General features: G+C 44.6%; 1 protein-coding gene across 2 annotated transcripts; it reads left to right on the forward strand.

Annotated features, from left to right (window-relative positions):
• Positions 1-64,943: 64,943 nt before the first annotated feature.
• DLL4 (delta like canonical Notch ligand 4) lies at positions 64,944-242,762 on the forward strand. 2 transcript variants are annotated; one of them, XR_012851457.1, is made up of 12 exons: positions 64,944-65,302; positions 65,389-65,637; positions 65,899-65,941; positions 66,767-67,033; positions 71,198-71,258; positions 72,529-72,659; positions 74,780-74,949; positions 75,786-76,005; positions 77,483-78,194; positions 81,832-81,940; positions 82,231-82,532; positions 242,677-242,762. XR_012851457.1 is itself a non-coding variant. In XM_075844922.1 (11 exons), exons 1-11 carry the CDS (start codon positions 65,240-65,242, stop codon positions 82,234-82,236), a joined length of 2,031 nt encoding a protein of 676 aa, XP_075701037.1. In that variant the 5' UTR covers positions 64,944-65,239; the 3' UTR covers positions 82,237-82,563. The 2 variants fall into 2 exon arrangements, 1 of the variants encoding a protein (XP_075701037.1); XM_075844922.1 differs by lacking the exon at positions 242,677-242,762 and having other exon boundaries at positions 82,231-82,563.
• The last annotated feature ends 1,807 nt before the right edge of the window (positions 242,763-244,569 follow it).

Here is a 244,569-nt window from a genome sequence, read left to right on the forward strand (position 1 = left end):
ACCCATTTAACCCCTCAGATGCGGCACTCAATAGCGAGCACCGCATCTAAGTGATTTTGGAGACAGGGAGGGAGCTCCCTCTCATCCCACCGGCACACAGCGATAAGATCGCCAAGTGTTTGTGTCTCCGATGGCAGCCGAGGGCCTAATAAAGGCCCCCAGGTCTGTCTGTGGTGAATGCCTGCTAAGTCATGCCGGAGGCATGGCCTGGCAGATGCCTATCCGTTTTAAACGGACAGGCAGTAATACACTGCAATACAAAAGTATTGCAGTGTATTATAAAAGCGATCGCAGAATCGCATATTATAGTCCCCTAGTGGGACTAGTAAAAAAGTAGAAAAAAAGTTTAATAAAGTTACAGTGGAGGACATAAGTATTTGATCCCTTGCTGATTTTGTAAGTTTGTCCACTGTCAAAGACATGAACAGTCTAGAATTTTTAGGCTAGGTTAATTTTACCAGTGAGAGATAGATTATCTAAAAAAAAAACAGAAAATCATATAGTCAAAATGATATATATTTATTTGCATTGTGCACAGAGAAATAAGTATTTAATCTCTTTGGCAAACAAGACTTAATACTTGGTGGCAAAACCCTTGTTGGCAAGCACAGAAGTCAGACGTTTTTTGTAGTTGATGATGAGGTTTGCACACATGTTAGATGGAATTTTGGCCCACTCCTCTTTGCAGATCATCTGTAAATCATTAAGATTTCGAAGCTGTCGCTTGGCAACTCGGATCTTCAGCTTCCTCCATAAGTTTTCGATGGGATTAAGGTCTGGAGACTGGCTAGGCCACTCCATGACCTTAATGTGATTCTTTTTGAGCCACTCCTTTGTTGCCATGGCTGTATGTTTCGGGTCATTGTCGTGCTGGAAGACCCAGCCACGAGCCATTTTTAATGTCCTGGTGGAGGGAAGGAGGTTGTCACTCAGGATTTGACGGTACATGGCTCCATCCATTCTCCCATTGATGCGGTGAAGTAGTCCTGTGCCCTTAGCAGAGAAACACCCCCAAAACATAATGTTTCCACCTCCATGCTTGACAGTGGGGACGGTGTTCTTTGAGTCATAGGCAGCATTTCTCTTCCTCCAAACACGGCGAGTTAAGTTAATGCCAAAGAGCTCAATTTTAGTCTCATCTGACCACAGCACCTTCTCCCAATCACTCTCAGAATCATCCAGATGTTCATTTGCAAACTTCAGACGGGCCTGTAAATGTGCCTTCTTGAGCAGGAGGACCGTGCGGGCACTGCAGGAAATTAATCCATTACGGCGTAATGTGTTACCAATGGTTTTCTTGGTGACTGTGGTCCCAGCTGCCTTGAGATCATTAACAAGTTCCCCCCGTGTAGTTTTCGGCTGAGCTCTCACCTTCCTCAGGATCAAGGATACCCCACGAGGTGAGATTTTGCATGGAGCCCCAGATCGATGTCGATTGACAGTCATTTTGTATGTCTTCCATTTTCTTACTATTGCACCAACAGTTGTCTCCTTCTCACCCAACGTCTTACTTATGGTTTTGTAGCCCATTCCAGCCTTGTGCAGGTCTATGATCTTGTCCCTGACATCCTTAGAAAGCTCTTTGGTCTTGCCCATGTTGTAGAGGTTAGAGTCAGACTGATTAATTGAGTCTGTGGACAGGAGTCTTTTATACAGGTGACCATGTAAGACAGCTGTCTTTAATGCAGGCACCAAGTTGATTTGGAGCGTGTAACTGGTCTGGAGGAGGCTGAACTCTTAATGGTTGGTAGGGGATCAAATAATTATTTCTCTGTGCACAATGCAAATAAATATATATAATTTTGACTATGTGATTTTCTGTTGTTTTTTTTTAATATAATCTATATCTCACTGGTAAAATTAACCTAGCCTAAAAATTCTAGACTGTTCATGACTTTGACAGTGGGCAAACTTACAAAATCAGCAAGGGATCAAATACTTATTTCCTTCACTGTAATAAAAAAAAATTGAAAAAATTTTTCAAAACCCACTTTTTCCCCTTACAAACTGCATTACTATATAAAAAAATAAATAGAATAAAAGCAACAAAAGTATATTTGGTATTGTCGCGTCCGTAACAACCCCGACTATAAAGCTATTACATTATTTAACCCGCATGGTGAACGCCGTAAAAAAATAAAATAAAAAACAATGGAAAAATTTCTGTTTTCTGTGAATCCTGACTTGTGAAAAAAAAGTCCCATCTACTCCAAAATGGTACCAATAAAAACGACAAGTCTTCCCACAAAAAAAGCGCCCTCATACAACTGCATCGGCGGAACAATAAAAACGTTATGGCTCTTCAAACATGGAGACACAAAAACAAATAATTTTGAAAAAAAAGGGTTTTTACTGTGTAAAAGTAGTAAAACATACAAAATCATAACAAAATTGGTATCGTTGCAATCGTAACAACCCGCTGAATAACGTTATTGTGTTATTTATACCACACGGTAAACGACATAGATTTAGGGCGCAAAAAAGAGAAATTTCTATTTCTTTTCTATTCCCCCCAAAAAAAAGTTCATAAAAGTTAATCAATAAATAATATGTACCTCAAAATGGTTCTATTAAAAAATACAACTTGTCCCGCAAAAAACAAGACCTTATGTCGACACAAAAATAAAAAGTTATAGCCCTTGGAATGTGACGATGGAAAAACGTAAAAAATAGCTTGGTCATTAAGGTCTAAAATAGGCTGGTCATTAAGGGGTTAACAGAAAAACACAACTCAATATTTATTGCCCAGGTTCTGCAGTTTTTAGAAATATCCCACATGTGGTCCTACTGCGCTAATGGACTGAAGCACCGGCCTCACAAGCAAAGGAGAACCTAGAGGATTTTGAGGCCTCTTTTTTATTAGAATGTATTTTAGGCACCATGTCAGGTTTGAAGAGGTCTTGTGGGTCCAAAACCGTGGAAAACCCCTAAAATTGACCCATTCTGCAAACTACACCCCTCAAGGAATTTATCGAGGGGGTATAGTGAGCATTAAGACCCCACAGGGGTTTTGCTGCATTTTGTGGAATTATTATGTGCAATTGAAAATCAAATATTTTTCAGATAAAAGGTACAAATTTTTAATTTTTAAACCGAATAAAGGAGGAAAAGCACCACAACATTTGAAAAACAATTTTTCCCGATTACGGCAATACCCCATATGTGGTCATACACTGCTGGTTGGACAAACGGCAGGGCTCAGAATGGCAGGAGAGCTATTTGGAATGTAGATTTTGCTGGATTGGTTTCTGGGCGCCATGTCGCATTTGCAGAGCTTCCGAGGTACCAGTACAGGGTAAACCGCTTAAAAGTGACCCCATTTTGGAAACTAGACCCCTTGAGGAATTCATTGTAGTTTTCATGGGGTGCATGCGACTTTTTGATCAGTTTTCATTCTATTTTTTTTTTTAAGAGCCGTGGTGACTAAAAAACAGCAATTCTACTGTTGATTTTTATCCCTTTTTTTTTACAATGTTCACCGTGAGCTACAACTGACATATTCCCATTTTTTTTTTCTGCGCAGCGATAAGATTACGGCGATACAATATGTTTATAGTTTTTTTTACAGCGTTCACCGTGCGCTATAAATGACATTCACTTTATTCTGCGGGGCAATACGATTACGGCGATATCCTATGTTTATAGTTTTTTTATGTCTTATGGCGTTTGCACAATAAAATACTTTTTATAAAAAATCATTTACTTTTTGTGTTACCTTATTCTAAGAACCAGAACTTTTTTATTTTTCCATCAAGAAATCTGTGTGAGGGCTTGTTTTTTGCATAACGAACTGTAGTTTCGATCAGTACCATTTTTGGGTATATGCAAACTGTTTTTATTCCATTTTATGGGAGGTGAAGTGACCAAAAAATTGTGATTCTGGTATGATTTATTATTTTTTTCTTTTACAGCGTTCACCGAGCGGGATAAATAACGAAATACTTTTGTAGTACAGGCCGTTACGGACGCGGCGATACCAATTATGTATAGTTTATTATTATTTTTAATAATAAAGACTGATAAGTGAAAAAGGGGGATTTTTACTTTTATTACTTCTGAATTTTTATTTTTTTATACAACTTTTTTTTTTGTCCCACTAGGGGACTTGAAGGCAGGAGGCCCTAATCACAATTCGAATACACTGCACTACATGTTACTGCTACTCGCTGACAGCAAGCATAGTGGGTCCTGCCTTTGTCAGGACCCACTAGCCTTCCGTAGATGGCATAGCCGGAGGCCATTGTTAGGCCATGTCGTGGGACGTCGCTGGTGTTTTAAGCCCTGAGAAGCCGTGATCGCAATTGAATGCGGCTTCTAAGGGGTTAATCAGCGGGAACCATCGCGATCGGTCCCTGCTGAAGGAGCTGTGGCAACTGCTGTACGAGACAGCAGATGTCACAGCACCTGTATGCGCCGGGAGGGGGGCCGGAATGGCCGTTCCCCCGTCAAGATACTATTAGGTCATGGAGCGCGAACGATGCACTCATCATGACCTAATAGTACAACTAGGACTGACTTTATTAAAGGAACAGTGTCATCACAAAATTTTTTTTAATATGTTAAAGATGTTAGTGCTTTATTAAAAACGTTTATATTTATTTGTGTGTTTGTGTTTTACTTTTTCTTATTTTTACACTTTTTCTTCCCTATGGGGGCTGCCATTTTTTGTTCCATTTCTGTATGTGTCGATTAACGACACATACAGACATGGAATACGGCAGCCACAGTCCCATAGGGACTGCGAACGGGTCCCGTCCCATCCACTTCTGTGTACGCCGTCTGTGTGGGAACTGCGCATGCGCCGCTCCCACACAGTCCAATTTGAAATGCGCGCCGTCCGGCGCCATTTTCCTGTGGACCGGAAGTCGCGGCCGGACAGTAAGATTACTACTTCCGGTCGCGGCTTCCGGACTTGTGCACTTGGACCAGCGGCAGCAGACGGAGCGGACGGGCCGGAGGGAGCCGCGGCGGCAGGAGCAGGTAAGAGATTTCTATGTATGTTCGTGTTTGTGTACGTTTACTACTGTATGTAAACCTACTACACTGTGTGTTAGCTCAAAAAATGGCGACACACAGTGTAGGAGGTTAGACCGTTCAAACCCCTCGTTTATCCCGGCACTAGCCAGGATAAAGGAGGGGGGGGGATGCTGAGAGCTCACTAGAGCGAGGGCTTTTTACCCAATTTTGCAATGCTGCAATTTTGGGAATAGCTCCATCTAGTGACCAGCAATGGGAAATATTATAAATTAGAATCTAATTTATAATATTTCCTGACTCGTGAAAAAAATAAAAAAAATTTGAACAATGTTTAATCACCTACACACTAAATGTTTAATTAAAAAAAAAAAAACATGTTTTTCTGGCAACACATTCCCTTTAAGGGCATTTTTTTCTTTTCCTTCTTTGTGGCATTTTAAAATGGTTTTATGACTCCTATGAATATGTTCTTACAAGCACGATCTATGTGGGCACTGTGGCACTATGTGGGCAATATCTACAGTGGGCACTGAGGCACTATCTACATGAGCACAAAAAACACATGACAAACGGATGACAAATGGCCGTTAAAAACAGTCAGACTTTAAGCTTTGAAAAGTAATAATTTCGTCAGGTAGGGATGTTAACAACTATCCCAACTACTCCAGGATCATCCAATTTTGTATGCAAAAGGTATGGACAATGGCAGTTATTTTTATATATATATATATATATATATATATATATATATATATATATATATATATATATATATATGTGGGGGTGTCTACAAAGCCACACGTTGTGGCAAAAATGTTTCCAAAATTTTGACAATGCTTTTATAATTTAGCCTTAGCTAGTTTCTTGTGGGCTATTCTTTGTTTCTGTATTTACAAACAGTGTAGGGGGTACCAACCGTGCCCCTGACAAAGATGTGGCATGCCCTATCTATTGCAAATTTTGTCATGGATTTAAAAATCATTATAAAAAAAAATGCATGGAAAAAACGCGATCACATTTATTAAATGCATTGACACCGTATTTCAGCTACACTAGGAGGTGGCTTTCCTCCACACTACAGCTGTATGTAAAAGTAACCTAAGGGGGACCCTAAAGATCCACTTTAAATATTCTTCTATTATTACTACTGAGCTTTACATTAGATACAAGATGAGATGCAATTGTGGTGCATAATCTTTAAAATGGGAGTATTTCAGTGGGGTACAAAAGAGCAGAATCAATCTTAACTCCTTGCATTTAAACTGAAGTCAAGGGTTAATTTATATCAACGAGTCGTAAATCATGCTAGGCTTCATTATGATTTCATCATTCACAATACATAAAGAAGTTGGTCACGTTACTTTTGACGTAAGTCTGCTTTGCAATACTTTGTACCCAGATTAAACAATTTGCTGTCAAGTTGAAAGACATATATCATCACTCTAAGGGCAGATACAGACGGACGTTGCGTTTTTGCGCGCGCAAACAACGCGGCGTTTTGCGCGCGCAAAAACCATTTGACAGCTGCGTGTGTCATCCGTGTATGATGCGCGGCTGCGTGATTTTCGCGCAGCCGCCATCATAGAGATGAGGCTAGTCGACGCCCGTCACTGTCCAAGGTGCTGAAAGAGCTAACTCTTTCAGCACCCTCGACAGTGAATGGCGAACACAATATCGAAAAACCTGTTGAAAAAAAAGAAAAAGTTCGTACTTACCGAGAACTTCCCGGCCGTTGCCTTGGTGACGCGTCCTTGGTGACGCGTCCTTGGTGACGCGCCTCTCGACATCGGGCCCCACCTCCCTGGATGACGCGCCAGTCCATGTGACCGCTGCAGCCTGTGCTTGGCCTGTGATTGGCTGGAGCTGTCACTTGGACTGAATTGTCATCCCGGGAGGTCAGACTGGAGGAAGAAGCCGGGAGTTATCGGTAAGTCAGAACTTCGTTTTTTTTTACAGATTCATGTTTATTGGGATCGGTAGTCACTGTCCATGGTGCTGAAACAGTTTAACTCTTTCAGCACCATGGACAGTGACTATCTCCTGACGTCGCGTACCAATAATTTTTTTGCCGGGTTCGGCCAAAACGAGTTCGGCCGAACCCGGTGAAGTTCGGTTCGCTTGTCCGGCTTCGCTCATCGCAAAGACACTCCGTTTGGATGTTCGGAAACAGAAAAGCACGTGGTGCTTTTCTGTTTACATTCATCCTTTTGACAGCTGGTGCGCTGTTTCAGTCGGTTCGCACGGAAGTGCTTCCGTGCAACCTGCGTGGTTTTCACGCACCCATTGACTTCAATGGGTGCGTGATGCGTGAAATACGCAGAGTTATTGAACCTGTCGCGCTTTTTGCGCAGCAGACAAACGCTGTGCAAAAAGCACAGACTGTCTGTACTGCCCCATAGACTTGTATTGGTCCATGCGTGCCGCGTGAAAACCACGCGGCCCGCACAGACCGAATACACGCTCGTGTGAATCCCCCCTAAGGCGGACTTTACACTGTGCGATTTTGTTGCATTTTTAGCATGTGTTTTTCATGAAAATGCAACAAAAACGCACAGTGTGAACCCGCCCATAGAGACATCCGCTACCAATGGTCTGCCCTTTGGCTTGAATTAATGCTGAGCACTTTTACAACTTAGCAAAACAACCAAAACAAATAAAATATAGCTACAAAATAAAAGAATAAACTGAAAATGCAGTTTATGCTAGATCTGTATTTTATGCATTCGCAGTCAGAATTGTGATGGCCACGGTTTATCAGCAAATTTCATGTAATTGCACACCATGGCTTGGCTTGTAAGGATATACTCTGCAATGGTTCAGCTGAGAACTTACCAACTATATGCATATTATATATGAGTTAAAACCTAAAGGCTATGTACACTTTTGAAAGCTTTTTACTTAAATTTTTTTATTAAATCAATGTTTAGGCCCAGTTCACACAGACTTTTTTGGCGTAGATTTTGACGTGGAAACCGCGTCAGAAACAGCGCCAAAAAACGGACGAAAACCGCCTCCCATTGATTTCAATGGGAGCCAGAGGCGTTTATTACACAGCGTGTGGATGATATTTGTTAAATCTCACCCACTTTGCTGCTACTGTATTTTGCTTTGAATATGCAATTCCGGATGTAAAATACGCAGCAATTCCGTTACGTGTGGACAAGCCCTAAACATGTTTTCAATTTACTTTTATAATATTCTATAATCATGTAGTTCATTAGATGTAATTAATATTACCGTGGTCTCAGCTGAGCCGTCAGTTCACTTCACTGATGGAATCGGCTCATAGAGAAGAAATACAGCTTCTATGCATTGATTAAAAAGAAAAGTGAATATGCAACATGTTTAGAATCAAATAAAACATTGATTTAACGGGGGTTTTCCCATGAGGGACATTTATGACATATCCACAGGATATGTCATAAATGTCAGGACAGAAAGATGCGGGTCCCAAAACTGAGCCAAAAACTGCATCAAAACTGTGTGTAATCCTAACCTTAATGTATGCAAAAAGCATTGCATTGGAAGGTCGGATTCACACGAGTGTGTGCGTTTTGCGCGCACAAAACGTACATAACAGCTCCTTGTGTCAGCAGCGTATGGTGCGTGGCTGCGTGATTTTCGCGCAGCCGCCATGATTATGACACTCTGTATGTATGTTTGTAAACAGAAAAGCACGTGGTGCTTTTCTGTTTTAATTCATAGTTTTTACTGCTGTTGCGCGAATCACGCACGTCACACGGAAGTGCTTCCATGTGCTGAGCGTGATTTTCACGCACCCATTGACTTCAATGGGTGCGTGATGCGCGAAAAACTCACAAATATAGGACATGTCGTGAGTTTAAAAATCACAGACTGTCTGAACGGCCCCATTGACTAACATAGGTCCCTGCGAGCAGCGTGAAAATCACGCGCGTTGCACAGACGTATTATACGTTCATCTGAATAAGCCCCAAGTGTGGACTAAGTAGACTAACTTTACAATGTAGAATATTTGTAGGAAAAAATAGTGGGATTTTCTGAGGCACTGCTAGTAATAAAACCCCACTTTGGGCAGGAGGTATAAATACGTTTTTTATCAAAAAACAAAACAGATCTTGGAAACCATAATTTCCTAAAACATGATAATCTTGTTAAAATTGCTAGTGGTGCTTCTGGGGATCTACTCTGCTCCATTCGAAGTGGCCTTGTTTACGGTGGCTTTTGTTTTGGCCTTTTTCATTGCGAATTTCTGAACTCGTCCCAAGTGCGATTCATCCTGGCGGACTTCTATATGAAGATTTATTGTTATCCGGGATGGGTGTACATTTTCGTATTCGTTGCTCTAAGACGAACGTAATCAGTAAAGGTTGCTGGGTTTCTTTTGCCCGGTTCCAGGTGCAGCGTGCCCTGCTAAATTAGTTTAGACTTACTTGCGTGTGTGGTTCTCGGCTTTGGCGCATGCAGGTTTTCCACCAGGACTTCGGGACTCACTTGTTTCGCATCGGAACTGCTACGAATTGGGCCTGCAGGATGATGAAGTTTACTGGCGTGGTCTCCGGAGTCAGCACTGGTTGCCAGCTTTTCCCCAAGTGGTGAATATCAGTAGGCATCGGCTGGTGCTTATGGTGCTGGTGGTTCATATTGGGGTCAACGATCTGTATGTTTGGGAGAACAGATTGTTCTTATCCAATGTGACCTGGAGAGACTTACCTCATTTTTTCCTCAGAATGGTGTTGGTTTGGTTGGAAATCCTTCCCCCTGGGTGGTCTGGCAGGGAGCGCGGGATGTGAATGACACAGAACAGGGCTTCTTAATACTAGGGTACCCCTGTCTCTTAGGTCTGTCCTGTGTCTTCATCAGACATAGGAATTCGGAAGGGGACAATCGTTGCTTGCTTTTGTCCATTCCACCGATATTGGTTTGGACATTTTCTTGTTGGGTGTCAGGATAGCATAGAGCAGGCCTTGTTTTTGTTGGCTTGGTTTCAGAGGATCGTGTAGCTAGGAATACACAGCCCCTTTTGTGGTGGGTGGTAAGGAATTTCCCATATTACCTATATGCCCATTCAGATGATAGGTCGGCATTCTGGTCCACTTGACCTATTGTTAAGTGGTTAACCCCTTCCCAACATGTGCTGTATGGATATGTCATGGAAAGCTAGGGCTTCCCGCATTTTGCCGTATCCATACAACAAATGGTGGACACCGGCTCAGAAGCTGAGCAGGTGCCATCATCGCCGGATGTCAGCGGTGTATTACAGATCCCCGCCATTAACCTCTTAAATGCAGAAGTCAAAAGCTCGCTACATTTAAGTTGTTTGCAGTTTATGGGTACCCCAGCAACCCGGGACCTAATACTGGCCTCCGGGTATGCCTAGCATGGAAGCCTTCCAGGACCCACCCGACGGAGCTGAGCCGGCGTCATCAGCGGTGGATGTCAGTTATATATTACAGCTGACATCCACCTGTAACGGCAGGAACCGGAGCTGTCTGCGATTCCTGCCATTAACCCCTTAGATGCAGCGATCGCTGCATCTTAGAGGTTGCTAGCAGATCAACAGCCCTGCCATGCAATCAGGGCTGGTGACTGCTGCTATGGCAACAGGAGACCTAATAATGGCCTCCTGCTCTGCCATTACAGAAGCCGATTAGGCCCCACTGGGAGGCGGAGCCTAATTGGCTTGCTATTAGTGAATGACTGACCGATCTAATACATTGCACTACATAGGTAGTGCAATTTATTAGAAAAAAAAAAGGGGGACTTGAAAAAAAATGTAAAAAAAAGTGTCAAATAAAAGTTTGAAAACATACACTACCGTTCAAAAATTTGGGGTCACCCAGCCAATTTTGTGTTTTCCATGAAAACTCACACTTTTATTTATCAAATGAGTTGCAACATGACTAGAAAATATAGTCAAGACATTGACAAGGTTAGAAATAATGATTTTTATTTCAAATAATAATTTTCTCCTTCAAACTTTGCTTTCGTCAAAGAATGCTCCATTTGCAGCAATTACAGCATTGCAGACCTTTGGCATTCTAGCTGTTAATTTGCTGAGGTAATCGGGAGAAATTTCACCCCATGCTTCCAGAAGGCCCTCCCACAAGTTGGATTGGCTTGATGGGCACTTCTTGCATACCATACGGTCAAGCTGCTCCCACAACAGCTCTATGGGGTTGAGATCTGGTGACTGCGCTGGCCACTCCATTACAGATAGAATACCAGCTGCCTGCTTCTTCCCTAAATAGTTCTTGCATAATTTGGAGGTGTGCTTTGGGTCATTGTCCTGTTGTAGGATGAAATTGGCTCCAATCAAGCGCTGTCCACAGGGTATGGCATGGCGTTGCAAAAATGAAGTGATAACCTTCCTTATTCAAAATCCCTTTTACCTTGTACAAATCTCCCACTTTACCAGCATCAAAGCAACCCAGACCATCACATTACCTCCACCATGCTTGACAGATGGCGTCAGGCACTCTTCCAGCATCTTTTCAGTTGTTCTGTGTCTCACAAATGTTCTTCTGTGTGATCCAAACACCTCAAACTTCGATTCGTCTGTCCATAAGACTTTTTTCCAATCTTCCTCTGTCCAATGTCTGTGTTCTTTTGCCCATATTAATATTTTCCTTTTATTAGCCAGTCTCAGATATGGCTTTTTCTTTACCACTCTGCCCTGAAGGCCAGCATCCCGGAGTCGCCTCTTCACTGTAGACGTTGACACTGGCATTTTGTGGGTACTATTTAATGAAGCTGCCAGTTGAGGACCTGTGAGGCGTCTATTTCTCAAACTAGAGACTCTAATGTACTTGTCTTGTTGCTCAGTTGTGCAGCGGGGCCTCCCACTTCTCTTTCTACTCTGGTTAGAGCCTGTGTGTGCTGTCCTCTGAAGGGAGTGGTACACACCGTTGTAGGAAATCTTCAGTTTCTTGGCAATTTCTCGCATGGAATAGCCTTCATTTCTAAGAACAAGAATAGACAGTCGAGTTTCACATGAAAGCTCTCTTTTTCTAGCCATTTTGAGAGTTTAATCGAACCCACAAATGTAATGCTCCAGATTCTCAACTAGCTCAAAGGAAGGTCAGTTTTATAGCTCCTCTAAACAGCAAAACTGTTTACAGCGGTGCTAACATAATTGCACAAGGGTTTTCAAGTGTTTTCTAATCATCCATTAGCCTTCTAACACAGTTAGTAAACACAATGTACCATTAGAACACTGGAGTGATGGTTGCTGGAAATGGGCCTCTATACACCTATGTAGATATTGCATTAAAAACCAGACGTTTGCAGCTAGAATAGTCATTTAGCACATTAACAATGTATAGAGTGTATTTCTGATTAATTTAATGTTATCTTCATTGAAAAAAACTGTGCTTTTCTTTAAAAAATAAGGACATTTCTAAGTGACCCTAAACTTTTGAACGGTAGTGTATATTAAAAGTTTCAAGTAATAAAATAAAACACAATCGCCCTGTTCCTTATCAAGTCCTTTATTATTGAAAAATAAATAAACCATACATATTTGGTATCGCCGCGTCCGTAATGGCCTGGACTATAAAAATATTATGTTATTTATTCCACGCAGTGAACGGCGTAAAAAAAAGAAACGTAAAAAACTATACCAGAATTTCTGGTCACTTTTCCCTACAAATATTGGAATAAAAAGTGATCAAAAAGTCGCATGTATCCAAAAATGGTACCAATATAAACTATAGCTCGTCTCGCAAAAAACAAGCCCTCAAACAGCTCCGTCGACTAAAAACTTAAACCATTATAGTTCACACAACTTGGCGACAGAAAAAATACATTCTTTTTACAAAAGTAATTTTATTGTGCAAAAAGTTGTAAAACATAAAAAAGTGCTATAAATTAAGTATCGCCGGAATTGTACTGACCCGCAGAATAGAGTTAACATGTAGTTTATAACGCATGTTGAACGCTGTATAAAAAAAACCTAAAAAACGATGCCAGTTTTTTGGTCACCTTGCCTTCCAAAAAATAGGATAAAAAGTGATCAAAAATGCGCATGCTTTACAAAATGGTACCAATAACAACTATAGGTCGTCCTGCAATAAAACAGCCCTCACACCTCTATGAAAAAATAAAATTAGTTAGGGTTTCCATAAGTCAGGAAATAAAAATTCTGCAATTGTGCGGTCCCGAGGAGAACATTTCTTCTGTCTCAAGTGGTGAATTATCAAGGCCCTAAAATTAAGGAACCAGGAAGGGGAGGGCCCAAACATATCTGCTGGAAATGATGGTGCCCGTATTATACCAGGACAACACTTCCCAACAAAATTCCCCAAACTGCAATGGTGCCGAGTGTGAACCAAACGGGGGATAAGAAACGACCATTTATCAATGCGACACTGGCCTGTACAGAAAGGATTGCTTCACAGCGTAACACACATCCATGGAGTTTCCACTGTTTTGTCCACTCAGAGGCTTTGTAAATGCGACATGGCCTCCACAAACCATTCCTGCTAAGTTTGAGCACCAAAAGCCAAATAGCGCTCTTTCCCTTCTAAGCCCTGCCGAGTGTCCAAACAGCAGTTTATTACCACATTTGGGATATTGTTTTACTCAGGAGAAATTGTTTTACAAGTGTTGCAGTGCTTTTTCCCCTTTAGTCCTTGTGGAAATGAAAGAAAAATTACCTAAACCTTTTTCATTTTTTATTTTTACGGCCTACTTCCAATAATTTCTGCAATAAAACTGTGGAGTCAAAATGCTCACTATACCCCTTGATTATTTCCCTTTAGTTGTGTAGTTTCCCAAATTGGGTCACTTTTGGGGTGTTTCCTTGGTTTTTGCCCCGCAAGAGCCCTTCAAACCTGACATGGTGCCTAAAATATATTCCAATAAAAAGAAGGCCCCAAAATCCTCTAGATGCTCCTTTGCTTCTGAGGCCGGTGCTTCAGTACATTACCACACTACGGCCACATGTGGGATATTTCCTAAATCTGTAGAACCTGGGAAATACATATTGAGTTGTATTTCTCTGGAAAAACTTTGTTACAAAAAAATGGATTAAAAATGAATTTCTGCAAAAAAAAAAATTACATTTGTAAATTTCACCTCTACTTTGCTTTAATTCCTGTGAAACGTCTAAAGGGTTAAGAAACTTTCTAAATGCTGTTTTGAATACTTTGTGGGGTGAAGTTTTTAAAATGGGTTCATTTATTTGGGGTTTCTAATATATAAGGCCCTCAAAGCTACTTCACAACTGAACTGGCCCCTGTAAAAATAGCTTTTTGAAATTTTCTTGAAAATGTGAGAAATTGCTGCTAAAGTTCTAAGCCTTGTAACGTCATAGAAAAATAAAAGCATGTTCAAAAATCCATGGCAATCTAAAGTAGACATATGGGGGATGGTAATTAGCAACAATTTTGTGTGGTATAACTGCTTGTCTTACAAGCAGATACATTTAAATTTAGAAAAATGCTAATTTTCATAATTTTTTGTTACATTTTTGTGTTTTTCACAATTAAATACTGAATGTATCGAGCAAATTTTGCGAGTAACATAAAGTCCAATGTGTCACAAGAAAATAATCTCAGAATCGCTTGGATAGGTAAAAGCATTCCGAAGTTATTACCACATAAAGTGAAACATGTCAGATTTGAAAAATGAGGCTCTGTCAGGAAGGTCAAAAGCGGCCAAAGAGGGAAGGGGTTATAGATATTGGCGTTTGATGTCAAACAAGTTAAACTTGTTGTTTTAAATTAATTATTAATAAAGCTTTGGCTAATCCCGAGTCAACCATAGTTAAAAGGCCATCTATGTTTGGTGTGTGTTATTTCTTTTATTCGTAACTTATGGCAGCCCTAGTCGAATACTTACGGTAAGTTTAAGCAGCACTCCCACAAATTTTTTTTTATTCTCTGGCCTGTTGGAAAGGCACATTATGTAAATAGTGCTGAGGGGTAACTTTCTTCCCGGTGGCTGGATTTGTGAGTTATCCACTCCCTTCTAGTCCTCAGCCTGACCAGCAATAGGACTCTCTAACTGCCACAGCGTCAAATGTGTGGACAGGAAGTCAGTTTCTCCATTCATTCCTATAAGACTCACATCGAGGCTGTCACTGGTCTACGAGGCAGCGCAATCACTGTGCCATAGATAAACAGAAGATTGTGCTAACCCCTCGTCATCAAGGTGTTATAACCACTGACGGGTAAAGTGAATATCTTGTTACAATGACACCTGTCAGGGGGTGGGATATGTTAGGCAGTAAGTGAAGAGTCAGTTCTTGATGTTAATGTGTTGGAAGCAGGAAAACTGGGCAGGCGTTAGGATCTAAGCAATTTTGACAAAGACCAAATTGTGATGACAGTCAGAGCATCTACAAAATGGCAGATCTTGTGAGTTGTCCACAGTATAAATTGTTTAGTACCTACCAAAAATGGTCCCAAAATGGACAACCAGTGAAATGCTAACAGGATCATAGGCACCCAAAGCTCATTTATATCTGTGGGGGGCGAAGGATAGCCCATCATGTCTAATCCCACAGAAGAGCTATGGTATGCAAAAATTGCTTAAAAAGTTACTAGAAAGGTGTCAGAGCACACAGTGCATTACAGCTTGCTGTGTTTGGGGCTGTGCAGCTGTAGCCCGGTCAAAGAGCCCATGTTGACCACTGCCCACAGCCTAAATAGCAACTAGCTTAAGGGTATGTTCACACGAGGGCGTCCGTTACGGCTGAAATTACGGGGATGTTTCAGCCTGAAAACATCCCCGTAATTTCAGCCGTACCGGCATGTGCAGGCGCTTCCATTACGGGCGTAATTAGCGCTGCTATTCATTGGAGTCAATGAATAACGGCTCTAATTACGGCCAAAGAAGTGACAGGTCACTTCTTTGACGCGGGCGTCTATTTACGCGCCGTCTTTTGACAGCGGCGCGTAAATATACGCCTCGTGTGAACAGACAAACGTCTGCCCATTGCTTTCAATGGGCAGATGTTTGTCAGCGCTATTGAGGCGCTATTTTCGGGCGTAATTCGGGGCAAAAACGCCCGATTTACGTCCGTAAATAGGCCGTGTGAACATACCCTAACAAGGGCATATGCAGTCGAGAGACCGTTGACTTCGGAGAGATACTATCGTTAAGTGGGGTGGGTGCCAGAGAAACATTAGGATAAAAGAGAAATATATATATATACACACCCAAAGGACTGGAACTGTGTAATTAGAGGGTCAGATTCTATATATTATTTCTATAGATTGGTTGTAAGTGTAAGTAGTTATATATGCACACAGGCCTAGAACTGATTTGGAAAGGGCTAAATTCTTTTTGTTTTAAATAGCTAGACTTTATAGTAGTGTAATCCATATAAATATACTTTAAAAGTCACTATGGGATTTCTGTAAACTTTATGATTGTTACTTAAATTATACTGATTCAAACAGTAAGTAAAGCATAGAGTTTCTCCATTGTCTGCATATCATATTTGAGCCTGCATAATATACTTTATTACAGTGTAAACACTGCTGTCCTGATGCTGTACGTGTTTGTACAGTATATATATATATATATATATATATATATATATATATTATTGGGACATCTGTACATGTGTGCTGCTTCCGTCTCCGTATGAGCAATCAGTAAGATTGCTTCCGCCACAAAAATGTCTGATACTGTGCCACTGTAAGGCTATCTTCACACGGAGTATTTTGCAGGAGGAATATCTGCCTCAAAATTCCGTTTGGAACTTTGAGGCAGATTTTCCTCTCCCTGCACGCTGATTTTCGCGGCGATTTTCGCGCCGTTTTTCGCCCGCGGCCATTGAGCTTTCTCTGCCTCCCATTGAAGTCAATGGGAGGTCAGAGGCGTAAACGCCCGAAGATAGGGCATGTCGCTTCTTTTTCCCGCGAGGCAGTTTTACTGGTCGCGGGAAAAAGCCGCCGACGCCGCCGCCGACGCCTCCCATTGAAATCAATGGGAGGCGTTTTCGGGCCGTTTTTGCTGAGTTTTGCGACGCGGTTTCCGCGTCAAAAAACTCGGCAAAATACTCCGTGTGAACATAGCCTAAGAGTCAGTACACAGAAGTTTTTTGGAGCTGATTTTGATGCAGAAACTGCGTCGGAATCGGCGCCAAAAAACGTCCGAACTCGTCTCTCATTGATTTCAATCGGAGGCAAAGGCGTTTTTTTGTGAACAGGGTCTAAGTCACTGATGTGTGTACTACTGCTGGTACTGTAAACATATTTATTTAGTACTATTGGCACATCCTAATAAAAAGGAGGCCTCAAAATCCACAAGGTGCTCCTTCATTTCTGAGGCCTGTGTTTGGCTCAAGTAGCACACTAGGGCCACATATGGGATATTTCTAAAAACTGCAGAAATATTGAGTTTAAAATGTCATCTGTATCTTGCTTTAATTCCTGTGAAACGCCTGAAGAGTTAATAAATTTCTTAAAGAGGCTCTGTCACCAGATTTTGCAACCCCTATCTGCTATTGCAGCAGATAGGCGCTGCAATGTAGATTACAGTAACGTTTTTATTTTTAAAAAACGAGCAAGTTATGACCATTTTTGTAGTTATGCAAATGAGGCTTGCAAAAGTCCAAGTGGGTGTGTTTAAAAGTAAAAGTCCAAGTGGGCGTGTATTATGTGCGTACATCGGGGCGTTTTTAATACTTTTACTAGCTGGGCGCTCTGACGAGAAGTATCATCTACTTCTCTTCAGAACGCCCAGCTTCTGCCAGATCACGCTGTGACGTCACTCACAGGTCCTGCATCGTGTCAGACGAGCGAGGACACATCGGCACCAGAGGCTTCAGTTGATTCTGCAGCAGCATCGGCGTTAGCAGGTAAGTCGATGTAGCTACTTACCTGCAAACGCCGATGCTGCTGCAGAATCAACTGTAGCCTCTGGTGCCGATGTGTCCTCGCTCGTCTGACACGATGCAGGACCTGTGAGTGACGTCACAGCGTGATCTGGCAGAAGCTGGGCGTTCTGAAGAGAAGTGGATGATACTTCTCATCAGAACGCCCAGCTAGTAAAAGTATTAAAAACGCCCCGATGTACGCACATAATACACGCCCACTTGGACTTTTGCAAGCCTCATTTGCATAACTACAAAAATGGTCATAACTTGGCCAAAAATGCTCGTTTTTTAAAAATAAAAACGTTACTGTAATCTACATTGCAGCGCCTATCTGCTGCAATAGCAGATAGGGGTTGCAAAATCTGGTGACAGAGCCTCTTTAAATGCTATTTCGAATACTTTGAGGGTTGTTCTAATATATGGGTCCCTTGGATGAATTTCATTTGTCATTTTTTTGCCACACACTTCCTTCTGTAGATAATGCCACACACTGCCCTCTGTAGATACTGCCACAGCCCCCCTGTATGCAATGCCACACAGCCCCCTGTAGGTAATGCTACACAGCCCCCTGTAGGTAAAGCCACACAGCCCCCCTGTAAGCAATGCCACACAGACCCCCTTGTAGTTAGTGCCACCCAGACCCCCTGTAAGCAATGCCACACAGCCCCCTGTAGGTAATGCCACACAGCCCCCCTGTAGGTAATGCCACACGGCCCCCCTGTAGGTAATGCTACACAGTCCCCTTGTACATAGTTACCCCCCATAGATGGCACCCCCACTACTTTCCTTTAGTGGACGGCTCCAGGAGTCCCTCACTTCACTGTCCATATATGGAGACTTCTCCTGGAACGGAATCTGCCATGTCACTGTGTCCATATATGGACAGTGAAGGCAGCGACTTCTCCTGGAGCGGAATCCCCGGCCACATCACCGGGGATTCCGCTTCAGTAGTCCCTGACGTCACTGTGTCTATATATGGACACAGTGACGTCAGGGACTTCTCCTGAAGCGGAATCCTCAATCCCCGGCCACAGCATTGCCGAAGCTGTAGCTTGGATTGGAGATTCCGCTCCTACAGGGAGCAAAAAAATACCCTCCTCCTCCACACATGCACTTCACACTGTGGGGAGAAGGAGGAGGGAATGAGCGACGGAAGACATGGCCATAACTTGGAGCACATTCAAGTGATGGCCGTGTATTACCTGGCCCCATAAACTTCAAAAATCAGTTGTGTGAATAGTCGCATTTGGGGTCTATTTTTCCTACTGCGGCCGTGTGACGGACGTTTTTTAAATGGCGGTCACACAGCCGGCAAACCCTGTCTTGTGCATAAGGCCTTAAAATATTGAAATTATTTTATTTAGTTATATAAGTAATAATAATTCTCCACTATGCGCTACACCATGGACACCCCAAACGTATATTTTTGTTATCCAAGTAGGAAACCTGTGGTTAAAAATTTAACCTCCATTGTGGGTAAAATATTTGAAGGCTTTCTAATAGATGCTATCCTGGAATATCCCACTGAAAATAGAGCTAAACTATAGCTAAATCCTCAGATTTATATTTTTCAAATGCCCTTTTTTTGTCATATATTGCCCTTTTTACAGAAGGTGTAAGCCATGTTGGGTTTAATTTTATTCGTTTATACTTGTTACCTAAAGGAATACATTTTGCTCTACAATTACCTAGGGTAGATTTTAAGATCTCCCATTTATCATTTGTACCATATATATGTATATATTTTCATATTCATAATACTATATTTTTCTCATCGTCATATGTTTTATGCTTCATGTATTTTTTTATGATATGTTTTAATTCATTCGGCATTTTTATGATATTTATGCTTCTAGAATACCTTTACTATCTAGGCAAACACATGAGCTTACCACCATTCTTATCCCTTTTATTTGTTCCTAGATTCATGATAGTATTACCACTTCATTTGATCTTCATGATGTCTATTGTCCTGTTGTGGCTTCAATATCAATAAAGTGACTTGTGAGGCTATGTTCACATTTACGTTGCCCTATCTCAGAGGCATAGCTAGGGGTTTAGCACGGGGGGGGGGGGCAAAACATATGTGAGTGGGCCCCAACCCAGTGGGCTCCCCCTAACGCATATTTACAATTGAAGAGGTGAATTCTAATTATATACCAGCCATCATCCCTGTATATAACCCCCATCATCCCTGAATATACCAGCCATTATCCCTGTATATAACCCCCATCATCCCTGTATATACCAGCCATCATCCCTGAATATAACCCATTCATCTCTGTATATACCAGCCTGGCTAGTATATACAGGTAAAATGGGGGTTATAATCAGGGATGATGGCTGGTATATACAAGGATGATGGGGGTTATATACAGGGATGATGGGGGTTATATAAGGGGATGATCGATGGTATACACACGTATGATGGGGGTTAATGCAGGGACGATGGCTGAACTACCCATCATCCCTGTATATAACAACCATCATACCTGTATATAACAACCATAATCCCTGTATATAACAACTATCATTCCTGTATATTTCAAACATTTCTGCACCTATAAACGACGATAAAATTCTCATGGTGCCACACACTACGCACCTAAATATAATTGCTCCATACACTGTGTCCCTGATTATAATAGCACCATACACTGTCCCACACACAATGTTCCCTGTAGATAGTGATCCCAGAGATACCCCTGTAGATAGTGCCCCACATATAGCCCCCCCCCCTTGTAGGTAGCACTCTACATATAGCCCCCCTGTAGCTAGTGCCCCATATATAGCACCCCCTGTAAATAGTGCCCCACATATAGCCCCCTATAGATTGTGCCCTACATATAGCCTCCCCTGTAGATTGTGCCCCACATACAGTTCCCCCCGTAGATAATGCCACTCACACTTTTAAGTGAAAAAAACAACTTTACATACTCACCTTGATCACATCCCCGCGCCATCCTGTGTCAATGCAGGCCTGCTCTCTTCTGAGAAGGAGGGGCTGAACGATGCTTGCATCGTTGAAGGGCGCTGATTGGCAGGGCAGAATGACTTGCCCTGCCAATCAGCGCCTTTCAACAACGGAAGCGCTAGCGTCGTTGAAATGCGCTGATCGGCGGGGCAAGTCATTCTGCCCTGCCAAACAGCGTCATTGTTAGGTGCTGAATGGTTGGTGCCCAGCCGTTCAGCGCTTAAGCATGTAATTGTATCTGTGTCCTATAGACGCAGGTACAATTAGTACAGGAGAGGGTGGCGGCGGCTGGTTTTATTTGCACCGCCAGCCCCTAAGACAGGCAGCAGGCCGTCCTGTGTGGGGGCGGCGTGAGCAGCGGTCATGGCAGGGGTGGTCGCGGTGGGCTCCTCCATCTCAGTGGGCCCGGGGGCCACTACCCCCCCTGCCCCTCCACTAGCTACGCTACTACGCTATCCATTTAATATAATTCGGAAGATATTCGTTTTTTCTGAACAGAGGAAAAAGTCCTGTACTCTGCACTTTTATCTCTGCAAAAAAATGAATGACTAACATAACGGACGCTAACGGATGCAATTGAAAATCTTTTTAACAAATCCATTTTTATCCGTTATTCTAATCTAAAAGTAGATCAGAGTAATGGATTATACAACGCAAGTGTGAATTTAGCCTAACGTGGTTTGAACCAGTAAAATTTTTATCTAGTAATTATGGTAATTCAATGATGATATTCTACAAAAAAAAACGAATTGTAAAATGTATTTTCTTTGACAATGACTCTAACCTGGCATAAAGGTTTCCTAGGTGGGTGTCTGATTTCTGGAACTCCTCACAAATCCTGAGGTTGCGGGTGCCTATTAACCCTTTCAGGACTAAGACATTTTTTGTTTTAATTTTTCACTCCCCACCTTCCAAGAGCCATAACTTTTTTATTTTTCCGTGAATCGAGTGGTGTGAGGGCTTCTCTTTTGTGGCAGAAGTTGTAGTTTCTATTGTCACTAAAGTGCCATGTAATGTACTGGGAAACTGAAAAAAAAATATTTGTGGATTGGAATTGGAAAAAAAACCGTGGCTCAATATGATTACTGTGATACCATATTTAATAGTTTTTTTTATGTTTTACTACTTTTACAAAGAAAAAACGATGTTAAAAAAAATATTTTTATGTCACCACATTCTGAGAGTCATAACTTTTTATTTTTCATCGATTGAGCGGTGTGAGGGCTTATTTTTTTCCAGGACGAGCTGTAGCTTTTAATTGGTTCAATTTTTTGGTTCATACAACTTTTTGATCACTTTTATAAAACAAAAAATCTTAGCGCTATAGTGACCAAAAAACAGCAATTCTGGTGTTTTTCTTTTTTTTTTTATGAACGCCATAAAACTGTGTGAGTTAAATGTTATATTGCAATAGTTCCGACTTTTACGGATGTGGCAATACCAATTTTGCTTATTTTATTTTTTAACATTACTTTAGAGGAAAAAATCAGAAAAGGTAATTTTTTGTAACTTTTTTTTTTGTACAGTACTGAAAACTTTTATTATTTGTAAAAAAAATTATTAGTCCCTCTAGGGACTAATTTATTGCCGTGTATTGTCATTTTTCAGGCTTCTGTTAAGCCCTGCCAAAGCCAGCGCCTTAACAGGAGAAGAAGGAAGGCAGTCCTGGGGGCCTTCATTAGGCCCCCGGGCTGCCATGACATCCATCGGCACCCCCATCTTCCAAAAACTTCTGACATGTCATAGTAATTGGTCAGAATTTTTTATCGATGAGACCCCCACAAATTGCTAGAACAAACAGAAGCGTACGGGTTGTCATTCAGTTTTCATCAACTTTTTTGACTCTTCTCGTTGAGTTGATATAGACTTTCTATGAGACTGTACCCCACCCTTCTGTGGATCACTGGAAGAAGACAATCAGAGCCTCAGAATCCTTTTACACGGGCCAATATGGGCCGTGAAAACGAGCACCAATAAACAAATTAAATATAAAATTCTTGTTTCAATGTTGATCTAGTCGGATCACCGCTTGGGAACAGGAGGGAATTTTTCCTTTTTAGGGAACATTGGTTAATGCCTTATGGGTAATTTTTATATTTATTTATTATTTTTAGGTTGTTTTTTTTGTTTTGTTTTTTAAAAACCTTCCTCTGGCTCAATAGGGGTAAAACAAAGTTCTATAATTTCCCCCATCCCTTCCCTTTATCCCGTTTCTTGGTTGAACTTGATGGCCATATGTTTTGCCCGTTTCGACCATACTATGTAACGAAACAGCTTGTTGATCGGCACTCATTTGTTCCTTTCACAATGACCAATGATTGGTTATATTTGAGGACGTGCGATTGTTACTATGATCGTTTGTCCACATACATTTCCATCATGTCGGCAGCACATCTTCCTGTTTACACGGGAAGATGTGCTGCCGACAGTGATAATATTTAGTGCTGAATAAAAGAAGCAATCAGCCGATGACTGAGCGTTTGTACGTTCATCAGCTGATCGTTGCCCTGTTTACACAGGGCAATTATTGGGAACGAGCATTTATATGAACGCTTGTTTGCCCAAGCATTTGGCCATGTAAAAGGGGAACACGCAGCCGAGAGTTTTTGCCAGAGCCTGACTGCTTATTTGGCAGTTCTGCCAGATAGGCTGGTGTCGGCAGTGGTCCACTCGGGGCCTAAAATTTACCTTAAGTTTGCTGAGTGTAGCAGAATAGAATAACTGTCAGAGAGTGTGCAGGGATTAGATTCACTCTGCAGTCTGCACGATCTCTGAGAATGCAGGGGCTGTCACGAACTGTGCTAAGGATTCACCATTCCCATCCCTGCAGCAAGATTCTGGCAGCTTCATTAAGGGAGGAGAGGGGTGGAGCAGGCTTCTATTATACCCTGCTGCTGCATCAATCAACTATAGAAATAAAAAAAGCAAATATACTAAAAAAAATAACTTACTATAAAGTGCAGTCTCTCTACTGGATTCAATATTAAACAGGTTTGCCTGCCACAGATCTGCAGCTGCCAGTGGATAGACTGAAGTAGAGTTGTAAAGCAGACAAGCCTTTGCGGATCATTTTGATGAGACAAAAATTAGTTTTTATTTGATGAAAAGTGGAGTGGGGGGGGCATGCTAGTCAGAGCGGTTGTTTTGAAGTTGGGGGTGAGTGGGGAAATTGTAGTCAGAGAGGTGGCAGTGTTGGGGGGGCCGCACGTGGGTCATTGAGGGGTAATGCCAAGCATAATTTTGTCTTTGTAACGGTGCAGCCCGGTATGGCCCATTACTCAAGAAGCCTAGAATGCATTTTAGAATTACATGTTACAGTAAATGTTGATTGGCAGGCAGGGCCATATTTGATTTTCTATTATTATATGATGTATAAAATGTGATAGACACCCCGATTGGCCATAACAATAAAACCACTGACAGCTGAAGTGAATAACATAGGTTATCTTATTACACTGGCATCTGTCAACGGATGGGATACTGTATATTAGGCAGCAACTGTATATTAGTCAGTTCTTGAAGTTCATGTGATGGAAGCAGGAAAAATGGCCAAGCATAAGGATCTGGTTGACTTTGACAAGGGACAATGTAACGTCCACGGTCGCTGACCACAAACTACTCTCATCATGCCAATGTCTTTCTCTCCAGAGATGCCAGCACATGCGGCCGTCCTGTCCCGCAGTGACCACTAGGGTGCGCGCGCGAGCGAGCTCAGTCAAGTCTTAAAGAGCCAGAGCGCACACATGTGGGAGATTGCTCACAGATCACCATGGACTATAAGAAGGGCCCTGCCCCTTCCTTCATTGCCTGAGCGTTGTTTGTACCTTCCCGTGTTAGTCTTTGCAATGGTCCCTTGAGTGTTTTCCAGTTCCCAGTTTTCCCGTTCCTGCTGCCTGTATCCTGTATCCCATGCTACCGTGTTCCTGTGTGTACAGAGTTGGCATGTTGTGTCGCCTACTACACCCGCTGTGTTTCACCGCACCTGTTGTCTGCCTGCTGCCCGAGTTCGATGCGAGCCTAAACCATCGCTACTGTCTCAATTGCCACAGGTACCTTTATCCGAACTCTAGACATTGACTTTGTACCCCGATTGGCCAGCTGCTATGGGCGGTACAGCCCAGTGGGTCCACATACCCACTGATCGTGACAGACAAATTGTGATGGCTATACGACTAGGTCAGAGCTTCTCCAAAATGGCAGGTCTTGTTGAGTGATCCCAGTATGAAGTGTTAAGTCCACAAGGGAAGTCCCTCGTATACTTGAACCCAGAACTTTTCTTTTCTTTCTGGTGGAAGAAAACATACCTAGGCTGAGTTCACAGGGGGCGGATACGATGCGTAAAAGCATGCAGCGTATCCGCCCTGTGCACCACAGGGAATTCCGAGTGAAACACTGTATCAAACTTTGGTGCAGTTTTTTGTCCGAAATGTCAGCTGTGGAAAACTGCAGCACTTCGGCCTGCTAGCACCCTGTGATTGGCTGCAGTGGCGGTCACATGTAATTAAGCGTCATCCCAGAAGGCTGGCCTGGAGGAAGAAACACAGACTCCTGGGTAAGTATAAGATTTATTTTTTTTGTGCTGCATTTTTTCTGGCGGAATCACTGCGAACCCGCCGCCAAAAAATGCAACAACTGCCATTTGTTGCGGGTTTTACCTCCCCATTGGATTCAACATTTACACAAATACAATTGACATGCTGCGGAATAAAATTCCACACCGCAGGTCAATTTCTGAGCGGCTTTTTTCTGCTCAGTATTTACGCTGCGTGTGAATGAGATTTGTTTTATCTCATCCACTTTGCGGCTACTGTATTTGCTGCGAATTTTCCGCAATAAAGTTGTTGTGGAAAATTTGCAGTATTTGCGCAACGTGTGAACTGACTCTACTGTGACGGTTAGGTCTATCATGATGCTCCTATTATTTTATGCTAAAAAAAAAAACTATACTCCTGCATTGGAAACATTCTAAGGTTCCTACGCTGTCAGCATGGATTACGTTAGCAAACACTGCCCTGACACTTTTTAAGCTCACTTATGAAGCACGTGGATGTCCTGATAAATTTATGAAAGGGTGGAGCTCTTGGATAGCCAACCCTCATACCAGCTCATAGACTTGACTTGGTTGATTGGACCTGAAGTTGCTTACGTCTCTGTTTAGTCCCCCATTCCTCAACCGAATTTCTCCCTTTGACTGATCCTCACCAGAATTGATTTTATATGTACCGCTGATAAAGACAGGTTGTTTGTTAGAGTTTTGTTTTTGTATTTTAACTTATATGCATCTCAATATGTGGAAGACTGTATCTGTGTGTTCTTTGTTAATAATTGACCTTGTACACTCTGATCTCTGAAACGCTCAGGATTTTATACTTTTGTATTTGTACCATTGTTTTGATATGAGGTCTTAATAAAATTACCTTTAAAAAAAAAAAAGGATCGGGCAAACGCTCGTTCCAGATCATTTCCCTGTGTAAAGAAGGCAATGATCAGCCGAAGAACGAACAAACGCTCGTTAATCGGCTGATTGTATAGTTTATGCAGCACAAAATATTATCGTTTTCGGCAGCACATCTCCCTATGTAAACAGGGAGATGGGCTGCCGACATGATGGAAATGCATGGGGATGAGCAATCGTAGGAACGAGAACTCATCCCCATACATTACTGATCATTGTTCCTTGTGAAAGGAGCATACGAGCGCCGATCAAAGAACTCTCTTGTTTATCGGCGCTCGTTTTTACGGCCAAATTGGCTGATGTAAAAGGACTCTTAGTCTGGTAGAGGCAAACAGGCTATTGTGTTGAATCAAGAAATGCAGACAAACGGATAAAAGCAGCACTTTTAAGTAGTTTAACGAGCTCTCCAGTTCATCTTCCTTTCATCCTAGGGTTAACTCACATCTAGCAGATATGCTAAGGATTTTCTGTGCGGCTTTGCGCATGGAAAATCTGCACCAGGTTACAGTACCCGTTATGTGGATAAGATCTAGTGCTATATATGTGAACAGCATAGGCATTCAGTTTATGGAACCAATAGTATACAATAATGAAAGCAGCTGTGCCCTAGTTAATTGGCCACAAGATCATGTGAGACTAGGAAAATCATAGAGCTCCCTGGTCTTGCAAAAGATGCTTGCCACATTGACAATGTTTCTAACATCCTCTGTAGTGGTAAATAAGAGAGCATTTAGCTTACTTATATATTAAATGCATAATTTTCAGTTTGTAAAACAGGAATTTGTGAGGTTTACAGCACCCAATACATAATTCATCATATTGGAACATTTTCTGACATTATACTTGGAAATGTAAAAAAATAAGTGAACAATCCTCTCAAAAGAACGTCTGTCATGGGACACAGTCAGGCTCCTAATAGTTAAGTCTACCCACCCATGCAGTAGCGGATTAAGTATACCATAGGCCCTGGGCTGTTCCCCAAACTTGGGCCCCCTTCTCCACCGCCGCCCTGCCGCTCCGTGTCCATAGCCAGGGGCGGATTGGGAGCTTAAAGTGGCCCTGGAAAAAAAAAAAAAGAAAAGTGGCCCATGTTGTGGCCAGCACAAGTAGGCGGAGTCAGCAAACCGTTCGTGGTAGCCACATTGGTGATGGATCTAATAATGCAGCCTTATTATTATTGTCAGAATTGGGCTGTGTTCACATCTGCATTGGACGCTCTTAGGCGGCTTTCACACCACAGTATTTTCTATCAATATAATGTATGTGCTGATAAAGCTCCCACGAGATGCATTAAACAGTTTAAAATATGGATGTCTCTGCTATCCGTCCTCCAAAGGCATCCATGTTAAAAAAAAACAACACATACATATGCATGGAATAGCGCAGCCTTCAAAGTTATTCCACGCAGCAAAGAAAAAAGCTTTTTTAGCTTCCGTTGGGAATATGGGGGTCTATGGATCCATTTATCGTATGCGTCAGAAGCTTTCCCGCCACATACAGTAAACGAATATAAATACCTTGGTGTGAAAGACGCCTCAGAAGCTTCCACTGCAGGTAAAAAAATTTGTGACCAAAATAGTGCAGCATGCGGCGCTATTGTGTCCGGTAGAATGCCGGGCAGCAAGTGGTAGGGGTACTATGAGGAACATAAAGTTTTAGGGGGGTCTCATGGGGTGCACTGAAGAGGATTTTGAACTTTATGAGGGGCACAGATCGCGGCAGAGGATCTGTGGGAGGAGGGGGAGAGGGGCATAGGAGGAGGCCGAGATTAAGTGGGGGGCCAAGGGGAGTGTATAGGTGAAAACTGGGCCGTATTTAGAGTTGATATATCCAGAATATTTCATCCCATGTGACTGCTGCAGCCTATTAAAGGCTGCAGTGGTCACATGGACAATAGCGCCATCCCAGCAGGCCAGGCTGTAGTAATAGCAGAGGGACGCGTCGCCATCACAATGCCCTGGTGGTAAGTATAAAAAAAATTCTTTCCCTGCAGTATTTCCGCGGCTCGAGGACCCGCACCTATCTCCAGAACAGGGCCCCCTAAACCCCTGTTCAGCCGCTCTGTGTTGCGGCAGAATGAGGTGAATTCCGACCATGAAAAAGGTTATATGGTCATGAGTTACGTAAACCGTGTATCTCGCTGAGCTACGCTGTTTCTTTTTGGGTATGTGCACACATAGTGTTTTCAGCCGTTTTTCGGGCCGTAAACGTCTCGAAAAACAGCTGAAAAATCGAAAGCAGAACGCCTCCAAACATCTGCCCATTGATTTCACAAGGAAATACGGCGTTCTGTTACAACGGGGCGTTTTTTACGCGGCCGTTTTTCAAAACGACCGCGTAAAAAAACGCCCGCGAGAAAGAAGTGCATGTCACTTATTGAGCCATTTTTTTTAGCCGTTTTTGGACTCTATAGAAAAACGGCCATAAAATACGGCGCGAAAAATGCAAGTTGCTAACAAAAAGTTTGAAAATGAGGAGCTGTTTTCCCTTGAAAACAGCTCCGTATTTTCAGACGTTTTTGAGTTTGTGTGTGCACATACCCTCAGTCCCTTGGTAGTGAATGGTAGTTACGGAAACAGTGTAGTTCAGGGAGATACGCTGTTTACGTAACTCACGACCATATAACCCTTTTCATGGTCAGAATTCACCTCATTCACCCGCAACACAGAGCAGGGTTTAGGGGGCCTCGTTCTAGAGATACACTACCGTTCAAAAGTTTGGGGTCACCCAGACAATTTTGTGTTTTCCATGAAAACTCACACTTATATTTATCAAATGAGTTGCAAAATGACTAGAAAATATAGTCAAGACATTGACAAGGTTAGAAATAATGATTTTTATTTGAAATAATAATTTTCTCCTTCAAACTTTGCTTTCGTCAAAGAATGCTCTATTTGCAGCAATTACAGAATTGCAGACCTTTGGCATTCTATAATTTATAGAAATATATCTGTTAATTTGCTGAGGTAATCGGGAGAAATTTCACCCCATGCTTCCAGAAGGCCCTCCCACAAGTTGGATTGGCTTGATGGGCACTTCTTGCGTACCATACGGTCAAGCTGCTCCCACAACAGCTCTATGGGGTTGAGATCTGGTGACTGCGCTGGCCACTCCATTACAGATAGAATACCAGCTGCCTGCTTCTTCCCTAAATAGTTCTTGCATAATTTGGAGGTGTGCTTTGGGTCATTGTCCTGTTGTAGGATGAAATTGGCTCCAATAAAGCGCTGTCCACAGGGTATGGCATGGCGTTGCAAAATGGAGTGATAGCCTTCCTTATTCAAAATCCCTTTTACCTTGTACAAATCTCCCACTTTACCAGCACCAAAGCAACCCCAAACCATCACATTACCTCCACCATGCTTGGCAGATGGCGTCAGGCACTCTTCCAGCATCTTTTCAGTTGTTCTCCGTCTCACAAATGTTCTTCTGTGTGATCCAAACACCTCAAACTTTGATTAGTCTGTCCATAACATTTTTTTCCAATCTTCCTCTGTCCAATGTCTGTTTGCTTTTGCCCATATTAATCTTTTCATTTTATTAGCCAGTCCAAGATATGGCTTTTTCTTTGCCACTCTGCCCTGAAGGCCAGCATCCCGGAGTCGCCTCTTCACTGTAGACGTTGACACTGGCGTTTTGCGGGTACTATTTAATGAAGCTGCCAGTTGAGGACCTGTGAGGCGTCTATTTCTCAAACTAGATACTCTAATGTACTTGTCTTGTTGCTCAGTTGTGCAGCCGAGCCTCCCACTTCTCTTTCTACTCTGGTTAGAGCCTGTGTGTGCTGTCCTCTGAAGGGAGTAGTACACACCATTGTAGGAAATCTTCAGTTTCTTGGCAATTTCTCGCATGGAATAGCCTTCATTTCTAAGAACAAGAATAGACTGTCGAGTTTCACATGAAAGCTCTTTTTTTCTACCCATTTTGAGAGTTTAATCGAACCCACAAATATAATGCTCCAGATTCTCAACTAGCTCAAAGGAAGGTCAGCTTTATAGCTCCTCTAAACAGCAAAACTGTTTACAGCGGTGCTAACATAATTGCACAAGGGTTTTCAAGTGTTTTCTAATCATCCATTAGCCTTCTAACACAGTTAGCAAACACAATGTACCATTAGAACAATGGAGTGATGGTTGCTAGAAATGGGCCTCTATACACCTATGTAGATATTGCATTAAAAACCAGACGTTTGCAGCTAGAATAGTCATTTAGCACATTAACATTGTATAGAGTGTATTTCTGATTAATTTAATGTTATCTTCATTGAAAAAAACTGTGCTTTTCTTTCAAAAATAAGGAAATTTCTAAGTGACCCTAAACTTTTGAACAGTAGTGTAGGTGCGGGTCCTGAGCTGGGATCAGCATCTACTGTATCTGACATTTATGACATATCCTGTGGATATGTCATAAATGTCTCTCATGGGAAAACCCGTTTAAGAGTATTTTCACACGCCAAGTCAAAAACGGATGAAAATTACGGAGCTGTTTTACGGAGAACAACTTTCAGCTGTTTTTGAAGCTAAAATGAAGCTTCATTTAAGGGTATGTTCACACGCTTAGCAAAAAACATCTGAAAATACAGAGATGTTTTCAAGGGAAAACAGCTTCTGATTTTCAGCCGTTTTTTAATAATACTCGTGTTTTTCGCTGTGTTTTTTTTACAGCTATAGAGTCCATGAATAACGGCTCCAAAAACTTCTCAAGAAGTGACATGCACTTCTTTTTTGGGGCCGTTTTTTTACGCGGCCGTTTTGAAAAACGGCCCATCAGAACAGAACGCCATATTTCCTATTGAAATCAATGGCCAGATGTTTGGAGGCGTTCTGCTTCTGAATTTTCGGACGTTTTACGGCTGTTTACGGCCCGAAAAATGTCAGAAAATAAGCCGTGTGAACATACCCTCATTTGAAGCTTGTTTTCAGGTGTTTTTCATAGTGTCAATTAAAAATCAGCTCAAAAAAAACGCCTCAAGAAGTGACATGCTGCTTCTTTTTACGAGGCTTCTTTTTACAATGCGTTATTTGAATTCAGCAGCGTAAAAATAAGCCTCATGTGAACAACACAGTGTATTTCCCATTGAAATCTATGGGAAACTGTTTGCGGGCTTATTTCAAGTGTATTTTGGAGCTTTTCTGCTCCAAAATCAGCCTAAGGCCTCATTTATACAAGCGTGATATACGTGCGTGTGACGCGCGTGCTTTTCACGCTTGTCGTACGCACCTATGTAAGTCTATGTGGCAGTGCAGACAGTGCGTGAATTTTGCGCAGCGAGAGTGCGTTGCGTAAAACTCACGACATGTCCTATTTTCTTTGCGTTGTTCGCGCATCACGCACCCATTGAAGTCAATGGGTGCGTGAAAATCACGCATGCCACACGGAAGCACCTGCGTTGGATGCGCGTTCTTCACGCATCACTTGTTATGTACATGTAAATGACTTGATAAAACTGGCCCAAACAATCACAAACCAGGAAGTGCTTTAGATTCCTCAGCGTGTTTGCCACAGTCCAACTTCCACACAGACAACTGCAGGCATGCCGCGTGGGATGGACGTGGAGAAGATGATCTGCCTTGTGCAGGAGAGGCACGAGATCTGGGACACCCGTGCGGAGCCCTATCATGACCGCTCGGCCAAGGAGGACGCATGGGACCACATAGCCCAGGTGCTCTTCTCCAGCGAATGGGAGAAAAGCAGCACCCGAGACCACCAGAGAATTGGTGAGTACATGTCTTTAAACGATGCAATATCCCCCCTATTGAAGTAGTGTGTCCCTGTGTTTTTCTTTTGCTAAATGCCCAACTTTAGTTTTGTGTCGCTGCAGCATCACCGTGTGGAATGTACTTTGCTGTGTAGGGACCGTCATGTATTTGAGGGTCGAGTTGTTTGTGCGTTACCACAATGATGACCATAATTTTGGTGTTCATCCTACAGTCCAGGATATTAAAACCCGGTGGAGGAGCTGCAGGGACCAATTTCGGCGCAAGTTTGGCGACAGAGGCCGAAGTGGTGATGGGGCATCCAAAAAATGGCGGTACATATATACGAAGCAGCTCATGTTCCTCAAGGATATCATGGAGATGAGATCGTAAGTAAATGTCCTATTGCCTGCGTAAATGTTGCTTTGCACATGTCATTTCCGCCATAAAGCATTTTTGTCCAATGTTGACTATTGGTTTTTGATTATACTTTTCTATTCCAGAACTACCGACAATCTTAACGACTCGGACGAGGAGAGTGACCATACAGTGTCCCAGCCGCATCCTCCCAGCAGTCGACTGCTGCCCCTAACCCCGGAGCCTACACTCCAGGACCCTGCCCCAGTAGAGTCGACCCCTGCCAAACTCCCTCCGGCAGAAAATCCACCCCCTCGACCACCAGCCAGACGCCGACGCAGTCAGCTGCCAGCCGCTGGGGCGCAAGTTGATACAAGGGTCCTTGAATACCTGCGTCGTGCGGCCGACAAAGACGGCCATTACTTTTTTGCTCGGGGAATCGTGCCACTGTTGCGGAAGGTACCAGACAATAGGGTGGCACGCCTACACTCCGCAATAATTTCCCTTATTGATAGCGCCACACCCCCCAACAATCCTTGCCAGTGTTTCTCTGCAATTGAGCATTGGCGAGGATTCACGGAGGCTTCGACAACCTCTAATTACCCAGGCCAATACCAACCAGCCACCCCCAGCACACGCCCACACCCATATAGAGCAGGGCCTGCCCGGTTTTCCCCTGGTCCTCTGCCTGCCCGTGAGCGCCATTTTGCGCAATACAGCAGAGGTCCTGAAACCTTCGCTCCCCCTTTCCATGGACCCAGCTACCAGGCACATCATCAGCACCACTATGCTGGAGACGAACATCCTCAGCAGCTCCCTGGCCAGCATAGTGGTGCTGAAATGCCCGCGTATAGTTCCCCGGGCCGGCAATACCACCATTTGTAAAAGTGACTGTGGGATGAGCCGACGAAGGTTTATGTTTGTAGGCCTGCATTGTCTGGTCAGATGTGTTTTGCACCATGTTGGTGCGACGTTTACTTCTTTGTGTTTTGTTATTTTGCACCACGTTTTTGGTGTGCATTCAACATAAAAACAAAGGTGTTTAAAGTTGCAATTGCGTGTTGACCATTTTTTTCCCCTCCTCTTCAAAATGATTACCTAAACTGTATATTACTGTACACTCACACACTGCTGAGCTTGCCCCAAAATAATGGCACGCGTTCATTGAGGTATTAGTTCATCTGTAGGGATTTTCCATTGTTTGAAACAGATGTCAATGTTGGCGTGCTGTGATTTGCCAATAGCCACAGAAAGGACAGTCGGGATTGGAGGAGAACTTAATTTTGTCGAACAGAATTGATTCTCATGCAATCACTTTCATGACTGTCAAATGGCAAGTACAAACCCCAACAGATGTAAGCTCGCAACCCACGTCAAGGGTCCTCATGTATTGCGAGTCCCTAACACTACAAGCCCCTAACCTAAAACAACAAACACTGGCCACTTCGGACCTGTGGACACAATAAACTAAGAACTATGCGACCCTTTAAATGCCATCAAGCCCCCATGGTGCGGCTCCTGATGGGCTCTCAAAATATGCAGCAAAACTTTCCCGCACTCGGAGTCCAGATGTGAGAGATCTCCCTAGTGGAATTGCCGGCACAGTGTTGCTAGTGGGTGCATGTGTTAGTATATATTCGGCATCAAAAGTTGCATCATGAATGCGTCAGAAGTTATGCAGAACTACACACTCTTGGATGACACGTGTCACATTCTGCGGTGACATTTGCATTGTAGACAGAAACACCCGCCACCTGTTAGACATAATGCCAAAGGCGCATTCCACACATCTTCGAGCTCGGCATAGGCGGTAATTGAACATGCGTCGACGCTCATCCAAGCCCCTTCTTGCAAATGGCCGCATTACTTGCCTTGTCAGGGCAAACCCCTCATCTGCAACTATGACATATGGGATTGGTGGGCCGCTGGAGCCAGGGAGGATGGTAGGTTCCGGCACCGCCAGTTGATTATTCCCAAGTAATTTACCCATTCTGGGCGAACGGAATATGCGGGCATCAGCAGAGCTTCCATACTAGCCTATGTCTACAATCGTGAAACAATAATTACTGTCTGCCAAGGCCAACAACACGATAGAAAAAAACTGCTTGTAGTTATAGTATCGGGAGCCACTGCGTGGGGGCTTCTTCACACGAATGTGCTTCCCGTCTAGGGCACCAATACAATTCGGAAATTGAGTTGCACGAAGAAATGCGTCAGAAATTCGAAGCCACTGTTCTGTCGTGGGCGGAGGCATGACGTGGTCTTTAATCTCTGCCACAGCACAAAACAGGTGGATGTCACAATGAAGGAAATGGTGGTCACTCCCAAAAGAAATTCAAAATGTAACAAATTGTTACTATTGCCTGTGGCCAGAAATCTAAATGCAAAATAAAACAGAAACAATAAAGAACACATGTTATGGCGGACTTGTAAAGCATACAACGTCCTCTAAGAACTAATTGCAGCAGCACACATACCTCAAGGTCACAAGCAGTCGATCCTCAGGGGAAATGCAGCGTCGCATGTTGGTATTCTGGTAGGTGATTCCAGTGCGAATCTGCGCAAGCAGCAGATGAAAAAGTGGACACAGACATGCAGCAAAACGCACAAAATTTCCCAGGGTGACGCCGTAAGTCCTCATATAGTGTATGAAAGTGCCTTTTGGAGGTTCGTTGGGCCACAAGTGGATGAACCCAAATCCGACTTCTTCTACGCGGCTGGTGCTGCAGCATGGGTCGCCGTTCGCCAAAACGATGCAAAATCATCCACGCGAGCAGCACACGTTCCAGCGACGGAGAAGGCATAAATGTTGCTTGCAAGCCAAGACACGTGTCAACAGTTTAAACAAACACTGGCTTTGGCAGAGGCTGAAATAAGGCGGACAACCTGTTCAACCAGCAAGCAGGGGTTGGGCTAGCCTGCCTTTTTGTAGGCTGGCGTCTCATTAACTCCACCTGCGTTTTTTACGCGCGTTTTGAACGCACGTCGCGCATGCGTTAAAAACGCTGCAACGCAGTGTATACGCATGACAAACGCATTTGCAACGCGCGCAATACGCTGCGTTTTTTGTGAGTGCAAAACGCACACGCTCGTGTAAACCAGGCCTAAAAATAAGCCATGTGAACATACCCTAAGGCTATGTTCACACGCTAAACTAAAAATGGCTGTAAAATACGGAGCTGTTTTCAAGGCGATGATTTAACGAAAAACGGCTGAAAATAGGCAGTGTGAACATATCCTAAGACACCACAAACAGAAATGCTTTTTATGTAGACTTTTAATTATTTTGCTAAAAAACTTTGAGGTAACATCTGGCCGCACGGTTTTTGACCTTAAAAAAACGCTTTTAAAAATGCCACTAGTCATGCACTGCGCATATAATAACAGATTAATAATAGACTATTTGTGGCATGAAAAATAGTGCTATACCCAAATCAATTTTCAAAATAATAGTGCCACAAGGTGCCCCCCCCCCCCCCAAAAAGTAATATATTGCGTATTTAACAAAACTAAAACAAATAGTGCCATTTAGTACTATTAAGGGATGTTCACACTGGTCTGACCCAAATACGACAGGGAATTCCTGCCGAAAGTTCGCACTAAATCATGTTTAACATGATGCAGACTTTTGGCCACATTTTCCGGCGCGGGCACCAGATAAGGGGATTTTTAAAAAAAAGGCCATACTCCCCTCGCCATGGTCTCCCATAGCAAGACGACTGTCATGATCTGTGGGTATGTGGACCCACTGGGCCGTACCGCCGTAGCGGGATAGGAGCTGGCCAAACAGGGTACAAAGTCAATGTCTATAGCTCGGATAAAGGTACCTGTGGCAATGCAGACAGTAGAGATGGTTTTAGGCTCAGATGGAACTCATGCAGCAGGCAGACACCAGGTGCAGTGAAACACAGCGGGTATAGTAGGCGACACAACAGGAAACATTGGGAACATTGGGAACTGGAAAACACTCAAGGGACCTGTAATGATAGGGGTATGGAAACGGACAAGTGAGCCCTAATCTACCCCCCACTCTGTCCCTGCCTACTTGCAACGACCCGCCCTAGGCGACGTGGTACAACTGGGCGGCGGTCCCTACGCTCAGTAAGTGCACGAGACAAACAGAGAAGGGTACACAAAGCTAAGGGAAATGGGCCAGTTGCCCATGGCAACACCGTGAGCAACAAGAGAGGTGAACGAGCCGAGTCAAACCAGGAGTGTACGAGGTACCAAACGCAGAACAGAAGAGTAGTCAGTAATCCAGGGTCAGTATGTAGCAGGATCAAATAATCAGGAGCTGTAGCTGGGCCAGGAAACCACACGAGAAGAATCACAAGCACTGGAGGAACAGGAAAGGCAGGTATAAATAGACAGAGGGCGGGAGCTAGCTGAGTCTGGCCAGGCTGCGATAGGCTCTCCCACTCCTAAGCCTACCAGCCTGAGTGGTGGAAGCTAGAGTCAGTCTCAGAGACATAGACTCAGGTGCCGACTGATTACCTATGGGCGTTAACCCCGCTGTGCCTGGCAGATCCTTTACAGTACCCCCCCTTTTATGAGGGGCCACCGGACCCTTTCTAAGTAGACCTGGTTTATTGGGGAAACGAAGGTGGAATTTCCTGACCAATACCCCAGCGTGAACATCCCGGGCGGGTACCCAAGTCCTCTCCTCAGGCCTGTATCCTCTCCAATGGACCAGGTACTGGAGGGAGCCTTGGACCATCTTGCTGTCCACAATCTTGGCCACCTCAAATTCCACCCCCTCAGGGGTGAGAACGGGAACAGGAGGTCTCCTCGAGGGAGCCAAGGACGGTGAGCAGCGTTTAAGGAGGGAGGCATGAAACACGTCGTGTATTCGAAAAGATGGGGGCAACTCCAGTCGGAAGGAGACAGGATTGAGGACTTCAATGACCTTATACGGCCCAATAAACCGGGGAGCAAATTTCTTGGACGGGACCTTAAGGCGCAAGTTCCTAGACGATAACCACACCAGATCCCCGACCATAAACAAGGGGTTAGCAGAACGTCTTCTATCAGCCTGAGTTTTTTGTACGCTCTGGGACGCCTCTAGGTTCTTCTGAACCTGGGCCCAGACTGTGCACAGTTCCCGATGAACGACCTCTACCTCAGGATTGTTGGAACTACCAGGTGAAACGGAGGAGAACCGTGGATTAAACCCAAAATTACAGAAAAAGGGGGAGACCCCTGACGAGTTACTGACCCGGTTATTGAGGGAAAATTCGGCGAGGGGAATAAATGAGACCCAATCATATTGACAGTCAGAGATAAAACACCTTAAATATTGTTCTAGAGATTGATTAGTCCTCTCAGTTAGGCCATTAGTTTCAGGATGGAAGGCAGAGGAGAAGGACAGATCAATCTCCAACTTTTTACAGGAGGCCCTCCAAAACAATGAAACAAATTGTACCCCTCTGTCCGAAACAATATTGACAGGGACCCCATGGAGACGCAGGATGTGTTTGACAAACAAGGTAGCTAATGTCTTGGCATTGGGTAATTTCTTGGGGGGCGCAAAGTGGCACATCTTACTGAAGCGGTCTACTACAACCCACACCACCGACTTGCCATGAGATGGAGGCAAATCGGTGATAAAATCCATGGAGATATGGGTTCAAGGTCTCTGGGGAATGGGCAAAGAACGTAGTAAGCCCGCTGGTCGGGACCTGGGAGTCTTGGACCTAGCACAAACCTCACAAGCGGCGACGTAGGCCTTAACGTCTTTAGGCAACCCAGGCCACCAATAGTTTCTGGCAATGAGGTGTTTGGTACCCAGGACGCCTGGATGACCAGATAGTGCGGAGTCATGGTTTTCCCTAAGTACCCTTAGCCGGAATTGCAGGGGAACAAACAGCTTCTCCTCAGGGAGGTTCCCGGGAGCTGAACCTTGATCAGCCGCGATTTCTGAGACTAAATCAGAATCAATAGAAGAAATGATTATACCAGGAGGCAGAATACAAGCAGGATCTTCCTCCGAAGGGGGGCTGGCCATGAAGCTACGCGACAGTGCATCGGCCTTAATATTTTTAGACCCAGCCCTATAGGTAACCAAAATGTTGAATCTGGTAAAAAATAGCGCCCATCGAGCTTGTCTCGGGTTTAGCCTCCGGGCAGATTCTAGGAAAACCAGATTCTTGTGGTCGGTAAGGACCGTTACCTGGTGCCTAGCCCCCTCCAGGAAGTGGCGCCACTCTTCAAATGCCCATTTAATGGCTAAGAGTTCGCGGTTGCCAATATCATAGTTACTCTCAGTGGGCGAAAACTTCCTGGAGAAGTAGGCACAGGGACGGAGATGGGTGAGGGACCTGGTACCTTGGGACAAGACAGCCCCCACTCCCACCTCGGATGCGTCAACTTCCACGATAAATGTCTCCATTTGGTTGGGCTGAACCAGCACCGGGGCCGAGATAAAGCACTTCTTAAGGACCTCAAAAGCCTGGACAGCCTCAGGAGGCCAGTGGAGGAGATCAGCACCTTTGCGAGTGAGGTCCGTAAGAGGCTTAGCGATGACCGAGAAGTTAGCAATAAATCTCCTGTAATAATTAGCGAACCCCAAGAAACACTGTAACGCCTTCAGGGAGGCAGGTTGGACCCATTCCGCCACAGCCTGGACCTTGGCGGGGTCCATGCGGAATTCATGAGGAGTGAGGATTTGACCCAAAAATGGTATCTCCTGTACCCCAAACACACATTTTTCGGTTTTCGCAAACAGTTTGTTTTCCCGAAGGACCTGGAGCACCTTCCTGACATGCTCAATGTGGGAGGACAGGTCCTTGGAAAACACCAGTATGTCATCAAAGTACACTACAAGAAAAACCCCCAGGTAATCCCTTAAAATTTCATTTATGAAATTCTGGAAGACCGCAGGAGCATTACACAACCCAAAGGGCATGACGAGGTATTCGAAATGACCTTCGGGCGTGTTAAACACAGTCTTCCACTCATCCCCCTCTTTGATGCGGATAAGGTTATACGCCCCCCGTAGATCAAACTTAGAGAACCATTGGGCCCCCTGAACCTGATTAAAGAGATCAGGAATCAAAGGAAGGGGATACTGGTTCCTTACAGTGACCTTATTCAAGTTACGGTAGTCAATGCATGGCCTAAGACCACCATCCTTCTTCCCTACGAAGAAGAAGCCAGCACCTACCGGAGAAGTAGAGGGGCGAATGTAACCCTTGGCCAGGCATTCCTGGATATACTCTCTCATGGCTTCACGTTCGGGACAAGAAAGATTAAATATCCTACCCTTAGGGAGCTTAGCTCCTGGTACCAATTCGATAGCGCAATCGTATTCTCTATGAGGAGGTAACACCTCGGAGGCCTCCTTAGAGAAAACATCAGCGAAGTCCTGCACAAACTCAGGTAGCGTGTTCACCACCTCAGGGGGAGAAATAGAATTAACAGCAAAACATGACGTCAAGCATTCATTACCCCATTTGGTAAGCTTCCCAGTATTCCAGTCAAACGTGGGATTATGCAACTGCAACCAGGGAAGGCCTAAAACCAAATCGGACGATAATCCCTGCATCAACAGTACAGAGCACTGCTCCAAATGCATGGAGCCATCAAGGAGTTCAAAAACAGGGGTATGCTGTGTAAAATAACCATTAGCAAGAGGAGTGGAGTCAATACCCACTACCAGAACAGGTTTAGGCAAATCAATCAAAGGCATAGCTAGAGACATAGCAAATTCCACAGACATGATATTAGTAGAAGACCCTGAATACACGAAGGCACTGCCGGTAGCAGACCTACCACCAAAAGAGACCTGAAAGGGAAGCAAGATTTTATTACGTTTCATATTTACGGGAAATACCTGTGCGCCCAAATGACCTCCCCGATGATCACTTAGGCGCGGAAGTTTTCCGGCTGCTTATTCTTACGGCTAGGACAGGTGTTCACTTGATGCTTGTCATCCCCACAATAGAAGCAGAGACCATTCTTCCTGCGGAACTCTCTACGTTGTCGGGGGGACACGGAGGCCCCGAGTTGCATAGGTACCTCCAAGTCTTCCGTGGAAGAGCGAAGCAACGGGACCTCGGGAGGCATCATGGGGGAGTCAGAGGGGAAAACACAAAAACGTTCAAGTTGTCGTTCCCTGAGACGTCGGTCAAGTCGTACCGCTAAAGCCATAACCTGGTCTAGGGAGTCAGAAGAGGGATAGCTAACTAGAAGGTCTTTCAGGGCGTTCGACAGACCCAACCTAAACTGGAACCTTAAGGCAGGGTCATTCCACCGAGAAGCTACGCACCACTTCCTAAAGTCAGAACAATACTCCTCAACAGGTCTCTTACCCTGACGTAAGGTCACCAGCTGACTCTCGGCAAAGGCAGTCCTGTCAGTCTCGTCATAAATGAGTCCGAGAGCAGAAAAGAAACGATCAACGGAGGAAAGTTCAGGGGCGTCAGGAGCCAAGGAGAAGGCCCACTCTTGGGGCCCTTCCTGGAGCCGGGACATAATTATACCCATCCGCTGGCTCTCAGAACCTGGGGAGTGAGGCTTTAAGCGAAAGTAAAGCCTACAACTCTCCCGAAAGGAGAGAAAAGTCCTCCGGTCCCCTGAGAACCGGTCAGGCAACTTGAGGTGGGGTTCAAGGGGTGAGGTGAGGGGCAATACCATGGTAGTGTCAGGCTGGTTGACCCTCTGAGCCAGGGCCTGGACCTGTAGGGAGAGACCCTGCATTTGCTGGGCCAGGGTCTCAAGGGGGGGTCCATAATAGAGACAGGGACCAGGGTAGACTAGGTAACGGGCTTGTGATTATGTAATGATAGGGGTAGGGAAACGGACAAGTGAGCCCTAATCTACCCCCCACTCTGTCCTTGCCTACTTGCAACGACCCGCCCTAGGCGACGGGGTACAACAGGGCGGCGGTCCCTACGCTCAGTAAGTGCACGAGACAAACAGAGAAGGGTACACAAAGCTAAGGGAAATGGGGCAGTTGCCCACGGCAACACCGTGAGCAACAAGAGAGGTGAACGAGCCGAGTCAAACCAGGAGTGTACGAGGTACCAAACGCAGAACAGAAGAGTAGTCAGTAATCCAGGGTCAGTATGTAGCAGGATCAAATAATCAGGAGCTTTAGCTGGGCCAGGAAACCACACAAGAAGAATCACAAGCACTGGAGGAACAGGAAAGGCAGGTATAAATAGACAGAGGGCGGGAGCTAGCTGAGTCTGGCCAGGCTGCGATAGGCTCTCCCACTCCTAAGCCTGCCAGCCTGAGTGGTGGAAGCTGGAGTCAGTCTCAGAGACATAGACTCAGGTGCCGACTGATTACCTATGGGCGTTAACCCCGCTGTGCCTGGCAGATCCTTTACAGGACCATTCGCAAAGACTAACACAGGTAGGTACAAACAACGCTCAGGCAATGTAGGAAGGGGCAGTGCCCTTCTTATAGTCCAAGGTGATCTGAGAGCAATCAGCTCAATCTCACATGTGTGCGCTCTGGCTTTTTAAGGCTGGACTGAGCTCGCGCGCGCACCCTATTGGTCACTGCGGAACAGGACGGCCGCATGTACTGGCATCTCTGGAGAGTAAGGCGTCGGCAGGATGAGGCGAGTTCATGGTCAGCGAACGCAGGACGTTACAGTATCCCCCCTCTACGTCCCCTCTTCTTGGGATCAGAAAGAGAGAGAAACTTCCTAATGAGGGCAGAAGCATTGAGATTCTCTTCTGGCTCCCAGGACCTCTCATCTGGACCAAACCCCCTCCAATCTACTAAATAAAAGGTTCTTCCTCTTACTTTTTTGGTGTCCAGGATCTCCTTAACCTCAAATATCTCGGCAGAACCACTGGGGGCAACTGCAGGGCTAAGAGTCTTAGAGTAGCGATTCAGGATCACAGGTTTCAGAAGAGACACGTGAAATGAGTTAGGGATCAGGAGGGTAGCGGGCAGCCGAAGCATATAACAGACCGGGTTGATCCGCTGCAGGATCTCAAAGGTCCGAGGAACCTGGGAGCGAATTTGCATGACGGCACCCTCAGCCAGATATTTCTTGAGGACAGCCAGACCTTGGTACCCGGAAGAAACTGAGGCGGCTCTCTTCTTGTGTCCACCTTTCGCTTCATGCTGTCGACCGCCAGCAGAATAGAGGATCGGGTTTGCTGCCAGAACTGTAGGAAGTCCCAGAAAGCAAAGTCCACTGCGGGCACCTGGGATGTAACTGACACCGGGAGAGGAATTCAAGGGTGTTGTCCGTAAACGATGGCGAATGGTGTGGTTTTTGTGGACTCGCTAGTATGGTTGTTATACGAGAACTTGGCTCAAGGAAGAAGCTGCACCCAGTCATCATGCTGCCTGGAGATAAACTGCCGGAACTAGTTCTCCATGATCTGATTGATCCTCTCAACCTGGCCATTGGACTGGGGATGGTAGGCTGAGGAAAAGTCCAACTTTATATCGAGGAGTTTAGAGAGGGCCCTCCAGAACTTTGAGGTGAACTGAACACGATCAGACACGATATCCAGAAGTAAGCCGTGCAGGCGGAAGATGTGTTGGATGAAGAGGTTGGCAACTCGAGAAGCAGAAGGTAGGCCGGTCAGCGCAACAAAATGAGCCATCTTAGAGAATCGGTCCACCACCACCCAGACCGTACTGCATCCAGCAGAGGGAGGCAGATCCATGGCGACGTCCATTGCAATATGCTGCCAGGGAGCATTGGTCACAGCTAGCGGCTGGAGCAGGCCAGCCGGTTTGGAGTCAGCAACTTTGTTTGCTGCGCACACAGGGCCGCCATCAGGGGGTATTAGGGGTACTACTGTAGGGGGCCCGGCCAAACTTAATTGAAAGGGGGGCCCGGCAACTGCCGCGACTTGCCTTTGGTAGAAAAAAACAGGCCCCTGTTCTTTACACCAAAATAATGTCGTGAGCTGCGGGCCCCCCTCTCGTCAAACACCGCCGTGAGCTGCGGGCCCCCCTCTGGTAAAACACCGCCATGAAACACTGCCCGCTTGCACGCGCGCGCTCGACCGCAAGCGAGCACCCGCGCGCGCTCGACCGCAGAAGCGCGCACAAAGGACCGCAGGCGCGCGCCCGCGCGCGAACGACCGGGCGTGCCGGCGCGCAACCTGCTCGTGCCCGCACCACAAGAATATCGCCGAACTGCTGGCAAGGACAGCCACACAGGGAGAGCGGCGCACAGACTACTTACCTGCTGGCCCACCTCCGCGTCCTCCTCCGCCTCCTCCTCCTCCGCCGCCTCCGCCTCCTCCTCCTCCAGAGCGTAGCTGCGTAAGGAGAGGGGGAGGAGTCCAGTTGTTGCGCGGCGGCAGGAGTTCTACGATCCCCGCCATTTTCTGGAGCCTGGAGGTGAAGGACTGGACATCTGGACCGAAGACATCGCCTGACGAGGACTGGAGTGGGAGCAGTTCTTCTGACACAGTGACTAAAATGTCTCAAAGTGCTGTTTAAGTATGGCCCTGTTCACACAGAGTATTTTGCAGGCCAAAAAAATCAGCCTCAAAATTCCTTAAATAATTTTTAGTCAGATTTTGACCTGCCCACAGTATCTTGCCGCGTTTTTTGCTGCGTTTTTTACCTGCGGCGATTGAGGACAGCACACAAAAAACGCAGCGAAAAATGCATTTTCTGCCTCCCATTGATTTCGATGGGAGGTCAGAGGCGGAACAACGGCAAGAAAGGACGTGCTGCTTTTTCTTTTTTCCGCGACTGGCTCCCATTGATTTCAGGTTAAATCAATGGGAGGCGGTTTTGGAAGTTTTTTGTGTCCGAGTCAATATCAAGGCCCAAAAACTCTGTGAACTGGGCCTTATTGTTAGGGCATGTCATGAGTTTTACGCAGTGGACACACGCTGCGTGAAAATCACTGACAGTCTGCACGGCCCCATAGAGTAACATAGGTCTGTGCGAGGCGCGTGAAAATCACGCACGTTGCACGGATGTATTACACGTTCGTCTGAATAAGCCCTAACAATAAGGCCCAGTTCACAGAGTTTTTGGGCCTTGATATTGACTCGGACACTGCGTCAGAATCAGCACCAAACAACTTCCAAAACCGCCTCCCATTGATTTAATCTGAAATCAATGGGAGCCAGTCGCGGAAAAAAGAAAAAGCAGCACGTCCTTTCTTGCCGTTGTTTCGCCTCTGACCTCCCATCGAAATCAATGGGAGGCAGAAAATGCATTTTTCGCTGCGTTTTTTGTCTGCTGTCCTCAATCGCCGCGGGCAAAAAACGCAGCAAGATAGTGTGGGCAGGTCAAAATCTGCCTCAAAATTTGGTGCGCGGTTCCAGGCGGTCGCGGGTGCACGGGCGGTCGCAGGTGCGCCCTCGCGAGTGCGCACGCGCGGGTGTTTGCGGGTGCGCGCGATCGGTCGCACGCGCGGCGGTGTTTGACGGCCCCCATAACGACCCCCATGCTACCCAGGGCCGCCATCAGGGGGGGTATTAGGGGTACTGATGTGAGAGGCCCGGCCAAACCTAATTGAAAGGGGGGCCCGCAGCTCACGACATTCTTTTGGTGAAAAAAACGGGCCCCATTGCAGGGGCCTGTTTTTTTTCTACCAAAGGCAAGTCGCGGCAGCTGCCGGGCCCCCATTTCAATTAGGTTTGGCCGGGCCTCTCACATCAGTACCCCTAATACCCCCCTGATGGCGGCCCTGGGTACCATGATATATTACTGGACGGAGTACCGTTAACAGGTGGTGCCACGGTAGGGGGGCCCAGAAAATTTAGCTGTATGGGGCCCTGAAATTCCTGATGGCGGCCCTGTGCGCACACCATGCAGGAGGAGACAAAGTCCATGATGTCTTTGGGCAGCGTGAGCCATCAGAACTGATGGGCAATCTGTTCTCGGGTCTTAAGGATACCTGCGTGACCTGCCAGTTTGGAACTGTGCGCCCCAACGGAGGTTTCTTCTTCTGTCTGCAGGGCGCAGAAAGGTCCTCACTGGAGGGATGTCTCTAACTTGCAGAGGGTTGACAGAGATGATGCATGATGCAGGATGGATGAATGATATTTTGTGGAAACTCCATGGTGTCCTCTGACTCGAATGACCTGGACAAGGCATCGGCCCTCACTTTATTGTCGGCAGTGCGGTAGTGGAGCTCAAACTGGAACCGGGCATAGAACAGCGACCATCTGGCCTGACAGGGGTTCAGCCGTTGGGCCATCTGGAGATAGGTGAGGATCTTGTGGTCAGTGAATATCAAGATAGGATGAGCTGCTCCCTCTAGTAGGTGTCTCCACTCCTCCACGGCCAGTTTGATAGCTAGTAACTCCTGATCCCCAATTGAGTAGTTGCGCTCTGCGGAAGAGAAGAGCTTGGAGTAATAGCCACAAACCACTGTCTTGCCTTTGGGACCTCTACGGAACAGAAGTGCGCCAGCACCAAAAGAGGAGGCGTCCACCTCCAATGAAAACTGTAGAGATACATCAGGATGATGGTGGGTTGAGACTGACGTGAAGCCACTCTTCCAGCTATTAAATGCGGCCTCTGCCTCTGGAGTCCACACCTTGGTGTTCATGCCTTTTTTGGTGAGGGTAGAGATAGGAGCTGTCAGTGAGAAGTTTGGGATGAACTACTGGTAAAAGTTGGCGAATCCCAAGAATCGCTGTATGGCCTTTAAGCCTTGGGGGCGTGGCCATTCCAGGAAGGCCTTTACCTTCTCAGAGTCCATCTTGAGACCTTGATCCGACATAATGTAGCCCAGGAAGGGTAGAGACTTTCTCTCGAACACGCACTTCTCCAGCTTGGCATACAGGCGATTCTCCCTTAATCGCAGCAAAACTTGAAGGACATGTCACTGATGAGTCACTGGATCTGGGGAAAAAAAATCTGAATGTCATCGAGAGAGACCACAACACAGACATAGAGGAGATCTCAGAAGATGTCATTGATGAACTCTTGGAATACCGCGGGTGCGTTACACAGACCGAAGGGCATATGCGATCAAACAGTTCTGAAATCAATGGCAACGGATATCTATTTTTTACTGTCATCTGGTTGAGACCCCGGTAGTCGATGCAGGGTCGAAGAGATCCGTTCTTCTTTTTGACGAAGAAGAACCCGGCCCCGGCTGGGGTGGAGAATTTCCTTATAAAACCCCTCTCCAAATTCTCCTTAATATAGGCGGACATAGACTGAGTCTCTGGCAAGGAGAGAGAGGGTATACCCTACCATGGGGAAGGGACACACCGGGAACCAGTTCAATAGGGTAGTAATACACCCGGTGTGGGGGCAGCTTCTCAGCCTCCCTCTTGCTAAAGACATCTGCAAACTGTGAGTAGTGAGAAGGTAATCCTGCCAATGACTGAGACTGAGGAGACTGGACTGGATGGATCTGCCCCAAGCAGTGGTTGAGGCACTTGGAACTCCACTGGAGAACCTCTCCAGAATTCCAGTCCAGAATTGGGGCATGTATTACGAGCCAGGGCAGGCCCAGCAACACCGGGTTGATGGCCTTGGACAGGACAAAAAATGAGCTCGGAATGAAGGGCTCCCACTCACAGCTACAATCGGGATGGGCAGAGGCAGTCCCTTCACCGAGGCAACGATCAAAGGCTCTCCAGGGGTGTTGTAGGCAACTGAAGAAGATCCACCCGGTCTCTTTGAAAAAAGTTAACTGCGGATCCAGAGTCCAGATAGGCAGAGAACCGGTGCATCCTCCCGCCGGACACTATGTGCACGGGGATGGACAATTTGGAAGGAAGTCCCTCCTCACCCAGAGTTGTCTCTCCAACCAACCCTAGGTTCTGGGGCTTTTGCGGGGACAGACGCACAAGATGGCCTCCGAGGTCACAATACAGACAGAGTCCCGAAGTGCGTCTGCGTTGTCTCTCTTGGATAGACCGTTTCAGATGGTCCATCTTAAGAGACTCCTTAGGTGGACCAGCTGATGAGGACAGCAGGGGTTGCTGAAATGTGGGAGCCGGACTAGGGAGTCCTCCCTCCCGATGAGCCTCTTGGAACCGTTCTTAGATCCTTATGTCGATCCGGGCGGCCAGAAGAATGAGATCGCCCAGGGTAGATGGTAGATCTCTGGCGACAAGCTCGTCCTTAATCTCGGGGGACAGTCCCTGCCAAAATTTTGCCACCAAGGCCTTGTTGTTCCATTACAACTCTCCCGCTAGTGTGCGGAAGTGAATGGCGTACTCGCCCACGGAAGTGTCTCCCTGACGAAGGTTCAGCAAGGAGGCGGCTGCCGATGAGACTCGTCCAGGTTCCTCAAATACCATACAAAATATCCGTAGGAACCCCTGGAAATAACGAGTCCCTGATCCTTGTCGTTCCCAGATAGGGTTCGCCCATGCTAGGGCCCTGCCAGTGAGGAGAGAGATGATGAAAGCGACGTTTGCACCGTCAGTAGAAAATGTTCTTGCATACAGTCTGAAGTGGATCTGGCACTGGTACAAAAATCCCCTGCAGGTCCTCGCATCTCCATCATAGTGATGAAGTAGTGGCAGAGAAAATCGGGGATCAGCACTGCCACGAGATATAGTCAGAGGATCCGTACTGCCAGGAGGTGTAGTAGGAGGAACGGAAGCTTGCATATCCAGCCGATGTGAAATAATGTTCAACGCCTGGAGGAGTAGGTCCTGTCTAGACCGGAGGTCTAGCATATCCGCCCGCATCAGCTGTGACGTTGTCATGGTCTTGCATTGATCAGCGGGGTCCATGGCCTAAGCGTCCTGCCATGATCTGTGGGTATGTGGACCCACTGTGCCGTACCGGGATAGCAGCTGGCCAAACAGGGTACAAAGTCAATGTCTATAGTTCGGATAAAGGTACCTGTGGCAATGCAGACAGTAGCAATGGTTGTAGGCTCAGATGGAACTCCGGCAGCAGGCAGACAACAGGTGCGGTGAAACACAGCAGGTATAGTAGGCGACACAACACGATTCCAACTCTATACGGCACAGAAACACGGTAGCACAGGATACAGGTAGCAGGAACGGGAACACTGGAAACTGGAAAACACTCAAGGGACCATTTGCAAAGACTAACATGGGTAGGTACAATCAACGCTCAGGCAATGAAGGAAGGGGCAGGGCCCTTCTTATAGTCCAGGGTGATCTGGGAGCAATCAGCTCAATCTTACACATGTGTGCGCTCTGGCTCTTAAAAGGCTGGACTGAACTCGTGCGTGCACCCTAGTGGTCACAGCGGGACAGGACGGCCGCATGTGCTGGCATCTCTGGAGAGAAAAGCGTCGGCAGGATGAGAGGAGTTTGTGGTCAGCGACCGCGGACGTTACAACGACAATCCTGCCAGGGCTGGTGCCAGTGCTGCCGGCTTCCTGTGATGACGATTTCTCCCATGGAACCTTTTCATCCTGTGATTACCTGCAGCCATTATCTCAGCAGGCCAGCATTACTGAGACCAGAGAGGGAGGAGCGATGCATAACCTATGAGAATGCCAGAGGAGGCAAGTATGTACTATTTTTTTTTTTTTTTTTTTTACTACTTGCAATTTTTTTTCTGGGAATCTTTAGATTAAAAAATCTGCACTGCAGGCCAATTTCTGCACAGTTTCTTCAGTGTGTGGATGAGATTTTTTAAATCGAATCCACTTTGGTGCTACTGTAACTATTTCCGCCTGCAAATCCAGACAATCGGCAGCAGTTAAAGAGGCTCTGTCACCAGATTTTGCAACCCCTATCTGCTATTGCAGCAGATCGGCGCTGCAATGTAGATTACAGTAACGTTTTTATTTTTAAAAAACGAGCATTTTTGGCCAAGTTATGACCATTTTTGTAATTATGCAAATGAGGCTTGCAAAAGTCCAAGTGGGTGTGTTTAAAAGTACAAGTCCAAGTGGGCGTGTATTAGGTGCGTACATCGGGGCGTTTTTAATACTTTTACTAGCTGGGCGCTGTGAAGAGAAGTAACATCCTCTTCTCTTCAGAACGCCCAGCTTGTGACAGTGCAGATCTGTGACGTCACTCACAGGTCCTGCATCGTGACGGCCACATCGGCAGCAGAGGCTACAGTTGATTCTGCAGCAGCATCAGCGTTTGCAGGTAAGATCGACTTACCTGCAAACGCTGATGCTGCTGCAGAATCAGCTGTAGCCTCTGGTGCCGATGTGGCCGTCACGATGCAGGACCTGTGAGTGACGTCACAGATCTGCACTGTCACAAGCTGGGCGTTCTGAAGAGAAGAGGATGTTACTTCTCATCAGAGCGCCCAGCTAGTAAAAGTATTAAAAACGCCCCGATGTACGCACATAATACACACCCACTTGGACTTGTACTTTTAAACACACCCACTTGGACTTTTGCAAGCCTCATTTGCATAACTACAAAAATGGTCATAACTTGGCCAAAAATGCTCGTTTTTTTTAAATAAAAACGTTACTGTAATCTACATTGCAGCGCCTATCTGCTGCAATAGCAGATAGGGGTTGCAAAATCTGGTGACAGAGCCTCTTTAAGCTCCTTCTAACCGCCTCCCCTCTATGAGCAGGGTTCCGTTAAAGGGCTTTTCCCACAATCATAAATTATCACTTATCCACAGGACAGGTGATAATTGTCTGACCGCTGGGACCCCCACCGATTGTCAGAACAGGGGTCCCAAACTCCCAGATCCTCGTCATTGCTCGACCGCAATAAGGAGAACATTGACTGGAGCGGCGGTCGATCATGTGTGCAGTTCAAAGTCTATGGGAATGGAGGAAACAGCAGTTTCAGTTCTCAGCTGTTTCCGTCATTCCCACAGGCTTTGACTTTGAATGGAGCTGCTGCACACATGCTCGACCATTCAATGGTCTCTGCACTACAGTTGGAGGAACGAGAGTTCTGAACCCCCATTCTCACAATCGGCGGTGGCTCCAGACATCATTTATGATGTGGGAAAACCCCTTTAAGTTTCAGCAGATCTGGGGGCCTCGACCTGTACAGTAGATGCATGACCATTTATTTTAAAACTGCCATGTAATATTACCAGTGGCGGATTAAATGTACCATGGGCCCTGAGCTGTTGACACAACTTGGGCCCCCTTCTTCCGCCTCACATGCAATTCAACCCCCCCAACCCACTGACTGTATCCGTCAGTGCCACTGACCTGACGGATACAGGTTTTAGCGCTAGATACAGCTGCTCTGTATTCAGGATATAAAGCAGCTGTATCTCAAAAAGCCTAAATCATTTTTAATAAAGAGTATTTAGAAAGTGGCAATAAACACACTGAGACTGTTTTATTAAAGAAAAAATAATAATAAAAATAATAATAACAATAATAATAATAAAAAAATGATAACACCTCTCTTTAAAGTGTAACTAAACTTTTAACATGTCATAGTGATATGTCAAAACTTTTAATCGGTGGGGGGATCGAGCACTGAGACCCCCACCGATCACTAAAGTGAAGCGGCAGAAGCGCACGATTGAATGCTGCGCCGCTTAGTTTCTAATCGGCATTCCTCGGAGCGGTGTATGTCCGTACACCACTTGCTCGGCTTTCCGAGAAAAGCAGATCAGAAACTAAGCGGCACAGCGGTCACCTGAACGCTTCTGTCACTTTGTTTTAGCAATCCATGGGGGTCTCAGTGCTCGGACTTCTGACATTTCACTATGATATGTCTGAAGTGTTTTCCTGTGAGTTCCACCTCTGAGAACTGCACCTATCTCTAGAACCGGGCCCCCTAAACCCTGTTCTACGTCTTTCTGCTGTTGCTGCCTCTCGGCCACTTCCTGACCATGGACTTTCCGTAACTCTCATAGTAGTGAATGTCAGTTACGGAAGCATTGTAGGAAGTGGCCGGGAGGCAGCTAGAGCAGAAAAAGGTAGAACAGGGTTTAGGTGGCCCCGTTTTAGAGATAGGTGTGGGCCCCAGATATGGGACCTGCATCTATCTGACATTTATGGCATATCCTGTGTCATAAATGTCCCTTGTGGGGAAAACCCCTTTAAGTAGTCAGACACCCCTCCCTTTGTAGTAAAATAACTACTGAGGGCTGTATGGGGAGATTATATTGCAAGGGGAGGTCAGATTGTCTGACTGACTGCTGAGGGCTCTGTAGGGGGGTTTGAGTGACTGACTCTGACGTCTCCGTGGGGGGGATATCCCTCCCATAGAGACCTCAGCAGTTAGCCACTCAGACCCCCCCCCCCCCTATAGAGCCTCCAGCAGTCAGTCAGACAACCTCCCCTTGCAATATATTAGTAACTACTGAGGGCTCTATGGGAAGGGGAGATTATACTGAAAGGGGGGTCTAACCATATAAGTGACTGTAGAGGACTCTATGCAGGGGGAGTAATCCCCCATCCCCCATAGAGCCCTCAGTATTTATTGTACAGCGGGGGCGGGGGGTGGAGCGTCTGACTGCTGAGTGCTCTATGGGGGGGATATTATTATCCCCCAATAGAGCCCTCTGCAGTGAGTTAGATGGACCACCACTGGCTATATAATTAATCTAATCCCTCCCTAGCATTGGCCGATCAGTTTAAAGTTGGCTGGGGCAGGAGGCGAGTACCACACTGACCTCTCCGCATGACCACCGCCCTGCTTTTCTGTTCCTCTCTGGTGTTGCCTGTATTGTCAGAGAGGCATGTTCTAACTTCTACCACTAGCAGACGTGCCTATTGTGACAAACGTCTGCTAGCCCTATCCCGCCCCTTCAAATGCTGTCGCTCCCCCAGGGCCAATTCTTGCTTTTCTGCTGTCTGAGGCGAAAATTTAAATGGCACCCCCCCCCCTTCCCCCAGATTTTGATTGACATCCCCCTGGCTGTTCTACATCACTAGCATCCTCCTCCAACTCTTGCAGATGTGCCATTGCCTTGTACTGGCATGTGCGGTGCAGCCAGGCAGAGTACACCTCGCTGCACGGTGCATGCCCAAGTAGTACAAGGCAATGGCGCATCTGAGAAAGTTGGAGGAGACTGGTAGTGGTGTATAACAGCCAGGTGGATATCAATCTAGCATGGAAAGGTGTGTTTGGAGGCAGGACTATGTAACTCTTCGGGATAGTGGCACCGCTCCATGACCCTTTAATGAGTAATTAGCATATAGTGTGCGACGTTTTAAAAGTTGATTTTATAGATTGTGCTGCATCTCAAAAAAACATACAAGGGAATGTTTGGAAATGTTGTCGGGTTATGTATCACCGCATGATGGCGGTTCAAGGGGTTAAAACTACCCCTGAAAAACCATTCCATCTGCCCTGCAATTTTGTTATTATAAATATATTCTATATAATCACAGCTCCAGAACCAAACTCTGACATATACGGCTCCAGAACCAAGCTCAATACATGTATACGCCCTAAAACCAAGCTCAATACATATATATATAGCACCAGAACAAAGCTCAGTATATATATATACACAACACCAGAACCAAGCTCAGCACATAACTACAACGCCAGAACCAAGCTCACTATATATATATATATATATATAACAACAGAACCAAGCTCAGTACATATAAACAACCCCAGAACATCTATACAGCACCAGAACCAACCTCAGTACATATATACAGCACCAGAACAAAGCTCAGTACATAAATACAGCTCAAGAACCAAGCTCAGTACATAAATACAGCCCCAGAACCAAGCTCAGCACATAAATACAGCCCCAGAACCAAGCTCAGTACATAAATACAGCCCCAGAACCAAGCTCAGTACATCAATACAGCCCCAGAACCAAGCTCAGTACATATATACAGCACCAGCACAAACAAAGCTCAATTTAGTGCAACCCCTGCTGTATAGGTTTGTACGGATAAAACTACAGCTCCCAGCATGGCCCAAACAATTTTAAGGATATTCTGAGAGTTGCTGTTTCCCCAAAAAAAATATCATACCACCCATCATCTCGCTGCAGATCATACAGTGACTACATTACTGATTAGAGGCAGAATAAACATTTACATTAAGTGACTCACCTTCATTTCAGCTTCTAGTTCTTCTTTTTCTCTTTTCTTCTCCATCCAGTCCAGACCTCTATGATGACTTCTCCTGGCCACGACCCATTTCTGCAGTTTTCCACTCAGATGTCTTCAGCTTCTCACTTTTCAAACATTTCTGCATCTATAAACAAAGATAAAGTTATCATCGTGCCGCACAATACGTCCCTATATATAATAGCCCCATACACTGCACCTCTAATTATAATAATGCCATACACTGTGTCCCTGATTATAATAGCACCATACACTGTGTCCCACACACACACACACACACAATTCTCCCTGTAGATAGTGCCCCCTGTAGATAGAGCCCACTGTAGATAGTGACCGCATAGAGCCCCCTGTAGATAGTGCTCCCATAGATAGTGCCCCACATATAGCCCCCGTTGATAGCGCTCTACATATAGCCCCCTGAAAATAGCACTCTACATATAGCACCCCCTGTACATAGTGCTCTACATATAGTCCCCCTGTAGATTGTGTCCCACATAAAGCCTCCCCTGTAGATTGTGCCCCACATATAGCCCCCTGTAGATTGCGCTCTACATATAGTGCACCCTGTATATAGTGCCCTACATATAGTCCTCCTGTAGATTGTGTCCCACATAAAGCTTGCCCTGCCGATTGTGCCCCACATATAGCCTCCTGTAGATGGTGCTCTACATATAGTGCCCTACATATAGTCCCCCTGTAGATTGTGTTCCACATAAAGCATCCCCTGTAGATTGTGTCCTGCATAAAGCCCCCCTCCTGTAGATAATGCCGCCCACACTTTTTAGTTGAAAACAAACTTTACATACTCACCGTGATCCTGTTCCTGCGCCGTCCTGTGTCAATGCAGGCCTGCTCTCTTCTGAGCAGGTCGGCTGGGGCTAATTGTGTCATTGAAAGGCGCTGATTGGCATGGCAGAATGACATGCCCCGTCAATCAGCGCACTTCAACAACGGAAGCGGTGCGATGACGTCATCGCACCGCTACCGTAGTTGATTGGCAGGGTAGAATGACTTCCCCCGCCAATCAGCGCCTTTCAACAAGGGTAAAGGTGCTGATTGACGGGACAACTCATTCTGCTCTGCCAATCAGCGTCGTTGTAATGCGCTGAATAGTTGGGCACGGAATGTACCCGGCCATTCAGCGCTTATACATGTAATTGTACCTGCGTTCTATAGACGCAGGTACAATTAGTGCACTAGGGGTGGCGGCAGCTGGTTTCAGTTTCGCTGCCGCCCCCTCAGAGAAGCAGCAGGGCGGATGGTGCGGCCCGCCCTCCCCATTAGCAGCGGCCCTATTTCCTCCCAAACCCCCCCCCCCCTCCCCCGTCCTCCCCATTAGCGGCGATATCTCGCTGCAATATGATTTTTTTAAATGATGTGTGGTTGGGGCCCATATGATGATCCGCCAAGGGATATTACTTGGTAGTATACAACTTACTCCGACCGGGGGCTTCTGAAGCTGGACCTGTGGCATACTGTGGATACAGCAGCACTCATCTGATCCCATATATCACTCTACTTCACATATGCATATATACATTGGACAGACGCACACAAACACTGCACACATACTACATACAAACACACACACACTACATATACACATACACACACACTACATAAACACTACATATACACACACACACACACACACACACTACATATACACACACACACTACATATACAGTGAAGGAAATAAGTATTTGATCCCTTGCTGATTTTGTAAGTTTGCCCACTGTCAAAGACATGAACAGTCTAGAATTTTTAGGCTAGTTTAATTTTACCAGTGAGAGATAGATTATATATAAAAAAAATAAAAAAAAGAAAATCACATTGTCAAAATTATATATATTTATTTGCATTGTGCACAGAGAAATAAGTATTTGATCCCTTTGGCAAACCAGACTTAATACTTGGTGGCAAAACCCTTGTTGGCAAGCACAGCAGTCAGACGTTTTTTGTAGTTGATGATGAGGTTTGCACACATGTTAGATGGAATTTTGGCCCTCTCCTCTTTGCAAATCATCTCTAAATCATTAAGATTTCGAGGCTGTCGCTTGGAAACTCAGATCTTCAGCTCCCTCCATAAGTTTTCGATGGAATTAAGGTCTAGAGACTGGCTAGGCCACTCCATGACCTTAATGTGCTTCTTTTTGAGCCACTACTTTGTTGCCTTGGCTGTATGTTTTGGGTCATTGTCGTGCTGGAAGACCCAGCCACAAGCCATTTTTAATGTCCTGGTGGAGGGAAGGAGGTTGTCACTCAGGATTTGACGGTACATGGCTCCATCCATTCTCCCATTGATGCGGTGAAGTAGTCCTGTGCCCTTAGCAGAGAAACACCCCCAAAACATAATGTTTCCACCTCCGTGCTTGACAGTGGGGACGGTGTTCTTTGGGTCATAGGCAGCATTTCTCTTCCTCCAAACACGGCGAGTTGAGTTAATGCCAAAGAGCTCAATTTTAGTCTCATCTGACCACAGCACCTTCTCCCATTCACTCTCAGAATCATCCAGATGTTCATTTGCAAACTTCAGACGGGCCTGTACATGTGCCTTCTTGAGCAGGGGGACCTTGCGGGCACTGCAGGATTTTAATCCATTACGGCGTAATGTGTTACCAATGGTTTTCTTGGTGACTGTGGTCCCAGCTGCCTTGAGATCATTAACAAGTTCCCCCCATGTAGTTTTCGACTGAGCTCTCACCTTCCTCAGGATCAAGGATACCCCACGAGGTGAGATTTTGCATGGAGCCCCAGATCGATGTCGATTGACAGTCATTTTGTATGTCTTCCATTTTCTTACTATTGCTCCAACAGTTGTCTCCTTCTCACCCAGCATCTTACTTGGTTTTGTAGCCCATTCCAGCCTTGTGCAGGTCTATGATCTTGTCCCTGACATCCTTAGAAAGCTCTTTGGTCTTGCCCATGTTGTAGAGGTTAGGGTCAGACTGATTAATTGAGTCTGTGGACAGGAGTCTTTTATACAGGTGACCATTTAAGACAGCTGTCTTTAATGCAGGCACCAAGTTGATTTGGAGCGTGTAACTGGTCTGGAGGAGGCTGAACTCTTAATGGTTGGTAGGGGATCAAATACTTATTTCTCTGTGCACAATGCAAATAAATATATATAATTTTGACTATGTGATCCTCTGGCTTTTTTTTTAATATAATCTATCTCTCACTGGTAAAATTAACCTAGCCTAAAAAATCTAGACTGTTCATGTCTTTGACAGTGGGCAAACGTACAAAATCAGCAAGGGATCAAATACTTATTTCCTTCACTGTATATATACATATACATATATATACACACACTACATATATACACACACACACACACACACACACACTACACATATACACATACTACATATATACACATACACATGCATACTTACATACACAGTAATTGCATCGCATATGCTGATATTTATCTCCCTCCTGTAGTCTCTGCTCTTCTATAGTCCCGGTATCTTCAGTCTCCTCTCTCTTCTTTAGGCCTCATGCACACTTCAGTCTTTTTCTTCAGGGTGCTAACCGTTTTTCTGACGGCTAGCACCCTGACCCATTCATTTCAATGGGGCCATGCACATTTCAGTTTTTTTGACGGTCCCGTTGCTCTGTTCCGATCAAAAGTAGAGCATGTCCTACTTTGGTCCAAGATTCCGTGACCGTGAGGCCCAAGCAAGTCAATGGGGCCGTCAAAAAAACTGAAGGCACACGGAAGGCATCCGTGTGCCGTCTGTGTGTGACGGAGCCGTTGCTTAGCAACGGCCGGGCGGGCAGAAGTACATTACAGATATATTACACTAATCGGCAGCCACTTCTCTCTATCCATCACTGATAGAGAGAAGAGGCTGCTGATAAAAATAAAATAAAAAGCTGTTCATACATACCCCATTCAATGTCTTGGTGACGAGTCCCTCTTCTTCCTCCAGTCCGACCTTTCTGTATGACGCGGCAGTCCATGTGGCCGCTGCAGCATGTGATTGGCTGCAGAGGCGGTCACGTGGGTTGAAGCGTCATCCCTGGAGGCCGGCCTTCTGACGTAATGCAGACTTGCGTGACCGCCACTACAGCCTGTGATTGGCTGCAGCGGTGACATGAGATGAAACGTCATCCCAGGAGGCCGGACAGGAGGAAAGTAAGTATGAACTGACTTTTTTATTTTTTATTTCATTAAAATTGTATTTTGCGAGCGCCGAGCATGGTCATTCTTCAGCGCTAGTCACTGTCCAGGGTGCTGAAAGAGTTACCGCCGATCAGTGCAGCCCATTAACTCTTTCAGCACCCTGTACAGTGACTAGCGCTGAACAACCATGCTCTTTCAGTACCCTGGACAGTACCATGCTCGGCGCTCCGAAACGGAAGCACGGAGTGCACACGGGAGTGCACACGGAAATCACATGGCCGCTAAAACGGGGACACGTATCCGTCAAAAACGGCCGTGAAAACGGTGAAGGAAGTGTGCACGAGGCCTTAGCAGGGGCCGGGATTCCTTGCTGGGGGAAGGGGCGTGCACAGGGAAAGTAGTAGCTGAAGTGTCTAACAAGGATAATCAAGCTAGAAGTCTGCAGGGCTGTTCAGGGCTTAGAAGACATTTTAGCAGCAGCTGTACAGGTCAGCAGTGCAGACACAGTGATGGAGCAGGGTGCTGCTGACCTGTACTGCTCCTGGGCAGTAAATTATAGATGCAGAGCAGGATGCTGGGCAGCGGCTTCACACATCAGCAGTACAAGCTGAAGTAATGGTCGCCCAGCGTCCTGCTCTGCATAGATTCTCCTGTTCCACCTGTCTGGTCCCAGCCAAGCCGCTCTTTGCTGCTAGACTTCCTGCTCTCCGATCTCCTGCAGGCAGCGTCAGGGGGCGGATCTTCTTCCAGACGTGCCTAGCGCGCAGCGTCTACTACAGGTGATGATTGTTTTTTTCTCTTAAAGCTATACCGCGGCAGCCAGGAAGACCCGTGTAATATGCCGCCGGCCCGTAACATTTACTGGGAGACCGGCCTGGGTGGCACATGCCCCTGGGCTCCTGCATACAACTGTGTATGTGGGGATTTCTTTATATCGCGGATCAGTACCCACATATACAGATGTATGCAGGACTGTACAAGAGAGAGGCCCCTGAGAGGTGAAGCAGCCAGCCCACCTGGAAAATTCCCGGTCAAGTACATGGCCAATCTGCCCCTGTTCATAGTTAACACCACCAGTGACAAAAATGTTTTACGATTCCCCTTGTCAAGGGATGTCCCTACATACTGAAAGTCTCCAACCACTGTCGCTGACAGTATCACACAGTGTAGGGACACATTCTCCCGACAAGGGGAATGGTAACACCTATTTGTCTATTAGTCCTGGACTAAACAAAGACTTTTTGTGGAATACAAGGATTTCCTATAACAGATATGTCAGGAGAGGTGACTGCTTCTCTATAAATCCAGTGACTCATAGGTGACATCTTCTCAGATTCTAGTCTTTCTTTTTCTCTTTTCTTCTCCATCTGGTCCAGACCTCATGACGACTTCTCCCGGCCACGACCCATTTCTGCACAATGCGACTCAGATGTCTTTGGCTCCTCTCTTTTCCAACATTTCCGCACCTACGAAGAAAAAAATGTCATGGTGCCACTAAATATAATAGCGCCATACACTGTGTCCCTGAATATAATTGTACCATGCACTGCACACCTGAATACAATATTACCATATACTGCGCCCCTGAATATAATAATACCATACACTGTTCTCTTGAATACAATTGTGTCAAACACTGTGAAGCACCACCACAAACACACAGTGCCCCTGTAGATAGTGTCATTGACAATGCCCACTGTAGATAGTGCCTCAAAAACCCATCACATGCTCACTTGTCCCCGTTTCCACACCATCTCTTTTGACCAAGTCTCATCCAGCATAACCATGCATGCATTATTTGTAAAGTGCCAAATGGCAGGGCAGGGAACTGATAGTTTCCATGCCTCGCCAGCACTAGACTAATTATTTGTATCCGCGTCCTAAGGACCGTATACAATTGAGTGCAGGGGTCCCGCTTCTCCCCGGAGTGGCTGTAATTTTAATAATTCGTTCGGGAGAACCGGGGCAAACCGGCCAGATCCCACCCTTGCATGGGATCCCCAATTATGATCTGCCATTGCTCCTATGACATGGACGCACTAGCTTCTAATGCCAATACCGGCGCTGATATGAGAATGATATTCTTTGTGTACATAAAAAAAAACAATACTGTACGTATGTGACAGTACCTAACTATCACTTTGTTAGATATAATATAGTGAAAATATTTTCCAGTAGGATATCATATAAAAAATTCTGGGATGGCACCATATAAACTTTCCAGCATTGTTACGTTCACCCTAGCAGCCATACCCCACTCCACGTTCTCTACTGCGTAGTCTGAATGGTTATTTGTAATTTATCATCCACCTATATACATCTGCCCACCAGTTCATGAAAAGTATATGAATTGGAGAGTTGAAATAAATAGTGCCCAAACACATAGGGGGAAATTTATTAAGACTGGTGTTTTTATACACCAGTCTTAATAGTAAACAAGATGTAGTAAGATCAAACAAATTTATTAAAAGGCCCGTACCTAATAAATTTGTTGCATATTTGGCTGAACTTTCGCTACTGAGTGAAATCTATGCCAGCCAGGAGCTGGCATAGATTTCTGCTTTCATTTATATAAGCCATTCACCACATTTGCCCTGCACCAGTCCCTTGGCACAATACCAGTCACTAGAGAATCTCTAATACCAGGGGAACAGAAATAAATGCTACTAAAGGCTCTATAACACGGGCCAATGAACGGGCAAACAAGCTTTCATGAGCGCTCGTTCCCAATATTTGCCCTGTGTAAACAAGGCAATGATCAGCCGATGAACGCGCAAACTCTCATTCATTGGCTAATCTGCTCTTTTATGCAGCATTAAAAATCATTGTTGCCGACATGATGAAAATGTATAGGGACGAACGTTCGTAGTAACGAGCGCTCGTTCCTATAGATAAGCAATCATTGCTCCTTGTGAAAGGAGCAATCAAGTGCCAATTAACGAGCTGTCTCGTGGATCGGCACTTGTTTTCACTGCCCATATAGGGCTGTGTAATAGGAGCTTAAGTTCTTTAAGAACTCCATGGTGTAACCCATCTGTCCCGGTGCCTTGTGCACATTTATTTTATTTAATTTAGCTTGGACCATCTCTACGTTCATCCAATTCAGTATATCAACTGATATATTAACAGCACTGGCACCGGCTACATCAGCTGCTCTTTCTTCAGTTGTATATACAGAGCTAAAGAACCCATTTAGTAACTCCGCCTTTTCTTGATCCACTGTTACCAACTCCCCATTACCACTATCTAGGGGTCCTACATGTTCAGACCTTGGCTTTTTTGCATTTATATACTTGAAGAATTTTTTGGGGATTTGTTTTACTATCCTTGGCCACCTGCCTTTCATTTTGTATTTTTCTGATTACTTTTTTACAGTTTTTATTAAGCTCTTTATACTTTACAAAGGCTACAGATGTACCCTCAGATTTGTATTTTTTTAAATGCCCTTTTTACAGTAGATAATAGGTACAGTATTTGCACATACACGGCCTGGTAGGTGCTTGTCTTAGCGATTTACAACTCAATAAATGTGTTTTTCTTGATGCATAACTAAAGTCTTCTTCATTTATGAAATGATATTGGCCACTTTTAGCCAGCTGGAAAATGTACTTGTAGATATTATAAAAGTAGATGATAATCTGGGTGAAAATACTAGATAAAACATTGTTTCCAGCAATAACAAGAGGTGTGGTTCCATGTGATAGAGAGGCTGTTGTTTGGTACAGGTAAATCAATAGCTTTAGTGCTTTATGAGCTATGGGAGAGATAGTAAGCAAGCCAGGGCTCATTACCATACAGCTGAAGCTTTATCTACCCAAACTACCTCCCCCTCCCCCCTTTTTTACAAGCACATGAAAGGCCCTCTATGTGCCTGGATTTAATGAGAGACACGCGACTCAACAATGAGTCCATATTGCAATCAGCCAGGAGTTTTTACTGGCACACGCCACTCCAAACCAGAAGCCTGTCTGTATCCGCCTTATTAATGTAAACTGATAACTTGCAACGTCCAGGCCAGATAATGTTTGCCTCCAGAGCTTATGAAACGTATGCAGTATTCTTTAAAATGACGGGAAATAAATGATGTATTTATATGGTTGTATATATCATTTATTTTCCATCATTTTAGAGTGTTGATATAGTCCACAGCATGGTGCGGAGAGTGCAATGGCATTGGTCATGGATAGATATGGGCATATTGTGGTCAGCATTTTGCTTCAGTATTTGTATACCTTAAAGAGTCTCTGTCACCCCATTATAAGTGCCCGATCTCCTACATAGTCTGATCGGCGCTGTAATGTACACAACAGGAGTGGTTTTTATATTGAAAAATAATCATTTTTGAGCAAGTTATGAGCAATTTTAGATTTATGCTAATTAGTTTCTTAATAGACAACTGGGAGTTGTAAAGAGAAGTGTATGACGCTGACCAATCAGTGACCAATCAGCGTCATACACGATGAATAGACATTGTGTCCTGGCTGGATGCAATGTGTATTCACTCTCAAGACACTTGAGTAAAGTTAATGTGGGTGTATGTAACAGCACAGCGTGATCTCGCGAGATCACGCTGTGCTGTGAATACAAATGGACATGAATGGAGAGAAGTGTATGATGCTGATTGGTCACTGATTGGTCAGCCTCATACACTCCTCTTTACAACGCCCACTTGGTCAAAAGGTAAAAAACGCCCAGTTGCCTATTAAGAAACTAATTAGCATAGATTGAAAATTGCTCATAACTTGCTCAAAAATGATCGTTTTTCAAAATAAAAACCACTGCTGTTATCTACATTACAGCGCCGATCAGACTATGTAGGAGATAGGCCACTTATAATGGGTTGACAGAGCCTCTTTAACCAGGAGTGGATCCAAAAAATGGAAGAGGTGAAAATCTTTTCACTTTACATTTTCTCTATTTACAAAGACTGATGTCCAAAATCCTCTCCAAAAATGACCTCAGAATGATTTTGGTCAAAAGTACAGACTGTCCATCCAAAACAGGGACACTAGGGAAGTACGGGCATATACTTGTTCCATATGTATGAAAGAAATTTGAGAATTTGTTGATGCAGCCGCAAGTTAAGGGGGCTTCATTGCCGATAATCGCCCTGTGTAAACAGGGCAGCGATCAGCAGATGAACAAGTCAATGCTCGTTGATCTGCTGATCGTATCGTTTTAAAAAAGTTAAATATTATCGTTGTCGGCAACACATCTTCCGGTGTCAACAGAGAGACGCGCTGCCGACATGATAATAATGTATGGGGACGAGCGATCGAAAATACGACCACTTGTCTTCATCCATAGCTCCGTGTGACAGGAGCAAAGGCGCGCCGATCAACGATGCACCGGCCGATTATCAGCCGGTGTAAAAGGACCACTACCTGTGGAGGTCCGCTCCTTGGTTCATTCATTGTAATTGACGTCTTTGTTCTGACATCAGTGACTGGATCTGCCATGTAGCGTTCAACACCCGCGCATCAGATGCAAAGAGAAGACCGGTTCCGACCTAGTACAAGGTCAGCATGCACTTGGTTTTTATGGGGACATCTGTATCAGGCACTTACGTAGGCATCTGAGGTTAAAGGGGTTGTCCGCTTTGGACAATCCCTCCATATTAGAAGGATCCCTTCACAATAAGTTGATCAGGAAGTATCCTCCTGTTGGGACCGCCCCCAGTAATCAGCTGTCACCCCTTCCACAGCAATCAGCTGTTATTTGTAGGGAAACCTGAGAGTGTGTTGAGTTTCCCTGCAGCGCCACCACAGGGGAAATTAAGAATTACACAGTGCCTATTCAAGTCAATGTGATGCCTGTGATGCAGGACAGGACAGGTCCTCCAGAGCGAGAGACGCCCTTTGTAACCTCTCTCCACTTTTTCCATGAGTATCCTGAACAGAGGACCCCCCCCCCCCCTCTCCCTATTAACACAGAATTCCCTAATAGGGTATATGAAAATGTTTTTGTTTTTATACTGGACAACTCGTTTTAAGGCTGGATTCGGAACGTATTTCGGCCGGAAGACCCGGACCGAACACACTGCAGGGAGCCGGGCTCCTAGCATCATAGTTATGTACGACGCTAGGAGTCCCTGCCTCTCCGTGGAACTACTGTCCCGTACTGAAAACATGTACGGGACAGTTGTCCCGCAGCGAGGCAGGGACTCCTAGCGTCGTACATAACTATGATGCTAGGAGCCCGGCTCCCTGCACTGTGTTCGGTCCGGGACTTGCGGCCGAAATACGTTCCGTCCTTTACGGACCGAACATGCTCGAGTGAATCCAGCATTAGGGGTATTCCCACTTTAAAAAGTGATAATGGCACATTGCTAAGATATGGCATCACTTTATGATAAGGATTCGTCCTCTGGGACCTCCACCGATCCTGAGAATGAAGGGAGCGCAGCTTTGCACTAGTGAAGGGGAAGCAGTGCTGTTTTTCCCTGCTTAACGGTGCCCGGCCACCCGCTGTGCAAAGAACTCCAGCATGGCCCCATTAAAATGAGCGGGTCGAGCTGCAGTTCTGTTCTCATCTGTGCAGGGAAATCTTAAAAGGGGACTCGGCGCCAATTCAACAGTGCGACACCTTCATTCTCAGGATCCTAAGATTTCCAGACCACCGCTGATCATAAAATGAAGGCATATTCTAGCGATATGCCATCACGTTAGTAGATGGGAATAACCCTATAAGGAAACTACTGTAGCTAAGGCTCTGTTCACACTGGGGGCATGGTTTCTGTTTTTAAAGCATACATACTATATGTTTTATAACGGATCCCATTGACGGATCATAGGCCCATAAGGTTTCTCTTTTTCCTTGGTAAAGTGGCGCAGCAGATTCTACGCTATTCTGCCCATCAGAGGCAACAGAAACCTGACAAATGACAAATGTATCCATCAAGCCAGGGATAAGGCCCTGTTCACACAGAGTATTTTGACAAGCTTTTTGGAGCGGAAACCGCTCCGCAAAACTCGTCAAAAACCGGCCGAAAATGCCTCCCATTGATTTCAATGGGAGGCGGAGAGGTTTTCTCCCGCGAGCGGTAAAACCGTCTCGTGGGAGAAAGAAAGGACATGCCCTATCTTCGCGAGATTACGCCTCTGACCTCCCATTGACATTAATGGGAGGCAGTTTTTTGCCCGTAGCACTGAATGTGCGTGAGCGAAAAACGTGCCGAAAATGGCGGCAAACGCCGTGCAGGAAAGTCAAAATCTGCCTCAAAATCCCAAACGGAATTTTGAGGCAGAATTTTCCTCCTGCAAAAAAACTCTGTGTGAACAAGGCCTAACGTCTATCTTTCGAAAACGAATTTGCGCGGCATGATTTTCACCCTTTTCCGCTAGAAAGGGGAGAAGGAGGATTATAACATATTCCTCATATATGGAAGTGTTTAATAATGTGTGAGGAACTGCTTCAAGTATCTTCTCCACTTGGACACAGAACGTTCTGGAAGTGACATGAAGGTGAAATAATGGGATTTCTCCAGGGGACCTGTGGTAAATATCCGAACAGATGAGGGGATTTCTCCTCATAATTAGGTCGGTGGTCCGCGTCGCGGCAGACGCCGTGTATAGACACACAGGGGGCGGGGCCGACCAAATGACAAGCGCAGAATGAGCTCTCCATGGAAAGAGCCGACACTATATAAGTAGCCAGAGGGAAAGCGGAGCTCTAGTTCCCCCGCGCAATACAGTGACAGGCGGGCGCGACCACACGGCTCGGAACCGCTGCGATTATTCCACACCACATCACTGACCGGATTTATAGGCGGGAAGGGCATGTCTATCTGACCGGATCACACCTTTACCTGTGGCTGCTGTTTGGGGGACTCCTTCCTGTCATCGGAGGGTACATGACTTTTGTGTGGACCTGTTGTCGCTGTTCTATAAGGAGTTCCATTAATCCCAGTGCTGCTGCTGCTTGTTCGTCCGCCGGTTTCACAGCACGGGAGCCCGATGAAGAAGATGGATCATAGTCTTATATGGGGCTTGACGTTTGTCTTACTGGGTTTGCAGCAGGTAATTGGGAGCCGTTCTTTGTAGCTTCTCCTTCTTGTGTTGCGGGAGATCTGATCGGTTGGGGCTCTTATGTATTTCTCTCTAAGGTCGCCGGCTCCGGGGTCTTTCAGCTGCGTCTTGACGCCTTTGTAAATAGCAATGGGACGCTGGCGGACGGGGCGTCGTGTCTGCCCAATTGTCGGACCTTCTTCAAGATCTGCCTGAAACATTACCAGACCGTCGTGTCCCCCGGACCCTGCACCTTCGGCAGTGTCGTCACTCCGGTGCTGGAATCCAGCGCATTCGTGGACGGATTCTCCAACTACATCAGGTTGCCCTTTAACTTCACCTGGCCGGTAAGACGCCGCTTTTTAACCCTTCAGTAACCTGCTGACAATCTGATGTGTATGTAGATCTATACCTAGCACACTATATATATATATATATATATATATATATATATATCAGTAATTCTATACACCATTAGATTAATGAAGCTGTTCATTAACACAAGCTTTCCTGATATTCCTGCTGTAGTTTACATGATGATTAATTTATGTTACATAATATTTGTTTCCACGTAAATTTTTATTTATTTTTTCTTTTCCCTTTTTCAGAAAACCTTTTCTCTGATTATTGAAGCGTTTTATAAACCCACAGGTAAATAAAATCATTATTCTAGAAAGAAACACTAGAGGGCGCCATTGTCTCAATGTGAATCTACTGAAAATCTAATTATCCATTTAAACTTTCCTATTTATAAGGTTTAGTTTAGTTTTTGATCTTCTTTTAAATTCCCATTTTAACTTTCAAAACAAGCTGGCGTTGGAGAGATGTATTTTTTTTTTTTTTTTCATGGCCTTACGTACCTAATCTCCAAAACAATTGCACTTCCTCCAGTTTATTTTTGGCGTGGGAAAGAAGTCCGCTCTTTGGTGAGAAAACCAGAAGTCTGCCAAATTGTCCTGACGGCCTTTTCCTGTATTTTACACCTTTTTTTTTTCAAATTCCGCCCTTTGGAAAAGAAATAATGGCTTTTGGATGTTTTGCTGACATAGAGGAAGAGAATATTTCAACAAAACAATTCTCACATTGAAACCTTTCTTGAGGCCACGGACTTTGGTTCTTTTGCTCACCTTGATGACCAACTCTTTGGTATAGAAATATTTTAAGAACACAATCCTAAATTCTAAAAAAAAAAAAAAAGTTGTAGATTCATTTCAAAATACATTGAATTTAAAATGACAGGTGGATTTTGTGTCTTTAGTGATTTTCTATCACAATTGGCATCTATAGACCACGAATCCACGTTTTAAGTTCAATGGATTGGGACTTTAAAAAAAAGAGTGTTGCAAAGTAAAACTTCCAATGTAAAGTTCGGCCGGACGACTTCCTTAAAATATTGCGTGTTTTACTGAAATTTTTTGTTTCTTGGTTTTTCACGAAAAAAAACATGAAATTGTCCTGTTTTTGTTTTCCGATTAGGTTCTAATAAAGGGGAAGTATTGGTCAGTGATTTTGTAATCCAGAAACCCCTTAATGTTGGTGAAGCGTGGTCCAGTGATCTGAAGATGGGGATCAGAAATACTCAGCTGAAATACTCGTATAGAGTCGTCTGCAGTGAACACTACTATGGGGAAAGCTGTTCCAGGCTCTGCAAGCCTCGCGATGATCGCTTTGGACACTACGTATGTGAATCTGATGGCAGCATCACATGTCTGAAGGGGTGGAAAGGAGAATACTGCCCAAAACGTAAGGCTTGGGAGCATTAGGGGGAAAAAATATACATCTATACATTCAAACCTACATTTACATGTACTAGTAGAGCCTGTGAAAGGACTGCCTGGACTTATGGGACCGTAAATAAGTTCATAACCTTCAACCATTAGGCTGAGTTCACACGTCGCGGATTGTCAGCGCAGGTTTTATATCTAGGATTTTATTTTAGATGATCAGCCGCATGTCCTCGTCTTTGAGCTGTAAGGGCACGTTCACACCTGGCAGATTTGCTGTTGATTTCGCTGCGGACAGTCCGCCGTGGAATTCTCCAGCAGCCGTTTTTTACATTTGTTTCTATACGTTTTTGGGAAACTTGGTTCAGACGTTGCAGAAAAATACTGTGCGGAAATCGGGCTGCGGTGTAGAATTTTCCCTCCGCAGCATGCACGGTCTGTTGCGGAGTAGAAGCAGCGGAATTTCACGGCGAATTTCAGCCTTTGCTATGCAAAAACTGAAATCTGTGGCACGTCCGCTGCGATATCCGCCACGTCTGAATTACCTGTCAAATAGGCAAATGTTGCTGCAGATTCGCAAATTATCTGCAGCAACATTTTCAGCGGAAAAATTCTGCCGCATCTGAACGTGGCCTAAATGTATGATCGGGAAGCCGAGAGAATTCCATTTACACGGTTCACAAGGGAGAGGACATGATGTGCCCTAGTGTCCCCATATTGTATTTGTTTGGTCACATATATGTATGAAGCGTATTCATTACTTGGAACTTTCTTTTCAATATGATTGGTTTACTGTCGTTTTTGCTTCAGTGTGTTTGCTCTTTTTGACCTATATGTTGGTAGATGATCAGATCACATGACTATGCCCTTCCAAGACCTGCGTATAGATAATGGAATAATCTATCATAAAACGGCCCATCGGAACAGAACGCCGTTTTTCCCATTGAAATGAATGGGCAGCTGTTTGGAGGCGTTCTGCTTCCGATTTTAGGCCGTGGTGAACATCCCCTAAATCTTGCCTTCAGGAGAGCTCTGAGAACAGATTATGACGCGTTTTGTTTTTGTCACAACAGAGGGGTAGGGTTTAGTGAAGCAATCTTGGAAACCACTGCGGGATCATTTCTTTCATATTGTAAACCACCCTCCGGAGTATTGCTGTAACCCTCCAGCAGTTTGCACTCTGCTTGTGAAATGAGTCCTAAAGAGTTAATGCACTATAGGCGAACCATTGTGAGAACGCAGCCGTCATCTGTGAACTTCATTCCATTCTATATGTAATTATACTCTATTAACTCCTTAAGGCCTGTTCACACAGAGTATTTTGACGAGTTTTTTGACGCAGAAACCGCTCTGCAGAACTCGTCAAAAACCAGCCGAAAATGCCTCCCATTGATTTCAATGGGAGGCGGTTTTCTCCTGCGAGCAGTAAAACCGCCTCGCGGGAGAAAGAAGGGACATGTCCTATCTTCGCGCGGTTACGCCTCTGACCTCCCATTGACATCAATGGGAGGCAGAGAAAGCATATTTCGCTGAGTTTTTTGCCTGTAGCACTCAATGGGCGCGAGTGAAAAACGTGGCAAACGGCGTGCAGGAAGGTCAAAATCTGGCTCAAAATGCCAAACGGAATTTTGAGGCAGAATTTTCCTCCTGCAAAAAAACTCTGTGTGAACAAGGCCTAATATTACTCTGGTCATGCGCAATATTCTTTTTGTTTTGTTGAACAAATTGTTTTTAAACGGTAAGGCTACAACAAAGGAAAAAAATAAACACAACGCTTCTCTGCTACCGTCCTGTTATACGTAAAGCGTTCCAACGTTTTTCCTAACACGCCGGTTGGTAACCTATTTTAGACAGGGATCTGATCTTTTTCTCGTAATCGCAGGGAACAAACGAAGTAGACATAGGGCATTTAATGGTTAACGTTTCTGTCAGACACGTTACCTTTAGGCGTCATGCACATAGCTGTTTGCGTTTTGTGGACCGTAAAACACTGGTCCTAGTGGCTTCCGCGTGCTGTCCGTTTTTTTTTGCAGACACATTAGAATGGGTGAGAAGAATAAGACATGTGGTATCATTTTGCGGAACGAACACACGGACCCGCAAAAAATAAAAGCGGATGTGTACATGGCCTCATAGTAATGAATTGTTCAGTGTGATACCCGCAGAAGAAAAGAACGGTTGTGTGCGTGAGCCCTTGGGTTGTGTTCCCTATTGACTTCAGAAGGGAAAATCCTTTGTAGAGAATGGTCTATTTTGTATTTTGTTTTTATATACAGGAAATTGTTTTAGGAACATTTCCTAGAAATGACCATGGGATAAAATAACCAATCAGATTACAACTCTCATTTGTGCAAAACATGTTAGAAAATTAAAGCAGAGCGCTGATTGGTTGAATTTCCTTTGAGCGCGCTCCCGGAGTGTTGTGACCGCCGCTGTTGTCAGTCAGAACGAGTGATGGAGGGAACGTTCACGGAATGATAAATTGTTGTCGGACCACTCAGGAGACGCGGCTATAAAGTCGGCCATACCTCACACCGTTATTGAGACGATTACAACGATATCATTTGCAGCCATCTTTACCGGTGGGCTGCGCTTCTGTCGCGCTCCGGGGTCAAGTGTAATGTCGCACGCTCGGGTGGCTTGTGCTGTGCGGCACGCGTTGTTATTGTTATCCTTGGCATTAGCTCCAGGGGACAAAGCGGAGAGAACAGCTGTAGTGAGGGAGGGTGAAGCAGCAACAACGGTGACAGCTGCTCTCTCACTGAGACTGGGGCGGAGGGCTGACCATGTGTTGTTCGGAGTCATCCAGGCATTAAACGAGGCCCTTGTAGCCGGCAAATACAAGTCACACGGCTGTGGCCTGACAACAACGGCGGCAATGACCCGCAGACTGGCGCTAAGGGGGGGGGGGGATGGGTGTGTGTGTCTATCTACTTATACCTAGAATGTACTGCATATTACCAATCCTATCTATCTATACCTGTTATATATATATATATATTGGTATATGTGACATGATTGGTATATATTATAGGTAAAGATCGTCATGATAGGTATATGCAAAGTATTCTAGGTATAAGTAGATATGATGGGGGTATATATATACATGTACATGATATGATGTCAGAATGGAGACCACTGCCTTAGACTGACAGGCAGACATTGTTATGATTTATTATCATGACGTATATTCTTTATATCGGAAAATACTGGAAAACTTGTCTACATGAGGCCAAGATCACACATGCAGTTCTGATGCAGTTTTTGGTGCAGTTTCTTCAGCCAAAGCAAAAACTGGATCCAAAAGGAAGGAAAGATGCAAAGAAAAGACTCGTGCACCTCCTTTCTTTTGTGTCTACTCCTTTTGTTGGGCTTAAAAAAAAACAAAAAAACTGCATCAAAACTGCGTGTGTGTGTGATCTTGGCTTTATAGGACAAAAAATGGCAACAATAGATCCCTAGTTTTTCCTTATTATGAAACTTCTAGTTTTACTCTAATGTACTCTCTATATAACAATTAGCAGATCAAAATTATTTTAGTTGCTGACAACGATCAGGTTCAGTGAATTGATTGTATTGTGGACACCATTCGCAACCAGCCAGACCGTTCCCCTGCCGTGTCTGCTGAACGTGGTATTACTTGGCTATGTAATAGTGGGGGTCCCGGGGATACCTTCATGAGGCAACATCTAATCGGAATTCTGATTTTGTCACACATAATGTTCGCAGCCCAGAAGTATTTTGTTGTTGTTCTGTCTTGGCCGGGTTCACACCGTTTTTTTGCAGGCAGAAAATCTGCCTCAAAATCCAGTTTGGAATTTTGAGGCAGATTTTCCGCTCCCTGCACGCCGATTTTCGCGCCATTTTTCGCCCGCGGCCGTTGAGCACCGCGGGCAAAAAACGCAGCGAAACACGCTTTCTCTGCCTCCCATTGATGTCAATGGGAGGTCAGAGGCGTAAACGCCTGAAGATAGGGCATGTCCCTCGCGGGAAAAACGCCTCCGCCTCCCATTGAAATCAATGGGAGGCACTTTTGTCAGTTTTTTGGCGCGGTTTCCGCATCAAAAAATGTGTAAAAAAACTCTGAACTGACCCTTTAAATGGAAACTGATGTGTTTATGTTCTTAAAGGAGCGCACAACAAAACAAACATTAACAATGGCCTATATTGTTTGTTTCCACAGCAATATGTCTGGATGGGTGCAGTGAGCAAAATGGTTTCTGCAACAGCCCAGGGGAATGCTCGTGAGTATTTATATACCTACATATGGGCCTGTTCACATCACCGTTCCTTTCCTCTGAGGTTCCGTCGGAGGTTTCCGTTGGGTTAACCCCTCAACGGAAAGGCAAACGGAAACCTTAGCTTCCGTTTCCCTCAGCATTGAACTCAATGGTGACAGAAACTTCGCTAATGGTTTCCGTTTGTCACCGTGGTGACAGGGTTCCGTTGTTCTTGATAGAACTAATAGCGCAGTTGACTGCGCTATTCATTCCGTCAAAACGACGGAACCCTGTCACCACGGTGACAAACGGAAACCATTGCCTAGATTTCCGTCACCATTGAGTTCAATGCTGAGGGAAACGGAAGCTAAGGTTTCCGTTTGCCTTTCCGTTGAGGGGTTAACCCAACGGAAACCTCAGACTAAATCCCTCAGCGGAAAGGAACGGTGATGTGAACACAGCCTTTTTCTACTTTTGAAAGAGCATGTAGTGTAAATCCGAACTGGGTTATACTTCGTAAGGGGGACAGGCGAGGAGGTTAATGGGGTTGTCTATCCATTAAATATAATATTCATTGTACTAATATAAGAAATGAACAATGTTTGTCATTTACACACGATCCAATGAAGTTATGAAATTTATTTATATAGTATGGCGCCACCTGGTGTTTAAAGTATACAGCAATGTGTACATCGAACGAATGAGCTGAATGCTGGTGGACACGCATGCTCAGTCATTCTCCCCACAGCCAGGATAGTGATCCTCTATTCACTGCAGAGCAGCCAATAGAAATAGCTTTCTGCCCTTCTTGTCAGGGAAGTAGCAGAGCATGTGCAGTAGCATGACAGTATAGTTAAGAAGACACCTACTGCAGGGGAAGTAGAAGAGACTATATCAGCAGCTGCCAGATGGGGAAGGAGACTGATTCTGTTTAGAGACCCTCTCCCAGCAGCACTTCTTTTATGTTCGATTCACTGCAAATTACTTTAAAACTGCTATTAACAGCATTTCAGGACTTTTAGTATGAACATGATAAATGGGATAACACCTTCAAAGGGGTATTCCAGCTGATAATAATCATCTTTCCGCTGCATATGTGATAAAAGTTCTTGGCTAGAATACCCCTTTAACATCCATCCGTCAGTTGAAACAATGTAGCAGTAACTTAGTGGTCCCCAGCACTTCAACAACAACAATACTATGACACTTTATTTGCTTTTGCACATGTTGTAGTAACATAAGTTTATTTTATTGACCTATTGTTTAATCTGATGTCCAAAACTAAAACTTTCAGTTGCCGTCCTGGTTGGCAAGGTCGTTACTGCAATGAGTGCATTCCTCATAATGGATGTAGACACGGAACATGCCAAATTCCCTGGCAGTGCATCTGCGATGAAGGCTGGGGAGGCCTGTTCTGCGATCAGGGTGAGTATGCTTATAGGGGTTGTGACCCCACAGGATATGCTATACAGTCGTGGATAAAATTGTTGCTACCCTTAAGAGAAAGAAAAACCTCCAATGGTCACTGAAATAACTTGAATCTGACAAAAGTAATAATAGGTTTTAATTTACTGAAAATCAACTAATGTAAATCCGACATTGTTTTTGAATTGTGGTTCAACCGAAAAATGTAAAAAAACAAACTAAGGGTATGTGCACACACACTAATTACGTCCGTAATTGACGGACGTATTTCGGCCGCAAGTAGTGGACCGAACACAGTGCAAGGAGCCGGGCTCCTAGCATCATAGTTATGTACGATGCTAGGAGTCCCTGCCTCGCTGCAGGACAACTGTCCCGTACTGAAAACATGATTATACTACGGGACAGTTGTCCTGCAGCAAGGCAGGGACTTCTAGCGTCGTACATAAGTATGATGCTAGGAGCCCGGCTCCCTGCACTGTGTTCGGTCCGGGACTTGCGGCCGAAATACGTCCGTCAATTACGGACGTAATTAGTGTGTGTGCACATACCCTAAAGAAACTGCCTGGACAAAAATAATGGTCCCCTTAACTTAATATTTTGTTGCACAACCTTTTGGGGCAATCACTGCAAACAAACGATTTGTGTAACTCAATGAGACTTCTGCACCGGTCCACAGGTATTTTGGGCCACACCTCGTGAGGACACTGCTCCAGCGGTCTCCGGTTTGAAGGGTGTCTTCTCCAGACTGCAGGTTTCAGCTCCTTCCACAGATGTTCAATAGGATTTAGATCAGGGCTTATAGAAGACCACTTCAGAATAGTCAATGCTTTGCTCTTAGCCTTTCTTGGATGTTTTTAGCTGTGTGTTTTGGGTCATTACCCTGTTGGGGGACCCATGACCTGTGACTGAGACTAAGCTTTCTGACACTGGGCAGCACATTTAGCTCCAGAATGCCTTGATAGTCTTGAGATTTCATTTTACCCTGCATAGATTCAAGACACCCTGTGCCAGATGCTTAGCCCCAAACCTAACCGAGCCTCCTCCATGTTTCATAGTAAGTACAGAGTTCTGTTCTTTGTATGCTTCATTTTTGCAACTGAACATAGAGCTGATGATAAAAAAAAGCGAGACTGGAATTTAGCAAAATGCATATTGACAAGTCTCAAAGATTGTGGGGGAATGTCCTTTGGACAGATGTGACAAAACTGGAGCTATTTGGCAAATCACATCAGCTCTATGTTCACAGATGAAAAAATGATGCTTACAAAGAACAGGATAATGAGCCGAAACACATCTAAAAACATCCAAGAAAGGCTAAGAGCAAAGCATTGACTATTCTGAAGTGGCTTCTATGAGCCCTGATCTAAATCCTATTGAACATCTGTGGAAGGAGCTGAAACCTGCAGTCTGGAGAAGACACCCTTCAAACCGGAGACCGCTGGAGCAGTGTCCTCACGAGGTGTGGCCCAAAATACCTGTGGACAGGAGCAGAAGTCTCATTGAGAGTTCCTCAAATCGTTTGTTTGCGGTGATTGCCCCAAAAGTTTGAGCAACAAAATATGAAAGTGCAGCTAAACATTTGACAAACTTCTGACATGTCATAGTGATATGTCAGAAGTTTGGATTGGTGGGGATCCGAGCACTGAGACCCCCACCAATCGCTAGAACGAAGCAGCTGAAGGTCTCGTGTGAGTGCTCAGCGGCTTCGTGTCTGTTCGGCTGTTTCCGGTAAGCCGATGTATCGGAGTACGGGCTCATAGACATTGCATTGAGTCCGTACACCGATACATTTATTTCTGGAAAAAGCCGAACCGACACGAAGCGGCTGAGCGCTCGTACAATTGTTGCAGCTGCTTCGTTCTAGCGATTGGTGCTGGTCTCGGTGCTCGGACCCCCACCAATTCAAATTTCTGACGTGTCACTATGTCAGAAGTTTGTCAAACGTTTAGCTAGACTTTCTAATATTTAATGGATGTTTCTTATAAAATAGCATTGTAGACTCGTAGACCTCATTTCTGATGTTTGTGCTTGAATATGGAGTTCGTCTTTTTCTGCAATGATTTTATGAATACATAAAGATAAGTTACAGTTTCTAACAGTCCTATATATATTTCTTGCAGATTTAAACTATTGCACTCACCATAAACCCTGCAAAAATGGAGCCACTTGTATGAACACTGGCCAGGGCAGTTACACATGTTCATGCCGACCAGGTTATACCGGAGTAAATTGTGACGAGAAGATCAATGAATGCGACAGCAACCCTTGCCGAAATGGTGGTAGCTGCACGGTAAGACCTAACGTGAAACATCTACATTTGAGTTATTAAATGGATGTGGAACATCAACTGAATGCCGTGTAACTTCAATTATTTGTTTTCCAACACCCAAGTTAGATGTAGGATTCGGAAGTAGGTCAGTAGGTATGATATGAATAGTTAAATGGACTCTCCTAGACCCAGGACACCCTATCCAGTTTTAGCTGAAATTAGAGCTGACCGGAAAGTCGGGGAACTTTGAGCTGAAAGTTATTTGTGTAAACCTGCCCCCTACCGGACCACTGATCGCTGCGTTGTTGGCAAAATATTCTATACATTGAACTTTACTAACAAACCAATCCACCTCTGTTTAATTGTAGTTTGTCTTAAATTCCAATCGTTCCTTTTACGAGAGACAACAATTTATAGTGTTTTCTCTGAACAGTAACGGGTACATAGCTGAGATTTTATACATACTAGCGTACAGGTGGCTGGGAATGAAATCTGTTTTCTTTTGCCCACCTATAATATACTGAGGTCACACTGTATGTAAGTACACCGGCTTTCAGAATAGATCTTATTGTCCTTGCACTCTCCCTGGCCTGTTTATTTGGCATTATATTGTAAGCTTGTTTAAACTAGAAATTCTTTCGCTTCTGTTTGCACTATCAACATTTTGTATGAGTAAATCTTGTTTGGAATAGCTTTTTCTGTTTATACTCGCTAAGCTATTGCCTCACTGTTGTACACTGCGATTCGTATCAAACATTGCCTTATACTGATTTCTTAAAAAAATGTCTTTAGAATGACCAGCTTTGTCTTCACGTGCTTAAACATAAAATCCTTATGCTTCTGTATGTTGCTTCTAGGATGGGGAGAGCGGTTATGTCTGTCAATGTCCTCAAACATATTATGGAACCCACTGTGAACACAGTGTATTAAACTGTGCCGATTCCCCATGCTTTAATGGCGGTACGTGTAGAGAACGGGAACTGGGTGCCAGCTATGCTTGTCAGTGCCCGTTGGGTTATACAGGTTCCAACTGTGAAAAGAAAGTGGACCGATGTATCAGCAATCCTTGTCTGAATGGTATGTATTCAGTAACTCGTTTAAAGGGAATGTATCGTCAGTAAATGATCTTTTTTTTTTTTTTTTTTTTTTTTTTTTTAAAGTGACCCACTGGTCTCAGGACAAAATTATAAATGTGATGGGGTAAATGGAGTAAAATTACCTGGTGCCCTTCACTTGCCTCGCTCTGCCATTGTAGCGTCCCTTCTGTGTTGTCTCAAAATGCCCACAGCGCCTCTCAGACTGAGTCTAAGGCACTCCCTCTGACGGATTGGATGAAACCTCACGTGAGCAGCTCTGGCCAATCCGAGAACAGTGGGAGTGTCTAAGAAGCACTTAGGCTATTTTTGGACATCACAGAGGGGACCCTAAAATGGCAGATTCATGCCAGAGGGGCGCTACTTAAGGGCATCCGATAATACTTCATGTACACCATCGTATTTAAAACGTTGTCCTGGGACCAGATGGTTGCTTAAAATCAAGTTTTTATGTTAAACATTTAAAAAAAAAAAATTGTTTTTTAAAAATGTCAGTTGTCTAGATTTTAAAATATTCCTGAAATGGTGCAGTTTTCACACTGGCCACTGAGCCTCACAATAGAGCGACACTTCCTGTTCTGTAGAGATCACTTCTCAGCAGTAATTGTATTGTCATCACAGGCAGGATTACTATGACAGGTAACACCTCTATATACATAACACAGGATCCATCATTTACAATAGGTGATAGCGACAGCTCCCCTCCGCCCTGTCCCTGCACAGCCACTTCTGCCTAATAGACTCTCCCAGTCTACAGTTTCTTATTGTCCATGTGACTGCTGTAAAGCAGATCTCTTAAATGCTGTTAACAGCAGTTTAGGCAAGATGTCTGCCCCATAATCCGGTACAGAAGTTTTCCTTTTTATTAAAGATTCTACAATCATTACAAAAACGTGTTCTGAAAAACAAATCTGTTTCAGTATCTGGTTTCCATTAGTAAAATAAATGCTAGGTTTTCCATTCCCTTTAAATCCAGTCTTCCCTTTGGATGTTTCAGTGCTGATCACAGAACAATATTGCTGCTGTACTATTAGTAACCAAGGACCAGCCATATATTCACTGATCTGATTATGGGATATTCTCCTGATATCGGATCGATCCATATGGCGCTATAGGGCGAGTTGTTGCATGTCAAGGGTATTGTTGTTTTGTCATTTCTCTTATATTTTCATAGCTTCTTCTTTACCTGCTACAGTAACGTTTGTTGTGCGGATCAGAACACAAAAGACATTGGCCATCATAAATTTTAAAAAAAAACCTCTCACTCATTGCAACTTATTTAATAACTGGGTGTCATTTGATTGCTATAGGTAATACTGAGACTTTTTGGATGAGGCCCATTTTATCTCATGTTATCCTTCTGTTTTTTATGTTCTGGTTAATAATTCGGTAGGAATCCTGCCCCTGTAGTTCAGAGCACAAGAGATTTTGGATGCTAACATGTGTGTTTCTCCATACAGGAGGTCAGTGTTATATCTTCAATTACAAACAGTTGTGCCGTTGTCGCACAGGATATGCAGGCCCAACATGTGAGATGAATATGAATGTGTGCGCAAAGAACCCGTGCTCCAATGGAGGGACCTGCTATGACAATAATGGTGACTATGGATGTATTTGTCCTCCTGGCTTTACTGGAAAAACATGTGATCTAAAAAACCGAGATGAATGCGCCGTCAACCCATGCAAGAATGGAGGAACGTGCCATTTTGTGCCTTACGAAAAAAGCATTACTTGTCTTTGTCCTATTGGTTCCATGGGAAGCCAGTGTGAGTTTCAGGTCAAGCGCGAAAAAGACTGGGACTTTCCTTGGGTCGCTGTCTTCATGGGCGCTGGCATGGTGGGACTTCTGGTTTTGCTATGTATGATCTTCATTATTGTTAAGCATTTTCGTCAGAAGCCAATACAGGACACGAAGACCATGAATAATTTATCAGATTTCCAGAAAGACAATTTAATACCAGCTTCACAACTTAAAAATATAAACAAAAAGAAGGACTTGGAGGTGGACTGTGGCCTAGAGAAATCAAATTACAAGCTAAAAAACCACCCTTTAGACTGCAACATATCTAATGGACTTATTGGGGGTGTCCTAAATGGAATGGGAAAAGCAGACAAGTTCCACAATAGTGAAAAATGCTTAGAAGAAGAGAAGTTCCCCCTCCGACTGCATAGGTAAGACCATGTTATTCACTAGATTTATTAGTGATGTGTGCGCCTGCACTGGCACACTAACGCTGGGTTCACATCATAGGGACACACAAAAAAAAAAGTGCTGGAGCCATTGTATGACGGGCACAGGCAGCACCCGGCTGAGCCCAATAACTTTAATTGGTTCCATCGGTTTTCCGTCACCGTGTCCGTTGTTTTACTAGAAGAAAATGGCGCTGCACCCTGTCCTATTTCTTCCACCATTTTTGGACACTGCTAATGAAGCCTTCGACGCAGACGTGAAGTCTCTTACTTAAAGGGGGTGCTCGGGCACGGGATGTTTTTTTCATACTGATGACCCTTCCACAGGGTAGGTCAATAGTGTATGATCGGTGGGGTCTGAACCCTGCACCGATTAGCTGTTCCGGCTGCCTCCAGGGACAGATTATTATGCAGGGATCAGTGCCAGAAGCAGATAGTCTATTCAAAAGGGGCAGAGATGCAGTTCAGCAGCATGGCCTTTATACTGTGACTGGAGCCATCCGCTTCTGGCACAGACATCCGGTGCCCGGAGGCAGCTGATCGGTGCGGGCTGTCGGACCCCCACTGATCATATACTGAGGACCTGTCCTGTAGATGGGTCATCAGTATGAAAAACCGTCCCGTGCCAGGACAACCCCTTTTAAGTCTAGTATGTTTCCTCTTGTCAATCTAATGCTTTGAAATGTGAGGACCTCCGCTAGAAGATTGGACCTTATTATATATGCAACATGTCTGCGTACGTTCAGTGCCTTTGTGCTGTAAATACAATAAATTCTTATGGAATAATACACATCATGATCACCAAGCTGTTAAACCTTGAGTTTCTGAGTTGCAATAATGAAATTGACTTGGGTAAAATGGTAGTAAGTGTAAGGGAATGTCCACACACAGAGTAAATACTGTGGATTGTCCGCAATGTGTTTCATTGCGGAAAATCCACAGCATATTCCATTCTCATACACACGCTGAGTAAATAATCTGGAAAACCATTAATAAATTGACATACTGCGGAATCGCTGGTTTTCTGTTGCGTGTTCCCCATTCAATGCAATGAGGGGGGGAGGGGGTAAAACCTGCAACATATAGCAATTCAGAAAAGAAAAAAGGTTATACTTACATCATGGTGACCTATCTGGCATCCTGCAGCCAAACTCCTTCCGCTGCGGACCTTCCGGATGAAAACTCGCACCACAATTTGGTGCGTTTTTTCAGCCGGAGTTCTCTGCTGGCTCCAGGGCGGATACGCTGAGTATTTTAAGCAGTGTATCCGCCCTGTGTGAACATAGCCTAAGAAAGAAACAAATCCATTTAGTGTAATATAATTTAACACCGTGCTGATCCAGTGGCTAGTGAATATAAAAGATAACAAGATGAACAGAATTATCTCCATATTTGCCGTCAAGTTTGGATCTCAATCAATCGTCCTGATTTCATGAGCTTTAAAGGCTATGGTCTCTTTTTATCATTATTTTAGTAGTTTAGTTTTTTAAAACTTATTATATACTTTCGTGTTTAGTTTTACCACTATACATAGAAGCTGCATAACGCCGCTGTAAGCTGAAAGTTTATTACAGTAGCCTGCAGCACTTAAACTAAAAACATTTTGAATAAATGGATATTAGAAAATGTTTTAGAGCACTAAACACATACATTTAAAAAAAAAAAAATAAAGGCCTCAAAGGTTTACTTAGCCTTTAAAATTGATAAGTAGCAATGCCATTGCAAAAAATAAAAATTGTTTAGATGAAGAGTTGGTCTCAACTTCTTAAAGAGGCTCTGTCACCAGATTTTGCAACCCCTATCTGCTATTGCAGCAGATAGGCGCTGCAATGTAGATTACAGTAACGTTTTTATTTTTAAAAAACGAGCATTTTTGGCCAAGTTATGACCATTTTTGTAGTTATGCAAATGAGGCTTGCAAAAGTCCAAGTGGGTGTGTTTAAAAGTAAAAGTCCAAGTGGGCGTGTATTATGTGCGTACATCGGGGCGTGTTTACTACTTTTACTAGCTGGGCGTTCTGACGAGAAGTATCATCCACTTCTCTTCACAACGCCCAGCTTCTGCCAGATCACGCTGTGACGTCACTCACAGGTCCTGCATCGTGTCAGACGAGCGAGGACACCGGCACCAGAGGCTTCAGTTGATTCTGCAGCAGCAGCGTTAGCAGGTAAGTCGATGTAGCTACTTACCTGCAAACGCTGATGCTGCTGCAGAATCAACTGTAGCCTCTGGTGCTGATGTGTCCTCGCTCGTCTGACACGATGCAGGACCTGGGGCAGGAAGTGACGTCACAGTGTGATCTCTCGAACACGCTGTGTGTCTGCACTGCCAGAAGCTGGGCGTTCTGAAGAGAAGTGGATGATACTTCTCGTCAGAACGCCCAGCTAGTAAAAGTAGTAAAAACGCCCCGATGTACGCACATAATACACGCCCACTTGGAGTTTTACTTTAAACACGCCCAGTTGGACTTTTGAAAGCCTCATTTGCATAAATACAAAAATGGTCATAACTTGGCCAAAAATGCTCGTTTTTTAAAAATAAAAACGTTACTGTAATCTACATTGCAGCGCCGATCTGCTGCAATAGCAGATAGGGGTTGCAAAATCTGGTGACAGAGCCTCTTTAAGTTCTGTAGTTTTCCATTCATAGGGACACTTGTACTGCTTAGCAGTTTGTCCTACACTCTGGATGACTCTGACGTTGGTCATTTTTTAGTGTTCCGGAACAGATGTAAACAAATGACATCATTAATAATGTAATAAATTCCATATTGTCCTTACAGTTTTCTATTGAAATCATACATGAGACTACACTGTATTTCCCCCTGCAAGTGCTGCCGCCATCTTTTCTGATGGTGTGAAAGTGAGTTGTGAACGGAGGCGTTCATTCTTAGGAAGCCGCCAATCTTGGATGACTTCCACGCACCTTTAGAGAATGGAAGAATGACAAATGCCGCCTGCATGGAGAAGGTGGCTGCAGAACATGGTGTCGCATGTTGACACCTGCCGCCTGCACTTTGTAGGGGTACGGTGGCCATTCTATAACCTGAATTCAAAGATTGATAAATCTTTAAAATGAGTTCAATTTTGTTTTGGCTTTCGGTAAAGAACGGATGGGTGCAAGCAGCTCAGACAATGTCCCTGCTGGAGGATTTTTTTGTAATGACTGGCTGTAGCTCAACTTTTAGGCCTGATTCACACGAGTGTTGAATACGTCTTTGTGACGACCGTTGAAACAGCCGTCACACGGACCTATGTAATTCAATGGGGCCGTTCACACGGCCATTGTTTCAACGGACAGATAGAACATGTCCTACTTTCACGGATCCCTCCATAGACTCAAGTCTGTGGGGATCCATGAAAACAGAACCCGCACTGTGGCACCTTGGACATGAAAGTCACGTTTATCACGTCCGAGTTCCCCACGTTTGTGTGAATCTGGCCTTCTAGTGCCCTTATTGGAAATAATGAACTGTTCTGTGAAATATGTCTATATTTTTTTGGGGTTTTGTTCTGCTGGAGCTGTTAATGGACCAGATATTGCATTATATAAATGCTGCACATTTCAACCGAGACTTTCTTCCATACTTATTTGTATTGGTTTTTTTTTTATTATACAGTGAAAAACCACAGTGTAGAATATCCACTATATGTTCCCCAAGAGATTCAATGTACCAGTCCATTTATGTGATAGCAGAGGAACGGAATGAATGTGTGATCGCTACAGAGGTAAGAACGTCACTGCTGAGAGAGTTTACATTTACAGCAACCAAATCAAATGTATATTTCATATTAACCATTGAACTTCTTTCATGTTTCATTGCACGGAATATCCTTTTTAGAATAGATAAGCAATTTGCTTCTCCAATATGAAAACTAGTAGTGTTTCTTTAGTAGCAGAATTTATACTATACAATATCAAACATATACGGGTTTACTTACGAGTTTTGTTTTTTGTTTTTTCTCCCATTTTGCGATTTAACACTTACCGTATATCCGTTCATTTTTCCCATCTGCAGGTGTAATCCAACATCTAGAAGTGTAACTTTAATGTTCTTTCAAGCGCCACAAATGGAAGGCACGCCACGTAACTATGTTTACAATTCAGAACTGGACGTGATTTTTTTAAGCACAAAGATGAAACTTGCTGCTTTCGGAAGATCAAATAATCTGAGTTGAAGGGATAGATTGCGGCTCTGCTCGATATGCAATAGACTTCGATCACTAGCTCTAGTGTTTAGGCGTTTGATCGACTGAATGTAACAAAACTGGAAGAAACAGAAGCAAAAAGTAAATGTTGAAGAGACTTGATCATCACAAGGTAGTTTATAAAGTGTCCTTTTGAAGCCTCACATTTTGTCTCTCTGTAAAGTCACAAATGTGAGGCCGCTGACCGCGATCGTCACTTCATGCCTTACAATACACATTCCGAGAAAGTGGATGGGATTCGTTTGCTATGCAGAATGACATTTTTTTCTATCAAGGTTCTGGTGTTGTCCTACTTTATGTTTTTAGAAGTGCCTAAAAGTGTCCCGAGAGATGTTGTGTTGGCCAATCACTGCTTGTATATGTAATACCTGAACAGTATTAAGCTAAGGTTTGTTTTTTACTCTTCACATTGCACGTCACACTACAGTGGTTTGGGGACAAATCTACTAAAAGTGAATGTGGACTTTGCAACCAATGTTTTTATAGTAAATACACTCAAGGTCTTGAAATCTATACCGGTCTTTAATCCGCAAGATAGTCAAAGCCTTACAATGCATGACAAGTTAGTATAGCTGGCCATTTTTTATTGAAATTTTTGTTTTTAATTTTTTTTTAAATTCATTTTGCACTACTGAGAATTGTGAGTTAGACATTTTTATTTTTCCTCAACATAATAATTTTTTAATCAAGGTTTTACACTGCCTTAGTGATTTATATAAAGGCATCAAATGTCCATATTAATACATGTAAGGTTATTCCATTTAATCTATAGATTGTCTCCTCCGTTGCCATAATGGGAAAGTCTGGCTCTTTTTCTCAATTAAGGGGTTGCTGTTAAACTACAATTCCAGTTAGTGGCTGCTCTGAATACAAAGGTGTTTTATATATATAATTTTTTTTCTCAGCTACTTTCAGAGTTGAAGGGCTAGAGGGTTTTCTTAAATTATTTTAGTGTCTATGAGAGCTTCACCATTTTGTATGTATGTGTATATAATGTTTTATATACACATGGAATTCAGTTAAATCCGTTTCATTCATATTGTCTGTACCTATAAGTTGGCATTTGTCATATATACACTATAATAAAATAGCGTTGGTTAATTGGGAACCAGGAAAATTTTGAAAACTACTGAACTGTGACCATGAAATTTCCCCTGTCCCCATCTATTACGACCTGAATACTATAATCTATGCCTCAGACAAGAACTGGCGATAAGGGTATGTTCACACTGATCGTCGGACATTTGTATTTGATGGGCTGTGACATAAGTCTTGACTTCTGGACACAGTGCTTAAAACCACAAATACCCGAGGACAGGTGTAAGTGATGCTGAAAAGCCATGCAAATGTTTAAAAGAGTATTTTGTTTTTTGATAAAAATGTGTATTGGTGTGTTAAAAACTTTGTAAATACATTTTATTAAGAATAATTTTTACTTTTTGAGATACAGCTGCTTTGCTTTCTGTATACGGAGCAGCTGTATCGTTCACTATTCACTGAATCCGTCAGTCCCGCGGACCTGACGGGTTCAGTGACAGCGGGATCTACCTGTAATCCATCACATTGAAGTAGATGTAAGATCTAAGTAACTTAGATGTGATGGATTACAGGGGGATCCCGCATGTCACGCACGCAGGACCCGCTGTCACTGAACCTGTCAGTGCGGGAATGACGGATTCCGTGAATGGCGAACGATACAGTTACTTATTCTCTATAAGGAGGGGCTGTATCGTTCGATACAATGCAGCTGCATCCCAAAAAGTAAAAATAATTTGTAATAAAGTTACATAGTTTGTACGGTTGAAAAAAGACACATCCATAAAGTCCAACCAAGGGATTTAAAGTTCATTAATACACATTTTTTTTAGAAAACAAAAACCGTTTCAAACATTTTAGATGCCTTGATTATTTTTTTTGTGTGGTTTTTTTTTTTTTTTTTTTTTTTTTTTTTCCTTTTGAAATCTCATTTCAATAATTTAACATTGAATCAAACGCACTGAACTTTTTTTATTTCTTTGTTTTGTATATAATGTATATTTATAATCAAAACAAATGTAAATATATACTGTCTTGTTTTAATATGCTACCAACAAAGTTTGAGTTTTATTTTAATTATTTTTTTTTTCAAAACAAATGAAAAACATATTCCAACTACTGTTTCTTGTGTTTTTTTTTTCCTTTTAAAGCTGTAGATCGAATTAAGGCGTACTTTCCACGAATTGTAAATCTTTTTCTAGTCTGAGCATTACAAGGTAGTTGTTGAGGGGGACAGTCCACATGAATGCTTTGTTAAGGTCGTTCGCACAATGTGCAAATACTGCGGATTTTCCGCAACGGAATTTGTTTTGGAAAACGCTCTGAAATTGAAATGAGGTGCGGAATTTTATTCCGCATCATGTCCGTTGTATTTGCGTAACTGCTACTTACTTGTTGTGGGTTGTCCCTGTCATTCAAGGGGAGGTAAAACCCGCAACAAATAGCAGTTGTTGCGTCTTTTGCGCCGGGTTCGCAGCGATTCCGCCGCAAAAAAAACGCAAACTCAGAGAAAAAAAATCTTACTTAACCAGGAGTCTGACGTTTCATTCCATGTGACCGCTGAAGCTAATAACAGGTTGTAGCGGCGGTCACATGGGATGAAACGTCATCCCAAGATGCTGAGGGCCGGCATCCTGAGATGACACTTCATCCCTTGTGACCGCCGCTGCAGCCGATCACAGGCAGCAGTAGACTCCAGGCATGAAACCTCATCCCAGGAGGCAGGCCAGTTAATGCTGCGGTTTTCCGCAGCGGACATTCCGGGTGAAAAATTGCACCACAGTTTGGTGCGGTTTTTCACCCAGAATTCCCTGCAGCGCACAGGGAGGATACGCTGGGTGCTTTTACGCAGCGTATCCTTCCCGTGTGAACTCAACCTTAGGGCTTGTAACGGAATTGCTGCGTACTTTCCGTCCGGAAGTTGCGGATGGAAAATACACAGCAGAATACAGTAGCAGCATAGTGGGTGAGATTTAACAAAATTCCCGAAATTCACCTGTGGTGCGTATTTTTAGTTCCGCAGCATGTCAATTCCTGCTGAGGAGAGTGGACTGAATTGCTGCATTTTCCAGAGGAGATATCGCCATCCCACAGACTTGAAAAAAACGCAGAAAAATCTGCACCACTTTCTGCAGTAAAAAAACGCAGGTGCGGAATGTCATCTAGTTTTAGCAGAAATGCTGCAGACTTTTTTTCTGCAGGAATTCCATTACCATCATAAACTAATGCAATAATATTATAGCATTATAATTTTACCATGTAGCCTTTGTTTTAACTGCCCTTATACCTACAAGTTGAACACTAAGGCTATGTTCACACGCTAAAGTAAAAATGGCTGTCAATTACGGAGCTGGTTTCAAGGGAAAACAGCCTCTGATTTTCAGCCGTTTTTAAAGCATCAAATGTTTTTAGCCGTTTTTGGAGCTGTTTTTCTATTGACACAATGAAATGACTCCAAAAATGGCTCAAGAACTTACATGCACTTCTTTATACGGGGCATTTTTTTACGCGCAGTTTTTCCAAACTATCGCGTAAAAACTGCCTCTTCTGAACGAAACCCTGTTTTTCCCATTGAAATCTATGGGCCGATGTTTTTAGGCGTTCAGCTTCTGTTTTTTTTTTTTCAGGCGTTTACGCCCCCGAAAAACGCCTGAAAACACTGCGTGTGAACATACCCTAACGGACTTTGATTTCCTTGGCATTTTTGTATCCGTTTGGATCTTCTTTTGGACTGCTGCACTTTATTGGGATTTGTTTTTAGTAACTTTGAATGGATGAGCCATCTGCTTTGGAATACAAGTATTTTTCCTTATTTAGTCACATTTGTATTTTTTATTTTTTTTGTAGATCAGGCTAATCCTATAAAAATATTTTGTCATGATTCTGAAAAGGTACATGAGAGATAATGTGCTATTAACTTATTCAAAGTAGCTCTAAAATGGGGCTGCACTTTAAGCCCAAAATACACTTGTTGTCTATGCACTTGATAAAGTGAACATGTTTGGGTTTGTGGTGCGAAGGAGGAGGGGGGGGGGGAGATGTTGGAGGGGGGGGGGGGGGGGGGGGTGAATAACAGTCCTTGGTTTCCTGTTGCTGTTCCTGTTGCTTTGTCAAAATAAAGCAAATAGGAAGCAAAAATGCATTCCCACTAATTCTTCTGTAGAAGTTTACAGGAAAGAATGGTGTATCCACTTGCTACAAATGGCTTTACATCCTGAATGATGTTTTGCAATCTTCTGATTTGAAACTTCAAGAACACTGCTGGACATGAAGTCTAGACACATTGCAGCTGACAAAGTGGACTAAAGTTGTTTTTAGGACACTTATTATTATTTTAATTTCAGAGTCTATGAGGTAGGTTTATCGATGCCATTTGCATGGTATAAATACACTGTAAAATATGGTGTTCAGGCTAGATGCCGTATTTAAAGGGGTTATTTTTTTTACTAAATCTTGCATATGACATGAGTTAAAACAGGAAAAGAAAACTGTACTCACCTATCCTTTTCCCCGTCGATTTAACGCTGACACGCCAGCAGCACTGGTGATTGTTTACATACAGGCATCATGTGACCTCTGCAGCTAAGGGGGCTCATCTGTAGTTCTGGAAAGATGCTGCCTGCATATAAACAATCACCGCGAGAGCTACGGGAGCATCAGTGCTGGATCGCCGGGTGAAAGGATAGGTTTTTTTTTAAATTAATATTTTCAGCCAAAAGTAAAAAAGATGAAGAACCCGGATGAACCCTTTAAAAGGGTATTCCCATCCTGAAGATGATACTTCAATAGGTTCCTTATGTAAATTAATAAAACTTAGCAATTACCCTTATGTTACTTTTTTTCCACCGTTTCTGGGATATTCCAGGATCCTGCAGCAGATGCGCCTCTACAGCTTTTTATTTCTCTGGCTGGGTTCTGTGAAGCGCGCATTGGTCTCGCATGCGCAGAAACTCCCGCCTGGCCAGCTCTCTCCTTTACAATATAAGTGAATAGGACTACTCTCAGACATGCGCAATAGCCTGAGGGCTGTCCTATTCAGCTCTCAGCCCAGCCTCCCCCTCCTCTTCCCCCTCCTCTTCCCCCTCCTCTTCCCCCTCCTCTTCCCCCTCCTCTTCCCCCTCCTCTTCCCCCTCCTCTTCCCCCTCCTCTTCCCCCTCCTCTTCCCCCTCCTCTTCCCCCTCCTCTTCCCCCTCCTCTTCCCCCTCCTCTTCCCCCTCCTCTTCCCCCTCCTCTTCCCCCTCCTCTTCCCCCTCCTCTTCCCCCTCCTCTTCCCCCTCCTCTTCCCCCTCCTCTTCCCCCTCCTCTTCCCCCTCCTCTTCCCCCTCCTCTATAGAAGTGAATAGACTACTCTCAGACATGCGCAATAGCCTGAGGGCTGTCCTATTCAGCTCTCAGCCCAGCCTCCCCCTCCTCTTCCCCCTCCTCTTCCCCCTCCGTAATAGAAGTGAATAGGACTACTCTCAGACGTGTGCCGTAGCCTGAGGGCTGTCCTCTTCAGCTGTCAGTCCAGCCTACCCCTCCTCTTCCCCTCTGCAATAGAAGTGAATAGGAGCAGCTCCCTGGCATGTGAAGGAGCCGCAGAGCTGTCCTATTCAGCTGTTCTCTGCAGATCACTGCCCAGACTACTACAGCAGAGCACTTACCAGGGCTTTCCCACTTGTGCTTCCTCTGACGCTTTTGTTATCTCTATATGTAAATATAGTAATATCAGAATGGACTTTGGAGCAAACAAAAATAGTTTTTTTATTACTGTGGACAAGTTTAGGAGACCAGAACACTGAACTGAGAAAGAGGGGAGAGAACATTGTACTTTTACACAGCACATAGAGAATGATAACAAGGGAGGAACGAGTAAACCTCACGTTAGAAGTTATTTTGGCACTATGTTGTAATCCCAATGCTGCATGTAATACTATACATAGCAGCATTGGGAGCGTGCATACTGATGCAAGTGGTGCTGTGATATTTTCACAGTGCCATCTGCTGGTTATGTGAATGGAAAGAGCTTTGTACCGCCCACTCAAGCAGAAATTGTAGGGAACGAGGTGTGGGACCATGCAGTCCCGTAGTGCGATTATGGGGGTAAGATCAAACAATGTAATATATTTATTTTTGATAGATAAAAAGATTTGGGGTATAAAAACAATAAAGAGGGAAGATGGGAATAACCCTTTAATATCCATCACCTTTTCAGACACATACAAATGTATAGGAAAATGTGGACCGGACCATTTATCACAGATTTATGATACTTGTACTTAAAGTGGTAATCTCAACCCCCAAACAACAGAAGAAAGCGCAATCTGAAATGTATAATCTCCTCAGACAGGGATTCCGTTCTGCCAAGAGGGACTCGCATAAAATAGCTCCTACTCCAGCCCTGCAGACTATGGAACCCTCAGGAGAAAGCTGTGGTGAAGAAGAAACACGCGGTGCCTTCTCTTCTATTCAGCTATTGCAACAAACCATGCAGAAAATAATTGAGAATGCTCTCAAACCTGTTATGATCGAGTTAATAGATATCAAATGTGAGATGCGTCAAATCAGTGACGGTGTCGAACAACTTGAATTCAAGCTTCTCTCCTAAAGTTCGGTAAGGCTGCAGCTGATGCTTTCAATAGAAGCCACACATCTTAACAATTTATATACCTATATTGAGGATCAGGACAACCGAGGTAGGAGAAATAATCTGCGTTTGAGAGGGTTACCCAAATCTATCCCTACTCCAGATGTTCTGGAAACTACATATGCCATTCTGAGAACATTATATACTCCCGAACATACTACTTCTTTGACAATAGAGAGGGACAACCAGGTCTTGCACTCAAAACCTAGATGGTGATCCGCCTCGTGACATTATCTGTAGAGTTCTTAATTCTACACAAAGTGATGCAGTGCTTAAAAAAATCCAGGAAACTCCAGGAAATACTACACAATCTTTCAAGATATATCACCAGTATTTCCCTACAAGAGCAAGCAACTCAAACCTATAACACACGTTTTCTAGGTCAGGCCATTCTGTACCGCCGGTTATTTCCATTTAGTCTTTCGTTCTCTTTTAATGGCTCTCAGGATCATTAGACAAGCAGACGATCTTTTGCCTATATATGAGGACCTTGGGTTGGATCCTAACAAACCCTTATCCTGGCTCCAGATTACTGATGTAACGAAACTTCCAACTGTTTCTGAGGCGGTTCCCTAGGTTTCAGTTATAGACGACTCTAAACTAAATAGACTTTCCAAACCGATGGAAGAATAGATTTCTGGGACTCTAGAATTGTAATCTCACATGTACAACGACATGAGTTGAAGGACTATTCACACAAGATGTGTCCTTTCCATGGTAGTACTTTGACTTTCTTATTTACTGTTTTAATTGTTCTGATATACCCTTCTTCAGTGATGACGTACCTATGTCTTACTTCATTCATTATTGGTGCTCCTTTGATACTTTGATAGTAATATTGTTTTTCGAAATGAAGAGTTGAGCACTAGTCATTGAATATTGTGAATGTTCTATATCTCTATATCCCCTCCCCCCCCCCCTCTATTTCCCCGTATCTGGCTACATTATACTACAAACGTTATTTATTGTGTTCTACATAACTTTTGTACTTGATTTACCCTTCGCTGATATTCAATTCACTTTCTCTGTTTACGTCATAAGTGTTCTATTTTCAAAATATATCAAAAGGGTCTAGAATTCCTCAGTTACTTAGATCCCATCACACTGAAATAGTGATTATGCAGGAGATTCACTTTGCTGAGGGTAAAACCCCTAAGTTATCTACTGTAACGTCCGCGGTCGCAGACCGCAGACTCCTATCATCCTGCAGACGTCTTCCTCCCCAGAGATGCCAGCAAATGGGGCCGTCCTATCCTGCAATGACTACTAGGGTGCGCGCTCGAGCTCATTCCCGGCCTTAAAGGCACACACATGTTTTACATTTGACTGTTTGCTTCCAGTTTACCCTGGACTATAAGGAGGGCTCTGCCCCTTCACTCATTGCCTGAGCATTGTTAGTATTCCCATGTCAATCTTGCAAATGGTCCCTTAGTGTTATCCTGTTCCTGTTGTTACCCATGCCCTGCTGCCTGTATCCTGTAGCCCGTGCTGTGTCCTTGATCCTGAGCCTGTTAGTGTTGGAGTCGTGTCCTATTGCACCTGCTGTCATCTGCCATGTCCAGTGTCTTCTGCCGCGTCCAGTTTCTTCTTCCACGTCCAGTGCTTTTGGCCACGTCCAGTGTTATCCGCCATATCTGGCGCAACCTGCTGCACCCTCCTCCATCTGTGTTAAAGCCTCGGCCACTGTCTGGACTATTCAGGTACCCTAGCGCGGGAAATTGTATTGTTTGGGAGCTCTGTTGCTTGACCAGCTGTCTCCCCGCTACGGTGGTGCCGCCTAGTGGGTCTACATACCCACAGACCGTGACAGTACGCTCAGGCCATGGACCCCGCTGGTCAACCTGAGACCTTGACGACACAAGCTATACTGGCAGAGATGCAAGACCATCAGTCACGGCAAAACCAACTCCTGTCGGTGACCGCCATCGCACATCGGCTGGTTGCTCAAGCCACAGTCAACACCGCACCTAATCCTGCTGTTCCTCCTGTCTGTACCAGTGCCGATCCCCTATGCTTCCTGCCGCTACCTCCTCGCTATGATGGAGACATGAGATCCTTCAGGGTATTTCTGAATCAGTGCCAGATCCACTTCTGACTACATCCCAGGGCCTTCTCCTCTGATGACACTAGGATTGCCTTCATAATCTCTCTCCTTACTGGCAAAGCCCTGGCATGGGCAAATCCTCTGTGGGAACATCAGGTACCAGAGACTCGTGACTTGCAGTGCTTTTTACAGACTTTCTGTTAGATATTTGAGGAACCTGGGAGAGTTTCTTCTGCCGCTGCATCCCTGCTGACCCTACACCAGAGAGACCTGTCCGTGGGCGAGTATGCCATTAAGTTTCGTACCCTGGCTGCTGAACTAACCTGGAACAACGAGGCCTTGGTGGCTTCATTCTGGCAGGGACTCTTCTGAGATTAAAGACGAGCTGGCCGCTCGCGATCTGCCACTTACCTTAGACAATCTAATCCTGCTAGCCACCCGGGTTGACATGAGGATCCGGGTGTGTTCCCAAGAGGTTCTCCGGGAGAGAGGATTTCCTAGGCAGGTTTCTACTTTCCAGCAATCCCTACTGTCCTCTTCAGTCATCCCACCAGAGGATGACTCTGGTGGGACTTGGCCTGTATTGCGGCCTCGGAGGCCATGTTGTGCGTTTGTGTCCCCAGAGGCCAGAGAGATCCCAGTGCCTACGATTGGTTGGAGAGACGACTCTAGGCGGAATGGTACCAAATAAAAGGTTCAATACCAAGATGACCATTTCTGTGACCATAGTGTCCAGCGAGAAGACGCTCCAGGTTTCTGCCTATCTGGACTCCGGGTCTTCAGCAAACTTCATCCAAAAGGATCTAGTGGATCGTCTTCAGTTGCCCACAGTTCCTCTGGAGACATCTTTGGCTGTTGCCTCGGTGAATGGACTGCCTCTGCCTGATCCGATTGTATCTGAGACCAAGCCACTGAGGCTCCAAGTTGGAGTCCTCCAGAACTGATTTTGTTTCTTGTTTTGCCCAAAGCCATCTGTCCTGTTCTCCTGGGTCTGCCTTGTCTTCAACTACATGCCCCAGTCCTGGACTGGAATTCCAGAGAGGTTCTCCATTAGGACTACAAATGTCTCGATCGCTGTCTGTTGCAGATCCATCCTGTCCAGCTTCCTATGCCTCAGTCATTGGCAGGATTAGCCCCTCATTTCTTTCACTTTGCGGATGGCTTCAGCAAGAGGGAGGCTGAGACGTGGCCCCCACATTGGACTTCTGACTGCCCCATTGAATTGGTTCCAAATGCCTCTCTTCCCCGTGGATGGGTATACTCTCTCTCTCCCTACCATGTCTGTCTATATCAAGGAGAATTTGGAGAGGGGTTTTGTACGAAAGTCTCTCTGCCGGCCGGGGCCGGGTTCTTCTTTGTTAAAAAGAAAGACAGATCTCTTCGACCCTGCATTGACTACAGTGGTCTCAACCAGATCACGGTCAAGAAGAAATACCTGTTGACACTTATATCCGAACTGTTTGACCGTATACGAGGAGCCGGGATTTTTTCAAAATTAGACTTGCGTGGGGCTTATAATTTGATCCGAATCCGTCAAGGTGACGAGTGAAAGACTGTATTCAACACCCGAGACTGGTACTACGAATACATGGTGATGCCCTTCGGACTGTGTAATGCTCCCGCGGTCTTCCAGGAATTCGTCAATTATATCTTCCGAGATCAACACTATGTCTGTGTTGTAGTCTATCTCAATGATATTTTGATTTTCTGCCCAGATCTGACACTCATCGGATATTTCTCACTATTATATGACTTTTATATGATATTTTTTAAGCAGTTTTCCCCTATGCTCTATCTCTAATTCTCAGTTTTCCATGAGGTAGTGGATGGAGCCTAACTGCTTTTATGTCTGCCATACATTGCACACATAGGAAAGAGAACATCCTGCTCCCCAATATCACTGTAGCTTAGAAACAGCAGGAGGAGAACATCATACAGCAGTAATGAGCAGTGTGTCTGTGAATCCAGCAATGTGGTTAGATATAACACAAACAAGAAGCTGCAGCAGTGTCTCTGTGTGTCTCTCCCTACCTCTCTTACTCTGCTCCTGCACCCTCCTCCCCGTTCCATAGACTTCTATGGGCAGCATGTAGCCTGATCCATTAGTGAGCTTTTAGTCAGTCTTATATTGAGGAGATGGATTTAGTAGTAAATTCAGAGTGAGTAAAAGGGGCGAAGTAAAGGCAGGGCCGGTTTTAGACAAAGTGTGGCCTTGGGCAAAATTAACACACACATAAAAATTATCTATATACATATATCATTATTGAATCATACCACTATGCCAGGACCAAATATTTTTATTCTACAGAGTAAATATTAAAAAAGGGATATATCCTATTATCACCATCTAGCAATGGTTTATTGATTTGTCATCTTGGCATGAACAAATTATAACGACAATATGTCTTTATTACTAGTGCCTGTGCACTTTACATTCACACCATAAACGTAGTAAGATAGATCAATGAGTTTCTATCGCTGCCTGTGAGAAACAAAAATTCCTCTATATTTTTAATTTTTGGTATTTTATTTTTATATAGATTTTATGTTTTTATTATTATAATTATTTGTTAGCGCAATCAATATGCTTGCTATTCCACTCTGTTTCCAAGCTCCTAGCGCCTATATTGAGAAGCCGGTTGTAGGAGATCAAGGGATATAGCACAAATACAAGCAGGCGCTATTGATTATCTATCGAATACCAGCCCTGCTGAAGATGGGTTGCAGGATGTGTACCAACTCACGTATAACACAGAACATATGCGCTGTGTTACAGTGCATTCATAGCTTCTGAGTTTATATCCCTCACGTCATCGAGGGAAGGCCGGTCTCCTATTCATTGAGCTGGACGAGCCCCCTCTTCCAACGGGGCGGGACGTAGCACTAATGTGGCGTCCCTGATAGGCTGTAGCAGACGGTGATTCCGGAAGTGGTGGGAGACTCCACCTTTATAAGATGGAGCTGATTGCCGCTGATGGCGGCTAGCATTGATATCGACGCCACAAACGATTCTTGTCTAATACATTTAATACATTGAACACTTCTAGAATGCTAGAAGCTACAACACTTTGACTCTGCAAGCCCCTGATGATTTACTGCAGAGACACAACCTAGTAAAGAAACGCGTAGGGCTGGTAGTAGATAGATAATCAATAGCGCCTGTGTAAAGGATCTGCCAGACACAGTTTCTGTGTCGACGCCCGTGGGTAATAAGTCTGCACCTGCTCCTAAGTCTGAGAGAGTGACACGATCTTCTACCAGTCAGGCTGGGAGGCTGAGGAGTGGGAGAGCCTATCACAGCCTGGCCAGACGGAGCTAGCTCCCGCCCTCTGTCTATTTATACCTGCATTTCCTGCTCCTCCTTTGCCTGTGATTCTTTTCTGTTTCCTGGCTCTGCTGCTCCTGCTATGATTATTGACCTTGCTTCATTTTTGACCCTGGCTTTACTGACTACGCTCCTGCTCTGCGATTTGTACCTCGTGCACTCCTGGTTTGACTCGGCTCGTTCACTACTCTTGTTGCGCACTGTGTTGCCGTGGGCAACTGCCCCATTTCCCTTAGCTTCTGTGTACCCTTGTCTGTTTGTCTGTCGTGCACTTATTGAGCGTAGGGACCGTCGCCCAGTTGTACGCCGTCGCCTAAGACGGGCCGTTGCAAGTAGGCAGGGACTGAGTTGCGGGTAGATTAGGGCTCACCTGTCTGTCTCCCTACCCTGTCATTACATAATCACAGGCCCATATACCTTTTCTACCCTGGTCCCTGACACAACTATGGACCCCCTTGAGACCCTGGCTCAGCAAATGCAGGGCCTCTCCCTACAGGTCCAAGCCCTGGCTCAGAAGGGCAACCAGCATGATGCTACCCTGGTAGTGCCCCCCACCTCACCTCTTGAACCCCACCTCAAGTTGCCTGACCGGTTCTCAGGGGACCGGAAGACTTTTTTCTCCTTTCGGGAGAGGTGTAGGCTCTATTTCCGTTTAAAGTCCCACTCCTCAGGTTTTGAGAGCCAGCGAGTGGGTATAATTATGTCCCGGCTCCAGGACGGGCCCCAAGAATGGGCTTTCTCCTTGGCTCCTGACGCCCCTGAACTTTCCTCTGTTGATCTTTTTTTTTTTCGCTCTCGGGCTCATATATGACGAGACTGACAAGACTGCCTTTGCCGAGAGTCAGCTGATGACCTTACGTCAGGGTAAGAGACCCGTTGAGGAGTACTGTTCTGACTTTAGGAAGTGGTGTGTAGCTTCTCGGTGGAATGACCCTGCCTTGAGGTGCCAGTTTAGATTGGGTCTGTCGAACGCCCTGAAAGACCTGTTAGTTAGCTATCCCTCTTCTGACTCCCTAGATCAGGTTATGGCTTTAGCGGTACATCTTGACCGACGTCTCAGGAAACGACGCCAGGAACGTTTTTGTGCCTTCCCCTCTGACCCCCCCATGATGGCTCCCGAGGTTCCGTTGCTTCATTCTTCCACGGAAAACTCGGATGAACCTATGCAACTCGGGGCCTCCGTCTCTCCCCAACAACGTAGAGAGTTCCGCAGGAAGAATGGTCTCTGCTTCTACTGTGGGGATGACAAGCATCAAGTGAACAACTGTCCTAGGCGTAAGAATAAGCAGCCGGAAGAACTTCCGCGCCTAAGTGACCATCGGGGAGGTCATTTGGGCGCACAGGTATTTCCCGTATATATGAAACCTAATAAGATCTTGCTTCCCTTTCAGGTCTGTTTTGGTGGTAGGTCTGCTGCCGGCAGTGCCTTCGTGGATTCAGGGTCTTCTGCTAATATTATGTCTGTGGAATTTGCTATGTCTCTATCTATGCCATTGATTGACTTGCCTAAACCTGTCCCGGTAGTGGGTATCGACTCCACTCCTCTTGCTAATGGTTATTTTATACAGCATACCCCTGTTTTTGAACTCCTTGTTGGCTCCATGCATTTGGAGCAGTGCTCTGTACTGGTGATGCAGGGATTATCGTCCGATTTGGTTTTACGCCTTCCCTGGTTGCAGATGCATAATCCCACGTTTAACTGGAATACTGGGGTTCTTACCAAATGGGGTAATGAATGCATGACGTCATGTTTTTCTGTTAATTTTATCTCTCTCCCTGAGGAGGTGAACACTCTACCTGAGTTTATTCAGGACTTCGCTGATGTTTTTTCTAAAAAGGCCTCCGAAGTGTTACCTCCTCATAGAGAATTCGATTGCGCAATTGATTTGGTAGGATATTTAATCTCTCTTGTCCCGAACGTGAAGCCATGAGAGAGTATATCCAGGAATGCCTGGCCAAGGGTTACATTCGCCCCTCTACCTCTCCGGTAGGTGCAGGCTTCTTCTTCGTAGGGAAGAAGGATGGTGGTCTTAGGCCGTGCATTGACTACCGAAACTTGAATAAGGTCACTGTAAGGAACCAGTATCCCCTTCCTTTGATTCCTGATCTCTTCAATCAGGTTCAGGGGGCCCAATGGTTCTCTAAGTTTGATCTATGGGGGGCTTATAACCTTATCCGCATCAAAGAGGGGGATGAGTGGAAGACTGTGTTTAACACGCCCGAAGGTCATGGCCTTTGGGATGTGTAATGCTCCCGCGGTCTTCCAGAATTTCATAAATGAGATTTTAAGAAATTACCTGGGGATATTTCTTGTAGTGTACCTTGATGACATACTGGTGTTTTCCGCATGGACCCTGCCAAGGTTCAGGCTGTGGTTGAATGGGTCCAACCTGCCTCCCTGAAGGCATTACAGTGCTTCCTGGGGTTTGCTAATTATTACAGGAGATTTATTGCTAACTACTCGGTCATCGCTAAGCCTCTTACGGATCTTACTCGCAAAGGTGCTGACCTCCTCCACTGGCCTCCAGAGGCGGTCCAGGCTTTTGAGGTCCTTAAGAAGTGCTTTATCTCGGCCCCTGTGCTGATTCAGCCTAACCAAATGGAGCCATTCATCGTGGAGGTTGACGCCTCCGAGGTGGGAGTGGGTGCTGTCTTGTCCCAGGGTACCAGGTCCCTCACCCATCTCCGTCCCTGTGCCTACTTCTCCAGGAAGTTCTCGCCCACTGAGAGTAACTATGATATTGGCAACCGCAAACTCTTAGCCATTAAATGGGCATTTGAAGAGTGGCGCCACTTCCTGGAGGGGGCTAGGCACCAGGTAACGGTCCTTACCGACCACAAGAATCTGGTTTTCTTAGAATCTGCCCGGAGGCTAAACCCGAGACAAGCTCGATGGGCGTTATTTTTTACTAGATTCAACTTTGTGGTCACCTATAGGGCTGGGTCTAAAAATATTAAAGCTGATGCACTGTCGCGTAACTTCATGGCCAGCCCTCCTTCGGAGGAAGATCCTGCATGTGTTTTGCCTCCAGGTATAATCATTTCCTCTGTTGATTCTGACTAAGTCTCCGAAATTGCAGCTGATCAAGGTTCAGCTCCCGGGAACCTTCCTGAGAACAAGCTGTTTGTTCCCCTGCAATTCCGGCTACGGGTACTCAGGGAAAATCATGACTCTGCACTATCTGGCCATCCAGGCATCCTGGGTACCAAGCATCTCATTGCCAGAAACTATTGGTGGCCTGGGTTGCTTAAAGACGTTAAGGCCTACGTCACCGCTTGTGAAATTTGTGCTAGGTCCAAGACTCCCAGGTCCCGACCAGCGGGCTTACTATGTTCTTTGCACATTCCCCAGAGACCTTGGACCCATATCTCCATGGATTTTATCACCGATTTGCCTCCATCTCAAGGCAAGTTGGTGGTGTGGGTTGTAGTAGACCGTTTCAGTAAGATGTGCCACTTTGTGCCCCTCAAGCTACCCAATGCTAAGACGTTAGCTACCTTGTTTGTCAAACACATCCTGCGTCTCCATGGGTTTCCTGTCAATATTGTTTCTGACAGAGGGGTACAATTTGTTTCATTGTTTTGGAGAGCCTTCTGTAAAAAGTTGGAGATTGATCTGTCCTTCTCCTCGGCCTTCCATCCTGAAACTAATGGCCAAACTGAGAGGACTAATCAGTCTCTAGAACAATATTTAAGGTGTTTTATCTCTGACTGTCAATATGATTGGGTCTCCTTCATTCCCCTCGCCGAATTTTCTCTTAATAACCGGGTCAGTAACTCGTCAGGGGTCTCCCCCTTTTCACCAGGTAGTTCCAACAATCCCGAGGTAGATGTCGTTCATCAGGAACTGTGCACAGTCTGGGCCCAGGTTCAGAAGAACCTAGAGGCGTCCCAGAGCATACAAAAGACTCAGGCAGATAGAAGACGTTCTGCTAACCCCTTGTTTGTGGTTGGGGATCTGATGTGGCTATCGTCTAAAAATTTGCGCCTTAAAGTCCCGTCCAAAAAATTTGCTCCCCGATATATTGGGCCGTACAAGGTCATTGAAGTCCTTAACCCTGTCTCTTTCCGACTGGAGTTACCCCCGTCTTTTCGAGTACACAACGTGTTTCATGCCTCCCTCCTTAAACGCTGCTCCCCGTCCTTGGCTCCCTCGAGGAAACCTCCGGTCCCTGTTCTCACCCCTGAAGGGGTAGAATTCGAGGTGGCCAAGATTGTGGACAGCAGGATGGTCCAAGGCTCCCTACAGTACCTGGTCCATTGGAGAGGATACGGGCCTGAGGAGAGGACTTGGGTACCCGCCCGGGATGTTCACGCTGGGGTATTGCTCAGGAGGTTCCATCTTCGCTTCCCCAATAAGCCAGGTCCACCTAGAAAGGGTCCAGTGGCCCCTCTTAAAAGGGGGGTACTGTAAAGGATCTGCCAGACACAGCTTCTGTGTTGACGCCCGTGGGTAATCAGTCTGCACCTGCTCCTAAGTCTGAGAGAGTGACACGATCTTCAACCAGTCAGGCTGGGAGGCTGAGGAGTGGGAGAGCCTATCACAGCCTGGCCAGACGGAGCTAGCTCCCGCCCTCTGTCTATTTATACCTGCATTTCCTGCTCCTCCTTTGCCTGTGATTCTTTTCTGTTTCCTGGCTCTGCTGCTCCTGCTATGATTATTGACCTTGCTTCATTTTTGACCCTGGCTTTACTGACTACGCTCCTGCTCTGCGATTTGTACCTCGTGCACTCCTGGTTTGACTCGGCTCGTTCACTACTCTTGTTGCTCACTGTGTTGCCGTGGGCAACTACCCCATTTCCCTTAGCTTCTGTGTACCCTTGTCTGTTTGTCTGTCGTGCACTTATTGAGCGTAGGGACCGTCGCCCAGTTGTACGCCGTCGCCTAGGACGGGCCGTTGCAAGTAGGCAGGGACTGAGTGGCGGGTAGATTAGGGCTCACCTGTCTGTCTCCTTACCCCGTCATTACAGCCTGCTTGTATTAGTGCTATATCCCCTGATCTCCTGCAACCTTCTTCTCAACATAGGTGCTAGGAGCTTGGAAACAGAGTGGAATAGCTAGCATATCGATTGCACTAACAAATAATCATTATAATAATAAAAATATAAAATCGATATAAAAATACAAAAAATTAAAAATATAGAGGAATTTTTGTTTCAGACAGGCAGCGAAACTCATCGATCTATCTTCCTACGTTTATGATGTCAATGTAAAGTGCACAGGCATTAGTAATAAAGACATATTGTTGTTACAATTTGTTCATGCCAAGATGACAAATGAATGAACTATTGCTAGAGGGTGATAATAGGATATACAGTGGAGGAAATAAGTATTTGATCCCTTGCTGATTTTGTAAGTTTGCCCACTGTCAAAGTCATGAACAGTCCAGAATTTTTAGGCTAGGTTAATTTTACCAGTGAGAGATAGATTATATAAAAAAAATAAAAATAAATCACATTGTCAAAATTATATATATTTATTTGCATTGTGCACAGAGAAATAAGTATTTGATCCCTTTGGCAAACAAGACTTAATACTTGGTGGCAAAACCCTTGCTGGCAAGCACAGCAGTCAGACATTTTTAGTAGTTGATGATTAGGTTTGCACACATGTTAGATGGAATTTTGGCCCACTCCTCTTTGCAGATCATCTTTAAATCATTAAGATTTCGAGGCTGTCGCTTGGCAACTCGGATCTTCAGCTCCCTCCATAGGTTTTCGATGGGATTAAGGTCTGGAGACTGGCTAGGCCACTCCATGACCTTAATGTGCTTCTTTTTGAGCCACTCCTTTGTTGCCTTGGCTGTATGTTTCGGGTAATTGTCGTGCTGGAAGACCCAGCCACGAGCCATTTTAATGTCCTGGTGGAGGGAAGGAGGTTGTCACTGTAATGGCAGGAAGGAGGTGAAGGGAAAGTGAGCCCTAATCTACCCACCGCCCGGTCCCTGCCTACTTGCAACGACCCGCCCTAGGCGACGAGGTACAACTGGGCGGCGGTCCCTACGCTGGCTAAGTGCACAGGAAGACAAACAGGGAACACGCAAGGGAAGGGGCAGTAGCCACGGGACGCCACGAGGAAACGGGGCGGCGAACGAACAGTCAGGACCAGGACGAAGTGAGTACACCCGAGCGGACACGGAGACAGAAGCAAGCCAGGGCAAGCAAAGCAGGTCAAGCAGAACTGCAGCAAGGCAGAAGCACGGCAGAAGCAGGCTGGAGCAAGCAGCAGTGGGGCCAGGAATCCAAAAGAATTACAAGCACTGAGGGAGAGCACAGGGCAGGTAATAAAGGGCAGGGGGCGGAGCTAACTCCGAGAGACCAGGCCGCGATAGGCTCTCCCACTCCTGAGCCTGCCACCCTCGTTGGTGGGAGAAGGTGTCAGTCGAACAGGTCTGGCCTCAGGTGTGGATTGATTAATCCCAGGAGTGTAGCTAGATGAAGTACCTGGCAGATCCCTAACAGTACTCCCCCTTTTATGAGGGGCCACCGGACCCTTACTAAGGGGACCCGGTTTAGTGGGGAAGAGGAGGTGGAACATCACGGGCAGGTACCCAAGTCCTCTCCTCCGGCCCGTATCCTCTCCAATGGACCAGGTACTGGAGGGAGCCCTGGACCATCCTACTGTCCATAATCTTGGCCACCTCGAATTCCACCCCCTCAGGGGTGAGAACGGGAACAGGAGGTATCCTCGAGGGGGACCAGGACGGGGAGCAGCGTTTAAGGAGGGAGGCATGGAAGACGTCATGTATGCGAAAGGATGGGGGGAGCTCCAGACGGAAGGATACAGGGTTGAGGACTTCAATGATCTTATAAGGTCCAATAAATCGGGGAGCAAACTTCCTGGACGGGACCTTAAGGCGCAAGTTCCTGGACGACAACCAGACCAAATCCCCGACGACAAACCGGGGGTTAGCAGAACGTCTACTATCCGCCTGAATCTTTTGTGCGCTCTGGGACGCCTCTAGGTTCTTCTGAACCTGGGCCCAGACAGTGCACAGTTCCCGATGAACCTCCTCTACCTCAGGATTATTGGAACAACCAGGGGAGACGGAGGAGAACCTAGGGTTAAACCCGAAATTACAGAAAAACGGGGAGACTCCTGACGAGTTACTGACCCGGTTATTCAGGGAAAATTCAGCAAGGGGAAGGAATGAGACCCAATCGAATTGACAGTCAGAGATGAAACACCTTAAATATTGTTCCAGGGATTGGTTGGTCCTTTCCGTTTGGCCATTGGTTTCGGGATGGAAGGCGGAGGAGAAGGACAGATCAATCTCCAACTTTTTACAAAAAGCTCTCCAAAATAAGGAAATAAATTGTACCCCTCTGTCAGAAACGATATTGACTGGGGCCCCATGGAGACGCAGGATGTGTTTCACAAACAAAGAAGCTAACGTCTTGGCGTTAGGTAGCTTCTTAAGGGGCACAAAGTGGCACATCTTGCTGAAGCGGTCGACTACCACCCACACCACCGACTTGCCCTGAGATGGAGGCAAATCGGTGATAAAATCCATGGAGATATGGGTCCAAGGTCTCTGGGGAATGGGCAAGGAACGTAGTAGGCCCGCAGGTCGGGACCTAGGGGTTTTGGACCTAGCGCAAACCTCACAAGCGGCGACGTAAGCCCTAACATCTTTAGGCAACCCAGGCCACCAATAGTTTCTGGTAATGAGGTGTTTGGTGCCCAAGATGCCAGGATGACCGGATAGAGCGGAGTCATGGTTTTCCCTGAGTACCCTCAGCCGGTATTGCAGGGGAACAAACAGTTTGTCCCCAGGGACGTTCCCGGGAGCTGCACCCTGATCAGCCGCGATATCAGAAGCTAAATCAGAATCCGTGGCAGAGACGATTATACCAGGGGGTAAAATACAAGCGGGATCCTTCTCGGAAGGAGGATTGGCCATGAAACTACGTGACAGAGCGTCAGCCTTAATATTCTTGGACCCAGCCCTATAGGTAACCAAGAAATTAAATCTGGTAAAGAATAGTGCCCACCGAGCTTGTCTAGGATTAAGCCTCCGGGCCGATTCTAGGAAAACCAGATTCTTGTGATCCGTAAGGACCGTTACCTGGTGTCTGGCCCCCTCCAGGAAGTGCCGCCACTCCTCAAAAGCCCATTTAATGGCTAGAAGTTCGCGGTTGCCAATATCATAGTTACTCTCCGTGGGCGAAAACTTCCTAGAGAAGTAAGCACAGGGGCGGAGATGGGTGAGGGAGCTGGTACCCTGGGACAGGACGGCCCCCACTCCCACCTCGGAAGCGTCAACCTCCACAATAAATGGCTCCTCTTGGTTGGGCTGAATCAGCACGGGGGCCGAGATAAAGCACTTCTTGAGAGTCTCAAAGGCCTGGACGGCCTCAGGGGGCCAATGGAGGACATCGGCACCCTTGCGGGTAAGGTCCGTAAGAGGCTTAGCGACGACCGAGAAGTTGGCAATAAATCTCCTGTAATAGTTGGCGAACCCTAAAAAACACTGTAACGCCTTAAGGGAGGCAGGTTGGACCCATTCCGCCACAGCTTGAACCTTGGCAGGGTCCATGCGGAATTCATGAGGAGTGAGGATTTGCCCTAAAAATGGTATCTCCTGTACCCCAAAGACACATTTTTCAGTCTTAGCAAATAGATTATTCTCCCGAAGGACCTGGAGCACCTTCCTGACATGCTCCACGTGGGAGGACCAGTCCTTGGAAAACACCAGTATGTCATCAAGGTACACAACAAGAAAATTACCCAGGTACTCTCTCAGGATTTCATTAATAAAATTCTGGAAGACAGCAGGGGCATTACACAACCCAAAGGGCATGACCAGGTATTCGAAATGACCCTCGGGTGTGTTGAACGCAGTTTTCCACTCATCCCCCTCTTTGATGCGGATAAGGTTATATGCCCCCCGTAGATCGAACTTAGAAAACCATTGGGCTCCCTGAACCTGATTAAAAAGATCCGGAATCAAAGGAAGTGGGTACTGGTTCCTTACGGTGACCTTATTCAGGTTACGATAATCAATGCACGGCCTAAGACCACCATCCTTCTTCCCCACGAAGAAGAAGCCAGCACCTACAGGAGAAGTCGAGGGGCGAATGAAACCCTTGGCCAGGCATTCTTGGATATACACCCTCATCGCTTCACGTTCAGGACATGAAAGATTAAATATCCTACCCTTAGGAAGCTTGGCACCAGGCACCAAATCGATAGCGCAATCGTAATCTCTATGGGGGGGCAACACCTCGGAGGCCTCCTTAGAAAACACATCGGCGAAGTCCTGAACAAACTCAGGAAGTGTGTTTACCTCCTCCCGGGGAGAAATAGAGTTAACAGAAAGACATGACATCAGACATTCATTACCCCATTTGGTGAGATCCCCAGTATTCTAATCAAATGTGGGATTATGCAACTGCAACCAGGGAAGGCCTAAAACCAGATCAGACGATAATCCCTGCATCACCAGTACAGAGCACTGCTCCAAATGCATGGAGCCAACCAGGAGTTCAAAAACAGGAGTATGCTGAGTAAAATAACCATTAGCAAGGGGTGTTGAGTCGATTCCTACTACAGGGATAGGATAAGGTAAATCAATACAAGGCATCTTTAGAGACATAGCAAATTCCACAGACATGATATTAGCAGATGAGCCAGAATCCACGAAAGCACTGCCCGTGGCAGACCGGCCAGCAAACGAGACCTGAAAGGGAAGCAAAATTTTATTGCGTTTCACATTAACGGGAAATACCTGTGCGCCCAAGTGACCTCCCCGATGATCACTTAGGCGCGGAAGTTTTCCGGCTTCTTATTCTTGCGCCTGGGACAGGTGTTCAGTAGATGCTTGTCGTCCCCACAGTAGAAGCAGAGACCATTCATTCTGCGAAACTCCCTACGTTGTCGAGGGGACATGGAGGCCCCGAATTGCATAGGTACCTCCGAGTCCTCCGTGGAGGGGCGAGGAGACGGGACCTCGGGGGGAATCGCAGAAAAGTCAGAGGGGAGCACACTGAAGCGTTCTAGCTGACGTTCCCTGAGACGTCGGTCAAGTCGTACTGCTAGGGCCATAACCTGGTCAAGGGAGTCAGGCGAGGGGTAGCTAACCAGCAGATCCTTCAGGGCGTCAGATAATCCTAACCTAAACTGGCACCTTAGGGCCGGATCGTTCCACTGAGAAGCTACGCACCACTTCCTAAAATCAGAACAGTATTCCTCAACCGGTCTTCTACCCTGACGTAAGGTCACCAGCTGACTCTCGGCTAAAGCAGTCCTGTCAGTCTCGTCGTAAATGAGTCCGAGGGCAGAGAAAAAACGATCAACAGAGGAAAGTTCAGGGGCGTCAGGAGCCAAGGAGAAGGCCCACTCTTGGGGCCCTTCCTGGAGTCGGGATATGATGATACCCACCCGCTGGTTCTCGGAACCTGAGGAGTGGGGCTTTAGGCGGAAATACAGTCTGCAACTGTGGGCCAGTTTGTGGAAGACCCGACTAGAGGTGAAGCTCTGTTGGATCTGGTCATTTCTAATAATGCAGATCTTGTTGGGAATGTCAATGTTCGTGAAAACCTCGGTAACAGTGATCATAATATAGTTACATTTTACCTATACTGTAAAAAACAAACGCAGGCTGGGAGGGCAAAAACATTTAATTTTAAGAAAGCCAATTTCCCCAGGATGAGGGCTGCAATTCAGGATATAGACTGGGAAGAACTAATGTCAAATAATGGAACAAATGATAAATGGGAGATTTTCAAATCTACTTTGAGTTATTATAGTGCAAAATTTATTCCTACAGGTAATAAGTATAAACGACTCAAATTAAACCCCACATGGCTTACACCTTCTGTGAAAGGGGCAATACATGACAAAAAAAGGGCATTTAAAAAATACAAATCTGAGGGTACAGCTGTAGCCTTTGTAAAATATAAAGAGCTTAATAAAATCTGTAAAAATGTAATAAAATTAGCAAAAATACAAAATGAAAGGCAGGTGGCCAAGGATAGTAAAACAAATCCTAAAAAATTCTTCAAGCATATAAATGCAAAAAAGCCAAGGTCTGAACATGTAGGACCCCTAGATAATGGTAATGGGGAGTTGATCACAGGGGATCAAGAGAAGGCAAAGTTACTAAATGGGTTCTTTAGCTCTGTATATACAACAGAAGAAAGAGCAGCTGATGTAGCCGGTGCCAGTGCTGTTAATATATCAGTTGATATACTGAATTGGATGAATGTAGAGATGGTCCAAGCTAAATTAAATAAAATAAATGTGCACAAGGCTCCGGGACCAGATGGGTTACACCCTAGAATTCTTAAAGAGCTTAGTTCAGTTATTTCTGTCCCCCTTTTCATAATATTCAGAGAATCTCTAGTGACTGGTATAGTGCCAAGGGACTGGCGCAGGGCAAATGTGGTGCCTATTTTCAAAAAGGGCTCTAGGTCTTCCCCGGGTAATTATAGACCAGTAAGCTTAACATCCATCGTGGGGAAAATGTTTGAGGGGCTATTGAGGGACTATATACAGGATTATGTGACAATAAATAGCATTATAAGTGACAGCCAGCACGGTTTTACTAAGGACAGAAGTTGTCAAACTAACCTAATCTGTTTTTATGAAGAGGTGAGCAGAAGTCTAGACAGAGGGGCCGCTGTGGATTTAGTGTTTTTGGACTTTGCAAAGGCATTTGACACTGTCCCTCATAGACGCCTAATGGGTAAATTAAGGACTATAGGTTTAGAAAATATAGTTTGTAATTGGATTGAGAATTGGCTCAAGGACCGTATCCAGAGGGTTGTGGTCAATGATTCCTTCTCTGAATGGTCCCCGGTTATAAGTGGTGTACCCCAGGGTTCAGTGCTGGGACCACTATTATTCAACTTATTTATTAATGATATAGAGGAAGGGATTAATAGCACTATTTCTATTTTTGCAGATGACACCAAGCTATGTAATATAGTTCAGACTATGGAAGATGTTCATGAATTACAGGCAGATTTAAACAAACTAAGTGTTTGGGCGTCCACTTGGCAAATGAAGTTTAATGTAGATAAATGTAAAGTTATGCATCTTGGTACCAACAACCTGCATGCATCATATGTCCTAGGGGGCGCTACACTGGCGGATTCACTTGTTGAGAAGGATCTGGGTGTACTTGTAAATCATAAACTCAATAACAGCATGCAGTGTCAATCAGCTGCTTCAAAGGCCAGCAGGATATTGTCGTGTATTAAAAGAGGCATGGACTCGCGTGACAGGGATGTAATAATGCCACTTTACAAAGCATTAGTGAGGCCTCATCTAGAATATGCAGTTCAGTTCTGGGCTCCAGTTCATAGAAAGGATGCCCTGGAGTTGGAAAAAATACAAAGAAGAGCAACGAAGCTAATAAGGGGCATGGAGAATTTAAGTTATGAGGAAAGATTGAAAGAATTAAACCTATTTAGCCTTGAAAAAAGACGACTAAGGGGGGACATGATTAACTTATATAAATATATTAATGGCACATACAAAAAATATGGTGAAATCCTGTTCCTTGTAAAACCCCCTCAAAAAACAAGGGGGCACTCCCTCCGTCTGGAGAAAAAAAGGTTCAAGCTGCAGAGGCGACAAGGCTTCTTTACAGTGAGAACTGTGAATTTATGGAATAGCCTACCGCAGGAGCTGGTCACAGCAGGGACAGTAGATGGCTTTAAAAAAGGGTTAGATAATTTCCTAGAACAAAAAAATATTAGCTCCTATGTGTAGAAATTTTTCCTTCCCTTTTCCCTTCCCTTGGTTGAACTTGATGGACATGTGTCTTTTTTCAGCCGTACTAACTATGTAACTATGTAACTATGTAACTATGTAACTCTCCCGGAAGGAGAGAAACGTCTTACGGTCCCCTGAAAACCGGTCAGGTAACTTGAGGTCGGGTTCTAGAGGTGAGGTGAGGGGTACTACTAAAGCAGCGTCACCCTGATTGACCCTTTGGGCCAGGGCCTGGACCTGTAGGGAGAGGCCCTGCATCTGCTGGGTCAGGGTCTCAAGGGGGTCCATGATAGCGTCAGCGTAGGAGAAATGGTAGACTAGGTAAGGGCTTGTAATTATGTACTGGCAGGAAGGAGGTGAAGGGAAAGTGAGCCCTAATCTACCCACCGCCCTGTCCCTGCCTACTTGCAACGACCCGCCCTAGGCGACGAGGTACAACTGGGCGGCGGTCCCTACGCTGGCTAAGTGCACAGGAAGACAAACAGGGAACACGCAAGGGAAGGGGCAGTAGCCACGGGACGCCACGAGGAAACGGGGCGGCGAACGAACAGTCAGGACCAGGACGAAGTGAGTACACCCGAGCGGACACGGAGACAGAAGCAAGCCAGGGCAAGCAAAGCAGGTCAAGCAGAACTGCAGCAAGGCAGAAGCACGGCAGAAGCAGGCTGGAGCAAGCAGCAGTGGGGCCAGGAATCCAAAAGAATTACAAGCACTGAGGAAGAGCACAGGGCAGGTAATAAAGGGCAGGGGGCGGAGCTAACTCCGAGAGACCAGGCCGCGATAGGCTCTCCCACTCCTGAGCCTGCCACCCTGGTTGGTGTCAGTCGAACAGGTCTGGCCTCAGGTGTGGATTGATTAATCCCAGGAGTGTAGCTAGATGAAGTACCTGGCAGATCCCTAACAGTCACTCAGTATTTGACGGTACATGGCTCCATCCATTCTCACATTGATGCGGTGAAGTAGTCCTGTGCCCTTAGCAGAGAAACACCCCCAAAACATAATGTTTCCACCTCCATGCTTGACAGTGGGGACGGTGTTCTTTGGGTCATAGGCAGCATTTCTCTTCCAAAAACGGCGAGTTGAGTTAATGCCAAAGAGCTCAATTTTAGTCTCATCTGACCACAGCACCTTCTCCCAATCACTCTCAGAATCATCCAGATGTTCATTTGCAAATTTCAGATAGGCCTGTACATGTGCCTTCTTGAGCAGGGGGACCTTGCGGGCAATGCAGGATTTTAATCCATTACGGCGTAATGTGTTACCAATGTTTTTTTTGGTGACTGTGGTCCCAGCTGCCTTAAGATCATTAACAAGTTCCCCCCGTGTAGTTTTCGGCTGAGCTCTCACCTTCCTCAGGATCAAGGATGCCCCACGAGGTGAGATTTTGCATGGAGCCCCAGATCGATGTCGATTGACAGTCATTTTGTATGTCTTCCATTTTCTTACTATTGCACCAACAGTTGTCTCCTTCTCACCCAGCATCTTACTTATGGTTTTGTAGCCCATTCCAGCCTTGTGCAGGTCTATGATCTTGTCCATGACATCCTTAGAAAGCTCTTTGGTCTTGCCCATGTTGTAGAGGTTAGAGTCAGACTGATTAATTGAGTCTGTGGACAGGAGTCTTTTATACAGGTGACCATGTAAGACAGCTGTCTTTAATGCAGGCACCAAGTTGATTTGGAGCGTGTAACTGGTCTGGAGGAGGCTGAACTCTTAATGGTTGGTAGGGGATCAAATACTTATTTCTCTGTGCACAATGCAAATAAATATATATAATTTTGACAATTTGATTTTCTTTTTTTTTTTTTATATAATCTATCTCTCACTGGTAAAATTAACCTAGCCTAAAAATTCTAGACTGTTCATGACTTTGACAGTGGGCAAACTTACAAAATCAGCAAGGGATCAAATACTTATTTCCTCCACTGTATCCCTTGTGATATGAAATACAGTGAATTTTATATTTAAACCCGAGGGAAAACTACATATAAACCAATATCTACAGTGAATTGATTACAGAGTAAATATTACCTGCATACTATTGTTGAACAAAACTCATATATACTGCATAATATTACTATACTGTTACTGAATGAAAACCACTTTCCAAAGACCAATATTGCCAGCATACAGTGACCATATAGTGGTAGACACTGGTTCTACACTGCGCCTGCAGTCCATATAGTGATTACAGTACAGATAAATCCAGTGACTCACCAGTGACATCTTTTCTGATTAGAGTCATTCACTATTCCAGCCAGCCCGCCCGGACCGCCATGATAACTTCTTCCAGCCATGACTCGTATCTGTAAAATTTGACACAGACATATTGGTTTCTCGCTTTTCTAGCATTCTCTCCAACCTCTAAACAAACTAGTCATCCACAGTGCTCCACAGAAGGAAAGTGCCCCCTTAATAACAATGCCCCCTTTGTGCCCCCACACAGTAATAATACCCATATTTGCCCCTACTAAAGAGACCCTCAGTAATAGTGTGCCCTTTGTGCCCCATACAGTAACAATGTCTTCTTTAGTGCTCATATACAGTAAATGTGCCTCCTCAGTAATACTGCCCCACACTGTAATAATTCCCACTTTGTGCCCTTTTTTACAGCAACAATGCCTTCTTTAGTACACTCTTTGTGCCCCCATACAGTATTAATGCGTCATTTAGTGGCCCCATACAGTCATAATGCCTCCTTTATTGCTCCACACATTAACAATTCCTCCTTCAGTGCCCCATACAGTTATAATGTCTCCTTTAGTGCCCCATACAGCAATAATGCCTCCCTTATTTCCCCACACAGTAATAATGCCTACTTTATTGCCCCACACAGTCATAATTCCTCTTTATTTCCCCACACAGTAATAGTGCCTCCTTCTTATGCCTACTTTTAGTGCCCCTATGCAATAATAATGCCTCCTTTAGTGGCCCCATACAAACAATGCCTCTTTTAGTGCCCTCTTTGTGCCCTCATACAGTAATAGTGCCTCTCTTAGTGCTACCACACAATCATAATGCCCCATTAGCTCCAAATAAATGAAAAAAAAACAGAACATGACACTCACCTAAACACCGTGTCCACGGCGAGAATTAGGGTTCTCTCCCTGCTCTCTACTATCCGGCGCAGGTGGTGCGATGTAATTATGGCATGGCGCCACGTGCACCGAGACATTGATGTCCTCTGCATCCCAGCTTCAGTAAAAAGATCGGGCCGCTGTTTCTTATATTTGTTTGTAATATTGAATTGTAAAACTGTTTGTGACAATTTAAAGAGGATCTGTCACTAGTTTAGTAATGCCCAGTCTCCTATCTAATCTAATAGGCTCTGTCACACTGAAAATGCTAGTGAAAATTGAGTCCAAAAAGTTTACTATTTTAAAAGTTATGAACTTTTTTCTCACTATGCAAATGAGGCTATACCTGACAAGTGGGTGTCAACATCAGCGATTCTCCTGAGGTGGAGCTACCTCACAGCCTCTAATTCTGTCCTATCAGTTAAAGCTGCTTCACACAGTGTGAGAGACTGAGACTGGAGGGAAGGGGGATCACTTCAAATAGCCATATCTCCGGCCGTGGACCATCTAGAACAGTGGCATATGAAAGATAAGATTATAATCGCAATTCTAGCTGTGAAACAACCTGAGGTATTACCAGTTGAAAACACAGTCGAGAATAGAAGCTGTATACTATATGATCACACTGTGTTGCTGGACTGGGAAGAGAAGAACTGTATGACACTGATTGGACAGCGTCATACAGAAAACATTACACCGCCCAGAGTGAAAAGAAAGAGTCACCTCCCATTTAGCAAGTATAGCCAAATTAGCATATTTAGAAAAATGCACATAACTTTGCAAATAATAAAAGGTTTTGGAAAAAAAATGGCACTGTAGTTATCAGCATCATAGTGCCTATTAGATTAGTTAGGAGATAGGGCATTAATAAACTAGTGACAGATATACTTCAGGTATCTGAAGGTACTGTTTCCATTCTATGGATGAGGCTATCTCAGCTATACCTCAATTATTAGCAACATTTTGAGAGTAGATGACAGATTAGGGATTTCTTCTTAAAGAGGCTATCACAGATACAAATATGGTTAGGAGAAAAGCTTCTGGTACATTCAGTAAGGTCCCTCATGGGTAACTTTGACCACTATCCAAAAACTGATGGTCAGGGGACATTTCCATCATATTATTCACCACTGTACCTATGGTATTGTTGCATCTCCACCGCCTGTCTGACATGGATGGGAAGAATACAAATAGAAGTCTTGGTGCCCTCAAAATAATTTTGTCGTTTCTTACATCATATTAGCAACAGATGTTTTGGGTGTTCATCAAACACAGAAACCACAGACCCCACACATCACAGAATTTAGCTATAACATTAATAAAATTAAGACATTGACAACTTATATTTGGTTGAATTAGGCCGCTGTGTTGATTAGGGGTAACAGCAAACATTAAGTTTGGCAATAAATAAACACATTGTAATGTCAGGGATAGGGAAACAGACAAGTGAGCCCTAATCTACCCGCCACTCAGTCCCTGCCTACTTGCAACGACCCGCCCTAGGCGACGGGGTACAACTGGGCGACGGTCCCTACACTCAGTAAGTACACGACAGACAACCAGACAAGGAAACACAGAACAAAGGGAAACGGGGCAGTTGCCCACGGCAACACCGTGAGCAACAAGAGTAGTAAACGAGCCGAGTCAAACCAGGAGTGTACGAGGTACCAAACGCAGAGCAGAAGAGTAGTCAGTAAGCCAGGGTCAATACGAAGCAGGGACAAGTAGTTCAAGAAGCTGCAGCAGGGCCAGGAAACCAACAGAGAAGAATAACAAGCAAGGAGGAACAGGAAAGGCAGGTATAAATAGACGGAGGGCGGGAGCTAGCCCCGTCTGGCCAGGCTGTGATAGACTCCCACTCCTAAGCCTGCCATCCTGAGTGGTGGAAGATGGAGTCAGTCTCACAGACATAGAAGCAGGTGCAGACTGATTACCTATGGGCGTGGATACAGAAGCTGTGCCTGGCAGATCCTTAACAGTACCCCCCCCCCCCTTTTATGAGGGGCCACCGGACCCTTTCTAGATGGACCTGGTTTATTGGGGAAACGAAGGTGGAACCTCCTGACCAATACCCCAGCGTGAACATCCCGGGCGGGTACCCAAATCCTCTCCTCAGGCCCGTATCCTCTCCAATGGACCAGGTACTGGAGGGAGCCTTGGACCATCTTGCTGTCCACAATCTTGGCCACCTCGAATTGAGAACGGGGACAGGAGGTTTCCTCGAGGGAGCAAAGGACGGGCAGCAGCGTTTAAGGAGGGAGGCATGAAACACGTGTACTCGAAAAGATGGGGGCAACTCCAGTCGGAAGGAGACAGGATTGAGGACTTCAATGAACTTGTACGGCCCTATAAACCGGGGAGCAAACTTCTTGGACGGGACTTTAAGGCGCAAGTTCTTAGACGATAGCCACACCAGATCCCCGACCATAAACAAGGGGTTAGCGGAACGTCTTCTATCTGCCTGAGTTTTTTGTATGCTCTGGGACGCCTGTAGGTTCTTCTGAACCTGGGCCCAAACTGTGCACAGTTCCCGATGAACGACCTCTACCTCGGGATTGTTGGAACTACCAGGTGAAACGGAGGAGAACCGTGGATTAAACCCAAAATTACAGAAAAAGGGGGAGACCCCTGACGAGTTACTGACCCGGTTATTAAGGGAAAATTCGGCGAGGGGAATGAATGAGACCCAATCATATTGACAGAGATAAAACACCTTAAATATTGTTCTAGAGACTGATTAGTCCTCTCAGTTTGGCCATTAGTTTCAGGATGGAAGGCAGAGGAGAAGGACAGATCAATCTCCAACTTTTTACAGAAGGCTCTCCAAAACAATGAAACAAATTGTACCCCTCTGTCAGAAACAATATTGACAGGAACCCCATGGAGACACAGCATGTGTTTGACAAACAAGGTAGCTAACGTCTTAGCATTGGGTAGTTTTTTGAGGGGCACAAAGTGGCACATCTTACTGAAGCGGTCTACTACAACCCACACCACCGACTTGCCTTGAGATGGAGGCAAATCGGTGATAAAATCCATGGAGATATGGGTCCAAGGTCTCTGGGGAATGGGCAAAGAACGTAGTAAGCCCGCTGGTCGGGACCTGGGAGCCTTGGACCTAGCACAAACCTCACAAGCGGCGACGTAGGCCTTAACGTCTTTAGGCAACCCAGGCCACCAATAGTTTCTGGCAATGAGGTGCTTGGTACCCAGGATGCCTGGATGATCAGATAGTGCAGAGTCATGATTTTCCCTAAGTACCCTTAGCCGGAATTGCAGGGGAACAAACAGCTTGTTCTCAGGAAGGTTCCCGGGAGCTGAACCTTGATCAGCCGCAATTTCGGAGACTAAATCAGAATAAATAGAGGAAATGATTATACCTGGAGGCAAAATACAAGCAGGATCTTCCTTCGAAGGAGGGCTGGCCATGAAGCTACGCGACAGTGCATCAGCCTTAATATTTTTAGACCCAGCCCTATAGGTAACCAAAAAATTTAATCTGGTAAAAAATAACGCCCATCGAGCTTGTCTCGGGTTTAGCCTCCGGGCAGATTCTAGGAAAACCAGATTCTTGTGGTCGGTAAGGACCGTTACCTGGTGCCTAGCCCCCTCCAGGAAGTGGCGCCACGCTTCAAATGCCCATTTAATGGCTAAGAGTTCGCGGTTGCCAATATCATAGTTACTCTCAGTGGGCGAAAACTTCCTGGAGAAGTAGGCACAGGGACGGAGATGGGTGAGGGACCTGGTTCCCTGGGACAAGACAGCCCCCACTCCCACCTCGGACGCGTCAACCTCCACGATAAATGGCTCCATTTGGTTGGGCTGAACCAACACCGGGGCCGAGATAAAGCACTTCTTAAGGACCTCAAAAGCCTGGACAGCCTCAGGAGGCCAGCGGAGGAGATCAGCACCCTTGCGAGTGAGGTCCGTAAGAGGCTTAGCGATGACCGAGAAGTTAGCAATAAATCTCCTGTAATAATTAGCGAACCCCAAGAAGCACTGTAACGCCTTCAGGGAAGCAGGTTGGACCCATTCCACCACAGCCTGGACCTTGGCGGGGTCCATGCGGAATTCATGAGGAGTGAGGATTTGACCCAAAAATGGTATCTCCTGCACCCCAAACACACATTTTTCGGTCTTCGCAAACAGTTTGTTTTCCCGAAGGACCTGGAGCACCTTCCTGACATGCTCAATGTGGGAGGACCAGTCCTTGGAAAACACAAGTATATCATCAACGTACACTACAAGAAATACGCCCAGGTAATCTCTTAAAATCTCATTTATGAAATTCTGGAAGACAGCGGGAGCATTACACAACCCAAAGGGCATGACGAGGTATTCGAAATGACCTTCGGGCGTGTTAAACGCAGTCTTCCACTCATCCCCCTGTTTGATGCGGATAAGGTTATACGCCCCCCGTAGATCAAACTTAGAGAACCATTGGGCCCCCTGAACCTGATTAAAGAGATCAGGTATCAAAGGAAGGGGATACTGGTTCCTTACAGTGACCTTATTCAAGTTACGGTAGTCAATGCATGGCCTAAGACCACCATCCTTCTTCCCTACGAAGAAGAAGCCAGCACCTACCGGAGAAGTAGAGGGGCGAATGTAACCCTTGGCCAGGCATTCCTGGATATACTCTCTCATGGCTTCACGTTCGGGACAAGAGAGATTAAATATTCTAGCCTTAGGGAGCTTAGCTCCTGGTACCAAATCGATAGCGCAATCGTATTCTCTATAAGGAGGTAACACTTCGGAGGCCTCCTTAGAGAAAACATCAGCGAAGTCCTGAACAAACTCAGGTAGCGTGTTCACCTCCTCAGGGGGAGAAATAGAATTAACAGAAAAACATGACGTCAAGCATTAATTACCCCATTTGGTAAGATCCCCAGTATTCCAGTCAAACGTGGGATTATGCAACTGCAACCAGGGAAGGCCTAAAACAAAATCGGACGATAATCCCTGCTTCAACAGTACAGAGCACTGCTCCAAATGCATGGAGCCAACAAGGAGTTCAAAAACAGGGGTATGCTGTGTAAAATAACCATTAGCAAGAGGAGTGGAGTCGATACCCACTACCGGGACAGGTTTAGGCAAATCAATCAAAGGCATAGCTAGAGACATAGCAAATTCCACAGACATGATACTAACAGACGACCCTGAATCCACGAAGGCACTGCCGGTAGCAGACCTACCACCAAAAGAGACCTGAAAGGGAAGCAAGATTTTATTACGTTTTATATTTACGGGAAATACCTGTGCGCCCAAGTGACCTCCCCGATGATCACTTAGGCGCGGCAGTTTTCCGGCTGCTTATTCTCACGCCTAGGACAGGTGTTCACTTGATGCTTGTCATCCCCACAATAGAAGCAGAGACCATTCTTACTGCGGAACTCTCTACGTTGTTGGGGGGACACGGAGGCCCCGAGTTGCATAGGTACCTCCAAGTGTTCCGTGGAAGAACGAAGCAACGGAACCTCGGGAGGCATCATGGGGGAGTCAGAGGAGAAAACACATAAACGTTCACGTTGTCGTTCCCTGAGACGTCGGTCAAGTCGTACCGCTAAAGCCATAACCTGGTCTAGGGAGTCAGAAGAGGGATAGCTAACTAGCAGGTCTTTCAGGGCATTCGACAGACCCAACCTAAACTGGCACCTTAAGGCAGGGTCATTCCACCGAGAAGCTACGCACCACTTCCTAAAGTTAGAGCAATACTCCTCAACAGGTCTCTTACCCTGACGTAAGGTCACCAGCTGACTCTCGGCAAAGGCAGTCCTGTCAGTCTCGTCATAAATGAGTCCGAGAGCAGAAAAGAAAATATCAACGGAGGAAAGTTCAGGGGCGTCAGGAGCCAAGGAGAAGGCCCATTCTTGGGGCCCTTCCTGGAGCCGAGACATAATTATACCCACTCGCTGGCTCTCAGAACCTGAGGAGTGGGGCTTTAAACGAAAATAGAGCCTACAACTCTCCCGAAAGGAGAGAAAAGTCTTCCATTCCCCTGAGAACCGGTCAGGCAACTTGAGGTGAGGGGCACTACTATGGTAGCATCAGGCTGGTTGACCTTCTGAGCCAGGGCCTGGACCTGTAGGGAGAGACCCTGCATTTGGTGAACTAGGGTCTCAAGGGGGTCCATAGTGGTGTGAGGGACCAGGGTAGAGTAGGTATATGGGCTTGTGATTATGTAATGACAGGGATAGGGAAACAGACAAGTGAGCCCTAATCTACCCGCCACTCAGTCCCTGCCTACTTGCAACGACCCGCCCTAGGCGACGGGGTACAACTGGGCGACGGTCCCTACACTCAGTAAGTGCATGACAGACAACCAGACAAGGAAACACAGAACAAAGGGAAACGGGGCAGTTGCCCACGGCAACACCGTGAGCAACAAGAGTAGTAAACGAGCCGAATCAAACCAGGAGAGTACGAGGTGCCAAACGCAGAGCAGGAGAGTAGTGAATAAGCCGAGTAAAACCAGGAGTGTACGAGGTACCAAATGCAGAGCAGAAGAGTAGTCAGTAAGCCAGGGTCAATACGAAGCAGGGACAAGTAGTTCAAGAAGCTGCAGCAGGGCCAGGAAACGAACAGAGAAGAATAACAAGCAAGGAGGAACAGGAAAGGCAGGTATAAATAGACGGAGGGCGGGAGCTAGCTCCGTCTGGCCAGGCTGTGATAGGCTCTCCCACTCCTAAGCCTGCCATCCTGAGTGGTGGAAGATGGAGTCAGTCTCACAGACATAGAAGCAGGTGCAGACTGATTACCTATGGGCGTGGATACAGAAGCTGTGCCTGGCAGATCCTTAACACACATATTGATTTTACGAACCCTTTAAAAGCTGTGTAAACCTTTGGTCAGGGCCTTATTTGCCACTAGGCACTGATGGTGCAGGGCCTAGGGCGTCCAGCTGGAGGGGGTGGCTGCAGGATCGTTTTATTTTCTTCTTAAATATTTTACTTTGACCTGACCGACCAGCCCTTCATCTGCACTCCTCAGACTGCCGCTTGGTCTCACCTCATCACAGCACGAAGTGCATGTGTGGAGGAGATTTTTATTGCTGTAGGTAGTGCCACACAGCCCCCTGTAGGTAGTGCTACAGAGACACCTTGTAGGTAATGCCACACAGCCCCCTTGTAGATAGCACCTCCCCCCCGTAGATGGCACCCTACCCCAATAGATGGCACCCCCTATAGATAGCGCCGCTGTAGCTTCCTGTAGGAGCGGAATCTCTCTGGCCGGGGATTTCCCTTCAAGAGGAGCCCCTGATGTCATTGTGACATCAGGGGCTCCTCCCAAAGCAGAATCCCCAGCCAGAGCATTGCCGAAGCACCTGATGTCCCTATCTATATATGGACAGTGATGTCAGGGGTTACTCTTAATGCGGGATCCACCAGGCGCTCTGGCCGGTGATTCCACTCTAGGAGAAGCACCTGATGTCACTATCCATGTATGGACAGTGACATCAGGGACTTCTCTTGAAGTGGACTCCTCTGCTAGAGAGTTGCCAATGTTCTGGTCGGGGATTCCGCTCTTAGATGGAGCCCCTGAGATCACTGTCCATATATGGACAGAGACGTCAGGGGCTCCCTCTAGGAGCGGAATCCCCGGCGAGAGCGATTCCGCTCATACAGGGGGAGGGGGGTGCCATCTACGGGGGGGTTTTACAAGGGGGCTGTGTGGCACTATTTACAGGGGGTGTGGCACTACCTTCAAGGGGGCTTTGTGGCACTACCTACAAGGGGGCTTTGTGGCATTACCTACAAAGGGGCTGTGTGGCACTACCTACAGGGGGCTTTGTGGCACTAACTAAAGGGGGCTGTGTGGCACTACCTACAGGGGGCTGTGTGGCACTACCTACAGGGGGCTGTGTGGTACTACCTACAAGGGGGTTGTGTGGCACTACCTACAAGGGGGCTTTGTGGCACTACCTACAGGGGGGCTGTGTGGCACTACCTACAGGGGGCTTTGGGGCATTACCTACAAGGGGGCTGTTTGGCACTACCTACAAGGGGGTTGTGTGGCAATACCTCCAAGGGTGCTGTGTGGCACTACCTCCAAGGGGGAACGGTGGTACTATCTAGAGGATGCACTGTGGCACTATATACAGAGGGCATCAACATCTGCGATTGCTGTCCGAATTGCCGAGAGATCAGCCAAAGCTGCAGTACACGGTTCAATGGTTGTGAGGACATGGTAGCAAGTATAAAATAGCAGAGAAAACACCAGAAACCAATGCTAAAGCAGGGGGATCAGACCAAGCTCTCTACTCTGAAAGCAAGAGAAAATTGTGACTGGGTGACCTTCCTGTGGGTGTTTTTAGTGGGTTAGGACCAAAAATTGACAAATGAAATTCATTCATTTTTTAAATGGACACTATAAAATAGCTGCAAAACGGGTCACAATGGAAACATGGCCTGGAATGGAAATGTAACGGATGCAAAACGGCCGAGAAAAACGGACCAAAACTGACATTTTTATCTGCCGACAACTGAACCTTGTCATATGAATAGAAGCGCCGTGGGGAACGGACAGCAGAGTAGGAGTGCACCGCACCAGGTCAGGTATGTAGAAAATGTAATTCAATTGTAGCCGCGTCCTTAGGAAGCGGAGACAATTGAAAGCGCCAGTGAGGCAAGGGAACCATCAGTTCCCTTCCTCATCATTCGGCGCTTTACTTGTGGTGCAGGCGCCGCCTGCTGTCGTTCTGATGGAGCAGTCCTGATCAGAAAAAGACCAGGCCTGCATCAACAGGAACGTTATTGGTGAGCCCTGCCGATGCTAGTAACTCCTAGTGCGGGGACACCTTTGTATCTGAAGGAGGCCCCGCACTAAGTTTATAATGGCGCACGCACCCGAGATACGCATCTCGGGTGATCCTGCCCTACTTACAAGGCTTAGAAAACTAAACAGTGACCGTTCTAAGCTGTCATTGGTTAGTTTACATCACGTGGTGGCCAGCTACCTAAGTTCATTGCCCTACATTTAAAAGTAGGCCAATGAACTGAGGTAACCTGGGACCATGTCATGTAAACTAACCAATGACAGATTAGAGATTAGTTTACTTTCACAAACACAGGAATGTAAGTACAATAATGGTTTTGCTTTTTTACTTTTTTTTTTAATTACGTTTTTTATTAAAGTTTCTAATCATACAAAAACCAGAGTAATGAAATGCAAAAGCAAAAGACATATATTACATATCACTATCTCAAAATAAAAATAGTGTTTAAAGATTTTCACTTTAGTCTTTAGTTCTTATGATTCTCACCAACCCCTTCTTCCCCCCTAAAAAAAAAACTAAAAAAAAAACCAGAAGATAAATAAGACAGTCAGGAGTATCAACCATAGTTAATGAAATATTTCAAATCTCTAACAAAAGAACTCCATATATTTCCGTATCTTGAAACTCCATCCATTTCTGCCATGTTTTGTAATATTTGTCGTAACCACCTTTTATCGAAGAGGTCAGATTTTCCATTAGCATTACTTCATTAAGTTGATGGAGGTGAACAATGAAAGATGTATCCAGCACTCGGTATAAAAGTTAAATGGTTTATTCGGTCATTTTAAAACAGAAGGTTTAAAACAAAGATCCCGGGACCACGCTTACGCGTTTCAGACCACTAGGGTCCTTAGTCATAGCTTGATTACTTTATTAACCTTAGTAATCCACTGAAATATAGTGGGAGCTGTGGGGTTTTTTTCCACAAAATTGGAATACATTGTCGTGCTGCCAAGACTAAAAAGTAGAGCAATGAATGCTTGTATATTTTGATTGGTACATCACAGTGATGAAGCAAAAATAGTGCAGGGTCTGATGGAACGCTCTCATCTGTTATTTCCCTTATCACCCACCTTATTTTCTCCCAAAAAGAAGATAACTTAGGACACAACCAAAAAATATATAGAGGAGTACCCTCCGCCTCATTACATCTCCAACATATAGATGAGATCTCTGGAAAGATTGTATGTGACCATCTGGTCAGTATTTTGTAACTCGTCTCTTGATGTCGAGAACTAATAGACGATTTATGTATTAATGTAAGAATACGAGTCCGCTGTGCTGGAAATAGGGATAGTTCCAAATCTGTTTCCCATTTAAGAAGATATGCCGGAGGCGATTGATCTGGAGGATTTTGAAGCAATGAGTTATTCATGGATAGTGTATGTCTTAGTTATCCTGAACCTACACAAAGGACCTCAAATGGTGTATTTGTACCTCTAAATAATAAGCTTTGAGTTAGAGAGGTACAAAAGTAACGAAGTTGGACTACTCTCCAATTACCTAATGGACTAGGGTAATAGCCGATAATTCCGGGATTGTAAGCCAATTAGAACCTGAAATGAAATCAGATGCCCAGAATTTCATATTCGAGATCCATACTCGAAAGATTGGATCTTCTAAACCAGGTACAAAGCAAGGATTCCCCAAAATAGGATACAGAGGAGAGTATGTTGGCAGAAATGATGTCCTCACCACTATATTTGAGCAACAAGCCAGTGTTGCCCCTATAGTTGGATGGGATTGTAAATCTTAGGTTCAATCCATGGGGAAGCCATAAGTGGGATTTTTGTAAAAGATTGTTCTAAGCCAACCCAAGGTTTTTCTTTCATATGTCTACACCAATCCAATTCCCGAACTAGATGGGTAGCTAAATAGTATGATTTTATGTCAGGGAGGGCAAGTCCTCCTCTTTCCCTTGATCTGCACAATAGTGGATTTCCTATCTGTGGAACTTTCCCTGCCCAAACAAAGGTAGTCTGTATAGCTTTGATTATTTTAAAAAATGAAGTTGGGATCTTAATTGGGAGTGTCTGAAATAGATATAAAATATGTGGTAATATATTAATTTTAAAAATGATACAACATCCCAACCAAGTAAACGCTCCCTTTGTCCATCTATTACTATCTGCTTGAATATTAGACAAGTGGGGAAGAAAATTCAGTCTGTAAAGGTCTTTAGTGTTTGGCGGAAGAAGCACCATCAGATATTTCAGGGCCTTATTATTCCATTTAAAAGTAAATGACTGTGATAAACTCCTTACCGTTGTAGATGGGATATTAACATTCATGGCCTCTGATTTCGTAAAGTTAGGGTATGTGCACACACACTAATTACGTCCGTAATTGACGGACGTATTTCGGCCGCAAGTACCGGACCGAACACAGTGCAGGGAGCCGGGCTCCTAGCATCATACTTATGTACGATGCTAGGAGTCCCTGCCTCGCTGCAGGACAACTGTCCAGTACTGAAAACATGATTACAGTACGGGACAGTTGTCCGGCAGCGAGGCAGGGACTCCTAGCATCGTACATAAGTATGATGCTAGGAGCCCGGCTCCCTGCACTGTGTTCGGTCCGGTACTTGCGGCCGAAATACGTCCGTCAATTACGGACGTAATTAGTGTGTGTGCACATACCCTTAATCTTAAAGTTAGATAATTGGGAAAACAGATTAAATTCTTGAATAAGATTTGGAATTTAAATAATTGGGTTGTCACAAAAAATAGAAGATCATCAGCATATGCAGCTACCTGATCTTCTCGTGATCCTGTACGTATCCCTGTTATGTCAGGGTGTGCCCGTATTAGTCTCCGGAAGGGTTCCAATGACAAAATAAAGATCAAAGGAGAAGGGGGCAGCCCTATCTAGTACCATTTGTATGTAGAAAGTATCTGAAAGGATTCCATTCACCCGTACTCTCGCTGACGGGTCACTATATAAGGACATTATCCATATAAGCATATTTTCTTTTAGTCCCAGATGTCGTAATGTCTCCAACATAAATACCCAGTTTACCCTATCAAAGGCTTTCTCTACATCAGTCGACAGAATCATAAATTCTGTATTTGTAGGTTTTGCCTTATGGATAAGGTCAATGGCCCTGATAGTATTATCTCTTGCTTCCCTCCCTACTGTGAAATCAGCCTGGTCCGAATGAAAGTCCCTTAATAGTGGTATCTGTCTATTAGATAGAATTTTCGCAAAGCATTTCATACCAACGTTTAATAATGAAATCGGACGATAATTACCACATTGAGTAAGGTCCTTCCCTGACTTTGGGATAACTGTAATATACGCCCTGAGCGAGTCGTTTGGGAATGTATCTGTTAGCAGTATGGAATTAAAAGCTCTGATTAGGTATGGGCTTAGGAAAGATAGAAATTTCCTATAGTAGGGGACAGTAAATCCGTCGGAACCTGGCACTGTACCCTTGTGGGTATCTATTGCGCATAGTAATTCCTGCTCAGTAATTAAGTTTTCCAATGCATCTGTTAGTTCAGATTGTAGACATGGGGGGTCCGACTCCAGGATGTATTTCCGGACCCAAGATTGAAATTCTATTGATGCTGTAGCAGAATTTTTTGAGTCTGTTGAGTATAGAGCTGCGTAAAAATCTCGGAAATCCGCTGCTATCTCTGATGGGAGCTTGGATCTAGGCTTATTTGGGGTAGATATTTGTGATACATATATACTTGCTTGTAGGCGCAATCCTTTGGCAGGTGCTTTTGTTACTATATTCGTAAAAATGTCTTCTACATTTAGAGAGGGTAGATTTTGCTTTGGACAAAAGCAAAGTACTTAATTCCTCGCGTTTCCTAAGTAATGATATCTTAATCTCATTATCAGATGACTGTTTATGAGAGAGTTCTAATTCTTTGATTTGTGCCAGCAGAGTATTAGTAGCTAAAGAGCGTTCTTTTTTTAACCGTGTACCTTGTTTAATAAAGAGCCCTCTGATCACACATCTATGAGTTTCCCAAAGTGTTCCTGGGTCTACATCCCCTTTATCGTTGAGTAGGAAGAATTCCATGATTGATTGGTGAATAACTTCAGCTATTATTTCATCCTCTAGTAATAAGGGTTTAAGCTTCCATTGCCACTGGAAAATTATCGGCGATTTTAGTAAGATGGTCATTGTAATTAGAGCATGATCTGAAAAAGTTATTGTGTCTTTTGTAGCATCTTGCAGGGATGGCAAATTTTGGTGTTTGATAAGGAATAGATCCAGTCGGGAATCTAAATTATGTGCTGTGGAATAAAATGATTAATCCCGTTCTGCAGGATATAATAGATGCCATGTGTCCACCAATTGATCATGCAATAATTGTCTAATACGCCGACGTTGGGAGAATGACATAGCTGACAAACTTGTTGACACATCCAAATTTGGTTCTAGTGCTACATTAAAATCCCCACCCATAACTAGAGTTCCCTCTCCAAACTCCTCCAGTGTCTCCAAACAAGATGCCAGTACCTTTCCCTGTCCAACAATTGGTAAATAGATAGTGGCAAAGGTAAAGAGCTGGGAAGCAATGGAACCCTTTAGAAGAAGCATTCTGCCATCTCCATCACTCCGTGAGTCAAAAAATACCCTTGGTAGGAAGTGAGATATCAGAATACTAGTTCTTCTGGATTTTGGATCTGGTGTATAACTGTGGTATGCCTTGGGGAACCATCGGTTTGTTAGGCTAAATGGTTTTCACTCACACAAGTGGGTTTCTTGTAGAAAAACCAACTGTAATTGTTTTTCCCTTCAGCATATTCATTAGGATTGAACGTTTCTCAAGGCTATGAAGAACCTTTACATTAAGTGATCCTACCATTAGGTCTGTCTGCATGGTTGAAGACAGTTTTCCCAAGGATTAACCTATTTGGAAAAAACAAACAAAAAAAAAAACAAATAAATAAAAAAAAATTGTAAAAAGCGCAAAGAGAAAAAAATAACAAGCAAATAAAAATCTATGCCCAAAGGCATTTCCTCTGAAGTTTATAGAGGTAAAAACTCAAAACGAGTTGAGGAGGTGTTGAAAGACCTACGACCCCACTCTGCAGAGCTCCATGGCGAAAACATTTAATCTTTTATAGCCTTAATCAATTTTAATATCAACCGAAACCAGATTATCATATAAAGAAATATAAATGTTGAAATTAGTATTATTCTTATATTTCCAAAGAAGTGTACTCTATCATAAATTCTAACTAGATCGAGCAATTCTATATTTCCCAGTGGAAGATATAAGCCTAAATTTAATCATCCAGGTTATTCTTCCATTCTGATCAAAGAAATGTATCGAGTGGGGGACAGTTATTCCCTCTTTGCCTTCTCTGTTGCTGTAGTTGCTGATCTGAATTCAGCCAGTTTGGTACAAGGATAGGATCAATGTGAAGAAATACAAATAACTCAGCAAGATCTGTTGGGTATTTCAGAGTGAAAATATTAGTCCTTTTTTATGATCACATGAAAGGGATGACCCCAACGTTATGTCGCCCAAATATCTCTAAGCCTTCATAAGAGCGGTTGCAACAAACGTCTCATTTGAAGCTTTATTGGATACATCAGGGTAAAGTTTAACCATTTTCCCCTCCACTGCTCAATTTTTTTGTTTTACTTGGCACCAGTACTCCACACATTTGACCCAGCTGATTTTAATTTAGGAATGAGCTCATAAGTGTTTCTGCTCTTGCTTGTGCTCTCAGTTTTCCACTGGGAGCGCACGGTAAGGGGAGCTTATTCCATCTGTTCATATGTTGTGGTGCTGTGGGGTGGTGTCTGTTGTTGTAGTGCTGCACTTGTGGGGGGACGTGGCCCAGAGCCAAGGAGGCTTGGCAGAGCCTGATAGCATGGATGCTTTTGGGCCCCTGGGTCGCTCCCTCTGCGGGAGTGGTGCTGCAGTGGCAGTGGCCACCATGCGGTGCTGCAACCGATAGAGTAGGGACACACATTAAAAGAGGTCGTCGTGGGCTTATATAGTTTGATCAAAATGTTAACAAAGAACCTCATGTTCACGTTTATAAATTATGGCTAGCTGCTCAGATCAATGTATATATTGTGGATGTGCGGTCCATGTCTAGTTTCTCACAATGCTGATAACTACCTTTAAAGGAATAGTGTCGCCAGAAAAACATGTTTGTTTTTTTTTAATTAAACATTTAGTGTGTAGGTGATTAAACATTGTTCAAATATTTTTTATTTTTTTCACGAGTCAGGAAATATTATAAATTGGATTCAATTGGATTCAAATTTATAGTATTTACCATTTCTGGTCACTAGATGGAGCCATTCCCAAAATTGCAGCATTGCATGTGGTAAAGCAACCACATAGCTTTTCTGCTGCAAAATTGGGTAAAAAGCCCTCGCTCTAGTGAGCTCTCAGCATCCCCCCCTCCTTTATCCTGGCTAATGCCGGGATAAACGAGGGGTTTGAACGGTCTAACCTCCTACACTGTGTGTCGCCATTTTTTGAGCTAACACACAGTGTAGTAGGTTTACATACAGTAGTAAACACACACAAACACGAACATACATTGAAATCTCTTACCTGCTCCTGCCGCCGTGGCTCCCTCCGGCCCGTCCGCTCCGTCTGCTGCCGCTGGTCCAAGTGCACAAGTCCGGAAGCCGCGACCGGAAGTAGTAATATTACTGTCCGGCCGCGACTTCCGGTCCACAGGAAAATGGCGCCGGACGGCGCCAATTTCAAATTGGACTGTGTGGGAGCGGCGCATGCGCAGTTCCCACACAGACGCCGTACACACAAGTGAATGGGACGGGAGCCGTTCGCAGTCCCTATGGGACTGTGGCTGCCGTATTCCATGTCTGTATGTGTCGTTAATCGACACACACAGAAATGGAACAAAAAATGGCAGCCCCCATAGGGAAGAAAAAGTGTAAAAATAAGAAAAAGTAAAACACAAACACACAAATAAATATAAACGTTTTTAATAAAGCACTAACATCTTGAACATATGAAAAAAAAATTTGTGATGACACTGTTCCTTTAACTAGTGTGGATACACACCATTATACCACTTTATTGCTACTGCATCAAATAGCTTCTCCGGAGATATTTTCAGTATTTTACTGCTAATGGGCTATTTTCACTACTGGACATTGTAAAATGTGATCATTCATGTCCTATAGTGGGTTCCTGTTTACAGTGATCCCTACTAATACATAACTTTCTCATCTAAAACTTCCTCCCTCCGTATACAATATTGTTGTTACATACACTACCGTTCAAAAGTTGCTTCCATGAAAACTCACACTTATATTTATCAAATGAGTTGCAAAATGACTAGAAAATATAGTCAAGACATTGACAAGGTTAGAAATAATGATTTTTATTTGAAATAATAATTTTCTCCTTCAAACTTTGCTTTCGTCCAAGAATGCTCCATTTGCAGCAATTACAGCATTGCAGACCTTTGGCATTCTAGCTGTTAATTTGCTGAGGTAATCGGGAGAAATTTCTCCCCATGCTTCCAGAAGGCCCTCCCACAAGTTGGATTGGCTTGATGGGCACTTCTTGCGTACCATACGGTCAAGCTGCTCCCACAACAGCTCTATGGGGTTGAGATCTGGTGACTGCAGATAGAATACCAGCTGCCTGCTTCTTCCCTAAAAAGTTCTTGCATAATTTGGAGGTGTGCTTTGGGTCATTGTCCTGTTGTAGGATGAAATTGGCACCAATCAAGCGCTGCCCACAGGGTATGGCATGGCGTTGCAAAATGGAGTGATAGCCTTCCTTATTCAAAATCACTTTTACCTTGTACAAATCTCCCACTTTACCAGCACCAAAGCAACCCCAGACCATAACATTACCTCCACCATGCTTGGCAGATGGCGTCAGGCACTCTTCCAGCATCTTTTCAGTTATTCTGCGTCTCACAAATGTTCTTCTGTGTGATCCAAACACCTCAGACTTCGATTCGTCTGTCCATAACACTTTTTTCCAATCTTCCTCTGTCCAATGTCTGTGTCCTTTTGCCCATATTAATCTTTTCCTTTTATTAGCCAGTCTCAGATATGGCTTTTTCTTTGCCACTCTGCCCTGAAGGCCAGCATCCCGGAGTCGCCTCTTCACTGTAGACATTGACACTGGCGTTTTGCGGGTACTATTTAATGAAGCTGCCAGTTGAGGACCTGTGAGGCGTCTATTTCTCAAACTAGAGACTCTAATGTACTTGTCTTGTTGCTCAGTTGTGCAGCGGGGCCTCCCACTTCTCTTTCTATTCTGGTTAGAGCCTGTTTGTCCTGTCCTCTGAAGGGAGTAGTACACACCGTTGTAGGAAATCTTCAGTTTCTTGGCAATTTCTCACATGGAATAGCCTTCATTTCTAAGAACAAGAATAGACTGTCGAGTTTCACATGAAAGCTCTCTTTTTCTAGCCATTTTGAGAGTTTAATCGAACCCACAAATGTAATGCTCCGGATTCTCAACTAGCTCAAAGGAAGGTCCGTTTTATAGCTCCTCTAAATAGCAAAACAGTTTACAGCGGTACTAACATAATTGCACAAGGGTTTTCAAGTGTTTTCTAATCATCCATTAGCCTTCTAACACAGTTAGCAAACACAATGTACCATTAGTACACTGGAGTGATGGTTGCTCGAAATGGGCCTCTATACACCTATGTAGATATTGCATTAAAAACCAGACGTTTGCAGCTAGAATAGTCATTTAGCGCATTAACAATATATAGAGTGTATTTCTGATTAATTGAATGTTATCCTCATTGAAAAAAACTGTGCTTTTCTTTCAAAAATAAGGACATTTCTAAGTGACCCTAAACTTTTGAACGATAGTGTATATGTACTGAGCTTGGTTCTGGCACTGTATATATGTACTGAGCTTGGTTCTTGCACTGTATATATGTATTGAGATTGGTCCTGGAGCTGTAATTAAATAGAATATATTTATAATAACAAAATTGCAGGACAGATAGAGTTGTTTTCAATTCATTGTATATTTACTGGAACCTGTCAGGTAGTTTTAGCCCCTTGAACCGCCACCATGCGGTAATACATGACCTGACAATATTTCCAAACATTCCCCTGTATGTTGTTTTCAGATGCAGCAAAATCTATAACATCAATTTTTAAAACGGCACACACTATATGCTAATTACTCATTAAAGGGTCATGGGGCGTTGTCGCTATCCTGAAGAGTCCTGCCTCCAAACCCACCTTTCCATGATTGATTGACATCCCCCTGGCTGTTATACATCACTATCAGTGTCCTCTAACTCTCTCGAAAGCACCATTGCCTTGTACTACTTGGGCATGTACCATGCAGCGAGGTGTATTCTGCCAGGCTGCACCGCGCATGCCAGTACAAGAGTTGGAGGAGTGATGTTGATCAGCCAGGGGAATGTAACTCAAAATCTGGGGGGCGCCATTTCAATTTTTGCCTCAGGCAGCAGAAAAGCTAGAGTCGGCCCTGGTTGCATGCTGCGGTGAAACCTGAATCAGTCAGGTTAGCGGAACTGACGGGTGCAGTGACAGCGGATCGAGCTATTACCGATTAAATCTAAGTTCATAACTTAGATGTAATCGATAACCCGGCAGTCCCGCAGACCTGACGAATTTGGATCTTAGCGCACGATACAACTGCTCTGTATACAAGATACACAGCTGTTGTTTCTCAAAAAGTTAAAATATTTTTTTATATAAAGCATTTAGAGAGTTGCACAAAACATACTGATAGATATTTTTATAAAAAAAAAAATTCAAAGGTGTAAATAACCTTGTGGGCACAGGGCCGGTTTTAGGCAAAGTTAAAAGTGGGTTTAAATGCTGAATTACTGTATCAATGACGCAGTCAATTCAGAAGGCGGAGTACAGAGAACTGCATCGTAGATTTCTAGTGCGTCTAGGAGTATTGCTATCCCCAAAGCATATGTCCCCCCTTTCACACAAAAAAATATCTATATACATAGTTATTAAATCATACCACTATACCAGATGAAATATTACCTGCATAATGTTACTAAACACAACTCACTATTATAAGACAAATATTACTAATAATAACAACACAATATAAGGTCCACATAATACCACCACACCATAACCACATAGTGACTGAATAATACCCCCATACTGTTACTGAATAATACTGCCACACTATGGTGACTGAATAATACCCCACATACTGTTACTGAATAATACCCCCACACCATAACCACATACTGTTACTGAATATAAACCACTATGCAAAGACTAATATTACCACCATAATAGCGACCATATAGTGGTGGATGCCAGTTATACACAGGAGCTCTGCAGGCTATATAAGTGATTACAGCACATTTATATCCAGTGACATATCCATGTTTTCTCTGATTAGATTCTTTCACTTTACCTTTTTTTCTCCATCCGGCCCAGATCACTGTGACTACTTATTTTAGCCACGACTCGTCTCGTTTGACAAACAGACATGTTGGTTTCTTGCTTTTCCAGTACCCTCCATACCTATAACTCATCCTCTAAACAAACTCATAATCCACAGTGCCCCAGATGGTAATAATGATCCCTAAGTGCTCAACACAATAAAAGTGCCCCATCAGTAACACACAGCCCCCCTGTAGATAGTGCCACAGTCCCCCCCCCCCTTATATACAGTGCCACACAACTCCCCTTAGTAGATAGTGCCACACAGGGCCGGCCATAGGATAGATGGCACCCCATGCAAAATTATCTTTCGGTGCCCCACCCCATCATTAAAAAAATGCCCCATAAAAAAATTATAATGCCCCTTTGGTGCCCCCATATAGTATAATAATAATATTTAATAATATTGTAAAGGATCTGACAGAAACACAGCTTCTGTGTCGACGCCCGTGGTTAATCAGCCTGCATCTGTTCCTAGGTCTGCTAGAGTGACTCGATCTGCTACCACTCAGGCTGGTAGGCTGAGGAGTGGGAGAACCTGTCACAGCTTGGCCAGACGGTTCTAGCTCCCGGCCTTGGTCTATTTATACCTTCATGTCCTTTGCCTGTGATTCTCCTGTTTCCTGGCTCTGCTGTTCCTGCTATTACTATTGACCTCTGCTTCATATTGACCCTGCTTGACTACTATTCTCCTGTTCTGCTTTTGCTACCGCGTAATCTCCTGGTTTGACTCGGCTCGTCCACTACTCTTGTTGCTCACGATGTTGCCGTGGGCAACTGCCCCACTTCCCTTGCTTCTGTGTACCCTTGTCTTGTTTTGTCTGTCATGCGCATAGTGAGCGTAGGGACCGTCGCCCAGTTGTACGCCGTCGCCTAGGACGGGCCGTGCAAGTAGGCAGGGACTGAGTGGTGGGTAGATTAGGGCTCACCTGTCTGTCTCCCTACCCCGACATTACATATATAATATATTACAACCCCTTCAAGGACACAGTATTTTGTCCTCTAATTGTGCCCACAGTATTATTCCACCTGTAGTACCCCTACACAGTATAATGTCCACTTAGTAGCCCCCACTCTTTATAGTGCCCCCCTGTAGATTTTGCCATACAGCGTCCCTGTAGACAGTGCCATAATCCCCCACCTCCTCCTTGTAGAGACAGTGCCCCCAAACAAAAGAAAAAATTGTACTCACCTAAGCCCCGTTCCCATGACGAATTGAGCTGCTACACGACGGGATCCTGTAGCCTAGTACAGAGCTTCCCAACCCTTTTGGACCCAAGGCAGCACTGGAAACATAACATTTTCTCAGGGTACCCCTACCAATTTTTTTTCGAGAAAGACAGAAAATGGCTAAAAACAAGCACTACACTCGTAGGGTGTGTTCACACACGTTTTTTGTAAGGCAAAAAAATCTGCCTCAAAATTCCTTCAGGAACTGACAGCGTTGTTTGACCTTTTTTTTTGTGTTTTTTTCTTAAGCCGTTGAAGCGAATGCAAAGGACACAGGGAAAAAAAGCTCAGAACGAACGCCACAGGTATTTTCTGCCTCCTATTCATTTCAATTGGAGATCAGAGGCGGAAACTACTTGAAGACCATCAGCCCCCCACTCACAATAAAATAACCATCAGCCCCCCACTCACTGTAAAATGACGATCAGCCCTCCACTCACAGTAAAATGACCATCAGCCCCCCACTCACAGTAAAATGACCATTAGCCCCCCACTTACAGATTCCCCCTGTAGGTAGTTCCATAAAGCCCCTTGTAGGTAGTGCCACACAGCCCCTTGTAGGTATTGCCACACAGCCCCTTGTAGGTAGCACTACACCGCCCCCTTGTAGGTAGCGCCACACAGCCCCCTTGTAGATACTGCCGGACAGCCCCCTTGTAGGTAGCACCAGACAGCCACCTTGTAGGTAGCGCCACACAGCACCCTTGTAGGTAGCGCCACAAAGCCCCCTTGTATAGTGCCACACAGCCCCTTGTAGGTAGTGCCACACAGCCCCCTTGTAGGTAGCGCCACACAGCCCCCTTGTAGATAGTGCCACACAGCCCCTTGTAGGTAGTGCCACACAGCCCCCTTGTAGATAGCACCACACAGCCCCTTGTAGATAGTGCCAGACAGCCCACTTGTAGGTAGCGCCAGAAAGCCCCCTTGTAGATAGCGCCATACAGCCGCCTTGTAGGTAGTGCCACACAGCCGCCTTGTAGGTAGCGCCACACAGAACCCTTGTAGGTAGCGCCACACAGCCCCCTTGTAGATAGTGCCACACAGCCCCTTGTAGGTAGTGCCACACAGCCCCCTTGTAGATAGCACTACACAGCCCCTTGTAGATAGCGCCATACAGCCGCCTTGTAGGCAGCGCCACAAAGCACCCCTTGTAGATAGTGCCACAAAGCCCCTTGTAGGTAGTGCCAGACAGCACCCTTGTAGATAGCGCCGGACAGCCCCCTTGTACGTAGCACCAGACAGCCACCTTGTAGGTAGCGCCACACAGCACCCTTGTAGGTAGCGCCACACAGCACCCTTGTAGGTAGCACCACACAGCCCCCTTGTAGATAGTGCCACACAGCCCCTTGTAGGTAGCGCCACACAGCCCCCTTGTAGATAGCGCCACACAGCCCCTTGTAGATAGTGCCACACAGCCCCCTTGTAGATAGCGCCACACAGCCCCTTGTAGGTAGCGCCACACAGCCCCCTTGTAGATAGTGCCAGACAGCCACCTTGTAAGTAGCGCCAGAAAGCCCCCTTGTAGATAGCGCCATACAGCCGCCTTGTAGGTAGTGCCACACAGCCGCCTTGTAGGTAGCGCCACACAGAACCCTTGTAGGTAGCGCCACACAGAACCCTTGTAGGTAGCGCCACACAGCCCCCTTGTAGATAGTGCCACACAGCCCCTTGTAGGTAGTGCCACACAGCCCCCTTGTAGATAGCGCTACACAGCCCCTTGTAGATAGCGCCATACAGCTGCCTTGTAGGCAGCGCCACAAAGCACCCTTGTAGGTAGTGCCACACAGCCCCCTTGTAGATAGTGCCACACAGCCCCTTGTAAGTAGTGCCAGACAGCACCCTTGTAGATAGCGCCGGACAGCCCCCTTGTAGGTAGCACCAAACAGCCACCTTGTAGGTAGCGCCACACACCACCCTTGTAGGTAGCGCCACACAGCACCCTTGTAGGTAGCGCCACACAGCCCCCTTGTAGATAGCGCCACACAGCCCCTTATAGGTAGTGCCACACAGCCCCCTTGTAGGTAGTGCCACACAGCACCCTTGTAGGTAGTGCCACACAGCCCCTTGTAGGTAGCGCCACACAGCACCCTTGTAGGTAGCGCCACACAGCACCCTTGTAGGTAGCGCCACACAGCACCCTTGTAGGTAGCACCACACAGCCCCCTTGTAGATAGTGCCACACAGCCCCTTGTAGGTAGCGCCACACAGCCCCCTTGTAGATAGCGCCACACAGCCCCTTGTAGGTAGTGCCACACAGCCCCCTTGTAGATAGTGCCAGACAGCCCCCTGGTTGGTAGCGCCACACAGCCCCCTGGTTGGTAGCCCCACACAGTCCACAGCCTCCTGGTTGGTAGCGCCACACAGCCCACAGCACCCTGGTTCGTAGCGCCACACAGCCCATAGCACCCTAGTTCGTAGCGCCACACAGCCCCCTGGTTGGTAGCGGCACATATCCCACAGCTCCCTTGTAGATAGTGCCACTGTAGCTGCCTGAAGGAGCGAAATCCCCGTATGGCCGCCACACAGTCCCCTGGTTGGTAGTGCCACACAGTCCCCTGGTTGGTAGTGCCACACAGCCCACTGGTTGGTAGTGCCACACAGCCCACAGCCCCCTGGTTGGTAGTGCCACACAGCCCACAGCCCCCTGGTTGGTAGTACCACATCCCCCTGGTTGGTAGTGGCACATATCCTACAGCCCCCTTGTAGATAGTGCCACTGTAGCTGCGTGAAGGAGCAAAATCCCTGTGTAGCCGGGGATTCCGCTCCTGGAGCGCTCCTTGATGTCTCTGTCCATATATGGATAGTGACATCAGGGGAAACACTGTGACACCAAAGAGCGCTCCGAAAGCGGAATCCCCGGCCACACAGGAATTCCGCTCCTTCAGGGAGCTACAGTGGCGCTAGTAGATAGCAGAGCAGGGAGATACCTTGTATATAGTGTCACACAGCGCTCCCCCTTGAATAGAGTGTCCCACAGCGCCCCCTTGTACAAAGTGTCACTCAGCGCTCCCCCCTTATATATAGTGTCACACAGCGCTCCCCCCTTGTATATAGCGTCACACAGCGCTTCCCCAAGTATCGCACACAGCCCCCAAAAAACATTTCTATTTACCTTGACCCGTTCCCGCGATGGAGGGAGTGATGCAAAGCCTCTCGGCGGGATGCATGCGCAGTCTGGCGTGATCAAGCCGGCCTGTGCAGGTAGTCTTCTTAGCGCCTTATAGGCTGCAGGCCTAACGTGGCCTGCAGCCTATAATATTCAATTGTATCTGGGTCCTGAGAACAAGTGAATGTGGCCCTCTCCGGTGCTAGCGAAGCCACCGGGCATGAAGAGGCCCGTGCTGCCCAGCCCATAAATGTTATGAGCTGGATGGCGCGGGCCCTGTAGCAGCCGTGGGCAGAGGGCCCTAAGAGGATGGTGGCCCTGGGCAATTGCCCAGTTTGCAAACCCCCTAACGTGGGCCCTGGCTCCAATTCCTGCTATTAACCCCTTAGATTAAGCAATCGGATGCGATCGCTGCACCTTAGTTGTTTTTAGCATATCGGCAGCCCTGCCATGCGATGGAAACAGGAGGCCTCCTGGTCTGCCGATTAAGCTCAGCCCAGGGGCGGAGCCTAATCGGCTAGCTGTCAGTGAACGACTGACAGATCTAATACATTGTACTACATAGGTAGAAATGTATTAGAAAATAAATGAGACAATTGTACCTTTTCAAAAAAGTGTCAAAAAAAGTGAAAAAAATAAAATAAAAGTTTAAAGTAATAAAATAAAACACAATCGCCTTTTTCCCTTACCAAGTCCTTTATTATTGAAAAAATAGTAAAAACCATACATATTTGGTATCGCCGCAACCGTAACGGCCTGAACTTTAAAAATATTATTATAGTTACATAGTTACATAGTTACATAGTTTGTACGGTTGAAAAAAGACACATGTCCATCAAGTTCAACCAAGGGATGGGAAAGGGGAAGTGGGATGGGAAAGGGGAAGTAAAAAATTTCTACACATAGCAGTTAATATTTTTTTGTTCTAGGAAATTATCTAAGCCTTTTTTAAAGCCATCTACTGTCCCTGCTGCGACCAGCTCCTGCGGTAGGCTATTCCATAGATGCACAGTTCTCACAGTAAAGAAGGCTTGTCGCCTCTGCAGGTTGAACCTTTTTTGCTCCAGACGGAGGGAGTGCCCCCTTGTTTTTTGAGGGGGTTTTACATGGAACAGGATTTCACCATATTTTTTGTATTTGCCATTCATATATTTATATAAGTTACTCATGTCCCCCCTTAGTCGTCTTTTCTCAAGGCTAAATAAGTTTAGTTCTTTTAATCTTTCCTCATAACTTAGATTCTCCATGCCTCTTATTAGCTTCGTTGCTCTTCTTTGTATTTTTTCCAACTCCAGGGCATCCTTTCTATGAACTGGAGCCCAGAACTGGACTGCATATTCTAGATGAGGCCTCACTAATGCTTTGTAAAGTGGTAATATTACATCCCTGTCCCGCGAGTCCATGCCTCTTTTGATACACGACAATATTTTGCTGGCCTTTGAAGCAGCTGATTGACACTGCATGCTGAAATTTAGTTTATGATTTACAAGTACACCCAGATCCTTCTCAACAATTGACTCCCCCAGTGTAGCTCCCCCTAGGACATATGATGCTTGCAGGTTTTTCGTACCCAGATGCATAACTTTACATTTATCTACATTAAACTTCATTTGCCAAGTGGACGCCCAAACACTTAGTTTGTTTAAATCTGCCTGCAATTCACAAACATCTTCCATAGTCTGAACTATATTGCATAGCTTGGTGTCATCTGCAAAAATAGAAATAGTGCTATTAATCCCATCCTCTATATCATTAATAAATAAGTTGAATAATAGTGGTCCCAGCACTGAACCCTGGGGTACACCACTTATAACTGGGGACCATTCAGAGTAGGAATCATTGACCACAACTCTCTGGATACGGTCCTTGAGCCAATTCTCAATCCAATTACAAACTCTACTTTCTAAACCTATAGTCCTTAATTTACCCATTAGATGTCTATGAGGGACAGTGTCAAATGCTTTGCAAAGTCCAAAAACACTATATCCACAGCGGCCCCTCTGTCTAGGCTTCTGCTTACCTCTTCATAAAAACAAATCAGGTTGGTTTGACAGCTTCTGTCCTTTGTAAAACCATGCTGGCTGTCACTTATAATACTATTTATTGTCACATAATTCTGTATATAGTCCCTCAATAGCCCCTCAAACATTTTCCCCACAATTGATGTTAAGCTTACTGGTCTATAATTACCCGGCGAAGACCTAGAGCCCTTTTTGAAAATAGGCACCACATTTGCCCTGCGCCAGTCCCTTGGCACTATACCACTCATGAGAGACTCTCTAAATATTATGAAGAGGGGGACAGAAATAACTGAACTAAGCTCTTTAAGAACTCTAGGGTGTAACCCATCTGGTCCCGGGGCCTTGTGTACATTTATTTTATTTAATTTAGCTTGGACCATATCTACATTCATCCAATTCAGTATATCAACTGATATATTAACAGCACCGGCAGCGGCTACATCAGCTGCTCCTTCTTCTGTTGTATATACAGAGCGGAAGAACCCATTTAGTAACTCTGCCTTCTCTTGATCCCCTGTGACCAACTCCCCATTACCACTATCTAAGGGTCCTACATGTTCAGACCTGGGCTTTTTTGCATTTATATGCTTGAAGAATTTTTTAGGATTTGTTTTACTATCCTTGGCCACCTGCCTTTCATTTTGTATTTTTGCTGATTTTATTACATTTTTACAGATTTTATTAAGCTCTTTATATTTTACAAAGGCTGCAGATGTACCCTCAGATTTGTATTTTTTAAATGCCCTTTTTTTGTCATGTATTGCCCCTTTCACAGAAGGTGTAAGCCATGTGGGGTTTAATTTTAGTAGTTACCTGTAGGAATACATTTTGCACTATAATTACCCAAAGTAGATTTGAAAATCTCCCATTTATCATTTGTCCCATTATTTGACATTAGTTCTTCCCAGTCTATATCCTGAATTGCCGCCCTCATCCTGGGGAAATTGGCTTTCTTAAAATTAAATGTTTTTGCCCTCCCAGCCTGCGTTTGTTTTTTACAGTATAGGTAAAATATAACTATATTATGATCACTGTTACCAAGGTTTTCACGAACATTGACATTCCCAACAAGCTCTGCATTATTAGAAATGACCAGATCCAACAGAGCTTCACCTCTAGTCGGGTCTTCCACAAACTGGCACATAAAATTTTCCTGCAACAGGTTGAGGAAATGTCTCCCCTTTGCAGTTGAAGCCGAACCATGACACCAATTAATATCCCGATAATTAAAATCTCCCATTATCACAACAGTACCCGCCTGTGCAGCCCACTCCATTTGTTTATATATTTGACCTTCTATCTCTTCAGTTATATTGGGGGGTCAATAGATTACACCAAAAGTAATTTTTTCAGTGTTTACTTCCCTTTGTAATTCCACCCACAAGGTTTCAACCTCCTCACAGTCTTCACCCTCTAAAGTCTCATTTACACTCACCTTCATATCGCTTCTCACATACAGACATACACCACCACCTTTCCTATTTGCCCTGTCTTTCCGAAACAGTGTAAAACCCTGTAGATTTACAGCCCAGTCATGTGAAGAGTCCAGCCATGTTTCAGCAACACCAACTATATCTATATCTTCTTCCAGTATTAAGGCCTCCAGCTCCCCCATTTTGCTTGCTAGACTTCTGGCATTTGTGAACATACACTTTAACTTGCCTTTAAATGTTTCACTTTCACTATCAGAAATGTGATTATTTGACATTTGGGCCTTTTTATTTTCATTGCCGTTTTGAAATAAAAGGATCTCCTTATCCTGTTGTCTAGTCCTCTCCCCACCGTCTGTTTCTCCCCCCACCAATATAGTCTGACCCCTCTCTAACCTAACTACCCCTTTATTTCCTACATTGGCCTCCCTCCTATTGATTCCGCACGGTGAATGCCATAAAAACAAAAACTAATAGACAATGCCAGAATTTCTGTTTTTTGGTCACTTTGCCTTACAAAAATTGGAATAAAAAGTGATAAAAAAAACACATGTATCCAAAAATGGTACCTAGAAAAACTATAACTCGGCTCACAAAAAACAAGCCCTTACACAGCTCTGTCAACAAAAAAAATAAAAAGATATAGTTCTCACAACATGGCAACATAAAAAATACATTCTTTTTACAAATTTTTTTTATTGTGCAAGAAGTTGTAAAACACAAAAAAAGCGCTATAAATTTGGTATCCCCGGAATCGTACTGACCCACAGAATAAATGTAACATGTCATTTATAACGCATGGTGAACACTGTATGAAAAAGGACTAAAAAACTATGCCAGAATTGCAGAATTTTTTTTGATCACCTTGTGATCAAAAAGTCGAATGTACCCCAAAATGGTACCCATAATAACTACAGCTAGCATGGCAAATAAACAGCCCTCATACCACCACATCTATGAAAATATTGAATTTGTCAAGGCTCCAATAAGTCAGGAAATAAAAAGTATGCAGTTGTGCAGGCCCGAGGGGAACATTTCTTCTGTTTCAAGAAGCGTAGACAACCAATATGTACACCAGCAGGAATCGTGTGAACTCCAAAAATTATATATATATCTTTATATGTCTGTAAAGGTCAAAGTAACACACATAACTATGGGAGAACACACATATAACCCAATATGACCTGGTACTCTGACCATAGCATTACTACGAAACCTATAGAGGAAAGAGGTCAAGTACACACAAGATATTGCAATAGAAAAAATTCTTTATTAACAAATATAAGAGACAGGACAATTTTAAAAAATGAGTCATACAATATAAGTTGGCGTCAGCTCATGTTGTATATATATTAATGGTAACACAATGTCACAAATGAGTAACAAGACCCGGGATCAGTACTGTTGTGTATCAAACAGTCTTAAAATGCATATGGCTATATGTAACATATCATGAATAGATGGTGCAGATAGTGCAGATCCTCAGGTTGAAACCACTATTTACCTGTTGTATAAAGATTAAAAATATATGTGGCCAGTATACATGGATGAAATCATTCATATATAAGGTATACAGTTTACAATTGTTGAGGAATGTAAGTCATGAGTGTGATTGGTAGCACTAAAACCAGATACAGGTGAAAATTGAAGATCTAAGTCAAAATACCAGCAGATAGCCAGATGCATAGGAAGAGAGTAGTAATACGTACCCGGATTCATATAGCAAACATGGGGGAGACGCCAGTCCCGACGCGCGTTTCGGCTGATGCCTTCGTCCGGGGATGGCGTCTTCCCGGCGGGACCCTCCCTTAAATAAGGGCATAATTAGACCGTAATTGGTGGCAGTGGGAAATGACGGAGGTACTCGGCGACAGGCCGGGGGTAGCAAGATGGCTACTCCCCACTTCCGGTACCGAGTCATCCAAGCGGAAGTGCGCGGACGCTGTCTGACAGCGCCGCCCACGTCCAACCAGGATCAGAGACTCGGCCGAGAGTGAGTGAGCCACTCCCCCACCCCCCACCAGCGCACACCTCTTCTCCCAGATAGTACTCAGAGCGGAGATGCAAATTTGGAGACACTATTTGACATTGGCGATGAAGATATATAAGTACATTGGGGAAACTTAAAAATTATAAAACATTATTAATAGGGAATGCAAATGCGATCTATGTGCAAGTGAATTGACTGCTGTCATTCACTATATAAGCCGGTTATCTTGTTTCCTTTTCTTACCTGGCCTGATGAAGACACCTGTTGGGCGTTGAAATGCGTAGCCTATACAAATAAAGCTGGAACTTTTACTATCTATATGGTCCCTTCTTGATGGTAGCAGCGCTACACCTTGGTTCTTTTTTTCACGTTACCTCATCTCCTATTATAGCGATTCCCTTTTCTAATGGTCTGGCTCCTGAACCTAGCTGCAGCTCCAACATTTCCTGCTTTTACCAGTGTTGTGCCTGCTATTGCACAACTGGAATAGGTGAGCAGTTAACACCGCATTTATCTTGCTGTTCTTTTATAACTTGTGATCTGCACCATGTCGTGCCGTGTTTTTTGTCCTCTCCTTTAGATCTAATGCAGAGTCAGCAGCAGGTACCTGAGATGAGGGACTCTAGGATGTTGATTGTACACAATGAAGAATGGTGTGGAAGTGGTGCACTCACTTGTGTGGTTATTATACAAAAATTTGTCCCATGGAAGAAGCTGTACTCAGTTACTCATGCTGCCTGGAGATGAAGTGGTGGAGATAATTTTCCATCATCTGTTTAATCCTCTCGACTTGCCCATTGGACTGGGGGTGATAGGCTGAGGAAAAGCCCAATCTCACAACCAGGAGTTTACAGGGGCTCTCCAGAATTTTGAGGTAAATTGAACCCCCGATCTGACACGATGTGAAGGGACAAGCCATGCAACCGGAAGATGTGCTGAATGAAGAGACTCGCCAGTCGGGGAGCAGAAGGTAGGCCGGTTAGCGGGATAAAATGTGCCATCTTCGAGAACCGATCCACCAACACCAAGACAGTGTCGCATCCTGCTGAGGGAGGAAGGTCTGTGACAAAGCCCATCGCAATGTGCTGCCAGGGGACATTAGGTACAGGCAAAGTTTGGAGCAGGCCAGCAGGCTTGGAGTGAGCAACCATGTTAGAAGCACACACCGTGCAGTAAGAGACAAAGTTCACAACATCTTTGGGTAGCGTGGGCCACCAGAAACTACGAGTAATCAGGTCTTGGGTTTTACGAACACCAGCGTGCCCAGCCAGTTTAGAGCTGTGTCCCCAGCGGAGAATTCTTCTCCTGTCTGCCAACCGAACAAAAGTACTCCCCAGAGGGATGTCTCTAACCTCCAAAGGATTGGCAGTGACAATGCAGGACGGGTCTATGATACTTTAAAGGGACTCCACCATGTCATCCGTCTCAAATGACCTGGACAGGGCATCGGCCCTCACATTCTTGTCAGCGGGACGGTAGTGGAGCACAAATTGGAAACGGGTGAAGAACAGCGACCACCTGGTTTGGCGGGAGTTTAGTCGTTGAGCCAACTGGAGATAGGTGAGGTTCTTGTGGTCGGTTTCGATCACGATGGGGTGATCTGCACCCTCTAGCAGATATCTCCACTCTTCCAGAGCCAATTTGATGGCCAGAAGCTCCTGATCCCCAATAGAGTAGCCACATACTACTGCCTTTCCTTTGGAATTCCTCTGGAACAGAAGTGCCCCCGCACCAACAGAAGAAGCGTCCACCTCCAATGAGAACTGCCGAGACACGTCAGGATGATGGAGGATCGAGGCAGAAGTGAAGGCTTTCTTGAGGCTATTAAATGCAGATTCTGCCTGTGGAGTCCACACCTTGGCGTACCCACCCTTCTTGGTAAGGGTAGAGATGGGAGCCGTCAGTGATGAAAAGTTTGGTATAAACTGCCTGTAGAAGTTGGCGAATCCCAAAAACACTGTATGGACCTCAGGCCTTGAGTACGTCTCCATTCCAGAACGGACTTTACTTTCTCAGGATCCATCTTGAGACTTTGATCTGAGATGATGTAGCCTAGGAAGGGCAGAGAATTCTTTTCAAATACACACTTCTCCAGCTTGGCATATAGACGATTCTCCCTTACTCACAGTAGAACTTGACGGACATGCCTCCGATGAGTCGTCGGATCTGGGGAAAAAATCAAAACATCATCGAGATAGACTACAACACAGACATAGAGGAGATCTCAGAAGATATCAGTGACAAATTCCTGGAAGACCGCAGGAGCGTTACACAGTCCGAAGGGCATCACCAGGTATTCGTAGAGCCCCTCTCGGGGGTTGAACGCCGTCTTCCACTCGTCACCTTGACAGATTCGGATCAAATTATGAGCCCCACGCAAGTCTAATATTGAAAACATCCTGGCTTCTCGTATATGGTCAAACAGTTCGGATATAGGTGGCAACGGATATTTGTTCTTGACCGTGATCTGGTTGAGACCACGGTAGTCAATGCAGGGTTGAAGAGATCCGTCTTTCTTTTTAAGGAAGAAGAACCCGGCCCCGGTCAGGGAGGAAGACTTTCGTATGAAACACCTCTCCAAATTCTCATTGATATAGACAGACATGGATTGAGTATCTGGCAAGGAGAGAGGGTATAACTGTCCACGGGGAAGAGAGGCATTTGGAACCAGTTCACTGGGGCAGTCATAAGACCCAATGTGGGGGCAGCATCTCAGCCTCCCTCTTGCTGAAGACATCCGCAAATTGAGTGAAATGAGGGGGTAATCCTGCCAATGACTGAGGCAGAGGAGGCTGGACAGAATGGATCTGTAACAGACAGCGATTGAGATATTTGGAGCCCCATTGGAGAACCTCTCCGGAGTTCCAGTCCAGTACTGGGGCATGTAGTCGAACAGGACAGGATTGATGGCTTTGGGCAAAACAGGAAACGAAATCAGTTCTGAATGAAGGGCTCCAACTTGGAGCTTCAGCGGCTTGGTCTTAGATACAATCGCATCGGGTAGATGCAGTCTATTCACGGCGGCAACAGCCAAAGATGTCTCCAGAGGAACTGTGGGCAACTGAAGACGATCCACTAGATCCTATTGGATGAAGTTTGCCATGGACTCGGAGTCCGGATATGCAGAAACCCGGTGTGTCTTCTCACAGGAATGGTCAGCTTGGAATTGAACCTTTTATTTGCTACCATTCTGCCTAGGGTCATCTCTCCAACCAATCCTAGGCACTGGGGTCTCTCTAGCCTCTGGGGACACAAACACACAACATGGCCTCCGAGGCCGCAATACAGTCAAAGTCCTGAAGTGCGTATGTGTTGTCTCTCCGGGGTAGACAATTTGACCCGGTCCATCTGCATAGGCTCCTCTGGTGGGACGACTGAAGAGGTCAGTAGGGATTGCTGGAAAGTAGAAGCCAGCCTAGGAAATCCTCTCTCCCACAGAACCTCTTGGGAATGCTCCCAGATCCTCATGTCAATCCGCGTGGCTAGTAGGATGAGATCGTCCAGGGTAGGTGGCAGATCGTCTTTAATCCCAGAAGACAGTCGCTGCCAGAATGAAGCCACCAAGGCCTAGTTATTTCAAGTTAGTTCAGCAGCCAGGGTACGAAACTGAATGGCATACTCACCCACGGAGAGGTCTCCCTGGTGTAGGGTCAGCAGATATGCAGCATACAGTTATAGTTACATAGTACGGTTGAAAAAAGACACATGTCCATCAAGTTCAACCAAAGGATGGGAAAAGGGAAGGGAAAAATGTCTATACATAGGAGCTAATATTTTTTTGTTCTAGGAAATTATCTAAGCCTTTTTTTAAAGCCATCTACTGTCCCTGCTGTGACCAGCTCCTACAATAGACTATTCCATAGATTCACAGTTCTCACAGTAAAGATGGCTTGTCGCTTTTGCAGGTTGAACCTTTTTTTTCTCCAGACGGAGGGAGTGCCCCCTTGTTTTTTGAGGGGGTTTTACATGGAACAGTATTTCACCATATTTTTTTGTATGTGCCATTCATATATTTAGATAGATTAATCATGCCCCCCTTAGTCATCTTTTTTCAAGGCTAAATAGGTTTAATTATTTTAATCTTTCCTCATAACTTAGATTCTCCATGCCCCTTATTAGCTTCGTTGCTCTTCTTTGTTTTTTTCCCAACTCCAGGGCATCCTTTCTATGGACTGGAGCCCAGAACTGATTCTAGATGAGGCCTCACTAATGCTTTGTAAAGTGGTAATATTACATCCCTGTCTCGCGAGTCCATGCCTCTTTTAATACACGACAATATCTTGCTGGCCTTTTGAAGCAGCTGATTGACATTGCATGCTATTTAGTTTATGATTTACAAGTACACCCAGATCCTTCTCAACAAGTGACTCCCCCAGTGTAGCTCCCCCTAGGACATATGATACATGCAGGTTGTTGGTACCCAGATGCATAACTTTACATTTATCTACATTAAACTTCATTTGTCAACTAGATGCCGAAACAGTTAGTTTGTTTAAATCCGCTTGCAATTCACGAACATCTTCCATAGACTGAACTATATTACATAGCTTGGTGTCATCTGCAAAAATAGAAATAGTGCTATTAATCCCATCCTCTATATCATTAATAAATAAGTTGAATAATAGTGGTCCCAGCACTGAACCCTGGGGTACTTATAACTGGAGACCATTCGGAATAGGAATCATTGACCACAACTCTCTGGATTGAGAATTGGCTTAAGGACCGTATCCAATTACAAACGATACTATCTAAACCTATAGTCCTTAATTTAGCCACTAGACGTCTATGAGGGATAGTGTCAAATGCCTTTGCAAAGTCCAAAAACACTATATCCACAGCGGCCACTCTGTCTAGGCTTCTGCTCACCTCTTCATGAAAACATATCAGGTTAGTTTGACAACTTCTGTCCTTAGTAAAACCGTGTTGGCTGTCACTTATAATACTATTTTTTGTCACATAATTCTGTATATAGCCCCTCAAACATATTCCCCACGATGGATGTTAAGCTTACTGGTCTATAATTACCAGGGGAAGACCTAGAGCCTGTTTTGACAATAGGCACCACATTTGCCCCGCGCCAGTCCCTTGGCACTATACCAGTGACTAGAGAATCTCTGAATATTATGAAGAGGGGGGCTAAAATAACTGAACTATGCTCTTTAAGAACTCTAGGGTGTAACCCACCTTGTGCACATTTATTTTATTTTATTTAGCTTGGACCATATCTACATTCAGCCAATTCAGTATATCAACTGATATATTAACAGCACTGGCATCGGCTATATCAACTGCTCTTTCTTCTGTTGTATATACAGAGCTGAAGAACCCATTTAGTAACTCTGCTTTCTCTTGATCCCCTGTGACCAACTCCCCATTACCACTATCTAGGGGTCCTACATGTTCAGACCTTGGCTTTTTTGCATTTATATACTTGAAGAATTTTTGGGGATTTGTTTTACTATCCTTGGCCACCTGTCTTTCATTTTGTATTTTTGCTAATTTTATTACATTTTTACAGATTTTATTACGCTCTTTATCATTTACAGCTGTACCCTCAGATTTGTATTTTTCAAATGCCCTTTTTTATCATGTATTGCCCTTTTTACAGAAGGTGTAAGCCATGTGGGGTTTAATTTTAGTCGTTTATACTTGTTACCTATAGGAATACGTTTTGCACTATAATTACCCAAAGTAGATTTGAAAATCTCCCATTTAACATTTGTACCATTATTTGACATTAGTTCTTCCCAATCTATATCCTGAATTGCAGCCCTCATCCTGGGTAAATTGGCCTTCTTAAAATTAAGTGTTTTTGCCCTCCCAGCCTGTCATTGTTTTTCTCAGTATAGGTAAAATGTAACTATATTGCAACCACTGTTACCGAGGTTTTCACGAACATTGACATTCCCAACAAGCTCTGCATTATTAGAAATGACCAGATCCAACAGAGCTTCACCTCTAGTCGGGTCTTCCACAAACTGGCTCATAAAATTTTCCTGCAACAGGTTGAGGAAATGTCTCCCCTTTGCAGGTAAAGAAGAACCATGACACCAATTAATATCCCGGTAATTAAAATCTCCCATTATCCCTACAGTACCAGCCTGTGCAGCCCACTCCATCTGTTTGTATAGCTGACCTTCCATCTCCTCAGTTATATTGGGGGGTCTATAGATTACACTAAAAGTAATTTTTTCAGTGTTTCAGTATTCCCACAGAGGATTTGCCCATGCCAGGGCTTTGCCAGTAAGGAGAGAGATTTTGAAGGCGATCCTAGCGTCATCAGAGGAGAAGGCCCTGGCATGTAGTCTGAAGTGGATCTGGCACTGATTCAGAAATCCCCTGCAGGACCTCGTGTCTCCGTCATAGAGAGGAGGTAGTGGCAGGAAGCATAGGGGATCGACACTGGTACAGACAGGAGGTGTTGCAGGAGGATCAACAGGAATAGGTGCGGTGGGGTCTGTGGCTTGAGCAACCAGCCGATGTGCAATGGCGTTCACCAAACAGGAGGAGTTGGTCTTGCCGTGACTGAAGGTCTTGTATCTCTACCAGCATACCTTGTGTCGTCAAAGTCTCAGATTGACCAGCGGGGTCCATGGCCTGAGCATACTGTCATGGTCTGTGGGTATGTGGACCCACTAGTCCGCACCGCCGTAGCGGGGAGGCAGGTAGCCAAGCAACAGAGCTCCCAATCAATACAAAGTCCCACTTTAGGGTATCTGAATCATCCGAGGCTTTAGCGCGGATAGAGGTGGGTGCAACATGTACGCCAGACGTGGCGGATGACAGCAGGTGCAGCAGGTTGCGCCAAACGTGGCGGATAACACTGGACATGGCAGACGACACTGGACATGGAAGACGACAGCAGGTGCAATAGGACACGACTCCAACACCAACAGGCTCAGGAACAAGAACATCACACAGGATACAGGATACAGAGCATGGGTAACAACAGGAACAGGATAACACTAAGGGAACATTTGAAAGACTGACATGGGAATACTAACAACGCTCAAGCAATGAGCAAATGGACAGGGCCCTTCTTATAGTCCATGAAATCATGGGCTAGTTGATGATGATGATGATGATTTCCCATGTGCGCACGCTGGCCCTTTAAGGCCGAACAAGAGTGTGCGTGCGCACCCTACAGGACACAGTGGACCGGAGCGGAAGTGAGCGTTTGGGTCTCCTGGGAAGGAGATGCGAGCCAGCACTCACAGATCCATGGCTGTGGTCACCCGACAGTCCGTGGGCATGGATGCTACAGACATCATTTATCAGTGCAACACTGGCCTGTGCATAAAGGATTGCTTCACAGCGTAACACACATCTATGGATTATTTTATTGTTGTTTTTTTTACCCCATTATTAAACCACCTGACTAAGCCCCTGATGTATTCCTCACATCTTACATATGCCTCCACATTATAAACTGAAACACCAGTAATACTCAAACAAAACTACTACCAGCGCGATCACTTATAGAAAAGACCTGTAGGGTGAAAATGCTCACTACACCCCTTAATAAATACCTTGAGGGTTGTAGTTTCCAAAATGGGGCCACTTCTCAGAGGTTTCTTTTATTATTTCACATCAGAGCCTCTGCAATTGTGAACCAATACTTTGTAAGTCGCTAAATTAGTGCTCAATTTCGCATGGTACTCTTTCACTCCTGAGCCTGGTCAAATGTCCAGGCAAAATATTAGGGCCACTTGTAGGGTGTTTCTAAATCCAGGAAACACAGCATAATAATTAGAGAGCTGTATTCTCATTGTAGCACAAACTGGGCACCACATATTGGCATATCTATGAAAGAATTGCCATTTTCACTCTGCAACATCGAGTGCACACTAATTTCTAGAAAACACCTGGGGGATTAACATGCTCACTACACCCCTGGGTGAATGCCACGAGTGGTATAGTTTACAAAATGGGGTCACTTCTGGGGGGTTTCCACTGTTTTGGTACAACAGGGGCTTTGCAAACGCGACAAAGCGCCTATAAACCAATTCAGCAAAATCTGAACTCCAAAAGCCAAATGGTGCTCCTTCCCTTCTTAGCCCTACTGTGTGCCCAAAAGCAGTTTATGACCACATATGGAGTATTGCCGTTCTCTGGAGAAATTGCTTTACAAATTATGGTGTAATGAAAGGGTAGGGAGACAGACAGGTGAGCCCTAATCTACCCGCCACTCTGTCCCTGCCTACTTGCATGGCCCATCATAGGCGATGGCGTACAACTGGGCGACGGTCCCTACGCTCAATATGTGCACGACAGACAAACAGACAAGGGTACACAGAAGCTAAGGGAAATGGGGCAGTTGCCCATGGCAACACCGTGAGCAACAAGAGTAGTGAACGAGCCGAGTCAAACCAGGAGTGTACGTGGTGCCAAACGCAGAGGAGGAGAGTAGTCAGTAAAGCCAGGGTCAATATGAAGCAGAGGTCAATAGGAAAAGCAGGAACAGCAGAGCCAGGAAGCAATAGAATCACAGGCAAAGAACAAGCAGCAAATGAAGGTATAAGTAGACCAAGGGCAGGAGCTAGGACCGTCTGGCCAGGCTGTGATAGGTTCTCCCACTCCTCAGCCTACCAGCAGGAGTGGTAGCAGAATGAATCACTCTAGCAGACCTAGGCACAGATGCAGGCTGATTAACCAAGGGCGTTGACACAGAAGCTGTGTCTGGCAAATCCTTTACAGTACCCCCCTTTTATGAGGGGCCACTGGACCCTTCCTAGGTGGACCTGGCTTGTTGGGCAACCGAAGATGGAACTTCCTAAGCAATAACCCGGCTTGAAAATCCCGGGCGGGTACCCAAGTCCTCTCCTCAAGCCCGTATCCTCTCCAATGGACCAGGTACTGGAGGGAGCCTTGGACCATCCTGCTATCCACAATCTTGGCCACCTCGAATTCTACCCCTTCAGGGGTGATAACAGGGACCGGAGGTTTCCTCGAGGTAGCCAAGGATGGGGAGCAGCGTTTCAGGAGGGAGGCATGGAACACGTTGTGTATTTGAAAAGATGGGGGTAACTCCAGCCGGAAGGAGACAGGGTTAAGGACCTCACTGACCTTGTACGGCCCTATATACAGGGGAGCAAATTTTTTGGACGGAACTTTAAGGCGCAAATTTTTTGAAGACAGCCACACCAGATCCCCGACCACAAACAAGGGGTTAGCAGAACGTATTTTATCTGCATGAGTCTTTTGTATGCTCTGGAACACCTCAAGGTTCTTCTGAACCTGGACCCGGACTGTGAACAGTTCCCGATGAACGACATCTACCTCGGGATTGTTGGACCCACCAGGAGAAACGGAGGAGAACCGTGGGTTAAACCCAAAATTACAGAAAAACGGGGGAGACCCCTGACGAGTTACTGACCCGGTTATTAAGGGAAAATTCGGCGAGGGGAATGAAGGAGACCCAATCATCTTGACAGTCAGAGATAAAACACCTTAAATATTGTTCTAGAGACTGATTAGTCCTCTCAGTTTGGCCATTAGTTTCAGGATGGAAGGCCGAGGAGAAGGACAGATCAATCTCCAGCTTCTTACAGAAAGCTCTCAAAAACAATGAAACAAATTGTACCCCTTTGTCAGAAACAATATTGACAGGAATCCCATGGAGACGCAGGATGTGTTTGACAAACAACGTAGCGAACGTCTTGGCATTGGGTAGTTTCTTGAGGGGCACAAAGTGGCACATTTTACTGATGAGGTCTACTAAAACCCACACCACCTCCTTGCCTTGGGATGGAGGCAGATCGGTGATAAAATCCATGGAGATATGGGTCCAAGGTCTCTGGGGAACGGGCAAAGAAGCCCGCTGGTCGGGACCTGGGAGTCTTGGACCTAGCACAAATTTCACAAGCGGCGACGTAGGCCTTAACGTCTTTAGGCAACCCAGGCCACCAATAGGTTCTAGAAATTAGGTGCTTGGTACCCAGGATGCCTGGATGGCCAGATAGTGCAGAGTCATAATTCTCCCTGAGTACCCTTAGCCGGAATTGCAGGGGAACAAACAGCTTGTTCTGAGGACGATTCTCGGGAGGTGAACCTTGATCAGCTGCAATTTCGGAGACTAAGTCAGAATCAACAGAGGATATGATTATACCTGGGAGCAAAACACCAGCAGGATCCTCCACCGGAGGAGGGCTGGCCATGAAGCTACGCGACAGTGCATCAGCTTTAATATTTTTAGACCCAGCCCTATAGGTGACCACAAAGTTGAATCTAGTAAAAAACAACGCCCATCGAGCTTGTCTCTGGTTTAGCCTCCGGGCAGATTCTTGGAAAACCAGATTCTTGTAGTCAGTATGGACCGTTACCTGGTGCCTAGCCCCCTCCAGGAAGTGGCGCCACTCTTCAAATGCCCATTTAATGGCTAAGAGTTTGCGGTTGCCAACATCATAGTTACGCTCAGTGGGGGAGAACTTCCTGGAGAAGTAGGCACAGGGACGGAGATTGGTGAGGGACCTAGTACCCTGGGACAAGACAGCACCCACTCCCACCTCGGAGGCGTCAATCTCCACGATGAATGGCTCCATCTGGTTAGGCTGAATCAGCACTGGGGCAGAGATAAAACACTTCTTAAGGATCTCAAAAGCCTGGACCGCCTCTGGAGGCCAGTGGAGGAGATCAGCACCATTGCGAGTAAGGTCCGTAAGAGGCTTAGCAATGACCGACAAGTTAGCAATAAATCTCCTGTAATAATTAGAAAACCCCAGGAAGCACTGTAAAGCCTTCAGGGAGGCAGGTTGGACCCATTCAGCCACAGCCTGAACCTTGGCAGGGTCCATGCAGAATTAGTTAGGAGTGGGGATTTGACCCAAAAATGGTATCTCCTGCACCCCAAACACACATTTTTCGGTTTTAGCAAAGAGTTTGTTTTCCCGAAGGGCCTGGAGCACCTTCCTGACATGCTCAATGTGGGAGGACCAGTCCTTGGAAAACACAAGTATATCATCAAGGTATACTACAAGAAATACCCCCAGGTAGTCTCTTAAAATCTCATTTATGAAATTCTGGAAGACCGCGGGAGCATTACACAACCCAAAGGGCATGACGAGGTATTCGAAATGACCTTCGGGCGTGTTAAATGCAGTCTTCCACTCATCCCCTTCTCTGATTCGGATAAGGTTATAAGCCCCCCGAAGATCAAACTTAGAGAACCATTGAGCCCCCTGAACCTGATTGAAGAGCTCAGGAATCAGAGGAAGGGGATATTGGTTCCTTACAGTGACCTTATTCAAGTTTTGGTAATCGATGCACGGCCTAAGACCACCATCCTTCTTCCCTATGAAGAAGAAGCCAGCACCTCCCGGAGAAGTAGAGGGGCGAATGTAACCCTTGGCCAGGCTTTCCTGGATATATTCTCTCATGGCTTCACGTTCGGGACAAGAGAGATTAAATATCCTACCTTTAGGGAGCTTAGCTCCTGTTACCAAATCGATTGCGCAATCGTACTCTCTATGAGGAGGTAACTCTTCGGAGGCTTTTTAAGAAAAAAACATCAGCGAAGTCCTGAATAAACTCAGGTAGAGTGTTCACCTCCTCAGCGAGAGAAACAAAATTAATGGAAAACAGGACGTCATGCATTCATTACCCCATTTAGTAAGATCCCCAGTATTCCAGTTAAACGTGGGATTATGTATCTGCAACCAAGGAAGGCCTAAAACCAAATCGGACGATAATCCCTGCATCACCAACACAGAACACTGCTCCAAATGAATGGAGCCAACAATGAGTTCAAAAACAGGGGTATGCTGCGTAAAATAACCATTAGCAAGTAGAGTGGAGTCGATACCCACTACCGGAACAGGTTTAGGCAAATCTATCAATGGCATAGCTAGAGACATAGCAAACTCTACTGACATAATATTAGCAGTAGACCCTGAATCCACAAAGGCACTGCCGGTGGCAGACCTACCATCAAACGAGATCTGAAAGGGAAGCAAGACCTCATTATGTTTCATATTTATGGGAAATACCTGTGCGCCCAAGCGACCACCCCGATGGTCACTTAGGCGCAGAAGTTTTCCGGCTGGAGTATTCTTACGCCTAGGACAGTCGTTCACTTGATGCTTGTCATCCCCACAGTAGAAGCAGAGACCATTCTTCCTGCAGAGCTCTCTACGTTGTTGGGGAGACACTGAGTCCCCGAGTTGCATTGGTTCATCCGAGTTTTCCGTGAAAGAACGAAGCAACGGAACCTCGGGAGCCAACATAGGGGAGCCAGAGGAGAAGGCACAAAAACATTCAAGTCGTCGTTCCCTGAGACGTCGGTCAAGACGTACTGCTAAAGCCATAACCTAATCGATAGAGTCAGAAGAGGGATAACTAACTAACAGGTCTTTCAGGGCGTTCGACAGACCCAATCTAAACTGGCACCTCAAGACAGGGTCATTCCACCGAGAAGCTACACACCACTTCCTAAAGTCAGAACAGTACCCCTCAACGGGTCTCTTACCCTGACGTAAGGTCACCAGCTGACTCTCGGCAAAGGCAGTCTTGTTAGTCTCGTCATAGATGAGCCCGGGAGCAGAAAAAAAAATTAAACAGAAGAAAGTTCAGGGGCGTCAGGAGTCAAGGAGAAGGCCCATTCCTCTGGGTCGTCCTGGAGCCGGGACATAATTATACCCACTCTTTGGCTCTCAGAACCTGAGGAGTGGGGCTTTAAACAGAAATAGAGCCTAGAATTCTCCCGAAAGGATAAAAAAGTCTTCCGGTCCCCTGAGAACCGGTCAGGCAACTTGAGGTGGGGCTCAAGAGGTGAGGTGGAGGGCACCACCTGGGTCGCATCACGCTGGTTGCACCTCTGAGCCAGGTCTTGGACCTGTAGGGAGAGACCCTACATTTGCTGAGCCAGGGCCTCAAGGGGGTCCATAGTTGTGTCAGGGACCAGGGTAGAAAAGGTGTAGGGCCTGTGATTATGTAATGACAGGGTAGGGAGACAGACAGGTGAGCCCAAATGTACTCGCCACTCAGTCCCTGCCTACTTGCACGGCCCGTCCTAGGCGACAGCGTACAACTGGGCGACAGTCCCTACGCTCAATATGTGCACAGCAGACAAACAGAGGGTACACAGAAGCTAAGGGAAATGGGGCAGTTGCCCACGGCAACACCGTGAGCAACAAGAGTAGTGAACGAGCCAAGTCAAACCAGGAGTGTACGTGGTGCCAAACGCAGAGCAGGAGAGTAGTCCGTAAAGCCAGGGTCAATATGAAGCACAGGTCAATAGGAAAAGCAGGAACAGCAGAGCCAGGAAGCAATAGAATCACAGGCAAAGGACAAGCAGCAAATGAAGGTATAAGTAGACCAAGGGCGGGAGCTAGGACCGTCTGGCCAGGCTGTGATAGGTTCTCCCACTCCTCAGCCTACCAGCCTGAGTGGTAGCAGAACGAGTCACTCTAGCAGACCTAGGCACAGATGCAGGCTGATTAACCACGGGCGTTGACACAGAAGCTGTGTCTGGCAAATCCTTTACATATGGGCTGCTTTTTCTCCTTTAATTTGTTGAGAAAATGAAACATTTTGAGCTAAATCTATGCTTATTGAAAAAAAATTATATTTTTTTATTTTCACTGCCCAATTCTAATAAAATCTATGAAACACCTGTGGGGTCAAAATGCTCACTACATAGTTACATAGTTACATAGTTACATAGTTAGTACGGCTGAAAAAAGACACATGTCCATCAAGTCCAACCAAGGGAAGGGAAAAGGGAAGGAAAAATTTCTACACATAGGAGCTAATATTTTTTTGTTCTAGGAAATTATCTAACCCTTTTTTAAAGCCATCTACTGTCCCTGCTGTGACCAGCTCCTGCGGTAGGCTATTCCATAAATTCACCGTTCTTACTGTAAAGAAGCCTTGTCGCCTCTGCAGCTTGAACCTTTTTTTCTCCAGACGGAGGGAGTGCCCCCTTGTTTTTTGAGGGGGTTTTACAAGGAACAGGATATCACCATATTTTTTGTATGTGCCATTAATATATTTATATAAGTTAATCATGTCCCCCCTAAGTCGTCTTTTTTCAAGGCTAAATAGGTTTAATTCTTTCAATCTTTCCTCATAACTTAAATTCTCCATGCCCCTTATTAGCTTCGTTGCTCTTCTTTGTATTTTTTCCAACTCCAGGGCATCCTTTCTATGAACTGGAGCCCAGAACTGAACTGCATATTCTAGATGGGGCCTCACTAATGCTTTGTAAAGTGGCAATATTACATCTCTGTCCCGCGAGTCCATGCCTCTTTTAATACACGACAATATCTTGCTGGCCTTTGAAGCAGCTGATTGACACTGCATGCTGTTATTGAGTTTATGATTTACAAGAACACCCAGATCCTTCTCAACAAGTGAATCCGCCAGTGTAGCTCCCCCTAGGACATATGATGCATGCAGGTTGTTGGTACCCAGATGCATAACTTTACATTTATCTACATTAAACTTCATTTGCCAAGTGGACGCCCAAACACTTAGTTTGTTTAAATCTGCCTGCAATTCACAAACATCTTCCATAGTCTGAACTATATTACATAGCTTGGTGTCATCTGCAAAAATAGAAATAGTGCTATTAATCCCATCCTCTATATCATTAATAAATAAGTTGAATAATAGTGGTCCCAGCACTGAACCCTGGGGTACACCACTTATAACCGGTGACCATTCAGAGAAGGAATCATTGACCACAACTCTCTGGATACGGTCCTTGAGCCAATTCTCAATCCAATTACAAACTATATTTTCTAAACCTATAGTCCGTAATTTACCCATTAGGCGTCTATGGGGGACAGTGTCAAATGCCTTTGCAAAGTCCAAAAACACTAAATCCACAGCGGCCCCTCTGTCTAGACTTCTGCTCACCTCTTCATAAAAACAGATTAGGTTAGTTTGACAACTTCTGTCCTTAGTAAAACCGTGCTGGCTGTCACTTATAATGCTATTTATTGTCACATAATCCTGTATATAGTCCCTCAATAGCCCCTCAAACATTTTCCCCACGATGGATGTTAAGCTTACTGGTCTATAATTACCCGGGGAAGACCTAGAGCCCTTTTTGAAAATAGGCACCACATTTGCCCTGCGCCAGTCCCTTGGCACTATACCAGTCACTAGAGATTCTCTGAATATTATGAAAAGGGGGACAGAAATAACTGAACTAAGCTCTTTAAGAATTCTAGGGTGTAACCCATCTGGTCCCGGAGCCTTGTGCACATTTATTTTATTTAATTTAGCTTGGACCATCTCTACATTCATCCAATTCAGTATATCAGCCGATATATTAACAGCACTGGCATCGGCTACATCAGCTGCTCTTTCTTCAGTTGTATATACAGAGCTAAAGAACCCATTTAGTAACTCTGCCTTCTCTTGATCCCCTGTGATCAACTCCCCATTACCATTATCTAGGGGTCCTACATGTTCAGACCTTGGCTTTTTTGCATTTATATGCTTGAAGAATTTTTTAGGATTTGTTTTACTATCCTTGGCCACCTGCCTTTCATTTTGTATTTTTGCTAATTTTATTACATTTTTACAGATTTTATTAAGCTCTTTATATTTTACAAAGGCTACAGCTGTACCCTCAGATTTGTATTTTTTAAATGCCCTTTTTTTGTCATGTATTGCCCCTTTCACAGAAGGTGTAAGCCATGTGGGGTTTAATTTGAGTCGTTTATACTTATTACCTGTAGGAATAAATTTTGCACTATAATAACTCAAAGTAGATTTGAAAATCTCCCATTTATCATTTGTTCCATTATTTGACATTAGTTCTTCCCAGTCCATATCCTGAATTGCAGCCCTCATCCTGGGGAAATTGGCTTTCTTAAAATTAAATGTTTTTGCCCTCCCAGCCTGCGTTTGTTTTTTACAGTATAGGTAAAATGTAACTATATTGTGATCACTGTTACCGAGGTTTTCACGAACATTGACATTCCCAACAAGATCTGCATTATTAGAAATGACCAGATCCAACAGAGCTTCACCTCTAGTCGGGTCTTCCACAAACTGGCCCATAAAATTTTCCTGCAACAGGTTGAGGAAATGTCTCCCCTTTGCAGTTGAAGCCGAACCATGACACCAATTAATATCCCGGAAATTAAAATCTCCCATTATCACTACAGTACCCGCCTGTGCAGCCCGCTCCATCTGTTTATATAGCTGAACTTCCATCTCCTCAGTTATATTGGGGGGTCTATAGATTACACCAAAAGTAATTTTTTCAGTGTTTACCTCCCTTTCTAGTTCCACCCACAAGGTTTCAACCTCCTCACAGTCTTCACCCACTATTGTCTCTTTCACACTCGCCTTCATATCACTTCTCACATACAGACATACACCACCACCTTTCCTATTTGTCCTGTCTTTACGAAAAAGTGTAAAACCCTGTAGATTTACAGCCCAGTCATGTGAAGAGTCCAGCCATGTTTCAGCAACACCAACTATATCTATATTTTCTTCCAGTATCAAGGCCTCCAGCTCCCCCATTTTACTTGCTAGACTTCTGGCATTTGTGAACATACACTTTAACTTGCCTGTCAGTTTTTCACTTTTATTATCAGAAATGTGATTTGACATTAATCGGTCCTTTTTATTTACACTGATGTTTTGTAACGAAAGGATCTCCTTATCCTGTTGTCCAGTCCTCTCCCCACATTCTGTTTCTCCCCCCACCAATATAGTCTGACCCCTCTCTAACCTGGCTACCCCTTTTTTTTCTACATTGACCTCCCTCCTCAGCCCTAGTTTAAATACTCCGCCACCCCAGCTAGAATTCTCTCCCCCAGCACAGCGGACCCCCTTCCATTTAGGTGCAAATCATCTGCAGAATACAGTTTGTACCCCAATGAAAAGTCAGCCCAGTGCTCTAGGAACCCAAATCCTTCTCCTCTACACCAAGACTTCAGCCATGCATTTAACTCCCTAAGCTCCCGCTGTCTTTCCTGTGATGCGCATGGCACAGGCAGTATTCCTGAGAATACAACCTTGGAGGTCCTTCCCTTCAGCTTGTAGCCTAGTTCTTTAAAATTATTCTTAAGGCTCCTCCACCTACCATTTATTCTGTCGTTGGTACCGACATGGACCACGACAGCTGGATCATCACCAGCCCCTCCCAGCAATTTGTCCACCCGTTCCACCACATGCCGAACCCTGGCACCAGGGAGACAGCAAACCATTCGGTTGAGGTGGTCTTGGCGACAAATAATTCTATCCGTCTTCCTGATTATAGAATCCCCTACGACTATCAATTGTCTTGGCTTACCTGCATTACCATCCCGCCGACTACTAGCTGGGCTGTTCTCCCGGCTGTTAGGGAGATCAGTATCCACTAGGGCTGCCATTTCTGAGACTGACACCCTCGCATCATCACCCAACTTGGCAATTTTGCCTGGAATGTCAGAAACCGGATCGGCCTTCCTTGTCTTTGACCCCTTTCTACTGCCCCTAACTACATTAACCCAGCTACTTACCTGATCCTGCTCACCCATGTCTTCACCCTCCAGTTGTAACCCACTAACTGCATGCTCTGTGAGCAGCAAGCTCCGTTCAAAATTGTCTATCCTCCTCAGTGTTGCATTCTGCTCCTCCAGATCTCTAATACGAGCTTCCAGGTGAACAATATGCTCACATCTGCCACAGAGATATTCACCCTGGAACTCCGGCTCCAGTCGTGCATACATATGGCAAACTGTGCACTGAAGAAAACCTCCAATCTTGCTGTCCATTATCCCAGTTACAAAAAAAAACAGCGAACAGGTGTTAACCAAAAAGATAAAGAAGTAGAAGAGCACTTACTTGGGCTTTAACTCCTCTTTTCAACTCCGGTTTTTGGAACTCCACTTAATATACAAACCACTTGCTATTCAAGGCACAGAGCACACACCCCTAGATTAATTCCTCCAGGTTTGTAGTGTCCCAAATGGAGTCACTTTTGGGTTGGTTTGGTGCCAAAGGGGCTTTGCAAACGCGACATGGTGCCAAGAAACCAATTCAGCAACATCTGTACTCTAAAAGCCAAATTGCGCTCCTTCTCTTTTGTGCCCTGTCATGTGCTCAAACAACAGTTTCTGACCACATATAGGGTATTTCCGTACCCCAGAGAAGTTGCTTTACAAATATTGGGGTTCTTTTTTTCCTTTATTTGTTGAGAAAATGAAACATTTGGAGCTAGACTACGTCTTATTAAAGAAAAATTATTTTTTTGTATTTTCAGTGCCTAATTCTAATAAAATCTATGAAACACCTGTGGGGTCAAAATGCTCACTACACCCCTAGATGAATTCCTCAAGGGGTGTAGTTTCGTAACTGGAGTCACTGTTGAATAGTTTCCACTGTACTGGTATAAGATACCTGGTCTGGGCTTTGTAAATGCGACATGGTGTCATGAAACCAATCCAGCAAAATCTGTACTCCAAAACCCAAATGGCGCGCCTTCTCTTCTGAGCCCTGCCGTGTGCCCAAACAGCAGTTTATGACCACATACTATTCCTACCTTATGAATTAGAATATCATCAAAAAGTTACTTTATTTCAGTCATTTAATTCAAAAAGTGAACTCATATATTATATAGATTCATTACACACAGAGTAATTTTGTCTTTTAATTTTGATGATCAGCTAACACTTAATGAAAACCCACAATTTAGTGTCTTATAAATTTATATTATATACAGTGAAGGAAATAAGTATTTGATCCCTTGCTGATTTTGTAAGTTTGCCCACTGTCAAAGTCATGAACAGTCTAGAATTTTTAGGCTAGGTTAATTTTACCAGTGAGAGATAGATTATATAAAAAAAAAAAAAGAAAATCACATAGTCAAAATTATATATATTTATTTGCATTGTGCACAGAGAAATAAGTATTTGATCCCTTTGGCAAACAAGACTTAATACTTGGTGGCAAAACCCTTGTTGGCAAGCACAGCAGTCAGACTTTTTTTGTAGTTGATGATGAGGTTTGCACACATGTTAGATGGAATTTTGGCCCACTCCTCTTTGCAGATCATCTGTAAATCATTAAGATTTCGAGACTGTCGCTTGGCAACTCGGATCTTCAGCTCCCTCCATAAGTTTTCGATGGGATTAAGGTCTGGAGACTGGCTAGGCCACTCCATGACCTTAATGTGCTTCATTTTGAGCCACTCCTTTGTTGCCTTGGCTGTATGTTTCGGGTCATTGTCGTGTTGGAAGACCCAGCCACGAGCCATTTTAATGTCCTGGTGGAGGGAAGGAGGTTGTCACTCAGGATTTGACGGTACATGGCTCCATCCATTCTCCCATTGATGCGGTGAAGTAGTCCTGTGCCCTTAGCAGAGAAACACCCCCAAAACATAATGTTTCCACCTACATGCTTGACAGTGGGGACGGTGTTCTATGGGTCATAGGCAGCATTTCTCTTCCTCCAAACACAGCGAGTTGAGTTAATGCCAAAGAGCTCAATTTTAGTCTCATCTGACCACAGCACCTTCTCCCAATCACTCTCAGAATCATCCAGATGTTCATTTGCAAACTTCAGACGGGCCTGTACATGTGCCTTCTTGAGCAGGGGCACCTTGCGGGCACTGCAGGATTTTAATCCATTACGGCGTAATGTGTTACCAATGGTTTTCTTGGTGACTGTGGTCCCAGCTGCCTTGAGATCATTAACAAGTTCCCCCCGTGTAGTTTTCGGCTGAGCTCTCACCTTCCTCAGGATCAAGGATACCCCACGAGGTGAGATTTTGCATGGAGCCCCAGATCGATGTTGATTGACAGTCATTTTGTATGTCTTCCATTTTCTTACTATTGCACCAACAGTTGTCTCCTTCTCACCCAGCGTCTTACTTATGGTTTTGTAGCCCATTCCAGCCTTGTGCAGGTCTATGATCTTGTCCCTGACATCCTTAGAAAGCTCTTTGGTCTTGCCCATGTTGTAGAGGTTAGAGTCAGACTGATTAATTGAGTCTGTGGACAGGAGTCTTTTATACAGGTGACCATGTAAGACAGCTGTCTTTAATGCAGGCACCAAGTTGATTTGGACCGTGTAACTGGTCTGGAGGAGGCTGAACTCTTAATGGTTGGTAGGGGATCAAATACTTATTTCTCTGTGCACAATGCAAATAAATATATATAATTTTGACCATGTGATTTTCTTTTTTTTTATTATATATAATCTATCTCTCACTGGTAAACTTAACCTAGCCTAAAAATTCTAGACTGTTCATGACTTTGACAGTGGGCAAACTTACAAAATCAGCAAGGGATCAAATACTTATTTCCTTCACTGTAAGCCCAAATTCAATATGATTTTTAATACCGAAATGTTGGCCTACTGAAAAGTATGTGTATGAAAACTATATGAAATGTACGTGTATGAAAAGTATATGCACTCAATACTTGGTCGGGGCTCCTTTTGCATGAATTACTGCATCAATGCTGTGTGGCATGGAGGCGATCAGCCTGTGGCACTGCTGAGGTGTTATCAATGCGGCGTGGCATGGAGGCGATCAGCCTGTGGCACTGCTGAGGTGTTATCAATGCGGCGTGGCATGGAGGTGATCAGTCTGTGGCACTGCTGAGGTGTTATCAATGCTGCGTGGCATGGAGGTGATGAGCCTGTGGCACTGCTGAGGTGTTATGGAAGTCCAGGTTGCTTTGATAGCGGCCTTCAGCTCATCTGCATTGTTGGGTCTGGTGTCTCTCATCTTCCTCTTGATAATACCCTATAGATTCTCTATGGGGTTTAGGTCAGGCGAGTTTGCCGGCCAATCAAGCGCAGTGATACTGTGGTTATTAAACCAGGTATTAGTACTTTTGGCAGTGTGAGCAGGTGCCAAGTCCTGCTGGAAAATTAAGTCAGCATCTCCATAAATCTTGTCAGCAGAGGGAGGCATGAAGTGCTCTAAAATTTCCTGGTAGACGGCTGCGTTGACTCTGGACTTAATTTACATTAACCCCTAGGCGCACCAGGACGCAACTGTACGTCCCTGCGGCCAGTGTCTTAAGGCACAGGGACGTACAGTTACTGCGAAGTTCCCGAGGCACACTGTCGGCGACAGTGTGCACCGGGAGGCCAGCTGTCCCTGACAGCTGACTCTCCACTGTATGCCGATCAGCAGTTTATTTCCGCTGATTCCGGCAAGTAACCCCTTGATTGCGGTGATCGATTGCAATCACCGCATTCAGGGGTTTCTAGCTTATCGGCAGACCTCACGATGAAATCGTGAGGTTTGCAGATGGCTAGCATGGCGATCGGAGGCCAAGTAATGGCCTCCGTGTCTGCCATGTACGGAAGCCTATCAGGATCAGCCTCCTGATAGACTTCCTGTCAGTGACAGGACGTCACTGCCAGGACGTCACTGCCAGGACGTCACTGCCGTTCGCGATGCACACTGTCGATGACAGTGTCTGTGACAGTGTCGGCGACAGTGTGCATCGAGAACCGTGAGGTCAGCTGTCCCTGACAGCTGACACTCCACTAGTTGCCGATCAGCGGCTCATTGCCGCTGATTTCGGCAATTAACCCATTACATGCGGGGCTCGATTGCGATCTCCGCATGTAGGGGGTTTGTAGCCCATCAGCAGCTCCCATGCAATTGTGGGGGCTGCTGATGCTTGTGATGGCACCCGGGGGCCAGACAACGGCCCCCGGGTCTGCCATGTATGCAAGCCTATGAGGATCAACCTCTGCTGATCCTCGTAGACCAACTGTCAGAGTGACTGTGACGTCACAATGACAGTTGGAATACGTTACACTACCTAGGTAGTGTAATGTATTCTAGCAGCGATCAGAGCTGCAGGTCAAAAAAATAAAGTGTAAAAAGTAAAAAAAAAGTTAACAAAAAATAAAGTGTAAAAAGTAAAGAAAAAAAAAAAAAAAGTTAATAAAAAGGTTTTACAAAAGTGTAAAAATAAAAGATTTTTTTTTCCTATAATAAGTCTCTTATTATAGGGAAAAAATGAAACCGTTAAAAAACAGTACACATATTTGGTATCACCGCGTTCGTAACGACCCAATCTATAAAACTATAATGTTATTTTTACCGCACGGTGAACGCCGCAAAAAAAATAAACTAAAAACAATGTCAGAATCACAATTTTTTGGTCACCACCCCTCCCAAAATATACAATAAAAAGTGATCAAAAAGTCGCATGTACCCGAAAATAGTACCAATAAAAACTACAACCTGTCCCGCAAAAAACAAGCCCTTACACAGCTTTTTTGACTGAAAAATAAAAAAGTTACGGCTCTCAGAATATGGTGACACAGAAAATAAATTATTTTATAAAGAAGTGATTTTATTGTGCAAACGCTGCAAAACATAGAAAAAATATATACATATGGTATCGCCGTAATCGTACCGAACCGCAGAATAAAGTAAAATTATCATATATAGCGCATTATGAACGTCATAAGAAATAAAGAATTCAAAACGCCAAAATCACTGTTTTTGGCCACCAAAGCTCTAAATGAAATGTAATAAAAAGTGATCAAAAATTTGCATCTATCAAAAAATGGTACCAATAAAAACTACAGCTCGTCCTGCCAAAAATAAGCCCCCACACCGCTTAATTCATGGAAAAATACAAACGTTATAGCGTTTGGAATGCGGGGAGTGAAAAACTAAAATGGAAAAGCAAAAAAGGATCAGTCCTGCAAAGGTTCATTAATTTGTATTAAAAAAATTTATTATTACCACATGTGGGGTATTGTCACACTCGGGAGAGTTTGCGTTACAAATTTATGGCGACTTTTTCTCCTTCATCCCTTGTGAAAATGAAACAATTCAACATTTTAGTGGACAATAATGTTTATATTCATTTTCACGGCCTAATTCTACTAAATTCTGCAAAAGACCTGTGTGGTATAAATGCTCACTATACCCCTAGAAAAATTACTTGAGGGGTCTAGTTTCCAAAATAGGGTCACTTTTGGGGTGTTTCCACTATTTTGTTCCCTCCAGGGGGTTGCAATCGCGACATGGCACTAAAAACCAATCCAGCAAAATCTGTGCTCCAAAATCCAAATGGCGCTCCCTCCCTTCTTGTGGGTCCAAACAGCAGTTTATTACCACATATGGGGTATTTCCGTAATCGGGAGAAGATGCTTTACAAATGTTGGTGTGAATTGTCTTCTTTATTCCTTGTAAATATTAAAAATGTCTATGTTATTTCAGAAAAAAAGTAGATTTTCATTTTCACAGACTAACTCCAATAAATATAGCAAAATACCTGTGGGGTCAAAGTGCTAACTATACCCCTAGATAAATTCCTTGAGGGGTCTAGTTTCCAAAATGGGGTCACTTTTGGCGAGTTTCCACTGTTTTCAAACTCGACATGGTGCCTAAAATATAATCTAAAAATAAGCAGGCCCCAAAATCCACTAGGTGCTCCTTTGCTTCTGAGGCCGGTGTTTTGGTCCATTACCGCACTAGGGCCACATGTGGGATATTCCTAAAAACTGCAGGACCTGGGCAATAAATATTGAGTTGTATTTCTCTGGTAAAACCTTCTGTGTTATACAATTTTCTTTATCACAAATGAATTTCGGCAAAAAAAAGAGAAATTTGTAAATTTCCCCTCTACTTTGCTTTATTTCCTGCGAAATGCCTAAAGGGTTAAAATACTTTCTGAATGCTCTTTTGAATACTTTGAGGGGTGCAGTTTTTAAAATGGGGTGTTTTATTGGGGTATTATAATATATAAGGCCCTCAAAACCAGTTCAGAACTGAACTGGCCCCTGTAAAAATAGCCTTTTGAAATTTTCTTGAAAATGTGAGAAATTCCTGCTAAAGTTCTAAGCCTTGTAACGTCCTAGAAAAATAAAAGGATGTTCAAAAAACGATGCAAATATAAAGTAGCCATATGGGAAATGGTAACTAATGACTATTTTGTGTGGTATTACTATCGGTTTTACAAGCAGATACATTTAAATTTAGAAAAATGCAAATTTTTGCAAATTTTCTCTAAATTTTGGTGTTTTTCACAAATAAATATTGAATTTATCGACCAAATTTTTCCACTATCATAAAGTACAATATGTCATGAGAAAACAATCTCAGAATCGCTTGGATAGGTAAAAGCATTCCGGAGTTATTACCACATAAAGTGACACATGTCAGATTTGAAAAAATCGGCTGTGCCACAATGCCAAAACAGGCTGTGTCCTAAAGGGGTTAAAAAAGTTAATAATTAGGTAAAACAACAAAACATAAACGAAGTTGCACTTTTTGACGCAACAAAAGGAGAAATCTGCATAACACATTAAGTTAATTTTAAAAAAAATCTACGCTAAAGGTTACTAATGCTATCTTTATATGATAAAACATTGCGGAAATCATGGGAATAGGAAGCTGCTATCACTCAAACATGCAAGCACCATCCAGTAATGTAAATATAGCCTGGGAAAGCAAAACACTACAACCCAGACAATGTCGTTCACAAAATCTACCCCCTGATAAAAATAAATAATTAAATAAAAAGGCAAGCGGGTGAACTACATACATGAGTTCTCAGCACAAAGCTGTGTTCTCATTGTGTTATATTCGTTGTTTCCTGTTTGTTAGCGAATGACATCATTTCCTTTTTCCTGTCTGATTAAAGCACAGCATTGCCTGACTAGTTTTTTTCTTACATAATCTACCTCCCCCACTTTGTTTTAAAAAATACCCTAATAAATAAAAGGCACTGACAGCATTGTTCCGTTATTTTACTGTATGTGTCATTTCTTTTATAGCCCCTACTTAGAATACACTAACTTACTTTTGGTCCTAATGCTGACAAATAAGCAAGAAAAAGAGCAGATATTTTGCTAACAACCAGCATAGAAAAATCAGCAAACACAATTTATCATAAATAAGGTGAAACCTTTTAATCTTAAAGAGGCTCTGTCACCAGATTTTGCAACCCCTATCTCCTATTGCAGCAGATAGGCACCGCAATGTAGATAAGAGTAACGTTTTGTTTTTTTTAAAAACAGCATTTTTGGCCAAGTTATGACCATTTTTATATTTATGTAAATGAGGCTTTCTAAAGTACAACTGGGCGTGTTTAAAGTAAAAGTACAACTGGACGTGTATTATGTGTGTTACATCTGGGCGTTTTTACTACTTTTACTAGCTGGGCGTTGTGTATAGAAGTATCATCCACTTCTCTTCAGAACGCCCAGCTTCTGGCAGTGCAAAGACACAGCGTGTTCTCGAGAGATCACGCTGTGACGTCACTCACTTCCTGCCCCTGGTCCTGCATCGTGTTGGACGAGCGAGGACGCATCGGCACCAGAGGCTACATTTGATTCTGCAGCAGCATCAGCGTTTGCAGGTAAGTCGATGTAGCTACTTACCTGCAAACGCTGATGCTGCTGCAGAATCAAATGTAGCCTCTGGTGCCGATGCGTCCTCGCTCGTCCGACACGATGCAGGACCTGGGGCAGGAAGTGACGTCACAGCGTGATCTCTCGAGAACACGCTGTGTCTGTGCACTGCCAGAAGCTGGGCGTTGTGAAGAGAAGTGGATGATACTTCTATACACAGCGCCCAGCTAGTAAAAGAAAGAAGTAAAGACGCCCAGATGTACATACACAATACACGCCCAGTTGTACTTTTACCTTAACCCCTTATGACCGGGCCATTTTGCACGTTAATGACCAAGGATTATTTTTTGTTTTTTCAAGGTCGCATTCCAAGAGTCATAATTTTTTTTTTATTCCGTCGACATAGCCGTATAAGGGCTTGTTTTTTGCGGGACGAGTTGTATTTTGTAATTGTACCATTTTTAGATGCTTATAATATATTGATTAACTTTTAGTAACTTTATTTTAGGAGAGTATTGAAAATAAGCAGCTATTCCAGCATTGATTTTCACGTTATAAATTTACGCCGTTTACTATGCAGCGTAAATAACATGTTAACTTTATTCTATGGGTCGGCAGGATTACGGGGATACCAAATATGTAGAGGTTTTATATGTTTTTTCTACGTTTGCACAATAAAAAGCCTTTTAGAAAAAAATTACTTGTTTTTGCATCGCCGCATTCCAAGAGCCGTAATTTTTTTATTTTTCCGTCAATGTGGCCGTATGTGGGCTTGATTTTTGCGGACCAATGTGTAGTTTTCATTAGTACTATTTTGGCGTACATAGGACTTATAGATTAATTTTTATTTAATTTTTTATGGGGGGAATGGGAGAAAAGAGCGAATTTTGCCGTTGTTTTTTGCGTTTTTTTTGGACGCCGTTCATCCGGCGGTTTAATTAATGTGTTCATTTTATTGGTCAAATTGTTACGATCGCGGGGATACCATATATGTGTATGTGTGATTTGTTTTGACACTTTTACTAAATCAAACCACTTTTTGATTTTCACTGTAATTTTTTTATTTTTTTTTTCACAAACTTTATTTAACTGATTGACATATTTTTTTTTAGTCCCACCAGGGGACTTCACTATTCGATGTGCCGATCGCATATATAATGCTTTGGTATACTTAGTATACCAAAGCATTATTGCCTGTCAGTGTAAAACTGACAGGCAACCTGTTAGGTCATGCCTACGGCATCGCCTAACAGGCAGTTGCGGAAGACAGACCTGGGGGTCTTTGTTAGACCCCCGGCTGTCATGGAAACCCGACGGCGACCCGCGATTTGTTTGCGGGGGCGCCGATGGGGTGACAGAGGGAGCTCCCTCCCTCTGTCAAACACATTAAATGCCGCTGTCACTATTGACAGCGGCATTTAATGGGTTAAACTGCCGGAATCGGAGCGCGCTTCGATTCCGGCAGTTGCAGCAGGAGCCAGGCTGTGTATAACAGCCGTGCTCCTGCCGCTGATCGCGTGGGTACAGTGTCAGTACCCGCGCCATCACAGGACGGATATATCCGTTCTCCTGCGCGAACTAGCAGCTGCTAGTTTAGAAAGCCTCATTTACATAAATATAAAAATGGTCATAACTTGGCCAAAAATGCTCGTTTAAAAAAACAAAAAACGTTACTCTTAGGGTATGTGCACACACACTAATTACGTCCGTAATTGACGGACGTATTTCGGCCGCAAGTCCCGGACCTAACACAGTGCAGGGAGCCGGGCTCCTAGCATCATAGTTATGTACGATGCTAGGAGTCCCTGCCTCGCTGCAAGACAACTGTCTCGTACTGAAAACATGATTACAGTACGGGACAGTTGTCCGGCAGCGAGGCAGGGACTCCTAGCATCGTACATAACTATGATGCTAGGAGCCCGGCTCCCTGCACTGTGTTCGGTCCGGGACTTGCGGCAGAAATACGTCCGTCAATTACGGACGTAATTAGTGTGTGTGCACATACCCTTATCTCCATTGCAGCGCCGATCTGCTGCAATAGGAGATAGGGGTTGCAAAATCTGGTGACAGAGCCTCTTTAAGGAGAGAAAATAAAACACAAAAGTTAGCTCACTCCTTATACAGAATAACCGTCTCATTACAGTACGCTTACATACCCGATTTCATTTTTTTTGGCCTATATTCCACGATAACATAATTAAGCACAATTCTGAAAACTTTACTTACTGCTGTTCATCCAAAGACACAGCTACATTTTTTTTCTTTTTAATAAAAAGTCATTGCTTTTTTTATAACGGATATTATTTTTCCAGCACAGCTGTAGTTTATAATCTTAAATTAATCTAATGTTATCATTTAACTCTGATACTAGGTAGAGTTTAGGCGCCTCCTGCATATTATTTTATTATTAACTTCAATGTGTTACAAGCCTTGCCTGTTTCCAGAGGTTACGTCTCCCCAAGCAGCCACGGCTCCAGCTCACGGCTGCGTCTGGTTGCTAGGCAACCAGACACTTCCTCTTCTGCTCTTATCATAAGCGCCAGCCCTGCTGGATCGGGCTGTGGTCATCTACCTCCATATAGCTGACTGCATAAGGTTACCAGGGCAACCAGTGCTCCTGGATGATGTCGGTCCTGGTGATGACATTGGCCCTGTCAGCCTATTTGAAGGTCTTAATTGCTCATTTGCAGATTTAGGCTCATCCTTGCCTGACTATTTGTTCCTATTGCTATTTGTTCCTAATCTTGTCTTTGATCTTGCAAACCTGCGTCACGCTGTGTGTCTGCAGTGAAAGAAGCTGGCTGGGAATGATGACGTCACCCACAGGTCCTTCAACCTTGGCGTCGGAAGAGAGAAGACACATCAGCTCCAGGCGTCAGAGGGTATAGTTGAATTTGCAGCAGCATCACCATGTGCAGGTAAGCATAGTAAACTCCCTAGAGACGAGCATATTAACCTTTTGGACCCCTGGAGCCGATGTATCTTCTTTGTCCGACGACAAGGTTGAAGGACCTGTGGGTGACGTCACGCTGTGTGTCTGCAGTGAAAGAAGCTGGGTGGGAACGATGAGAAGTGTATGACGCTGATTTGTCACAATACACAATACACGCCCAGTTGGTAAAACGAGAAAACACGCCCAGTTGTCCATTGAAAAGCTAATTTGCATAAATATAAAATTGCTCATAACTTGGGCAAAAATGATCGTTTTAAAAAAAACAAACAAAGGAGTGTGCTCCTATCATACCCACTCCTCAGATGGCTCTGCTATCCTTGATTCCGGGTCCTCTGTCAGGCATAAAAAAGGGCCTACTCAGGCATTTTCTGACAGCAGCACGGACAGTTATTCGTAGACACTGGAGGACCTCTGCTGTGCCTACGATTGGTGAATGGGTTGCGGAAATGGACCTACTGTGTAGAATGGAGTCTCTTCTTGCAGAAGACAGAGGCTGCTATGACGCGGCTCTTTCCCTGTGGAACACATGGTCATCCTTCAAATCTGGTCCTCATTTCGCAGACTGGTTGAGCTAGAGAATTCCACACGTTGGTCTGGATAGCCAGGTCCTGTATGGGCTTCATCGGAAAGAGCGGCGGTTCAATAGTCCTATTGTGGTAATGTATCTGATCCTAGCATTCATTAATATTCCTCATCTTCCTTCCCTTGCTCTTCTTTTGTCCGTCTTGTCCTTCCTTTCTATTTGTCTTCTTTTGGTTTGTCTCAATCTTTCCTCTTCTTACCTGTTCAGGGGGGGGGGGTTGGTCACTTTTCACAATGTGCTTCCAGGCAGGAATTATGTGCCTTGCAAATATAGAGGGGCATTCTCTACCTCATATGCCATGGGCCCGACTGTATATTTTTCTAAATGCAGGTGACAACCGCCCCGGAGTAACAAGGATATTGATGTACATAAGCGTTCGCTTCTATCTATCTAGATGATATGATATGTTTTGATATGATATGTTATGATCGATTACGAAAGTATTCACGCACTCTGTTCTTGTGTGTTTGTAAATTGTACAATAAAAATCCAAATTATGAAAAAAAAAAAAAAAAAGAGAAAAAAACAAACAACTTTGCTGTTATCTACATTGCAGCGCCGATCACATTCAATAGGAGATAGGGATTTGATAATCTGGTGACAGAGCCTCTTTAACATTACCCTTCAGTGGAAATGACAGATCTAGCCTAAAACATGATAAACAGCCCTAGACCATCATCCTTCCTCCACCAAATTTTACAGTAGGCACTATGCATTCCAGAAGGTAGCGTTCTCCTGGTGTTTGCCAAACCCAAAATCGTCCATCAAACTGCCAGATTGTGATCGGTGATTCATCACTTCAGAGAACAATTTTCCACTGCTCTTGACTTCAGTGGAGGCGTGCTATACACCACTCCAGCCGACACTCTCTGTACTGAGCTGTATTTGTACTGGTGCTGTATATATGTACTGAGCTTTGTTCTGGTGCTGTATATATATGTACTGAGCTTGGTTCTGGAGTTATATTCATCATAACAACCGAGCTCAATAAATATATACAGCACCAAAGAGAAGCTCAGAACATATACAGTGAAGGAAATAAGTATTTGATCCCTTGCTGATTTTGTAAGTTTGCCCACTGTCAAAGACATGAACAGTCTAACATTTTTAGGATAGGTTAATTTTACCAGTGAGAGATAGATTATATAAAAAAATAAAAATAAAATCACATTGTCAAAATTATATTTTTATTTGCATTGTGCACAGAGAAATAAGTATTTGATCCCCTACCAACCATTAAGAGTTCAGCCTCCTCCAGACCAGTTACACGCTCCAAATCAACTTGGTGCCTGCATTAAAGACAGCTGTCTTAAATGGTCACCTGTATAAAAGACTCCTGTCCACAGACTCAATTAATCAGTCTGACTCTAACCTCTACAACATGGGCAAGACCAAAGAGCTTTCTAAGGATGTCAGGGACAAGATCATAGACCTGCACAAGGCTGGAATGGGCTACAAAACCATAAGTAAGACGCTGGGTTAGAAGGAGACAACTGTTGGTGCAATAGTAAGAAAATGGAAGACATACAAAATGACTGTCAATCGACATCGATCTGGGGCTCCATGCAAAATCTCACCTCGTGGGGTATCCTTGATCCTGAGGAAGGTGAGAGCTCAGCCGAAAACTACACGGGGGGAACTTGTTAATGATCTCAAGGCAGCTGGGACCACAAGTACAGGCCCGTCTGAAGTTTGCAAATGAACATCTGGATGATTCTGAGAGTGATTGGGAGAAGGTGCTGTGGTCAGATGAGACTAAAATTGAGCTCTTTGGCATTAACTCAACTCGCCGTGTTTGGAGGAAGAGAAATGCTGCCTATGACCCAAAGAACACCGTCCCCACTGTCAAGCATGGAGGTGGAAACATTATGCTTTGGGGGTGTTTCTCTGCTAAGGGCACAGGACTACTTCACCGCATCAATGGGAGAATGGATGGAGCCATGTACCGTCAAATCCTGAGTGACAACCTCCTTCCCTCCACCAGGACATTAAAAATGGCTCGTGGCTGGGTCTTCCAGCACGACAATGACCCGAAACATACAGCCAAGGCAACAAAGGAGTGGCTCAAAAAGAAGCACATTAAGGTCATGGAGTGGCCTAGCCAGTCTCTAGACCTTAATTCCATCGAATACTTATGGATGGAGCTGAAGATCCGAGTTGCCAAGCGACAGCCTCGAAATCTTAATGATTTACAGATGATCTGCAAAGAGGAGTGGGCCAAAATTCCATCTAACATGTGTGCAAACCTCATCATCAACTACAAAAAACATCTGACTGCTATGCTTGCCAACAAGGGTTTTGCCACCAAGTATTAAGTCTTGTTTGCCAAAGGGATCAAATACTTATTTCTCTGTGCACAATGCAAATAAATATATATAATTTTGACAATGTGATTTTCTTCTTTTTTTTTTTTATATAATCTATCTCTCACTGGTAAAATTAACCTATCCTAAAAATTCTAGACTGTTCATGTCTTTGACAGTGGGAAAACTTACAAAATCAGCAAGGGATCAAATACTTATTTCCTTCACTGTATACAACTCCAGAACCAAGGTCAGCATATAAATACAGCACAACAACGAAGATCAGTACATAAATACAGCACCAGAACAAAGCTCTGACATATATACAGCACCAGAAAAAAGCTCCTCACAAATGCAGCACCAGAACAAAGCTTAGTACATATATACAACATCAGAGCCAAGCTCAGTACATATATACAACGTCAGAACCAATGGATGAGTGAGCCCAGAGAATGCCATGAAAAAAATTCCCCAGACCATAACGCTGCCGCCACCAGCTTGTGTTCTTCCAGCAATAGTTGCAGGGTGTTTGTTCTCTGATGCTGTAATGGCAGGAAGGAGGTGAAGGGAAAGTGAGCCCTAATCTACCCACCGCCCTGTCCCTGCCTACTTGCAACGACCCGCCCTAGGCGACGAGGTACAACTGGGCGGCGGTCCCTACGCTGGCTAAGTGCACAGGAAGACAAACAGGGAACACGCAAGGGAAGGGGCAGTAGCCACGGAACGCCACGAGGAAACGGGGCGGCGAACGAACAGTCAGGACCAGGACGAAGTGAGTACACCCGAGCAGGCACGGAGACAGAAGCAAGCCAGGGCAAGCAAGCAGGTCAAGCAGAACTGCAGCAAGGCAGAAGCACGGCAGAAGCAGGCTGGAGCAAGCAGCAGTGGGGCCAGGAATCCAAAAGAATTACAAGCACTGAGGGAGAGCACAGGGCAGGTAATAAAGGGCAGGGGGCGGAGCTAACTCCGAGAGACCAGGCCGCGATAGGCTCTCCCACTCCTGAGCCTGCCACCCTGGTTGGTGGGAGATGGTGTCAGTCGAGCAGGTCTGGCCTCAGGTGTGGATTGATTAATCCCAGGAGTATAGCTAGATGAAGTACCTGGCAGATCCCTAACAGTACTCCCCCTTTTATGAGGGGCCACCGGACCCTTACTAAGGGGACCCGGTTTAGTGGGGAAGAGGAGGTGGAACCTCCTGATCAATACCCCAGCGTGAACATCACGGGCAGGTACCCAAGTCCTCTCCTCCGGCCCGTATCCTCTCCAATGGACCAGGTACTGGAGGGAGCCCTGGACCATCCTACTGTCCATAATCTTGGCCACCTCGAATTCCACCCCCTCAGGGGTGAGAACGGGAACAGGAGGTATCCTCGAGGGGGACCAGGACGGGGAGCAGCGTTTAAGGAGGGAGGCATGGAAGACGTCATGTATGCGAAAGGATGGGGGGAGCTCCAGACGGAAGGATACAGGGTTGAGGACTTCAATGATCTTATAAGGTCCAATAAATCGGGGAGCAAACTTCCTGGACGGGACCTTAAGGCGCAAGTTCCTGGACGACAACCAGACCAAATCCCCGACGACAAACCGGGGGTTAGCAGAACGTCTACTATCCGCCTGAATCTTTTGTGCGCTCTGGGACGCCTCTAGGTTCTTCTGAACCTGGGCCCAGACAGTGCACAGTTCCCGATGAACCTCCTCTACCTCAGGATTATTGGAACAACCAGGGGAGACGGAGGAGAACCTTGGGTTAAACCCGAAATTACAGAAAAACGGGGAGACCCCTGACGAGTTACTGACCCGGTTATTCAGGGAAAATTCAGCAAGGGGAAGGAATGAGACCCAATCGAATTGACAGTCAGAGATGAAACACCTTAAATATTGTTCCAGGGATTGGTTGGTCCTTTCCGTTTGGCCATTAGTTTCGGGATGGAAGGCGGAGGAGAAGGACAGATCAATCTCCAACTTTTTACAAAAAGCTCTCCAAAATAAGGAAACAAATTGTACCCCTCTGTCAGAAACGATATTGACTGGGGCCCCATGGAGACGCAGGATGTGTTTCACAAACAAAGAAGCTAACGTCTTGGCGTTAGGTAGCTTCTTAAGGGGCACAAAGTGGCACATCTTGCTGAAGCGGTCGACTACCACCCACACCACCGACTTGCCCTGAGATGGAGGCAAATCGGTGATAAAATCCATGGAGATATGGGTCCAAGGTCTCTGGGGAATGGGCAAGGAACGTAGTAGGCCCGCAGGTCGGGACCTAGGGGTTTTGGACCTAGCGCAAACCTCACAAGCGGCGACGTAAGCCCTAACATCTTTAGGCAACCCAGGCCACCAATAGTTTCTGGTAATGAGGTGTTTGGTGCCCAAGATGCCAGGATGACCAGATAGAGCGGAGTCATGGTTTTCCCTGAGTACCCTCAGCCGGTATTGCAGGGGAACAAACAGTTTGTCCCCAGGGACGTTCCCGGGAGCTGCACCCTGATCAGCCGCGATATCAGAAGCTAAATCAGAATCCGTGGCAGAGACGATTATACCAGGGGGTAAAATACAAGCGGGATCCTTCTCGGAAGGAGGATTGGCCATGAAACTACGTGACAGAGCGTCAGCCTTAATATTCTTGGACCCAGCCCTATAGGTAACCAAGAAATTAAATCTGGTAAAGAATAGTGCCCACCGAGCTTGTCTAGGATTAAGCCTCCGGGCCGATTCTAGGAAAACCAGATTCTTGTGATCCGTAAGGACCGTTACCTGGTGTCTGGCCCCCTCCAGGAAGTGCCGCCACTCCTCAAAAGCCCATTTAATGGCTAGAAGTTCGCGGTTACCAATATCATAGTTACTCTCCGTGGGCGAAAACTTCCTAGAGAAGTAAGCACAGGGGCGGAGATGGGTGAGGGAGCTGGTACCCTGGGACAAGACGGCCCCCACTCCCACCTCGGAAGCGTCAACCTCCACAATAAATGGCTCCTCTTGGTTGGGCTGAATCAGCACGGGGGCCGAGATAAAGCACTTCTTGAGAGTCTCAAAGGCCTGGACGGCCTCAGGGGGCCAATGGAGGACATCGGCACCCTTGCGGGTAAGGTCCGTAAGAGGCTTAGCGACGACCGAGAAGTTGGCAATAAATCTCCTGTAATAGTTGGCGAACCCTAAAAAACACTGTAACGCCTTAAGGGAGGCAGGTTGGACCCATTCCGCCACAGCTTGAACCTTGGCAGGGTCCATGCGGAATTCATGAGGAGTGAGGATTTGCCCTAAAAATGGTATCTCCTGTACCCCAAAGACACATTTTTCAGTCTTAGCAAACAGATTATTCTCCCGAAGGACCTGGAGCACCTTCCTGACATGCTCCACGTGGGAGGACCAGTCCTTGGAAAACACCAGTATGTCATCAAGGTACACAACAAGAAAATTACCCAGGTACTCTCTCAGGATTTCATTAATAAAATTCTGGAAGACAGCAGGGGCATTACACAACCCAAAGGGCATTACCAGGTATTCGAAATGACCCTCGGGTGTGTTGAACGCAGTTTTCCACTCATCCCCCTCTTTGATGCGGATAAGGTTATATGCCCCCCGTAGATCGAACTTAGAAAACCATTGGGCTCCCTGAACCTGATTAAAAAGATCCGGAATCAAAGGAAGTGGGTACTGGTTCCTTACGGTGACCTTATTCAGGTTACGATAATCAATGCACGGCCTAAGACCACCATCCTTCTTCCCCACGAAGAAGAAGCCAGCACCTACAGGAGAAGTCGAGGGGCGAATGAAACCCTTGGCCAGGCATTCTTGGATATACACCCTCATCGCTTCACGTTCAGGACATGAAAGATTAAATATCCTACCCTTAGGAAGTTTGGCACCAGGCACCAAATCGATAGCGCAATCGTAATCTCTATGGGGGGGCAACACCTCGGAGGCCTCCTTAGAAAACACATCGGCGAAGTCCTGAACAAACTCAGGAAGCGTGTTTACCTCCTCCCGGGGAGAAATAGAGTTAACAGAAAGACATGACATAAGACATTCATTACCCCATTTGGTGAGATCCCCAGTATTCCAATCAAATGTGGGATTATGCAACTGCAACCAGGGAAGACCTAATACCAGATCAGACGATAATCCCTGCATCACCAGTACAGAGCACTGCTCCAAATGCATGGAGCCAACCAGGAGTTCAAAAACAGGAGTATGCTGAGTAAAATAACCATTAGCAAGGGGGGTTGAGTCGATTCCTACTACAGGGATGGGATAAGGTAAATCAATACAAGGCATCTTTAGAGACATAGCAAAATCCACAGACATGATATTAGCAGATGAGCCAGAATCCACGAAAGCACTGCCCGTGGCAGACCGGCCAGCAAACGAGACCTGAAAGGGAAGCAAAATTTTATTGCGTTTCACATTAACGGGAAATACCTGTGCGCCCAAGTGACCTCCCCGATGATCACTTAGGCGCGGAAGTTTTCCGGCTTCTTATTCTTGCGCCTGGGACAGGTGTTCAGTAGATGCTTGTCGTCCCCACAGTAGAAGCAGAGACCATTCATTCTGCGAAACTCCCTACGTTGTCGAGGGGACATGGAGGCCCCGAGTTGCATAGGTACCTCCGAGTCCTCCGTGGAGGGGCGAGGAGACGGGACCTCGGGGGGAATCGCAGAAAAGTCAGAGGGGAGCACACTGAAGCGTTCTAGCTGACGTTCCCTGAGACGTCGGTCAAGTCGTACTGCTAGGGCCATAACCTGGTCAAGGGAGTCAGAAGAGGGGTAGCTAACCAGCAGATCCTTCAGGGCGTCAGATAATCCTAACCTAAACTGGCACCTTAGGGCCGGATCGTTCCACTGAGAAGCTACGCACCACTTCCTAAAATCAGAACAGTATTCCTCAACCGGTCTCCTACCCTGACGTAAGGTCACCAGCTGACTCTCGGCTAAAGCAGTCCTGTCAGTCTCGTCGTAAATGAGTCCGAGGGCAGAGAAAAAACGATCAACAGAGGAAAGTTCAGGGGCGTCAGGAGCCAAGGAGAAGGCCCACTCTTGGGGCCCTTCCTGGAGTCGGGATATGATGATACCCACCCGCTGGTTCTCGGAACCTGAGGAGTGGGGCTTTAGGCGGAAATACAGTCTGCAACTCTCCCGGAAGGAGAGAAACGTCTTACGGTCCCCTGAAAACCGGTCAGGTAACTTGAGGTCGGGTTCTAGAGGTGAGGTGAGGGGTACTACTAAAGCAGCGTCACCCTGATTGACCCTTTGGGCCAGGGCCTGGACCTGTAGGGAGAGGCCCTGCATCTGCTGGGTCAGGGTCTCAAGGGGGTCCATGATAGCGTCAGCGTAGGAGAAATGGTAGACTAGGTAAGGGCTTGTAATTATGTAATGGCAGGAAGGAGGTGAAGGGAAAGTGAGCCCTAATCTACCCACCGCCCTGTCCCTGCCTACTTGCAACGACCCGCCCTAGGCGACGAGGTACAACTGGGCGGCGGTCCCTACGCTGGCTAAGTGCACAGGAAGACAAACAGGGAACACGCAAGGGAAGGGGCAGTAGCCACGGAACGCCACGAGGAAACGGGGCGGCGAACGAACAGTCAGGACCAGGACGAAGTGAGTACACCCGAGCAGGCACGGAGACAGAAGCAAGCCAGGGCAAGCAAGCAGGTCAAGCAGAACTGCAGCAAGGCAGAAGCACGGCAGAAGCAGGCTGGAGCAAGCAGCAGTGGGGCCAGGAATCCAAAAGAATTACAAGCACTGAGGGAGAGCACAGGGCAGGTAATAAAGGGCAGGGGGCGGAGCTAACTCCGAGAGACCAGGCCGCGATAGGCTCTCCCACTCCTGAGCCTGCCACCCTGGTTGGTGGGAGATGGTGTCAGTCGAGCAGGTCTGGCCTCAGGTGTGGATTGATTAATCCCAGGAGTATAGCTAGATGAAGTACCTGGCAGATCCCTAACAGATGCTTCTCACCTGACACACCAACGTCCATCCATTAGATGAAGCAGAAAACCTGACTCATAGGAGTAGGAAATCCCTTGCCAATCATCGGTGGTCCGATACTGCCTTGCAAATTGAAGCCTTTTTTCCAATGCACCTTTGTTAGCATGGGAGCAGTGACAATCCGTCTGCTTCGCAGCCCCATACGCAGTATGGTTCACTGAACTGTTGTTTTAGACACATGTCTGGTTGATTTTCACAGTGAGCTGCTCCACATTAGCGTTTCGTTCGGCACTCGCACACCTACGTAGCTGACGTTCACCTTTCACATCGATGGCACGTGGTGCTCCGCAGTTTCCACGTCAGTCCACACACGATACACTTTCACCACAGCAGCACGCGAACAGTTCACAAACTGCGCTGTTTAAGAAATACTGCCACCCTTGGCCCGAAAGCCAATAATCACTCCTTTTTGCAACTCTCATAAATCACCCCTTTTACCTATGGCAGCAACAAGTGATACGTGCTCAGACAGCCTCTCGCACACCTTATATACCCACCAAGCCAGCCCACGACAAATCACTTCTTTCATGGGTTACTTGCTGCCGCCGTCGAAAGTAGGAGGTGGTCATCATAATTTGACTCTGCTGTGTACTTTCTGTGGATTGCTGTAACGCCGGCGGCAGGTCCCACTCCTGTCAGCGGTCTCCGCTGCTAAATCTTGTACCTTCCTCGGCGACCTGTCCATCTACGGGGCGGCTGTCATCCTTTGCTGTTTTCTGCCCACTGTGTCCCTAGTGCACCTGTCCTGGCCATTTCTAAAAAAAAAAGGGCCAGCGTGCGAAATTAAATGATCCCTTCTGCTCTCCAGGACTATTTAACCGGTTCAGGTCCGGGCTATTTTTGAGTCTTCAGGAGCAGTGTAAAGGATCTGCCAGGCGCAGCTTCGGGGTTAACTCCCTTAATTAATCAGTCAGCACCTGAATCTACATCCCTGAGACTGACTCCAGCTTCCACCACTCAGGCTGGCAGGCTTAGGAGTGGGAGAGCCTATCGCAACCTGGCCAGACTCAGCTAGCTCCCGCCCTCGGTCTATTTAAGCCTGCCTTTCCTGTTCCTCCAGTGCTTGTGATTCTTTTTCGTGTGGTTTCCTGGCCCAGCTACAGCTCCTTTTATTTTGTTCCTGCTCCATACAGACCCTGGCTTACTGACTACTCTTCTGCTCTTCGTTTGGTACCTCGCACACTCCTGGCTTGACTCGGCTCGTTCACCACTCTGGTTGCTCACGGTGTTGCCGTGGGCAACTTCCCCTTTCCCTTGCTTGTATTCCCTTGTATGTTTGTCATGTTTGTCGTGCACTTACTGAGTGCAGGGACCGCCGCCCAGTTGTACCCTGTCGCCTAGGGCGGGTCGTTGCAAGTAGGCAGGGACAGAGTGGCGGGTAGATTAGGGCTCACTTGTCCGTTTCCTAACCCCCCGGTCATTACAAGCAGACACCTATTAGTCATTTTAGCACAGCTATAACTTTTTTATTTGTTGGACTAGCGACGTGATTTTTGCGATGTTTTTTCCGTAGACCATGCCGGATTTTTTTAATCATTTTTATACACATGCTTTTTGCTATTTTAGAATTTTTAGGCTTAAAGTTTGAAAATAATAGTACAAAAATTAGCTTTTTTACATTTTTGTTTTTATTTTCTAGTAATAATATAGTTTTACCCTAAGATAGACCCTTTTATTTGTGATCATCATTGTCTACCATAAATTTTTATATATTAGTGTCTATTTTAGGGTAATTGGGTCAGGGTTAGCGTTACTACAATGATTGGCGGGAAGACACGTTTTTTTTGGTGGGTATTTTATGTATATTTATTATAAAAAAACAAAAACACTTTTTTTTACTTTTACGTTTTTATTATTATGGCCTGTCCCTCAAAGGTCAGAAAATACCTTTGTGGGACCTTATATATAGATATTTTTTTTTCTTCTTTTACATCATGTTTTTCCACTGTAACTGGGGCTTGCACAGCAGCCCCAGTTACAAGGGAGATCAGCCCTCTCATAGTGACTATTGTCGCTAATAGGGCTGTGCTGGGTCTAGTCAAATCTAGCAGCAGCCTGCCACTAATGGCACCTGATGATCATGTGACCAGTCACACGATCACCAGGACCAATAGAGGCACTGTCCCTCATAGACGTCTAATGGGTAAATTAACCGCTTCCCGACCGCCCACAGTAAATTCACGTCGGCATTTGCTGGGCTCTGTGCAGTGCTGACGTGAATTCACGGTGGGTGTTAAAAGCGCGATCCTGGTGTCTTAGAGTAGAGCTGACACCCGGATCGCGCTGTTAACCCCTGCCTCTGGTCCCGGAGACATGACCGGGACCTAATTGGTTCAGGTCCCGGTCATGTGATCGCAGGGAAAGCTTGTTGTAGCAACGAACTGGAAAGTTTGTTACTACAAGAAACTGGAAAGTTTGTTGATACAACAAACTTTCCCGGGGACCGACTGCGGGTACTGCAATCGGTTATAAGGCAGAACCGGAGGCCATATAACAACCCCCGGGTCTGCCATGCACAGCAGCCTATGAGGACCAGCCGGAGGCCGGTCCTCATAAGCTTTCTGTCAGTGTGACTCCCAGCGTCACACTGACAGTTCATAATACGTTACACTACGTAGTGTAATGTATTATAGCAGCGATCAGTGCACAAGTAAAAAGTAAAAAAGAAAGTAATAAAAATGTTTTATAAAAGTGTAAAAACAAGTTATAAAAGTTACAAAAACAAAAAATGCTTTTTTTCCTATAAGTCTTTTATTATAGGAAAAAAATGAAAATGTTAAAAAAAAGTCCACATATTTGGTGTCACCGCGTTCGTAACGACCCAACTATAAAACTATAATATTATTTTTCTCGCACGGTGAACAGCGCAAAAAAAATAATTAAAAAACAATGTCAGAATCACTATTTTTTTGGTCATCAACCCTCCAAAAATATAGAATAAAAAGTGATCAAAAAGTCGCATGTACCCTAAAATAATACCAATAAAAACGACAACCCGTCCCGCAAAAAACAAGCCCTTACACAGCTTTTTTGACTGAAAAATAAAAAAGTTATGTCTCTAAGAATAGGGTGACACAAAAAATAAATAATTTTATCGAAAAGTGATTTTATTGCGCAAATGCCACAAAACATAAAAAAACTATATACATCTGGTATCGCCGTAATCGTATCGACCCGCAGAATAAAGTAAAATGTCATTTATAGCGCACAGTGAAAAGACAAAAAACATTGTCAGAATTTGTTTTTTTGTCACTTTGCTTGCCAAAAAAAAATCTAATAAAAAGTGATAAAAAAAATCACATGTACCCTAAAATGGTACTAATGAAAACTACAGATTGTCCCGCAACAAATAAGTCCTCGCACGGCTCCAGTGAAGAAAAAAAAAAAAAGTTCTGGCTCTCAGAATATAGCGACAGAAATTGTGGAGTGTCCAAAAGCTGATAAGATCGGGCGCCATTTATCAGTGTGACATTGGCCACATATCTGCGGATTATTATTTATTTACCAAATTATTATACCCTCTTATTATGTCCTGATGTACTCTGCCCAATTTACACATACCCACACATCAAAAACTGAAATACCAGCAAAACCCCAAACAGAACAGTTACCAAGCAAACTCTGCGCTCCAAAAGCCAAATGGCGCTCCCTCCCTTCTGAGCCCCACAGCATGCCCAAACACCAGCTTACATCCACATATATGATATTTTATATCCGGGAGAACCCGCTCAACATTGTATGAGGTATTTGTCTTCAGTGGCACAAACTGGGCACAACATATTGTGCGTTAAAATGGCATATCAGTGGAAAATTTTAATTTTCACTTTGCACCATCCGCTGCGCATTAACGCCTTCGGGCACAACGACTTAATAGCATGTCATGGTATGGGGGGTTATATATGGAGCAGGCTCATGCATTGCGCCCGCGCCATATTCTGCAGGTGTCCGCTGTGTATTACAGCTGACACGCGGAACTAATGGACAGGAACAGCGATCGCGCTGGTACAGGAGCCTGTAAAAATGATATTATACTGCAATACAGTAGTACTGCAGTGTATTGTACCAGCGACCTAATGATCGCTCGTTCCAGTCCCCTAAAGGGACTTTTGGGAGGTTTCCACTGTTTTGGTACCTCAGGGGCTTTGCAAATGCGACATGACACCCGAAAACCATTCCAGCTAACTTTGAGCTCCAAAAGCCAAATATTGTTCCTTCCCTTCTGAGTCTTGCCTTGGGTCCAAACAGCAGTTTATTACCACATATGGCATATTGCTGTAATCAGGACAAATTGCTTTACAAATTTTGGGGTGATTTTTCTCCTTTATTCATTGTAAAAATTAAACATTTCTATGTTTTTTCAGAAAAAAAGATTTTCATTTTCACGGCCTAATTCCACTAAATTCAGCAAAAAAACTGTGGGGTCAAAATGCTAACATACCCCTAGAAAAATTCCTTGAGGGGTGTAGTCTACAAAATGGGGTCACTTTGGGGGGGTTTCCACCGTTTTGCTCCCTCCAGGGCGTTGCAAACGCGACATGGCACTGAAAACCAATCCAGCAAAATCTGCACTTCAAAATCCAAATGGCGCTCCTTCCCTTCTGAGCTCTGCTGTGGGTCAAAACAGCAGTTTAGTACCACATATGGGGTATTGCTGTAATCGGGATAAGTAGCTTTACAAGTTTTGGGGTGCTTTTTATTCTTTATTCCTTCCAAAAATTTCTTTTTTTTTAATATTTTTTCAGAAAAAAAGTAGATTTTCACTTTCACAGGCAAACTCCAATAAATATAGCAGAAGACCTGTGGGGTCAAGATGCTAACTATACCCCTAGATAAATTCCTTGAGAGGTGCAGTTTCCAAACCCGTGTCACTTTTGGGGGATTTCCACTGTTTTGGCACTACAAGACCTCTTCAAACCCGACATGGTGCCTAAAATATATTCTAAAAAAAGGAGGCCACAAAATCCACTAGGTGCTCCTTTGCTTCTGAGGCCGGTATTTCAGTCCATTATCACACTAGGGCCACATGTGGGATATTTCTAAAAACTGCAGAATCTGGGCAATAAATATTGTGTTGCGTTTCTCTGGTAAAATCTTCTGTGTTACAGAAAAAAAAATGTATTACAAATGTATTGCAGCAAAAAAAAAAAAATTTGTCAATTTCCCCTCTACGTTGCTTTAATTCCTGCGAAACGCCTAAAGGGTTAAGAAACTTTCTGAATGCTGTTTTGAATACTTTGAGGGGTGCAGTTTTTAATATGGGGTGATTTATGGGGTCTATCTAGTACATAAGGCCCTCAAAGCCGCTTTAGAACTGAACTGGTCCCTGTAAAAATCGCCTTTGAAATTATCTTGAAAATGTGAGAAATTGCTGGTAAAGTTCTAAGCCTTGTAACGTCCTAGAAAAATAAAATAATGTTCAAAAAACGATGCAAATATAAAGTAGACATATGGAATATGTGAAATAGTAACTATTTTGTGTGGTATTACTATCTGTTTTACAAGCAGATACATTTAAAATTAGAAAAATCATAATTTTTGCAAATTTTCTCTAAATTTTGGTGTTTTTCACAAATAAGCAATGAATTTATTGACCAAATTTTTCCACTAATATAAAGTACAATATGTCACGAGAAAACAATCTCGGAAACGCTTGGATAGGCAAAAGCATTCCGGAGTTATTACCACATAAATAACACATGTCAGATTTTAAAAAATGGGGCTGGTCCTGAAGGCCAAAATGAGCTCGGTCTTGAAAGGGTTAAGGAATATAGGTTTAGAAAATATAGTTTGTAATTGGATTGAGAATTGGCTCAAGGACCGTATCCAGAGAGTTGTGGTCAATGATTCCTACTCTGAATGGTCCCCAGTTATAAGTGGTGTACCCCAGGGTTCTGTGCTGGGACCACTATTATTCAACTTACTTATTAATGATATAGAGGATGGGATTAATAGCACTATTTCTATTTTTGCAGATGATACCAAGCTATGTAGTAATGTTCAGTCTATGGAAGATGTTCGTAAATTGCAAGCTGATTTGAACACACTAAGTGTTTGGGCGTCCAGTTGGCAAATTAAGTTTAATGTAGATAAATGTAAAGTTATGCATCTGGGAACCAACAACCTGCATGCATCATATGTCCTAGGGGGAGCTGCACTGGGGGAGTCACTTGTTGAGAAGGATCTGGGTGTACTCGTAGATCATAAACTAAATAACAGCATGTAATGTCAATCAGCTGTTTCAAAGGCCAGCAAGATATTGTCGTGTATTAAAAGAGGCATGGACTCGCGGGACAGGGATATAATATTACCACTTTACAAAGCATTAGTGAGGCCTCATCTAGAATATGCAGTTCAGTTCTGGGCTCCAGTTCATAGAAATGATGCCCTGGAGTTGGAAAAAATACAAAGAAGAGCAACAAAGCTAATAAGGGCCATGGAGATTCTAAGTTATGAGGAAAGATTAATTTAATTAAAGCTCGAAGAGTCTTTCTCTACCGCCCCTATATTCCATTATCCGGACGACTCCAAGCAAATCTGTTGGTGCAGGTGCAGTCCTGATGCAAACAGGTCCTACAGTTAAGACTGTATGTAACCTGTGGCTTCTTCTCCAAGTTGTTTTCTCTTGCTGAGGAGTATTACTCTATAGGGAATCGGGAGCTTCTGGCCATTAAATTGGCATTGGAAGAGTAGAGCTGCGAGAAGGGGCTGTGCATCCTGTAATTATCTTCACAGACAACATAAAATTGGTCTGTGAAGATAGCTTTTTTTCTTTTCTTCTGGCCTTTGCCCTCATCCCCTCCCACCATTGAACTCCGATTATTTTTGAAAGGGCCAAAACTTATTATGTTTGTTTGATTTTACCATTCATCCAGTTAAAATAAATTTCTGGGTTAGGTAAGTCTTTTGGCAATATGTGTATTTCTACCTTCTTAGATTTTTACAGAATCCAATTTATTTGTAATTTTTTTTATGCCTCATCGGCATCTTCTTGTATTAGTAATTAAAATGCTGCTTCTTTTCTTTCATTAGATTAAACATGAGAAGGGGAAAGGCATATAGAGGTAAAACGTAACCTTTATTAAAGTGAATCTAAAAATAAGAATTTTTGTAAGCAAATAATGCTCTAAAAAATAGAAACTCTGTCCATAAACAAATTTTCTACAATGGACCTCAAGTCACCAAGTGAAATTGCTTCATACTAAATTTGGCTAAAACTTGTTTTCTTAGAGACCACTCCCACTTTTCTTGTCACAGAGGGGCCTCCCTAAATCACAGATTGGGCAAACAGTCTATACTTTTACCCCCGGTTGTTGTTATGGCGAAGCGTCCCTATCACGATCCAGGGGTATGTGGACCTACTAGGCCGAAGCGGAGTGGCAGCTGACCAAGTCACAGACTATGCAAAGTGTATACAAAGTTCGTAGCACAAGGGTACATGAGATACTCCAGAAGGTAGCAGAGGCTTTGGCACGGATGGGACTTGATGGGGCAGGTAGCGCCAGACGTGGCGGATGATACCAGAAGTGGCAAATGGCACCAGATGTGGTGTATAATAGCAGGTGTGGCAATGACACAACACAACTCCAACACTAGAAAGGCTCAGGGAAAAACACAGCACGGGAAACAGGATACAGGCAGCAGGGTACGGGAACACTGGGAGTAGGATACAACTAAGGGACCATTTGCAATACGAACATAAGTAGACAACAAAAACGCTCAGGCAAGGAGTGATACGGCAGGGCCCTTTTTATAGTCAAGGGTGTTCTGGGAAATAATTAATTAATTAAATATGCGTACAGGCCCTTTAAGGCTGGGAACAAGCGTGCGCATGCCCCCCAATGGACATTACAGGACAGAGCGGCCGGATGCGCTGATGTCTCCGGCGAAGGAGACGTCGGTCGGAGGTCTGCGTTCGCGGTCGCGGACGTCAGCAGGTAATGGGAGCTGACGGTCCGCAACTGTGGCCATTACAGTATCTCTTCAGTGTAAAGAAGAATAAGAAGCCCTGCAAGTGATGACATGGCCCCGCCCAGAGCCCTGATCTCAACATCAATTCTGTCTGGGATTACATGAAGAGACAGAAGAATTTGAGAAAGCCTACTGCCACTGAAGATCTGCGGTTATTTTTTTACGATTTTTGGAATAACCTCCCTGTTAAGTTCTTTAAGAAAAACTGTGTGCAAGTGTACCTAGAAGAATTGATGCTGTTTTGAAGGCAAAGGGTGGTCACACCAAGTATTGATTTGATTTGGATTTATTTTCTGTTCATTCACTTTGCGTCTTGTTAATTGATGAAAAAAACTATTAGCACTTCTGTTTTTGAAATAAGCATTTTTACTTTGCACCATTTTTCCACAACTGTCTAAAACGTATGAGAAACTGAATAAAAGAATGTGGTAAGAGCTTTGTCATCAGTTGTACAGAACTTCAGGGTTAAAGAGGCTCTGTCACCAGATTTTGCAACCCCTATCTGCTATTGCAGCAGATAGGTGCTGCAATGTAGATTACAGTAACGTTTTTATTTTTAAAAAACGAGCATTTTTGGCCAAGTTATGACCATTTTCGTATTTATGCAAATGAGGCTTGCAAAAGTACAACTGGGCGTGTTGAAAAGTAAAAGTACAACTGGGCGTGTATTATGTGCGTACATCGGGGCGTGTTTACTACTTTTACTAGCTGGGCGTTCTGATGAGAAGTATCATCCACTTCTCTTCAGAACGCCCAGCTTCTGGCAGTGCAGATCTGTGACGTCACTCACAGGTCCTGCATCGTGTCGGCACCAGAGGCTACAGTTGATTCTGCAGCAGCATCAGCATTTGCAGGTAAGTAGCTACATCGACTTACCTGCAAACGCCGATGCTGCTGCAGAATCATCTGTAGCCTCTGGTGCCGATGTGTCCTCGCTCGTCTGACACGATGCAGGACCTGTGAGTGACGTCACAGCGTGATCTCTGGAGAACATGGCTGTGTCTGCACTGCCAGAAGCTGGGCGTTGTGAAGAGAAGTGGATGATACTTCTATACACAACGCCCAGCTAGTAAAAGTAGTAAACACGCCCCGATGTACGCACATAATACACGCCCAGTTGTACTTTTACTTTTCAACACGCCCAGTTGGACTTTTGCAAGCCTCATTTGCATAAATACGAAAATGGTCATAACTTGGCCAAAAATGCTCGTTTTTTAAAAATAAAAACGTTACTGTAATCTACATTGCAGCGCCTATCTGCTGCAATAGCAGATAGGGGTTGCAAAATCTGGTGACAGAGCCTCTTTAAGGTTTATGACGTTGTGAGCGTGACGTCAAAATGTGCTAGATTGCAGTGCGGCGCTGCTGAGCAGCTTAAATACATCTCAGCTAGGTGCACATTAGAGCCGCAGCTTATTGGTTAAAAAGCGACACTTCAGTAAAAAAAAAAAGCGAAACGAATGAAAAACCGCAAAACTATATAGTTCTGGCTCTGTTTCCTTATTCTGGTCTCCGTTGTCGGAGTCCAAGATGGCTGGCACTGTCTCAGACTTGCATATAGAAAGCGTTGTCTGCAAGTCTGAGACACTCCTCCACCTCCTTTACTGCTCCCAGGAGGACCAGCACCGATGATGTCAGCGATGTGTCCATCTCTTCTGACACTTCCCCTGATGGGTCCGACAGGGGTTTCGGCTGCAGCAAAATCCTCACTCTGCGTCAGTGGAGGGCAGAGGAAGACAACACAGGGGACATCATGAATTAGCTTCTGGATGTAAGTATATAGTTGAATGCTGTAACTGTCATATGTTTTGTTGTCCGTGTTTTTTTACAGGTTTTCGTGTCTTGGACTTCGTTGGATCGTCGCGGGATAGAATTTTAACAAATCAAGTGGTCAAAGATGGCTGTAGTGGGGGCTGTTTATTTCAATAAAGTATTTTTTATATTTATTTCCACTGTATAACAGTGCTAGTAATGGAGGTGTCTGACTGACACCTCCCCATTACTATTGCTATGGCTTGGTGTCAGTCAGAGGTGTGCTATGTCTATCTTTGGCTGACATTAACCCCTCCATACTATTACCGCGGTAACCAACGCACCAGGGATACCGGGGTGAGCCGGGGACATTGGGATTAGCCCATGGAATGCGATGTGCGGCCGCAGGCTGGCATTTTTAGGATGGGAAAGGACCAATAGCCAGGGACCTTCACATCCTCATGATACTGCAGCTATTGGTTTTCCTTGGCTGGTTATAGAAATAGGGGCATACCCCACATCTTTTTATATATATATATATATATATATATATATATATATATATATATATATATATATATATCTTTATATGTATATAAATGTATTTATTTATTTGTTTTTATTTATGGCATAGTGTAGTGCCTTTTTATTTTTTATTTTTAAAGAATCATAAATAAGTAAATTGTATTAAAAAAAAATGACGTGAGGTCCCTGGCTCCGTATATGTATATCCAGCCAAGAAAAACCAACAGCCGCAGTCTGAAATTCTCAGGATTGAAAGGTCCATGGCTATTGGTCCCTTCCCATCCTGAAAATACCAGCCTGCAGCCGCCCCAGGGGCCACCCATCTCATTAGATAGGCAGCTCCTGATGGTCCCTGGCTCCACCCGGTAGCCCTTGTGCGTTGGGTACTGAGGTAATAGTATGGAGAGGTTAGTGTTAGCCAAAGGTGAACATAGCACACCGCTGGCTGACGCCAAGCCCTAGCAATAGTAATAGAGAGGTGTCAGTCAGAAAAAAAAGAGGTGTCAGTCAGTGGGGAAATAAAAGGAAAAATACTTTATTGAAATAAACACTCCCCCAGTACAGCCCTCTTTGACCATTTTATTGGTGAAAATTCGATCCAACTACTATCCGACGTAGTCCAAGACACGGAAACCTGTAAAAAAAAAACAGACAATAAAACATATAAGACAGTTCCAAGCACACAATGACACACTTACATACAGAAGTTGATTTATGACATCCCTGGTCTTCCTCCGCAGTCAGTGAAGATGTTACATAGTTACATAGTTAGTATGGTTGAAAAAAGACACATGTCCATCAAGTTCAACCAACGGTTGGGAAAAGGGAAGGAAAAAAATTCTACACATTGACATAGGAGCTGATATTTTTTCGTTCTAGGAAATTATCTAAGCCTTTTTAAAGCCATCTGCTGTCCCTGCTGTGACCGGCTCCTGTGGTAGGCTATTCCATAGATTCACAGTTCTCACAGTAAAGAAGGCTTGTAGCCTCTGCAGACTGAATCTTTTTCTCCAGACGGAGGGAGTGCCCCCTTGTTTTTTGAGGGGGTTTTACATGGAACTGTCTTTCACCATATTTTTTGTATGTGCTATTCATATATTTACATAAGTTAATCATGTCCCCCTTAGTCGTCTCTTTTCAAGACTAAATAGGTTTAATTATATTAATCTTTCCTCATAACTTAAGATTCTCCATGCCCCTTATTCGTTTTGTTGCTCTTTGTATTTTTTCCAACTCTAGGGCATACTTTCTATGAACTGGAGCCCAGGGCCACCATCAGAAATTTCAGGGCCTCATACAAGGAGTCTGGACCCCCCCCCCCTCACTATTGGGGCGGGCGCAAAGTAAAGGGGTGGGAGGTAGGGCAGCTGTGAAAAGCAAACTAGAAGGGTCTCTTTGGAGGGGCAGGGCAGAGCCAGCTGGTGGGAATCAGGGGGCAAGGTGGAGAGACTAAGTGCCAGGGCTCGGTGGCGGAAGGAGGAGGGGATTTCTGAGAGAACAGAAAGTGGCATGGGTGGGATGGTGGAAAGGGTGAGAAGCAACCTGACAGGGACTCTGTGGAGGAACAGGGAAGAAACAGGGACTCTGCGGGGGGCATAAATGGAAACAATGTGTGTACAGAGAATCTGGTTGCAGGGGGGCAACATAAACAAAAATTATTGCACTGAAGCTGCTGCCTGTACACAGTAGAGTCACTCACCAAGATGTAGTTCTGGCTGCTGCAGTCTCTAAGATCTCCCACTGCCGCGGCACACCTTGATGATTTTTTTTCGCCTTCTTTTCTCACGCAGCACACACGTCATCTGTGTAGACCCCACATGACAAAATTAATTCAGACACCAGAGCTCTAAATAATTTCATCCCCCAAACCAGACCCCAGATCAGACCTCTTAAATGGGTATTCCGGTTACAATAAGTTACCCCCTATCCGTAGGGTAATGGGTAACTTACTGATCGGTGGGTGTCCAACGGTTCGGACCCCCACCGTTTACAAGAACGGGGGTCGTGAATCTCTCATTTGAACCGAGTGGCAGGTTTCTCATGCGCACTGCCGCTCCATTCATTATCTATGGCAGTGCCGGGAAAAGCCTAACACTGCACTCGGCTATCTCCGGCACTCTCATAGAGAATAAATGGAGTGGCAGTGCGCAAACGGTGGCAGTCCGAGCTGTCGGACCCCCACCGTTCAGCAAGTTATCCCCTACCCTATGGATAGGGGGTAACTTGTTGTAACCGGAATACCCCTTTAAGGAATTCAGACACCTTGCCACCAGACCTGTACCTACCGTCACAGTTTAGTATTCAGGCTTTTATGGTCTATCTAGTGAATATAGGATTTGATAACAAAACATTTATTGATGGGGATTATCTGCTGAGGCTCTATGGGGATATGTCCAATTTTCTATTGGTGCCTCTATATAACTACATGGGATAACGTCTCTATGATAAGCAAAAAATAACAGTAGGTGGCTATGTGGTGGAGGCAGGGAGGTACGAGGTAACATGGCCTCTGTAAGGGGAAGAAGGCTGTAGCAAGGGGGGAGATGCAAGTGGTAGTGAGTAGACACTATGGGGCATGAGCAGCGGGCACACAGATTAAGGGGCTCTGTAGGTGAGAGGGCAGTGAGGAGACACCTTTGCATGGGCTTTGTGGGGGGGGGGGGGGCAGGTGGCACACAGACGGTGACAGGGGCTTTGTTAAAGAGGCTCTGTCACCACATTATAAGTGCCGTATCTCCTACATAAGGAGATCAGCGCTATAATGTAGGTGACAGCAATGCTTTTTATTTTAAAAAAAACTATCTGTTTTCACCACTTTATTAGCGATTTTAGATTTATGCTAATGAGTTGCTTAATGCCCAAGTGGGCGTGTTTTTACTTTAGACCAAGTGGGTGTTGTACAGAGGAGTGTATGACGCTGACCAATCAGCGTCATGCACTCCTCTCCATTCATTTAGTCAGCGCATAGAGATCCTGCTAGATCCTTATGTGCTGTCTTATACTAACACATTAACAATACTGAAGTGTTTAGACAGTGAATAGACATTCCACGGGATGTCTATTCACAATCTCTGCACTTCGTTACTCTGTCGGTGGTAGTTACAGCAGAGGAAGCGTAATCTCGCAAGATTACGCGGTAAATGACAGGTTACAGCGAGATTACGCTTGCTCTGCTGTAACTACCACAAAAACAGTAACGAAGTGCACAGATTGTGAATAGACATCCCGTGGAATGTCTATTCACTGTCTAAACACTTCAGTATCGTTAATGTGTTAGTATAAGATAGCACAAAGCGATCTAAAAGGATCCCTATGCGCTGCCTAAATGAATGGAGAGGAGTGCATGATGCTGATTTGTCAGCGTCATACACTCCTCTGTACAATGCCCACTTGGTCTAAAGTAAAAATACACCCACTTGGGCATTAAGCAACTCATTAGCATAACTCGAAAATCGCTAATAAAGTGGTGAAAACAGATCGTTTTATTAACTAAAAAGCACTTCTGTCATCTACATTATAGCGCCGATCTCCTTATGTAGGAGATACGGCACTTATAATGTGGTGACAGAGCCTCTTTAAGGTAAAATAACTTGCTTGGGCTGTGTGTGGAGGGAGGCCTGGTCATTAAAGATGAGCTTACACTACAGAAATGATATGGATCATATCTTCTTCAACCCCTTAGGTATTATCTCACTACACACCACAGGTTTGAAGGCTATATAAACCTTTGAATGTGGTTTTTATTGTTTTTCTTTTTAAAACATTTTACCAGTCTGTTTGGTGCTACTTTATAATTACTTTTTATTAAAAATTATTGTTACTTTATGAGATACAGCTGCTTTGTGTCCTGTATATGCGCTAAAACCTTTATCTGTCAGGTCCACAGGTCTGACGTGTTCAGTGTCAGCGGGTCCTGCGTGTGTCTGTTCATAATTAAGACTTGATCGATAACAGGTGGATCCTGATCCGCCGACACTGAACCCGTCAGTCCTAGTGATCCAAGATTATGAAGCATTGCGGAGAGGATATAGTACAAACATGGGTAAAACATTGCTTTTTATACGGGGGATATGATGGGAGGAGGCTGTGGGCCGCAGCAGCCTGGCACAGAAATCACATACTCACTGTGTCAGAAGTCTTCTGCTGCTGCTGATTGACGCCTCCACTGGATTCAAAACTCCTGCTGCCTTCATGACGTCTCCCCTCCTTGTCTCCTCCACACACGCTGTCACACCGCTGTGGAGGAGGAGAAGGGGCGGGCACTATGTGAATAGCGGGCCGTTATGATTTTACTTTGATGTAAGGAACAGGTCCTGGCTCCATGATGGGATCTGCTCCTTTCACCAAAGTGAAATCATAAGGGCCCCACTGCTCTGAGCAAATGAATTCGAGCAGTGGAGAGCGGTCCCCCAATTTTTCAAATTTATGGCCGGGCTCCTGATGGCAGTACCGCCAGTACTGCCCTGATGGCGGCCCTGCTGGAGCCCAAAACTGTACTGCATATTCTAGATGAGGCCTCACTAATGCTTTGTAAAGTGGTAATATTACATCTCTGTCCCGTGAGTCCATGCCTCTTTTAATACACAACAATATCTTGCTGGCCTTTGAAGCTGCTGATTGACATTGCATGCTGTTATTTAATTTATGATCTACAAGTACACCCAGATCCTTCTCAACAAGTGAGTCTCCCAGTGTTACTTCCTCTAGGACATATGATGCATGCAGGTTGTTGGTACCCAGATGCATAACTTTACATTTATCTACATTAAACCTCATTTGCCAAGTGGATGCTCAAACACTCAGTGCATATAAATCCGCTTGCAATTTCCAAACATCTTCCATAGACTGAACTATACTACATAGCTTGGTGTCATCTGAAAAAATAGAAATAGTGCTATTAATCCCATCCTCTATATCATTAATAAATAAGTTGAATAATAGTGGTCCCAGCACTGAACCCTGGGGTACACCACTTATAACCGGGGACCATTCAGAGTAGGAATCATTGACCACAACTCTCTGGATACGGTCCCTGAGCCAATTCTCAATCCAATTACAAACTATACTATCTAAACCTATAGCCCTTAATTTACCCATTAGACATTCTAAGCTGAATGTGCCTGCTCTCGTCAGATCGCAGTAGTTACACGGCTTAAGGCCTCGCTAGTGCCAGTGTGGGAAGACTGTCTGGGAATGTGTGGTGCTGTTGACCTTCCTAAATGGAAAGGGGTGCGCTGTGCTGGGGGAGAGGATTCTAGCTGGGGTGGCGGAGGATTTAAACTAGGGCTGAGGAGGGAGGCCAATGTAGAAAATAAACACGTAGTTAGGTTAGAGAGGGGTCAGACTATATTGGTGGGGGGAGAAACAGACTGTGGGGAGAGGACTAGGCAACAAGATAAGGAGATACTTTCATTACAAAACAGCAATGAAAATGCCCAAATGATGTCAAATAATCACATTTCTGATACTGAAAGTGAAACATTTAAAGGCAAGTTAAAGTGTATGTTCACAAATGTCAGAAGTCTAGCAAGCAAAATGGGGGAGCTGGAGGCCTTGGTACTGGACGAAAATATAGATATAGTGGGTGTTGCTGAAACATGGCTAGACTCTTCACATGATTGGGCTGTAAATCTAAAGGGTTTTACACTTTTTCGGAACGACAGGGCGAATAGGAAAGGTGGTGGTGTATGTCTGTATGTGAGAAGTGATATGAAGGCGGTGGTGTATGTCTGTATGTGAGAAGCAATATGAAGGTGAGTGTGAAAGAGACATTAGAGGGTGAAGATTGTGAGGAAGTTGAAACCTTGTGGGTGGAATTACAAAGGGAGGTAAACACTTTTGGTGTAATCTATAGACCCCCCCAATATAACTGATGGAACTAACTGAGATGGAAGGTCAGCTATATAAACAGATGGAGCGGGCTGCACAGGCGGGTACTGTAGTGATGATGGGAGATTTTAATTACCGGGATATTAATTGGTGTCATTGTTCGGCTTCACCTGCAAAGTTACATTTTACCTATACTGTGAAAAACAAAGACAGGCTGGTACGGCAAAAACACTTAATTTTAAGAAGGCCAATTTCCCCAGGATGAGGGCTGCAATTCAGGATATATATAGTCTGAGAAGTACTAATGTCAAATAATGGTACAAATGATAAATGGGAGATTTTCAAATCTACTTTGGGTAATTATAGTGAAAAATTTATTCCTATAGGTAACAAGTATAAACAACTAAAATTAAACCCCACATGGCTTACCCCTTCTGTAAAAAGGGCAATACATGACAAAAAAAGGGCATTTGAAAAATACAAATCTGATGGTACAGCTGTAGCCTTTGTAAAATATAAAGAGCTTAATAAAATCTGTAAAAAGGTAATAAAATCAGCAAAAATACAAAATGAAAGGCATTTGTAAAAATGTCTAATTTCTAAGTTTTATTGGAAAAAATTTAGATTTTAATTTTTACGGACGAATTCCACTAAATTCTGCAAAAAATATGTGGGGTTAAAATTTTGGCCCCACAAGGTTTTACTGGATTTGTTTTGCGGGTGTCATGTCGCATTTGCAAAGCCCCTGTGGGACCAAATCAGTGGAAACCCCACAGAAGTGACCCCATTTGGGAAACTACATCCCTAAAAAGAATTTATCTAGGGGTATAGTAAGCATTTTGATCCTATAGGTTTTTTGGTGAATTTAGTGTAATTAGGCAGTGAAAACTTCTATTGTTTTTTATTCTTTTTTTTTTTACGGTGTTCATCATGCGCTATAAATGACATATTTAATTTATTGTGTGGGTCGATGCGAATACAGCGATACTATATGTATATAGTTTTTTTATGTTTTACGGTGTTTGCGCGATAAAATCATGGTTTTAAAAAAAATATTTCGTTTTTGTGTCGCCATATTCTAAGAGCCACAACTTTCTTATTTTTCCATTAAGAAAGTTGTGTGAGGGCTTGTTTTTTTTTGGAACAAACTGTCATTTTTATTGGTACCATTTTTGAGTACATGCGACTTTTTGATCCCTATTTATTAAATTTTTTGGGAGCTGAAGTGACTAAAAATAGCAATTCTGGTATCGTTTTTTATTATTTTTTTATGGCGGGATAAATTACTTGATATTTTTATAGTTCAGGCCATTACGGACGCGGCGATACCAATTATGCATAGTTTATTTATTTTTTTCTAATAATAAAGGACTTTACAAAGGGAAAAAGAGCAGTTTTTAATTTTATTATATTGAAATTAAACTTTTTTACTTTTGTAAATTTTTTGGAACTTTTTTCACTTTTTTTTTTTTTTTGAAGATCCAATTGTTGGATCGTTGTCAGTGGCGGATTAAGTAGACCATGGGCCCTGGGCTGTTACCCAAACTTGGGCCCCCCTTCCTCACCGCCGCCCTGCCGTAACTATTTTTGACACTACTTTTTTGGGCAAGCATTAACAGTGTTACGATTTCCCTTGTCACAGGGCTGTGTCCCTACATACTGACAGTATCACACTGTGCAGGGACACAACCTCCTGACAAGGGGAATTGTCTATCAGTCCTGGACTGCAGAAATACTTTTTGTGAAATACAAGGATTTCCTATAATAAACATGTCAGGAGAGGTGACAGATTCTCTATAAATCTAGTGACTCACAGGTGACGACGTCTCAGATTCTAGTAGTTTTTTTCCTCTTTTCTTCTCCATCCGGTCCAGCGCTCATGACGACTTCTCCCGGCCATGACTCATTTCTGCAGAATTTGCCACTCAGACGTCTCCTCACTTTTCCAACATTTCCACACCTATAAACGAAAATAAAGTTATCATGGTGCCACATACTGTGCCCCTAAATATAATAGCACCAAACACTGCGTGCCTGAATATAATAATACCACACACTGTAAAACACCACATACACACAGCCCCCTGTACATAGTGCCACACACAGCCCTGTAGATATTACACACCCCCATAGATATCGCCATACACAGCCTCCTCTATATATCACACATCCTCCCCGTAGAGAGCGTTACACACAGCCCCATATAGATAGTGCCATACAGCCCCCTGTAGAGAGCGCCACACAGCCCTCCCCCTCTTGTAAATAGCACCAAAAAGCCCCCCCTATAAAGAGCGCCACACACATACCACTGTGGATAGCACTACACAGCCCCCCCTTGTATATAGTGCCACACAGCGCTCCCCCTTGTATATAGTGCCACACAGCGCTCCCCCTTGTATATAGTGGCACACAGCGCTCCCCCTTGTATATAGTGGCACACAGCGCTCCCCCTTGTATATAGTGCCACACAGCGCTCCCCCTTGTATATAGTGGCACACAGCGCTCCCCCTTGTATATAGTGGCACACAGCGCTCCCCCTTGTATATAGTGCCACACAGCGCTCCCCCTTGTATATAGTGCCTCACAGCGCTCCCCCTTGTATATAGTGCCACAAGGTTATGTACACATTTAAAAACTTAATATCATAATTTTATATATATATATATATATATATATATATATAGAAGATCCAAACATAGGAGCAGCACTGTGTCAATAGCCAGAAACGGTTGGTGCTAGCTTCAAAATATCAAGGAGTGACGAGCTCCTCATGCATATATCCAAGAAAAAGAGACTGGAAGCAGCACTCAGCAAAAAAATGTGAATTTATTCACCCAACACAGCAACGTTTCACTTCCTCCATGGAAGCATTTTCAAGCTTGAAAATGCTTCCATGGAGGAAGTGAAACGTTGCTGTGTTGGGTGAATAAATTCAAATTTTTTTGCTGAGTGCTGCTTCCAGTCTCTTTTTCTTGTATATATATATATATATATATATATATATATTACCCAATTACCCTAATATAGACATGTAATATATAACAATTTACGGTAAACAATGACGATTACAAATAAAAGGTCTATTTTAGGGTAAAACTATGTTATTACCAAAAAAAATAGCTGAAACGTAAAAAAGCTTTTTTGTTTACTATTATTTTCAAACTTTATGAATAAAAATTGTAAAATAGCAAAAAAGGTGTGTATAAAAACGATAAAAAACGAAACCTGCATTGTCTACGGAAAAAACGTCGCAAAAATCACGTCGTTTTTATTTCTTTTTTATAAAAATGTGTGTTTGGTGCAACTTTGTAATTACGTTTTATTAAAAAATATTTTCACTTTTTGAGATACAGCTGCTTTGTATCCTGTATCCGTCAGGTCAGCAGGACTGACAGGATCAGTGACACGCAGGATCCACCTCAAATCTATCACATCTAAGATTATAATTTAGCGCAGGGCCCGTTTCACTGATCCCGTCAGTCCTGGTGACCTGACGGATACAGGATACAAAGTAGCTGTTTCTCAAAAAGTGAAAATATTTTTTAATAAAACGTAATTACAAAGTTGCACCAAACACACATTTTTATAAAAAATAAATAAAAACGACGTGATTTTTGCGACGTTTTTTCCGTAGATAATGCAGGTTTCTTTTTTTTAATCGTTTTTATACACACCTTTTTGCTATTTTAGAATTTTTATTCATAAAGTTTGAAAATAATAATAAAAAAATAAGCTTTTTTACGTTTCAGCTATTTTTTTTTGGTAATAACATAGTTTTACCCTAAAATAGACCTTTTATTTGTAATCGTCATTGTTTACCGTAAATCTTTTATATATTACATGTCTATATTAGGTTAATTGGGTCAGCGCTAGCGTTACAACAATGATTGGCGGGGGGGGGGGGACGGTTTTTATTGGGGTGGGTATTTTATGTGTATTTATTATTTCATTTTTTTTTGCACTTTACTTTCCTATTTTTTTATTACTGTGGTCTGTTCCTCAAAGGTCAAAAAAGACCTTTGGGGAACTTTATATATTTTTTTTCTTTCTTTTACACCATGTTTTTCCACTGTAACTGGAGCTGCACAGCAGCCCCAGTTACAGGGGAAATCAGCCCTCTCATAGTGACGATTGTCACTAATAGGGCTGTGCTGGGTCTAGTAAGACCCAGCAGCAGTCTGCCACTAACGGCACCCGGCGATCATGTGACCAGTCACATGATCACCGGGAGGAATAGAGACAGCGCCGCTGCTGCTGTCTCTATTCCTATACACAGCGTTCATTGAACGCTGTGTAAGAAGACATCGGAGAAGACAGAAGCAGCGAATGCTGCTTCTGTCTTCTCCTCAGGGTCCCCGGCAGTCACTGACAGCCGGAGACCCGACATTCAGCTGCCCGATCGCGCGGGCAGCAAGTTAAAACCCGAGCCGTAGAAAGTCTATGGCTCGGGTTTTAAGGACCCGTCCCTGACCGCTGGCCGTAAAAATACAGCCAGCGGTCGGGAACCAGTTGGGCAGGAGGATAAGCCTGCTGTACTGACCTGAGCGCCGGTGACCGACCGCCCGGCTCTTGTCTTGCAGATTCGGAGTAACAGAACAGCCGTCCGTCGCTGTTCTGTTACTCAATGGCGGCGGCCCGCACTTGTCAGGGAGGCGTGTCCTACCCCTTTCCCGGCCAATTCCCTGCTCCTCCCCTCCTCATCTTCGGAAGTTAGCAGCGCTAGCGCGCTGAATAGGTACCTTTGCAAGATGATGTGCGGTTCGGGCTGCCATGGGCCCCCTGGGAGCCTCGGGCCCCGGGCGGCCGCCCGAATCGCCCATATGATAATCCGCCACTGATCGTTGTTATAATACCCTGCAATACTTACTGATCTATAATTACCCGGGGAAGTCCTAGAGACCTTTTTGAAAATAGGCACCACATTTGCCCTGCGCTATACCAGTCACTAGAGAATCTCTAAATATTATGAACGAAGTGGAAAGCAATCAAGCAGGTAAGAAGGCCAGCAGGTAGGTTAACCATAATTTTGCTGGTTTTAATTTTTACTATGAGGAAGGCGGTCCCAAACACCCAGATCCTCCTTACTGCACCCCCCGCAGTGAGGAGGACATTGAATGGTAGCGGCGGTCAAGTGTGCAAGCTGCCACTCTATTTAAAGTGTATGGCAATGACGGAAAATGCAGAGTACAGCGCTCGGCTGTATCCTTCATTCTCATAGGCATTGAATGGAGTGGCAGGCACATGCTCGACCGCCGCTCCGTATAAGCTCCTTCTCACTGCGGGGGGGGGGCGGGTTACGTTTTATTTTGCTGTTCAACAGAATAACCTGCGGCGCCTGACGAAACACATTGACTTTAATGGGTTTCATCGGGTTTCCATTGGGGTGTCCGTGGTTTTATTGTAAACAATAGCGCAGCATGCCCCAACACAGAGGCCTAACACAAACTTTTTTTTTTTTTTAAAGCTGGTCATTTTTGCCACTTTATTTTAATATCTTTAACCACGAGGAAAGGGAACAAAAGACATCTGCAAAAAAATGTATAAATTACAAATTCTACCGAAGCAACTGCGTATTCAGAGACAGGGAGCAGCTTCAGGAGCACTCCCAGGGTCAGTTTTAGACAAAGTGTAGCCCTGGGCAAAGTTAAAAGTGGGGCCCCAAATGCTGAATTAGGGCCTGTTCATATCTGCGTCCTGGTACCATTGATGGCTTCCATCAGACCGTTCTACGCATGAACACAAACCAGTCGACTGCGCTATTGATTCCGTCAAAAGAAACCATTTGCAAAGGAAGAATTACCATTTCAATGGTAATGCAAACGGAAAGCTATGATTTAGGTTTGCCTTTTCGTTGATGGTTTCCCCTGTCGGAAAGGTCTGGCGGACCCCATCAACGGAAACCAAACTCTGATGTAAACACACCCTTAATGTATCAATAATGCAGTCAATTCAGAAGGCGGTGTGCGGAGAACTGCATTACTGATTTCTAGTGTGTCCAGGAGTGTTACAAGACCCAAAGCATAGGTCCCCCCTCACACAAAAAATATATTGCATCTATATACATATGCAATTATATCGTACCACTATATCAGATTATATTACCTGCATACTGTTACTGAACACAACTCACTATTATAACACCATTATTACCAATAATAACACAATATAAGGTCCACATCATACCGCCACACCATAACCACATAGTGACTGAATAATACCCCCATACTGCTACTGAATAATACCGCTACACCATAATCACATAGTGACGGAATAATACCCCCATACAGTTACTGAATAATACCGCCAAACCATAACCACACAGTGACTGAATAATACCACCATACTGTTACTGAATAATACTGCCACACCATAACCACATAGTGACTGAATAATACCCCCATACAGTTACTGAATAATACCGCCAAACCATAACCACACAGTGACTGAATAATACCACCATACTGTTACTGAATAATACCTCCACACCATAACCACATAGTGACTGAATAATACCCCCATACTGTAACTGAATAAAAACCACTAAACAAAGACCAATATTACCACCATATAGCAACCATGTGTTAGAAAAACGCCTGTTCCCTTAAGATCAACATGACTACTGATCTAGCTTCTGGGTGGTTCTGTTTTTGTTTGAGCCTCTCTTTTTTTCTCTGTTTTTCAGCCAATTAGGTGTGGGTTTGTATTTATATCTGGCTTCCTCCACCTGGTCTTTGCTTGTGATTTTCCTAGTCTTTTGGTGTTCTGATCAAGCTCTGACACTCCCTAAACTACAGTCTTCATAAGGGTCATATTCGTCCATCTACGTCTCTGGTGCGTGCAGGTTTTTTCTTTGTTTAAAAATATTATGGCGGTTTAAGACCCTGTATTGCCTATCTTGAATTAAATAAGATTACCGTTAAGAATCAATATCCTCTTCCACTCATCCCGGACCTGTTTAATCAGATCTCAGGAGCCAAGTGGTTCTCTAAACAAGATTTATGCGGGTCCTACAATTTGGTTTGTATCCACAAGGGGATGAGTGGAAGACAGCATTTAATACTCCAGATGGTCATTATGAGTATTTGGTCATGCCTTTTGGTTTAAGTAATGCTCCAGTGCTTTTTCAAAATCTGGTTAATGATATTTTCAGAAATTTTATTGGACGCTTTGTGTATCTGGACGATGTTCTTGTTTTCTTCCGATTGGTCCTCTCATGTTCAACATTTAAGGTCCGTCCTTCAAGTACTGAGGGAAAATTGTCTTTATGCGAAATTTGAAAAATATATTTTCGGAGTTCAGTAAGTTAACTTCTTAGGATATGTGCTGTCTCCTCATGATTTTCGTATGGACTCCGCTGAGGTTCAGGCAATTCTTTTTTTATTTTTTATTTTTAACTTCTTTTTTTTATTGAGTTTTTCCTTATAAAATAAAATATTTCTGTGCATTTACAAGAAAACAAGGTATGACATTGCCCATACCCTGTTGAAATTACATATTTATACATATCATTACATGTTTTACAACTCACAATCAATTACATTGGAAATGCAGTATGCCTTCAAATGCAGATTATACAATAAACTTGTTAACCTTTAACCCAACAACTGTGGTATTCTAATCAGTATCTTGTTCCATTCTTCTTCTCCTATCCCTGCTCATGTCTCTATCCTATATGCATCTGTCTAATGTCTTGGCATTGTAACCTTCAGTTTCCCCAAGGTCCCCTTAATGTCTTCGGAAAGGTACCATTTAGTGTGCTGGAAACCCTCCATCATTTTTCCTATATCTGTGACAGACATTTGTACCAAGAACTGTTTCCATTTTTTGAAGAATGTTGCAGTTTTTCGCTCTTTGTGTAACAAGGCCTCATTCCTATCTGAATATAGGTATTTTTGTAGTTGTTGAATTAGTTGTTCTAGTGTCGGCGCTTTAGTTTCCAGCCATTTTTTCAGAATACATCTTTTGGCTATAAGTATTATTATATGTACTAGCGGAGGTATGTGTTGCAAGGCCCCTTCCACTTCATTGTCTACTGACGCTGATGAATGAAATAACAAAAGTGTAGGATTCAGTGGTATAGATCCTTCCCAGAGCTTCCTAATGTATCTTAGTATTTCTAACCAATATCCCTGAGTGGCAGAACACATCCAAATGCCATGGTATAGATCCGTGTGTGGCTGGGCACACTTTGGACATGAATGTAACCGATCTGGTTCTCTGGCGCTTGGCGGTATGTTAAAAGCATAAATGGCTGCATGTATCAACCTGAATTGCGTCTCTCTCCACACTTCATTTATAACATGCTTCCTCACTGTTTTCCACCCCTCTAGTATTTGCTCATTTATCTCTGGTGTTTTAAAGATACGTCTCCAGTATGGAAATTGATTTTTTTTCCCTACTTGCACATAAATACCTTTCATTGTCTGATATAATACCGACAAAGATTTCCTATGTGGGTCTTCCCCTACTAGTGTGTCAAATGGATTATCAACAATTTCCTTTTCTAAGTTTCCCACCAGCTTTGTACAGAACGCTCTAACCTGCATATATTGCAGAAAATGCGTTTGCGGAATCCCATATTCACTGCCCAATTCTAGCAACGTCTTCAATCTCGGCTCCGTCGCATGCAGCAGATGTTTCACTGCAGCTACCCCATTTTGCTTCCATGTCCTAAATAGGCTACTGGACATCCCTGCCGGGAATTGTATATGCGACCATAGAGGTAAGTATTTCGACAATTGAAATGAGAGACCCTGCTTTTTCCTCACCTCTTTCCAGCACATTATAGTGTCACGTAATATAACTGACGATTTAACACTGTGCGGGAGATTTGCAAGTTTTGTGTGCAATAAAGCTCGTAGATCCCATTTTCCTGCCAGTGCTGATTCTAAGTCGTGATTGGAGTAGTGGTTTGTCTTATGTATCCAGTCCAGGACATGTCGGAAAAGACTAGCTATGTTGTATCCCCTCAAGTGTGGTATGTTCACTCCCCCCTGCCAATGGTATCCCTGCAATTTTAGCAACGATATTCTGGGGCGCTTATTTAACCATATGAATTTTGTTACGTCGGAATTAAAGGCACTGACATCCCTATGCTTCAGCGGTATTGGCAGTGTTTGCAATGGATACAACAGCCTCGCAAAGGATATCATTTTGACTAGATGGCATCTACCGAACATGGAAAGCGGCAATGTCTTCCATCTCTGTAATTCTAGCCTTATTTTGTGGAAGATGGGTTCATAATTAAGGCGATATAAGGTTCCCGGGGTCCTCCCTATCCGTATCCCCAAATATGTTATCTGTGATTTCGCAATTTTTATACCCAGTTGCTGGAGGTGTCCGTCTGCTGCGTGATTATATTGCGTTAAACCTAGTAGTTCGCTCTTGAGTGGGTTAATTTTTAGGCCTGCATATTGCCCAAATTCCTGAATTACTTCAAAGACTTTAGGCAGATGACTGGACGGGTGAGACAGGAACAGCAGAACATCATCTGCAAAAACCGCAGTTTTAACCTCCACTCCTCCCACTCGAACACCAGTATATATATGCCCATGTTCCAAGAACTGTATCAATGGCTCTAATGCTAGATCAAATAGGAGCGGCGACAATGGGCACCCCTGTCTGGTGCCTTTATGTAATTTAAAAGTGGCTGATCTAATGCCCGGCGTGCAGACCGCAGCCGTGGGATTGTCATATAGTGTTTTCAGGTAGACCCTAAAAGCCCCTTGTATGTTGAATTTATCTAAGACCATGTCTAGCCACCGCCATTCGACATTATCGAACGACGCTTTCTCAGCATCCAGCAGTACCAACGCTGATTGGCTGTGTGACTCTGGCTGTGCTACTATACTGTCCATGACTCCCAGAACTTTTCTGATGTTCGTGACTGCCGATCTACCCTTAATAAACCCCACTTGTGATTTCCCCACCAAGAGAGGCATCAGCTGGGCTAGCCTGGCTGCCATTATTTTGGAGACCAGTTTGAGATCTTGATTTATTAAAGATATGGGTCTGTATGAGCCCGGTAGTAACAGATCTTTTCCCGCCTTGGGTAGTACCTTTATGTATGCTGTATTTGCTGCTGCTGGAATGGTCCCACCCTGTAATAGTGAATTGAAGTATGCTAACAGCGTCGGGGTTATTTGTTCTTGCAATATTTTATAAAATTCCGCCGGGTAACCATCCGGTCCCGGCGCCTTCCCAGTTGGTAGTGATTTTATAGTCTGTTGCAACTCTTCCAATGTTATTGGTGCATTCAATTCTGCTAATTGTTCCTGGTCTAAAGTAGGCATGGTGAGGTTGGTTAAAAACTGACTGCCCTGCGTGTCTCCAGATACCTTTGTGGATGCATATAACTGTTGATAGAAAGCCTGTAACACAGCATTCATTTTTCCAGGATCAGTGTGAATTCTACCCTCGTGGTCCCTTAATTTGGTGATATGCGTGTGCGGTCTAAACCCCCAGACATTCCTGCCAGCATCCTTCCAGCTTTGTTTCCAAAACGAAAAAGTTTAGCTTCATAAAGTGATCTCCCAAACTTCTCCTTATTGTCCAACCATGTTTCAAAGTGTCCCCTGGCCTCTATCCATTTAAGTTTTTTATCCGTGACTGGGTTGGCTAGAAAGGCAGAATATGCCATTCTGAGGCTGTCACTACACTCCCTAAATTTCTGTTTGCTTTTTCCTATACGTGACGTGTGAGATGAGTCTCCCTCTCAAGACAGCTTTAGCCGTTTCCCAAAATAGCGTCTGATCTGCAGTGTGTTCTGCATTATCCGTCGCGTATTCTAGCCACCACCCCCTGATCAGCTTTAGAAAGTCGTCCTCTTCTGCTAGGTGGGCCGGGAATTTCCACTGAACAAATTCTCCCCTGGGATGTGCATCTGTCAGTACCAGTCGCACTGGTGCATGGTCAGATATGATCATGTCCGTGATATCTACCTGCTCTACACGTTGTAAGAGCTGTCGGCTTAAGTAAATGTAATCTAATCTAGACCAGGACTTATGATATGGGGAGTAATATGTGTATTCCCTATCGTCAGGATGCCTATACCTCCAGCTATCCGTTATTTGCGTGGCTTGTGATAATTCCGGCAGAATGCCATCTGTAGCGAGCGTCGACGCCTGCACACTTCTCTTCCTGTCTTCCTCTATACAACTTACTGAATTAAAGTCCCCCCCTACTAACTTCAGTGCACATGTGTCCGCTAGTAGTGTAGTTTGCAAGTTCTGAAAGTAAGCGCGGTTATTTGTGTTGGGCGCATAGATGCTATATACACTAAACTCCCCCAATTGCGTGTCTAGTAGGATTTGTATCCTGCGCCCCTCCGAGTCTGCATGTTTCGATCGCAATGTGGCAGCAAAGTTTTTATTTACTAAAATCAGCACCCCATTTTTTTTCTTAATTGCTGGAGAACCATAAACCTGTCCCACCCAGAATTTGCGCATCCTACAAAAATCTCTTTCCTCTAGGTGCGTTTCCTGGAGTAAGGCCAGATCCGCCTTTAGTTTTCCAAGATGTCGTAGGACCATTGACCGCTTGTGTGGGGATAAGAGCCCCTTAACATTCCACGTCACTACTCTCATAAAGGACTTTTATGGTATGTGTCTGTGATAGTGGACAATATTCCCTTGTCCCATATGTGATGTTGTATTGTGATAGGACATAGCTGAGGGATCTGAGCTCCCCATATTGTGTACCAATTAGTTTAACACGACTACCACTCAACCTTAACACCCAACTGTTAACCAACAATTTAACTCCCCCCGTTACCCTTGGAGAAACCCATTTCTCCTTTTCAGTATTACTCAGGACTTCTCTTTTTTCTGCCATGTGCTGTCCTCTAACCTACTCTTGGGTTTGTCCTAAGCAGCATAACACGTTTAATAGAGATTACCATCACATCACCTGGCTACATGTTAGTACATATGTCTATTCTACACTGGCAACCGCAGTTTAGCTCAAAATAACATTTGGTATCACATATATTCCCTGTCAGGCAAAATAAAACATTTGTAAAGTCCATCATCTGCAGTACTCACGACTCCCGTCACTCGAGTACTCAACCAGCGTCTGGTTTTGGGTGGTTCCTATCCATGTCGTGGGGTCTGCGGCGGTCTTCGTTCTTTTGGCGGCTGACCCTTCAGTTGCGATACATTCTGCTGTGCGCTCCCTCTTGTAGAAGTTTCATCCGCTTCAGTGGACCCTGGAACAATGAGCATGTCCCTGTATACGGCCTCTGCTTCCTGATGATCTGTGTAAACTTGTAATGTGCCGCTTGGAGTCGTTACTCTCAAAATCGCCGGATATTGTAGTTGAAACTTCATGCCTTGCTTGTGAAACGCTGTGCAGATTCTACTAAATAACTTGCGCTTCTTTGATACCTCCGCTGAATAGTCGCCAAACAACATGATTGTGATTCCATTTAATTTCACCGGGCCCTTTCTGTTCTTGTATAATCGCAGTAGCGTTTCTTTGTCAGAGTAGTCTAGGTAGCGGACTATGACTTGTCGGGCTCTCTGCGGCTGCCCTTGGAGCTGAGTCGACTTCTGTCTGTCAGGTCCCACTCTGTGTGCTCTTTCCACTTTGCATGGACTTTCCATGTTCAGTATCTTCGGTAGGTCATATTCACAGATGCGTTTCAATTGCGTGGCCGGCACTGACTCAGGTATCCCTACCACACGAACGTTGTTTCGTCTCGATCTGTTCTCCAGGTCATCTATTTTGGCAAGCATCTTTTGTTTTTCGGCTACCAGTTCCTGCAGTGTGCCATGTGTGTCTGCTGCATCGTCCTCTAACATCGAGATTCTCTGCTCTGCTTCATCCAGCCGCTTTCCGTGCTGTACAACATCGCTCTGCAACGCCTTCAGGGAGGCCGATATTGTAGCAGCCGGGGTGTCCTGTATGTCAGGGGTGATGCGCTTGGCTACTTCCCTGGCCAGCTTTCTGTAGTTTATTGTCGTCGAGGTCCCCTCCCCCCCTTCCTCGTCCGACATTGAATCTTCTTGGCCTGAGGACGGACGACTCGCTGCCTGTTTGTCTTTCCGCGTGATCGGCGCCATTTTGCTCGGTAAGTAGTTAGTGCACAATGCCCGTCTTTTTGTGTGCGCCTCTGCTGGACCAGCGTCTGTTTTTCCCTGTTGTCTGAGCTGCCGCCGTGTGCGCTCTGGGCTGTATTCAGGCACAAGATGGCGCCTCCTCCCTCTCTCTCTGCGCTGCCCCGGGGTCTTTGGCGCCAAAACGCTTTGACCGTGGTTCCCTGATCCAGCTACCGTTCCCGGTCCTTATCCTGTCGGGCTTCCTTATTTTATCGCCTCTGGTGCTGTGCGGGCAGTGTATCACTGCGTCTCCCCACCCGTTTACTGGATCGCTCCACGGGCTCTACGGTAAGCACCGGGATGTTATTTTCAATATAGGGGTATTCGGTATTCGCCCTTTGTAGTCTGTACGGTTGCTGTCTGCACTTCCCGGTCTCAGTGGCGTGTTTGCTGGCTATGGCAGTCGATTTATTGTCCCGTAAGTCTGGAGAGCTCCTTTCCACCCTCCTCACATGGCAGCGCCGGAACCGGAAGTCGAGGTTCAGGCAATTCTTGATTGGGTTCAACCCACTTCACTAAAAGCTCTGCAGAGGTTCTTGGGTTTTGCTAATTATTACCGAAAATGTATTCATAATTTTTCCTCCATTGCCAAACCTTTGACGGATCTTACGAAAGCAGGTTCTGACCTTGTATTGGAAATTGGAAGCCTAGTGCGGTCCCCGACTTTGAAACCTTAAAACAGTGTTTTATGGAAGTGCCTGTACTTGTTCAACCAGAACTTTCTGGTCCCTTTATTGTTGAGGTTGATGCCTCAGAAATAGGTGTGGGGGCTGTGTTGTCTGAAAGGTCTTCCGTTTTGGCTAATTTGCATCCCTGTGCTTTTTTTTCTAGCAAATTCTCTTCCACTGAAAATAATGATGATATAGGTAATCGTGAGCTTCCTGCTATTCATCGTGAACCTATTTTATCTAATGGGGTAGTGGTTTCTGCAATTTCACCTGATCTTGCAACTGAGATTAAAGAATGTCAGCAACTCGCTCCGCAAACCATTCCTGCTGGGAAGTTGTTTGTACCTCCTCAGTTCAGATTTCATTTGCTCAATGAGTTACATGATTCTGTTTTGTGTGGCCATACAGGGATAACTGGTATTAAAAAATTTGTCTCGCAGCTCTTTTGGTGGCTGTCTTTGTCTCGTGATGTGAGTTCCTATGTCTCTGCTTGCGATGTCTGCACTTGCGCTAGGACTCCTCTAATTCGTCCTATGGGTGAACTACTACCATTGTCTGTGCTGCAGAAACGTTGGTCTCATTTGTCTATAAATTTTATAACAGATTTGTCTCTCCCTGAAGGGAAAACCGTCATTTGGGTTGGTGCACAGTTTCAGTAAAATGTGTCATTTCATTCCATTGCCGCAACTCCCTGTCTAAATTACTTATTGATCATGTGGTTCATCTGCATTGTATTCCGTAAAATATTGTCTCTGATAGAGGTGTATAATTTGTGGCTAACTTCTGGAGAGCTTTCTGTAAGAAACTTGGTGTACAGTTATCTTTCTCTTCGGCACTTCACCATGAGACCAATGGTCAAACCGAGCATTTTAATCAAACCTTGGAACAATATCTTAGCTGTTATAATGCTGATAACCAGGTTGAATGGGTCTCATATCTTCCTTTAGTAGAGTTTGCTATAAATATTCGCCTGTTGGGAAAACACCTGTTCCTTTAAGATCACCATGACTACTGTTGTAGCTTCTGAGCGGTTCTTTTTTCCTTTGAGCCTATCTCTTTTCTCTGTCTTTATGCCAACTAGATGTGGGTTTGCATTTATATCTGGCTTCCTCCCCCTGGTCTTTGCTTGTGATTTTCCTAGTCTTCTGGTGTTCTGATCAAGCTCTGACACTCCCTGTACTTCTGACTTCTGGACTTCTTGGAAACTGACCTCGTTTTGTCTCTCGTTAACCCCTTGTTTACCAATTTTGATTATCTGCTCCTGGCTGGTTCTGATCTGATGCTGTACCTGATTTCTACTTGCTCTCTTTTGGACTTTCTGTTTACCCTCTGGCTGGCTGGTTATCTTGTTCAGGTTTGCCTGCATTGCACCTCTTATCCAACACTGAACTCTGCTATGACAACCTGGGTTCTATGCAGCAAAGACCATCCCATCTTGCGGTCGGCTCTGGCGAAAACCTTAGAGTAGCCTTAGAATCTGTTGATCAGAGTTGTGACGGATTTGAGGTTGCAGCATTATTTGCACCCTCTCTCCCGGCAGTCTCCAGCAGCCTTTGGGGAATCGCTCAACTTGCAATTCCATAACACCATGTAGTGGTAGATGCCAGTTATACACAGGAGCTCTGCAGACCATATAAGTGATTACAGCACATATATATCTAGTGACCCACAGGGGATGTTTTCTCTCATTAGAGTCGTTCACTTTCCCATTTTTTCTCCATCTGGCACAGACCACTGTGACGACTTATTCCAACCACGACTCGTCTCTGTAGAATTTGACACACAGATATGTTGCTTTCTTGCTTTTCCAGTATCTTCCCCACCTATTCCCCATCCTCTAAACAAACTTGTAAGCCACAGTGCCCCAGATGGTAATAATGATCCCTCAGTGCTCGACACCATAAAAGTGCCACCTCAGTAACCCTTTGTGCCCCCACAGCAGTAATGTTGCCTTTGTGCCCCCTGTAGACAGCGCCACACACAGCCCCCTGTAGATAGCGCCACAGACAGCTGCCACAGTCCTCCTCCTTATATATAGTGCCACACAGCCCCCTAGTAGATAATGCCATACAGCCCCCCTTAGTAGATAGTGCCACACAGCTCCTCTTTATATATAGTGCCACACAGCCCCCCTGGTATATAGTGCACACAGCTTGTAGATAGTGTAACACAGCCCCCTGTAAATTGCACCACAGACAGCCCCCTGAAGATAGCGCAACACAGCCCTCCCCCATGTAAATTGTGCCATACAGCCCCCCTAAGAAGATAGTGCTACACAGCCCCCTCCCTTGTATGTAGTGCCACACAGCCCCCTCCCTTGTATATAGTGCCAGACAGTGACCCTTGTATATAGTGCCGCAGACCCCCTTGTATATAGTGCCAAAAAAAACCTTCCTTGTATATAGTGGCACACGGACGTCCCTCCCTTGTAGATAGTGCCACACGCCCCCCTCCCTTGTAGATAGTGCCAAACAGCCCCCTATAAATTGCGCCACACACAGCCCCCTGTGTGCCACACAGCCTTCCCCCCTTGTAAATTGTGCCATACAGCCCCCCTAGTAGATAGTGCCACACAGCCCCCTTCCTTTGTATATACTGCCAGACAGCGGCCCTCCCTTATATATAGTGCCACAAAGCTCCCGCCTTGTATATAGTGCCACACAACTGCCCCCCTTTTATATAGTGCCACATGGCACCCCCTGTATATTGCCAAACAGCCCCGCCTCAAAAAAAATATTGTACTTACCTTGCCCCGTTCCCGCGACAGATGGAGCGCTACATAGCCTCCGGGCAGGATGCTTGCGCAGACCAGCATGATGCAGTGACGTCATCATGCTAGCCTGCGCGGAGAGTCTTCCCTGTGCCTTATAGTCTGCAGGCCTAACGTGGCCCGGCCCATAATTGTTATGGGCCAGGCAGCGTGGGACCTCTCGGGCCCCGTAGCAGCCGTGGGCAGGGGCCCTAAGAGGATGGGGGCCCTGGACAAGTACCCAGTTTGCCCCCTCTGAGCACATCATAATAATAATAATACTGATTTAGCCCTTCCAGACACTTTATTTTTATTTAGAAGAGCTGCTCAGTGGCATAACTATAGGGGTCGCAGTGGTCGCAATTGCGACCAGGCACCGAAGCTGGGGGGGGCCCACGGCCACCCGCACCACATCAATGAAAAGTTACTATAGTAACTGGGGTCTATGTAATAAACTACACGGGCACCCATTACTATAGTAACTGACAGTACTTACCTTCCTGATTCCGGAGCGCAGCGGAGGTCCTGACCTCACAGCGCTGTGCGCAGCGCATGACGTCACAACGCTATGCGCTGCGCACAGTATCCTGACCCTGGATGGAGTCAGAACCTCCGCTGTGGCCGAAGAGGAGGGTAAGTTTTATATCACTTTCTGCTGGAGCTGATGGATTGGGGTCCGACCCCCGGGACTCCCGCCAATCAGCTGTTTTGAAGGAGGTGCAGAGTTTGTACGAGCGCTATTTCCCCTTCATTTCGGTCACTTTTTCACACAGAATTGCCGACACGGACGTGTCAGCGATCGACAGTGTGAGCAAGTAAAGGAAATAAAGGGGAAGTAGCGCTTGTACGAGCGGCAGCACCCCCTTCAAAACAGCACATTGGCGAGGATAGGTCATCAATGTTTAGGGACTGGACAACCCCTTTTAAGCCTACTGTGTGTTAGGCTTAGATACAGGGCCCCAGCAGACAGTAATCTTATGCTGTATAGGATTACTGTCTGCTGGACCCTGTATCTAAGCCTATATTGGGTCCAACAAACAGTATCACACATGCACTTGGGCCCGTATCTAAGCCTACTATATGTGTTAGACTGTGTTCACATTGTAAGTTGCCCTTCCGTCTGAGGTTTCCGTTTCTGATTCTGCTTTTAGGGACTTCATGCAGATCTGGCAGCAGACCCGATCCTCCATTCTGCTGGCGGTGGACCGCATGAAACGTAAAGCAGACACAAGGAGAAGAGAACCTCCCCAGTTTCTTCCAGGTACCAAGGTCTGGCTGTCCTCCAGAAATATCTGGCTATGGGTGCCATCATACAAGTTTGCTCCCAGGTTCCTCGGACCCTTTGAGATCTTGCAACAGATCAACCCTGTCTCCTACAAGCTTCGGATGCCCCCTACCCTCAAGATCCTCAACTCCTTCCATGGCTCCCTTCTGAAGCCTGTCGTCCTGAACCGCTACTCCAAGATTCCTAGTCCTGCAGTTGCTCTCAGTGGTTCTTCAGATACGTTTGAGGTTTACTCACCTCCTGACGGCCGCAGCCATGGATCAGTGAGTGCTGGCCCGCATCCCCTCCTCAGGAGACACCAGCGCTCACTTTCGCTTCACTCTGCTGTGTCCCGTAGCACCTGAATTTGATACCCAAATTAGAACATGAGCACCCTGGACTATAAGAAGGGCCCTGCCCCTTCCTGCATTGCCTGAGCGTTGTTGTCGTTCACATATGTTCGTCTCTGCAAATGGTCCCTTATGTATTTTCCAGCTCCCAGTGTTCCCGTTCCTTCTACCTGTATCCTGTATCTGGTGCCATCCTGGTGCTATTGCCGTTGAGAGTTGGAGTCGTGTTGTGCTGAGTACTACATCTGCCTTGTTACACCACGCCTGGTGTCTGCCTGCTGCCGAGGACCCATCCGAGCCTATCTTGCTACTGTCTGAAGTTACCACAGGTACACCTATTCGAACTATTGACTTGTATCCTGTTGGCCAGCTGCCATACCGTCAAGGCGGTACGGCCCAGTGGGTCCACGCACCCTATGTGACACAGGTGGGACTCACTGGCAGAACTGCAGACAGCAGTCATTTACAAGCATGGGGGCGGCCGGCACCCATGTCTTTACTTTGGCACAAAGAACAGGCCCCTGCATTGGGGCCCATTCTTTTTATCAACGTGAAGCTGGGCAAGCGGAGAGTCTGTAGCAAGCGGTGTGTAGTATTGCCCTGGGTGATAATAATTCCGTAATAAATAAATTTGCAGTTTTCATGTATATAATGCATTTTTCATATTGCCCACTAGATGTCAGCAGGTCAAATGTAAACCAGGAACTTCTCATTTCATTAAAATATAGATAGTTATAACTTAAGAGTCAAGTCAGCAGTATGATCTTAGACCAGACCAGCATGTTTCACTGACATCTGACAATAGAAAATTGTATATATGTTATTGCTGTTACAATTATTTTAGTATCTCTTAATTTTAAATTAGTTTACATTATACATTTGGCAGGGACGATTCTAGCTTTTCTGCTGCCTGAATTTAAATGGTGCCCCCCAGATTTTGATTGACATCCCCCTGGCTGTTCTACATCACTACCAGCCTCCGCCAACTCTTGTGGATGCACCGTTGCCTTGTACTCCCCTGGAATGCGCGGTGCAGCGATGATACCGGGCAGAGTACACTTTGCTGCACGGTGCGTGCCCAAGTAGTACAAGACAATGGCACATCCAAGAAAGTTGGAGGAGACTGGTAGTGACGTACAACAGCCATGGGGATGTCAATCAAGCATGGAAAGGTGGGTTTGGAGGCAGGACTATGTGACTCTTCAGGATAGCGGCACCGCCCCATGACTCTTAATGAGTAATTAGCATATATTGTGCGCCGTTTTACACAGCTAAATTGTATAGATTTTGCCGCATCTGAAAAAACATAAGGGAATGTTTGGAAATACTGTCAAGTCATGTATTACAGCATGGAGGCCGATCAAGGAGTGAAAACACAGGTTCCCATTAAATATACAATGAATTGCAAGAATTCCATCTATCCTGCAATTTTATTATAAATATATACTATATAATTACAGATCCAGAAACAAGCTCATACATATATACAGTACCAGAACCAAGCTCAGTACATAAATACAGTACCAGAACCAAGCTCAGTACATAAATACAACACCAGAACCAAGCTAACTACATATATATAGTACCGGAACTAAGCTCAGTAGATAAATACAGCATCAGCACAAATACAGCTCAATTTAGTGCAATTCCTGCCATATAGTTTTGTACGGCATAAAACTACAGCTCCCAAGGATATGCTGGGAGTTGTTTCACAAACAAAAAATATCATACCACCCATCATCTCGCTGCAGATCATACAGTGACTACAGTACTGATTAGAGGCAGAATAAACATTTACATTAAGTAACTCACAGGTGACGTCTTCTCAGATTCTAGTTGTTCTTCTCTTTTCTCCTCCATCCGGTCCAGACCTCTATGATGACTTCTCCCGACCACAGCCCATTTCTGCAGTTTGCCGCTCAGATGTCTTCAGCTTCTCACTTTTCAAACATTTCTGCACCTATAAATGAAGATAAAATTCTCATGGTGACACACACTACGCACCTAAATATAATAGCGCCATACACTGCACCTCTAATTCTAGTAGCACCACATACTGTGTCGTTGATTATAATAGCACCATACACTGTGTTCTACACATACACCGTGCCCCCTGTAGATAGTGCCCCCATAGAGACCCCTGTAAATAGTGCCCACCCATAGAGCCCCCTGTAGACAGTGTCCCACATAGAGCCCCCTGTAGCCAGTTCCCCACATAAAGCCCCCTGTAGACAGTGCCCCACATAAAGCCCCCTGTAGACAGTGCCCCACATAAAGCCCCCTGTAGACAGTGCCCCACATATATAGTAACCCCTTTAGAGCCCCTGTAGTCAGTGCCCCCTGTAGATAGTATCTACATAGATTCCTCTGTAGATAGTGCCCCACACAGATCCCCTGTAGATAGTACCCCCTCATAGAGCCCCCTGTAGATAGTGCCCTACATAGATCCCCCTGTAGATAGTAGCCCCACATACAGCCTCCTGTAGATAGTGCCCCATATATAGCCCCCCTTGTAGATAGTGCCCCTCACATAGCCCCCCTGTAGATAGCGCACTACATATAACCCCTTGTAGTTAGTGCCCCATATACAGCCCCCCCTGTAGATAGTGCCCCACATATAGTCCCCCCCTGTAGATAGTGCCCCACATATAGTCCCCCCTGTAGATAGTGCCCCACATATAGCCCTCCCTGTCAATAATGCCCAACATATAGCTGCCTCTGTAGATAGTGCCCCACATATAGCCGCTCCCCACTGTAGATAATGCCACTCACACTTTTAAGAGAATAAACAAACTTTGCATATTCTCCTAATCCCATTTCCGTGCCATACTCTTGCAATGCCGGCCTGCTCTCTTCTGAGCAGGTCTCCTGGGACTGAAAGATGTCAACCCGCTGCTTGCGTGCATAAAAGGCGCTGAGTGGCAGGGCAAGTCATTCTGCCCTGCAATTCAGAGTCTTTCAACAACGCAAGCGGGGTGATGATGTCATCGCGCTGCTTGAAAGGCGCTGAATAGGAGTGTGCCCTGCCATTCAGCGCTTATGCATGTAATTGTATCTGCATCCTATAGACACAGATACAATTATAGTGCAGAAGGGGGTGGCAGCGGCTGGATTTAGTGACGCCGACGCCCCCTCAGAAAGGCGGCAGGCCGCCGCCTAATGCAAGAAGCTGATCTCGCCTAATGGACAGTGAGGCCCTGACATTTGGAGAGATTTACCAATAAAATTATACCATCAACACCATAGCCATAGATTTACACACATATATATATATATATATATATATATATATATATATATATATATATATATATATTCTGTAGCAGTGCAGCTACTGGATAGTTACATAGTTTGTACGGTTGAAAAAAGACACATGTCCATCAAGTTCAACCAAGGGATGGGAAAGGGGAAGTAAAAAATTTCTACACATAGCAGTTAATATTTTTTTGTTCTAGGAAATTATCTAAGCCTTTTTTAAAGCCATCTACTGTCCCTGCTGTGACCAGCTCCTGCGGTAGGCTATTCCATAGATTCACAGTTCTCACAGTAAAGAAGGCTTGTCGCCTCTGCAGGTTGAACCTTTTTTTCTCCAGACGGAGGGAGTGCCCCCTTGTTTTTTGAGGGGGTTTTACATGGAACAGGATTTCACCATATTTTTTGTATGCGCCATTCATATATTTATATAAGTTAATCATGTCCCCCCATAGTCGTCTTTTCTCAAGGCTAAATAGGTTTAGTTCTTTTAATCTTTCCTCATAACTTAGATTCTCCATGCCCCTTATTAGCTTCGTTGCTCTTCTTTGTATTTTTTCCAACTCCAGGGTATCCTTTCTATGAACTGGAGCCCAGAACTGGACTGCATATTCTAGATGAGGCCTCACTAATGCTTTGTAAAGTGGTAATATTACATCCCTGTCCCGCCGAGTCCATGCCTCTTTTGATACACGACAATATTTTGCTGGCCTTTGAAGCAGCTGATTGACACTGCATGCTGAAATTTAGTTTATGATTTACAAGTACACCCAGATCCTTCTCAACAATTGACTCCCCCAGTGTAGCTCCCCCTAGGACATATGATGCTTGCAGGTTTTTCGTACCCAGATGCATAACTTTACATTTATCTACATTAAACTTAATTTGCCAAGTGGACGCCCAAACACTTAGTTTGTTTAAATCTGCCTGCAATTCACAAACATCTTCCATAGTCTGAACTATATTGCATAGCTCGGTGTCATCTGCAAAAATAGAAATAGTGCTATTAATCCCATCCTCTATATCATTAATAAATAAGTTGAATAATAGTGGTCCCAGCACTGAACCCTGGGGTACACCACTTATAACTGGGGACCATTCAGAGTAGGAATCATTGACCACAACTCTCTGGATACGGTCCTTGAGCCAATTCTCAATCCAATTACAAACTATACTTTCTAAACCTATAGTCCTTAATTTACCCATTAGATGTCTATGAGGGACAGTGTCAAATGCCTTTGCAAAGTCCAAAAACACTATATCCACAGCGGCCCCTCTGTCTAGGCTTCTGCTTACCTCTTCATAAAAACAAATCAGGTTGGTTTGACAGCTTCTGTCCTTTGTAAAACCATGCTGGCTGTCACTTATAATACTATTTATTGTCACATAATTCTGTATATAGTCCCTCAATAGCCCCTCAAACATTTTCCCCACAATTGATGTTAAGCTTACTGGTCTATAATTACCCGGCGAAGACCTAGAGCCCTTTTTGAAAATAGGCACCACATTTGCCCTGCGCCAGTCCCTTGGCACTATACCACTCATGAGAGACTCTCTAAATATTATGAAGAGGGGGACAGAAATAACTGAACTAAGCTCTTTAAGAACTCTAGGGTGTAACCCATCTGGTCCCGGGGCCTTGTGTACATTTATTTTATTTAATTTAGCTTGGACCATATCTACATTCATCTAATTCAGTATATCAACTGATATATTAACAGCACCGGCAGCGGCTACATCAGCTGCTCCTTCTTCTGTTGTATATACAGAGCGGAAGAACCCATTTAGTAACTCTGCCTTCTCTTGATCCCCTGTGACCAACTCCCCATTACCACTATCTAAGGGTCCTACATGTTCAGACCTGGGTTTTTTTGCATTTATATGCTTGAAGAATTTTTTAGGATTTGTTTTACTATCCTTGGCCACCTGCCTTTCATTTTGTATTTTTGCTGATTTTATTACATTTTTACAGATTTTATTAAGCTCTTTATATTTTACAAAGGCTGCAGATGTACCCTCAGATTTGTATTTTTTAAATGCCCTTTTTTTGTCATGTATTGCCCCTTTCACAGAAGGTGTAAGCCATGTGGGGTTTAATTTTAGTTGTTTATACTTGTTACCTGTAGGAATACATTTTGCACTATAATTACCCAAAGTAGATTTGAAAATCTCCCATTTATCATTTGTCCCATTATTTGACATTAGTTCTTCCCAGTCTATATCCTGAATTGCCGCCCTCATCCTGGGGAAATTGGCTTTCTTAAAATTAAATGTTTTTGCCCTCCCAGCCTGCGTTTGTTTTTTACAGTATAGATAAAATATAACTATATTATGATCACTGTTACCAAGGTTTTCACGAACATTGACATTCCCAACAAGCTCTGCATTATTAGAAATGACCAGATCCAACAGAGCTTCACCTCTAGTCGGGTCTTCCACAAACTGGCACATAAAATTTTCCTGCAACAGGTTGAGGAAATGTCTCCCCTTTGCAGTTGAAGCCGAACCATGACACCAATTAATATCCCGATAATTAAAATCTCCCATTATAACAACAGTACCCGCCTGTGCAGCCCGCTCCATTTGTTTATATATTTGACCTGCTATCTCTTCAGTTATATTGGGGGGTCTATAGATTACACCAAAAGTAATTTTTTCAGTGTTTACTTCCCTTTGTAATTCCACCCACAAGGTTTCAACCTCCTCACAGTCTTCACCCTCTGTCTCATTTACACTCACCTTCATATCGCTTCTCACATACAGACATACACCACCACCTTTCCTATTTGCCCTGTCTTTCTGAAACAGTGTAAAACCCTGTAGATTTACAGCCCAGTCATGTGAAGAGTCCAGCCATGTTTCAGCAACACCAACTATATCTATATCTTCTTCCAGTATTAAGGCCTCCAGCTCCCCCATTTTGCTTGCTAGACTTCTGGCATTTGTGAACATACACTTTAACTTGCCTTTAAATGTTTCACTTTCACTATCAGAAATGTGATTATTTGACATTTGGGCCTTTTTATTTTCACTGCTGTTTTGTAACGAAAGGATCTCCTTATCTTGTTGCCTAGTCCTCTCCCCACCGTCTGTTTCTCCCCCCACCAATATAGTCTGACCCCTCTCTAACCTAACTACCACTTTATTTCCTACATTGGCCTCCCTCCTCAGCCCTAGTTTAAACACTCCGCCACCCCAGCTAGAATTCTCTCCCCCAGCACAGCGGACCCCCTTCCATTTAGGTGCAAATCATCTGCAGAATACAGTTTGTACCCCAATGAAAAGTCAGCCCAGTGCTCTAGGAACCCAAATCCTTCTCCTCTACACCAAGACTTAAGCCATGCATTTAACTCCCTGAGCTCCCGCTGTCTTTCCTTTGATGCGCATGGCACAGGCAGTATTCCTGAGAATACAACCTTGGAGGTCCTTCCCTTCAGCTTGTAGCCTAGTTCTTTAAAATTATTCTTAAGGCTCCTCCACCTACCATTTATTCTGTCATTGGTACCGACATGGACCACAACAGCTGGATCATCACCAGCCCCTCCCAGCAATTTGTCCACCCGTTCCACCACATGCTGAACCCTGGCACCAGGGAGACAGCAAACCATTCGGTTGAGGCGGTCTTGGCGACAAATTATTCTATCCGTCTTCCTGATTATAGAATCCCCTACAACTATCAATTGTCTTGGCTTACCTGCATTACCATCCCGCCGACTACTAGCTGGGCTGTTCTCCCGGCTGTTAGAGAGATCAGTATCCACTAGGGCTGCCTTTTCTGAGACTGACACCCTCGCATCATCACCCAACCTGGCAATTTTGCTTGGAATGCCAGAAACCGGATCGGCCTTCCTTGTCTTTGACCCCTTTCTACTGCCCCTAACTACATTAACCCAGCTACTTACCTGATCCTGCTCACCCATGTCTTCACCCTCCAGTTCTAACCCACTAACTGCATGCTCCGTGAGCAGCAAGCTCAGCTCAAGATTGTCTATCCTCCTCAGTGTTGCATTCTGCTCTTCCAGATCTCTAATGCGAGCTTCCAGGTGAACAACATGCTCACATCTGCCACAGAGATATTCACCCTGGAACTCCGGCTCCAGTCGTGTATACATATGGCAAACTGTGCACTGAAGAAAACCTCCAATCTTGCTATCCATTATCCAAGTTACACCAAAACAGCGAACAATTGTCAAAGTAAAAGAAAAGAAGAGTACTTACTGGGGCTTCAACTCCTCTTTTCAACGCCGGTTTTAGAACTCCACTTAGTTCACAAGCCACTTAAACCACCAAGCTCAGAAAGAGCAAGCTCAAAATGAGGTCTGCTGACTAATTTATACCACCTGTGTCCAGTTAACCCCTTCCCCCTAGTCAGCTGCTCAGCTGGAACGAATCTGCAAGGGAAAAAAATAATTGAAACTATTTTTTTTTTTTTAAATTGTGTGAGTTTTTGCTATCTTCTATTTGCTAGCAATCAAAACAGATTCACAAACACAGAAATACAGCAACACAATACAGAAGCTGTCAAGTTTTAAGCAACCAGGGAGCATGTACAGCAGAGAGGCTTTTCTCTGCTGTTGCTTGGGTGTGAAACCCAGAATATTGCCTGGTTTGCTGGAGTGTGAAGGAGAAGGGCGGCTTCCACTGCAAACAGACAGTCCATGTCTTGGGCTGTCTGATGAGCCTAGTTAGGCTTCACCTGAGACGGTTCTTTAATTCAGGTGTGTGCTGTTCACACAGGGCTCCCAGTCTGGGGAAGACTGCTAGCATGTGAGAGTCACCACCGTGTAAGGTAAAGCTGTGAAGGTTTTGAGGTACTTCGCACAAGGCTCAGGGTCTGTTAGTGAGAGACACTTAATGTTTAGTTAGAGGCTGGACGGCCTAGGGTTTACATTGTATGGTTTTGTTGTAACCCTGCTTGCTGTCTTGAAGACAATAAAGCTAGTTTAAACCCTTATTCAACGTGTTGGAGTGAACTTTCTACGTGTGCCAACCATCTCACCCTGGAGATGGCAATCCTGTGAGCGAAGTGGTCCCCAAGTTGTCACAATACACACACAGCACTGTGCAAAACTTTTAGGCAGCTGCGGAAAAAATTCTGCAGAGTAAGAATGCTTTAAAAAATAGAAGTGTTAATAGTTTCTTTTTATCAATTAACAAATTGCAAAGTTAAAAGAACAGAGGAGAAATATAAATCAAATCAATATTTGCTGTGACCACCCTTTACCTTCAAAACAGCATAAATTCTTCTAGGTACAGTTGCACACAGTTTTTGAAGGACCTCAGCAGTGAGGTTGTTCCAAACATCTTGGAGAACTAACCACAAATCTTCTGTGGATGTAGGTTTCCTCAAATCCTTCTGTCTCTTCATGTAATCCCAGACAGACTTTAAGATGTTGAGATCAGGGCTCTGTAGAGAGATGCCACAACTTCCAGGGCTCCTTGTTCTTCTTTACGCTGAAGATAGTTTGTGATGACATTCGCTGCATGTTTGGGGTCGATGTCCTGCTGCAGAATAAATTGGAGCCAATCAGATGCCTCCCTGATAGTATTGCATGATGGATGAGTATCTGCTGTATTTCTCAGAATTCAGGACAACATTAATCCTGACTAATCCCCAACTTAATTTTCTGAATTGCAGCCCCAAACTTGCAAAGAACCTTCACCATACTTCACTGTTGCCTGCAGACACTCATGTTGGAGTGAACTTTCTACGTGTGCCAACCATCTCACCCTGGAGATGGCAATCCTGTGAGCGAAGTGGTCCCCAAGTTGTCACAATACACACACAGCACTGTGCAAAACTTTTAGGCAGCTGCGGAAAAAATTCTGCAGAGTAAGAATGCTTTAAAAAATAGAAGTGTTAATAGTTTCTTTTTATCAATTAACAAATTGCAAAGTTAAAAGAACAGAGGAGAAATATAAATCAAATCAATATTTGCTGTGACCACCCTTTACCTTCAAAACAGCATAAATTCTTCTAGGTACAGTTGCACACAGTTTTTGAAGGACCTCAGCAGTGAGGTTGTTCCAAACATCTTGGAGAACTAACCACAAATCTTCTGTGGATGTAGGTTTCCTCAAATCCTTCTGTCTCTTCATGTAATCCCAGACAGACTTTAAGATGTTGAGATCAGGGCTCTGTAGAGAGATGCCACAACTTCCAGGGCTCCTTGTTCTTCTTTACGCTGAAGATAGTTTGTGATGACATTCGCTGCATGTTTGGGGTCGATGTCCTGCTGCAGAATAAATTGGAGCCAATCAGATGCCTCCCTGATAGTATTGCATGATGGATGAGTATCTGCTGTATTTCTCAGAATTCAGGACAACATTAATCCTGACTAATCCCCAACTTAATTTTCTGAATTGCAGCCCCAAACTTGCAAAGAACCTTCACCATACTTCACTGTTGCCTGCAGACACTCATTATTGTACCACTCTCCAGCACTTCGGTGAACAAACTGCCTTCTGTTACAGCAAAATATTTCACATTTTGACTCATCAGTCCAGAGCACCTGCTGCTATTTGTCTACACCCCAGTTGCCATGTTTTTTTGTGCATAGTTGAGTCACTTGGCCTTGTTTCCACATTGAAGGTATGGCTTTTTGGCCACAATTTTTCCATGAAGGCCACTTCTGGCCAGAATTCTCCAAACAGTAGATGGGTGTACCTGGGTCCCATTGGTTTCTGCCAGTTCTGAGCTGATGGAACTGCTGGATATTTTCCAATTTCAAAGGGAAGTAGCATGATGTGTCTTTGATCTGCTGCACTAAGTTTCCTTGGCCGACCACTGCGTTTACGGTCCTCAACATTGCCCATTTCTTGGTGCTTCTTCAAAGAGAGCGTTGAGGACCATAAACAAAGAGGTCTTCAAAAGAGCTTGAACAGCACATCTTGAAACTCCAGTCTGATTTGAAATATTTGCTTTGGAGAGATCTTGCTGATGCAGTATAACTATCTTGTGTCTTGTTGCTGTGGACCTGTGACATGAAACTGTCTTCCATAACCTCACCTTTGTAGCAGAGTCTGGCCGTTCCTCACCCAGTTTTAAGCCTCCAACACAACTGTTTCTATTACAGTTAATAACTGTTTTAATCTACATATAAAAATGATGATTAGTATCACCTGTTTGGTATCATTGCTTAAAGATGCTTAGCATGGAGTGTACAAAACAATCAACAAGTCTGAGCTATATAATGCTTTCTCTGCCCTTAAGTCGCTGATTGTGCAAAGATTCAGCACAATGTGATAAATTTGCCCAATGTTGCAAAGCATCACGAAAAGTACTGATGCTTATTGCAGAGATCCAATTTGTAGGGACTTTTTAAGGCAATGCTCCCTGGGGAAAATATCCAAAATAATTATCTTCCAGAAGAAACAGTACCTTTTCGTATACATTATATTTTATAGTATATATTTTTGCGTTGTTTTTTTTCATGATTAACCCCTTCCCGACATCTGCCATATATATACGGCGCTGTCTGGCAGGGCTTCCCGCAAAGCGCAGTACTATTACATCGCGCTGATAGTGCGGGCTGAGGAGCTGAGCCCGCACCATCACCACCGGGTACCTGCTGTATGTTACAGCTGGCAGCCTGATGTAATGGTCAGGACCAGAGCTAGCCTCCGAACCGGCCAATTAACCCCTCAGATGCTGCGTTCAATAGAGATCGCAGCATGTGAGTGGTTTTTAGCCACCGGCACCCCAGAAACGTGATCGCTGGGTTGCCGGTGGCTGCAATGGCAACTGGAGGCCTAATACTGGCTTCCCGGTCAGACAGCAATGGAAGCCCCCAATGCCCCATTCGCCAGGCGGGGCCAAAAGGGCTTCCGGTACCATCAGCAAGATGGCGCCGCCTCAGCTTCCAGCTCAGAAGCTGAGCCAGCGTCATCAGCAGTGGGTGTCCGTTGTATGGACACCCCGCTGTAACGGCAGGAACCGGAGCTAGCTCCGATTCCTGACATTGACCCCTTAGATGCAGCGATCCAAAGCAATCGCTGCATCTTAGTGGTTTATAGCAAATTGCCTGCCATGCGATGGCAACGATGCCGACTGCTACTATGGCAACAGGAGGCCTAACAACGGCCTCCTGTCTGCCATTACGGAAGCCGATTAGGCCCCGACCGGAGCCGGAGCCTGATCGGCTTGGTGTCAGTGAACAACTGACAGTTCTAATACATTGCACTACATAGGTAGTGCATTGTATTAGAACATCAATCAAACAATTGGACCTTCAAGTCCCCTAGTGGGACTAAACAAAAGTGTAAAAAAAACTAAAAATAAAAGTTTTAAAAATAAAATAAAAGTTTCAAGTAATAAAATAAAACACAATCGCCCTTTTTCCCTTATCAAGTCATTTATTATTGAAAAATAATAATAAAACCATACATATTTGGAAATGTTGCATCCATAACTACCTGAACTATAACAATATTATGTTATTTGTCCCGCGCAGTGAATTCTGTAAAAAAAAAAAAAACATACTGCCAGAATTGCTGTTTTTTTGGTCACTTTGACTTCTAAAAATTGAAATAAAAAGTGATCAAAAGGTCGCATGTATCCAAAAATGGTACCTATAAAAACTATAGCTCGTCTCGAAAAAAAACAATGCCTGTTGACGAAAAAATTAAAAAGTTATGGCTCTTAAAACATGGCGACAGAAAAAATACATTCTTTTTACAAAAGTAATTTTATTGTGCAAAAAGTTGTAAAACATAAAAAAGTGCTAAAAATTAGGTGTCGCCGGAATCAGACTGACCCGCAGAATAATGTTAACATGTAATTTATTAAGGGTGGTGAACACTGTATAAAAAAAATTAAAAAAACGATGCAAGAATTGCTGTTTTTTTAACCAGTTCAGGACCGGGCTATTTTGATCCTTCAGGACCAGACACCGTTTAGCCCTTTTTAGCACTCGTTAGTTAAACAGCTATAACTTTTTTATTTGTTGAGTTAGCGACGTGATTTTTGCGATGCTTTTTCCGTAGACAATGCAGGTTTCTTTATTAATCATTTTTATACACATCCTTTTTGCTATTTTAGAATTTTTAGGCTTCAAGTTTGAAAATAATAGTAAACAAATAAGCTTTTTTACTTTTCAGCTATTTTTTGGGGTAATAACATAATTTTACCCTAAAATAGGCCTTTTATTTGTGATCGTCATTGTCTACCGTAAATTTTAATACGTTACATGTCTATATTGTGGTAATTGGGTCAGGGCTAGCGTAACGACAATGATTGGTGTTTTTGGGGTGGGTATTTTATGTATATTTATTATAAAAAAATGTTGCACTTTACGTTTAGTTTTTTATTACTATGGTCTGTCCCTCAAAGATCAGAAAAGACCTTTGGGGCAGTTTATATATATATTTTTCTATATTTTACACCATCTTTTTCCAGTGTAACTGGGGCTGCACAGCAGCCCCAGTAACAGGGGAAATCAGCCCTCTCATAGGACGATTGTCACTAGTAAGACCCAGCAGCAATCTGCCACTAAAGTCATCCTGGCGATCATGTGACCAGTCACATGAACACCGGGACCAATAGAGACAGGGGCGCGGCTGCTGCCTCTATTCCTATACACAGCGTTCATTGAGCGCTGTGTAAAAGAGATCGGAGAAGACAGAAGCAGCGAAAGCTGCTTCTATCCTCTCCTCAGGTTCCCCGGCAGTCGCTGACTGCCGGAGACCCGAAATTCAGCTGCCGGATCGCTCGGGCAGCAAGTTAAAACCTGCACCGTAAATAGTCTATGGCGCGGGTTTTAAGGACCCTGACCGCTGGCCGTAAATACACAGCCAGTGGTCGGGAACCAGTTAATCACCTTGCCTCCCAAAAAAAAGGATAAAAAGTGATCAAAAAGTCGCATGTACCCCAAAATGGTACCAATAATTACAGCTCTTCCCACAAAAAAGTAGCCCTCATACCACTATGTCTATGAAAAAATAAAATAAGAATAGGCTCCAATAAGTCAAGAAAAAAAAATATGCGGTTGTGCAGGCCAGAGGGGAACATTTCTTCTGTTTCAAGCGGCGATTTATCAAGGCCCTAAAATTAGGGAACCAGGAAAGGGAGGGCCCAAATATATTTGCTGGAAGCGAGGGCGCCCGTATTATACCAGGACGAGACTTTTCAAGCAAAATTCCCCAAACTGCAAAGGTGCAGAGTGTGGACCAAAAGGGGATAGGTAAGGACACAGTTTATCAGTGCGACACTGGCCTGCGCATAAAGGATTGCTTCACAGCGTAACAAATATTTATAGATTATTTTATTGTTTCCCCCATTATTATACGACCTGACTATGCCCTTGATGTGCTCTGCCTAGCTCACATATGCCCCACATTATAAACTGAAATACCAGTAAAACACCAAACAAAACTACTGCCAAGCAAAATCCACGCTCCAAAAGCTAAATGGCGCTCCTTCCCTTCTTAGCCCTACAGTGTGCTCAAACAGCTGTTTACTTCCACATATATGGCATCACCATGCCCGGGAGAACCCTTTTAACAATTGTTGGGGTGTGTGTCTCTAGTGGCATAAGCTGGGCACTACATATTTCCCACTGAAATGTCACATCTAGGGAAAAATTAGTGAATAACTTGAGGGGTGTAATTTCCAAAATGGGGTCACGTCTGGGGGGGTTTCACTGTTTTGGTTCTACAGGGGCTTTGCAAATGCGACATAGCAACCAGAAACCAATCCAGAAAAATCTGTACTCCAAAAGCCAAATGGCACTCCTTCCCTTCTGAGCCCTACTGTGTGCCCAAACAGCAGTTTATGACCATGTATGGGGTATTGCCATACTCGGGAGAAATTGCTTTACAAACGTTGTGGTTCTTTTTTTCCTTTATTTTTTGAGAAAATTAAAAATATTGAGCTAAAGCTACGTCTTATTGAAGAAAAAGGAATGTCTTTATTTTCACTGCCCAATTCTAAGAAAATCTATAAAATCCCTGTGGGGTCAAAATGCTCACTACACCCGTAGATGAATTCCTCAAGGGGTGTAGTTTCCTAAATGAAGTCAATTTTTGGGCGTTTTATCTGTTTTGGTCCTTCAGGGGCTTTGCAAATGCGACATGGCCTCCGCAAACCATTCCTGCTAAATTTGAGCTCCAAAAGTCAAATGGCACTCTTTCCCTTCTGAGCCCTGCCGTGTGTCCAAACAGCCATTTAAGACCACATGTGGGGTATTTTAATCGGGAGAAATTGCTTTACAACTGTGGTGGTTCTTTTTGTCCTTTAGTCCTTGTGGAAATTAGAAAAAAATAGCTAAATCTATATTTTCTTTGAAAGAATGTAGATTTTAATTATCAGGGCCTACTTCCAATTTCTGCAATAAACCTGTGGGGTTAAAATGCTCACTATATCCCCAGATAATTTCCTTGAGGGTTTGCCAAATTGGGCAATTTTTGGGGGATTTCCACTGTTTTGGCACCGCAAGGGCCCTTCAAACCTGACATGGTGCTTAAAATATGTTCTAATAAAAAGGAGGCCCCAAAATCCACTAAGTGCTCCTCTGCTTCTGAGGCCGGTGTTTAAGTATATTACCACATTAGGGCCACATGTGGGATATTTCCTAAAACTGCAGAATCTGGGTAATAAATATTGAGCTGCATTTCTTTGGTAAAACCTTCGATGTTACAAAAAAAATTGATTAAAAATGAATTTCTGAAAAACAAAAATTTAATTTATCAATTTCACCTCCACTTTGCTCTAATTCCTGTGAAATGTCTAAAGGGTTAAGAAACTTTCTAAATGCTGTTTTGAATACTTTGAGGGGTGAAGTTTTTAAAATGGGGTGACTTATTGGGGGTTTCTAATATATAAGGCCCTCAAAACCACTTCACATCTGAAATGGCCCCTGTAAAAATAGCCTTTTGAAATTTTCTTGAAAATGTGAGAAATTGCAGCTAAAGTTCTAAGCCTTGTAACGTCCTAGAAAAATTAAACGATATTCAAAAAACTATGACAATCTAAAGTAGACATATGGGGGATGTTAATTAGCAGACATTTTGTGTGTTATAACTGTCTGTCTTACAAGCAGATACATTTGAATTTAGAAAAATCTATTTTTTGCTACATTTTGGTGTTTTTCACAATTAAATACTAAATGTATCGAGCAAATTTTGCCAGTAACATAGTCCAATGTGTCACGAGAAAATCTCAGAATCGCCGGGATAGGTGAAAGCATTCTGAAGATATTACCACATAAAGTGAGACATGTCTGTATCTGTATTCTGCAGATGATTTGCACCTAAATGGAAGCGGGTCCGCTGTGCTGCGGGAGAGAATTCTAGCTGGGGTGGCGGGGTATTTAAACTAGGGCTGAAGAAGGGAGGTCAACGTAGAAAATAAAGGGGAAGTCAGGTTAGAGAGGGGTCAGACAATATTGGTGGGGGGAGAAACAGACTGTGGGGAGAGGACTAGACAACAGGATAGGGAGATCCCTTTGTTACAAAACAGCAATGAAAATGAAAATAAAAATGCCCAAATAATGTCAAATAATCACATTTCTGAAACTGAAAGTGAAAAATTAAAGGCAAGTTAAAGTGTATGTTCACAAATGCCAGAAGTTTAGCAAGCAAAATGGGGGAGCTGGAGGCCTTGATACTGGAAGAAAATATAGATATAGTTGGTGTTGCTGAAACATGGCTGGACTCTTCACACGACTGGGCTGTAAATCTACAGGGTTTTACACTGTTTCGGAAAGACAGGGCGAATAGGAAAGGTGGTGGTGTATGTCTGTATGTGAGAAGTGATATGAAGGCGGTGGTGTATGTCTGTATGTGAGAAGCAATATGAAGGTGAGTGTGAAAGAGACATTAGAGGGTGAAGATTGTGAGGAGGTTGAAACCTTGTGGGTGGAACTAGAAAGGGAGGTAAACACTGTTTAAAATTACTTTTGTTGTAATCTATAGACCCCCCAATATAACTGAAGAGATAGAAGGTCAAATATATAAACAGATGGAGCGGGCTGCACAGGCTGGTACTGTAGTGATAATGGGAGATTTTAATTACCGGGATATTAATTGGCGTCATGGTTCGGCTTCAACTGCTAAGGGGAGACATTTCCTCAACCTGTTGCAGGAAAACTTTATGGGCCAGTTTGTGGAAGACCGGAGTAGAGGTGAAGCACTGTTGGATCTGGTAATTTCTAATAATGCAGAGCTTGTTGGTAATGTCGATGTTCGTGAAAACCATGGTAACAATGATCACAATATGGTTACATTTTACCTATACTGTAAAAAACAAACACAGGGCAAAAACACTTAATTTTAAGAAGGCCAATTTCCCCAGGATGAGGGCTGCAATTCAGAATATAGTCTGGGAAGAACTAATGTCAAATAATAGTACAAATGATAAATGGGAGATTTTCAAATCTACTTTGGGTAATTATAGTGCAAAATTAATTTCTATAGGTAACAAGTATAAACGACTAAAATTAAACCCCACATGGCTTACACCTTCTGTAAAAAGGGCAATACGTGACAAAAAATGGCATTTGAAAAATACAAATCTGAGGGTACAGCTGTAGCCTTTTTAAATCATAAAGAGAGTTTAATTTTTTTGTCGACTGAGCTGTATGAGGGCTTGTTTTTTGCAAGACAAGTTCTACTTTTTATAGGTACCCTTGTTTGGATACATGCAACTTTTTGATCACTTTTTATTCCAATATTTGTAGGGGAAAGTGACCAAAAAACAGAATGCTGGTATCGTTTTTATGGTTTTGTTTTAAGCCGTTCACCGTGTGGAATAAATAACAACATAATATTTTTATAGTTCAGGCCGTTACGGTCGCGGTGATACCAAATATGTATGGTTAATTTATTTTTTTCAATAATAAAGGACTTGATAAGGAAAAAGGGCGATTGTATTTTATTTTCTTGCTTGAAACTTTTATTATGTCTTAAAACTTTTTTGACACTCTTTTTAAGTCCCACTAGGGGACTTGAAGGTCCAACTGTCTGATTTTTTTTTTCTAATACATTCAACTAATCGGCTTCCGTAATGGCAGAGCAGGAGACCATTGTTAGGCCTCTTGTTGCCATAGCAGCATTCGGCAGCCCTGATGGCACACACGATCTGCTGCCAACCATCTAAGGGGTTAATCGCAGGGATCGGAGCTAGCTCCAGTTCCTGCCGTTACAGATTTATGTCAGCTGTAACATACCATATCCTGAGCCGGCGCCATCTTGCCGTCGGATACGGACGCCTTTCAGCCCCAGCCTCTGGGCGGGGCCTTAATGGCTTCTGTGCTAGGCAGACAAGGAGGCCAGTATTTACACTATGTGTGAACTTACCCTTATAAAGACTATTATCACTGTTAGGCCTGGTTCCCACGGGTCGGATACGCTCCATAAAAGTATGCAGTGTATCCAACCAAGAACACACAGGGAATTCCACCCGAAAAAACGCTTCAAATTATGGTACAGATTTTCGGCCGCATTTCTCTGTTATCCGTGCAGTCTGGCCTCCTGGGATGACGCTGCAGCCCATGTGACCACTGCAGCATGTAATTTGGCTTCAGCAGTAACTTGGGATAAAATGTCATCCGAGGAGGCCGGCCTGGACAAACAACAGAAAAAAGCGTCGCTATGACAACATCCAGGGTAATTATAGAATTTATTTTTTATTAATTTTACACATAAAAATGTTTTTACTCTTCTTTTTCTTTTCAATTTTTGTGGCAGAATCGCAGCGTTTCCGCCGCAAAAGTTTCAACACCTATTTGTTGCGTGTTTTACATCCCAATTGTATTTAATGGGGAAAACCTGCAACAGAAAAGCAACTTCCCCTTTCCCATCCCGTGGTTGAACTTGATGGACATGTGTCTTTTATCAACCGTACAAACTATGTAACTATGTATGTATGTAACAAATATTCAGCATAAATTGACATGTTGTCGATTTAAATTCCGCACCGTAGGTCAATTTATGAACGATTATTCAACTTATGAAAATCTACTGGGTGTGTATGAGATTTCTTCAAATCTCTTTGAATTCGCTACTACTGTAAATGTTGTGGTATTTCCACACAGAATTCCGCAGCTTTTACAGTACATGGGAACCCGACCTCAGGGCTGTGCTCGGTCTAGTCCATGTATGACCACTGGGACCAATTCTCCCCATTGTGCTCAGAGTGCTATTCTCTCCAGGGTCCCTCTCAGTCTCTCACTGATAGTCCCACAAGATTCAGGTGTCCAATCGCTCGGCAGCAAGCTTTGTAGACACTGAACTGTATAGGTTAAGTGTCAGGGACTGCAAGGGTTAATTACAAAGGAGTTAAAGTATACAAAAAAATGCCCAGGATGAGGATTTGTTGGCAAGTTTTAAGAGGGGCGGGGTAAAGGTAAGAAAAGTGAGGGGTCTCGGGCAGAACGCTCTCTTACCTTCAGCTACAGCGTGAGGTACACACTTTGGTTGGAGCTGGAAGATCTTGAGCCCTCCATTTTTCCTTCTTGTCTCGGTGGACGTCCTATTCTCCAGATGGCTGAGGATCTCTTGTTCCAGGTTGCACAGCGGGTGGCCTCAGAAGGGACTATCTGGCTGGAATCCCTGTTGGCGAGAGGAGGAAGGGAATCGATGACTCCGTTCGTGGAACAGCCTGCAGCGGCTACCCGAGGTAGGCCGCAGCGTGTAATTCGCCCCTCTGCCCATTTGAGCCTCAGCCCTGTTAATCCCCATGGTGGTGCAGTGGGGTCTGCGCTGCAGCGTGCTGCTGGGATCCGCACAGGCCCTGAGCCTGTTTCATCCAGCGTGTCGTCGGCGGATGTAGTGCCGCCCTGCCCCCCCTTCCCTCCGCCGCTCTGGCATCCCTCCTCACAGTGTTCAGAGGGTTGCTGTTCAGGCAGCAGCAGCTCGGCACAACCCCCCTCCGCCAGCAGCTGCAGAACGGGATGCGGTGTGCAGTCTACCTGACCGTGGGAGGAGTGAGGTGAGTCCCAGGGACTGGTCAGCAATGGTGGCCTATCACGAGGCCTGTGTGCAGGAACTGGGCCTTGCTGCGGGCTCGTGAGAGCAGCCGCCGATGATGTCATCGCACGGTGTTGTTGCCACTGCTCAGCTGGAAGTGGTTGGAGAGAGGGAAGAGGCTGTACTTCAGGGGAGACAAAGTCGTTCTGCCAGAAGACAAGATGGCGGCTTGTCCAGGAAGGACAAGGGTCCTGAGCCAGTGATGCGTGTGGTGACTAGTGTGCAGCCTGGCCCTGCCGGCGGGGATTCCGCTGCGCCGGGCGCTATGTATCCTCTGCTAATGGGTCCTACAGGCTCCTTCCCACAGGGGTTGACACAGAGTAGGGCCGGATCTCGAGCTTGTAGCACCAGGAAGAGTAGTTGTTCTGGTTGCCCTTCTCCTGCCCTGTCCTCTTTTTCTCACACAGGTCTATTCTAGATGAGGCCTCACTAATGCTTTGTAAAGTGGTAATATTACATCCCTGTCCCGTGAGTCCATACCTCTTTTAATACACGACAATATCTTGCTGGCCTTTGAAGCAGCTGATTGACATTGCATGCTGTTATTTAGTTTATGATTTACAAGTACACCCAGATCCTTCTCAACAAGTGAATCCCCCTCAAACTGTGAGCCCACTCCATACTTGCCCTACCCGGCTATGATGTAAGTATACGTCATAGGTCGGGAAGGTGTTAAAACAGTCTGATACTGGCCAAACATTTCTACATCATTTCTATTACTTTGGAAACAAGCACACAGAACCCCAATGCACAGACAACAGACTCTCTAGTGCCTCTTATAAGCGACTACCCAGAGGGGCGTGGCCTGAGTGTATTGGAGTGAAGACATGTCTCTACGGAGCTCTGCCGAACCATCCACAATCTCTCCCCATCTACTCTCCTGGGAGCTTGGGTGACCCTGCGCTACTTCCCACTGTGTCCCCACTATCTTGGGGATAATTTTGATGCCGGTTTTGACATTCTGGCAGTTTTGGCAGGGGCGTAGCTAGGGGAGATAAGGGGGGGGCAACTAAGAGGGAAGCTGGGGGGTGCCAGGGCCTCACCGTCCATGACAAAGGCCTGCTGCCTCTCTGAGGGGGTGGCGGCACCACTGATACCAGCCGCCGCCACGTCCTCCTCCACTATAGGCGATGAATGGCCTGGTACGTTCTGTGCCCGGCCATTCAGCGCCTTTCAATGACTCAAGCGATTACTTCTTTGCGCCGCTTGAGAGGGCAAGTCACAGTGCTCTGCCAATCAGTGCCTTTCACAGACGCAAGGGGCGCGATGACGTCAACGCACCGCTTGCGTCGTTCAACCCCAGAAAACCTGCTCAGAAGAGAGCAGCTCTGTATTGCCAGCGGACGGCAAGGGAACGGGATTAAGGTGAGCATGTAAAGTTGTTTTTTTTTATCCTAAAAAAAGTGAGGCACTATATACAGGGGGGCTATATACAGGGGTGGGCTATATGTGGAGCACTATAGGGGGAGCTATATGTGAGACACTATATACAAGGGTGGGATATATTTGGAGCACTATTTATAGGGGGAGATATATGCAGGGCACTATCTACAGGGGGTGGGCTATATGTTGGACACTATATATAGGGGTGAGCTATATCTACAGGGGGGCTATATACAGGGGTGGGCTATATGTTGGACACTATATACAGGGGTGGGCTATATGTGGAGCACTATCTACAGGGGGGGCTATATGTGGGGCACTATCTACAGGGGGCTATATGTAGGGCACTATCTACAGGGGTGGCTATATATGGGACACTATCTAAAGGGGGTGTATGTGGGGCGCTATCTACAGGGGCTCTATGAGGGTCACTATCTACAGGGGGATCTGTGTAGGGCACTATCTACAGGGGGCTCTATGGGGGGCACTATCTACAGGGGCACGGTGTGTGTTTGTGTGGGACACAGTATATGGTGCTATTTATGGGCACAGTGTCTGGCACCATGAGAAATTTATCTTCGTTTATAGGTGCAGAAATGTTTTAAAGTGAGAAGCTGAACACATCTGAGTTGCAAACTGCAGAAATGGTCCGTGGCCTGGAGAAGTAGTCATAGAGGTCTGGACCAGATGGAGAAGAAAAGAGAAAAAGAACAACTAGAATCTGACGTCACCTGTGTGTCAATTAATGTAAATGTTTATTCTGTCTCTAATCTGTACTGTAGCCACTGTATAATCTGCAGTGAGATGATTGTTGTTTTTATATGTTCGATGCATTTTTATAATTTAAAAAAAGTTACAATTATTTTTTAAGAAAATCGATCAATCATTGCAGTAGAAAAAAAAAATGTTTGGTTCAATAGAAGCTTTTAGGCCCCAATGGCCCTTATAGCTACTGTACCCCCATGTCTATATGGCCATATTTCTACATGAAATCTGTACTTTTTTTTAATGTTTACAGTAGCCTCCTACATTGGATGACGTATGGTGGCCGTATGGTCCCCATAGAAGTCAAAGAAAAGTATGGATACATAATACATAAACTTATTCTCCATCTATATTGCAACCCTATGTCTATTAGAATCTACAAAATAACGATGACAATACCATAGTTGCCAACATTTGAATTTCTTTTCCAGGAACACTTTGGTTATAGAAATGGATTGGGGCACAGGATATGTGGTGGGTGTGGCTAACGGGGTGTCTCTTTCTTCCCTGAATTTTTGTATACAAATAAACAAACAAAAATGTCTGCACTAGTTTGGCTGACAACTACTGTGGTGGCCAGTATCTCTCTCTGGTTATCACTTTATCACTACGGTCTGGGAAAACTTTGTGACAACCTCTATGGGAGCTTAGTGTCGGCCATATTAGCTGTCACTCAGCTTTCCCAGAAACTGATATAACTGGACAAAGGTTTTTCCCCGCCCCCGAGTGGCCGTTACGCCGAAAGACTCGTCACTCTAGTCTGCCCCAGCAACTGTGCCCCAACCAGGGGCAAACTCAGGATTTTTAAAAGGGGTTTACAAACGTATGCTTTTCAGACCAAGTTTTTTTCGCCACACTCCTCTGGTTTTTATGCTCGGAGTATTGGTCTGCACATATCCACCAGCCGAGCCCTTTATATTACAAGCTCTCATAGAAAAAAAAAAGGGCTAGACGATATGTGCTAACCACTACTGGTAGCGTAAAAACCAGCATGGATAGTGCCATACTCCGTGCCCCTTATAGATGGTGTCCCACACTGCCCCATGTAGATAGTGCCACAGTTACCCCTGTAGATAGCGCCACACACTGCTGCCTGTAGATATTGCCACACATAGCTTCCTGAAGATAATGCCACTGTGCCCCCTGTAGATAGTGCCACAAACAGCCCCCTGTATATAGTGCCACAAACAGCCCCCTGTAGATAGTGCCACACACACCCTTTTTAGCTAGTGCCACAATTACCTCTGTAGACAGCGCCACACCCCTTGTAGATAGTACCATAATCCCCTGTGGATAGTGTCACACACCCCCTGTAGATAGTGCCACACAGCCTTCTGTAGATAGTGCCATACACTCCCCTGTAGAAAGTGCCACACACACACACACTAGATAGTGCCGGACACACACCCCCTGTAGATAGTGCCACACAAACCCACTGTAGATAGTGCCACACAACCCCCTGCAAATAATGCCACACAGCCTCCTGTAGATAGTGCCACACACACCCATGTAAGTAGTGCCACACCCCCATGTAGATAGTGCCAGACACACCGCTTTTTAAATAGTGCCACACTGCCTTGTATATAGAGCCACACTCCCCCTTTGTAGATAGTGCCACACAGCCCCCTGTAGATGGTGCCACTTCTCCTGTAGATAGTTCCACACTCCCCTTTATAGATAGTGCCACACACCCCCTTTATAGATAGTGCCACACTCCCCCTTTATAGATAGTGCCACACTCCCCCCTTTGTAGATAGTGCCACAAAGTCCCCTGTAGATAGTGCTACACACACCCCCTGTAGATAGGGCCACACACACCTCTTTTTAGATAGTGCCACATACTCCCCCCTTTGTAGATCGTGCCACACAACCACTTGAAGATAGTGCCACACTCCCCCTTGAAGATAGTGCCTGGGTTCCCCCCAAACAAATAAAAACGTATACTCACCTAGTCCCATTCCCGCAAAGAAAGGAGTTCTACAGCCTCCTCACTGCTGCAGCCTATGAGGCGCCAAGATAGGACCCTTGCGTGGTCTGGCACAATCCAGTGATATCATCGCGCCGGCATGCAGGGATCCTGTCCCAGCATCTTGTAGGCTGCAGGCCTAATGTGGCCAGTAGCCTAGTGAATCGCAGAGCAGGGAGCAGATAGTTTCCTGCTCCACCATAGTATTCAATTGTATCTGCGTCCTGAGGATGCAGATACAATTGAATATGGCAGTGGCCTGGGCCAATGTTTGGTGCTAGCGACATCACTAGTATGTAAGGGCCTTCCGGTCCTGGCCACAGGAGGCAGGGGGACAGTAATTTGCCGGGATTGTATCTGGAAATTCAGGACAGTCGCGGCAAATTCTGGACTGTTGCCAACTATGCATACAGATTAAATCTATGGATGAAAAGCACTGAAACTACACAGACCTTTAACCCGTTAGTGACCGGCCCATAGTGTTTTTACGTCGGTCACTAACGGGCCTTATTCCGATGCCATAGACTTTTTACGTCGCGGCATCGGAATAAGTAAACAGAGCAGGGAGCTGTCAAATCTCCCTGCTCTCAGCTGCCAGAGGTAGCTGAGGGCTGGGGGCATCTGCCGGGTGAGATCGCGAGCACCGCATCTGAGTGGTTTTGGAGGGAGGGAGGGAGCTCCCTCTCATCCCACCGACACCCGGCGATAAGATCGCCGAGTGTCTGTGTCTCCCATGGCAGCCGGGGGCCTAATAAAGGCCCCCATGTCTGCCTGGAGCGAATGCCTGCTAGATCATGCCGCAGGCATGACCTAGCAGATGCCTGTCCGTTTTAAACGGACAGGCATAATACACTGCAATACAGAAGTATTGCAGTGTATTATAATAGCGATCGCAGAATCGCATATTAAAGTCCCCTAGTGGGACTAGTAAAAAAGTTTAAAAAAAAGTTTAATAAAGTTAATAAAAAAAACTGTGAAAAAAAATGAAAAACCCACTTTTTCCCCTTACAAACTGCTTTAGTATTAAAAAACCAAAATAAAGTAAAAAAGTTACACATATTTGGTATCGCCACGTCCATAACGACCCCGACTATAAAGCTATTACATTACTTAACCCGCACGGTGAACGCCGTAAAAAATTAAATAAAAAAAGTTGGAAAAATTGCTGTTTTCTGTGAATCCTGACTTGTGATCAAAATGTGATCAAAAAGTCGCATCTACTCCAAAATGGTACCAATAAAAACTACAAGTCGTCCTGCAAAAAAAAAGCCCTCATACAACTGCATCGGCCAAAAAATAAAAACGTTACGGCTCTTCAAATATGGAGACACAAAACCAAATAATTTTGAAAAAAAAGCGTTTTTACTGTGTAAAAGTAGTAAAACATACAAAAACTATACAAATTTGTGTATCGTTGCAATCGTAACAACCCGCTGAATAAAGTTATTGTGTTATTTATAGCACACGGTAAACGGCGTAGATTTAGGACGCAAAAAAGAGTGGCAAAATTTCTGATTTTTTTCTATTCCCCCCCCAAAAAAAGTTAATAAAAGTTAATCGATAAATAATATGTACCTCAAAATGGTGCTATTAAAAAATACAACTTGTCCCGCAAAAAACAAGACCTTATACAGCTATGTAGATGCAAAAATATAAAAGTTATAGCTCTTGGAATGCGACGATGGAAAAACTTTAAAAATGGGTTGGTCATTAAGGTCCAAAATAGGCCAGTCATTAAGGGGTTAAAGAGGTTGTCTCAACATTTTTTAAGGCAAGTAAGTAGGTAGGTATTGTAAAGAGCGTTCTTTCCACAGTCACATAGCTAGGAATGTGGCAGTCTGTGCATTTTTCCATGTCTGACAAAGCTGTACTGTATGTCATCATTGACACATAGAGTAATGCCTATGACCAGTATCAACATTTGTTTTTTTAAAGCTAACTGTGTCAACTATGTTTCCTTAAAGTAGTCAACTTTTAGTTTTGTGCCAAATATAATATTGCGCACTGCTCACTAATGTGCTTTCCTAATATATTTAACTAGTCTTGTGTCTTCTTCCAATAATTAAGCAAACACTATACTAACGTCTCTTTTAGACTTGCATATTAAAATACGTATCGTTTTGTAACTTTCGTCCGAATTTGGCTTCTGCCAAAGGTACGGCCTAATAGATTACCTCTCAGTTTATTTCTAACAGCTAAAAATGCTTTTAGAATTATGTATCGGTATTATGATTAGATTGTGCATCAGTGGCACACAGGAGCTGCTGTCACCCAAGTCGTCAGTCCAGCTCACTGATGGATTTGGATTACAGCGAAGTTATTTTACCACTTTGCATGGTGGATAGAAGCTCCAGCACTAAAGCTAAAAGTCATTTTTAAGAAATGTGTATTAGGATTTTTTTTAAAGTGCGCTAACACAAACATTACATAGAAAAGGCAAATAACGCCTCAAAGATTTACATAGCCTTGAACTGTGTGGGGCACAAAGAGGGCATTATTAGTGGGCACTATTAACATGGGGGCACTAAAGGGGATACTATTACTTTGTGAAGCACAAAGGGGAGTACATTTTTCTGTGTAGGGAACTCTTACTATCAGGACACTCTTACTAATTGGCTCACTATTTGTCTGGCACTATTATTTTTGGGCAACTATAGATTTTTTTTTAACTTGTTCCAATATTTCTGAAGTACAGTGTTTGGGGGCACTGTACAATACAGCAGGTTCAGTACTGGAGGCAAATGAGGCATCAACAGATTCAGCATTGGGGGCAGCAACAGGATTTGACGTTTGTGTAGGTGGGGAATAGGTGGGGAGTGTGCTGTAAAAGGAAGAGTACACGTCATCTGTGAGTCCAAACCTTTCCATTAATGTGTCTAAAAAATTATCCCGAACTAAAAATAATTATTTATATAATACTTAATTGATTGTGAAGACATTAGAAGACTATTAACTATGTGCGGGGGGGAATACTAATGAAACATTTGGACTGGGCTCACTAATGCGTTAAAACGGCCCTGGACAATTATTGGCTGCAGCGGCACGTGACCATTGAACGGAAAGTGACCGCTGCAGAAGATTCTGGGACAGGAGCGGTGGGAAACGCAGCAGTTGCGCTGGATGGGGGGGGGGGGGGCATTTCGGTGGTTAGTACTGGATAGTTTATTATTTTCTATCATTCCTTGCACTAGGAATTTTTTTTAAAAGTCACGGAAAACTTCTTTAAGCCTCTGTTGACATCTGCGTTGCAATAACACGGTCATATAAAATTCCATGTATGTACACATTCGATTTGGCGCACACCAGTAGAAATACATTTTTGTTTTCAAATGCTTTATTAACCTCTTCCCACAAATGGGCGTGACTGTACATCCAGATTTGCAAGTGCTTTACCACAATCGGACGTACAGTCACGCCCTGGCTTTAAACTGTCACCGTGACAGCGTCCTGACCGCGACTGACAGTTGCCGGGCAGGATTCACTGCCACGGGACCAATCTGAATGGCCCAGTGTCGTCAAGCGCTGTGATTGGCTAGTCAGTACTGACTGGCCAATCACAGCACAGGAGGCAGGATTCACAGGCATTGCTGGCCCTTACAAGCCCTATTGTGTGTGAGAGCTTGTCAGAGTCGGTCATAGTGAAGTGAAGATAAGAGAAGTGGAGAACTGCTAAAACCCTCAGATCTGCCAAATTTCAGCCCATCTGATTCATCCATCCAAAGTGCCCTTCTGTGACCTGTGCCTAGCCATCAACTGTCACATCACCTGTCACATTACCCGGTCGCCATCGCCCTGCTGTGTCCCTAGATTGCCCAATGCCCGAGTTAGTAGCCTGTTAGGTAGCAATGACACCTCTCATTTAGATTTTTCCTGGTAGGTGGGGTATCCTCACCCATCCAATACAGCAGGGTTGCTGGCCGCCGGTCCGTACATGTTGCTTTTTGGTTTTCGTTCGTATTTGTAAAATCCCCCAATATGGCCAGAAGGGTTTTCACAGCTGAGGAGGCATATGAAATGCTCTGCTCCGATACAGACAGCGCAAGCGAAGGTGAAGCGCAGTTCGTGCTCTCACCTTCGTCTGTATTTAGCGACTCTGAGTCCACACCCTTCCCGCCAGCGCAGAAGAGCCGTAGGTCCTGCTCTGCCCGAGCTGACATGGGTAGCTGTGGACAATTATACCAAGCAGGTGCCCGAATTTACAGTTCCCTCGGCATTCAAGTTGAAAATACAGGGTTCAGCCCATAGATTATTTTAAACTTTTCTTTTCTGACATCCTTTTAAATGTAATGGTCCAGCAGACCAACATATATGCAGGTCAGTTCGTATGCTCGTGTAAAATAAGTCGAGGTTCTGGGATATGTCCCAGAACCTCGAGTTATATTACACGAGAAGTCAAAATTGGACCCCCACAAACGCAGTGGAATTAGGGAAATTTTGGGGCCTATATTTAAGCTTTGGTCTCGTCAAAAAGCCAAGTATTAGAGACTATTGGTCCCCTGATATTTTATATAATACCCCCCTGTACCGCACAATTATGAGCAGGACACTATTTGAAGCCATCCTGAAGTTCCTGCACTACAATGACAACAGTCACTGCCCGCCCGCACAGGACCCAACTTTTGATAGGCTCTATAAAATTCGACCATTAATTGCCCACTACTCACAAAGTTTTTCCCAAGTTTATACACCTCAACAAAACATTGCGGTAGATGAGTCATTAGTGAGCTTCAAGGGTAGACTGCATTTCTGGCAGTATCTACCCAATTAAAGAACCCGGTACGGCATTAAACTTTATAAGTTATGTGAACGTGCCAGCGGTTACACCCACTCTTTTAGAGTTTATGAGGGGAAAGACTCCCATATAGATCCCCAGAATGCCCCCCCCCCCTTCCTAGAAATTAGTGGAAAGATCATATGGCATATTGTTCATCATTTGCTCGGCAAAGGATATCATCTTTATCTGGACAACTTTTATAACAATCCGCAAAAATCAAAAGGGCCTCCCCAAAACTGTGCTGGGTCAGACACTGAAATTAGGAGAGAGCAGAGCTGTCTGCAGTGATGATCTGCTGCTCCTGAAATATAAGGATAAAAGGGACGTCCTTATACTGACCAGCATTCATGACAGCAGCTGCAGCCTTGTCCCTGTACGTGGATCCACCACCCAAGTCCCCAAACCATTTTGTGTACAGGAGTACAATAAATACATGGGCAATACAAAGGTGTGCTATAAAAAGCTTTCTGCCCATCTTACACAGATTGTTTTATACAACGACTTTATCCTCTGCAGATATGCCGGCAGTAGGGACATGTTTTCAGTAAAAAGTAATTAAGGCCCTGATATTTGCTGACCAGGTAGGAGAGGGCAGTTCATCTGGTCCTTCCGTCAGCAGGATAATTCCCGGCAAGCATTTCCCCACAGAAATCCCCCCCCCACTGAAAAAAACCAGAGGCCCCCAAAAAAACGCTGGGTGCGCGCCAGGCGAGGCATTCATAAGGACACCACATACCAATGTGAGACGTGTCCCACAAATCCCGGCCTTTGCAGGAAACAATGTTTCAAAATATATCATACTTCATTGACTTTTTTATTTTATTTATTCTTTATCCACCTTTTCTGTCTCCCTTATTGGCCATGACAAATTAGTATTTATTATTTTACTGACCAGCCCCATTGCTCATCTAAAATTCTTAAAAAAAACAAACAAAACTAAAACAAAATTAAAAATTCTCACTATACCAAGAACTCGATGGAGTGTCTATCTCATCCAGACTGCAAAAATGGGTGAGAAGAATAAATCCAGATGAGATTGGTTGTCTCAGCAAACCCTTTTTTTGCTGAGGCCTTTGATTTATTTTTTGGGCTGGATTTTATGGAATGGTGGGTAGGTTGGTAGTGGGACCTGCCATTCCCTCTCCCGCCATTGTGGGTTTTCCAGGTAGTACTGAGTTACTGCACAAATTAACAATTCTCACTATACCTCTAGATGAATACCTAGATGGCTGTCACCCTTGAACAGTAAAGGGAGTTACTTTACAATCGATAATTTCTCACTATACCTCTAGATTAATTATTTTAGGAGTTTAGTTTCCAAAATGAGGTCACTTTTCTTGGGTTTTCAAATATTTTGACACCCCATAGCCTCTGTTTTCATGACCCAGGGCAGAAAATACTACCAAAAAAGCCGTTTATGACCACATCTGGGGTGTTGTTGTAATCGGGAGAAATTGCTCTACAAATGTTTGGGTGCTTTTTCTCCTTTAGTTGGTGTGGCAAAATTTGAAAAATTTGCTAAACTTACATTTTATTGAAACAAAATTCCAATAATTTCTGCAAAAAAACTGTGGGGTCAAACTGCTCACCATACATCTAAATAATTTAGCTGAGTGGTGTAGTTCCCCAAATACGGTCACATATGGGGGGTTTCCACTGTTTTGTCCTTTTAGGTGCTTTGCAAATGCGACATGGCCTTCGCAAACTATTCCAGCTAAATTTGAGCTCCAAAAGTCAAATGGCGCTACTTCCCTTCTGAGCATTGCCGTGTGCCCAAACAGCCGTTTATGACCACATGTGGGGTATTGTTGTACTCATGAGATTCTGCTTTACAAGTGTTGGGGTGCTTTTTCTCCTTTAGTCTTTGTGGAAATGTAAAAAACTTTTTTTATATAAAAAAATTTAATTTTCCATTTTCATGGCTCAATTCTAATAAAATCTATGAAAACACCTGTGGGGTGAAAATGCTCACTACACACCTAGATGAATTTCTTGAGGGGTGTAGTTTTCAAAATCCGGTCACTTTTGGGGTGTTTCCTTTGTTTTAGTACCACAAAACTTCTTCAAACCTAACATGGTGCCTAAAATATAATTTAATAAAAGGAAGGCCCCAAAATCAACTCCATGCTTCTTTGCTTCTGAGGCCGGTCTATTAGCACACTCAGTCTATTAGCACACAAGGGCCACATGTGGGATTTTTTTAAAAACTGCAGAGCCTGGGCAATAAATATTGAGTTGCGTTTCTCTGGTAACACCTTCTGTGTTATAGAAAAAAAAATGATTAAAAATGAATTTCTGCTAAAAAAAAGAAATGTGTAAATATCACCACTACTTTGCTTTATGTCTTGTGAAATGCTTAAAGGGTTAAGAAATGGGGTGATTTATGGGGGTTTGTATTGTATGGGCCCCTCAAAGCCACTTCAAAACTGAACTGGTCCCTGTAAAAATAGCCTTTTGAATTTTTTTCCAAAATGTGAGAAAATGCTGCTGAATTTCTAAAAAATAATAATACAGCTACTATTGTAAAACTGCTGTCATCTTTTCCATATGCAGTAAATAGAAAAAGACCCTAGTGGCAAGTGATTGGCTTGTCGTCTGCGGACCTAGACAGTCTACATCTTTATACCTGAGATTAATAGGCCTCCCATGCAAAAACTGTAGGGCTCTCAACCAGCATGAGCCATAAAGTGTTTGTCTACAAGTAGCGTGAACACTGGATTTTCCGCAATGGAGTTCATTGCAGAAAATCCAGAGCGTAATACTGTAGCAGCAGACTGGATGAGATTTGAACAAATCACTTCCGCACGCTCTGTGAAAAATACGCCGAAAAATCGTGGGTTTTCTCCATTGAATTCAAAGGGGGGGGGGGGTAAAACCTGCAAGAAATGGCAAATGTTGTAATTTTTTCAGGGGAATGGCTGCAATTCCGCTACAAAAATCGCAACTCAGAAAAAAAAAAGTTATACTTACCCGTAGTCCTAGTGACGCATCAACCTGACATCTTGCAGCCCGGCCTCCTGAGATGACGTTTTTATCCCATGTAACTGCTGCAGCCAACCACAGGCCGCAGCGGTCACATGGCATGAAACTTCATCCCAGTAGGGCGGGTTGCAGGACGTCAGAGGAATGCGTCACCATGACTACGGGTAAGTATAACCTTTTTTTTTTTTAACCTGCTGTTTTCCACAGCAAACCGTCTGCCCGATAAACTGCACCACAATTTTGGTGCGTATTTTTGTCCGGAATTCCCTGTGGGGTCCAGAGCAGTAACGTTGTGTACTTTTACGCAGCGTATCCGGCCTCTGTGAACATACACTAAGGCTGGGTTCACACGAGCATGTTACGTCCGTACTGGACGGAACGTATTTCGGCCGCAAGTCCCGGACCGAACACAGTGCAGGGAGCTGGGCTCCTAGCATCATAGTTATGTACGATGCTAGGAGTCCCTGCCTCTCCATGGAACTACTGTCCCGTACAGAAAACATGATTACAGTACAGGACAGTTGTCCCGCAGCGAGGCTAGGGACTCCTAGCGTCTTACATAACTATGATGCTAGGAACCCGGCTCCCTGCAGTGTGTTCGGTCCGGGACTTGCGACCGAAATACGTTCCGTCCATTACGGACGTAATGTGCTTGTGTGAACCCACCCTTATAGTACTGTGGTCCTACCTCAGATCTCCCTCAACCAGCAGGGCCTGGACAACAGCAATCTCTGTAGGCCCCACTACTGCTACTGTCTTACAGAAAAAGGCCTTATTTACACAGTGCATTATTTTATGCCGTTTTGTAGCCTCAATCATGAGTCTATCGTAAATGGAGGGAAAGTATATAGGAGTCTTCTTCTCCTCTGTTTTTTAATACATTCCTGGTAGTTGTTTCAGAAATGGCACCATAAAACTTTACCAAAACTGCCCTGGGTAAATATATTCGTATCTTCAGACGTGCAGATGTGTCCACCCTTACGTTTTCTTGTATTACGTTAAGTTATACAATTTGTCATTATACTAATTCAATACAATTTTGCGGCGCCCAGTAAAAAAAAACATTCGTTAAACGTATCCGTTTTTTAATATAGATGTCTATGGACGACAGAAGCTTCTGATGGATGCCAGAGAAAATAAATAGCAGCAGCACAACCAGCAACCAGACCTTACAGATCACATAAGAATCCCAACTTCAGGGGGGTGCGCGCAGCAAATAACCCCGGTCCAGGGCAAATAGCAGATCGAAATAAAGTGAAGGAAACCCAGCGCTCCAATAGAAAAGTGTTTTATTTTATTCACCAACACATCGCCTGCAACATTTCAACCCTCACAGGGCCTTTGTCAAGCATACAAAAAGTCACCCATAGACTCCCATTTTAAAAAAGGCATTTATTTTTTTTTACTGGTCGGAGCAAAATTCTATTGAATTGGTATTATAACAAATTGTATAACTTAAAAAGGCTCTGTCACCACATTATAAGTGTCCTTTCTCCTACATAAGGAGATTGGCGCTGTAATGTAGGTGACAGTAATGCTTTTTATTTTAAAAAAATTATCTTTTTTCACAACGTTAGGAGCGATTTTGGTTTATGCTAATGAGTTTCTTAGTGAAACCAAATCTCGCGAGATTACGGAGCTAAACGAGATTTGGTTTCACTTGCCGGAATCTCACAGAAAAGAGTCAGAGGTGTCAGGATTCTGAGTACACATGACGTCCAGGCTGGATGGTCATGTGTATTCATTATCAGGACACTGTAGTAATGTTAGGGCTTGTGTATATGGCTGCACATAGTGATATACCTATATCGCTAGTGCAGTGTAAATGAATGGAGAGGAGTGCATGATGCCGATTGGTCAGCGTCATGCACTCCTCTGTACAACGCCCACTTGGTCGAAAGTAAAAGTACGCCCACTTGGGCATTAAGAAAGCTCATTAGCATAAACCAAAATCGCTCCTAACGTTGTGAAAAAAAGATTGTTTTTTTTAATAAAAAGCATTACTGTCACCTACATTACAGCGCCGATCTCCTTATATAGGAGACAGGGCACTTATAATGTGGTGACAGAGTCTCTTTAAGGCAATACAAGAAAATGTAAGGCTGGATAGCTCTGACGCATACTTTTTCTCAACATGGGAGTCTATGGGCGACATATGGCATCCATCAGAGGTACATATATGTTGTTTTCTTTACATCTTAATTTGCGGCATATATTTTGGGTTATTTCGGATTTGGAAAGTAAGAAAAGACACATTTGTAGCAGTTATAATGCGTTTTTTGGGCGCAACTGCTGCGATTTCACAAAAGAATGCAGCGTCTTGCTGCGATTTTGCGGTAGTCGTGGCAATAAAGCGCGCCATGACCACTATACCCAAAGGGTATATTCAGACATTGCAGTTGATACAACTACAAAAAACTGTTTTGTTGTTGCTGTTTTTGGAGGTGAAACACATTTGTTCAAGGCTCTGTTCACATCTGCGTTGTTAATGTTCATTCTTCTGCTTCATCATAAGAGCAGAATTTGTTTACGGCGTACCATAATGACTAAGGCTAGATTCACAAACAGCGTTTTGAAAAAGATTTTTTTATGTGTTTTTTTTTTAGTGGGCCCACATATTACATTAACCCCTTGCAGACCGCCCATAGACTATAAACGTCCGGGCGGTCCGCAATTAACCCGGCTGGGAGGTTCTAGAATTCTAGAACACCCTGCAGACTTATATTCTTTGCCGCTCTGAAGCGGCATCTAGCTCCGTGATATAGCTGTCATCACTGAGCTCTGCCCAGAGACCAATCAGCGTGGCCTCTGGGCATGTGATCATTGTGAGAACCGGTCGCAATGATCACAACTTTCCCCGTCGACGGCACCCCCCCCCCCTCCCCCCACTTGCGGCTTCCCCTGCCAGGGAGGGAGAACAGTATGTAATAATAAACACTTCTTTTTTTTTTTCAATAAATATATTTCTTTCTATGTATCTATTTTAT

Source organism: Rhinoderma darwinii, chromosome 12 (genome assembly GCF_050947455.1).
Source record: "Rhinoderma darwinii isolate aRhiDar2 chromosome 12, aRhiDar2.hap1, whole genome shotgun sequence".
In the NCBI taxonomy this organism is placed as follows: domain Eukaryota; kingdom Metazoa; phylum Chordata; class Amphibia; order Anura; family Rhinodermatidae; genus Rhinoderma; species Rhinoderma darwinii.

Excerpts from the sequence above, each read along its gene's own strand:
- DLL4 (XM_075844922.1), top strand. The coding sequence starts at position 65,240 with ATGAAGAAGATGGATCATAGTCTTATATGGGGCTTGACGTTTGTCTTA. Across the intron at positions 67,034-71,197 it reads AGGAGAATACTGCCCAAAAC|CAATATGTCTGGATGGGTGC; the intron begins GTAAGGCTTGGG and ends TTGTTTCCACAG. Across the intron at positions 71,259-72,528 it reads AACAGCCCAGGGGAATGCTC|TTGCCGTCCTGGTTGGCAAG; the intron begins GTGAGTATTTAT and ends TAAAACTTTCAG.